The sequence below is a fragment of the Pelophylax lessonae genome (assembly GCF_965119305.1).
Source record: "Pelophylax lessonae genome assembly, chromosome: 1".
Classification (NCBI taxonomy): Eukaryota; Metazoa; Chordata; class Amphibia; order Anura; family Ranidae; genus Pelophylax; species Pelophylax lessonae.
The window spans coordinates 51,575,568-51,863,925 of record NC_138768.1 but is presented as its reverse complement, the minus strand read 5'-3'; the positions used below and the strand labels follow the sequence as shown (position 1 = coordinate 51,863,925).

At 44.7% G+C, this 288,358-nt stretch overlaps 1 protein-coding gene across 2 annotated transcripts; it reads right to left on the bottom strand.

Moving 5' to 3' along the window:
• Positions 1-125,649: 125,649 nt before the first annotated feature.
• Positions 125,650-278,073, bottom strand: SMAD2 (SMAD family member 2). 2 transcript variants are annotated; one of them, XM_082254630.1, is made up of 11 exons: positions 277,782-278,073; positions 217,543-217,803; positions 177,820-177,909; positions 172,840-173,033; positions 159,943-160,077; positions 158,434-158,508; positions 152,059-152,112; positions 148,671-148,883; positions 146,196-146,333; positions 128,969-129,113; positions 125,650-127,358 (listed from the first exon to the last, which is right to left on the bottom strand). In XM_082254630.1, exons 2-11 carry the CDS (start codon positions 217,767-217,769, stop codon positions 127,235-127,237), a joined length of 1,395 nt encoding a protein of 464 aa, XP_082110756.1. In that variant the 5' UTR covers positions 217,770-217,803; positions 277,782-278,073; the 3' UTR covers positions 125,650-127,234. The 2 variants fall into 2 exon arrangements, with proteins under 2 accessions (XP_082110756.1, XP_082110757.1); XM_082254631.1 differs by lacking the exon at positions 177,820-177,909.
• Positions 278,074-288,358: the final 10,285 nt, after the last annotated feature.

Sequence of the window (288,358 nt, the reverse complement as noted above, 5' to 3'; positions counted from 1 at the left end):
ACCAGTGACCAGCAGTAAGGGGCACGCTATTTACCAGCAGTAGGGGGCACACACCAGTGACCAGCAGTAAGAGGACACTTCTCCACTGACCAGCATAGGCTTCATGTACACCCTGCCTACATTGCCTACATGAAGCCTAAGAGGACACTTCTCACCCGATCATCAGTAAGAGGACACTTCTCCACTGACCAGAAGTAAGAAGACACTTCTTCTCTGACCAGCATAAAAGGACACTTCTCCACTGACCAGCTGTAAGAGGACACTTCTCCACTGACCAGCAGTAAGAAGACACTTCTCCTCTGACCAGCATAATAGGACACTTCTCCACCGACCAGCAGTAAGGCGACACTTCTCCACCGACCATCAGTAAGAGGACACTTCTCCACCGACCATCAGTAAGAGGACACTTCTCCACTGACTAGCATAATAAGACATTTCTCCACTGACCAGGAGTAAGGTGACACTTCTCCACTGACCAGTGTAGCAGGTTTTCCAGGCATTGAGCCTGATGTGGGTCTGCCATCGTTACCGGTTACCTCTCCAGCCCATGTGAGCTGCGACCCTGGGTGTGAGATCTGGGACATTGATAACTCCAGCATCTTTGTTTTGTGGTTTTATTGTATTTAAGGGGATGGGAGAAGGGAATGAGTGGGATACTCCTTTAGGCTCAACTAGGTACAACTTGGGACTTTATCCAGAAAAAATGTCTGTTAACGCTGCCTTAACGCCTTAAAGTCACTGACTACTCCCTCCAGCCTTGCACTGGCTTGAGGTAGCTTGTTGTGAATTCCTGTATGGCTGCAACTCTCAACTGGTACTCTGCACAATTCAGGGCCCAAACTGCAGGCACCCCCTTTAATCTTTAGCTCTTCAGGGTCCACTGACTATGTACTCCCTCTGTTACTTCAGGGTCCTCAACCTAGGTACTCCCTTTCCAACTAGCTGGCACTGGATCCCAGAACCTCCTCCGGAGCGGTCTTCTCTAACTCTTCAGGCAGACCCCCAGGGGCAATCCTCAGTACTCACGATCTGTGTAGGCTTTCCTGGGACTGGACCCCTCTCGCTCTCCGCTGGTTCTCGGCACACTGGATCCCCTCAGCTCAACTCAGCACTCTCTGGATTTTCAGGCGACACCCCGAGACATCCACTTCCTCAGACAGGAGGAGAGATAGCCGTTCTCTCCCTCCTGGAACTCTGCTCCCGCCAAAGACCCCGAGTCATGCGCCCCCTTCAGACTTATACCCTCCCCCAGAATCCTCTGTGGCAGAATCTGCCTCTTGGGGTAGATACAAGCCTGAATGTATCTCTGATTGAGTTTCCTCCACTGCCCTATCAGAAGCTTCCAATAGAGCCAGTGGGGAGACTCCCCTTCTCAGAAGACACACTTGGGAACCATGACAACCTACCTGACAAAAAGCAACATGGCCCTGCTGTTAAGCAGACAAGGCCTACTATGCATTTACCTAGCACCTACCTGTAGGGTGCTACACCAGCAAAATAGGACACTTCTCCACTGACCAGCATCATAGGACACTTCTCCACTGACCAGCAGCTATGGGGGCACTTCTCCATTGACCATAAGTAGGAGAGCACAGATCACTGATCAGCAGTAAGGGTGCACTTCTCTAATAGCCAGCAATAAGGGGACACTTCTCCACTGACCAGCAGTAAGGGGGCACAAAACCCTGAACAGCAGAAAAGGAACAGAGAATGGTGAGAGGGTACATACACCAAACACCAATAAGGGCACACAATGTTGATTACGTTAAAAAAAGAGTAGTGCGTAAAATTAAAGGAGGGGGTGCAGAAAGGTTGGAAGAAGGAAGAAACAAGGGTGACCCAAGGATAGTACCTTCACCTATTCTCTGGCTAACAAAGATATACAGTATAATATACTTAGCTGTTTCCAAGCTTGGAATAGCTTCAAGATATAAAACTTTAAAACATTGAATTTGTAGTCTCAGCATTCTGAAACAGAAGTAGCACACAGACTATGATTTCAGTAGAGTCGGTTCTTCACCAAACCATAGGAACCGTTCCAGGGTCTGACTACTACTGTGCTGGAGCTGGAGAGTCCAGAGAAGGGCAACTAAATAATAAGGGGACTGGAGGACCTCAATTATGAGGAACGACTACAAGCACTAAATTGGGAGGAGATATGATAGCAATATACAAATATCTCAATGGTGATTCCAGTGTAAGTATAAAACTTTTCAGTCCCAGGGAGTGTAAGAAGACACAGAGCCACACGATGAGACTCGAAGAGAAGCGGTTTAACCTTAAGCTGCGTATAGGTTTTTCACTGTCAGGGCGGTAAGGATGTGGAACTCTCTTCCACAATCTGTGGTGTCAGCAGGAAGTATGTGTAGCATTACCTCCTAGGGAGCTGCTGAGATTGGATTCCCCTGAGTTACCCATAGCAAAGGTCTCTAGAAACTTGTCACTTTAACACTTGGCTCAGACAATGACCAGTCCAGGGGATTTGTTTTTTTGTATTTTTTTTGGAACTTGGATGGGAGAAGGGATGAGTGGGATACTCCAACTTTGCACAATGTAGAGGACATCTATCTGTAGAATGCTGCGAGGCCTGCTGCTTCCCTCTGCCACTGAAGTGAAGATAGTAAATGTGATCCTGTTGTGTTAAACCTTCAGGGTCCTAACTTGGCACCCCCTTTCTCACTTGCTGTGTGTGCTAGCCCCTGTCCACTGACTCTCACTGGAGTGATCCCCTTCCTGGGCAGACCCCCGGCAATCTCCCTGGTACTCACGGACACTGTTTTTCCTCAGGTTGCTCTGCCACTTGCTCCACTGTCACTATCCACTGGACCTCCTGGCTCAGCACCACACTTCTGGTCCACAAGGCCGACCGCCCTTGACCACCTTCCTCAGCAGTAGGAGGAGAGACAGCCGTCCTCCTCCTCCTGGGACCTGGCTTCCCGCCCAAAGACACCCTGTGCACCACTGTTGTGCCTACCCACTGGGATAGTCATAAAAGCCTGTGTGTCACTGGCTGGTTTCCTCCACTGTCCAACATACTCCCCTATTGGATACAGTGGGGACACTCCCTCAGCCCAGATGAATCACACATGGACACATGCAACAGGCCTAACTACTGATCAGGCTCCCCTGTGAAGCAGGCTGAGCAAACTTTTCCTAGCACCTACCTAGGAGGGTGCTACATATGGATAGTTTAAAAAAAGACTCTTGGATGTGCATCTTAGCGAACACAATATACAGGGATATGGGAAATGATTATCTACATGCACACACACACCAACACAGGTTGAACTGTATGGACTGTTGTCTATATTCAACCTTACCAACTATGTAACTATATACATCGGCAAAGCTCAGCTTCTAAACTGAGTTGTAGTTTTTATATTTTTATACGTTGCCTGGAGTTCTCCCTTAGTTTGTCTTTTTTTTTTCCTTTGCTGAGAATAGTTACATGTCGGAGTTGTTAGGATAGAAAAAGAGAGCGCCAGAAAAATCCTCGGCGGCATTACATCTTGATCAAGGGATGACTGATAATATTCCGGTAAAGCATCTTTCAGGCCTCTGGTTTGATGACAAAGCACAGGCTCTATCACACATCCATTATACGCCGATCGCCCTCAGGCGAGTGCATCAATAACGCATATTCCTCCTGTAGTGCTGGCATCCTGGCGAGGAGAGGACACTGCAGATAGCTGGTGGGCATCAGCAGAACCTCATTACAGTCCCAGTTTCTGGTAGAATCTTTAGCATGGCTACCGCTGCTTTCCAACGGAGGTAACACTCGGCTGTCTTGTGACCTTTAAAAGGAAACTACGGTCATATTTTCAGACGGCTCCTATTTCGAGCTGATATTGCAAGGTTTACCTTAAAGTAATTTTGACTTTGATTCTTTTTACATGCTTGCTGTTCAACATCCCTATTCCCGCAGTATATATATAGCGTATAGACTTGTGGTTTGTCCATTTAGTGCCTGTGGATGTGCAATGAGGAGCACTGATGTAATGTCGAAGGAGAAAGCAGATCCTGCACATGTAATGAGCAAATAGAAGTGTCTCTATGTAAGGATCTATTTACAGATGCAAGGTCTTCCAAACAAAGGATTTGTGTCGACGGCTATTTGCAGGCAATTTTTCTCCTCTTCTATTCTGATAAACAGAGCTTCCACATAGAGAATATAAATACAGTGCCTTGCGAAAGTATTCGGCCCCCTTGAACTTTGCGACCTTTTGCCACATTTCAGGCTTCAAACATAAAGATATAAAACTGTAATTTTTTGTGAAGAATTAACAACAAGTGGGACACAATCATGAAGTGGAACAAAATTTATTGGATATTTCAAACTTTTTTAACCACTTAAGCCCCGGAAGATTTTACCCCCTTCCTGACCAGGGGGTATTTTGCGATTCGGCACTGCGTGACTTTAACGGACAATTGCGCGGTCGTGCGACGCTGTACCTAAACGAATTTGGCGTCCTTTTTTTCCCACAAACAGAGCTTTCTTTTGTCGGTATTTGATCACCTGTGCGATTTTTTGATCACGCGCTATAAACAAAAAAAGAGCGTAAATTTTGCAAAAATAGCAATATTTTTCCCTTTTTTTTATATGAAATTCCCCCAAAAAAAAATGTAAAAATCAAAATTTTTTAACATTTTCGGCCAATTTGTTTTACGCTACCTATGTTTGGTAAAAAAAAACGCAAAAAGCGTATTTTGATTGGTTTGCGCAAAAGTTATTGCGTTTACTAACTAAGGGAAAGATTTTTGTCATTTTTGTTGTTTATTTTTTTAACGCGTAATGGCGGCGATCTGCGATTTTTTTTGCGGTACTGCGACATTGCGGCGGACAGATCGGACCCTTGACTGACATTTTTGACACTTTTGGGGTTACCGGTGACATTTCTACAGTAATCAGTGCTATATATATGCACTGTTACTGTAAAAATACACTGGTAGTGAAGGGGTTAACTTTATTTGAGAGGGAGGGGCTGTGTGTGTCCCTAGGCGCGTGATTCTAACTGTGATTGGCTGTGGCTTCAGCTGTATGCAGAGTGATCAATGGATCTACATAGTAGATCCATATGATCATCTCTCATACAGAGGGGAGAATGACAGGCAGCTTGTTTACACAAGCTGCCTGACTTTCTCCCTCTCCCCCGCCGATCGCAGAGTGGCCGGCGGACATCGGGTCCGCCGGTCACACGCGCGGGGGGGGGTCCGTGACCACGCGGGAGCGGGAGCGCGCCTCCGGCGGCGCGCGCTCGCTCCCTAGACCCTCACAAGCTAGTGACGTAGCCCTACGTCACTTTGCCTGTGAGGGGCTGACCGCCGCCGTAGATAGTCGTACGGCGGTCGGCAAGTAGTTAACAAATAAAAAACTGAAAAATTGGGCGTGCAAAATTATTCAGCCCCCTTAAGTTAATACTTTGTAGCGCCACATTTTGCTGCGATTACAGCTGTAAGTCGCTTGGGGTATATCTCTATCAGTTTTGCACATCGAGAGACTGAAATTTTTGCCCATTCCTCCTTGCAAAACAGCTGGAGCTCAGTGAGGTTGGATGGAGAGCGTTTGTGAACAGCAGTTTTCAGTTCTTTCCACAGATTCTCGATTGGATTCAGGTCTGGACTTTGACTTGGCCATTCTAACACCTGGACATGTTTATTTGTGAACCTTTCCATTGTAGATTTTGCTTCATGTTTTGGATCATTGTCTTGTTGGAAGACAAATCTCTGTCCCAGTCTCAGGTCTTTTGCAGACTCCATCAGGTTTTTTTCCAGAATGGTCCTGTATTTGGCTCCATCCATCTTCCCATCAATTTTAACCATCTTCCCTGTCCCTGCTGAAGAAAAGCAGGCCCAAACCATGATGCTGCCACCACCATGTTTGACAGTGGGGATGGTGTGTTCAGGGTGATGAGCTGTGTTGCTTTTACGCCAAACAACGTTTTGCATTGTTGCCAAAAAGTTCGATTTTGGTTTCATCTGACCAGAGCACCTTCTTCCACATGTTTGGTGTGTCTGCCAGGTGGCTTTGGGCAAACTTTAAACGACACTTTTTATGGATATCTTTAAGAAATGGCTTTCTTCTTGCCACTCTTCCATAAAGGCCAGATTTGTGCAGTATACGACTGATTGTTGTCCTATGGACAGAGTCTCCCACCTCAGCTGTAGATCTCTGCAGTCCATCCAGAGTGATCATGGGCCTCTTGGCTGCATCTCTGATCAGTCTTCTCCTTGTATGAGCTGAAAGTTTAGAGGGACGGCCAGGTCTTCGTAGATTTGCAGTGGTCTGATACTCCTTCCATTTCAATATTATCGCTTGCACAGTGCTCCTTGGGATGTTAAAAGCTTGGGAAATCTTTTTGTATCCAAATCCAGCTTTAAACTTCTCCACAACAGTATCTCGGACCTGCCTGGTGTGTTCCTTGTTCTTCATGATGCTCTCTGCGCTTTAAACGGACCTCTGAGACTATCACAGTGCAGGTGCATTTATACGGAGTCTTGATTACACACAGGTGGATTCTATTTATCATCATTAGTCATTTAGTTCAACATTGGATCATTCAGAGATCCTCACTGAACTTCTGGAGAGAGTTTGCTGCACTGAAAGTAAAGGGGCTGAATAATTTTGCACGCCCAATTTTTCAGTTTTTTATTTGTTAAAAAAGTTTGAAATATCCAATTAATTTCATTCCACTTCATGATTGTGTCCCACTTGTTGTTGATTCTTCACAAAAAATTACAGTTTTATCTTTATGTTTGAAGCCTGAAATGTGGCAAAAGGTCGCAAAGTTCAAGGGGGCCGAATACTTTGGCAAGGCACTGTAGTCTTTGGTGAAGCTCACAGGAAGTGAGATGGACACGGCCTTTCTGGTAAGATAAACCGGTATTTTCTGTATTTGCTAACAATATTCTTAGCTTGAAAAAATAACAAATAAAACAAATGCAGCACCCATATAAATAAGGACTGCAATAAGGACTGCAAGCTGCAATATATTGTCTTGCTGTTCTTGGGTTTAGTTATCCTGAAAAATGTATTTACACCCAATAACAAAAAAGTATTATATTGCCATTTACAATCCGTAAGGGCCGTACACACGTACGGATCGTCGTCATACAAACGTCGGCGGACGAAAGATCTGCCGATTGTACGCGTGTTAGTATGGTGCCTCCGACAGCTGTCTGCGCACAATCCGCGGACAAGAGTCTTTCTTGCAAACATGAAAATTTTTGTCTGCGGACACCAGAACGGACGATTGTTCGCCTGTCAGTACAGAATTCTGCCGACACACAGCTACAAATCCCAACACGCATGATCAAACCAAATGAGTTCCCGGAAGAATTTTCTCTAGTAAACTCAACATTTTATTCAGAAAGAACTTTCGGCTCGCGGAAGTCCAAGAAATAGGTGAAATGCGGAGCACATGCTCATCTTGATAAATGTGAGAAGAAGGAAGATGCTGCTCATAATGCCATACTTTTCTAATAAAAAGGCATGTGTTCTGTTATGATGAAGATAATGTTTGTCTATTCTATCTGTTCTATCAAAATTTATAATTAAATAATTTGAACTCTTCACCATTATTATTTTTTAAACAGCAAAGATCTAACTATTGATATGACCCTTTATTCTTGTCTGAATTAATGTCTAAAACATATTTTTCAGGTTATGCACAATATTAAACATGTTAATAAATTCAGATAGGCCATTTTTTATTTTCAATTTTCTTTATTTTTTGTATCTCAGAAAAAAAAACATGAAAACATTAATACTTTCCGTATAATAAACTAAACATAAAAAAGGTCCATTTGGACAAAATTAAAATAGAAACTGGCAAACAGGGGTAAAATAAATAATAGGGGGTTACAAAAATTAAATTTGCTGGTAACTGAAATCAGGTTGCCATGAGGGCAGGTTTGGATCCTGCTGGCCATATTGCCACTGGCCATGTGGCATTTGGCGAGGTGGTGGGTGTTGTGGAGGTGGAGGTGGAGGGCACGGGTGCTCCTGGCATGCATGGCTGTGCTCATTAAGGATCCCGTTTTCAGCCTTTTGCAGCACATCGAGGATAATTTTTCTGGCATACTGACACTGCCTGAGGTCCACCTTATCCAAAATTTTGGCAGTCATGTTGCCGAAGGACTCATTGGCCTCCGGTTTCCTACGGAGGGCTATGGTGGCCTCCTGGATAAATTCATCGGTGATGTCGTCGATGTGTTTCCTCTTTTGCCTCCGTTTGGCAGGAGGAGGTGGTGGTGGAAATAGTTCCACAGGCTCCTCAGGCTCCTCAGGCTCCACAGGCTCCCCAGGCTCCTGGCTGCAACCTGGCTCCTCCTCAGTGACACTTCCCTGTTGATGAAATGAACAATTGATTAGAATGTTATAGTGTATATAAAAATGCATGTTTGTTATATTATTGTGAACAAATAGCAGACTTTACATACAGTGGCGTATCTAGGGTCTCCAGTGCCCTTGTTGAGGAGCTGTATTTGGCAACAACCCCCCCCCCCCAAGATCAATGTAAAAATGTAACCCACCCCCCAAAAAAAAATTAAAGGGCATTAAAAGTTTCTCATTTGCCCCTTGTTTGCCCAGTGTAGAGCTCTCTAGTGGGAAATCATTGTCTCAGGTGTGAAAAACAAGAAAGAGAGGGTTGAGAGCTAGAGAGAGGGAGAGAAAGAGGGGGTGTGAGAGAGAGAGGAGGGGGGTTGCAGAGAGAGAGAGGGGCCTGAACTTGCAGAGTGCTTGATGTAGGGCATTGAGGGTGAAGCGGTGCAGGTAAACAGGAATAAGGGAGCCACCTGCCTTGCTGACCCAGAGTGAGAGACCAGAGACATGGAAGCAAGGATGGATGGATCATTTGCAGGAGCTGTTAGTTTTGTATTAAAAAAGGTTGAGCCAGAGGAATGCTGAGGCTCCAGCAGTGTTTGTTAGGACCAGAGGTGTGCTGGGGATGCAGCACTGTTTGTAAGACCGGAGGTGTGCTGGGGATGCAGTGAGAGGCAGTCTCAGTCTCCTGGTTTTTTGGCTCAGCTGCTCTCAATGTTTTACACCTGCATGAAGCAGCTCTCAATGTTTTACACCTGCATGAAGCAGCTCTCAATGTTTTACACCTGCATGAATCCGCCTGCAAACTGGGGGTTCTGGGGTGTGCAGGCTGAGTGGATTGTTCAAAAAAACAATAAACCAATGCCAATGTTTTTGTGACCCACCCCCCTTGGCCTGCGCCCCTGGCGGTTGCCTGTCATGCCAACCCCTTGCTATGTCCGTTTACATAAAGGGTCAATTATGGTTTACCTTATAATTTTGTTACATGATTACATTTTAGCAGACAATATATTGTGAAATGCCATACCTGAGTAAAACTCTCCTCCAGGAAATCCTCATCCTGGCTTGGATCAACAGACACTGAGCCCTCTGCCGAAGTAGAAGGCAGTGTTGATATGGATGGCCTCGATTCCAAGGTGTCGGACAGGAATCGCATGTTATCATAGTACCACAGCCGTGGTACATGTCTCTTCTGTGCACCTGCTCCAGACTGGGTGGAATCTTTTATTTTTTTTACCTCCCGTCTGTAGGCACTGCGAATACTGTTTATTTTTCGCCTTACATAATCAAAATTTGCCCCAGGACAGACGGGCTTGTAGAAGGCCACCAAATGTTCCATGGCCTGTTGTTTTAGTTTTTTATTTTTATAATCCGCGGACTTCACTTGCCACAAACACGGCAGTTGCCTGTACTCATCAATGAAACTGATGAGAAAGTTGTGGGTGGTGTAATTGTCCACCATATTGCAGGACAGTATATGCCTGCAAGACACAACACAACACAAAACATATTAAAATAGCATGTATTTTGGCACATAATAAAGATATTCCTAATAAAAGCTGTATAGGGCCCAAAACACACACTTTCTATTAAAATAGTCGTACCTTTGTTTGTGGGGAAAAGTCGTGATTCGCCGCTCGATCGTGCTCCAACCCTCGATATGTCCGCTAGCGAATCGTCGGCCGAACGATCTGGCGTCCTTTAAATACAGCGCAGGCGTCAACTCCTCCTCCAGTGGCGGGCTTGTGCAGGGGTGTGTACGTGCCGAAGATCAGGCCTACATGCGACACACACACCTGAAGCAGTGGAACAATCGTTTTTTAATTACGAACCATGTCTCAACAATCTGGGAGCTCAATTAGTGTGGGCCGAAGTGATTGGGCCACCCGAAAATCAAGGGCTACACCCATGACAAAGCCAGAAATGGTGGAGATGGTCTCCATTTTAGAAAAAATGGACTATGATGGCAAGTTGGCTAATTACGACCGGCCCAATGCCAGGAAAGATGGCATCATGGATAAGGTGGTGGCCTGTTTGCAAAAAAAATTCGGTGTGGAGCGATCGAAAGATCAGATTCGTAAACGGTGGTCCGACCTGAAACACCGTGAGCAGGATCAGCTTTCCCAAATCCATCGGATTTTGAAAAAAAGTAAGTTTTATTTTTTATTTATTTTTTTAATCATGCAATATGTTTTTTATAATTTGGTGTATGTTGTATTAACATGTCTAGATTATAATGTCTATGTAAAAAGTTAGATTACTCATTTTAGTTATCATGTCGTGATTAGATCGATCTATTGTTGATGTTTTAGTATATGACATTAAAAGTCAGGAAGCCATAGTTAAAAATATATGTATTGTGTTGCAACGAACGTTCTTTCCTGCACTAATCTTCTCAGCAAACATTCCTATTAATCACAGATTATTATTCAAACCTTTAAATAGGAGAAAAACGTAAACTCCGTGCCAAACAATGGGAAAGGAGGAGGAGAGTTTTGGCAGCTCCATCTGCAGTTGCGGAAGAAGAGGAGGACATGGGCCCAGATGGTGGCACAGATTCGACTAAAGGTAATTGGTTCCTATGCACTGTCAAACATTAATGTACCATATTTTTCGTAGATAACCATGTACATGTCTTCATATTTGTTACTAAAAGAGCTATCAAGCAGGGCACCATGTCCTAACAAATGTACCTCTTGTGACTTTTATGATATGGCCAATGTTTTGTATTATGTAGATGAAGACATTATGCCTGAGGTTATTCTGGTGGAGACAACAAGTGAACAGACACCAGAACAACAAGAAGGTTGGTAGTCACAGATTTTTGTGTAGTGGGATCATAGAAATATGTGTATTTGCAATGATTGTTTAACCTTATATTCTTGTATTCCCTTACAAATTTACATTGCAGATGTTGCATCATGCCAGGATGTGGCATCCCCAGCCAGCTCAGAACCCAGATCTCCTGGCAACTTGCCAAGCAGCGTGGAAGCCACTTCCCAAAATGTTGAGGATCCCGGACCAAGTGTCAGAGAGCCAGTTGTGTGCCCACGTAGGTTTTTTCAGAATGATTTTTATCAGTGTTATTTTTAGCCTCCAATTGACAACACTAGTTCCCTATGGGAGCCTCTTTATTTGAATGGAAGTCGCACCGTAAGTCGGATCAGGATGCTCTGACTTGCGGGGCCACTTGCGTTGTGAAGATTTTTGAGGGGGAACTACACCAAAAAATTGAATAACCCACCGTGGGTGTCCCCCCAAGTTCACAACCCGGCCTTTTGTGTGTGGTATTGAGTTTGAGGGTATGCCCACAACAAAAAGACAGCGTGGGTTACCCCCAAAACCCCTACCAGACCCTTATACAAGCATGCAGCTTGTCAGGCCAGGAAAGAGAACGAGCAAGCGGACCAAACACCCCCTGGACCACAGCAGGACACATGCCCTCAACATGGGGGGTTTTGTTGCTTTGGGCCAGGGGGCCTCTGCACCGCACACCCAAAAGCACCTTGCTCCCATGTAGAGGAGGACAAGGGCCTCATCCCCACAACCCTGTCTGGTGGTTTTGGGGGGTCATGCGGCCAGGGGGTTCCTAGGACTTTGGAAGCAACCTTCAACAAAGGGTGGCCCCCAGATCCCGGACACCAATCACTGTGTGAATGGGTATGGGGTACATAGTACCCCTACACATTAACCACATAAATGGAAGTGTATGTGAATAACGACAGGAGACGTTTATGAAATGTTCTTACATATCTTCATCCGGTCTTCTCCACTCTGCTCTTTGGATCTGCTCCTCTCCACTCTTCTGCTGTCCAATCTTCTGCTCTTATGTTGTCTGCTCTTTTGCCCTAGGCTCTTCTTCTTCCTCCTGTCCTCCTCCAATGCTGTTGCCGTGCATTTTGCCCGTCTCTGTTCTCTGTAGCTTAATATATATACATTACGACCATGCCCTCACAATGACGTCATCATGCGTTCACACCCCTAATGAATATATAGTAAGCTCAGGAGACCGGCAGAATCATCAGCAACAGGATCAGAGGAGGACAGGAGGAAGAAGAAGAGCCTAGGGCAAAAGAGCATAAGAACAGGGTAGGTATTAACTCGAGAGTAATTAAAAATAACCTGGACACCAAATGTTTCTCTATTATGACCTCATGTAGGTGATTCACATTGACTCAGTTGTATATTTTTTTACAGATCATGATTTACCTACTTGCACTTTAGCAAAATTAACACGTGAGGCACTCCAATGTTGCTCAGACCTCGAGCAAATCAAGGAAAAAGCAACGGCATTGCAATCAAAAATGCGCGATTTTGTCGACATGATTGCCAAATTTTAAAAAGTTTTAAATACATTTTTTATGTTTTTATTGGTTCCTTTTATTACAAATGTTTTGTAATCTTTTATGATATCTTGATGGCACTCAGTTGTTAAGAGTGTACCCACGTTTGGGAAAAAAACTTGAAAACACCCTAACCCTAACCCTAACCCTAACCCTGTGAATATTTCTTAAAAAAAATTTTGTACATTCAACAATGTGTGTTCCATTCTTTATTTGACTTTCGTTGGGGGGTCGAGATCTAAAGCTGTGTAAAGAAGCATTACATGTATGATGGCTGTCCTATTCCTATATTTACATGTTAATGAAAGCATTTTGGACACTGCCATATGCGAGTTGCTGGAGGTGTCAATGAAATGTTAAAGATCCCAACCGTTTATACGCATATCACAGTGCGATCTGACATTTCATACAGGATCGGATCATACAAGTGGGAACGACTGTGCAATCCTATCCTGATGCAGCTGAATAAATGCATCATGTGCGACTTTTGTGCGAGTGCAGTGCGAATTGAGACATACACTTTGTATGGCTACATTCACACTGAACACGCACACAATTCGCACATGACCCTTTATTTCTGATGTATCAGGATTGGATGGCACAGTTCTTCAGACTTGTGTTATACAATCCTGTGAAAAAAGTAAGTGGCGGGTCACCCTTATGCGATGCAGGAAGGATGCAAAGTCGCAGACTTCCCGCATCGCATAAGTGTGACTCAACACTCAAGGTACTAGCAGTCCTAGGATTCAATATGGCATTGATATTGCCAGTAGCAATCAGTGTAGGGAGATCAGTGTAATCTATAGTGTATTGCTTGTTCGTTGCTCTAGTTCACTTTCCATTACTTATATATATAACACTTTGAGATGAACAATGATCAAGTTTCACATAACACTGACATATCCTAACATTGGTGGGCAGTGAGAAGGATGTCATAAATGAACACAACATAACAGGTGTAGGTACGTTGTTAATACCCTAATGTATTATATTAAATATATAGTATGGGCAACTTCTGGACAAGAACCACCAATGTAAGGTGACATTAGATGAACCTTGGGTGTGACCTAGTTCTCAATGTGACAGGGTTTGTGTAAATTTTGTGGGGTGCAGAAGGCCCTTGTATTTACACCACTGGCTCAAAAATAACACATGGCCATCATCACTTTGGATCAGCTGGTGAGAGACTACAGTAAAGAAACACACTGATGAATGTATTAACCCTTCCAAAGTCACACATATATAACACATGATTAACCCAAATAATTGTGTTTGGCATATGTGCCCAAATGATTAGAATCCACAATACAGAATCATTGCAATTTTGGTTTAATGTGTTGAAAAATAAGATATCTCTGACATTTATCTTGTGTGTCAAATCTTTAACAAGATTAATGTGTGTGTGACAGTGATTGCTGCCAGGACACAGCTCCTCTCCCCACGAAATAGTCCAGATATTCCTGGCGGATCTGACGGGCCCTGTGTGATGCCAATGCTGACCGTCCAACTTCCATTGACGTCATGGACTCCACTTGGTTAGAAGGTTGGGCCTCTCCACTTGTACCTGGCATAGCAGGGTCAATATCCAGTTGCTGCAATACATAATTTTGTGCATTCCTGCGTAGGAAGTTGTGCAAAATGCAGCAACACAAGACCACATTATCCACTTTGTACAGTGCCAGGTTTATGGACGTCAGGAATATCCGGAACCGGTTGGCCATTATCCCGAAGGCATTCTCCACAACTCTGCGAGCTCTGGACAACCGGTAGTTGTAAATCCTTTGGTCTGGGGTGAGGTTCCTCTGAGGGTAGGGCTTCATGAGATGCTCCCCAAGCGCAAAAGCCTCATCTGCGATAAACACAAAGCTCATACCCTCAACAGTTTGCTCCCTGGATGGCAGGTTCAGAGTGCCGTTCTTTAGACGACGAGCGAACTCCGTCTAATCAATAACTCCCCCATCCGAATTGCGGCCATTTTTGCCAATATCCAAAAAAATAAACTCATAGTTTGCATTAACTATGGCTAGCATGACTATACTAAAAAAACCTTTATAATTATAAAAAAATTTGCCGGAATTCGGAGGGGGGACAATGCGGACGTGCTTCCCATCAATAGCACCCCCACAATTGGGAAAATTCCACTTCTCCAGAAATTGATCAGAAATCTCCAGCCATTGCTCTGCGTTTGAAGGAAACTGTGGGGAAAAAATAAAAATAAAATAATTAGTGCTTGAGCACATCACATTATTAATTACACACACAGTTGTCTGTTAAATGCTTATGCAACTTGTTAAAAAAATAAACAACAGGAAGGCAAAGGTTTGGATTTGGGGATGTAACATCTACATCCATTTATTTTCAACCTCCTATTGTAGTGCAAGGGCCTACCAGATTGCATAGGATTTTAAAGTGTTTGTTGGACCTCATATTATTTGGTTTTGGTAAATCGAAAGGATAAATTGTTCTGACAATATTCTAGTGTGTATGGCCCATTATACTCACCAGCTAGAGCTGAGATTTACAAACTACGGCCCTCCAGCTGTTGCAGAACTACACATCCCATGAGGCCTTGTAATTCTCTGACATTCACAGACATGACTAGGCATGATGGAAATTGTAGTTTGTGAACAACTGGAGGGCCATAGTTTGAAGACCTCTGAGCTTGAGCTTTAGTATATGCTGACTTTGAGATTTAGCATGTGGGTGGGGGATGGGTAAGTAAAACTGGGCATTTATACATCAATAAGGGCTTGTGGTCAGTGAAGGTTTTAACATCATTACATAAACATAAACAATCATAGGTGGGAATGGATGGACTGATGTATTTTAGATAAATCATAAACTAGGTAATAAAACATTGGCCAAGGAATAATTGTTTGAGGGAAAGCAATAAAATTTGAAAAATTCGACATACTGTTAACAGGCAATGCGTTTAGGGACACATAGGAGAGAATGGTGGGGTGGTTAGTGGGTAATTTTACAAATGGTTAAAGATAATCTACATCTTTACTACTATGTGCATGCGGACAGAGGGTAGTTTACAAATAATGGCCTGTATCAATTGCTGTACATCCAAAAACATCATAATTCGGGTGAAACGACTAATACATGTAATGTAATGTAAAAAATCAAACATACCTTGATATAGTCCTTCTGCAAGACCTTGATGATGGCAGAGCAGGTCTCAGGGATGATGACTCCAAGTGCTTGGGGGGAGATGCCTGTGGTGAACTTCAGATCCTGCAGGCTTCTCCCTGTTGCAAGATACCTCAACGTCGCAATTAACCTTTGCTCAGGAGTAATTGCAAGCCGCATACAAGTATCCTGCTTCAGAATATAGGGGGACACCAGGGCAAGAAGACGGTAAAAGATGGGATCCGTCATCCTCAAATAATTCCTGAAGTCATCAGGATTATTTTCCTGGAGCTCCCTCAGCAAGGACATATGAGAAAATTGATCACGGTTAAGCAACCAATTTTTCGTCCAGGAGGTCCGCTTCTTCTTCCTATTGCTCGTACGTCGTCTCAGAGCCAAAACTCCAACACTAACGACAGCAACGGACGAATTCACGGTCGCCATAATAAATTCTCGAACGATGTCTCGGAAAATAGCGAAATGTCGTCAACCAAACAAATGCTACCGAAATCAGCGCGAGATGCCCAGAAGGGTCACGGCCAAACACTCACTTCCTCTTTTGTAGTGGCGAACGTGCGTGGAACGTAGTGACGTCATTTTCTGTCGGCAGACAAATGTCCTGGGCAAGTTTTGAGCACTTTTCAACAGACAAACAACAAACACGCCAGCCGCGAACATTTGTAGGACGTTCTGTCGGCGGACGATCCGTACGTGTGTACGGGGCTTTAGATGCAATGGCTGCTTTCGTTTTTTTTTTTTCTAGGCTTTTTCTGTTTTTTTTCACCTGGTAGTTCCTGCCAGTAGCACACTTTATATGCTAGCAGCTAGAGTGACAACAAGGGCCACATTTATAGGGGGGCAAAAGGGGGAAATTGGCTTGGATCCTTTGCCGGAGGAGCCCCCCTCTATACAAAAATATAATCATTTAGAAAATTATTTTCTTTTATTAAAATGTATGTTGGGAAGCAATAATTAGCCTACAATTATCAGTAAAAGATTTTGCTATGATTTATTCTATCAGTTTTAAACAAATTTTGGTAGCTCAAGTGAACCACATATAGGGCACTTTAAAATGAGTATCCGCTCAAGTCCCCCTACCAGGTGTTACCCCGCCAATCTGTATGCAGCCCCCCCTTCTTCCCCAACCCCTCCATGTACAGATGCCTTTTCCTTCCCCCATCCCCTCCATGTGTACTGATGCCTTTTCCTTCCCTCAACGGGCTCAACCCCTCCATGTGGAAGAGCCGTCTCTTTGCCCCACTTCCCTATCTGCATTAGCCTTCTCTTCCCTCACCATTCTATATGCGGAACCCGTTCCTTCCCCCAACTCCCTCAATGTAGATCGGTGTTCCTCAACTCACATATAGGGCACTTTAAAATGAGTATCTGCGCAAATCCCCCTACCAGGTGTTACCCTACCAATCTGTATTCAGCCCCCCTTTCTTCCCCCAACCCCTCCATGTAGGCCTTCTTGTCCAACATCAGTGCCTGACCTCACAAATGCGCTTCTGGAAGAATGGTAAAACATTCCCATAGACACACTTCTAAACCTTGTGGACAGCCTTCCCAGAAGAGTTGAAGCTGTTATAGCTGCAAAGGGTGGGCCAACTCAATATTGAACCCTACGGACTAAGATTGGGATGCCATTAAAGTTCATGTGCGTGTAAAGGCAGGCGTCCCAATACTTTTGACAATATAGTGCATCTCTTTCACCACCCACTCCATGTGCAAAAGCCCTTTCTTACTGTAATTTTCCAATCTTACTGGACTCAGCTGAGCTGTCACTTTTATTGAAAAGGGAACTTAGCCTTATGTAATAGCTTTGTGAATTGATCCTAATATGTCCTTCACAGTTGGTCTCCAATTCATTCTGACATTCACTAAAATGCAGTCTCCATTTAAATATTTATGAAACCAAACTTAAAAAGAGCTCTCCACTATTTTCCTGGCAACTCCAGCTGTCCTCTACGTTGTGCTGTCATTTCCACCCCCCATTCTACACTCACAGTGGCTGTGCTAAGCAAGGCATTCCTCCAGTCAGTCGTCACTGTCCTATTAGACATAATTAATGAAAGATGTAAACTTATTATGCTTCCTGGTGGTCCATCTTGCTTGTCTTCAGTTTTAAGTATAAAGATTTGAAAGCATCTGTTGCTTTGATTTGATTAATAGGCCGATGCTTTGGAACCATCTGCTTTCCACAAGCATGTAGAATGATTTGCAAGAAATCCAGAACTATTGGATAAATATATCAAGGAATGCAGAATTTAAAGAGCAGATCCGAAGATTAACTCCAGGCAGAGATAAAAAAAAAAAAAACATTATAATCTAACCACACATTCATTAAATATTAGTGATTGACCGATATCATTTTTTTTTATTGCCGATACCGATATTTTGGTCATCGCATATCGGTATTGGCCGATATTTTTGTACATTTAAAAATGTTTTATATTTTTTGACAGGTACTATTGTGGAGGGAAAGACCTAAAGGACCCCAAACCCCTCCTCTGCACTTAAAAGCATTCAAAACGCCAAGTTTGGCTGTTTTGAATGCTGTAATTTTTTTAAAATTTGGTGCCGAGTACCCGGAAGTGATGTCATGACATCACTTCTGAGTTTTTACGAATGCGGCTTTGATTGGGTCTTCTCTTCGGCGGCCATGCAGGTAGAATGCCCGGGTCTCCTGGTGGGACGGGAGAACCGGGCGAGCCGCGGAAAGGCAGCGGGAGGGGGGGATGTCCCCTACCGCTCCTTGTAATGACAGCCGAGCGGCTTCTTAGCCACATCGGTTGTCATTACAAGACAGCCGACCGTCGGCTATGGACGCCGGTAGGGGTGATGCCTTTAGCTGCAGGCATCACTCCGGTACAACAACACTTTCCCGAAACATCAGTCACCTTGGTGGGCGATTCCGATATATCGGGGAAAGTGCATATCGGCTTTGCCGATAATCGGTCGATCCCTATTAAGATCCCTATTAAATACCTATTAAGTAATTTTAAATACATCTAGTACAGCTACCTTCATTTGTCTTATATTAGCTTCCAGTAGTCCCCCTTCACAACAGTACTGTGGAAGAAGGACAGACAGTACTGTAAAGCAAGCTTTATTCATTGCACTGGGCTTGTTAGCATCCATTCTGCTCCTTTCCTTTCCAGTCAGCATTAGGGATAAGCCAACAGTTCGGTCCAAATCTAGGTTTGGACTGAACTTTGGCTGTTTGGGCATTTTGGCGAACACCAAAACTTTTGCCCGTTCAGGCCCTTTGTTCAGGTTCTACGGCTTCTATATATGAGAGCTGTCAAGGGTTCCTAAGGAAGCAGGGGGTTCTGCCACCCACTGCATCCCAAGCAACTGTCATTGTCACTGGAACATTGCTTGCATGGCCAAGAATCCCCAGCCAGGTAACCAAAGGTGAGGGGATAGCAGTGGCACTGGCCTTATGTCCCCAATATCCCCACCCCTTCTTTTATGTACCAAATGGCTATTTGGGGAGCTGTCACTCGGCAAGCAGTACCAACAAGGTTGGTCCGTCTGGTTTTTAATTTCAGCGAGTCAGCGGATGGCAAGCTTCGTGATTGATGATGGATTTACGAGGAACATTTTTTGGGACTATTTATTTATTAAAGGACTTGTCAAATGTTTGGTTTTCTAAGTTGCATTTTTTTAAGTGAATGCACCACTTATTCCGATGGGGATAGTCTCTGGGCAGGGTCTTTCGGGCATTTTGCCCATTCAGGCCCTTGCTCGGCTTCTACGGCTTCTACATATGAGAGCTGTCAAGGGTTCCTAAGGAAGCAAGGAGGTTCTGGCACCCACTGCATCCCAAGCAACTGCCGCTGTCGCTGGAACATTGCTTGCATGGCCAAGAATCCCCGTCCAGGTAACCAAAGCTGAGGGGATATCAGTGATATTACTGGCCAAATGTGGTCACTGGCCTGATGTCACCAATATCCCCACCCCTCCTTCTTTTATGTACCAAATGGGAAATTGGGGAGCTGTCACTCGGCAAGCAGTACCAACAAGATTGGTCCGTCTTGTTTTTAATTTCAGCAAGTCAACGGATGACAAGCTTCGTGATTGAAGATGGATTTACGAGGAACATTTTTGGGACTATTTATTTATTAAAGGATTTGTCAAGTGTTTGGTTTTCTAAGTTGCATTTTTTTTAGTGAATGTACCACTTATTCCCGTGGGGATGGTCTCTGGGCAGGGTCTTTTGGGCATTTTGGCGAACACCTTATTTTTTCCCATTCAGGCCCTTGTTCGACTTCTATGGCTTCTATATATGAGAGCTGTCAAGGGTTCCTAAGGAAGCAAGGAGGTTCTGGCACCCACTGCATCCCAAGCAACTGCCGCTGTCGCTGGAACATTGCTTGCATGGCCAAGAATCCCCGTCCAGGTAACCAAAGCTGAGGGGATATCAGTGATATTATTGGCCAAATGTGGTCACTGGCCTGATGTCACCAATATCCCCACCCCTCCTTATTTTATGTACCAAATGGGAAATTGGGGAGCTGTCACTCGGCAAGCAGTACCAACAAGATTGGTCCGTCTGGTTTCTAATTTCAGAGTCAGCAGATGACAGGCTTTGTGATTGGTGATGGATTTACGAGGAACATTTTTTTGGGACTATTTATTTAATAAAAAACTTGTCAAATGTTTGGTTTTGCATTTTTTCTTTAGTAATTGTAGCACTTATTCACGTAGGGGTGGTCTCTGGGCAGGGAGGCTAACAAGGGGGTAGTACCTTCCCTTCTGTACAAGGCCCAGGCCCCATAGGTTCAACAGAAGGGGCTCAGAGCAGTAGGAGTGGGTGCAATTACTGGAACCCTCCCTGTGTTTACAATGTTTGTGAATGAACACGGAGCCTCAGTACAAAGTGCTTCCTGATCATTCACTCTGCAGCTGAGGCTGCAGAGAAAGGATTGAGGGATATGTGTCCTCAATCTCTTTCTCTGTCTCAAAGGTGAGATGTTGGGTGTCTGTTTAGAGATATTTCACTACTCCCACAGGCATAGCCCTCAAATTTCCAAGATTTCGAGGGACTGTCCCTGATTTGGAACAAAGTCCCTCTGTCCCTCTTTCCTCCTCATGTGTCCCTCATTTTGGACTGCTCTATATAGTTGTATATAATAAGCACTATTTATCTTTCAAAAAAGTGTTTCCCAGAGCTAAAACTTTCATCCGATCTCTAAATTGCTGCATTTGTAAATGTTAAAGCCAATATAAAGGAATAATAGTGGTAAAAAAGCAATTGTGGGTTTAAGGTATATTTTTTTTTTGTATAATTCTTCTTTAAGGGAGCGTGGCAGGGGGTGGTTCCTGTGCCTACATACTTTTACTATAAGGTGTCCCTCATTCTCATCGCAAAAAGTTGGGAGGTGTGCCCACAGGGCTGTTAAAAAAAAATTTAAAAAATAAAAAAAAAAAAAATTGTAAAAAAAATTATTAAAAAAAACATAATTAAGGGCTTTGGTTGCAATAATAAGTGGTTTGTTCATGTGGCTAGAGCTGCCTGTTAGGCTTGGTTCACTGTTCGGTCAGCTAGGCTGTACGGGGTCCCGTGATTTCTGACAGCAGCCCTATCTCTGGGGGCTTCCACATTCCAAGAAATCCCTTGTCCATAACCCCCACCACCACCGGCCAGGGTTGTGGGGAGAGGGGTCCATGTCCTCATCAACATGGAGACAAGGTGCTTGGCCGGGGGGGGGGGGGGATTCATGCAATTTTTTTTTTTTTAAAGCCCTTTGCCTATTTGCCCACAAAATGGACATTTTTGATTTGACAGATTTGGCTGGCTATTGATTCCTATGGGGTTTGGGTTCTTTGAACTTTGCCAAACTTGAGCCAAGGACAGTTCGGCTTACCCCTGATTAAGCAGGCTTAGGGCGGGTCGGTGACCAAGCTATATGGATTAACTGCACTAAAGAAAAGTGAGGTCACCCATGTGGCTTTGATGTCTAGCCTAGATTATAGGTTGCACCGGCTTTTTCACAGTGCTTCCAGAAAGGGCTTTGCCGAGGAACCTCCAATGTATTATTACAGAAGGTGATGCACAAAGCCTGGGAAGACTTGCCATGTATTTTCACCTAGCTTTCTGAATATAATACTTGCTTTTTTTTAATAATTGACAATTTTTATTAAGTTTTATATTTTCAAATACAAAAGGAAATACACAAATAGAGGAAGAGTGAACACTGAATATGCAACATAATTACCAAGAGCAGTCTGTCACAGTATATGTATACTAGTACTCTCCAGTATTGTAGTGAGGCTCCAATTCTACAGCCAAATTAATACTGGCAATTTTTAAGGGACAACCAGCAGCAGAAGATAAATAACATTTATAAATAATAAATAAATAAAAAAATACATAACAAAAAAATAATAATAATAATAAATGAATTAAATAAATACAAAAATAAATAATGGGTAACATTAGAGCTAATGAGCACATAGGATATCTCCCCTGAACGAGTTTACAAGGAATGTTACATTGTTTTGTATAAATTTTATTAATTAATTCAATGTATTTATTATGCCCTTAAATATTTTTTTGTGTTTTTTTTTTTTTTTGTCAGGTAAGTAAAAAATTATATTTTACAGATATTTAAAATTTTTATAGCCAGCCAGCAGGGGGAGCTGTTGGCTACTTTTCACATTTTCCAGACTTTTCTCAACTTTTATGCTGAAAAAAAAAAAAAAAAGACTGTAACAGTACACACACAAAAAACAATTCAGAGAGTCAGGAAAAGTAACAGAAGTTCACTTAAAAGCAGGGAAAGTTAAGCAGATACTTACTTTCCATGCCCTCCCCCACTGCCCCATTCACCTACTGGAGACTCGTCAATATGAAATAGTAAGATTAAACATTTTTATTCAAATAAAATTGTCCTAGACCTGTTGCCAATAATGGCCCCTCATTACCCTTGTTATTTTTTGCTTTTTTTTCAATCAAAGTTAAAAAGAGATAAAATTGAATGTTCTCCTATTTCCTCACCAGGATGAATATTATTCATTCATAAGAAAGAGAGTGGTTCAGGAAAATACCAAATTATGGTCACTAGATGAAGCTGACAATCATAGAAAAACATATGATCCTCAGCTCCATCTAGTGGCCATAATGTGGTATATTCCAGAACCACTCAACTATTTATGAATAAATAACATTCAACCTGTTGATAAAATGGAAGAAGAACATTTGATCTTGTCCCATTCACACAGAACAAATGTACCAGCAGCTTCGCTGTACAAATAGCTAGTGAACTTTTTTTTTTATCAATAAACCCCTGCCCAAAATAATACATCCTCTAAGCAGAGGAAACAAATGCATAGATAGTCTTTTTTGTTTTCTTTTCAAGATATTTTTACAGCCCCGTGAGCAGAATAAAGATTTTTTTTCTCTTTGAAGAAATTTCAACAAGGACAAAATTCGAAATTTGAATGGCAAACTCATAGCTGAAATTACTCCACTCATCCCTACAGTGCAGTGTAAATTTGCGCCCAACACCCAGCTTATAAAGAGATGAGGACCCACCTCTCACCGTACATGAGCGCATGCTGGCCTGGTGAATAGAAACTCCTCCCAGAGCGCCACCTTGTGGCGAGGCAGGGGATAGAGTAGTGTGAACTTCAAGTTCCCCCATTTTCTACAGGCTCCACCTAGTAAACAGGTGGAGGAGAAGCAGGGCTTTTATTCAGTGGGAACGTGGGGGAACGCAGTTCCGGCACCTCTAGCACTGAAAGTATGTAATAGCAAAGGGTGCTGGGGTGTGCTGGAAGGTCTATTGATGCTGGCTGCTGGGAGCTTTATTGTCCCTGATGGGGATCTGTTTTTGTGTGAGCGTATATTGATGCTGGGGGGTCTTTTGTTGCTAGTAGGGATCTACTATTGAGGGAGAAGTCTATTGTTGCTGGCTGCTGGAGGATTTATTAATGCTGGCTGTTGGGAGATCTGTTATTGCTGCTTGGGGGTCTAATGTTACTGGGGTGGTATTTTGTTGTGGGTGGCCCATTGTTGCTATGTGTGTGTGGGGGGGGTCTATTATTGTGTGAGGGGAACTATTGTTGCTGGGGTGGGGCCTATTGTTGCTGGGGTGGGGCCTATTGTTGCTGGGGGGGCAATTGTTGCTGGGGTGGGGCCTACTATTACTGGGGTGTGGCTTATTGTTGCTGAGGGGGGTTCATTGTCGCTGGGGGAGTTCCGGCACCTCTAGCACTGAAAGTATGTAATAGCAAGGGGTGCTGGGGTGTGCTGGAGGGTCTATTGATGCTGGCTGCTGGGAGCTTTATTGTCCCTGGTGGGGATCTGTTTTCGTGTGAGCGTATATTGATGCTGGGGGTCGTTTGTTGCTGGTAGGGATCTACTATTGAGGGAGAGGTCTATTGTTGCTGGCTGCTGGAGGGTTTATAGATGCTGGCTGCTGGGAGATCTGTTGGTGCAGCTTAGGGGTCTAATGTTACTGGGGTGGTATAATGTTGTGGGTGGCCCATTGTTGCTGTGTGTGTGTGTGGGGAGGGTCTATTATTGTGTGAGGGGAACTATTGTTGCTGGGGTGGGGCCTATTGTTGCTGGGGTGGGGCCTATTGTTTCTGAGGTAGGGTCCATTGTTGCTGGGGGAGTCTATTGTTGTGTGAGGGATATATGTTTGCTGAGGTGGGGTATATGGCTACTGGGGGGGGGTTCTATTGTTTCTGGGGTGGGGTTCCATTGTTGCTGGGGGAGTCATTTGTTGTGTGAGGCAACTATTGTTGCTGGGTGGGGCCTATTGTTGCTGGGGGGGGCTATTGCTGCTGGGGAAGTCTATTGTTGTGTGAGGGATATATTGTTGCTGAGGTGGGGCCTATTGTTGCTGGGGTGGGGTCCATTATTTCTGGGGGGAGTCATTTGTTGTGTGAGGGAACTATTGTTGCTGGGGTGGGGACTGTTGTTGCTGAGGTGGGGTCCATTGTTGCTGGGGGAGTCTATTGATGTGTAAGGGATATATTGTTGCTGAGGTGGAGTATATTTCTACTGGGGGGATCTATTGTTGCTGGGGTGGGGGTCCATTGTTGCTGGGGGTCCATTGATGCTGGGGAGTCATTTGTTGTGTGAGGGAACTATTGTTGCTGGGGTGGGGTCTATTGAGATCTATTGTTGCTTGCTCCAGGGGATGTATTTTACAGCTTTTCTGGTTATTAGACAAGAACAAATTCCCTACAAAGTATTTAGCACCACAAAATGATACTTGGGGCTGTACTGGGAGGTGGGTAGGGGGCAGTGCTGTATTTTGGCCTAGGCTGACAAGGCCCAGGCCTAGGGCGGCACTTTGCAGGGGGGCAGCAAAAAAGCCCCCCCCCCCACCTGTGACTCTTGTGGCCACTGGTTGCTAGAGCCACCTCTCCCACCTCTCTCACCACCCCCCCTCTCTCTCTCCCTTTCACCCCCCTCTCTCTCTCTCATCCCCCTCTCTCTCTCTCTCATCCCCCCCTCTCTCTTATCCCCCCTCTCTCTCCCTCCCTTCCTCACCCACCCCCTTGCTCTCTCTTATTTCCCCCCCTCTCTCTCTCTCTCTCTCCCTCACCCACCCCCCCTCTCTCTCTCCCTCACCCACCCCCTCTCTCTCTCCCTCACCCACCCCCCCTCTTACCCCCCTCTCTCTCTATCCCTCCCTTTCCCACCCCCCTCTTACACCCCCCTCTCTCTCTCCCTCCCTCCTTCCCTCACCCACCCCACTCTTACCCCCCTCTCTCTCCCACCCCCCTCTCACCCCCCCCTCTCGTGAGATCTCAGGGGTTCATGCTGGCGCTTTGAGTCCTTCAATTTTTGAGAGTCTCAATTTTTGAGAGAGTTAAAAAGGAAGGAGTAGGGCAAATTTACATAGGAGGGGGAAAGGGGGTGCCCAATTTTAGTCTTGCCTAGGGCAGCACAAAACCAAAATACACCACTGGTAGGGGGGTGGAACCAAGGGACAGTGTTAGAGGAGGGTAGGGTGCGGAGACAAGGGGGAACTCAGATGGGGGGAGTCCCTGCACCCATTCTCTTAGAAGAAAAGCCCTGAGGAGAAGAATGGTCACCTTAGCATCCCTTCTGTAAGGTGGACCTGTTATTTTTCGTTGAATGTGCACAGTACAGGTTCCCTTGAACTTGTTTGAACCTTCTTAGCCGGATGCTCCTGTAGTGTGCAAACATCTATAAACTCCTCCCGCAAGAGATGTACATTAATATCAAAGGATAAGCACTGTTCTAAAATATGGGCAAATTAAGCGTACTAATGGCCTATTAATTTTCGCGACGACATCATATTTAACGAAGACTTATGAGATATGATCCAGATTCCGTCAAGTAACTTCCACAGCTGTTATTTAAAAAAAGGAACACAAGAATCTAGGTCAGGAAATGGGGGTAACGTTGTTTTAATAATTAGCAAATATGATTTCTGAATTATTAATTGCATTATTTCCCCAGCAGAGACGCCTCCGGGGGAATCGCAATGAGCTCGGTCGGATGCCGGAACGACGAAGAGCAAAAAATAGATAGGAGAGGTTTGAACTGGATGGGCTCAAGTAAATTACTACAGGGATTGCTGGGGAACCTTTAATTAGTTTTGCTCTGTGTTGGCATTGATTGGTCTGTAGTTCATTAGTTATTAACTAGTGTAGCTTTCATGTGAGAGGAGAAGTTGGTGAAGGCAGATGTTGGAGATGATTTCATACTGTAAATCGTAAAAGCCGTCTACTTTTGGTCCATCGTGTTCTTGGCAAGCACCACCCTACTTACACATAGGTAACAAACACTCCACATCCAACATTAGCCAACATTCACTCTACCGGGGATTCTACCATTTCCGTGTTTACAGGACTCATTAGCTCAAGCTAGAGGGGGATGTCAAGTTTATTTTCATCAAATGGTTCAGTCCAGTGTTTCAATTAGACAAACCCACCCTCAAGACGGGCAGCTTCTGCAGTCTTATGGCTAATCTATAGTGCTTCGGGAATCCTTTCTCGTGTATTAAATATATATATAGAGAGAGAGAGCGAGAGAGATGAGAATTAGAGTGATATATATTCAGTATACCAATCAGCCATAACTTTATGACCACTGACAAGTTAAGTGAATAATATTGATTATCTCGGTGCATCTGAAAGTCAGTGCCAAGACAAGGTCACCTAGAACCCAGGGTGAACATGCCAAACTGCACCCCCCCCCCCAATGATGCATGAGCATTGTGTCATCAAAAAATCCCCCCCCCCCAAAAGAAAAAGAATTGAGCAGTAATCTACATATTTACCCTTCCCCCCCAAGCATAAATTCCCCCTCCTCCAAGAACATTTCTTTGTCCCCTCATCCCCCAAATCCCCCCAGCACAAATGCCACCTCCCCCCAAACAAAATAACCTCTCCTAGTACATATCCTCTACCCTTAAAATGTCTTCTCCATGTAACCCTTCACCCCCTCCACACTCCTGCCAGCACAAATCCCGCCCCCCCCCCCTCCGAATTTCCCTTCCTGGCACAAATACCCCCCAATCATCCCTATTAGCACAAATCCCCATTCCCCCCAAAACAAAATACCCTCCTAACTCAATTCCCCCCCCATCTTATCATCTCCTCTAGCAAAAAGCCCCCCAATCCCCCCTCCTAGCACAAATATCCTCTTCCCCCATCCTCGCTCTTAAAACAGATCCCCCTAAATCACCACTCTAAGCACACTCCCCCAAATCCTCCCCCCCTCCAACGCAAATCCCCTCTTCCCCCATCTCCACATGGTGCCATCCAGGGGTGGCCCGTCCATTGGGGGCACAGGGGCGCCACCCCCCCCCCCCCCATCCATGCGTCCGGTCCCCTAATCTACATATCTACATGCAGGGCGCCAGATGCATGGATTGCAATGGGGATTTTTTTTTTTTTTTTTGACGCACGTGATTAGAGCCAGAGGCTCTAATAGGCTTCAAAAAAGGGTGGGGGGGGGAGGAACGTGTCGCCTGCCAACTGACTGACTGAGACTAACTGACGGACCAACCGACCGGGGGGGATGGGTGCGCATTGGTTTGCGGCCGCCCCCCCCTTCAAATTAGCAAGCACCAGCCGCCACTGGTGCCATCCCACCTCACATGATATCACAGTGCCCAGGGCAGCCGCCCCTCCTGCCACCCCTTGTCCTGGCCCTGCTGAAAGTCAGTGGGATATATTAGGCAGCAAGTATACATTTTGTCCCTGAAGTTGATGTGTCGAAAGCATAAAAAATGGGCACTATAATTTGCCGTGTATGGGGTTGTGCTCAGGTTGCCCATGCACACCCTTGTCCACCACAGCCAATAGCATCTACAAAGGGCATGTGAGCATCAGAACTGGACCACAGAACAATAGAAGAAGGTGGCCTGGTCTAATGAATCACTTTTTCTATTACATTATGTGGATGGCCGGGTGAGTTGCTTACCTGGGGAAGAGATGACACCAAGATGCACTATGGGAGGAAGGCAAGCCGGCAGAGGCAGTGTGATACTTTGGGCAATGTTCTGCTGGGAAGCCTTGGCTTCTGCCATTCATGTGGACGTTACTACACTTCTAATTATCTAACATTGTTGCTGACACCCCTTCATGGAAATTATATTTCCTGATGGCAATGGCCTCTTTCAGCAGGATAATGTGCCCTGCCACAGTGCAAAAATGGTTCAAGAATGGGTTTGAGGAACCCAACAATGAGTTTGAGGAATTGACTTGGCCTCCAAATTCTCCATATCTCAATCCAATCGAGCATCTGTGGGATGTGCTGGAAAAACAAGTCTGATCCACGGAGGTCCCACCTCACAACTTAAAGGATTGAAAGGATCTGTTACTGATGTTACTGATGGCTTGGTGCCGGATACCACCCCAAAATTACAGAGGTCTACTGGAGTCCATTCCTTGATGGGTCAAGGCTGTTTTGACAATAAAAAGGGGATCTGCCCAATATTAGGGTGGTCACATAGTTATGGCTGATCGATGTTTATTCATATACACTATATATCACTTATAAACTTAAAAACTGATAATAAAATAATACAAACAAAAATGACCCAAGACCATTATAGTTTCCCTTAAAATTATGTCATTGTAACATTTTGTAGCTATGTCATTTACCCAGTAAGGAAGAAGTCGGAAGTATATTCTTGCCCCTAACATTTGCTGACCACCCTATAGTAGTTTTACTGCTACAGGAAGGCAGCTTTGCACCCAATCACATATATATATATATATATATATATATATATATATATACGTGATTCTGCACTCCCACTTGCAGGGGGCGCATGCTGATCATCGAGCAGAGACTCAGAAAGGAGCTCTGCCTATGTAATCAAGGCAGATCTCTGTTCTGATGGGGGGGGGGGGGATTTTGTGTTCCTGCAAAGCAAGGTATAAATAATCTCTTCCCCTAGTAATAGCAGCACACACAGAACAGTGTAACCCCTTCCCAGCCAGTGTCATTAGTACAGTGACAGTGCATATTTTTAACACTGATCACTGTATTAGTGTCACTGGTACCCACAAAGTGTCAAAAGTGTCAGTTAGTGTCTTATTGTTCGCTGCAATATCACAGTTTGTTACAAATCACTGATCGTCGCTATTACTAGTATAAAAATAAATAAAAATTCCATAAATATATCCCATAGTTTGTAGGCGCTATAACGTTCGCATAAACCAATCAATATATGCTTATGGGGATTCTTCTTTACCAAAAATATGTAGCAGAATACATATTGATAAATACAGTGAGTCTCTTGTGCACAAGGTGCTTATTCCAAATAATAAGTGCAAGTGCTCAGTATGATGATTTTTCAATCCGATCCGAGGTGCTCAGTCTAACTTTTATTTTCACCGTGACAAGTGGTAAGAGTGGGTCACTTACCAGATGGCGTGGGTCATGTATGCCTTATGGCACCAAGACCAGCCAAGCTTGAGTAGCCTTCCAGGCTATGGTGCAGTCTCCTCGTGGCTTGCTAAGGTTGGGTGGGATGGCGGGCTCCCCCTCTCTCTCCTCTCACCTCAGGCCAGGTATGAAGGGAGACAAAAAAGGTCCGGATAGTGTAGTAATTTTGATAAAATTTTATTTTCCAAATTGGATAAAAAGCATAATAATACAGGGTCTTTAGAGGAATATAAGCCAAAGTAAAAGATTTGCCAATTAAAAAAGCCGAGATCGGCCGCTCATGAGCGTGGGTAACGGTGCAAACCGATTGCAGGGAAGCGAGCGGGAGAACTTCCGGCTTGCGTTCCACCTGCGTCCCATGTCACGTACGCTGTGCGTTCCAAACTTACGCGTTTCGTCACTTCCGGTGACGTCTTCGGAGATGGAACTTTTTTTACAATATATCACTATAGTCACTTTATGGAATTTTTATATGAAATTTTATATACGTATTAATTTATATTTATCAATATATTAGCACTATTATCACTTTATGTAATTGATTTATGAATTTTATGTATATTTATTGAATGAACTGATTTTAGCAAGCGCTATAGGTAGCTACTTCAGACTACTTACCTACAACACGTATACCACTTTTCTATAGCAGCTGCTACAAACGCACAACCTTAATTTTTAAATATTTATTATTCACAACCTATTCACATATTTTTTTTGAACACCGGGCGCGGGGCATATACCAAGTATATTCCTTACATAGAATACATATTGGCCCACATTTAATGAAATTACGGTAGATTTTTTTATTTTTATTTTTAATATAATTTATAGCCGAAAACTAAAAAATTGTTTTTCTTTTTAAAATGGTTGCTCTTTTTTTGTTTATAGTGCAAAAAAATAAAAACCTCAGAGGTGATTAAATGCCTCTAAAAGAAAGCTCTGTTTGTGGGGAAAAAAGGACATACATTTTAAAGTTGGTTGGACAGGTGTAGTAACAGCTGTCAAAAGGGTGGACTTTAAGGGCACATCATGAGACAGATATCATCATATATTCTTGTAGAAAAGAAAACTTGTTTATTGATACCATTTAAAAGAAACCTGTATAAAAATTATTATAAAAGGTGATAAGGCTGGCCCACAGGGGCATCAGCCTAACAGAGGAAAACAAGTATCTTGTATATGCAAATAGTGCATATCAAACATCAAAATAGTAGATATAATACATGTCAGTACGTCTGTTCAAATCTCAACGTGTTTCGCATCAAGCTTCTTCAGGACTATAAACCCACAGACATATCATTTAGGAAATACCTCCTCTGACCATCAAAAGAAAGCCTCACTGGGGGGGCGGACAAAGGGGTAATAAGGACCAAGATGTCACAATATGCACACAATGCAAGTCGAAGAATCTTGTAAATAAATCCAATGGGTGGAGCTCCAGATCACACATGTGAGTCTGAATATGCTGTGAGGGTGTCACCTGAAAGCAGAGCCGGCCCTACTATGGGTCCCGCTGGGTCCATTGGACCCAGGCAGAACTTGGCGAGGGGCAGCAAGTTGACTCCTAAGATTTTTTTTCCCAGTACTTTTGTGTGTCATCAATTGGCGGCAGTTTTTTCTGTAGAATACAGGCCAATTCTTGTAACAGTCCCCGGCCAGGGACAGGAAATAACGCACAGCTGTGTCCCAATGACTTATTGTAGCCAACAGATTGGAGACTGCTAGATAAATTCTTGGTGTGACAGGACACCTCCATACATTTTATTTGGGTACAGCATCGCACGACCGCGCAATTGTCAGTTAAAGTAATGCAGTGCCGTATCGCAAAAAATGACCTGGTCAGGAAGGGGGGTAAATCTTACGGACCGCCCACCTTGTATTTACATTGGTACTTTGACGTTAAAAACTAAGGTTAGGACAGCAGATAGCTGCCATAACCCCGGTATCTTTTTAAGCATATTCACCGCAGGATCATCCTTATGGGCGGCAGGAGAGGTCCCCCCTCCCCTTCCCGGTCGTTTTCCCTGCTTACTGGACCCGACTGTAGCAGGGAAAATGATCCGGTCCACTCTCCGCTCAGGCAGGAAGTCAAGTGAGGGCATGATGGCCCCCACTCCACTCTATGGCCTTGGAGGACCGGAGCTACATCATACGTGGCTTCCTAGCAACGGATTTAAAGAGCCCATTTTTTTTTTATCATGAAAAAAAATGACTTTTCTTTTTTTCTTTTTTAGTGTAGATGTGAGATGTGAGGTCTTTTTGACCCCAGATCTCACAATAGAGGTCCTGTCCTGCTTATTTATATTACAAGGGATGTTTACATTCCTTGTAATATGAATACAAATGATCACAAACATTTAAAAAAAAAAAAAGTGTAAAAATAAAAAATAAAAGTTAAAATGAATAGGAAAAAAAAATGAAAGCGCCCTGTCCCCGTTAGCTCGCGCGCAGAAGCGAAAGCATACGCAAGTCGCGCCCACATATGTAAACGGTGTCCAAACCACACATGTGAGGTATTGCCGCGATCGTTAGAGCGGGAGCAATAATTCGAGCCCTAGCCCTCCTCTGTAACTTTAAACTGGTAGCCTATAGAAATTTTTAAAGCATCGCCTATGGGGATTTTTAAGTACCAATGTTTGTCGCCATTCCACTAGCGTGCGCAATTTTGAAGCATGACATGTTGGGTATCTATTTACTCTGTGTAACATTATCTTTCACATTATAGAAAACAATTGGGCTAACTTTACTGTTTTCTTATTTTTAAATTCAAAAAAGTGAATTTTTTCCAAAAAAATTGCGTTTGTAAGACCGCTACGCAAATAGGGTGTGATAAAAAAATATTGCAACGATCTCCATTTTTTTCTCTAGGGTCTCTGCTAAAAACAATATATATATATATATATATATCACATATCACATATTACCCCCAGGAAGACGTCAATTGTGACGAAACGCGTAGGGAAGGCATGCTGATGTCACCACGAGGAACCCGGAAGTTGGGCGGCAGCTTTCATACAGCGATCTATGTACAAGCGCTTTTGAATCTCCCTAAATGTGAGTGTTTTTAACTGCTATTAAGAATAAATTGTCTTTGCATACTACACCATTGTTGCTCCCCTTTCTTGCATATCCGCTGTGAGGATTGGTGAGAGGACGAGTTGGATTTGTATGATGACCGGATTTGTTTGACCCGATGTCCGCCGGTCACTCGCGATCGTCGGGTGGAGAGGGAGAACGGCAGGCGGCTAATGTAAACAAAGCCGCCTGTCACACTCCCCTGTGTAAAAGCACTGATCACTCGGTCCTGCTATGTAGGACCGTTGATCTGTGCTATTACACCACTTGCCACATCCAATGACAGTTAGAAACACGCCCCTAGGGACACACTTAACCCCTCCCTCTCCAATAAAGTTAACCCCTTCCCTCCCTCATTTTTACAGTAACAGTGCATATGTATAGCACTGATTACTGTAGTTATGTCACTGGTACCCCCAAAAGTGTCAAAAATGTCAGTCAAGGGTCCGATCTGTCCGCCGCAATGTCGCAGTACCGCAAAAAAAATCGCAGATCGCCGCCATTACGCGTTAAAAAAAAAACAACAAAAATGACAAAAATCTTTCCCGTAGTTAGTAAACGCAATAACTTTGGCGCAAACCAATCAAAATACGCTTATTGTGATTTTTTTTTTACCAAACATATATAGCAGAAAACAAATTGGCCAAAAATTTTAAAAAATTTAGATTTTTATATTATATTTTTTTGGGGGAGAATTTCATATAAAAAAAATGTGAAAATATTGTTATTTTTTGCAAAATTGTCGCTCTTTTTTTGTTTATAGCGCATGATCAAAAAATCTCACAGGTGATCAAATACCACCAAAAGAAAGCTCTGTTTGTGGGAAAAAAAGGACGTCAAATTTGTTTGGGTACAGCGTCGCACGACTGCGCAATTGTCCGTTAAAGTCACGCAGTGCTGAATCGCAAAATACCCCCTGGTCAGGAAGGGGGTAAAATCTTCCGGGGCTTAAGTGGTTAAAAAAGTTAGCCCCTAGGCCAACATGTGCTGGGATGGGAAAAAGTGCACTATGCTGCAGAATATTGTTGTGCCAGCGTGCTGGACAATAATTCCAGATGTAGAACGGACAACTGGTGAATAAAGTGCACTGTGCTATAAATAATAGTGTGCCAGCTTTCTGGATACCAATACCAGATATAAAAGAGTCAGCTGGCAATGTGTATTTATAAAAGGTGGCAAAGTGCTGGAATGGTGGCAAAATAAATGAATAGGTAAACCGTGCTAAATATATTTATTGTGATGTCCCCAATATTGGGGGTGAAGAAGCGGTAAGTTTATTGGGGTGTTCTGGCCGTCTGTGCGTGGGTGACACCCTCGGGACACGTGCTGGGAGTGCGAGTGCTAATACCCGTGGCCCCTCCAGGTAAAGCACTTACCAAACTGACTCCCTTGTTCCAGATTGGGCTCGGTTGGTAATTGTCCCACTGTTAAAACTCTGCCTCCTTGTTGTAAGTTGTGGGTTATAAGCTGCTGTGTGAGGCTCGGCTTGTGGAGGAATACAATCAATATACAAAGACAGGAGACTTCCATGGCGTAGTAAAACTGTATAATGGGGGAATGTAATATCAACTCACTGTTGGGAAGTTCACGATCAGCTTCTCAGGTGTCCGACCGTCCAGCGCTTCCGGGAATTGACGACTGACGTTGTGTTGCCGCTCTACGCGTTTCGTCACTGCTACGTCATCTGGGGCACCGCCGATGACGATCTGCACAGACACCAGGATTTATATGATTGTATTATCTCTGAGCCAGCATCTCAGCCCAAACAGTGGATGAATGAAGATGGCTGCATCCTTCTGGACAGAAAAGTAGATGAAGACATTGTCAGGGGGAGTAATGGGATGTCTGTGAGAGGTAATAAATACCTGGAAGTAGAGCTTCACGATTCTGGATAAAATGAGAATCATGATTTTTGATTTGCTTAAAAAATAGATCACGATTCTCGGCATAACATTATCTTTTACATTATACAAAAAAGTTGGGCTAACTTTACTGTTTAGTTTTTTTTATTTTATTCATTGAAGTGTATTTTTTCCCAAAAAACCTGCATTTTAAAGGAGTTGTAAAGTCAGAAGGTTTCTTTATCTTAATGCATTCTTTGCATTAAGATAAAAAAAACCTTCTGGGTGTAGCAGCCCACGTAATACTTACCCGAGCCCCCTCTCTATCCAGCAATGTCTACGAGTCCCTGGGCCGCCCAGGACTCTCCCTCCTGATTGGCTGGGCTACAGCCACGGCACCATTGGCTCCCTCTGCTGTCAATCAAAGTCAGTTAGCCAATCAGAAGAGAGAGGGGCAGGGCCAAACGGCAGCTTGGGTGCCCCTAAAGCAAGCTGCTTGTTGTGGGGGCACGCGACAGGAGGGAGGGGCCACGAGTGCCGAAGAGGGACCTGAGAGGAGGAGGATCGGGGCTTACCTGTGCAAAACCAACTGCACAGAGGAGGAAAGTGTAACATGTTTGTTATTTTATTTATTTTTTAAATTAAATGAGACTTTACAATCACTTTAACCACCTCAATACCGGCCCATAGTACATATATACGTCCTGAGTTAAAATACCAGATAGCTGCCATAACCCTGGTATTTTTTTAAACTGCAGGCGATCGGCTTTCCGATAAGGGTGGTCCCAGCGGCGGATTCGCCGCGAGATTACCCTCCGGGATGGCGGAAGGGGTGCCCCTCCCGCCGCGTCCCGGTCCTTTTCCCCGCTTACCGGACCCGCCGGCAGCGGGGAAAACGGATCCTCACAGACAGGATGTCGAGTGAGGGCAAGCTTGCCCTCACTCGACTCTATTGTCTTGGAGGACCGGAGCGACGGCAAACGTCGTTGCCGAGCAACCGGCTTAAAGGTCCCTTTTTTTTTTTTTGTCATTTTTTTTTTTTTTTTTTCCTTTCTATCTTTATTAGTGTACTTGTGAGATCTGAGGACTTTTTGACCCCAGATCTCACAAAAAAGAGGTCCTGTCGTGCCTATTTCAATTACAAGGAATGTTTACATTCCTTGTATTAGAAATAAAAATTATCATTTTTTTTTTTAAAAACGGTGTAAAAATAAAAAATAATAAATAAAATAAATAGTAAAAAAAAAAAAAAAAAAATTAAAGCGCCCTGTCCCCGTTAGCTCGCGTGCAGAAGCGAACGCACACGGAAACCCCGCCCACATATGTAAACGGTGTTCAAACCACACATATGAGGTATCGCCGCAATCGTTAGAGCGAGAGCAATAATTTGAGCCCTAGACCACCTCTGTAACTCTAAGATGGCAACCTGAAATTTTTAAAGTGTCGCCTATGGGGATTTTTAAGTACCAAAGTTCGTCGCCATTCCGTGAGCGTGCGCAATTTTGAAGCATGACATGTTGGGTATCTATTTACTCGGCGTAACATTATCTTTCACATTATGGAAAAAAATTGAGCTAACTTTACTGGATTCTTATTTTTTAATTCAAAAAAGTGATTTTTTTCCAAAAAAATTGCGTTTGGAAGACCGCTGTGCAAATACGGTGTGATAAAAAATATTACAATAATCTCCATTTTATTCTCTAGGGTCTCTGCTAAAAAAATATATATAATGTTTGGGGGTTCTAAGTAGTTTTCTAGCAAAAACAACTGATTTTAGCTTATAAACAACAAATGTCAAAAATTGCAACAACCGCCATATTATTCTCTAGGGTCTCTGCTAAAAGAATATATATAGATATATATATCTATATATATAATGTTTGGGGGTTCTGAGTAATTTTTAGGGAAAAAATACTGATTTTAACTTGTAAGCAACAAGTGTCAGAAATGGCTTTGGCATGAAGGGGTAAACTGACCATATTTTCATCCCTTTGATCTAAAAGAACCAAATGATACAATGTTTCTCTTTATGTCTTAGCAATGTTGTGATAAACTTTGCTGGCTTTTTTTTTTTTTTTGACAGCTCTGAGCAGAGAACGGCTCCTCAATGTTAGGCCCCTTTCACACTTATGCGACCTAAAAGTCGCGCAATTTTGACTGGACTTGAAGCCATGCCTATGTCTTTGGACCTCAAAAATTAAAATCGTCCCAAAGTAGTGCAGGACAAGTCATTGTGACCTGAAGTCGTACAGATATGAACGGTACTCATTGGAAATCATGGAGTACGACTTGTCATGCGATTTTGCAGTCCCAAATCACAGGACAAATGTGAAAGGGGCTTTACACGAATCGTGGAAATGTCTTGATTAGGATAGTGATTTTTTAACGATTAATCATCCAGCTCTACCGGGAAGAGTAACATGTATGCTGATTTTCCATGCGTTTTGCCCCTGTGCGAATCCCAGAGGCGGGATTGGTTGAGAGCTGTGGGCAGAGAGCTGCTATCCATCCACAGCTGTCCAACCCGGCAACAGGAATCAGGAGATACCAGCCGCTGGGACCCGGCCTGTGTCTAAGCATCCATGCCAATGCAGCCTTACACACCACTTAGCATGAGTGTGCTTAAAGGGTAACTCCACTTTCATTGAAAAAAATATTTAACGAATAATAAAAAAACGAATATCATATACAATTGCTGCACAAGCCATGTTGTCATTTTTCTTCACTTCTGTTATAAAATTTTGCAAATAAATAATCTTTCTTCATAAATGTAGGCCAAAATGTATTCTGCTCCATTTCTTTGGTAAAAATAACCCAAATCGGTGTATATTATTTTGTCTATAGGAAGTTATAGATTCCACACACTATATTACCAAAAGTATTGGGACGCCTGCCTTTACACACACATGAACTTTAATGGCTTCTCGGTCTTAGGCCCCTTTCACACAGGCGGACCGTTCAGATCCGCCTGTTCGTTTTTTTGGTGGATCTGAACGGTCCCCCCATGCATTCCTATAGGGCATCGGATGTCAGCGGAGACATGTCCACTGACATCCGATCCGTCAAATCTGGACGGATGGAAACCCTATTTTCCATCCATCCAGCGGATCGGATCGGATGAGAATGGACCAATGGTCCGTTCCCATCCGATTTCCCCCATAGAGATGCATGGGGAACTGACAGCTGTGTCTCCGCACACAGCGTGGAGACACAGCGGTTATCCTTCTGCTCAGCGGGGGATCGGCGTTTGACGGACTACAAGTGTGAAAGAGCCCTTAGTCTGTAGGGTTCAATATTGAGTTGGCCCACCCTTTACAGCTATAACAGCTTCAACTCTTCTGGGAAGGCTGTCCACAAGGTTTAGGAGTGTCTATGGGAATGTTTCACCATTCTTCCAGAAGAGCATTTGTGAGGTCAGGCACTGATGTAGGATGAGAAGGCCTGGCTCTCAGTCTCTGCTCTAATTCATCCCAAAGGTGTTCTATCGGGTTGAGGTCAGGACTCTGTGCAGGCCAGTCATGTTCCTCCACCCCAAACTCACTCATCCATGTCTTTATGGATCCTGCTTTGTACACTGGTCCAAATCATTTGGTGGAGGGAGGATTATGGTGTGGGGGTTGTTTGTCAGGGGTTGGGCTTGGCCCCTTAGTTCCAGTGAAGGGAACTCTTACGGCTTCAATATACCAAGACATTTTAGATAATTTCATGCTACCAACTTTGTAGGAACAGTTTGGGGATGGCCCCTTCCTGTTCCAACATGACTGCGCACCAGTGCACAAAGCAAGGTCCATAAAGACATGGATGAGCGAGTTTGGGGTGGAGGGACTTGACTATCCTGACCGCAACCCAATAGAACACCTTTGGGATGAATTCGAGTGGAGACTGTGAGCCAGGCCTTCTCTCCAACATCAGTGCCTGACTTCACATATGCGCTTCTGGAAGAATGGTCAAACATTCCCATAGACACTCCTAAACCTTGTGGACAGCCTTCCCAGAAGAGTTGAAGCTGTTATAGCTGCAAAGGGTGGGCCAACTCAATATTAAACCCTACGGACTAAGACTGGGATGTCATTAAAGTTCATGTGTGTGTAAAGGCAGGCGTCCCAATACTTTTGTAATATAGTGTATGTGTGTTTATTATCTAAAATTCCATCTAGCAAACATTAAATATTGTTTACAAATGTCATATTTACCGCCTGCAGCCAGAAGGTGGAGTTCCAGTGTCCTTTTTACAGTTTCATCAAACTAACTTTACTCAGAAAAGCCCGGCTCATCTACAGGGATGACAGCAAATTGCACACACAACTGAATGAGCCAGAGGAGGGGCACACGCCCCTCACTCCTTGCTCTTCTCCCCTCACTCCCTGCTCTTCTCCCCTCACTCCCTGCTCTTCTCTCCTCACTCCCTGCTCTTCTCCCCTCACTCCCTGCTCTTCTCTCCTCACTCCCTGCTCTTCTCCCCTCACTCCTTGCTCTTCTCCCCTCACTCCCCGCTCTTCTCCCCTCACTCCCTGCTCTTCTCCCCTCACTCCCTGCTCTTCTCCTGGGGCACTCTACACCATTTATTTAGGCTGCCAGAAAAAGGAGCAGCTAGTGCTGGGCTCTCTCAAAACCCAAAATATTCTTTAAAAACAGCGTCACCGGTGCACTCTGCATTAAATGGGTATTGGTCAAATAAAGATATTGTATCAATAATAATATTTATAACTACAAAAAAAGAAAAAAAAAATATATAAGTAAAACTTTAAAAAAAAAAAAAAAAACACTTTATTTCGATCCCTTTTTTTTTTCTCCAGCAATTGAAGTAGCTTGCTGTTATGAAAATTTAAATTAAATTAGATTGCAGGAGTAACGCATGCAACAAACTCACCCTAAATATGTCATATTTTATATACATACAGTATATATATATATATATATATATATATATATATATATATATATATATTCTTCTTTTTTTATACCACCAAGAATACTAAAAAAAGATGTTTGTAGCTCACACTCTTGCGACACAAGAGCTTCTTAACCCACTTAATATAGCTTGAGTTTCCTCCCAGTAATTTAGAAAACAAATACACTTTTTTTTTTTTTTTTTTACCGAGTACTAAAAAAAAAAAAAAAGAAAAAAAAAAAGAAAGAAAAAAATATAAGTAAAACTTATCAGAAACCACTTTATTCCAATCCCTTTTGAATTTTTTCTCCAGCAATTGAAGTAGCTTGCTGTTATGACAATTGAAATTAATTTAGATTGCAGGAGTAGTGCATGCAACAAGCTCACCTAACATACGTCAAATTTTCTTTACATACAGTATATACTGTTTATATATATATGATATATATATATATATATATATATATATATATATATATATATATATATTTTATTTTTATTATTATTATTATTTATTTATTTATTTTTATACCACCAAGAGTACTAAAAAAAAGATCTTTTTGGCTCACACGCTCTTGCGACACAAGAGCTTCTTAACCCACTTAATATAGCTTGAGTTTCCTCCCAGTAATTTAGAAAACATATACACTTTTTTTTTTTTTTTTACCGAGTACTAAAAAAAAAAAAAAAAAGAAAGAAAAAAAAAAATATAAGTAAAACTTATCAGAAACCACTTTATTCCAATCCCTTTTGAATTTTTTCTTCAGCAATTGAAGTAGCTTGCTGTTATGATAATTGAAATTAATTTAGATTGCAGGAGTAACGCATGCAACAAGCTCACCTAACATACGTCAAATTTTCTTTACATACAGTATGTACTGTATATATATATATATATATATATATATATATATATATATATATAATTATTATTTTTATTATTATTATTATTTATTTATTTTTATACCACCAAGAGTACTAAAAAAAAGATGTTTTTGGCTCACACGCTCTTGCGACACAAGAGCTTCTTAACCCACTTAATATAGCTTGAGTTTCCTCCCAGTAATTTAGAAAACAAATACACTTTTTGTTTTTTTTAATGAGTACTAAAAAAAAAAAATATATAAGTAAAACTTATCGAAAACCACTTTATTCCAATCCATTTTTCTCCAGCAATTGAAGTAGCTTGCTGTTATGACAATTTAAATAAAATTAGATTGCAGGAGTAACACATGCAACAAGCTCACCTAACATACGTCATATTTTCTTTACATACGGTATATACTGTGTATATATATATATATATATATTATTATTATTATTATTATTATTATTTATTTATTTATTTATTTTTATACCACCAAGAGTACTAAAAAAAAAGATGTTCTTGGCTCACACGCTCTTGGGACACAAGAGCTTCTTATTAATATAGCTTGAGTTTCCTCCCAGTAATTTAGAAAACAAATACACTTTTTTTTTTTTTTTTTTACCAAGTACTAAAAAAAAAAAAAAAAGGTACTCGGTTTTCGAAAGGACTCGATTTAACACACTATCTGAGGAAGACATAAAGCTAGTAAAAAATTAATGGCAAGCGTAACAAAGCAAAATTAATATTTAATCAATGCTTTTATGCAAAAGCCCCATAACAAAAAATAAAAATAAAAAAAACTAAAATCTCAGCTAAAAACACTAAGTTCAATTAAACCTGGGAGCTGAAAGAGTTAAGTTGCCGGCAGCGCGCAACTTCTAATAAACACTCAGCTAATTCTGTAGGAAAAACACTAATTAGAAAAGCAATAATAATTGGCGTAATTGTTGTAAATTACTCTCCTAGAAGAGAATGATGCTTATATCAAAACAGCACAGCTGCTGCACAAGAAAAAAAAAAAAAGGAAAAAGAAAAAAAAAAAAACATTTTCCTTATCTCTGCTGCCACCCAGAGGCCATTGCTTGGAACAGCGCCCTGGCACATGTAATAAATTTCCTGGCTGCACAGCTATTTAGTAGCACCCTCAGGTGTGCAGGCAATTCAATGTAACATAAGAATGAATTGGGTGCATTTAAGAATTACAAGTTCAGATTACGCTGGCAACAATTTCTTATATATGACTGCAGCTAAATTAACAACGCGATGTCAGTGCATACACGTACTGGCAAACAAAGAGCAATTTCAAACACGCTTAAGGGGAAATGAACGATTGACGCCATTTATTTCACAGCAGGTTTGGTTATCAGACGCCTTGGCTACAATTTATTTTATTACATTTCGTTCTCATAGGTTGTTTTTTTTTTTTTTTTTTAATTCTGACGTGACCAGGTTGTTGTAACAGACCTCTATGAACTTTGTTAATAATTAAATAAAACGAAGAACTGAGCTAGCCATAGACATACCTACCAGCCTTACAAGTGAGAGAAGAATATCAAAGTTGGCCAAGGGTAGCAATGATTAGCTCACATCTATGAGGTCACTAAAGAGGAACTGAGCTCTGGAAGAAGAGCCCCAAAATACAGAGGGCAGTGGATTCCTTTTCAGTCTCTCTGCAGCTGATCTTTCCCTCATTACTGGCTTGCCATGCCTTGTTCTGCACTGTTTCTATGTGGAGGCGGCCATCTTTGAAAAGGCAAGGCTTTGCTTCCTCAAGGTTAGAGCCTCCAGCAATGAGAACAGTGAGCAAGCACAGCAATGCCACCACTAAAATGGTCCATTCACACTTCTATGACTCCAAAAGTTTCACCAACTTGGATACGACTTTGGCTTTGATCAGTGATAATGGACAACTGTTGCATTGTATAACATTCAGGTGCCACTTTCTTGCAACTTTTGAGGGTTAACATTGAAGTCTCAAGTTGCATGTTCCCTCCCTTATAGATTGTAAGCTCTAACGAGCATGGGCCCTGTAATTCCTCCTGTATTGAATTGTATTATAATTGTATTGTCTTCCCTTACATTGTAAAGCGCTGCGCAAACTGTTGGCGCTATATAAATCCTGTATAATAAAAACAAATAATATAAAAATCAGACCAAAGTAATGCATGAACTACTTTGAAGTCGCTGCAGCTTAAAGTTGCGCATGTATGAATGGGTATCATTGGAAAACATAGGGAAAGACTTCTCAAGCAACTGTGATGTCCAAAGTTGCACGACAAGTTGCACAAGTGTGAATGGAGCCTAATGCCCCGTACACACGTACCGATTGTTGGCCGACCGAACGGCCATTTTTTGTCCAGTGTTGTTGTGTTGGTCGGAATGTGCTCTAGACTGCACACGAATTTTGTCGGCCAACAACAACCAACTTCAGAAGTGATGTCATGTGCTGGTTTACTTTCCGTGTGTTTTTTCTTCTCTGAGCATGCCCAGTCTTGCTCATCTGGCTTTTGTCGGCCGAAATCTGTACTGACTGACGAACAATCGGCCGTTCTGGTGACAGCCAACAAAAATTTTATAGCATGCACACCAGATTTTGTTCGGGCCGAAAAGTCGCAGTCGGTTGTCGGAAGCATCATACTAACAAGCCGAAAATCGACCGATCGGACGTTAGCCGAATATTTACGGCCGACAATCGGTGCGTGTGTACGGGGCTTAAGACCCCTTTCAGACTTGTGTGACTTGGAGCTGCAAAGTCGCAGGACAAGTCGCACCCCATGATTTCCAATGAGTACCGTTCATATCTGTGCTACTTCCAGTCTCAACAACTTTAAAGTAGTCCCTGCACTACTTTGGTCATTGGTCCGATTGCTTCAGTCCAGTCAAAATTGCGGCAAAATCATGCGACTTTAACCACTTCTGGACCGGATGATGTTCCCCTTAATGACCAGGCCTTTTTTTGTGATTCAGCACTGCATTACTTTAATTGACAATTGCGCATCTGTGCAACACTGTACCCAAATAAAATTGATGTTCTTTTTTTCCCCACAAATAGAACTTTCTTTTGGTGGTATTTGATCACCTGTGCGATTTTCATTTTTTGTGCTATAAACAAAAAAAGAGTGACAATTTTGAAAAAAAAAATTATTTTTCACTTTCTGCTATATAACATTCCTAGTAAAAAAATCACATTTTCATCATTTTAGGCCAATTTGTATTCTGCTAGGTATTTTTTGGTATAAAAAAATCGCAATAGGCATATTTTGATTGGTCTGCACAAAAGTTATCGCGTCTACTAACTAGGGGAAAGATTTATGTCATTTTTATTTCTTTTTTTACTAGTAATGGCGGCGATCTGCCATTTTTTGCGGGACTGCGACATTGCGGCAGACAGATCGTACAACTAACTGACATTTTTGACACTTTTGGTGGGACCAGTGACATTACTACAGTAATCAGTGCTATAAATATGCACAGTTACTGTAATAATATATAGAGATTGTATAGATGGATAGGAGGGCTGAAAAGAGTTATTCCGTCGTCCACCCCCCCCCCCCCCCAGTAAATTGTTTGAAAGACAAGAGCACCAAAATTCCCCAATGGGTTTTGCATGAGGCATACACTGATAAGAAAGTAGCTGAGATATAAAGTTAAAAGCTATATAATTTATTCAAAAAAAAAAAAATAGATATTAAAAATTGGAAGGAAGTGTCTTGTGCAGAATACCCCCCAAATATCATAAAATGTAAACACAACATACAAAAACCTGTAGTGCTGTCAGTATGGAACAAGGGATATACAATTCTCAAGGATAGGAGAACAAATTGAATACTGTACACATGGGCATCCCACCATGTTTCGGAATTTCGGGTAGTTCCTTCTTCAGGGGGAAGATTGCAGCACAGAAAGATTTTTTTAGCAATTGGGATATATTATTGAAAAATGAAAGTTGGTGTGATTCAAATAATAGGACTTTATGAGGAGAACGAAATAACATAATATATAAATAATAATAAAATAATAGGACTTTGTATAATATATAATAATAAATAATATATAAATAAAAATAAAATAATATATAAATAATAATAAAATAATAGGACTTTATGAGGAGAATCTCCAAAATGTCTCTAGGACAGGAGGAAGCCGTTTTCTGTTTATAGGAGGTAATATAAGCCTCCGAGGTCAGGTAAGTCATAGACACCCAAGATATGAAAAGATGGTATAATTTAGAACAATGGTGGCTGGTGCATGAAAAATTGGGGGGGGGGGTGTGGCAGCAAATCCAACACCCCCCCCCCCCGCAGCGGGACGGACGGATGGTCGGCAGGCAAATACACCACCCCCCAGCAGGACGGATGGAAGGCCGGCTGACAGCCAGCATTCTTACCTCCTCCGGCTGTGCGTCTCCTCCCTCTTCCTTGCCAAAGGCCAGTAAAATCACTTCTCTTTTCAGCCAATCAGGAAAGGGGTCTCACAACCTGCTTCCTGATTGGCTGGGAGGAGAATCAGTGTGATAATAGCGAATATTCATTCGTTATTGTCATACAACTGGGTGGGCTCAGGGCGCAGTACTCTGCGCCCCGAGCCCACCCTTTTTTGAAGCCTATTTGTGTCTCTGGCTCTAATCAGGTGCTTCGTGTCCGGCGCCCTGCATGTAGATGGGGGGGGTAGGGGTGGCACCCCTGCACCCCCAATGGATGGGCTGCCACTGATTTAGAATGACATGGTAAAGTCAGATTTGCATAATCACCAAACAGTAATTTGAGTGACCACGTCCGTCCGTCGGGATACGTCCTCAAAATCGTTCACAAGAACCACCATATGATGGAAGGAGCTATTCTTTGACATGGAATGTCAGTATATCAAATCAAAATAGTTTCCAGCACAGTTAACACTGTGTAAGGGATTAGCTCGGTGGTAGGCGTGGATGACCCCTTGGGGGGTGCGTTTTCCCAGAGAGGTAGCCGACAAGTGCTTGCAAACAAACAGTGTGGTTTATTAAATGGTGTTTTCTTCACCAGGCTGTATGCAGCAAAACATCCAAAATAAAATAAAACAGAAAATAAATCCTTGCCTCTGTGGGCGGCTACCTTCTCACAACTGGAACCTGCCTAAGTGTCTGTCTCCAACCTACCGTCGGGCAGACTTCCTTGTCCTCCAGCGGACACTCAATAGTCCTTTTATAATAGCTTCACAGGGCAACACAGTCCTTTGTTTCTTTCACATCAACAGTTCGTCTTCTCACCTTTGAGACGTATTCACCCTTGGTTACCGTCCCGGGCACACATCACTCCGGGGGGTCTTCTCCCAGGCCCACACATCCTGTCGGGAGGCACACGCTGACTGTCCTCCTGCTCCCAGCCCACATGGCTTCAGGATGCAGCTTCTGGAGGCAGCAAACAATGGGAATTTCTCTGAACAAATTATAGAGCCTTAACTCCCTCATTCTGAACAGGTGAAGGCCTTTCAACTTCCTGCTGGCTAGCTCTGTAGCCAACACCCTAAATTAATTAATGGACTTTCTAAATCAGGTGGAAATGTATCTCCTTCCTGTGACTACATTCCCAGATTTAGCTGACTTCCTGTTACATACCCCCCCCTCTTGTTTCAACCCTAGGGTTGGGACACAGATTTCCAGGCACGCATGTGTCAAGCACTGCTGACTCACTGATAAGCCTCCTATTATCCTCAAGCTTCCGGACGAAACTGTTTTGTCATCTTCATTGACGGATTTCTCATAAATGCCACACAGTTTGTCTCTCATCTCATATACACATTCTTCAACTGCATTTTTGGCATCATTTCGCTCCTTCTCGTTTCTGTCATCTTCATTGACAGCTTTCTCATAAATGTCAGACAGCTTGTCCCTCATAACCGTCTGTCCAATCCACCACGGAGGACCGTGATCCATAGGCAACTCAATTGGGCTAGTCTTAATGTCTTCAACATTCTTAAGACGCCTCTCTCTGCAATCCATAAATGTTTTCCACAAAACTTTGAAAACCTTTGCTTCACTAAGCTTTGTTCCAAGTAGGGACTCTTGACATCCCTCTGTGACTTGAGTTGCCTCTCCATACAGCTGTACACAATCATTGACTTTTTGTTGTAAAAGGGAATGATCTTCCTTCTTGAGCTTTGCTTGCTCTAAGATGCTGTGCAGAGGATTTTCCAATTGAGACAACAGGCTGTCACACATTTCTTCAAAGTGACCCCTGTTCCTTTTCCCAGAGATATCAATATCATTCAAACATTTCATATTCATAGGCAGATCTGAAGCATTTGCACTCATCAACTTCTTAAACTTTTCGCCCTCCTGAGCGAGTCGCAGTAAAGGCCTACTATTTGATTTGATATTCAGTTTATATTTCTTGCCAAACTCTTCACAGAAGTAGCCAACCAGAACATCAACTTTCCTTCCACCAACATAGGGGTCAAAGGCAACAACACAGTTGAACCCAGCGATCTGGGTGGTATCCATTATAGACCTCCTCTCTGCATCAGTGAAGAAGCATGGAACTGCAACACATTCTTTTACAGGTTTCTTCAATGCACTTTCTGCTGAACTATTTGACCGCTCAAGGTCACCTAGTTCTTTTTCTCTATCTGAATTCCACATGGAATGCATCTCAAGATCACGATCAAACTTCTGCCACCCGTCTTTCACCAGTTCCATTTTGGAAACACTCCCTGAAAGGCACTTATTCATTTGCTTCACGTTTTCACCAACAGCCTTAGTTTTCTCCACTAGGTTTTCAGCCTGAACTGAGAAATCACCACATTTCTTACTCAGCTCCTTTGTTTGCTGAAGCTCTAATGATACATTTTCCAATGCTTGAAGTTTTTGAAGGAACGGTTTATTCCAAAGGGGTGATTCAAGCCACGTGTCATCACATTTCTGAGGCTCACTCAGGACAGACCCCAAAACACTGATCCTTTTAAAAACTGCATCAGGCACACTATCCCCTCTTTGGGACAGATCCTCTGTTGCCTGGAATTCCTCTTCCAGTTCCTGCAACGGAATCTTCATCTCTTCTACTTGCTGTTCTAAGACTCGCTTAGACTTTTCTAGCTCCTGAACGCTTTTCTCAACCTCATCCTTGTAGCTGACCACATGTTCCATCTCTGTACGCAGCGGTTTGTCAACACTTTCTAGTTCAGCCTTGGACTCTAGAGCTTCCTCCAAAGAGCGAGCCAAGAACAGGGCTTTGCTCTCGTTATCACGCGCCTCCGCTTCTGCGCGGTCGCGTTCTTCTGCATATTTTGCAGACACAGTCTTCTCTTCACCAAGCATCTGATCAAACTTCTTTTTCACATCTTCAACACACTGTAATGAAGCAACGCTTTCTTCCATGCGTTTTTTCATATCCGCTATCTGAGCTTGCAATGTTGCGACTTGCTCTGATAGGTTTTTCTTTGCTTCCGCCTCCTCTTTTAATTGTTCCAGGAAGCCATTTTTCTCATCTTCCATTTGTTTGAGCTTTGTGCTAAAACTCAGCCTTTGACACCTCTCTTCCTGTAAGAGTTCCTGCGTGTCTTGCAGCTGCGATTCCAAGATAGAAAAATCTTCCGCAATTTCTCTAGATTTGCTGTCTGCTTGAGAAAGCTGATTTGTAACATTGTCCAACTCAACCTGCAGTCGGTTTGCCTTCTCTGACAGCTTAGCACACAATCGGTCACCTTCTGACACCTTGACTTGCGATTCCAGAAGCTGTGCCTCTACTTTTTCCCTCTTATGTTCACAATCTTCTTTTCCCTGCATAAGAGCCTTCACCTCATTGGCTAGTTTCTGGGAATGAGACTGTAATTCTGCCACACAGGCTTCTTTCTCCTTTAACTGCTGCTGGAAACGTTGGGCTTCACCTTTCCAACTTTCACAGTCTGCACGTAATTCATCTACCACATTGCTCAAAGTGGTGAGCTCATACACAGTACTCAGTAATTTAGCCTCTCTTTCACTTTTCTCATTGTCGCTGAGAGACAATGTCGTTTTCAGAGCGACATTCTGTTCCTGCGACTCCTGCAGGTCTATTTTTGTAACTTCCAAACACTGAAGACTTTTTTCCAGCTGATTACGCAACTCCAACATATCAGCCATACTTTGCTTCTGCAAAGTCTGAATTTCACTTTCCTTTTCCATGAGGATGGTATCTTTCTCCATTATAGTCTCTCTGCGTTTCTGCAACTCGACCAAAAGAAGAGCAGTGGATTCTTCCCACTGTAACACATGAGACTTGAGTAGTTCATTCATTTCCTGCAAGTTTCTATGCTCCATTTTAAGCAATTCCAAGGCTTGTTCCTTTTCTTCCATTTTCCGTTGCAAGGCATCCAACTCAGCCCTGCACACATACTCGGTTTCCTCCAAACCGATGGCCTCCATTGGCTGCTGGCGTCTCTGTTTCCAGCCTGCCATGCTCTCTTGATGAGCCTTTTGTTGAGCTGCAAAGCTCCGTTGTTTCAGCATCTCCCCCATTTTGGGTTTACTTTTCATCTGAGCACACTGCGTCTCCATAGCAGTTTCATCAGTGTTGCTAGGGACAACACCCTTCTTCTTTAGTAGACTCTCTTTAGGCATGGATGGGGCTGGTTCAGACGGTAGCATCCCCTCCATCCATAGAATCCGGTCTCTCATTTCATCTATCTTTGCATTTTTCAGGCGTTTGGATCGCCCCATCTTCAATAACTCCACAAATTTTTCACAGTCCAGCAAAAAAAAATTTTCAGACCACTGTCTCTTTAACACATGTAGTTTTTCTCTCTCTTGCAAGATCTCTTTTCCTGCACACACAGTTTGTGCAGTCACTTGCACCAGACACAACAAAGTTCATCAAATAATTTTGAGACCGCTGTCTCTTTAAAACACTTTTTTTTTTTTTTTTTTTGTCAGGATCTTCTCTCCTGCACACATAGATTGTGCAATCTCATGCACCAGATAAAGTTCATCAAACATTTGCACTTCCTTGCAGGGATCTCTGCTTATGCCCACTGCATACCTCCACCATATGTGAGGGATTAGCTCGGTGGTAGGCGTGGATGACCCCTTGGGGGGTGCGTTTTCCCAGAGAGGTAGCCGACACTGCTGATCCTACAGCAGACACTCAATAGTCCTTTTATAATAGCTTCACAGGGCAACACAGTCCTTTGTTTCTTTCACATCAACAGTTCGTCTTCTCACCTTTGAGACGTATTCACCCTTGGTTACCGTCCCGGGCACACATCACTCCGGGGGGTCTTCTCCCAGGCCCACACATCCTGTCGGGAGGCACACGCTGACTGTCCTCCTGCTCCCAGCCCACATGGCTTCAGGATGCAGCTTCTGGAGGCAGCAAACAATGGGAATTTCTCTGAACAAATTATAGAGCCTTAACTCCCTCATTCTGAACAGGTGAAGGCCTTTCAACTTCCTGCTGGCTAGCTCTGTAGCCAACACCCTAAATTAATTAATGGACTTTCTAAATCAGGTGGAAATGTATCTCCTTCCTGTGACTACATTCCCAGATTTAGCTGACTTCCTGTTACAACTGTTACTATACTAATGACACTAGCAGGGAAGGGATTAATACCAGGGGTGATCAAAGGGTTAAATGTCAGCCTAGGGGTGCTTTCTAACTGTGGGGGGGATGGGTTTATGTAATCAACACAGGGACCTGTGTTTCCAAATAGGAGGATCACAGGAGCTCTGTGTTGATTTATGAGAATACAACGGTCTGCTGTGTTTACATTGGCAGACTGCCGTACTGTTTTCCCAGGGAGTGATCGCGGGAGCCCGGCGGCAATCATGGCCACTGGCCCCCGCAGATCTTCTTCCCTGCTCGCGAATTGCCGCGTGCGTACAGGTACGGCGATTCACGCAGCCAAGCCTGCCTGCCGCAGTATATCTGTGGCGGGTGGGCGGCAATCGGTTAAGGTCGCACAAGTGTGAAAGGGGCCTAAATATCGCCCCAAATTTCCTTAGACCAGCATTCAGAGCCGGCAGTGCCTTAGATTTCACAATTTACAGCTGTGAGGCTGTAGGCACAGGAGGGCGCACGCGCATTAACGTAGCAGAGAAAGTGCACTGCTATTTTGGAAGTCGAATTCCAGACAAAGGCCAGATGATTCAGGGTACTGTTTGGGCACAAAAAACATTTCTAGATGTTCCCTATAATATACCAGATGTTCATTTCATGAGCACCATTGTCTGGGTATGAACTGGGATGGTTTCAGCCTTTTTCAACCAGGGTGCCCAGGCAACCTGGGATGCCTTGAGATAGGCAAAATGCCTAAAAATTGCCCAAAAAACTGTATACAAGCCAGCACGTGGAACAAGCCTTTAAGTTACACAAAGCAACATATTCACCTTCTAGCCGCCAGCATCCTAACAACCAATGACATCATCATCAATAAGGAGGATGACGGTTGCCTACACAGCAACCCTGTTTGACCCTCCCCTGCCCCTCTCCATCAGCACTGGGGTCACATTAGCTGATGAGGAGGAGGAAGGAGGAGGAAAACTGAGGGAGAAGAGAAACATTGGAATATTAGTCAGTACCAGTGTTTAAAAGTGTATTTGCTTTGGATGAATAAATCACCTCTAATGTTGGGTGTTCTATGTGCGTGGATGTTGCTGCATTATGTAAAACTATTAGAATAGTTTTTTACATTTTAGAATGGGGCGCCCCGAGACCGCCCATAATTTTAGAGGGTGCGTTGACTGGAAAAAAGGTCGAGAAACACTGGTTTAGACTATAGGAAAGATTTTTTATGGAGACCTCATGTCTCTATTCCAGGGTTTCTCAACCTTTTTTCAGTCAAGGCACCAGTGGCAGCCCATCCATTGGGGGTGCAGGGGCGCCACCTCCCCATCCATGCGTCCGACCCCCTAATCTACATGCAGGGCGCCGGACGCATGGAGTTCAATGGGGTTTTTTTTTTTTTTTTAAGCACGTGATTAGAGCCAGAGGCTCTAATAGGCTTCAAAAAAGGGTGTCACATGGATCCTCCTCCTGGCCAACCAGGAAGCGGGTCCTGAGACCCGTTTCCTGATTGGCTGAAAGGAGAAGCCATGCCATTGGCCATGGAAGAGGAGGGAGGAGACACAGAAGACTGAGGGGGAAGAAGCTGCCGCCGCCGCTGCTGCTGTCTGCCCTCCCTCCACATGTCCAGGCAGGGTGAGTGAGCCAGCGACCGGGGGGGGGGGGGGTATGGCGCGGGCTGGTGTGGCCTGGGGGGGGTATGGTGTTGTCCGTCCGACCCCCCCCTCGGCCCATGGAGCACCAGCCGTCACTGCACGGTACCCTTTAAAATTATGGACAATCTTAAGGCCTCTCTAAAGTTATGGACGGTCAAGGGCAGTGATGGCGAACCTTGGCACCCCAGGCATTTTGGAACTATATTTCCCATGATGCTCTACTACACTGCATAGTACAGGAGCATCATGGGAAATGTAGTTCCAAAACATCTGGGATGCCAAGGTTCACCATCACTGGTCTAGAGACACCCTATTCTAAAATGTAAAGAACAATTCTATTAGCTTTACATAATACACCAAAATCCACATATGTAGGTCACCCAACGTTAGAGGGGATTTATTCTTCCAAATCGAATACACTTTTGCACACTGGTACTGACTAGTATTCCAATGTTTCTCTTTTCCCTCATTGTTTCTCCATCACACCAGCTAATGTGACCACAGTGCTGACAGAGAGGGGCAGGGGAGGGTCATTGGTTGTTAGGATGCCGGCGACTAGAAGGTCGTAATGGTGCACAAGGAAAATCTGTGGCTTTGCAACTGAAAGGCAGGCTTCATCCACACACCGGCTTGTATACAATTTTGGGGCATCCCTGAAGCAACCTCAAGGCACCCTGGTTGAAAAAGGCTGGTTTAGACCATAGGAAAGATTTTTTATGGTGACCTCATGTCCCTATTTTATGTCCTATACCCTATCTAGTACATCCAGTCCTTCTGCCAGAATCCCCCCTGTCACAGTACATGGTAATTCAGCCCTGATTAATCACAGCTGCATTGCTGAGTACACAGAGAAGGTCTCTGGAGCAGTAGCTGTAAAAAAAAAAAAAAAGCAGTCTGGCAATGTTTATCAACATTGCTCAGCCGTGAATTTAGAAAGGTGTGTTTGAACGTTGATCTGCAGATGAGGAGAATTAAAGGAGTTGTAAAGTCAGAAGTTTTTTTTTATCTTAATGCATTCTATGTATTAGGATAAAAAAAGCCTTCTGTGAATAACAGCCTCCCCTCAGCCCCCCCCCCAATGCTTACCTGAGCCCCATCTCGATCCAGCAATGTCAACGACTGTCTCAGCCATTCAGGACTCCCATCCTATTAGGCTTAGACACAGCAGCGGCGCTATTGGCTCCTGCTGCTGTCAATCAAAGTCGTCAGCCAATCAGGAGAGAGAGGGGGTAGGGGCGAACCGCAGCTCCGTGTCTGAATGGATACAGGGAGCTGTGCCTCGGCTCGGGTGCCCCCAGAGCAAGCCTCCAAAGACCCCCAAAAAATGCCCGATAAATGCCTGCAACAAAAACGCCCAGGTGGAGCAGAGCCATATGCCTGTGCTACTAGAAATTATAAGAAAAATGATCTTTTTTTCTGGTTCTGGACATGCTACAGAGCTGAAACTTCACAGGTACACTTTTTAGACCCCCCAGACACTAAATCCAAAAAAAGTCATGCCTGCCTCCAAAGACGCCCAAAAAATGCCCGATAAATGCCTGCAACAAAAACGCCCAGGTGGAGCTGAGCCATATGCCTGTGCTACTAAAAATTATAAGAAAAATTATCTTTTTTTTCTGGTTCTGGACATGCTACAGAGCTGAAACTTCACAGGTACACTTTTTAGACCCCCCAGACACTTAATCCAAAAAAAAAACATGCCTGCCTCCAAAGACGCCCAAAAAATGCCCGATAAATGCCTGCAACAAAAACACCCAGGTGGAGCGGAGCCATATGCCTGTGCTACTAAAAATGATAAGAAAAATTATCTTTTTTTTCTGGTTCTGGACATGCTACAGAGCTGAAACTTCACAGGTACACTTTCTACCCCCCCAGACACTAAATCCAAAAAAAGTCATGCCTGCCTCCAAAGACGCCCAAAAAATGCCTGCAACAAAAACGCCCAGGTGGAGTGGAGCCATATGCCTGTGCTACTAAAAATTATAAGAAAAATTATTTTTTTTTCTGGTTCTGGACATGCTACAGAGCTTAAACTTCACAGGTACACTTTTTAGACCCCCCAGACACTAAATCCAAAGAAATCTAATTTTTTTTTTTCAATAATTTTTTCAATAATTGGCTCTCTATCAAAAACGACAATTTTTAAGAACTTTTTTTTTTTGTGTGATTGAGCATGACCCAGAACCATCATATTCTGATTGGCCAAATACAAAGTCGTACAAAGTCATCTATCATACAAGTCACGCTGAATACACGCAAAGTCGCGCTGAAGTCGCGCTAACAAGTCGCCCCTTATGAGGCGACTTAGAGGTCGCGGCAGTGTGAACCGGCTCTAAAAGCCTTCTTTTTTCTGGGAAGGCTTGCTACAAGATTTTTTTGTGGGGAATTTGTGCCTGTTCAACCAAAGGAGCATTTGTGAAGACAGGTCCTCCTGATACTGACCAGGCTTAAAAATTAATCCTAAAGATGTTCATTAGGGTTGAGGTCAGGGCTCTGTGCACGACATTTATGTTTCTCCACACCAAACTCATCAGACCATGTCTGGAAGGATCTGGCTCTGTACAGGGCCACAGTCATGTGGCAGCTTCCCCAAACTGTTACCACGAGGTTGGCCTTATGGCAACCTCCTATGATTATGTCTGCTTAGAGGAAACGCGTTAGAAACGTCATTCATGCCATCTACTTCTGTATTACATGCCTAAGTTCATTTGATGCTTGTAAGTGTTTTTTTGGCTTTTATATTATAATAAAGTCTATCAGTTTTACACTATGTCGGTCTTATCTGGCTTCCTCCATGTACAACTGTGAGAGATTTACGCCTTCCCTTGTGATACTGTGGCTACCTTCCTGATATCCGGTGTTCCAGCCTTGTCTTGGAAGTATACAGCAATACCAGCCCGTATGGCCCATATACTATATAGTATTTTGGGTCCATACTCTCCGGTGAGCGCAATTCATTGATCTTTGGTGTGGGGGTCCCCTGGCACGGTTGAATATCACCTTTGTATTTGGATGCACACCTATCATCACTACCTGGGACTCTCTTTATGAACTTTTTTCAGTGGCTACACTTGATCACCTCATATTTCATTTGATTATATAACATTTATTTGATTTGTGTATTCATGTATTCACTTATGGTCACGTGATGTTTGTTATTTTGGTTTAGCGCTGCAATTTTCAATTTTTTCAGTGTATGTTTAATGACATAAGAAATGTTAATTTCTCCCATAGGTATATATCCTCTCACATAGAAAGTTGCAAAGATTTGCCCTTGGGACTTTAAATGAGGTGCGACACGCCTAATGATGAAATATAAAATGCAAGTTTATTGGAAATGTCAGCAAGTAAACACAGACAAGTACCCTATTATCAAACAGATTTGTGATGTTATACAGTACATAGTATATTATATATTCATGGTCAAGTTCAGTATTCTATTGAATAATCCATGGTAGGTATAAAAATGCATCCTGGTAATCCTACGCGTTTCGTGAACAACCGTTCACTTCCTCAGGGCTTGATGTCATACATAATTTCAGGGCATATTTTATTATTGTATCCTCTCACATAGATGACCACAGATAGGGTGCCAATGACAGGGGGAGGGGGGGACAAGAGAGATATTGTTCCCCATGTACCGATGGATTGGGTAAAGACACTGCCAGGCAAGCAATGCCTGAACCGTGCACCCTGCAGCTCACAAGGATCGCATGGCAGCAAAAAGACCAGCCCTGGTGGAAACAATAATTCTAATGATAGTAACAGGGTATAATATTCAGTATAAAGTATATTTATAGTATTTTTACTGTATATTATACCCCGGTACTATCATTAGAATTATTATTTCCAATCTCAGCAGTGGTATTATTTCCAATCTCAGCAGCGGTATTATTTCTAATCTCAGCAGCGGTATTATTTGCAATCTCAGCAGCGGTAGTAACAGCAATATCGTGGGTAGCAGGCTTATGGTTCACAAGACCCGGGCAGGATCCGGCAAGCGGTTTCGTCAGCAGTGACGTCTTCCCTGAGATCCCTATGGGGATAGGCCATACGTTTAACGTCACAGTTCCACTCAATATATATCCATTCAGCCCGCTCAAAATACGGCACAATCAATTAACCAGGATGTATAAACACCATCCAATGGTCATAATTGAAAAAAACCCAAACTTCTATAGACCAGATGCCTTCTAGAGACACACAAATGCCCCCTTAGTGGCAAACATTCCATGTCTTTTCTGCAATAAAGAGTCTGCCTGCTCGCATTTTTTTGACAGCGGGACTTTAGTTCCGCTTTAACATTTAGGAGGGCCTCAGAGCTTTGGGGGGCATTGCAAAAAATGTACAGTATATAATGCATTTTTTAAAGTTACACCAAAACGCAAGTCATGTACATTGCATACCTCCCAAATTTTTGAGATAGGAGCAAGGGACACCTATTAGCAAAAGTATTTTGGCAAAGGACACACCCCCTACCACGCCCTCCTAAAGGTGAACTATACAAAAAAAAATAGTAGTTAAACCCACACATGCTTTTTTTTTTGTTTTTACCACTACTATTCCTTTTTATTGGCTTTTGAAATTTACAAACGCAGCAATTTAGAAATTGGACGAAAGGTTTAGCACTGGGAAACACTATTTGAAAGATAAAGAGTGGATTTTATATCCAACTATAGAAATCAGATCAAAATGAAGGATAAATGAGGAGGCAAAAGGGACAGAGGGACTTAGTTCCAAATCAGGGGCAGTTGGGAGCTATTACATTGTGATGCACTGCATCCTTCAGTAGCTGTGTGTTGGGGTTGTACATTAATGCACTAACTGCACCGCATGCTTTGTGGTAACGTAGTAAAATGCACGCTTCACAGGGCCTTACTGTATAAAGCACACATTACAGCAATAAAGTGTGTTTTTACTAAAGGAAAAAAAAATGGAAAAAAAATAAAACTTTTAGCAAGCAGGGGGGCAGCAATTTTGGCTAATGCATGATGGAAAGTTTCTGATCCAAGTACCAGAAGTTACAGTGGCAGCCTACACAAATTTTGTTTCCATTACATTATGTTCAGTTTTTATGGCCTCTTGTTTGTTACATAAAGAATGTTGATCTCCAAAGAAACACATACTTGGGACCTTCTTTATATGACAAACAAGAGGCCATAAACACAGACCATTATAATGGACACAAACTTTGTCTAGACTGCAGAGAGGTTTTATTGTCCCTTCATTGATCGAGCCGGAGATCTCCACAGCTGGGGCTAGCTCTGTTTCCTGTTCATTAAAGACTATTTCACAATGATAGTTTACTTAATAGTGGGGCCACAATTTATATATGGTGGATGCTCAAGATTAATTGAAATCCTATATCGCATTGAGTATCAGTTAATTAACCAACTCTTCTCTAGTGTTCGCGGCCTCACATATGAATGGAACACTAGGCTTGTGGCAAGGCAATTAAAGGGTCAGTCCATCAAAAAGTGATATTTCAGTGCTTGGTAGATAATGGGAATAAAAAGCCACCGAACAGTCTCTCGTGTTTCTCAGGGACTCTATTGAAAAGATTTCTGCACTTGAGTTTCCGCTTTGGCTATCATGACTCCCAGCTGGATTATATATGTATTTATACTATAGAGAATGTATCAGGAACTGGAGCACACAAAGGTAAGTGGGAACACCCACATCTCTTAGGTGGAAAGGTGTCATAAGTCAAAAACCAAGAATGAGAATTTAAGAAACACAGCTGGGAGATCTCGATTTGGGTCCATCCAGGACATATAAGAGACTAGGGGCTGACTTGGTCCTCCAAGCACTGCCGATAACTGAAAAATCTATTTTGGCTTGGCTAGGGTCAAACCCCTACCGAGAAAAATGCATAGGCTAACCTCATTGAGCTGATTCTGAAAATACCAATTGATGACTGGTTCTGGGTTCTGATTTGCTGGCCTGTAACAAAATTGTGCCAGGAAAGTCAGAAAGGAGTTTGCAGATGACCCGTAAAGTTTTTTAAATCTTTGGAACAGCCAGGTAACTAGCATATTTAGAAGCCAGTCTACATAGCCAGGTCTGTACAGAATGCTGCTAAACCTCAACTTCAGGTAAAATTCTTTATTTCGCTACCTTGTTCTTCGTTATCCTGTGTGAAGATCTAACTTCCCCTCTACCCTTCTACCCCCTCTTTTCCCTCTCTTGTCTGTATTCTTCTGGTCCTCGATGCCTTCTAGGAGTTCTACTTGTTTATTTTGCCATGGCCATATTACTGCTATATGTATATTTAAATGAGAGGCACGTAGTGGCCTTATATGCCATATGTATATAATTTACTGCCCTTCGTGACCTGGGTATATGGATTTTCTAATAGGTTTTCATCTATAGATTTGTATGTACTCTCGTACTCTCTCTGCTTCCCTACACACCCAAGGGCTAGTTGGGCTTGGCTGTTATTTACCCCATGGAGTGTTTCTTTTGTAATGTTTTCTATATTAGTATTCACTATGTACCTTTGCCCATATTGTACTGATCATGTATGTAGCACTGTCCCTGTAGGACCTCCTGCAAGATGGCTTCCCAGGCCTCCTGTGATTACCAGCACACAGTCACTTAGGGAACAGTTCACACATCCCTCCTTATTCCTGCTGGCTCGTCACACAAGAAACAGTCCAGGGGTATTGGTTTTTAATGTTTATTTTAGAACTTGGATGGGAGAAGGGAATAGTGGGATACTCCAACTGTAGCTATTCAAAATGGATAAGGACAACTCTCACTTGGCCTCACCAGGTTACTTGTGAAAGCAGCTGCACTTCTTAATCCATACTGCCATATGTATGGAAAGGGTTAAGTCTCCTTGCTTTTTTCTCTCCAGCAATACACTTAGTGACCCTACATTATCTTCAGGACACTCACAAGCATCCCCTTTACTGACACCCGTTCATTGACTCTTCTAGCTGCAGGGGTGGCCCCCCTCAGGTCAGGCCCCTAAACACAGATCTGTACTCACTGTACTGCAGAATCAGATCCTCCAGTGACTCCCCTTTTAGTCAGCTTCACCAGACCTCTGGGTTCAGTTCCTCACTAGGCGCTCAGGTCGCCTACCTGAGGCCTCACGACCCCTCTACAGAAAAAGAGGCAGCCGCCTCCTCCCTCCGGGACTCCGCTATCCAGCCGAAAGACCCCGAGCACATGTGCTCCTGGCTTTATACAGTATCCCAGCATGCATCAAGGCACTTTTCCTCTGCCAAATCACCAGGGCTGTATCGAGCGCCTGTGCACTCATTTGTCAAGTTTCCTCCCACTGTCCAGTATGCCTCCCTATTGAACCAGTGTGAAACATTCTTCAGACAGAACGAGTTGCACCTGAGCACATGGAGCAGACCTCACTAACAGATCCTGCTCTCTGGTAGGCAGAGAACAATATAGATTTACCTGCAGTCCCTCTGGTAAGCAGACAGAGCTCAAAACTATACTTTCTCTCTAGCACCTACCTAGGAGGGTGCTACATGTATATGTCTCAATGCCTGATGTTCTTTGTCTCTTTTAACTTTGTTGTAAGCAAATCTTAAAAATAAAAAGAGATTAAATATAAAATACTTTATTTCACTTTGGATAAAGCAGGGATAGGGTAGAGCCTCCAATTTTTATTGTCTGTGTCGATTTCAGGGAACTCAGGAATGACCTTACCAATTTCGCTTAGGTTTTCTTTTGACAACATTACATTAATCGGGCACAAGAAAAAAATAAACACTGACCAATTTACAAAATATGATAATAAAGATGAGGCAATAATGGAGCAATCTGTCATCCACTCAGTTACCAATAATTACAGGTCTTTAATGCTGTGTTAATGGGATCTTTTTATGAATTCTCTTTAATAGCATTTATTTGTCTATAATGATTTCCAGTATTTATTTATTGGATAGGCTACATAGATTAGCTGTTTTTAATGCTTATCTGTAACCAAAGTATACATAAATCTTCTATGCTGTATCCAGGGACTTACATTTCCTAGTGGCCACTTATGGGCCTGTATCTGGGCCAATGCAAAATGCATTTTAACACTTGTTACATTTTTATTTTGGCAACCTCTGGGCACTAATTGGTATCTGAGAGTAAGTCTGTGCTTTCACTAGAGCAGTCATCTCAAAACTGCGGCCCATGGGCCAAATGTGTCCCTTCGCTTGCCTTTATTGGGCCCTTGGGGCACTATTTCACCAACTGACACCAATCCCCCTACTGACACTATCAATGGGGCACTATTCCTCCATTGATCCCAAAAATGGAGCACTAGTTATCCTATTAAAATTAATGATGGGGGACCGATGTTCAGACATTTTCTACTCCCATTGGCCAAAGCCTAGCCCCCATGAAGCCTGAAGAATAGCAAACTGGTCCTTTGCTTAGAAACTTTGGAGACCCCTGCCCTAGAGAAACAGGTTCTCTTTAATGCAGTCCTTTCTAGTAACACGTGTTTGCCTTTCTTCCACTTCCACTGTGGCAGTGTTGTACCAATGGAAGTGAAGGGTAAACTACGACACCATGGGCTCGTACTTACACAGAGCTTTGGACCCATAGACCTGAACCATCACTGTCACATGAAGACAGCCCCATGCCTTTCCATACCCCAAAATAATTGGCATTCTCTTCATCTCCATGAATGAACAGAGGACAGGTTAACCTGGGGTAGAAACCTGAAAACAGATAAGCAAAATTTTGCAAGCAGAGCTGGTCAGCCCTCTTATTTGATGGCTTTCAGTATTTTTTTATGGCGGCACAGTTCACAAATGGATAATGAATGTTCTATTGTAATCACAGTGTATCATTTCCTTCGTTTATTACCAAATAGAGCAGCTAAATTGTATGCAGGTTATTTTATATACATATTTTTTTTTTTTCCTGGCTGATGCTGCCAATTGTGCTTGCTCGTGTCGGCCCGCAGTATAAAGTATCTCACAAAAGTCAGTACACCCCTCACATTTTTGTAAATATTTTATTATATCTTTTCATGTGACAACACTGAAGAAATTACACTTCGCTACAATGTAAAGTAGTGAGTGTACAGCCATTAATGTCTAAACCACTGGCAACAAAAGTGAGTACACCCCTAAGTGAAAATGTCCAAATTGGGCCCAATTAGCCATTTTCCCTCCCCGGTGTCATGTGACTCGTTAGTGTTACAAGGTCTCAGGTATGAATGGGGAGCAAGTGTGTTAAATTTGGTGTTATCGCTCTCACTCTCTCATACTGGTCACTGGAGATTCATCATGGCACCTCATGGCAAAGAACTCTCTGAGGATCTGAAAAAAAGAATTGTTGATCTACATAAAGATGGCCTAGGCTATAAGAAGATTGCCAAGACCCTGAAACTGAGCTGCAGCACGGTGGCCAAGACCATACAGGTTTAACATGACAGGTTACACTCAGAACAGGCCTCGCCATGGTCAACCAAAGCAGTTGAATGCATGTGCTCAGCGCCATATCCAGAGGTTGTCTTTGGGAAATAGATGTATGAGTGCTGCCAGCATTGCTGCAGAGGTTGAAGGGGTGGGGGGGATCAGCCTGTCAGTGCGCAGACCATACGCCGCACACTGCATCAAATTGGCCTGCATGGCTGTCGTCCCAGATGGAAGCCTCTTCTAAAGATGATGCACAAGTAAGCCCGCAAACAGTTTGCTGAAGACAAGCAGACTAAGGACATGGATTACTGGAACCATGTCCTATGGTCTGATGAGACCAAGATAAACTTATTTGGTTCAGATGGATTCAAGCATGTGTGGAGCCCCCCAGCTGAGGAGTACAAAAACAAGTGTGTCTTGCCTACAGTCAAGCATGGTGGTGAGAGTGTCCTGGGCTGCATATGTGCTGCCGGCACTGGGGGGCTCAATGATACAAAATTAAAGGAACACTTTAATTAGAGTATAGCATCAAGTCATTGAAACTCCTAGGATATTGATCTGGTTAGTTAAGTAGCAGAGGGGGTTGTTAATTAATTTCAGCTGCTTTGGTGGTAATGAAATTACCAACAGGTGCACTAGATGGGCAGCAATGAGACAACCTCCAAAAGAGGAATGGTTTTACAGGTAGATGCCACTAACCTTTTTTCCCTACTCATCTTTTCTAACTGTTTTTCACTAGTTTTGCATTGGGTCAGTGTCACTATTGGTAGCATGAGGCAATACCTGGACCCTATAGAGGTTATACAGGCAGTCCAACTCCTCCAGGACGGCACATCAATACGTGCCATTGCCAGGTTTGCTGTGTCTCCCAACCCCTTCTCAAGAGCATGGAGGAGATTCCAGGAGACAGGCAATTACTCTAGGAGAGCTGGACAGGGCCATAGAAGATCCTTAACCCATCAGCAGGACCGGTATTTGCTCTTTTGTGCAAGGAGGAACAGGATGAGCGCTGCCAGAGCCCTACAAAATGACCTCCAGCAGGCCACTGGTGTGAATGTCTCTGACCTAACAATCAGAAACAGACTTCATGAGGGTGGCCTGAGGACCCAACATCCTCTAGTGGGCCCTGTGCTGGCTGCTTGGCACCATGAAGCTTGATTGGCATTTGCCATTGAACACCAGAATTAGCAGGTCTGTGACTAGCACCCTGAGCTTTTTACAGATGAGAGCAGGTTCACCCTGAGCCCATGTGACAGACATAAAAGGGTCTGGAGAAGCTGTGGAGAACGTTATGCTGCCTGTAATATCAGTCAGCATGACCGGTTTGGTGGTGGGTCAGTGATGGTCTGGGGAGCCATATCCATGGAGGAACGCACAGACCTCTACAGGCTAGACAATGGCACCCTGACTGGCATTAGATATCGGGATGAAATCTTTGGACCCATTGTCAGACCCCACGCTGGTGCAGTGGGTATTTCCTGGTGCACTACAATGCCTGGCCTCATGTGGCAAGAGTATGCAGCCAGTTCCTGGAGGATGAAGGAATTGATACAATTGAATGGCCCCCACGCTCGCCTGACCTAAATCCAATGGAACACTTCTGGAACATTATTTTTTTTGTCCATCCAATGCCACCAGGTTGCACCTCAGTCTGTTCAGGAGCTCAGTGATGCCCTGGTCCAGATCTGGGAGGAAATACCCCAGGACACCATCCGTCGTCTGATTAGGAGCATGCCTCAATGTTGTCAGGCATGCATAAAAGCACGTGGGGGCCATACAAACTACTGAGTACCATTTTGAGTTGCTACAATGACATTTCAGCAAAATGGACTAAACCTGCTGCATCATTTTTACACTTTGATTTTTGGGGTGTCTTTGAATTCAGCCCTCTGTAGGGTGATCATTTCCATTTCCATCAAACAATGTGGCATCCTTTCCTTCCTAACACATTACCCAGTCCATACCAGTATAGATTTCCAGCATGAGACGTTTTCACCATTGAGATCTGATGTGTTTTCAAAGTGTTCCTTTAATTTTTTTGAGCGGTGTATTTACTGTGATGAGCAGAGAGGGAAGTGAGAAAGATGCCATGGATATTCAGAGTACTGCTTTAACTATTATGCAAAATGGATACCAGCTTCTATCATACCTTAGCGTTACTCTTGTGTTCTCTTTTTTTCCTTATTTTGATCATTGTGGTTTTGCTTGAGCTACATCCTGTGACTTTGGGTCAATGTGACCCAGGGATACATAGTTTTATGTACTAGCACACTTTTTTTGGAATATTCTTTCTCAATCTAATGTTTGTAATAAAGCACTTTTGACCTTCTTTTTAAAGGGGCCATGTAATTATGAGTGCATTGAATTGTTATATGTGGTGGAACACAAGTGAAAGAAGTGGAGAGAGACATGATTTGATATAAGAGCACGTCTTTTACAATGTGTAGTGGGACTCTTAATATTTTAACAAAAATTCAGTTGTTATCACTAGCCATCAGATGGAATTTGACTATGTACACCGATCAGCCATAACATTATGACCACCCACCTAATATTGAGTATGGCCCCCCTTTTGCCAAAACAGCCATTACCTATTGAGGCATGGACACCATGGTAACATCCACATAAACAGAAGGACCCAAGGTTTGCCAGCAGAACATTGCCCAAAGCGTCACACTGCCTCTGCCAACTTGCCTTCTTTTACTGTATCCTGGTGCCATCTCTTCACCAGGTAAGTTGCGCATGTGCACCCGACCATCCACATGATGTAAAAGAAAATGTGATTCATCAGACCAGGCCACCTTCTTTCTTTGCTCCATAGTCCAGTTCTGATGTTCATGTGACCATTGTAGAAGCGTTTGGCTGTGGACATTGCTCAACATGGGCTTTACAGCCCCATACACAACAAACTGGGATGCCCATTTTTTTTTTCTGGTTTCACCACATCAACTTCACGGACGACAACATGTTCACTTGCTACCGAAAATATATCCCACCAATTTTCAGATGCCATTGTAACGAGATATTCCCTTTACCTGTCAGTGGTCATAATGTTATGGCTGATTGGTGCATGTATAAATTTAACCACTTGCCGACTGCCGAACGACTATTTACTGCGGTAGTCAGCCCCCCTACAGGCATAGCGACGCAGCCCTACGTCGCTCGGCCACCAGCCTGTAGGGGGCGAGCGCGCTCCGCCGGCAGTGCACTCCCGTCCCGCTCGTTCCCTGCCTAGCCAGCGCGTGTGACCGAGAGCTCCGATGTCCACCGGTCACTCGCAATCTCCCTCAGGAGAGGGAGAAAGACAGACGGCTGATGTAAACACAGCCGTCTTTCATTCTCCCTGAAGTAGGAACAGAGGCTATGCGATCCTGCTATGTAGGATCATATGTCTCTGTGATTACTTCACTAGCCACGCCCCCTAACAGTTAGAATCACGCCCATAGGGACACATTTAACCCCTTGATCACCAATTAAGATAACCCCTTCCCTGCCAGTGTCATTATTACAGTAACAGTGCATATGTATAGCACTGATTACTGTAGTAATGTCACTGGTAACCCCAAAAGTTTCAAAAATGTCAGTTAGGGGTCCGATCTGTCCGCCGCAATGTCGCAGTACCGCAAAACAAAATTGCAGATCGCCGCCATTACTAGTAAAGAAAAATAAACAATAAAAATGACAAATCTTTCCCGTAGTTAGTAAACGCAATAACTTTTGCGCAAACCAATCAAAATACGCTTATTGTGATTTTTTTTTACCAAAAATATGTAACAGAAAACAAATTGGCCTAAAATGTTAAAAAATTTTGATTTATACATTTTTTTTCGGGGATGTTATATATCAGAATGTGAAAAATATTGTTTTTTTTTTTCAAAATTGTCGCTCTTTATTTCAAAAATTAAAAAATCGCAGAGGTGATCAAATACCACCAAAAAAAAGCTCTATTTGGGGGGGAAAAAGGAACAAATTTAATTTGGGTACAGCGTCGCACGATTTGTCCGTTAAAGTAACGCAGTGCCGAATCGTTAAATATGGCCTTGTCAGGAATGGGGTAAAATCTTCCAGTCTTAAAGTGGTTAAAAATACGCTCATTGAGAATTTTTTTGTCAAAGACATGTAGCTAAATACATTTTGGCCTAAATATATGACAAAAATTGAATATATTGGATATTTTTTAACTGTCAAAGTAGAAAATTTAAATTTTTCGCAAAATTTTCGCTCTTTTTTTTTATTAATATCGCAAAAAATGAAAAGTGCAGAGGTGATCAAATACCACCAAAAGAAAGCTCTGTTTGTGGGAAAAAAAAGGACGCAAATTTTGTTTGGGTACGGCGTTGCATGACCGCGCAATTGTCAGTTAAAATGGCGCAGTGCCAAGTTGCAAAAAGTGGCCTGGCCATTAAGCAGTAAAATCCTCCGGTCCTAAAGTGGTTAAAAAAATAATTAAAATGAATTTTAAAAGTAAAATTATTTTTTTTATCTGTAACTGAAACTTCCCATTTGGCTTTCTATAATTCTCATATGTACATTTGAGATGACGGTACACCATGATAGAATAGAGCAGTGGAAACCATATTGATTTACACAGGTGAATATTGCAGCCAGAGAGGCTTTTTAATTCAACTCATGCAGGGCAATTATTATGGAAACAATAATAACAGGGCAATTATTGATTTTTGTTTTTCTTAAATCCAATTTTAATTTAACAATTTGCATTGTCAGGCATCCACTGTGATCCATTTTACACTGATACATGAAGGGGGGGTATTGGGACTTTATATGAGACACATGGTAGTGTCTTCATCCCTGGTTATATGGAAAAGAGAAGGGGTTGGGACTTTAAATGAGGAGCAATGCACAAATCGGGCCATAAGTAGCACTAGCAGAGAAACATATGTAAAAATGACAAAATTTATTGCGGCTGCCACAGCATGTAAACATCTTGGATACATAATAGTAGTAAAAAAACATGATGAAAAACATAACATAATCAATGGAATAGTCACAAACCATTAACATGCGATAAGGTGGTTACAAAAAATTACATTGGAAATCTGATGAATATGAAGGTAGGTAAATCATGGATTATGAGTACTGTACAAATAACGCTGGGTATATTCAACATAAAAATGTCATCATGAATTGCTCGACGCGTTTTGTAGACCATATGATACGTTTTCAGGAGCAGATGCACAAGGGAATATCTTGAGTCCAACATAGAGTGGGGTGTGAGTGCTGGGGGCCAAGGGCTGTCATAAATGTCCAAAACGTCCATGATGGAAACTCGGGGAGCAATACCAAGGACACAAGCATGTACAGGAACCACAGAGTAGTATAAATCTCCATAGGGATAAATAAGGTAGTTGAATGGACATGGCAATAAGAATTCTATTGCCGCTGGATATGTCCATGGTCCACAATGTCCATAAATAAAAAGAAAGTAGTGGGAGTCGTTTTTACTACTATTATGTATCCAAGATGTTTACATGCTGTGGCAGCCGCAATACATTTTGTCATTTTTACATATATTTCTCTGCTACTTATGGTCCGATTTGTGCATTGCTCCTCATTTAAAGCAGAGTTCCGGCCTCGGGGGTCAATTTGAGCTATAAATACCCCCGGGACAGTCAGGGTTAGTACATTCCACAATGGATAGCCTCTGAACTGTCCCGGGTCGCACTTACCTGTAAGAAGAAATACTTACCTTGAAAATTTCTTCTCCAGCGCTGCCATCTCAGGTGTGGGCAGCTGAAGCCACAGCGTCCCTCTTCGTGTCCTCTTCCGTGACGTTGGAGTCCCACAATGCACTGCACCGGCCCCACTTGTTCATTCCGGTGCAGGCACGGCATCCCTGCACAGCTTCTGGGCATGCCGAGAAGCTGTTTAGCAAGGAATGACGCGCCTGCACCGGAAGTGACGAGCGTGGCATGCAGGCGCATTGACTCCTGGGGGCGATGACGTTCAGCTCCCAGGAATCAATGCAAAGAGGAAGTGACGGCGCGGGCCGCGGCCGCAGAGGGAGGAAGTGGAAGGAAGGTGAGTATATTTTTTTCTATAATAAGGTAAGTGACCAAAAAAAAAAAAAATCGTCACTATCCATTTCTCTTTCAGGTTCCCCTTAGCAAGCGTATGGCCCAAAATCGATTTTATCGTTTTGTGGCCGGAACTCCGCTTTAAAGTCTCTTTTCCATTTCACACTGATAGATATTTAGGATCTTCTGCATTATTTTGTAGCTTCCTGCTGCATATGCAGACTTTTATTGAATATTCTTTTTTTTTTTTCTCAATCGGTGACACAGGTGAATATACTTTGTGTTTTTCGTCTTTCTCCTCACCCCCAGATCCTTGGAAAGCCTTCCTCTCGCTTTCTTTCATTTATCTCTAAATTTAGAATTCTTATTTATTAATGAACTCTTTCACTGAACAATAGAGGACGGTAAGTTTCTTTTGAGGTGGGCTCTCCATTAACGACCTGGTTTCCTCTTAGAAAAAAAAAAAAAATAAGATATCTGGAATGAATGCTTGCTTGAGACGACGCACAAGTCATCTCTACTTACTCGCAGATTAGTCCTCCTTGTGTCTTCCATAACAAGCATTCTTCTCTCTCGGAGGCCTTTGGTATTTTAGGACATCCTTGTTGCTCTCAGTTGGCAAGAGTGGAAAATTAATTTTGAACTAATTAGCCAGCTTAGCGCACCGCATCCCTTGCAGAGGTACTGGATAAGACATCGTATGTACATCCAACACTTGACACTGCCCAAATTAAGAGAGCCAGCACAAAGACACCCAGGCTAGCTATTGTTCCCATTAAAAGGTCAGGGGTAGATCCTTACAATGTTCCTATTAAGAATTAATAAATGACCACGCTCTCTTTTGTTGGACTTTAATTATTACTAGAAGAAATGCTTGAATGAACAAAAACATTTTGAGACCTTTTTTTCCCCTTCCAAATGATTTGTTATTCTTTTGTCCACTGAGCTCTTTTCTGTGTGGTCAGTAGCTGGAGAAGAGATTCTTTTTAATACAATCCAGGTAAGGTTAGCTCTGAGTATGGGGTACACAAAAAAAAAAAAAAAAAATGCCAAAACGTATGACTGCTGTATACGTGTATTTAAAGTGGAACTTTACCCATAACAACTTGATTAAAAAAATAATGTTCTTTAACCAAGAATACATTCCACATTGATAATTATGCTAACAAAATTAGTGTGTGCTGCAAATTGCCTCCAGCATTGTTCCTCTTGCTTCTTACCGGAGGTTGCCATTTTGCTGAAGCTCAGAGCCCCTGAACAGCAGTAAATCTTTAGGCTGTCAGCAGATTGGCCTCTACAAGTTCGACAGTGCCAAAAAACAGAGCAGCTGAGCATCTGCAGAACAGGGTGAAACGGTGCATTACTGGATTTTAACCACTTTACGACCGCCCACTGCAGTTATATTGTGACAGGCAGCCGCTCCTGCGCAAACCACTGTAGGTATACGTCGGTCGAGCGCAGGGAGCTAGGGGGCAAGCGCGTGCCGGCGCGCTCCCACCCCCGCCCCTTAGTGGGGAAGCCGATGCACAGGGCAGACGGCTCCGATTGGTGCCTGACACCCGCGATCGCTCCCCGCTGAGAAAGAAGGACGGTCAGCTGTCGTTTGTTTGTTTTTTTCCATAATGTTTTATTTAGATTGTAAGAAGGGCAATACAGGTACATCGCAATCAAGCTGTCGTAAACACAGCTGACCGCTCTTCTCCCTGGAATGATCACAAAGCGCCTGTGATCCTTCTATATAGGATCACAGGTCTCTATGATAATTTCACAAGCCACGCCCCCCACAGTGAGAAAAACGCTCCTAGATACCCATTTAACTCCTTGATCACCCACACTGTTAACCCCTTATTACAGTAACAGTGCATATTTTTAGCACTGATTACTGTAGTAATGTCACTGGTCCCCCCAAAAGTGTAAAAAATGTCAGTCAGGTGTCCGATCTGTCCGCCGCAATGTCGCAGTCCCGCAAAAAATCGCAGATAGCCGCCATTACTAGTAAAAAAAAAACAACTAAAAATGATCTAGCTAGACTCAATTTTCTGACAAAAGTTTCAGTTGAAGGTGGTAGAGCAGATTCCTAAACCAGTGTTTTTCAACTTTTTTTCGAGGCACCCTCTAAAATTATGGACAGTCTCAAGGCGCCCCATTCTAAAATGTAAAAACTATTATCCACACCAACATCCACACGTAGGACACCCAATGTTAGAGGTGATTATTCTTCCAAAGAAAATAAACTTTTGAACACTGGTACTGACTAGTATTCCTATGCTTCTCTTCTCCCTCAGTTTTTCTCCATCACTAATGTGATCCCAGTGCTGTTGAAGAGAAGCAGGGGAGGGTCAAACAAGGATGCTGTGCAGGCAGTGGCAGCTGGTGCTCATAATTTTTTGGGGGGCGCAAACAGAAAAATGTAATAGCCATTGCTTTGCGGCAAATAACGCTGTAAAAAACTGCGTGACTTTGAGGTCACAAAAGTGTGAAAGGGGCCTTCAGTAATCAAGGAATAGTGTGCCCCCTTTCAATGCAGAGTGACCACAGCATGCCCCCTTTCAATGCAGAGAGACCAATGTGCCCCCTTTCAATGCAGAGAAACCAACGTGCCCCCCTTCAATGCAGAGAGACCAGCGTGCCCTCCTTCAATTCAGAGAGACCAGCGTGCCCCCCTTCAATGCGGAGAGACCAGCGTGCCCCCCTTTCAATGCACAGTGACCAGCGCGCCCCCCTTTCAATGCAGAATGACCAGCGTGCCCCCTTTCAATGCATAGTGACCAGCGTGCCCCCTTTCAATGCAGAGACCGGCGTGCCCCCTTCAATGCAGAGATCAGTGTGCCCCCTTTCAATGCAGTGACCAGCGTGCCCCTTTCAATGCAGGGACCAGCGTGCCCCCTTTCAATGCAGAGTGACCAGCGTGCCCCCTTTCAATGCAGAGACCAGCGTGCCCCCTTTCATTGCAGTGACCAGCGTGACCCCTTCAATGCAGAGATCAGCGTGCCCCCTTTCAATGCTAAGACCAGCTTGCCCCCTTCAATGCAGAGATCATCGTGCCCCCTTCAATGCAGAGACCAGCGTGCCCCCTTTCAATGCAGAGTGAAGAGCGTGCCAAGCCCCCCCCCCCCCCCAGACCAGTGCACTTACCCCCCTCGGCCAATGGCATGGTGTTTGCCTTTCAGCTAATCAGGAATCCCGATTGGCCAGGAGGAGGATCCGTGTGACAATAGCACATTTTCATTCGCTATTGTCACACAATGGGTGGGCTCGGGGCGCACTGCTCTGCGCCCTGGGTCCACCCTTTGCTGAAGCCTATTAGAGCCTCTGGCTCTAATCAAGGCGATTAAAAAAAAAAAAACCCATTGAACTCCATGCGTCCGGCACCCCGCATGTAGATTAGGGGGCTGGACGCATGGATAGGGGGGGCGGCGCCCCTGCGCCCCCAACGCACCGGCTGCCACTGTGTGAAGGCAACCATCATCCTCCTTATTGATGATGATGTCATTGGTTGTTAGGACGCCGGCGGCTAGAAGGTTGTAATGGTGCACAATAAAAAACTGTGGCTTTGTATAATTTAAAGGTATGCTTGTTCCATTTGCTGGCTTGAATACAATTTTTGGGCAATTTGTAGCCATTTTGCCAAGGCACACTTGAAGGTATCTCAAGGCGCCCCAGGGTGTCTGGGCATCCTGGTTGAAAAAGGCTGCCCTAAACAATAGGCCTAGTGTACACTTGTGCATATTTAGTGGCTTTAAAGACAGAGGAAGAAAACAATGAGACAAAAACAATGCCTTTCAAGGGTCCTTTCACATGGGCTTCCCGCCCGGCGGACTCTGTTTTGCTCAGCAGGGATCGATCCGCCGATCCCTGCTGAGCAGGCGGATGACAGCTCCGTCTCCGCTTACTTTGCAGAGACTGAGCTGTCCGATCCCTGCTCTCCTCTATGGGAGTTCGGATGAAAACGGACAACCTGCCCGTTTTCATCCAATCTGATCCTCCAGACGGATGGAAAATAGGGTTTCCATCTGTCTGGATTTCACGGACAGGATTGGATCAGATGGCAGCGGGTGTCAGTGGAGAAGTCACCGCTGACATCTGCTGCCCCATAATAGTACATGGAGCATCCAACCAGGTCCACCTGAAAAATTGACAGGCGGACCTGATAGGAAAGCCCGTGTGAAAGGGGCCAAAGTGTATCTCTAGGCAAAAAAACTTTTAGTTCAGTTTTGGATACAGCATTGGAGAGTTAGATCCTCAAGTTTTTATTGCCGTGTGTGTTTCCATTGGGGAGATTCACCCCTCTTTTTGTACTAATGACCATTGACTGTAAAAAAGAAAGGGGAAAAATAAACTTTTAGAGCTGTCCCCAGGGTAAGAGATGAGGGGGAAATCTTCAAATAGGGACACTTGTTCCGGGGGACAAAACTCTAAAAGGGGGAATCCCCCTCACTTTCGGAGATTTACCCTGGTGTCCTGTTGCATCCCTGGGAAAGTTAATGGTTTGGCTGTACATACACTTTACCCATAATGGTTAAAGTTTGATTCTTTTAGCTGGTTCCAGAGCCCTTGGCAAAGTCAGAACAGAGGCAGGCAATTATGATACAGGAGTTAGTTTAGTAGTTAAGTTAGATTAGCTTTATGGGTTTTTTTTGGCGGTTGTTAGTAGTGTTATGGGACTTAAAGTGGAAGTAAAACCTCCTTTTGTTTTCAGCCAAGGAAGCTGCCATCTTGGCTTGATCTTGAACTGCCATGATGCTGCACGTGATCAGTTATGACACCAGCCATCTGATGGCTTTACAGTTTGGTTGAAAGAACAACCAATGTGACAATTACATTTCCGGCATTTGCCTGCAAATGCAACTGTTTTTTGAGACTGTTAAATCGATGGGTTTACTTCCACTTTAAGTCTTCTGGTCATGTCATCACACCGCTGCAGTCTTCTGGAGTCTGAGAGGACACTACTACTGGACAGTTAATAGAAAGGGGTCCATATCACAAAGGCATCTACTTGGGTTAGGAGACCCTGGATTTAGGCAAGTAAAAAGGGCACCACCTATAGGCGGACTCCAGGTCACGGTTTCCGATCGGGAGTTGGGGACTGGCTCCAAATCATGTGATCACTGTGCGAACCAGATCTGGCTCCTACCTTTAACAATCACCTAAAGGGCCAGCAGCAAATAGAGTTAAAGCAACCCTGTTACCAACTACACAAAGTGAAACTAAAATCCATCCGTAAAAGATGTATACTGGATTTTCTGGCAGGCGATCTTTAACATTTGTAGTGCGGCAGAACTTCCGCTGCTGGTATCCAAGGCTTCTAGGTGTTTCGGATACCTGTTCCCTTACGGTGCGCACTCGCGCCACCACCTATGTTACTACAGGACATACAGACCCAGAACTCTCAAAGTAGACTCTCAAAATTCCCACTCTCTAGATTTGTTCCATGTCAGTGACTCAGAACATTTTAAAGTCAAAGCTTCAGCTTCATAGGCAGGGAAGTAGCATTCTCAAAATAGATTTCAATGATGGCAGCCTGCATAAGTCACATGTTACAAAGTCCCTGTAAAAGATACTCTAGCACTAGACCTTTTCAACAAAAAGCTTCATATAAGGATAGTATGAGCATTTATTGTATGTTATGCTTGTTATTTACCCGTAAAATCCTTCCTTGTGTAGACAGTTAAAAGTCCTGAGACTGCTGCAGGCCACTATCTTGAATGCAATGTCAAGCAGCCCCAGCTGACTCAGAGCCTAACACAGGGGTCTTCAAACTATGGCCCTCCAGTTGTTCAGGAACTACGAATCCCATCATGCCTAGTCATGTCTGTGAATATCAGAGTTTTAAAATGCCTCAAGGGATGTGTAGTTCCGCAACAGCTGGAGGGCCGTAGTTTGAAGACCCCCTTCTCTATAGAAACCTTTTTCAAGCAGGGTGCCTTAAGGTTTCTTCAGGGGTGCCTTGGCAAAATGCATAAAAATTGCCAAACAATCGTATACAAGCCAGCAGGTGGATGAAGCCTGCCTTTTAGTTACACAAAACTACAGGTTTTCATTTTGCACCATTACAAACTTCTAGCTGCCAGCATCCTAACAATCAATGACATCATCAGTTAATATGGAGGGTGTCAGTTGCCTGCACAGCATCCTTGTATCCCCCTCTCCTGCCTCTCTCCAACAGCGTTGGGGTGAAAGCTGAATGATGAAGAGAAATTAAGGGAGAAGAGAGACTTTTGAATACTAGTCATTACCAGTTTGCAAAAGTGTTTTTGCTTTGGAAGAATAAATCCCCTCTAACATTTGGTGTCCTATGTGTGGATGTTGTTGCATTCACACTATTAGAATAGTTTTTACATTTTAGAATTGGGTGCCGAGAGACTGTCCATAATTTTTAAAGGGTGCCTTGACTGAAAAAAGGTTGAGAAACACTGCTCTATAGTACTGCCCTTCACTCCTTCCCTTAACTGCTACATAAAAGGTTATATATGGAGGTGAGGGAAGGAGTAATGGAACTGGGCCAACAAAGAGAGCAATAAGACACTCCCAAAAGAGGAGAGGACTATGATGTAGCACCCTCCTGGATAGGTGCTAGGCAGGGAGAATAGTTTGCTCTGCCTGCCTATCAGGGGAGCAGCAGGTAAAACCTAGTTGCTCTCTCTGCTTATCAGGGGAGCCTGATTAATAGTTAGGCCTGCTTCATGTGCTCAATATGCGATTCATGTGGGCTGAAGGAGTGTCTTCACAGTATCCAATGAGGAGGTTCATTGGACAGTGGAGGAAACCTGGCCAATGACGAACAGGCTTTTGTAACTGTCCCAGTGGGTTGGCACAGTGAAAGGTGCATCATGGGATAGGGTATAAAAGCCAAGAGCACATGAGGCAGGGGGTCTTTGGGCGGGAAGCCAAGTCCCAGAACGAGGGTGACAGCTGTCTCCTCTTCTGAAGCTGTGGAAGGTGGTCAGAGGCAGTCGGCCTGGTGTACCAGAAAATGTGGCTGAACCCAGAGGTCCAGTGGACGCTGACTGGTGGAGTTTGGAGGCAACTGTGACTCTGGAAAAACAGTGTCCGGGAGTACAAAGGAATTTGCCCAGGGGTCTGCCAGGAAGGGGATCACTCCAGTGGATAGAGTCAGTGGACGGGTGTCAGCACACAGGCAGTGAGAGTAAAGGGGGTGCCAAGTTTAGAATCCCGAAGAGAATATTCAAGCAGGAATATTTAAAGCATCTTCACTTCAGTGGAAGAGTGAAGCATCAGCCTTGCTGCATTCTACAGTTAGTTGTCCTCAAGACTGTGAATAGTTAATAGTTGGAGTATCCCACTCATCCCTTCTCCTATCCAAGTTCTCAATAAAACCACAAAAACAAGAACTTTCATTGCCGTTTATCTGCTGTCAGCTGCTAAGGGTAACCCAGGGGAATCCAGAAAGTGTAATTCTCAGCAGTCCTCTAGAGGGCAGTACTATATACAAGTAGGGAGTGGGCTGTGCTAGAAAACTGACTATCCTGGGGTAGTCAAATTTTCAAGCAAGTTCAAAGACACATTTCAAGTAAATAAAAGAGAATTTATGGAGAAAAAAAAAACATAAGTAAGCATTTTAAAATACTTGTTTCTGTGTGGTTTTACCTGCAATTTGTTAGATTGGTAAAGTGTTTTAAAAGGATCTACTATGGAAGGGGAGGAGACACTTCTCTGGCTCATTCAGCTGCGTGTGTAAATTTAACCTTTAGCAAGTAAGAATGGTTTGAAAAGCATGTGAAATTGTCCTAGAGCGCCATTTGCTGTCTGGAACTGAAAATACAACATGGACTAGAACACAAAAGCACAAAGCAAAGTAAAAAACACTTTTAATCAACAACATTAAAAAATAATTCAGATGCACATAGAAGGTACACTCAAAAAAGCGAACAAATCCAGAGTGCAATGAAGGTGTTTTGAGTACGAATGTCGTGGCTCAACACTCTTTCCGGAGTAGGAGTGCAAATTCCAAGTGTAGAAAACAACAGTTCCTCCAGATCTCGAACTGAAAGTCCATACCTTGGGACAGACATGGACCTGGAGAAAGTATGCAAAAGACTGTGCATTACATTCACCATCCAGTGATTGTGGTTACAATGTTTTGTATGGTCATTTGCAAAAGAAAAAAATGAAATATACACCGATTAGCCACAACATTGACTATCCACCAAAACCTGTCGAGTCATGAACTCCAACAGACCTCTGAAAGTATGCTGTGGTATCTGGCACCAAGCGAGTAGTAGCAGATCCTTCAAGTCCTGTAAGTTGCAAGGTGGTGCCTCCGTGCATTGGACTTGTTTTTCTAGCACATCCCGCAGGTGCTCCATCAGATTGAGATCTGGAGCATGTGGAGGCCATGTCAACACCTCAAACTTATTGTTGCGTCCCTAAAACCATTATTGAATTCATCAGACTAGGCCATCTTCTTCCACTGCTCTGTGGTCCGGTTCTGATGCTCATGTGCCAATTGTGGGCACTTTTGGCTTGGACAAGGTTTAGCACGGGCACCCTATTTTGGCTGCAGATACGCCACCCCATGCTCAGCAGTGCGATGCACTGTGTGTTCTGATGCCTTTCTATTAAAACCAGCATTAAAGTGGTTGTAAAGTCAGAAGGTTTTTTAACTTATTGCATTCTATGCATTAAGATAAACAACTGTATGTGTGTAGCAGCCCCCCTAATGCTTACCTGAGCCCCACCTCGATCCAGAAATGTCGACGACTGTCTCAGCCATCTTGAACTCCCCTCCTCATTGGCTAAGACACAGCAGCAGCGCCATTCGCTCCCGCTGCTGTCAGAGTCAGTTAGCCAATGAGGAGAGAGAGGGCGCGGGGCCGAACTGCTGCTCCGTGTCTGAATGAATACATGGAGCTGTGCCTCGACTCCGGGTCCCCCATAGTAAGCTGCCCTCAAAGGGAGGGAAGGGCCAAGAGAGCCCAAGAGGGACTCGAGAAGAGGAGGATCTGGGCTGCTCTGTGCAAAACCAACTGTGCAGAGCAGGCAAGTATGACATGCTTGTTTGTTATTTTTATTAAACAAGAAAATGAGACTTTACAATCACTAACTTTTTCAGCAATTTGAGCTACAATAGGTATTCTAATGGATTGGACTACACACGTAAGGGGGGACTACAACTGGGCAGTTGTTGACCCAATATATGCAAGTCCCCACCCAACTTCTACTCGTATAGGTCAACAACCCACCTGTTGTTGATGGAACTCCCTGCCTTATTGTGTTGTACGCCTGGCCGTAGGCCTGTGCTCGACATTCCCAGCCATAGTAGAAAAAAGGGGAGGAGATTCCAACCCCTTTCTCTCCCTTTAGGGAGAAAGAGGAATGGAAACACTAAGAGGGATTTAAGAGGTGCCTGGCATAAATACACATGTAGACAGAAGTTATAAAAACAATACAACTTATTAATATGTCATCATTAAATGTCATTAAGATATAGAAGTGCAATAACAATACATGGTGTGCCTCGCTGGGCAAAAAAGTAGTAGTTGGAAGTTGGAACGCATGTGGGTAATTCCGGATCTACACGTTTCTCCCAGAACTAGGGGCTTCCTCAGGATTACTTTTTGAGGGATAGGGCCTTGGCATGTATTCATGATTTTTGTCTGATAAGGTGTCAAAACAGAATCTCCCTCCACCTTCTCCCCTTTCACATTCCCAGGTCCAAATATTTATGATTAAAGGACTGTCCACATATAAAAAGCATTTTCAGCACTTTACTGCAACTTCACAAGCTTTCTGTGACATAACATCACATTGAACATATTATCAGAGTTTGACCTGGAACAAGAGTAGACATTCTGTAGTTGTTATTTCTGCTCAGAATGTAAGCACATAAAACTTTTCAGCCATCTTCCATTTACACCCCTATTCCTCTCCTCGGGAGCACCACAGAGTTGAGACCATTTCCCCATGTATACTAAGTCCAAAGCATTACCCTTCACCATGTCACAGGACCCAAAGTTGAGGGTCAGGAGGATCAAGGTGCTTTCTATACTGTATCTGTCTCTTCCTAATTTTGCTTCTATAGCTTTCCTCAGCCAGGCAAGCTCCCAAATGTCACATACTGTATTTCCCGAGACTTCTGTCACTACTCACAAATGCTGTTCCAGCTTGTCTGGACTTGAGCCTTGCAAAGGGCCTTTTAGGTAAGTACTACAGGAGACTACATCTCGACAGCTCTGGGGTGCTTGGCTCACCATAGGCTCCACCTACCCATAACATCACTAGAGGAGGAATGTCTATAAAATGGTGGGGCCAACACCTAATTACATGTATCGCTACCCCCATAGGAGCTGCTGGATAAAATGGATCCTCTGTTCATTACTTTGAACTTTTCCAAAAAAAACTCAGCCCCTCTAACACACCAGGTTAAGTGTAGAAGCATACACTATCACAGGAAGATAGTACTTAGTACCCAGTAGTAGTGCTATATAAAAGAGAACAGACACCAAACCAAGCAGTAAAAGGCAAACTTAATATATTTCCACCCAATATCGTTGGCAACTAGACAAGCATAAAAGGTATTAACAATGGTAATAATACAATTTAGCATACAAAGTGATAAACAGTAAGGAATAGGCATAAGATGACCTTTGGCATCCAGCACAAACAGTAGGAAGGCCACCTCAAGTCAAGTGCAGCAGTGAGCAGTAGTAAAGTTTAATGAGAGCTGGAACTAAACTGCCAGAGCACATTTATAGCAGTGATGATAGTTTTAGACCGACTGGGTATGCAATGTTCAAAAGAAAAGGAGGATGGTAGCAGAGGAGGCAGGGGAACAAAACGGGGCTGAATTATTATGCAAGGGGCAGTCCTTGAAAAGGTCTTCGGCCGGCTATTGTTGGGGACCTTTAAGAGCAATGGTACACTTAACGACAGTCCCAGTTAACCTGCATTAAGTATAGGTAAGGTAAAGTCTTGGCACAGGTGCAAGGTAGATGTGGTTCAGATGCGGTAAAGGTTCAGTATAGAGTTGGTATAGGTGAAGTCTAGGTTTGGAATAAGTACGGTATAAAGTGCATGATGGATTGGGTACACTTGGTGTCCTGCTCCGAGTAGCTCAATCCTGGCTAACAGTATCAGCAATGGATGAATAGCTCTCTCAAAAGTCCCTGGGGTGCTGCATTGACCACTCGCTGTAGAAGAGGGGGAGAACTTGGTCTCTACCTGAAAGCCTCTGTCGATCAGCAGTGGGAAGCAGAGGGTAAGTAGCTGCTCCAGTCTGCAGCAGAGGTGCAGATGCTGTGGCCGGAACTGTGGTGCCCCTGGGGTGTCCTCACTCCCAGTCTCAAGCTCTGATCCCCACCGGTATGGTCTCCAGCTTGCAATCGAATATTCAGACAGACATGTTCTCTCTCGGAATCCCTCAGTGAGAAAGAACTCTCCTGAGCAGCTCAACAAAAATCCTCCCTCCCCTCCTCTCACTGCACAGTGGATATTGGGAAACGCAGTGCAACCACCTATAATAAGGCTGCTATCTCAACCACAACAGGATTCTTAGCGCTCTACACAAAAATCAATGGTCTTGCTTGTCTTTAGCTCTCCCCCTGCTGGAAGGAGGAGAATAGTGCAGCATAACAGCAGCATCTCAGCAGAGGGAGAGAAGAATAAAGAGGAATGTCTCCCTCTCCATATTGCTGTAGCCCAGCACCTGGCTACATACAACTTTCCATTTACAGTACCCATAATAGGAACAGAGCCAACTAGTGGCAGGCAAAGCGAACTGCAACTGCCAACACACGGGCAAGCTTTAGCGCCCTACGTGCAACAATGAGCCCTGGCCACCCATGAATTTGTCACCGGTTTTCCTTCCTTGGACCATTTTGGTAGGTCTTAACCACTGAACACTGGGAACATCCCACAAGAGCTACAGTTTTGGAGTTTTGCCATTACAATTTGGCCCTTGTCAAAGTTGCTCAAATCCTTACATTTGCCCATTTTGTCTGTTTTTAAGACCTCAACTTCAGGAACAACATGTTCCCTCACTGCTTAATATATTCCACCCACTTTCAGATGCCATTATAACCAGATAATTAATGATTTTCACTTTACCAGTCAGCGGTCATAATATTATGGCTGATCAGTGTATGTGCAATTATTACATTTTTGCAAAAGGTGGCCTTTAAGTGGGAGGGGTTTAGAAGTTTAGTATAAAAGTTAAACTGTCTTTTACAGCCCAACTTTATTGCTGTCTGTTGCCCAATTTGGGAAAATTCTCCTCACTTTCTATCTAACAATCATCATACAAAATAGATGGTAAAGGGAAAATCCATTAACAACATTAAAAACATCGCCAAGAAAGCATAGAAGATTTGAACCCTTGTCAAGATTTTATTACTGTCCGAGTCTCTAAGAGGGAGACCCCCCCCCCCCCCCCTCATGTGCTGCTTAGATGATAGGTGTCAAAGAATAGGAAGAGAAGAGAAATCTCCTTTCTGTGGGAACACAGAGCACATTCTTACCCTCATCCATCCTACCCAAAATGAATGCCGAACTTCAGCCTAAACATTATTTAATTTTTTTAATGAAAGTCTCAACTGAGGCCGGGTTCACACTAGCTGTGGAGGCAGTGTGATGCTTTGAGCAATGTTCTGCTGGGAAACCTTAGATCCTGCCATTTATGTGGATGTGTATGTTGTTGCTGACCAAGTACACCCTTTCATGGGAACTATTTTCTGATGGCAATAGTCTTTCAGCATGATAATGTGCCCTGCCACGCTGCAAGAATGGTTCAAGAATGGTTTGAAGAACACAACAGGCTTGAGGTGTTGACTTGGCTTCCAAATTCTTTAGATCTCAATCCAATCAAGCATCTGTGGTACATGCCCAGGGACGGTGCTAGACTATTTTGCACCCTAGGCAAGACCAGCTACTTGCACACCCCCCAAAAAATAACTGTACACATTGCCCCCTTTCCTGTACATAATGCCCCCTTTTAACACTACACACTGCCCCTCTTTAACCCTACACCCCCCTTCATATACACACTGCCCCCTTCTCTAGAGTTGACGTCCACCGGGGATAAGGAGGTGACAGGAGAGGAATGTCTCACTGGCCATGACTGCGCCCTAGGTGGTAATGCGCCCTCTAGTTTGCCTATTGGTAGCACCGGCCCTGTACATGCCGGAAATACAAATCGATCCATGGAGGCCCGACCTCAAAACTTATGGAACTTAATATATATGCTATTAATGGCTTGGTGGCAGATATTGCAGCATACCTTCAGAGGTATGAAGTGGAAGTCCATGGCTTGATGGGGCAGGGCTGTTTTCGTGTAAAGTGTAGGACCTACTCAATATTAGGTGGGTAGTCATAAAGGTATGGCTGATTTGTGTATTTGAACCCATACCTTCTAAGACAACCTACTGTATTCAGTTTAAAATAGAAAAACAAGGCAAAATATTTGTGTGTGTGTATATATATATATATATACTGTATATATACACACACACACAGTATCTCATAAAAGTGAGTACACCCCTCACATTTATGTAAATATTTTATTATATCTATTCATGTGACAACACTGAAGAAATTACACTTTGCTACAATGTAAAGTAGTGAGTGTACAGCTTGTATAACAGTGTAAATTTACTGTCCCTTCAAAATAACTCAACACACAGCCATTAATGTCTAAACCGCTGGCAACAAAAGCTAGTACACCCCTAATTGAAAATATCCAAACTGAGCCCAGATTGCCAATATGGCCACCATTATTTTCCAGTACTGCCTTAACCCTCTTGGGCATGGAGTTCACCAGAGCTTCACAGGTTGCCACTGGAGTCCTCTTCCACTCCTCCATGACGACATCACAGAGCTGGTGGATGTTAGAGACCTTGCGCTCCTCCATCTTCTATTTGAGGATGCCCCACAGATGCTATATAGGGTTTTGGTCTGGAGAAATGCTTGGCCAGTCCATCACCCAGGGGCGGACTGACAATTCATGGGGCCCCCGGGCAATAGGAGATCATGGGGCCCCCTGTGTCCCCATCCACACTCAAGCCACACCCACACCCCAGCCTGTCCGTACACATCCCCAGCCTGTCAATATACCACCCCAGCCTGTCCGTATACCTCCCTAGCCTGCCCGTATACCTCCCTAGCCTGTCCGAATACCACCCTAGCATGTCCGTATACTTCCCTAGCCTGTCTGTATACCTGCAGACCACAGCTGGCGTGAGGAAGCGAGCCAGTGTTGCCATTATTTGTCTTCAGTCTGGGGCCCAGAAGACCAGGTGCAGGCCTGGGGACCACGGCTGAAGAAATAGGTAGAGAGGCGCCACAAAAAAATCTTCACCCCTGCCACCGTATACATGGGCAGGGAAAAGGGGGTGGAGTCAGGGGCAGAGCCAATGGGGGGGGGGGGCAAAATGTGGTTTCGCCTAGGGTGTCGAGAATCCTTGCACCAGCCCTGGCTGTGTCCTCAATCTTCTTTCTCTTTCTTTCTTTCTTTCTCTTTCTTTCTTTCTTTCTTTCTTTCTTTCTTTCCTTCTTTCTTTCTTTCTTTCTTTCTTTCTTTCGCTCCAAGGTGAAAGATTTGAGGTCTGTTTAGAACCCTGGTATATCACCAAAGCCTCCCAACTGGGCTCCTAAAAAAAGTTGTATAAAGTAATAAAAAATAAAATTGTAAAACAAAATAATAAAATAAATTGGTAAAAAAAAATTTACAAAAATAAAAGACTACTGACCCAATCCACTACCCTACTGACACCGTCCACTGCCCTACTGACACTGTCTACTGCCCTACTGACACCGTCTACTGCCCTACTGACACCGTCCACTGCCCTACGGACACTGTCCACTTCTCTACGGACACTGTCCACTTCTCTACTGACTCCTTCCACTGCCCTACTGACTCCATCCACTGCCCTACTGACTCCATCTACTGCCCTACTGACTCCATCCACTGCCCTACTGACACCGTCCACTGCCCTACGGACACCGTCCACTGCCCTACGGACACCGTCCACTTCTCTACTGACTCCATCTACTGCCCTACTGACACCGTCTACTGCCCTACTGACACCATCCACTGCCCTACTGACACCATCCACTGCCCTACTGACACCATCCACTGCTCTACTGTCACCATCCTCTTCCCTACTGACACCATCCACTGCTCTACTGACACTGTCCGTCCACTGCTCTACTGATACTATCCACTGTTCTACTGACACTGTCCACTGCCCAACTGACACCGTCCACTGCCCAACTGACACCGTCCACTGCTCAACTGACACCGTCCACTGCTCAACTGACACCGTCCACTGCTCTGACACCATCCTCTGCGCTACTGACACCGTCCGTACACTGCTTTACTGATACCATCCACTGCTCTACTGACTCTGTCGTCTGCTCTACTGACACCATCCTCTGCCCTTCTGACACCATCCACTGCTCTGTTGACATCGTCCCCTGCCTTACTGACACCATCCACTGCTCTGCTGGCACAGCCCACTGCTCTGCCCTACTGACACCGTCCGTCCACTGCTCTACTGATACCATCCACTGCTCTACTAACTCTGTCGTCTGCCCTACTGAGACCTTCCACTGCCCTACTGAGACCTTCCACTGCCCTACTGAGACCTTCCACTGCCCTACTGAGACCTTCCACTGCCCTACTGAGACCATCCTCTGCCCTACTGAGACCATCCTCTGCCCTACTGAGACCATCCTCTGCCCTAATGACACTGTCCACGGCCTTACTGACACGATCCATTGCCCTACTGACTGACACTACCAGGGTTGCAAAGGTCGCATATGCGACCAGGCTCTGGTGTTTTGCTACCGTGGGGGTAACCAAAACAGCAGGAAGGAGATCCGCTACAGAACATGTGAAAAGGTCCTGCTGTTGGATTGTAATAAAGAAACTTGAAACGGGAGCAAACAGCCTCAGGGATCAGTGGGATGGGCCCAGGCTGGGGGTCAGTGTAAGAAAATCAGTGAGCAGAGGCAAGAATTTCACTTTACATATGCTTTAATGCAAGAACAGAGGATAGCAGCAGTGTAGCAATTTCTTGCAGCAGATAAGCAATGGTTAACACTCAGGGCGGTCATACAGAGAGCAGAGAGCTTTACTGACTTTCAATTCTTATTCCAGCTTGTTGGTCCATCAAATCCGAAATACTGTCTCTGCACTCCCACATCAGATGTTGTTTTTACTCTCCCATAGCTCAAAGTGTAACACAACCTCGGAGCACAGAGCTGCTGTGTGTTCCTCTGCCCCATGCCTGCTCCAGCTCACACCAAATAGTCCATCCGTGTTATACTCGGCTTCACTACCATGCTGACAGCTTCCCTGAATATAGTAAGATGGCGAGCATCATGGGGCCCCCTACTGGCCCCGGGCCCCGGGCAGTGCCCTAAATGCCCGTATGGTCAGTCCGCCCCTGCCATCACCTTTACCATCAGTTTCTTTAGCAAGGCAGTGGTTGTCTTGGAGGTGTGTTTGGGGTCGTTATGTTGGAATACTGCCCTGTGGCCCAGTCTCTGAAGGGAGGGGATCATGCTCTGCTTCAGTATGTCACAGTACATGTTGGCATTCATGATTCCCTCAATGAACTGTAGCTCCCCAGTGCCGGCAGCACTCATGCAGCCCCAGACCATGACACTCCCACCACCATGCTTGACTGTAGGCAAGACACACTTGTCTTTGTACCCCCAGTCTGGTTGCTGCCACACACGCTTGACCCATCTGAGCCAAATAAGTTTATCTTGGTCTCATCAGACCACAGGACATGGTTCCAGTAATCCATGTACTTCGTCTGCTTGTCTTCAGCAAACTGTTTGCGGGCTTTCTTGTGCATCATCTTTAGAAGAGGTTTCCTTCTGGGACAACAGCCATGCTGACCTATTTGATGCAGTGCGCGGCGTATGGTCTGAGTACTGACAGGCTGACCCCCCCACCCCTTCAACCTCTGCAGCAATGCTGGCAGCACTCATATGTCTATTTCCCAAAGACAACCTCTGGATATGACAATGAGCACATGCAATCAACTTCTTTGGTTGACCATAGCGAGGCCTGTTCTGAGTGGAACCTGTCCTGTTTAACCGCTGTATGGTCTTGGCCACCGTGCTGCAGCTCAGTTTCAGTGTCTTGGTAATCTTCTTATAGCCTAGGCCATCTTTATGCAGAGCAAGAATTCTTTTTTTCAGATCCTCAGAGAGTTCTTTGCCATGAGGTGCTATGTTGAACCTCCAGTGACCAGTATGAGAGAGTGAGAGCGATAACACCAAATTTAACACATCTGCTCCCCATTCACACCTGAGACCCTGTAACACTAACGAGTCACATGACACCGGGGAGGGAAAATTACTAAATAGGCCCAATTTGGACATTTTCACTTAGGGGTGTACTCACTTTTGTTGCCAGCAGTTTAGACATTAATGGCTGTGTGTTGAGTTATTTTGAGGGAACAGCAAATTTACACTGTTATACAAGCTGTACACTCACTACTTTACATTGTAGCAAAGTGTCATTTCTTCAGTGTTGTCACATGAAAAGGTATAATAAAATATTTACTATAATGTGATGGGTGTATTCACTTTTGTGAGATACTGTATATATATATATATATATATATATATATATATATATATATATATATGTATACACACACACATACACAAACAAAATTTGTAACTACTATGGATAAACCGATACCAAGTATTTTTACAAGTACTTGTGAAAATGCTCCAGATACCCAGAACCGATACTTTGCGCTGCGACTTGCGCCCATACAAAAATGAATGGGCGCAAATCGCACTTCAAAAAATGGCATGCAGTTTGAACAGGAATGCGGTGCAATTCCTGTCCAAAAAGCATGTGGTTTCCAGCACCGCTCCAGTGTGATCCCAAGATTAAATCACGACAAGCCTGGGAGAACACATTAGCCGTGGGGGAAGCCGCATGCAATTCAGACAGGAAATGCACCACATTCCTGTTGAAATTGCATACGATTCTTTGCAATGCGATTTGAGCCCATTCATTTTGTATGGATGCGAATCATTGACCGAAAGTAATGGTACTTGAGGGAGGTGGGGGGGGGGGGGGTTGAAACAGCAGTACACAAATCTTCCCAGTGAAGAGTTGTATGAGGAGGGGGGGGGGGGTATTTCAGCACAAGCCTGACGACTGGAGGACAGGCAGGCTGGGCTCCCAGGTAGAATGCAAAGAGGAAAACTGACCACACTGGTATGGATGTACTTACATGCTTTGGCAAGGTCAAATAGATATAGGAAACCATGGGTACTGGTAGGATCACCAGGTAGTTCATACAAAAGAAGCAATGCAAAGAGAACAGGATACTTTTTCATACAAAGTACATGGTAACATAAATACATATCAGGAATATGACATTTTGGGGTAACATATACTTTTAAATACAAAAAAATAATTAAAGAATAACAAATAAATAACCAATAATAAGTTAAAATGGCAGTTGACCCCTAATATCCAATTGGCTTTAGTAGCCTGTACAGGATCTCATCCAACTTTGATTTGGCAAGTCATCTTGTAAACGAAATAAATAAGGGGAAAAAAAACATAGCAAATATTCACTGTAGTACTTTGGCACCATCTAGTGGTCTATAACCATAACATACAATGAAAAAAAAAAAAAAGTACAATTCAGTCCAGAGATATATATATATATATATATATATATATATATATATATATATATATCAACTTAAAATCCCTTCTTTTTTTCTTTAGTATTGCTAGCATAATTACCTTAATCTCTTTATAACTCCCCAAAATCCATATTGCATATATATATATATATATATATATATATATATATATATATAATATTTTGCATCTGTCAAATAGTTTAGGTTTGCCAGGGCAATTCATTTTCCTGCTACATGAATCGAATCTTGTCCCTTACGTCTCATGTACACGGCTGCTGATGAACGGACGTTTAGGAGCAGTTGGGCGTTTTTTTCAGCAGCCCATGAACTCTCCTCTATGTTATCTTATCTGTCCATGTACACCGAGTCGTTTAGAGGCAGTTGCATTTAGTGGCATTTTTTTTTTAAAGCCAAAAATTGCATTCAGGACAGAAGTTTATTGGCATTTGGAAGGCCAAATGCCTGTAACAGCGTGCAAACACTGCCAAACACGGAATAAGCGTTTTCTTTTATAGGCGTTCCTAATAGGGAAACATTTCTGACCATTTGCAGTAGGGAAAAGGAGGAGAGGGAGAGAGAGATTTCCTGCATTGTAGACATTTGGGAGGGTATAGTGATCACAACAATCTGTTATCTGCTAAAAAGTTTCTAAACTAAAATGCTCATGAACGCTGGTAAACGCGGGATGTAGAAGTGGCAAGACTGACTTTTTAACGACATTTATTAGCTATCAAGTTCCAGCGTTCAGAAAAGGTTTTCCAACATCCAATGTACATGAGGCCTAAGGTGAGGAGAAAGGAACTGCTACTAATTTTGGCATTCCCTGTTACAGGGTCATTTCTTTTGGGTCCTGACAAAAATTCCCAGGTGCTCGTAGTTTGCTGACGTAAACAGTGAGCATGTCAAGAGCCCGCTTAAAGTGATTGTAAAGTTGTTTTTCAAAAAAAAAAAAACATGTTATTCTTACCTGCTCTGTGCAGTTAGTTTTGCACAGAGCAGCACGGATGCTCCTCTTCTCAGGTCCCTCTTCTGTGCTCTTGGCCCCTCCCTCCTGTTGAGTGCCCCCTCAGCAAGCAGCTTGCTATGGGGGCACCCGAGCCAAGTCACAGCTCCATGCGTCCATTCAGACACAGAGCCGTCACCCGGCCCCTCTCTCCCCTGATTGGCTGACTGATTTTAAGCGTCAGAAGCCGGAGCCAATTGCGCCGCTGCCGCAGCTAATGAGGAGGGGAAAAAAGGGGGTATGGTGTACCTGCGCTATGGAGTGCCTAATTCAGAAAATTGTGGTTTTAGCTGCCACCAACCTACCGCTGAGGTAGAATGAAGATAGGGGTTATAAAGGTGTTGGTAAATGGCGCTACCACTGCATAAAACTCTGTCTGTGTGTTGGAACCTCAGTCAACAATTAATGTTAATCCAATACTGAAAAAAAGTAGCTTCAAACCTAAAAGCCATAAACTTCAAAATATTTCAAAAAAGTGCCCTGTGCTGAAGTGTTGTGTCATACCCCAATAGCATTAGCATAAAAACCACATAAAGATTATGCAAAGTGGTAGGTATTTCAAAGGCAGTGAAAATGAGTAGTATTAAAACAAAAGTGCGCTGTGCTATAATAAAGTGCCAGTGTGCTGGATGATATTTCCAGATACTGCCTTAGGATCTGTTTTGAGCAGATAACGAAATACGTGATATTATATAAAGTAAAATAAAAAGCACTGTGCTGTAGTATTAAAGTGTCGGCGTGCTGGATGTATTCCAGATACTATCTGATAAACCTTTATAAGCAGATAATGGAAAAACACACAATACAGTGTACTGTAATCCATAAAGTGCTAAGTAATAAGTACAAATAAAGGTGCTTTTATTACATTCCCTGATCCCAGATATAGGACAAAAAAGAAGTGTGTATAAATTAGCCCGGTGCTAAATACCAGTAAGTGAGGGAAGGGAGACGATATTAAAACAATAGTCCCACATAAATAGTTTCACACTCCGGAGGTCCGTGTTGGTTTGTGCAAGTGCCAATACCAGTGCCCCCCCCCCCCCCCCCCGCTAGGTAAAGCACTTACCGCACGGGCTTCCCTGCTCGAAAGGGCACAGGGCTGGTGGGTACTGGCTTGGCGAAGGGGTCTCCGCCTGGATGTCCACAGATAATGTCCCACAAGGGCTCTTGCTCAAGCTCTTCATGGGCACTGTTGCTTTTAACAAACAGAAAGAGAAGCCTCCATTGCGTAGTATATTCAAGTAGTGGGAAAAAAAGGAAGCATAAACTCCGCGGACGCTGGCACTTTATTATTATAGCACAGCTCAATTTTGTTTTAATATCACTCATTTTCACTGCCTTTTCAATACCTCAGCACAGTGCACTTTGCATCATTTTTATGTGGTTTTTATGCTAATGCTATTGGGGTATGACCCAACACTTTCAGCACGGGGCACTTTTTTAAAATTTTTTGAAGTGTATGGCTTTTAGGTTTGAAGCTACTTGGTTCAGTATTGGATTAACATTAATTGTTGACTGAGGTTCCAACACACAGAATGAGGAGGGGAGCCCAGGGCAGCGGAGACCCTCCTGCAACATTGTTGGATAGAGATGGGATCAGGTATTAGAGGGGCTTCTGCACAGAGAATCTTTTTTTTTTTTTTTTAATCTTAATGCATTCTAAAACTTTTTACCTTTACAATCCCTTTAAGAGTAGCTGTCCTTAGTACCTTGGATGTGAAGCCCAAGCCCCAAATGATGAAAAGGTAATTGTTCAATTTTGGCATCCCTCAGCATGAGCGTCCTAGGGTGTATTTAATTGGTGCTGTCAAATGTGCAGCCCATTCATATCAGAGACAAGGCAATTGAAGACAAGGGAGGTATATTGTTTTAGGCGGTATTGCCACTACAACCTAAATTGTTACTAAATGCACAGCCCAACCTAGTCCCTGAATGGGACCAGCACAACCCATTTACATCAGATGTTAGCCACTTGACCTCTGGAAGATTTACCTCCCTTTCCCTTTCATAACCAAGCCATTTTTTTGCGATATGGCACCGCGCTACTTTAACTGACAATTGTGTGGTCACGCAACACTGTACCCAAAAAAAAAATTGTCTTTCTTTTAGTGATATTTGATCACCTATGTTTTTTATTTTTTGCACTATAAACAAAAAAAGAGCGACAATTAAAAAAAAAATAATATATATTACTTTCGGCTATAAAACCTATCCAAAAAAAAATGAAAATCAAATTTCCTCATAAGCTTAGGCCAATATGTATTCTGTGACATATTTTTGGTATAAAAAAAACCCTCGCAGATCGGCGTCTGCTGTGTATAATCACTGCAGGCGGAAGTGCAGAATCATGTGTATATATATATATATATATATATATATATATATATATATATATATACACACACGTCATTCTGCACAGGAGAGCCGCCCTGTAGCACTATTTGTATTTTTGTATGATGCATCCACAATATTATAAAGAGATGAAATCATACAGGAATGGTCCAAATTTTGAACTCAAAGTGTCCTTTTACATTTTGTTTCTCCAAAACTGCAAAGGGATTTTAAAAACCTCGGAAGATGACATTGCTGTCCTTTTCTTCTACAAATTAGAATTTGTTTAGCGCGTAGAATCTTTTAGAGTACATCACAGGATACAGGATTTTTTTTTTTTTATATGTGCAACTGCTGGGTTGTGCTGCAACCTTCAGGTGAATAGACCGTGGCCAAAAAATGCAGGCTCCCCCACTCAATCATACCCCCACCCAGCACAGCCTCAGTTTTGTAGCAAACAATGAGGAACCATGTAAAGGAAGGGAGCTCCCCTGTGGCCTGTGCTGTACTCCAAGAAATGTATTTTACAGGTAAATCAATTTTCTTAATCGTACATCACAAGATACAGGGTTTCGCTATACCCATAAAGATTAGGTGGTCTCATAACTTCACGAGGCAACACACCATGTAGGCCTTCAAGATAGCTGAGACCTTCTAATGAAAAAAAAGTTCAAAATGCGCATCAATTCAATAATGCCATGGAAATCCCCTCTTGTGAAGTCTTCAAAAGATTAAGTGTACTCCAATCGTCACCAATAATTCATCACAGGAATCTCCTCACTTATACATCCATCTCGTGTTCTGCAAGGAAAGGGAAAGGCACAAAATGGATGAGCACGGGATAGGTGTATAATTGAGTAGATTTCTGTGAAAGATTATTGGTGACGATTTGAGAACACCTAATCTACTGAGGACTTCACAAGAGGGGATTTCTATGGCTTTATTGTATAGAAGCACATTTCGCCCTTTTAATGAGAAGGTCACGCTTATCTGGTAAGCCTGCATCTGGTGGAGGCTTTACCAGTTTTCTTCAGGATACCTTCATTCCTAGTTTTTCATGTTGGTGGATGTTATCATTTCTCTTCACCTCTTTTTTGGAAATGTATGTTTATGACTTCACATTTGGAGCTTTTGTGTGTCTTTGCTCAATATACGAGTACTTTATAATTCTATGTGGGCTTAATGTCTTTGTTTTTCAGTCACATTATACAGTATATACTTTTGTGCATTGGATCACTAGTACACCTTCTGCCCTAACCTGTGGTGGTGGCAAGGGAGGAACGGAAACAGAGAGAACACATAGATCAAAGCGAACGGATTTCAAGGCGTAACCAGGACAATCGCCATAAATGTCTCAGGATCCCTGGTCTGGGAGACAAATGCATTCAGCTTTGAGTTGAACCTTGATGCCAGAAAATCAACATCTGAAGTTCCCCACCTTCGACATTGAGTTACAGTTACTGTCAAGGAAAGGGCTCACCTGCCTGAGTTGAGCTGCTTCCATTTGCCAATTTTCCATGACAGCAGAGTAACTGGAAAATGCATTTCTACCCTCTTCCTACTGGTTCTCTGAAACACCACCTCAGCTTGACAGTCTGGCATTCATTGTCAGAACCTTTGAAGCTATTTAGGGTTTTATCGCATCCAAAAAGAAAAAACACCACTCTAGGGCTGACCTGGTGTTGAGAGTCAAGAAGATCCAGGGAATGAGGACTGTACAACACCAAGCTGAAGCTCCCTGAACTAGGCATGCAGAACTGTAGAAAAAACGTAGACCATCTTCCCTAGCATTAACATGCAACAGTGAATTGAGTGATTTTTCAGAGATGTCAGGGACTCCACCTGAGATTAGCGGGAAAGGCACTTCACTGTTGAAGGAATGCCTTGGAGCCATAACCAGGACTAGTATTGCAGGTGATGCGTGAGGACTAAGGCTGGTTTTGGAGGTTTAATACCCAAAGTACTCCTGCACCTGAAATTTCTGGCATCTGTTTGATGTATAGGTCTGAGCCAATTGCTCTTGTAGAAGCAGGTCGTCCAGAGTCAGCACCATGGTAAGTAGTGGCTACGCCGAATGGCAAAGTCACAAACGGAAAGTGCTGATCCTTCACAGAAAACCTTATAAAGGTGAGGCTGAAAGATTAGAATGTGCAGGTAGTCATTCTTGATATCTTTTGATGCTAGAAAGTACCCCTGCTGAAGTGAAGCAATCACCAACCAGGCAGACTGCATCGTGAATCTTGCCTCCTTGAGGTCCAGAATAGGCTGGTCGTTTGTTTAGCTTTGGAACCATAAAAGGGTTTGAAGTGAAGCCGAGAAACTTCCCCCCTCCTGGTACAGGCACAATTATACCCCGAGACAACAACATTTCCAGTGCTGCAAAGAACTTGCTCTTATTCAAGCCTCCAAAGAGACATTTGAGTGCATAAAAGAGGTAAGCTTTGCAAATCCAGCCTATAACCTCTTGACACCACGCTGTGAACCTATTCTTCTACAATGTGCAGACACAGCCCCAAAGGCCAATAATATCCCCCTACCCACAAGAGTTGAGGCACCCTTTACTGAGAAGGGCACTTGTTCCAGGACTTGGAGGCCTTCGGAGGCAAGCTCTTCTTGCAGAGCTTCAAAACCTCCTATTGCGGCATGCGTTCCAGGGAATACAGACTGGAACACACACCGCAATAGGAGGTTTTGAAGCGGTGCGGCTCCCCGGCAAGTGTGCGGGCAACCCACACGGGGAGCCTTTGGCTGGAAACAGAGCATTTTTATTTATACTTATCTATCGCTGTCGTCCCGTTTTAAAATATCTAAAAAAAAAAAAGCTGGTATTTTTTTAAAGAAACACTACAAAATGAGGAGCCTGTCTCTTGTGTTTCCATACATCTACATCTAGGATCACCCTCCAAAAAGCAAGTTTGGGCTGGTGGACCAGAGATCACAGGATTTTCTCCTAAGCCTTATTTGATCTTTTTTTCCATAAGGTAAATAATCAACACCATGTGGGGAGTTTGAATTCTCCCTGATTTTCCTAGCACACAGAGGGTGTCACCATCACTACCGAACCTGGTTAAAAGCATATTGGACTTCTGAGAAGATTTTATGCTGTTTTGGAATTCAAGCAAACAGTGTTTGTTGGTGCACTTTCAAACAAGTTTTGGACTATTGTTTTGCACTTTATTTTGGACATTATATACGCTTGGAATGATATTCACTATTGTTATTTATCACTAAAATAATTATTTATTGCACCTGAGCGCTTATTCCATGGTATGATATATATATATATTTTTTTTTATTACATTAGTTCCTAAGCACCTTGTCCATTTATTGAGGACTTGCACTGCTAATAGTTGGTTGACTATACACTTCTTTATTCCTTACCCTTAGGGGATGTAGTAGCGGCAATCCTTACCATTTATTGTAGTTTTACCATTTATCAATTTTGGTTGGCGTAAGTGGGTTTTTCTAAACTTATTCAACAAGAAGCTCAAGGCTCTTGGGAGCAGCTCCAGTTATTGTCCTCAGGGTCAGATTTCCTGAACCATTTCCCTTGGCATACTCCCACAGCATCAATTGAGCTAGAGCTGTACCTATCAAAGATACCTTCAAAAAGGACTTGCAACCTCCTAGCCATAGCATCAATACCAGAACTCTGTCCACCAGAACAGACTGGTCCAGGTACAAAATGGCTGGAGCACTCCACCTGGTAAAGGTACTGCTTGGCAAACCACTTTGGAAATAAAACACTTTTTCCAGATGAGCCTAATCAGCATTCATCACTTTCTGTAAAGGAGGGTGCACAGGACATGATTTAGGGTGCTTTGGCAGCCACCAAGACCCAAATACTTCAGAGATGTGGATTCCAGAAGCAGCAGAATTAGGTTGTACTGTCAGCATCTGCCAAAATAAAAAAAACTGTGGTCCTCTGTTTGTGCAGATTAGGACATTCTACCTCATTCTCCCACAAAAACAGAGGAAGAGTGCCCTTGCCTGCCAGCAGAACTCCTGGGAGCTGGTCTCACCCCTCAGAAACAGCTGCTGAAATTCTTCCCTAACCATAAAGGAATATGCCCCCGATATAAAGGAAAAACAAGACAAGGGCAGGGATTCAGAAGTAAGACGCTGAGGGGGCTTCATTGTAGGGGGCTTCATTGTAGGGCTAATTATACAGGGAGCCCTCCCCACGTGACAGAGATTTGGAAGGCCACCCTATTGTTGTTGTTCCCCCCCACCCCCTCTCCCCCCTCCCAGTGCTCATGACATAGTCGTCTCACTGAAGGATAAACGCCCACCCTAGGAATGGGAGAAGTTTCTGTCAATTAAAGACACCTGGCGAGAACGCTTTGTGTATTATTGTCCCAGGGTAGTTCTGTGTTGCCACTGCTGCTGTTGTGCCTGCATGACTGAACAGAGAAGAGAAGGTTGTCCTGTGGCTGCAATAAGCAGTAGAGAGCTTGAAGCTGTGTACTGCAGGCACTAGAGGATCCCAAAAAAAATGGCGCGGACGCATCACATGGATACAATAGACACTGTGGTAGTGCAGTGCAATAACATAGGCAGCCCACTAAAGCTGCACTATTCACTGCAGCACACGTATGGCACGGCAAGGGGAACACTAAATCGTAAGGTCATCTCAAAGTTCCACGCAACACAGGGCACTCATCAATCCAGAGTGCTTTTCCAAACCCAATCTTCACCCATTACAGCGGGCATGCCCAGTGGGCCTTGGGGGTTTTGATTCTACCTCGGTGGATCAATGACCTAGACCTGTACAGCAACTTGTCAGCGACTCATTGGATACCAGGTACCACAGAGAGTGCTGCCCACAGGATCCAATGCCACCTGTAACATTACAAGCCGTACCGTTTGTGACGAACGCCCATTGCTGGGACGTTCGCTACGGGCTACTGAAGGAGTGTGGAGGCCAGCCTCCTGCCCACGGACTACGGGCCCTGGCTTGTAGGGGAGCGCAGCTCTGTGTGGGGGTGTATGCTTGGGGACCCTTGGAGTACTGTTGCTTTGAGTCCAAGTCCATGTCACCCCAAGAGACACAGATGGGGATGGGCAGTCTGCGAGCCTACGTCTTCTGCTTTCATCTGTTTAGAGGTGGTGTGTGTTCACACTTCTAGGAATGCGTATTCGGCTATGTTTTGGGCTTGTTGTTTGTTGAGTCAATTATGATAATGCTAATCCTGTCTGAGTGTCATTCACCTATTGTTTCTGTCCAGATAGCCAGGTATGTTAATTATGTTCTGTATACATTTGCATATGATGTAATCAAGTACCTAAGACTGTATATATTGGAAGTGAGTTGTTGAATAAAGAGTCTTGGTTTTACCCTTCATCGAGCTTAGGCTGATGCTTGGGGGGAATTGGGGGCCATAGTCACTGCATCACGTGGGATTTGGGAGACCCAAGACGGAAATACTTGGTCGAAGTATAGTGGATCCCTTACACTGTTGTTCCATGATTGGTCTGGCTACTATCCCTCTCGGCCTCAGGACCATAGGCAACCCACCCAGATAAAGCCCTTCCCTACTCCATGAGGGGTGTATGGAACAGGCAGGAAACATTTCATAGGCCCACAGAGGAACACCTTCACAGATGCATCCATCACCTAAGGACACCAGCACAAAACTGAGGAGGTGCTGTTTTGGGAGAGGTTCATGCCTGAAGAGGGAAATCTCTCTTTTTTGGCAAGTGTACATTCACCTAAAGACAGTCGCACAACTAAATCATTATGGATATGATGAAAACCTGTGTTCTGTGATGTAGGATTAAGAAATGCTAGTTGCCTGGATGTCCTCTAACATCTGCACTAAGTCACGAGCTGGAAAAAAGTACACAGATCAGGAAAGTAAACTCCCCATCTTCAAACGTATTTCAGGACTGAGCTTAAAAATAATGAAGCCATTAGTATTACAGCCGGGAAACAAGCATTTTCAGGAAAGGTCAGCAATATTAACCTCTATTTATCTATCATCCATTGACAGACGCAGCAGCTATGCTTCTTGACCATTGGGTCATGCGCCATCTACAGGAGTAGTACTAGGCAGTGAAAAAAAAATTCAGACACGCCTACAGGGGCTGTCCTTTCCAGCATAACCCCACACACACTCAGCCACAAGCCAGTTTGGGCAAGGTGCGTCCAGTTTTGGACCTCAAGTCTCTGAACCGCTTTGTGCGGGTGCAGAAGTTTCGGATGGAATCCATTCGGTCGGTAGTAGCGTCTTTAAATCAGGGGAATTTTCTAACCTCCATCGACATCAAAGATGTGTACCTTCACATCCCTATATACGAGGGACATCAGAGGTATCTCCGTTTTGCAGTGGCGCAGCATCACTTTCAATTTGTGGCGTTACCCTTTTTCTCATCTCCACTCCCAGAGTCTTCACCAAGGTTTTCGCCCTGGTGTTGGCATTGCTACACAAATGAGAGATTGCAATCCTAGGCTACCTGAACGATCTGCTGAGAGCGCACTCTCACCTAGCCTTGTTGGGCAACCTGGAAATCACGGTTTAGACCCTTCAAGAGTTCGGGTAGACCATCAACTTCAAAAACTCTGCACTGATCCCGTCGATGCGACTGGATTACCTGGGACTGACTCTGTACTCTTTGGCGAGGGTCTTTCCTCCCGGGGAAAAACTTCAGAAGTTGCAGGGAGAGCTCCGGTTGCTGATGGAAAATAATCTCTCCTCTCTACGGACATGCATGAGAGCCTTGGGTCTGATGGTGTCGGCCTTTGATGCAGTCCCATTCGCTCAGTTTCATTGCAGGCCGCTGCAGAAAGATATCATTGCCAAATGAAACAAATGGTTCTGTCCTTAGACAGTACGATATGTTTGAGCCACCTCACAAGGTCAACACTCTTGGTGGCTCCTGTCCCCCACCCTGAGTAAGGGCAAGTCCTTTCTACTGCTGTTGTGGATGGTGGTCACCATGGATGCCAGCCTGTCGGGCTGGGATGGAGTGCTGGACAATCTCTGTGCCCAGGGACTCTGTTCAACAGGGGAGTCTTCCTTACCGAACAATGTTCTAGAACTCAGAGCTCAGGACCCTCTGGCCAATGCCTCAGACACATTGGTATCTCCTTGGAGCTATCATCGGCTGATTTATGCCTTCCCACCGATACAGCTGCTGTCGAGGTTTCTCCGCAGGTTGGCGGTGGAAAATGTTCCAGTGATTCTGGTGGCCTCAGACTGACCTCGTCGGTCTTGGTACGCAGACCTGGTAAAGATGGTAATCGAGCCTCCCTGGCGGCTGCCCCTAAGGGAGAACCTGCTGTCCCAGGGGCCGGTCTTCCACCTGTTTTACAGTCGCTGGCTTTAACAGCATGGCTGTTGCAGCCCAGGTGCTGAGGCAGAGGTCTCTCTGAGTCTGTGATCCCTACCCTGTTGAGGGGTAGAAAAGCGATTTCCAGAAAGGTTTATCATCGTACGTGAAAGATGTATATTTCCTGGCATGAATCGCAAACTTTGCACCCTTGCTTGTTTTCCGTTGCAAGGGTTTTGGCTTTCTTGCAGAAAGGTGTTGAGCAACAGTTAGCCTTGGGCTGTAACGTTCATGCGTTTTTGTTAGTGGATGGATTTACAGCTGCAGAATTATTACACTCAGTAGCCTTGTAGAGATTCTGTTGAATAAACATATCCAACTCTCAGGACTTCATCACCCTGCACAGCCTGTTATATACCATATATATACTTAATTAGATGTTTAATGGAGGGATAGAATATATGAGGATGTATAGATGAGAGACAGGCTATTGTATGGTGAGCACTAGAAGTAGTATTAGGAGAGTTGCAGGTGATGGTAAAGCAGATAGGTTCTGATATCAAGTATAGTGCAGATGGTAAGAGGACACAGATGGAGTATACTTAGACAGAGTAACCTAGTGCAAGGATAGTTGAAGGTAGTCCCAAGAGCTAACAGTCTATGCAGATGATAGTGAATAGATAGATACAGATAGTCTTGGTAATTGCAGTAGATGACAGTAGGAGATTGGTTAGTAAGAATCCCCTGTGGGGTACTTATCACTTAGATAGGTTAGTAGTAACAGTGTCCATTAGAGAGAGGTGATCCCGTAGCGAGATACGGATCACCAGCGAGGTTCCGGCTTCAGTTCAGCAAGGGAAAATGTCAGCAGCTCCGACTTCACAGGAATAGGTGCGGTGAACATGTGGTTTGAACGAGCGATGAGTGAGAGCAAGCCGGCGATTGAAATAGCCGCTCATAGCGGCGCTCGGCAATGATGTCATCCGGTCTTAAAGGTATATGCGTCTCTTGTTACACAAGATGGGACGCAGTTAGCAGAGGAGAAATATGGAAACAAGGGTACCAGAGGTACCAGAACATTACATGGGCACGATAAAGGGCCAGGTGTTGGCCTTGGCGATAGATTTCCAACGTCCATTGGCTGCAAATCCTTTGAACCGCACCTTTGTTCAAGGGGTGCGTCATTTAGCTCCTCCGAGAAGATCCCCATTGCCTCCGTGGGATCTGAATTTTGTTTTGTCTGTTCTTCAAAAGCCTCCTTTTGAGAATTTTGGAGACAATTCTTTGCTTTTGTTATCTCAGAAGGTTGCCTTTTTGGTGGCTATTACTTCTGCCCGCAGAGTGTATGAGTTGGCGGCGCTTTCCTGTCATTAGCCCTATTTGGTCCTCCACAGAGAGAGGGTGGTTCTCTGACCTAATCCGTCTTTTCTTCCTAAGGTGGTGTCTGATTTCCATTTAAATGAAGACATTGTTTTGCCTTTACTCTGTCCTAAGCCGAAGCATCCCAGGGAAATTGCATTGCATTTTCTGGATGTGGTTTGAGCGATCAGGGTTTACCTGTCGGTCACTGAGTTTTTCGGAAATCAGATTCTCTTTTTGTCCTTACTGAGGGATCTCGTAAGGGTTTGGCTGTGCAGGGCCGGATTAAGAGCATCATGGGCTTGGTGCTGAGGATTTTGAAGGGCCTTAAGGGCCGTGCCTTGGCATGCACCCAGAGGAGGAAGGGTGCAGCCATGCATGCCTAATTCAACATGGGATGCTGTCTCTGAAGCCCATAAACACATCCATGCATCGGCAACTGTCCCTCCCTGTCCGGCCTTCGTGCTGTGTGGGGAGGTTCTGAGGGAGCTGCCTGGGGAAGCGAGCATAGAAGCCAGACTTCTGTGTTTACAAGTGACAGAAGAGCGGTAACAGTGAATATGGCCAACCCGGGGCCTATATAAAAAGGTAGGGGCCTGGAGCTGCAGCTCCAATAGCCCCTACGTTAATCTGGCCCTGTGGCTGTGTCTGCTGCGACTATATCCAGATGGATTAGGCAGACGGTCATTCAGGCCTATTCATTGAAGGGTCAGGTTCCTCCTTTCCCTGTGAAAGCGCATTCTACTAGGGCGCCGAGTGCCTCTTGGGCTTTTACCTATCAGGCCTCTGTTACTCAAGCATGTAAGGCGACGACCTGGTCGTCCGTGCATACGTTTACGAAATTCTACAAGGTAGATTTATTGGCATCTTTGGATGCCTCCTTTGGCCGCAAGGTTTTGCAGGCTGTTTTTTTTTTTGTCTCGTGCAGGGATTACTTTTTTCTTTTTGTGTAAGCTCCTGTTCCTGGTTGAGCTTGTTACCCAGTTGGCTACGTTTTAGCCTTTTGTTGCGTTCTTTCTACCCCTCATGTCTACACTGCTTTGGCATATCCTAATGGTCAAGAAGCATAGCTGCTGCATCTGTCAATGGGCGATAGAGAAAACTGGATTTTTGTAAGAACTTACCCTAAAAATCCTTTTCTCTGAGTCCATTGACAGATGCAGCACTCGCCCCTCTGTTTGGGGATGGTTTGGGTCTTCTTTTTTACTACTTGGTACGAAACTGGCTTGTGGCAGAGTGGTTATACCGGAAAGGACAGCCCCTGTAGGCATGTCAGTGAATTTTTTTTACTCCGGTAGATGGCGCATGCATAACCCAATGGTCAAGAAGCATAGCTGCTGCGTCTGTCAATGGACTCAGAGAAAATGATTTTACGGTATGTTCTTACAAAAATTCAGTTATTCCCTCAACACAGGCTTCTCTAAAATATAGTTGGCCATGTGGGATAACAGACAGTTCTTAGGCATCATGCACAAAGGGCGTTAGAAAAAATGAGGTGCAAAGCCACTACCAACGGCTAGTAAAGCAGCTGTAAAAACGTGCTTTTAGCAATAATGCACATAAAAGCTAACATGGCTAAACGTGCATTAGCAGCGTTTTTCTGCCTCTATTCAAACCAATGGTTGCCTATGAGCCTTCTCTAAATCCGACTTTCAGCCCATTGATTTGAATAGAAGTCGCAACCAAGTCAGATCATGATGTGTTGCGCCTTGTGCTCTGATGATCTTGAAAGGGAACCCCACGCCAAAATTAAAACAAAAAATGGCATGCCCCCGCCAAAATCCATGCCAGACCCTTATCCGAACATGCAGCCCGGCAGGTCAGGAAAGAGGAGGAGAGAGCGTACCAGGCCACACAGCCGCAGGATGGGGGGTGGGTGCTTTGGGACACGGGGGACTCTGCACCCCCACCCAAAGTACCCAAAAGCCTCTTCCTGACAACCCAGGGCGGTGGTTGTGGGGGTCTGCAGGTAGGGAGCTTATCAGATTTTGGATTCCCCCTGTAACAAGGGGACCCCCCACATCCCGCACCCCACCAATGTGAATGAGTATGCGGTACAATGTACCCCAACCCATTCACCCCAAAAAAGACAGTGTAGTGCAAATAATGACAAGTGTGTTCTGAGAAATCCTTTATTAAAAATATTCCTGAGGTCTTCTCCGCTGCCAACCCAGTCCTTCCCTGACGATCTCTCTAGTAAATATGCATGCTCTGCTCTTTGCGGCTTCTTATATAGACATGGCCAGCCGTGACGTCACCAAGAGACCCCGCCCCTTGTGTCATCACAGAGTGTCAGGTGAAAGAGCAGAGCTGGTATAATCACTAGAGACATCGTCAGAGAAGGACCAGGTTTGGCAGCAGAGAAGACCTGAGGGAGATTTTTTAATAAAGGACTTCTCAAAACCGTCTTGTCGTTATTTGCACTAAACTGCCTTTTTTGGGGTAAATGGGTAGGGGTACAATATACCCCATACTCATTCACATAAGGTGGGGCCTTGATCTTGTTACAGGGGGCATCCAGATTCGGATAAACCCCCTGCCTGCAGACCCCCCACAACCACCGCCCAGGGTCGTCGGGAAGAGGCCTTTGTCCCCATCAACATAGGCACAAGGTGCTTTGGGATGGGGAGGTGCAGAGCCCCCCTGCACCAAATCACCCACCCTTGGATAAGGGTCTGGTATGGATTTTGCGGCGGGAAATTTGTGGCAGTAAGCAACATTAAGCAGCCTCAGACATTTTTACAGCTGTAACACCGGTCCTCAGAAAGCGCTGGCCCTTCAAAACGCCTGTGTGTGCATGAGGCCATAGAATAACATTGAGCAGTGTTTTTAAGCTGCAAAAAAAAAATAATGGGATTTTTGACTTACCATAAAATCCTTTTCTCTGATGTTCATTGACAGACACTGCTCATGAATTCTTCTTAATCATTGGGTTATAGTGCTCCTACAGGAGTAGGACACTAGGCAGGAAAAAGCTTGACTACACCTATGGGCAGTCCCAGGAGGTATACACCTAGTCTCAGCTATAGGCCACAGAGGGCTGGGTGCTGCGTCCATCATTGTTCAGAGAAATGGACTTTACGGTAAGTCAAAAATCCCATTTTCTCTTTCGTTCATTGACGGACACAGCTCCTGATTCCTTTTAACCATTGGGATGTCCCAAAGCAGTGTTAAACATTAGGGGTGGGAAGAAAGCAGAAACAAATTCCCAAGGCTAACCAAAGTCAATCAGGTAACATGTAGCTCAACCATAAACAACTGGAGCTCACCTGACAAAATATACACCCTCAAAGAGGACCAGGACCTCTAAACAGTAGCCAGCAAAACCTTGCAAAAAGAAGCTTCCGCAGATGACAACACATCCACTTTATCAAAATTTTGTAAAAGTGTGCACCGAAGACCAGGTAGCCGACGTTTGATGATGGAAGCCCAGGAGACACTAAGCGCCCTAGTGCTCCTTGACAGGGAAAGGAGGAACCTGACCCCTGATGCAATAGGCCTGAACCACCGTCTGTCTAAACAATCTGGAAATGGTCGCAAAAGCAGCAGGCAACTCTTTGTGAGGGCCGTCCGTGAGCACAAATAGAGAATCTGACGTCCTAAAAGACTCCGTAGCTGCCAGGTACACCCTAATTGCCCAGACCACATCCAAGGTATACAAGGCAATTTCCTTTGGATGTTTGGCCTTGGACACAGGGAAGGCAACACAAGGTTTTCATTCAAATGACAGTCAGAGACCACCTTAGGAAGGAATGAAGGACAGGGGTGAAGCAAAACCTTATCCTTGTAAAACACCAATAAGGTGAATGACAGGATAACGCCGCCAGTTCCGACAACTGCGCGCAGAGGTGATTGCCACCAAAAAAGGCCACCTTCTGGGGCAGCGCAAGCAGGAAAACCTCCCAAATATTTTATAAGGGAGGCTTCTTTTAGAGGGGATGGGGGGAAGGAGGGGAACCCAGGGGTCCCACCATCCCAGGGAAGGGCTCCCCGTCCACCCCAAAACCCTCCAGGCCAGGGTAGAGAGGGGACAGCCACTTACCATACCAGGAAGAGGGTTAGCACCGCTCAGGACAGGCCACTGCTCCATTATAATGTGGGTGCTGTTGGCCAGAAGAAACGCTGCGACTCAGGCCGTATACATCCTCGCTCGTGATAAGTTTACCTTGCAGGCCAGCCCCCATACAGTGAGGCTATGTCACGGCCGACTTAGCACAGAGCTGCGGCCTGCATGCGCTCGCTGGCCAGACTGGGAGGACCCTCTGGTTCTCGATTATCCAGTCAGTCGCCCAGTCCGGCAACTGATTGTAGATTTCCAAGGAACAAAATAAAGATAGGAAAAAAAATCACATTTAAAAAGAGAAAAAAAAAAAAAAAAAATCGCCAGGACTAGAGATCCCAGCAAGGAACGAGGTCCTTACTCCTGACTAGGGCAGAACATTGAGTGCCTATAGCTGAGAGTGGGTGTATACCCCCTGGGACTGCCCATAGGCACAGTCAAGCTTTTTCCTGCCTAGTGTCCTACTCCTGTAGGGGGCAGTATATCCCAAGTGTCCGTCAATGAACGAAAGAGAAACGTTTGACGTGCCTAAAAACAGCTGAAAAATGCCGTGTGCATGAGGCCTTAAAGCAAATTTAAATCCTTACTGAATATTTAATTTACTAAAGCACTGCAAAGTATATCATAAGCAACTGCAATATCCTGGTACCAACACAGCAGTACATACATGGTGGTATCCCCACCCCAACCCACAAGACTTATGGTGATTTTCTAAGTTTTGTCCCAATTTGCACAATATTTTTTTCGTATTTGAAGTCCCAGCAGTGATGTCCCCTTAGATTCAGGCTCCCTTGAACTCAGTCCCTATGTTTTGGGCTACTAAATGTTCTGATAACTACGGGAATTGTGTTGATACTTTTAAGTGACATTCTGCTTTAGGCCCAGTTCACACTAGTGCAAGATCGACATTTCGCTCTGACTTTCAAAGCACATGTCGCATCACAAGCCGCACCCCATTAGGTGCAATGGAACCGTTCTAATAAGAGCGACTTGAGTTGCTCTGACTTAGAAAAAGGTTCCTGCAATACCCTTGGTCCGACTTTGGCACGGCTTGCATTGACTTCTGTTAAAGAAGTCGTATGGAAGTCATGCTGAAGTTGCGCTGGGATGTCGGCGCAGAAGTCGCGGCAGTGTGAACCGGGCCTACGTAAGCATTTTGCATTGTGGTTATGTCTGCCCTTTTTTTTTCCTTGGCCATTCTATCTACTGTTAATAAAAATAAGATTACTGTAAAATCCTTTTCTTGACGTACATTATGGGTCACAGGAGCAGCATTCAGGTACACTAACAGATGCTGACAAAACACAGCTGTAAGGAAAGTCTAATAAAACCTCTCCACTTTCAGGCATGCCTCAGTTTTGTTAGCAAGCAATAGGAGTGGAACATAAGGGGGGGGGGGGGGGGGAAACCTGTGTCTTGCTATGTACTTTAAAAGAAAAGGATTTCAAGGATTTTATGGTGCTGGTATTCAGAGCATTGCTTACCAGTTCAGACTCTTGGGGGATGCCATTAGAGATTGCCCACCCATGGTCACCAGGGATGCCATTCAGTGCTCAGGGAGCCTGTCAGTGCCCTCATCAGTGCCGCCCACCAGTGCCCATCATTGCTGCCTATCAGTGCCGCCTATGAGTGCCCATCATTGCTGCATATCAGTGCCGCCTATCAGTGCTGAACATTAGTACCTCTTCATCAGTGCCTGTCAGTGCGGCCTCAACAGTGATCGTCAGTGCAGGAAAAAACATATTTACAAAATTTTATAACAAAAAACTTTTTTTTTTTTCAAACTTTTCAATCTTTATTATATTCTTTATTTGTTTAGCAAAAAAGAAAAAAACTTGCGGTAATCAAATCCCACCAAAAGAAAGCTATATTTGTGGGGAAAAAAATGACATACATTTGGTTTAGGTACAGTGTTGCATGACCGCGCAATTGCATTCAAAATGCAACAGCGCTAAAGTCTGAAAATTGGCCTGGGCAGGAAGGGGGTGAAAGTGCCCTGTATTGAAGTGGTTAATGAACATTTCACAAGTGAGATGTAGCTGGGAGAAAAAACTCAAAACAGCATGTATCATATCTAGACAATAAAGGGAAATCTCCTCAAGATGTCTAGGAACAGGACAGAGACATAATAGAACAATGTCCTTGTTAAGGTAAAAGGAAGAAACCACCTTGGGAAGTAGAGAGCCTGTGGGCCTAAAAACAACCTTGTCCATACAGGTTAAGGCTGGCAACTAAAATTTGCCTAGCAGAAGTGATGGCGACAAGAAAAGCAACCTTGTGAGACAGAACAAAATCCCTAAAAGGGCTTAAAGGGTAGTCTCTAAAGAGCAAACAGAACCAGGTTAAGAGCCCATGAAGTCACTGGAGAATGTTAAAGGAGGGTTAATGTAAGAGACACCTTGTACAGAGAAGTATAAGGCAAGTGTTCACTGAAAAAGAACCACTAAGGTCAAGTTTTTAATCTTGATGGTACTCAAGGCCAAATGCCGATCTAGACTAGACAGCAGAAAAGATGAGATAAACCCCAATGGGATGAGATTAATTCCATCCTGTCCTCTGACAGTCGCAGCCCGTTCGGTATACCTTCACGAGTGGGTAATGGCGCTCTCTGCAGGAGTAAGCTAGGTAGTGAAGGGTTAATAAAAAAAAGTTCACACAGACACACCTCTAGGGGGCCATCCCTCAGCCATTATCCTGACACAGTTAGCACTGTTCTCCAGTTTCGTAGCAAGCAGTCCTGGAAGGTATCAACCCCAAAGAAAAAACCAGAGGGGCGGGGGCTGCGACTGTCAGAGGACTCCGAGAACAGTTTTACGGTAAGTTCTTACAAAAACTCAATTTTCTCTTACGTCCTCTGACAGTCGCAGTCCGTTCGGTATACCTTCACGAGTGGGACGTCCCAAAGCAGTGTAGGTATGAGGGGTGGGAAGACGCAACCTACAGACAATGTAACGTGTCAACCAGGCCAGAGAAAAAAAAACGAGCCAACAGGGCAATAGAAGCTCCACCGGAGCTCTCCCAGAACAAAACACCCCAGTAAAGAGACGTAACAACACGTCCCTTCAAACATCCACCGCACTCAAAACCTTGCGGCCAAAGGAAGCATCCGAGGATGCCATTACATCAAGTTTGTAAAATCTTGTGAAAGTGTGCACAGACGACCAGGTCGCCGCTTTGCACACCTGAGCCACAGAAGCCTGATGGCGAAACGCCCAAGAGGCACTGACAGCTCTAGTAGAATGTGCCCTCACAGGGAAAGGAGGCACCTGACCCTTTTGTGAATAGGCCTTAACAATAGTCTGTCTGATCCATTAGGAGATGGTTGCAGCGGACACAGCCGAACCCTTCCGAGGTCCCTGAGGAAGGACAAACAGAGAATCAAACTTCCTAAAAGACTCCGTGGCAGACAGGTAAACCCTGACCGCCCGGACCACATCCAAGGAGTGTAAGGCAAACCCCTTGGGATGCTTATCAACGTAGATTTATTCAACCTAGAAACAGTGTTGTCTACCTTTGGTGACACCGTCCAGCGATTGTCGACTGGATCTGCAAATAGATAACGGTATTGAAACTGCTTAGGCACCGCCAGCATATGTTTGATGCAAAGCCATTGATCGTTCACAGTTTCGTGAAGCTCCTCGGGGAAAGGAAAAACCTGACCAGACTTCTGGGCTTTTCGGGACGCGAAAGACACCCGCTTACCTGACTGGGTGGGCTCATAATCAAGATTTAAAGTCTCCTTGACGGAGCAATTGAGTGCATCCACTACAGCGCATTCCCGCGCCGCAGTGGAGGAGGAAACCTCCTCCTCCCCATTGGAATGAGAGGACTGGGACCCCTCAGGGGGGACATTGTCGATGGCAACCAATTCAGGCTCTGAGTCAAATGGGAGGAAGCACTCGCAAAATGGCTGCTGCCCAAACAAAGAAGCCAAAACAGCCTGCCCTCACCCAAAATGGCAGCCGAGCAATCGGCACCAAGGTAGTGTAAAACCCAGGGGCTGGCCACCGCAGGGAACCTCAAAAATACCCCTAAGAATGCACTAAGCCCCCACAGCCCCCATCCATAGCAGTGTATACCACAGTGCACCCCCAGCGGGGCAGGGAGGTAGGGGCTGCGCAAAACGGCCAGGAGGGGGAATACCAGAGACCACCTTTTTCTGCCATCCCCCAGGAGTGGGCCCACATAACACCCCACAGACAACTGTCCCAGGGACAAGGGGGTAGCATCACTCTCCATACCACGGATAGCGGGCTCCGCTCCCATACGGAACACGTCCCACCCTGAGTGGGGGTGCCGTGAGCCAGGAAGGGATGCTAGCAACACATGGGCGTACCGAATTTAAAACATCCCGGCCAAGGTGGATCTCCGCAGGCTCGTCCCCGTCCTCAGGGCACTGTCGTTGCGAGGCCTGGGCTCATCAATGATCTGCGACGCTCGTTGGCAGACTGGGACTCCATAAGGATCTAGATTATTCAGTGCGAGGCCCAGCTCTACTCTCGCTTGTAGTCCTCCAGGGATCCCCCTGACTAACTAGCGATAGTGAGTGAAAGAGAAAAAAAAGGACTATTTTCAAGAAAAAAAAATGTTTTTAGAAGAAAAAAAAACAAAAGAACTGAGACATAGGCCCCAGCCGAGAAGATCTAGACCTACTCCTGACGCTAGGCAGCATGAAACTGGAGAACAGTGCTAACTGTGTCAGGATAATGGCTGAGGGATGGCCCCCTAGAGGTGTGTCTCAGTGTGAAGTTTTTTTATTAATCCTTCACTGCCTAGGTTACTACTGCAGAGACTGTGATTACCCACTCGTGAAGGTATACCGAAAGGGCCGCGACTGTCAGAGGATGTAAAAGAAATATGCTTTTCAAGTGCAATGGTAGACTATGCGAGTAGTTGGTTCTGACAATTTGGAAGGGCCCACTAAGTCTGTTGCAGCCCGAATACTATATCCTCCTCGTGTAGTTTGGTGCAATGAGAATTATCAGAATGCACTTGATCTCAATTCTACAGAGTAGGCGAGGAAGAAGCTGCTTTGTTATTAAATCTACAAGCAAGAAGTCCATATCTATCATTCCCCTCCTATAACATAGGTCTTGAAACACCTTGAGGTGAAGGAAACATTATACAGGGTTCAGACATTGATGACTGAAGTCCATCTAATGACTGAAGCTTCCTCAACATTGAATCTACAAGCCAGAAATCCACATGCCTGAGAAAGTCCATTTGCCAATTGTTCATGCCTGGGATGTAGAAAGCAGAGGAGGTTGGAGCGTACAGTTCTGCCATGATCAAGTCAGTTCCCTTTTGAGAGGTGCCACTTTGCTTAAAGCAGGCCCTGTTGGGTGCCCTAGCAAATGAGGGGTCCAGTATTTGAAGGGACAACCGAATCATCCTGAACTCTTGGATGCTGATGGACTTCCTCGAGGACCCCTGTACAAAGAGTGAATCCCATACTGCTCCCCAGCCGAACAGACTGGCATTCTCTGTGAGAACTTTACACATCTTTGGGGGGATGGATTACCATGACTCCAGCACTAGGTTGGACTCCCATGCTAGGAAGAGTTTGCCCTTGAGGGTCAGGCGCATGGAGTGGTCCAAGGACTGAGTCAGTTTCACCCACACTGCCAGATTAAGTTGCAAGGGTCTAGCGTGAAACTGGGCATACGGCACTGCCCTGAAGGAGGCAGCCATTAGACCCAAGACCTTTGAGACTAAGGTTTTTTTCTTCAAGCCCCAAGTAGGAGACTGGGGGTAAAGAAGTTTGTCTTGAGGCAGGAAGACCCTGTGTATAATGTAATGCTCAGGTACTCCTCAGGCTATTGCTTCCTCAGGTGAATCTAACCAAAGAGCTGAAGAGTACGCCATCTGCTGGAAGCTGGCTGGCAGAGGACTGGTCCTTTAACAAGAGATGATCGAAGTAACCCACAACATGAATTTGAGCACAGAGCAAAGCTATGACCAGGGCAAGCACATGTAAAAACCTGAGGGGATTAAACCTAGTACAACACTAGTATTTTTTTTTCCCGTTCAATCCAGCAGGGCTGAATGAAAAAAAAAACCTGACAGCTCAGGAGGAGCTGCTGTACCAATTATCCGATTTTAGTACAGCGATGCCCCCTGCTCTGCAATTGTGTACTGACAGGGGGGAGGCCTCGCACCAGAACACTCCAGGTCAGTCTTCTCAGCCATGGCTGAGAGCGCCGATTAGAAGCTGATCAGCAGATTTTTTTCAGTCATGCCCCATCAACAGAAGCCAGAGGAACGGACAGTTTCTGTCAGACCAGCTGCAGTACATACGGGTTGAATGTAAGCCGGTTTCTATTGAACCGACCAATGCCGCCTGACATTCGGCCCGTGTGTATTAGGCTTTAGGACAGCACAAAAGGAAGGGGAAGAAGCCAATAATGCTGATTTCACATGTAGATAGCATTAATGAGGTGGTAATATGGGAATGTACAAATAAGCATCCTGAATGTCTACTGAAGCCAGAAAATCCCCCAGGAGGAGGGAGGCAGTGACCAACCTGGCAGTTTCCATGGGGAAAATTTAAACCTGTAGGAACAGATTGAGTCTCTCTAGACCCAAAATGAGTTGAACTCTCCAGTCGGTTTGGAAACCAAATAGAGGTTCAAGTAGAAGTCGAGAAAGCATTCCTTTGTTGGCACAGAGGTAATGACACCTTGAGACCATTGCTGTTGGACAGCACCAGAAATATCTGCTTTTTGTAGTAGAGGGAGGTATAGTATTTTCAATTTTGTAGCCAAACTGGAATAATGCCTACTTTGTCACATGTTAGCTTACCCTTTTTAGATGCTCCATTCTAAACCCTAAGGCTCCGTTCACATCTAGGCGTTTTTGGGGAGTTTTTCTGCTCTAGGATCAGCTCTCAAAACGCCCAACAAGACAAATCCTATTCATTTCAATGGCCCCTGTTCACATCTGAGCGTTTTGACGCTGTTTACAAAACGCCCAACGCTCAAAAAAGTACATGAGCTTCTTTTTGGGCAGATTACAGGCGTTTTCCATTGGTATCTATTCAATCAAAAAACGCCTGCACAAAAAACGCCTGTAAATCGCGGTAAAAATCGCGGTAAAAAAACGTGCGAAAAATGCTACGCTCAGGTGTGAATGTAGCCTCAAAGCAAGGAAAAGTCCTACACAGTTTCGTTAATAAGGGAGCTAGGCAGCTGTGTTTGCTATAATTAACCCTGTCTGTACAGCGTAGATCTTCATTATCAATTGTCACTAGATTTCAACACTATCTTAACAAAGGGTTCAAGGCTTAGAAGCTACGCTTTTTGCATTGTATGTTATTGAGAAAAGACTTAGGACAATCTCACTCTGCGCAAATGCTCAAAAACCTTGCAGTCAGTAATGACACTCTGAGAAACATCTATAAAGTAAGAAGCATTAAAAAAAAAAACAAACATACATACAGTGTTATTTTCTGAAATTAGACTGCAAAGAGGAAAAATGCTTCAAATCATGAAGCAGGGAGGAGGCAGTGTGAAGCTCTAGTTGGTAGCTAAAAAAGACTCTAAATCCAGACATCTGAGATTTTCTGGGACCAAAAAGCCGACAGACCTTCCTGCACTCTGGAAAGTGGGAGCACCACATCACTGGGAAGGAGCCTATGGAAGGTAGGATGCATCCTCAATACTTGGAGAAGCTTGTTGGCCAAGCTGTCAGCGTAAAGCCACTAGTAAGTTGGCTGTGGACTGAAGCTCAGTCAGGATAGAGCCAGGATCAAGGACCTGGTGCTTAGTCTAGACAGCAATGGTCTGACAGACTGCCATGAAAGCATCCGTAGGTTGCACAGTTCGGCCTAAAAAAAAAAAAAAAAAAAAAAAAAAGCTTTAAAAGAGGGTTCCAACCTCCTAGTCACAGGGTTCTAAAAATGGCAGGGTCTACCACAGGAACAGCCCACTTTCATTAACACATTTCCCCATTAAGCTATTGTCGTAAGCGTTTTGGAGTAAAAATATTCTCCATGTCAGGCCTCCCCAGCGCCTGGTCTGGAAAAGACCAAGTAGCACTCACAGATCTAGAAGTGTGTGCCTGGACAGGAAAGGGAGGTACCCGATCTTTGATACCATAAGCTTAAAGCGGAGTTTCACACGAAAATGAAAGTTCATTCCATCTTCTTGGTCCAGGTCACCTGAAAAACAAATGGATAATGGCAATTTTTTTTTTTTTTTTTTTTTTTACTTACCTTTACCTTTACTTACCTTTTTTTTTATATACTTACCTTACTTCCTCTTCCTCCCCTCGGCGGCCACGGCGAGTCGTCACTTCCTGGCTTGCAATGATTCCTGGGAGCTGAACGTCATCGCTCCCAGGAATCAATGCGCCTGCACAGACGTCAGTTCCGGTGCAGGCGCCGTCATACCTTGCTAAACAGCTTCTGGGCATGCCCAGAAGCTGTGCAGGGATGACGTTGAAGACCATGAAGTGACCCGGGGCCGGGCGCAGTGCATCGTGGGACCGAAGAGGACGCAGAAGAGGATCGCGCTGGCTTCAAGCTGCCCACGTCTGAGATGGCAGCACTGGAGAAGACATTTTCAAGGTAAGTATTTCTTCTTGCAGGTAAGTGCAACCCGGGGGTATTTTTATGTATTTTTTTGTTTTTTAGGTGGAACTCCGCTTTAAAGAGGAAGTAAACCCTCCTCTGCAACTTGTACCTATAGGTAAGCCTATGATAAGGCTTACCTATAGGTACTGTAACTATCTCCTAAACATGCACCATTTAGGAGATATTTACTTTGCATGCAGCCAGTGACATCACTGGCGCATGCACTCTGAAGGAATGGCTGCTCGTGCCGTTCCTACAGAGCCCCGTGCGCATGCGCGGGAGTGACGTCATCGCGGCTCCAGCCAATCAGATGGCCGGATGTCGCAAACCCGGAAGAAGGGCGACCAAACATGTCACCCATGAGACAGGTGAGCAGTCGGCATTGCAGAGCTTCGTTCAAAGGTATTTCATAATGAACTAGTATGCAATGCATACTAGCTCATTATGTGTTTGTCTTTCAGGTTTTTTTTTTTTTTGGTTTTTTTTTTTTAATTCCGAGGTTTACAACCTCTTTAAATAATAGTCTAAGCCACCTAGAGATGGTAAAAAGAGAAGCTGGTGCATCCAGGATGACAGAAAGAATTCGCCTTTCTAAAGAAGCAGTAGCTGAGAGATAAGACTTTCACAGCCTGAACCACATCAGCATATCAGCAACCACTAGATGCCTGCCTGACGAAGGGGGTTCAGATGTAGTCGAAGGAGCAGGCAATGCCGACCCAGTTCTGCAAGATGTGCAAAAAACATAATCTTTACCCGTACTAAGCTCATCCTTAAAGTGATTGTAATTGAAAAGGCTTATTTAAAAACAAACCTACTTATCTGTTCTGTGCAGTGGTTTTGCACAGAGCAGCCTTGCTGCTCCTCTTCTGGGGTCCCCTGCCAGCGATCTGGGCCCCTCCCCCTTGCCGAGTGCCCCATAACAAGTCGGTTGCTGTTGGAGTACTAGTGCGTGCTCGCTCCTGAGCTGGCTCTCTTTGCCCATAAAACACAGAGCGCAGCTCAGCCCTGCCCCGCCTCACTGTCTGTGATTGACAGCAGTGGAAGCCAATGGCTCCTGCATCTTGGCCAATCAGGAGGGAGAGATCTGGGAGAGCCTTGTGTTTCCCGATCCAGCGATTTGCACAATCAGGCTTAGGTAAATATTAGAAGGGGCTGGGAGGGGAGCTGCACACTGAAGGTTTTTCTTTACCTTCATGCAGACAATGCATGAAGGTAAAAAAACCTTTAGCCTTCAAAACCAGTTTAACCACTTTAGCCCCGGAGGATTTGGCTGCTGAAAGACCAGGGGGTATTTTGCGATTCGGCACTGCGTGACTTTAACGGACAATTGCGCAGTCGTGCGACGCTGTACCTAAACTAATTTGACGTCCTTTTTTTCCCACAAACAGAGCTTTCTTTTGGTGGTATTTGATCACCTGTGCGATTTTTACTTTTTGCGCTATAAACAAAAAAAAAGAGCGTCAATTTTGCAAAAATAATATTTTTCACATTTTTTTTACATGAAATTCCCCCCCAAAAAAATGTAAAAATCAAAATTTAACATTTTCGGCCAATTTGTTTTATGCTACATATGTTTGGTTAAAAAAAAAAAAATGCAAAAAGCGTATTTTGATTGTTTTGCGTTTACTAGCAAAGGGAAAGATTTTTGTCATTTTTGTTGTTTTTTTTAACGCGTAATGGCGGCGATCTGCGATTTTTTTTTCGGTACTGCGACATTGGAGCGGACAGATCGGACCCTTGACTGACATTTTTGACACTTTTGGGGTTACCAGTGACATTTCTACAGTAATCAGTGCTATACATATGCACTGTTACTGTAAAAATACACTGGCAGTGAAGGGGTTAACTTTATTTGAGAGGGAGGGGCTGTGCGTGTCCCTAGGGGCGTGATTCTAACTGTGATTGGCTGTGGCTAGAGCTGTAGGACCAATGATCAACGGTCCTACATAGTAGAACCGTATGATCAGTGTTCCTACACAGGGGAGAATGACAGGCAGCTTGTTTACACAAGCCGCCTGCCTTTCTCCCTCTCCCCCGACGATCGCTGAGTGAGCGGCGGACATCGGGTCCGCCGGTCACGCGCGGGGGGGGGGGTCCGTGACCACGCGGGCGCGCGCTTGCTCCCCAGAGCCTCACAGGTTAGTGACGTACCGATACCTCACTCTGCCTGTGAGGGGCTGACCGCCGCAGTATATGTACTTGCGGCGGTTGGCAAGTGGTTAAGGATTTCCATTGCGCTGACATTAATATACAGGATTTATATAGTGCCAACATTATACAGAATTGATATAGCTCCTTCAGTTCACACAGTGCTTTTGGTAGGTCGTCAGCAACTGTAGAGGGACCACTCATCTGTTTAACTTAAACTGCTCTTTTAAAAGCAAAAAAAAAAAAAAAAAACAAATACTGGATTTTTGTCTTACCGTAAAATCCTTTTCTCTGATGTTCATTGACAAATCTTCCTAACCATTGGGTTATACTGCCCCCTACAGGAGTAGGACTCTAGGCAGAAAAAAAAGTCTGGCTACCCCTATGGGCAGTCCCAGGGGGTATGCTTCCTCTCCGTTACAGGTACTCAGTTTTGTTACAAGCAGTGTCAGAAGAATTACAACTCCACAGAGGGGGGGGGGGGGTGCTGTGTCCGTCAATGAACAATCGGAGAAATGGATTTTACGGTAAGTCAAAAATCCCTTTTTCTCTTTCGTTCATTAATGGACAGCTCCTGATCATCTTAACCATTGGGACGTCTCAAAGCAGTGTTAAACATTAGGGGTTGGAACAGCAAAAAAATCCTCAAGGCTAAACAACTGGAGCCCGCCTGAAAAGAACAATACACCCTCAAAGAGGACCAGGTCCTCTAAACAGCAGCCTGCAAAACTTAATGGCCAAAGGAAGCATCTGCAGATGCCAACACATCAACTTTATAGAACTTTGTGAAAGTGTGCACTGACGACCAGGTGGCCGCCTTGCAAATCTGCGTCACTGACGCCTGATGACGGTAGGCCCAGGAGGCACTAAGCATCCATGTAGAGACAGAGGAAGGAGGAACCTGACCCCTGATGGAATAGGCCTGAATCCCCATCTGTTTGAGCCATCTGGAAAGGGTCGCAGACAACCCTTTCCGAGGCCCATCCGTGTGCACAAATAAGGAGACTGACTTCCTAAAAGACTCCGTAGCTGCCAGGTACACCCTAATTGGTCGGACCACATCCAAGGCATGCAAAGCAATTTCCTTTGGATGTTTTGGCCTGGGACACTGGAAAGGGGCAACACAATGTCTTCATTCAAATGAAAATCAGAGAAAACCTTTCGGAGGAATAACGGACAGGGGTGAAGAACCACCTTATCACTGTGAACCACCAAGTAAGGTGAACAACAGGATAATGCTGCCAATTCCGACACCATACACGCAGAGGTTAAAGCCAGCAAAAAGGCCATTTTCTGGGACAGGGTAAGCAGGGGAATCTCCCGACTCTCAAAAGAAGGCTTCTGGAGGAGTGAGAGCACCAAATTGAGGTCCCAAGGCGGTAACAGAGACCACACTGGGGGGGTGGGAGTCAAGTGCCTAACTCACTCAAGAAAAGTACGTAACAGAGAGTATGTGGCCAGGAGCCGTTGAAAGAATTCCGCTAAGGCCGACATCTGACCCTTGATAGTACTCAAGGCTAGTTTTTGCTCAACCCCCCGTTGAAGGAAGGTCAAGATCCAAGCCACCTAAAAAGAGCGAGGATGAACCCCAAGAGACTCACACCACGCAACGTACGTCTTCCACGTACAGTGGTGTATCTTCCTAGAAGTAGATCTCATAGCTTTTAACAGCGTTGGAATCACTGACAGACAAACCTCTATTAGCACCTGGCGTTCAACAGCCAAGCCGTCAAAGCCAGCGACTGTAAAGCAGGATGGAAGATTGGTCCTTGGGACAGCAGATCCTCCTGGAGAGGAAGCTTTCAAGGAACGTCGGCGACCAGCTGCACCAGATCGATGTACCAAGCCTGGCAAAGGTCAGTCGGGGGCCACTAAGATGACCGGAATCCCACCTGCCTCAATCCTGTATTGAAGTCTAGGCAGAAACTTGAGAGGAGGGAAGGCGTAAATCAGACGATCCTGACCCCTACTGAGCCACCAGCGCATCTGTGGGGTCCCCCCAGAGGATCCCATGATCGAGCTACAAACCTCGGCACCTTTCTGTTAAGCTGGGGAGGCAACAGATCCACCTCGGGGATGCCCCACCCGAGACACAACTGATGAAACACCTCCGGATGAAGGGACAACTCCCCTTGGTCCAACGCCTGCCAACTGAGGTAATCCGCCTGCCAGTTTTCCACCCCAGGAAAGTGTACGGCAGGGAGGGCTGGAATGAACGGTTCTGCACACCTTAGAATGCAGGGCCACGACCTCCAGAGCCGGCAGGACACTTTCTTGTGCCCCCTTGGTGATTGACATATGCCACGGTCGTGGCATTGTGCGATTAAATGCGCACTGGACATCTCTGAAGATGATCCGTCCAATTTTCCAGGCACAGTCTGATCGCTCGGAGTTCCAAGACATTAATCAGTAGGCTGGACTCTACCAGTGTCCAGATCCCCTTCACAGAATTTCCACCAAGGACGCCTCCCCAGCCGGACAGGCTTGCATATGTGGTGACCACTATCCAATACAAGGGGAGGAAGGATTTGCCAAGCTGAAGAACCAAGCACAATATCAGGGACTCTTTCGTTCCCCGGGTCAGCCGGATTGGATTGTCCAGAGACTGCGGATTCTCGACCCATTTGGCCAGAATATCCCTTTGCAGGGACCTCGTTTGGAACTGTGCAAACAGGACCACCTCGAAGGTAGACACCATCAGGCCCAGCACCCACATGACAGTCCGGAGGGATGACCATCTGCTGGACAGCAGGAGACAAATTGCAGCCTGCAGTTTCTGGAGTTTGGCCAGAGGAAGGAGCACTCTGGCTAAGGCCGTGTCCTGAGTCAGACCCAGATAATCCAGCTTTGTGGACAGAACCAGAGCAGACTTCTAAAAATTCAGAATCCAGCCAAATTCCCTCAAGCTCGTATGGTGATTTCCAGGTTTTCCACCAGAGCAGTAGGAGACTCTGCTTGCAGAAGGAAGGAGGTCGTCCAAGTAGCCCAGTACCGAGATCCTCCATTAGCGTAACAATGCTGGCACCGGGGCCAACACTTTCCTGAAGACTCGGGGAGCAGAGGCGGGACTAAGGTGTAACACCACAAACCGATAATGCTCCTCTCCCACGGCAAAGCGGAGGAAGCGCTGGAGACCGACGCATAATGGTATGTGAAAGGAAGTGTCCTTGATGTCGATGGAGGCAAGAAAATCCCCCTGATGCAGGTAAGCCACCAAGTTGCGAATGGACTCCATTCTGAACTTCTGCACCCGCACAAAGCAGTTCAGCGCCTTGAGGACCAGAAGTGGACGCACCTTACCTTCCTTCCTGGAGACTGTAAACAGGTTTGAGTAAAATCCCTGTAAACGTTCCAAAGTCAGAACCGTTCCCATCTCCTTTTAAGGTAAAAGGTCTTGCACCGCTCCCTTGTAGCCGGACCGAATTACCTCGTGGACCCATTGTCTTGTACCAGGGAAGTCCACGGGTTCGGGAACCAGGGATAAGGCCCCCCCCCTAGATAGGGGTGAGGGCGCACCTTCATGCTGAAGGGGCCTTGTCCGAAGGTCCAGCGGTGGAACAGTCCACTTCTTAAGAAGGGACTCCTCAGAGGTATCGCCTAGCAAATTGCTTACGGACCCCAATGAGACGCTTTGGTCATCCCCATTTTTTAGTGCCAATTCTGTCAAAAAAGGAGGGGAAAGGGAACATTTGCGGCTCTGGGTGGCTTGTGAGTGCCAAAGGTAACCCGCTTCTCTGTCACAGCTGCGTCCTCCATCATTAAGGTCTCACGCACACAGCTACAATCCGTGCGTCCACCAGCCCCTTTTCGCACGTGGTTGCAGAAGTTGAGGAATCCTCCTCACTTTGAGGATTTAGGGTGCGTGGTCGCAGACCCAACAGGGTGACCCACGTCCGCAGCGGCAAAATCAGATTCAAGATCTGATGAGACCGATGAGGCAGGGGAACGCAAGGGGGACGCTTTTTGCCAGCCTATCAACCAAAAGCCACCTCCACGCGGGACACACAGGACTCCAGGACCACCGTCAGTGCATCGATGGATAGATGGGATCTGGAGAGCCCCACAGCCTCGGAGAGGGGATCATATGGGGAGATGTGCTCCCAAGACGCCTTGAGTCACCAGGAGGACCCCACAAAAAAACACTGCTAAGGAACAACCCCCACCGCTCTCGTAGCCCACCCGGTTGCCAGTCACAGACCACCAATCGATCCTCAGCAGAGAGGGAAAGGACCCCCCCCCCCCCCCAGACTCACCAGGCCATAAAAACCAGAACCCCTGGGACTGCCCATAGGCATAGCCAGACTTTTTTTTTTGCCTATTGTCCTACTCCTGTGAGGGGGGGGGGGGGGTATAACCTAATGGTTAAGAAGATCAGGAGCTGTGTCCGTCAATGAAGGAAAGAGAAAAGGTAGTGTCTAAAAAGACTCCCCACCCCTGTCTCCGCTGAGCTAGTCCTATGCGACTCTTCTGCTATTACTGTTAGTCACTATGAACTGCACACTAAGAATCCTCACTGCACAGGCCCATGGGCTATGGAACATCATAATGCAGGTAATAGAGAGGAGTGATTGGTCATTATGGCCACATGACCGTGGAAAAAGGTAGTGGGGACAGTGGAGTATGGAGGGTTTTCTTATTTCACCCTTACATTTTTATGTAAACGCAGAACTTAAAAAAGGGGGAGGGGGGACCTACCCCACTCCCGCAAGAATATTACTGGGCCAATTGTGGAGGTATGGTTGTATAACCAGAGCGCTGATCCCTTGAGTGACGGCTGGAAGGCAAAGGAATGTTTCAGTATAAGCGAAGCCGTTTCACTACTTAATCTGGAGAGCTCTGCTCCTCTAGATGTGCTACACAGCATTCCTTAAGTACCGTAAGAGTCTACACTGTTCCTCTGCTCTATTAAACTCGTTCTGAGGATAGAAGGAAAGCAGAAAAGAGAAGTTGGCGCAAACACACACTACCTACTATGCTGCGTTGTCCCGACCCCTAGTGGGGGAGCGACAGGAAATCCAAATGGTGGTTCAGACACAAAACATGCCCGGCCTCCAGAGCACAGCCTACAACACCTGCATTAGCTACTCACAAGTGAGTCTTCAGAGATGGGGACAGACATAACTGCAGCACCCCTGGATCCCAAAAACTCTGCAAGGAATTCCCAGATATACTGTCCATTACTGCTATAGGCGCCAATATATGTTTATCATCAAGCTGTGTCTGTCAGTGTATGAAATGAAAAATGTTTTGGTTGCAGGTGGGTCTTTAACCGCTTCAGCTCTTGCACCCATATACCCTTTATGGATCACATTTTTACATATATTTTATGGGCCTGTTTATTCAGTTATTACTTTGTTAGTACTTGAATACTTTTTTTTTTTTTTTTTTTTTTTTTTTTGGGCAGGTGTGGCAAGGCTTTGTTTAGTGATATAGTCTTGCCATCAAATCACTTCATTCTTTAATGCAATCTATAGATAAAACTTTCTGCTTAAAGTGTCACAAAACCCACATCAGAAAAACTATCAGTAAATTGTGTATTACATGCTGTTCATACTCACATTAGTTGATCTTGCTGCTCTCTATCTCCCCCTTCTGTCCAAGTTCCCAGTGCAGCTGGGGTATTTTACAGAGCAGTGTTGCCAGCTCTGCACATGCTCAGTATCAGTGAGTTTCTATGATGAGCATTGCCTCCCTGTCACATCTGAACAGTCCATGTGACCACAGAGTCACATGTGGACGTATACACATTGGTAAATGACAGCCCACTCCCTCCCTCCTCCTCCATGCCCACTAACCAGCTAAACACAATGGTGGGGTATTACATGTACAAACCCAATTCCAAAAAAGTTGGGACACTGTACAAATTGTGAGTAAAAAAGGAATGGACTAATTTACAAATCTCATAAATGTATATTTTATTCACAATATAATATAGATAACATATCAAATGTTGAAAGTGAGACATTTTGAAATGTCATGCCAAATATTGGCTCATTTTGGATTTCATGAGAGCTACACATTCCAAAAAAGTTGGGACAGGTAGCAATAAGAGGTCGGAAAAGTTAAATGTACATATAAGGAACAGCTGGAGGACCAATATGAAACTTATTTGTTCAATTGGCAACATGATTGGGTCTAAAAAGCCTCTCAGAGTGGCAGCGTCCCTCAGAAGTCAAGATGTGCAGAGGATCACCAATAACCCCAATGCTGCGGCGAAAAATAGTGGAGCAATATCAGAAAGGAGTTTCTCAGAGAAAAATTGCAAAGAGTTTGAAGTTATCATCTACCGTGAGTAATATCATCCAAAGATTCAGAGAATCTGGAACAATCTCTGTGCGTAAGGGTCAAGCCTGAAAAAACAGAATTTTTGTAAAATCTTACCGTAAAATTCCTTTTTCTGACTCCTCCGACAGTCGCCGCCCACTCATACAGTCTTCACCAATGGGTATTGACTTCCTCTCCACAGAGCTAGGCATAAGACTTGTTAAAACAAAAGCATTAACATAGACACACCCATGGGGGCTGTCCCACTGGTCCAATACACCCCCCCCCCCCGCAATTAGCCATCCCAACTCAGTTTGGTGGCAAGCAGTTAAGTTTAAAAGAACCCCAAAAGAGGGGCGGGGGCGGCGACTGTCGGGAGGACTCAAAGAAAGGAATTTTACGGTAAAGTTTTACAAAAATTCAGTTTTCTCTTACGTCCTCCGACAGTCGCCGCCCACTCATACAGTCTTCACCAATGGGGATGTCCCAAAGCAGTGTAGACATGAGGGGTGGGAAACGCAACCACCAGAAAAGGCAACGCAGTACCCACATCAGAGAAAGGAACCTTACATGAACAGCAAGAGAACCTTCTGGGCAACAAAAAAACAACCCAGAAAAGCAAATAACCAAAAGGGGTAAACAACCCCAACAGCCAGGGACCCACACAAAACCAGGGTCCCCTATGGCACTGCCGCACAGAGAACTTTGCGGCCAAAGGAGGCATCAGCTGATGCCAGAACATCAATTTTGTAGAATTTGGAAAAGATGTGCACGGACGACCAAGTCGCAGCCTTGCACACCTGGGCCACCGATGCCTGATGCCAGAAAGCCCAAGACGCACTCACTGATCTGGTAGAGTGCGCCTTGACAGGGAAGGGCGGTACCCATTCCTTCAACACATAGGCCTGAACAATTGTCTGTCTGATCCATTTTGCAATGGTCGCCGCAGACGCAGCCATACCCTTCCGAGGTCCCTCAGGAAGGACAAAGAGAGAATCCGATTTTCGAAAGGATTCAGTCGACGACAGGTAGACCCTGATCACCCTGACAACAACCAAAGAATGCAAGACAATCTCCTTAGGATGCTTAGGATTCGCACAGAGCGAAGGTAAAACAATGTCCTCATTAAGGTGAAAATCTGAAACCACCGCTGGAAGAAAGGAAGGGTTAATTCTCAAGACCACCTTATCCCTATGAACCACCAGGTAGGGGGAGCGGCAAGAAAACGCCACCAACTCCAACACTCTGCGAGCAGAAGTGATCGCTGCCAGAAAAGCAATCTTTTTAGACAGCAGAGGTAACGAAATTTCCCTGAAACGGGGAACGTTGTAACACGGACAGAACCAAGTTAAAGTCCCATGAAGGTAAGGGCTCCCTTCGAGGAGGAGCCAAGTGCCGCACACCTTGAATAAAGGTGCGAATCAAGGAATGAGACACCACAGGGTGCTGGAAAAGAACAGCCAGTGCAGATACCTGGCCCTTAAATCGTGGCCAACGCAAGGCGCTGGTCCATACCAGACTGGAGGAAAGCCAACACTCTCGCCACTGAGTATGAACAAGGAGAGAAACCCCTGGACTCACACCAGGCAAAATAAGCTTTCCATGTACGGTAATAAATCTTACCAGACGAGGCTTTTCTAGCCTTAATTAAAAAGTAGGAATTACCTCTGAGGAGAGACCCCTGTCTCCCAGGACCTGGCTTTCAACAGCCGTGCCGTTAAAGCCAGCGACTGTAAAGCAGGATGGAAGATCAGTCCCTGAGACAGCAGATCTTCCTGCATCGGTAGCCGCCACGGAGGCTCGACGGCCAGATGAACGATGTCCACATACCAGGACCGGCGTGGCAAGTCCGGCGCCACCAGAATCACCAGTGTTTGTTCCGAGGCCAACCTACGAAGGAACCTGGACAACAACTGGATCGGTGGAAAGGCATACATCAGATGATACTGATGCCAAGACACCACCAGCGCATCCGAGGCGTCTGCCAGAGGATCCCGCGTTCTTGCCACGAACCTTTCCACCTTGTGGTTTAGCCGAGACGCAAACAGATCCACATCCGGGGATCCCCACTTGGCACACAGCATTTGAAATACCTCCAGGTGCAGGGACCATTCCCCCTGGTCCAGGGTCTGGCGGCTCAGATAATCAGCCTGCCAATTCTCCACACCCGAAATGTGAACTGCCAAAATCGCCGGGACATGAGTCTCCGCCCAAGACAGAATACTGGTCACCTCCTGGGCCGCCCGGGCCCTCCTGGTGCCCCCTTGGAGGTTGATGTAAGCCACCGCAGTGGCATTGTCCATCTGCACCTGTACAGGACTAACCCAAAGACTATCCGACCAATGGAGCAGGCACAGCCTGATCGCTCTCAATTCTAATATGTTTATCGGAAGGGAGGATTCCTCCTCCGACCAAGTGCCCTGGGCAGACAGGTTGCCCAGAACGCCACCCCAGCCTGACAGGCTGGCATCCGTGGTAATCACCGTCCACAACAATGGCCGGAAGGATTTCCCTTCCGACACAGCCGGGGACTGAAGCCACCACAAGAGGTCCATTCTGGTTTGGCGACTCAGAGACACTCTCAGGTCCAATGACTGAGGCAGTCTGTCCCATCTGGCCAGGATCTCCGCTTGGAGAGATTGCGTGTGAAACTGTGCAAATGGTATCGCCTCGAAGGCTGACACCATCAACCCCAGGGACCGCATACAGGTCCTGAGTGACGAGAATTAGTTGTCCCTGAGGTGCCTGATCTCGGACTGCAGGGTCCGGAACTTGTTCTCCGGCAGAAACACCTTTGCTTGAGCAGAGTCCAGAACCATTCCCAAATACGGGAGACGAACAGAAGGAGACAAGGTCGACTTCTGAACGTTGATGGTCCAACCAAACTCCTGGAGCGTCTGGACCGTAGTGGACAAATAGCGCAGCAGGCCTTGACTGGCACTCGATCTTAACAGGAGATCGTCCAGATAACCCAGGACCGCAATGCCCTGTGCCCGTAACAGGCCCAGAACAGGCGTCAACACTTTGGTAAAGACCCTTGGAGCCGAAGCGAGACTGAAAGGCAATGCCTAAAAATTATAATGATGCTCCGGGATAGCGAATCGGAGGTACCTCTGATGACCCTCGAAAACGGGGATGTGAAGATACGCATCCTTCAGATCGATAGAGGCCAGGAATTCTCCCGAACTCAGGGAGGCCACCACCGAGCGGAGTGATTCCATGAGGAATTTTCGAACACGCACAAAGCGGTTCAGAGCCCAGAATCGGACGTACCTTGCCCTCCTTTCTGGGCAATAAAAATCATAAAATAGAAGAAGGCTGAGACTGTAGCCCCAGCACAGGGAAGCCTATCTACTCCTTAACTAGGCAGAAGACAAAACTGAGTTGGGATGGCTAATTGCAGGGGGGTATTGGACCAGTGGGACAGCCCCCATGGGTATGTCTATGTTAATGCTTTTGTTTTAACAATTCTTATGCCTAGCTACTCCTGTGGAGAGGAAGTCAATACCCATTGGTGAAGACTGTATGAGTGGGTGGCGACTGTCGGAGGACGTAAGAGAAACCATATTTGATGCCCGAGATCTTCGGGCCCTTAGACGTCACTGCATCACATACAGGAATGCTACTGTAATGGAAATCACATAATAGGCTTAGGAATACTTCCAGAAAACATTGTCGGTGAACACAATCCACCGTGCCATTCGCTGTTGCCAGCTAAAACTCTATAGGCCAAAAAAGAAGCGAAATCTTAACATAATCCAGACGCGTAGGCGTTTTCTCTGGGCCAAGGCTCATTTAAAATGGACTGTGGCAAAGTGGAAAACTGTTCTGTGGTCAGACAAATCAAAATTTGAAGTTCTTTTTGGAAAACTGGGACACCATGTCATCCAGGAATAAAGAGGACAAGGACAACCCAAGTTGTTCTCAGGGCTCAGTTCAGAAGCCTGCATCTCTGATGGTATGGGGTTGCATGGGTGCGTGTGGCATGGGCAGCTTACACATCTGGAAAGGCACCATCAATGCTGAAAGGTATATCCAAGTTCTAGATCATCATATGCTCCCATCCAGATGTCTCTTGCAGGGAAGAACTTGCATTTTCCAATGGCGCTTTTCCACTGCATGGAACCGAACGGTTCGGCACGCTTTTTTGCTTTTCCACTGCTGGTACCGCATGGTATGGTGTAGAAACGGTTCGGTACGGCGGCGATTTTCCACTGCATGGAACCGAAAGGTACGGCTCTCAAAAACAGTACCACCTCGATTTTGGTTCCAAGAGGTACCATACCCAGTACCATATCCCACAATCCTTTGCATGCAGTCACTATTAGCCACTGATTGGTCAGAGAATCCCACCCACCCCGTTGTTATCCCACCCACTTAACTTTAGTACTACTTTAGTGGAAAAGCAAACCGTACCGTACCGTTCCAACACCGTACCATGCGGTACCAGCAGTGGAAAAGCAAACCGGGCCAAGCAGGGCCGAGTAGAGCCGAGCCGGTACTTGCAGAAGAAAAGTGCCACAACATGACAATGCCAGACCACATACCGCATCAATTACAAAATCATGGCTGCGTAGAAGGATCCGGGTACTGAAATGGCCAGCCTGCAATCCAGATCTTTCACCCATAGAAAACATTTGGCGCATCATAAAGAGGAAGATGCAACTAAGAAGACCCAAGACAGTTGAGCAACTAAAAACCTGTATTAGACAAGAATGGGACAACATTCCTATTCCTAAACTTGGGCAACTTGTCTCCTCAGACCACAGACGTTTGCAGACTGTTATAAAATGAAGAGGGGCTGCCACACAGTGGTAAACATGGCCTTTTCCCCAACTTTTTTGATAAGTGTTGATACCATAAAATTTTAAATCAATTTATTTTTCCCTTAAAATGATACATTTTCTCAGTTTAAACATTTGATATGTCATCTATGATTTATTCTGAATAAAATATTGAAATTTGAAACTTCCACATCATTGCATTCTGTTTTTATTCACAATTTGTACAGTGTCCCAACTTTTTTTGAATTGGGTTTGTAGAATAATGGAGGCTTCACCTCCCTTTTATTCTAAAGACACAGGCAGGAAAGGGAATTACACAGCCTGTGACTAGCAGAAATCTGCCCACATCATGGTATTGAAAAATAAATATATTCAAATATACAGTACAGACCACAAGTTTGGACACACCTTCTCATTCAAAGAGTTTTCTTTATTTTCATGACTATGAAAATTGTAGAGTCACACTTCAAGAGGTAGTCACCTGAAATGGTCTTCCAACAGTCTTGAAGGAGTTCCCGAGATGCTTAGCACTTGTTGGCCCTTTTGCCTTCACTCTGCGGTCCAGCTCACCCCAAATCATCTCGATTGGGTTCAGGTCCGGTGACTGTGGAGGCCTGGTCATCTGGTGCAACACCCCATCACCCTCCTTCTTGGTCAAATAGCCCTTACACAGCCTGGAGGTGTGTTTGGGGTCATTGTCCTGTTGAAAAATAAATGATGGTCCAACTAAACGCAAACCGGATGGAATAGCATGCAGCTGCAAGATGCTGTGGTAGCCATGCTGGTTCAGTATGCCTTCAATTTTGAATAAATCCCCAACAGTGTCACCAGCAAAGCACCCACACATCACACCTCCTCCTCCATGCTTCACGGTGGGAACCAGGCATGTACAGTCCATCCGTTCACCTTTTCTGCGTCGCACAAAGACACAGTAGTTGGAATCAAAGATCTATAAATTTGGACTCATCAGACCAAAGCACAGATTTCCACTGGTCTAATGTCCATTCCTTGTGTTCTTTAGCCCAAACAAGTCTCTTCTGCTTGTTGCCTTTCTTTAGCAGTGGTTTCCTAGCAGATATTCTACCATGAAAGCCTAATTCACACAGTCTCCTCTTAACAGTTGTTCTAGAGATAGGTCTGCTGCTAGAACTCCGTGTGCCATTGACCTGGTCTCTAATCTGAGCTGCTGTTAACCTGCGATTTCTGAGGCTGGTGACTCGGATTAACTTATCCTCCGCAGCAGAGGTGACTCTTGGTCTTCCTTTCCTGGGGCGGTCCGCATGTGAGCCAGTTTCTTTGTAGCGCTTGATGGTTTTTGTGACTGCACTTGGGGACACTTTCAACGTTTTCCCAATTTTTCGGACTGACTGACCTTTATTTCTTAAAGTAATGATGGCCACTCGTTTTCCTGTACTTAGCTGCTTTTTTCTTGCCATAATACAAATTCTAACAGTCTATTCAGTAGAACTATCAGCTGTGTATCCACCTGACTTCTGCACAACATAACTGATGGTCCCAACCCCATTTATAAGGCAAGAAATCACACTTGTTAAACCTGACAGGGCACACCTGTGAAGTGAAAACCATTTCAGGTGACTACCTCTTGAAGTGTGACTACAATTTTCATAGTCATGAAAATAAAGAAAACTCTTTGAATGAGAAGGTGTGTCCAAACTTTTGGAATGTACTGTATATTTGTATGACAATTTAAAATAGTTTGATATGAATTATGACATTTTTACTACGTATTCCAAAGGCTTTTTTTTTTTTTTTCTAAACATGTGACCAGCAGCAAAGGACTAGACGTTCCTCCTACTTTTGTTTCCCTGCAGAGAGGCTGGGAAAGATCTGGGTCATGTGACAGCTGTATATTGATTAGGAAAAAGGTACTTCGATGTTTTGTTTTGTTTTTTATTAAAATAATTACAGAGCCATCATCCATATACAGAAATAGAAGGGACAATGTGAATTAAAAACAGTGTGTGTTTAGTATCACTTTAAATGCATTACTGTAGATTCTGGTACAATGCAACGTTATTTACAAACTAAAATAAAAGCGTCCCCCCCTCCCAATGTTGCCTATTCTTGTAAGGTTACTTGACTGACATCTTCAGACGAAAGGTAGTAGGCCCAAAGTACACAACTAGCCAACAACAAAACTGTAGCTTCATGTTAATCACACAAATACACAAACCCACAATGGTGAGGTCCAACCACACCCAGGACTTAGAAAATCACACCACCAAGTGAGAATTAAACCTTTTATTAGTGTATTCACATATTCGGCAAATGCAACACGCACAAAGCTTATGTCAAGTTCACAAGTTCTACCAATACAACGATCTACTGGTAAAACTAGTTCACAAATGTTAAATGCTTTTGCCAATTACGGTTTTTACAGTTTGGCTTTCTGCTTACCATTGAACAGTCTCGGAATTGCATCTACGCACTACAGCAGGCATCTTCAACTCCAGATCTTCACTGACCCACAGCAGGGCATGTTTTCAGGAACCCTTCAAAATCATAGGCGGCAGGCGCAACCGGGCGAGTGGAACATTCTTGTCTGTCCCAGTCGAAGAAACTCCTCAAACATGGCTGGCAGCAGGAGGAGGGGTAACGATACGCTATACAGACGCGTAATCACTTTCCGCAACTTAGCCTAGTGATTATTAAACCTAACACTGGCCACAAATTTGTTCTGAAAGCCAACAAAGGTCACTAGCTGTACTTACAAAGTACAATACTAATGTAGTCAATGCAGCCCAGGGTGGAGGGAGAGACAGCGAGAGAGAGAGAGAGAGAGGAAGAGAGAGAGAGAGATGAAAGGAAATCCTGCCACTCTCACGTTTATAAAAAGGACAGACAGCTACAGAATGAGTTTGTTAGTAAGATGTATACTTTAAAGTCAGAGTACCCTTTGTCTACACAATCATTGACCCCACCCGTCCCTAAAGGCAGACAACTGGAAAGATACTTTTATAGGGTGCAAAATGTAGTGTCCAAGGTTCCACAATAACATGCACTTAAAAAAAAAAAAAAAAAAAAAAACCTTCAAACACTTTATTATTCTAGAATCTCAAATGATTTTGTCATCATGAACAAAAAGTTGAATTGGCTACTGTCTCAAAAGATGTAATCTTGCAAGTGCATAATTCTGTAAAATATATAAAAAGGGGGGGAAAATGACTTCTTTAAAACATAGCCACCAAGAGAAAGGCGAGAAATATGGCATGGCTAGTTCTATGGCTGCTAAGGAAAAAAAGTACGGAAAGGTGAGCAAGCATGCATTGTTATTAAGTCAACTTAAAAAATAGGCAAAAAAAAAATACAAATATGCTAAGGGTAATAATAATGGCAAAAAATGGTTTTGGGGTGGAGGGACTAAAATAAAAAGCAGACACACCCTAATCGGGATCTAAAAATGTATAACAGCAAAAATGTAGTAATTATACATGACGCATAAGAGGACCGCTCATGTTATTGTTAAACCATTTGGACACTCCGACATATGCCCAATAATACATTAAATGTCCTTTAAAACATCCCTTCCCAAAGTAAGGAGTGACTTCACACTGCACTTTCCTCTATGGTATCAGAAAATGTTATCCAACAAGGTGCTTTAATCTGATGGGACCTCAAGTGCTGTTTCTCAGTATTTTTTTTTTTTTCTTTTTTTGGATTTGTAAACAGTTCATGGGGACCACACACAAATACTATGGACAGACGAGCTGAATTAAGTCTGTTGCCAAGACTTCGTATTGAACCCACATGTCGTACAAGGGGGTTTAAAAAAAAAAAAAAAGGGGGGGAAAAAAAAAAAAAAGAAGCCCCATTAGGACATGCTGGAGCAGCGGACTGAGGGAGAGCCCATTTGAGTCAACACTTTGTCCAGCCATTGTAAAGGTCCGTTCAGGTGAAGCTCAATCCAACAAGGAGTGCTTGTGACTGTCTGCCGCCTGAAAGACAGGAGAGAGATGCTTAGAAATGGGGGAACATTTGAGATATCAGTGCTATAAGAGAAGTGACAAAACAGGTTAATCTTAAAACAGACCAATAGCTTTGCAAATTGTATGCATTACCAACTTCACCTGCTAAAAGAGACCCTGACAGTTTGCCCATTCAGGGCAGTGATTGTGCCCACCACCTATATGTGATATTAATCTAACCCAAGAGAACTGCCATACCCGAGTCACATGTGGAGAGGGGAGTCATTCACCCAGGTAAGCTCAAACGCCAGAGATTACCCAATGAGGACTCCAGCAGGGAGGTAAGCTATCTGGATTTTTTGTTACCGCAAAATCCCTTTCTCTGAGTTAGTTGATGGACACAGCTCTCTTCTGTTCCTATTCATGAGTTCTATAGTGCTACCTACAGCCACCATGGGCAAGTAAGTTCCTATTTGAACCCGCACAAGGGTGTTCAAGGCCTTGAGGTCTCGGATTGGGCAGAATCATTTCCTTCTTGGGAACCAGGAATAGGTTGGGGGAAAAAACTCCAGAACCATGTCGGTTGTGATCGTGGAACCACCATGCCCCTGATACAGGGCTTGCAGCGCCTCTTACAGCGCACAAAGGCGCTGAAGCAAGAGGCAAAGAATGGAGGGAAGGAACTTCACTGGTGAAACGTTACAAGGCTAGATTTCTTTCCAGGATGTCAACAGATTGCAGACCGACTGGACAGAAAATGAGAGGAGCAGGCCGACTGCAGCTCAGCTCTAAACTTGCGGGAGAGGCCAGCGCATGGCTTCTACACCAAGCTTGCTAAAGCAGCCCCAATACCAGGAAAGGAGCAGCTCAGGATTTCCTAGGGCACCCACCCGGGGGAATGGCACATGCAGCTAAGGTCTGAGGGGTCCAGGAGAAAGGGGGCAGTTCTACTTCCCAATCCAGTGAAACGTGCAGGTTATGCTCCCATGACAGATCCTCCTCTCCACCGAAGTGGTGGGGCTGTCAACCTGGGTAACACTGTGACATGAACTATAGGAGACCAGTCAGGTGTGTCTACGAGAGGCATTTAACTCTCTGGCAGCCCCGGTCCAGGGTGGGGCATGTCGTGGCCAACCCAGCGCTTAGCTAAAGATCTGCACGTGCTTAATGGCCAGACTGGGGTGACCACTGAATCTAGATTAGCCAAGCTCGTCGTCCAACCCTATCAGTCATGGATATGAAGAGAAGAGAGCTGTGTCCGTCAATGAACGAGAGAGAAATGTCGCTTTGCTGTGAATGGGAGTGACAGTATCTCTAAGCATGTACAAGTAACTAACGACTGGCAGTGGTAGTCTTGCTTATTTCTGTCCTGTAATCTGACACTGCCACTAGCTCAAGATGCAACAGTATTATTATTGTAGGGTTAAAACTGGCAGCTGGGATTTTTGGTTCTGCCTCCAGCAAATATCTACAGTATCTGAAAAGGGCTTCAATGTGAACACTTGAGTTTACAATTTAAAATAGGATGGTCAAAAAAAAAAGCAGGGTGAGAGAAAGGGCAAGAGACAAAGAAAAAAAAAACACAAGAAGAGGGAGACCTAAAAAAATAAAGGGGAGAGAGCCATACAAGTGAAGATTACCTGTATTCGGCACCCCAGCCTTTCACGAAGCTCATTCTGATAGTGCACATTCTGGTTAATTGGTAAACTGCTTCGAATCCCTGGTTCACTGACTGAGCAAGGAGCGCAGCAAACTCTTGGTTATTGAAGATCTTAAGGTTACAGCCTGCAAATAAAAAATACATATTCAAAGCAAGCATGACAAAATGTTTACAAAATGAACAAACAGTGAATTTTGTGTCCATCTAAATGCTAAAGGTTTTTTACCTTCATGAATAAAATGCATGAAGGTAAAAAACCTTCTGTGTGCAGCAGCCTCCACAATATTTACCTGAGCTTTCCTTCCTTAATGGCTAAGACAGCAGTTGGAGACATTGGCTCCCGCTGCTTTCAATACGAGCCAGTGAACCAATGAAAAGACAGGGGGGCGGAGCAGAGCCACAGCTGTGTGTCTGAACAGACATGCAGAGCAGCAGCTCGAGAGCAAGCCCGCTCAGGTGGTCCCACAGCAAGGTGTTTTGCGTATTTTTTTTTTTTTTTTTAAAGACACTTAATAACACTAAATTTTACCTTTTAATGGCTTCTCAGGAGAAGGCCTCATGGCGGACTGCACGCATTTCCAAACAATGTCAGAGCGAGTCTGTCATAAGGACAGGTTGAGCCTCCCCTTATTACCATACAATGCAAGAAGTCTAGCTTCTAACCCTTTGTTAGGACAGACAATGTTCTCATTATCATTTGTAAACTCTGTTGCCAATTCTGGCAGTAAGAGTAGCCAGATGCCCAGAGGAAGTAATTCCTGTGAGCAGAAACAGAGCATCCAATCACCAGGCCCAAACATAGTCAAGTGGGGACAGTGCCCTAATCCACCCAAGCAAACTCCAACACCATCAGGCAATGTCGTCAAACTAAGTGGAAAAGGGGAACACCCTTGCCGCTTTGGAGGGCCTGTGGGTGCCGAAAGGGACCGGCGCCTCCGAAGCAGCATCAGCCGCAAACTCCATTTTTAAAATTTCACGAACTGACACAAACAGGGCATCCACCAGCGCCTTTTCATGCGTGACTAGGAGGAGCAGAGGAACCATCCTCACTCTGAGCACTCAGTGTGTGTGGGCGCAGACCCAGCAGGGTGACTCGCGTCCGCAACAATTTCAGGATCTGATGCAACAATCAGGGGAGGGCCGCCGACTGCGATCCCACAAAGGGGACGCCAACTGAGGGCCCACTAATGGACCACCTGCTGGACCCCGCAAAAAGGGGACGGGGGGGGGGGGGGTCGCCCTTCAAGCCCCTCCATAGAGGACCACATAATAGTAAATGACGCGGGCGCGCAGGCAGATGCCCCACACAATGACAGCAAGGCTGTCATCAAAAAATTAACCGCCCCCACAGCGCCAGCCCTTCCAAGCAGGCAGCGGCCTAAATTTCTGTGGAGGCCCAGCCGCAAGTGCACGGATCCCAGTCTAACAGATGCCAAAAGGAAGAGTGGGGGCTTCAGCCAAACTCATTGAGGCCAACCCCCAACAGAGGCGCCCGACTTGGCCGCCTGGCCTAGTAGGTCGGAAGCCGCGGCCTACATTTTTGTGGGCGCCCAGCCGTCTGGACGCGAGCCCCAGAGAAACCAACCACCCGGGAGCAGCGGAGGAAAGGGCGGATGCCCAAACAGGAGGCAGTGGCTTCAGCCACCCTCACAGGGGCCGCCCAACAGTTTGACAGACCACCGCTCCATCAGAATGTGGGTGGCTGTTGGCCAGAAGAAACGCTGTGACTCAGGCCGAGGGCAGTGCGAAGGCGCCCTGTGAGACGCTTAACTCGCAGGCCAGCCCCCATCCAGTTGGGCTATGTCACGGCAGACCTAGCGCAGTGCTGAGGGGACTCTCTGGATCTAGATTATCCAGTCCATTGCTTAGTCCAGCAATGGATTGTAGATTCTCACAGGAATAATACAAGATAGGAAAAAATTCAATTTAAAAAAAAGAAGAAAAAAAAAAAAAAAAATCGCTAGGACCAGAGTTCCCAAGCAAGGAACTAGGTCCTGACTAGGCAGAGAAAAAAAAACTGACTGTATAGCTGAGAGTGAGTGTATACCCCCTGGGACTGCCCATAGGCGTAGTCAAGCTTTTTCCTGCCTAGTGTCCTACTCCTTTACGAGGCAGTATAACCCAATGGTTAAGAAGAATCAAGAGCTGTGTCCCGTCAGTGAAAGAAAGAGAAGCATTTTTTTTCTGCCATTAAATACCTTATACAGTCCACTTTCTCTTTGTCTGGTAATTAGCTAATGAGATCATGCACAGCTCTCTCTTTATCTCTCATGAGAGTTTGCCAGCAAGGGAGGAGGGGTCATAGGAGAGCCAATAAGAGCTGCAAAGCTGGAGGGGGCTGGATGAGGGTGGAGATAACAGGAAACTGCAGAGATCCATGAGGAGAAATGTGCAGCAAAGCAGTTGTGTTTGTCTGTCAATGTATATATAATATCTATATATATCTGTCTATACAGTATCTCACAAAAGTGAGTACATCCCTCACATTTATGTAAATATTTTATTATATCTTTTCATGTGACAACACTGAGGAAATGACACTTTGCTACAAGTAGTGAGTGTAGAGCTTGTATAATAGTGTAAATTTGCTGTCCCCTCAAAATAACACACAGCCATTAATTTCTAAACCTCTGGCAACAAAAGTGAGTACACCGCTAAGTAACAATGTCCAAATTGAGCTCAATTAGCCAATTTCCCTCCCCGGTCATGTGACTCGTTAGCGTTACAACATCTCAGGTCTAAATGGGAAGCAGGTGTGTTAAATTTGGTGTTATCGCTCTCACTCTCTCCTACTGGTCCATGGAAGTTCAACATGACACCTCATGGCAAAGAACTCTCTAAGGATCTGAAAAAAAGAATGGTTGCTCCACATAAAGATGGCCCAGGCTATAGGAAGATTGTTAAGACCCTGAAACTGAGCTGCAGTATGGCGGCCAAGACCATACAGTGGTTTAACAGGACAGGTTCCACTCAGAACAGGTCTCGCCATGGTCGATAAAAGAAGTTGAGGGCACGTGCTCAGCGTCATATCCAGAGGTCGTCTTTGGGAAATAGACGTATGAGTGCTGCCAGCATTGCTGCAGAGGTTGAGGGGTCAGCCTTTCAGTGCTCAGACCATACGCCGCACACTAAATCAAATTGGTCTACATGGCTGTCTTCCCAGAAGGAAGCCTCTTCTAAAGATGATGCACAAGAAAGCCAGCAAACAGTTTGCTGAAGACAAGCTGACTAAGGACATGGATTACTGGAACCATGTCCTGTGGTCTGAGACCAAGACAAACTTATTTGGCTCAGATGGTGTCAAGTGTGTGTGTGGCGGCAACCAGGTGAGGAGTATAAAGACAAGTGTGTCTAGCCTAAAGTCAAGCAAGGTGATGGGAGTGTCATGGTCTGGGGTTGCATGAGTGTTGCCGGCACTGGGGAGCTACAGCTCATGGAGGGAGCCAAGAATGCCAACATGTACTGTGACATACTGAAGCAGAGCAAGATCCCACAACTTTCGTTCACACGAATGCAATTTAACAGTTGAAAAATCGCATGACAGATCCACCCTATTTGTGGCAATGGAACCAAATTGTTGCGACTTAAGCCACAGCGACTTTGAAAAAGGCTTCTGCACTACTTTTTTGCAATTTCATTGCGACTTGCATTAACATCTGTTAAACGAAGTCGCAAGCTGCAAATAAACTGCACTGTTCTGCGGCTTTAAAAATCCCAATAAAGAAGCAAGATTTCAAAGCCGCACTGGTGTGAACCAGGGCTAAAAAGGTAAGCTTTGTCTTCTTTTTTTTTTAAGGGATTTTTGGACTTACCTTAAAATCCATTTCTCTGATGTTCATTGACGGACACAGCTCCTAATCTTCATAACCATTGGGTTATACCGTCCCCTATAGGAGTAGGACACTAGGCAGAAAAAGAATCTGGCTATGCCTATGGGTAGTCCCAGGGGGTATACTCCCTCTTTCTGCTATAGGTACTCAGTTTTGTTACAAGCAGTGTCAGAAGAATTACAACTCCACAGAGGGGTGGGTGCTGTGTCCCTCAATGAACAGCAGAGAAATGGATTTTACGGTAAGTCAAAAATCCCATTTCCTCTTTCGTTCATTCGGACAGCTCCTGATCTTCATGACAATTGGGACATACCAAAGCAGTGTTAAACATGAGGAGTGGGAACAGCAAAAAAAATTCCCAAGGCTAACAGTAGCCAACCAAGCATCATTAGCTGAATCAAAAAATAAACAAAAATGAAGCCCACCTGAAAAAAACAATACACCCTCAAAGAGGATCATTTCCTCTAAACAGCAGCCTGCTAAACCTTGCAGCCAAAAGAAGCATCTACAGATGCCAACAAATCCACTTTATAGAACTTTGTGAAAGTGTGCACCAATGACTAGGTGGCCGCCTTGCAAACCTGCGTCACTGACGCCTGATGACGGAAGGCCCAGGAGGCACTATGTGCCAGAGTAGAGTGCAGCTTAGGAGGAACGTGACCCCTGACGGAATAGGTGTGAACCACGGTCCGTCTGATCCATCTGGAAATGGTCGCAGAGGAAGTGGACAACCCTTTCCGAGACCCATTTGTGAGCACAATTAGGGAGTCTGACTTCCTAAAAGACTCCGTAGCTGCCAGGTACACCCTAATTGCCCGGACCACATCCAAGGCACACAAGGCCATTTCCTTCGGATGTTTTGGCCTGGGACACAGGGAAGGGAACACAATGTCTTCCTCTGAAAGGTTGTCTCTGATTTTCATTTGAATGAAAGACGGACAGGAGCGAAGAACCACCTTATCTCTAAATCACCAAGTAAGGTGAACGACAGGATAACCCCACCAGTTCAGACACTCTGCACGCAGGAGGTGATGGCCACCAGAAAAGCCACCTTCTGAGACAGCAAGGGAATCCCACCAAATATTCTCAAAGGGAGGTTTCTGGAGGACAAAGCACAAAATTTAGGTCCCAAGGCGGCAACGGAGACCGCACTGGAGGGACCAAATGTCAGACACCCAGAAGAAAGATACGCACCAGGGAGTGTGTGGCCAAGGGTCATTGGAAGAATACCGCCAAAGCCGAAACCTGGTCCTTAAAAGGTATTCCAGGCCAATTGCTGTTCAACCCCCCGTTGAAGGAAGATCAAGATCCAAGCCACCGAGAAGGAGCGAGGGTGAACCTCAAGAGACTCCACGCAATGTACGTGTTCCACGTACGATGGTAGATCTTCCTAAAAGTAGATTTCCTAGCTTTTAAAAGCGTTAGAATCACCGACTCAGATAAACCTCTATCCATCAGCACCTGGCGTTTCAACAGCCAAGCTGTCAAAGCCAGCGACTAAAGCAGGATGGAAGATTGCTCCTTGAGACAGCAGATTCTCCCTGAGAGGAAGCTTCCAAGGAACGTCAGCGACAAGCTGCACCAAATCGGCATACCAAGCCCGGCGAGGCCAGTCCGGAGCCACTAAGCTGACTGGAATCCCTTCTGCCTCGATCCTGCATAGAAGTCTCGGCAGAAGCTTGAGAGGAGGCAAGGTGTAAATCAGATTATACTGACCCCACGGGGCCACCAGCACATCTGCGGCGTCCCCCAGAGAATCCCATGACTGACCCACAAACTTCTGCACCTTTCGGTTGAGCTGAGACGACAACAGATCCACCTCGGGGGGTGCCCCACCGGAGAAACAACTGATGAAACACTTCCGGGTGAAGAGACCACTCACCTTGGTCCAACGCCTGCCGACTGAGCCACCATATCACGGACGACTCCATTCCCCGGTACAGCCGGATCTGATTGTCCAGAGACTGCAAAGTCTTGTCCTATTTGGCCAGAATCTCCCTTTGCAGGGACCTTGTATTGAACTGTGCAACTGCAGGACAGCAGGAGACTAATTGCAGCATGCGATTTCTGGAGTTTGTCCAGAGGAAGGAGCACTCTGGCTAAGGCAGAGTCCAGAGTCAGACCCAGATAGCCCAGCTTTGTGGACGGAAACAAAGCAGACTTCTGAAAAAATTCAGAATCCAGCCGCACTCCCTCAGAGTTTGTATGGTGATTTCCAGGTTTTCCACCAGAGCAGTAGGAGATTCTGCTCACAAAAGGAGGTTGTCCAAGTAGCCCAGTACCGCGATCCCCTGTTGGCATAAAAATGCCAACACCGGAGCTAACACTTTTGTGAAGACCCGAGGAGCAGAGAGGCGAGACCAAAGGGTAATACCACAAACTGATAATGCTCCTCTCCCATGGCAAAAAGGAGGAATCGCTGGTGACTGGCACATATTGGAATGCGAAGGTAAGCATCCTTGATCCAGGATTGGACGCACCTGGCCTTCCTTCCTAGGAACTGTAAACAGGTTTGAGTAAAAACCCTGAAAATGTTCCTAAAGTCGGAGCCAGGACAATCACCCCTTGAAGTAGCAGGTCTTGTACCGCACCAAACTGACCCTGTAAGCGGTCCGAAGACAGGCGCAAGTTAGAAGGAAAGAACCTTGCCGGGGGACAAGAGCGAAACTCGATCTTCTAGCCAGACTGAATTGCTTTATGAACCTACTTGTCTTGTACCAGGAAAGTCCACGGGCTGGGAAAGCCCACTCTCGGCTTGCCAGACCAGGTTCATTTGGATCCTCCAGAGGAGTCCCTGAAAGGCTTCGAGCCCTTGTCAGTTGACCCTTAGGGACGAAAAAAAAAATGAGCCGAGAAGGAGGGCCCACATCTACGACGAGGTCTCTTGCCCTTAGTAGCCTGTGGAAGAAAAGTACTCTTTCCCCCTGCGAGACCTTTAAGGTCATCCAAGGTAGCCCCAAACCGGCGTTGAAAGGGAAGATCAGTCAAGACTTTTTATAAGTCTGGTCCACAGACCAACATTTGAGCCAAAAGATACGCCAAAGGACCACTGCTGAAACAGAGGAGCATAGAGACTAGGGGAGCCGCATCCAAAGAGGCAACACAGACAAACTGCAGCCCCTGGACCAACTGGTCCACCAGCTCAGCAAAGGCAGGGGTAAGCTGCTCACCCTACAGGCCACAGCATAAAAGTTTAGCACACTCGGTCAGAGTTTGCGACACCAGAGCAATGGTAAATACCGGCCTCAGTGCCAAGCCAGCCAGGGTGAACATATTGCTCCGCCTTCCTGTCAGCCGGGTACTTAAAGGCCGGGGACTTTTCAGTCGAAGGACCACTGCCAAAACAGAGTGCCGAGCCACTAGGGGAGCTGCATCCAAAGCGGCATCACAGATAAACTGCAGCCTCTGGACCAGCTGGTCCCTCAGCTCAATGGCAGGGGGGTTGTCTGGCTTTAGTATTTCCGAGACTGTTCTCCCTCCAGGTCACGCCGTAAAAGCTTAGCCCACTCAGTTTGTGACACCAAGACAATGGTGAATACTGGCCTCAGTGCCGAACCAGCCAGAGTGTACATATTGCAGGCCACAGCCTCCGCCTTCCTGTCAAGTGGATCCTTAAGGCCGGGGGACTCTTCAACCGGAATCATGGTTGCCTTGTTCAATCTGGAAACCCGGAGGGTCCACCACCGGTGGAACAGTCACTTCTTAATAAGGGACTCCTCATAAGGGTAACGCCTAGTAAATCGCTTCTGGACTCCAAGGGGACGCTTTGGTCATCCCCACACTTTAGTGAAAATTCTGTCAAAATAGGCTTTGGAAGGCTTGCGAGTGCCAAAGCGAACCTGCGGCTCTGTCGCTGCTGTGTCCTCCATCTTCAAGGTCTCACGCACAGATACAATCAGTGCTTCCACCAGCGCCTTTTCGTCATGCGTGGTTGCAGATGTGGAGGAATCATCCTCACTATCTGAGAATCCCGGGCACGTGGTCGCAGACCCAGCAGGGTTACCGAAGTTTGCGGTGAGGCAGGGGAAGGCTGGGGGGGGGCTGCACTTTTTGCTAGCCAGTCGCCCAAAATCCACCTCCACCCAGGACACAAAGGACTCCAGGACCCCTGCCAGTGCATCGATGGATGGTTAGGACCCAGCGGGCCCTGAAGCTTCAGAGAGGGGATCAGGTTGGGGGATGTGTTCCAAAGACTCACCAGGGGGACCCCACAAAAAGTAAAACACTGCAAAGGGACAATCCCCACTGCGCTGGCAGCACCACCCAGTCACCAGGCACAAAGCACTAGGAGACCCTGAGTAGAGAGGGAGAGAGCCCCACCAGACTCACCACCCAGCAGAAACAGGCACCTGCAGCCACCAGATCACAGGAAAAAAACAGGAGAAAAATTTCTATCTAAAAAGAAAAAATTGCCAGAGATCCCAGCAAGGAACTAGGTCCTTACTCCTGACTAGGCAGGAAATAAACTGAGTAACTATAGCAGAGAGAGGGACCCCCTGGGACTGCCCATAGGCGTAGCCAGATTCTTTTTCTGCCTTGTTCCTACTACTGTAGGGGGCAAAATAACCCAATGGTCATGAAGATCAGGAGCTGTGTCCGTCAATGAACGAAAGAGAAAAAAATAAATGGAGGATATAGTCCCTATAAAGGTGAAGAGTCAATTTAAAGGATTAGGTAAAGGAAAGTCAAGTTCAGTAGGAGGGGGAAGGCTGAGTATCAGCTTTAGCACATATGTTTTAGGAACAGTTCACAAAAATGCGCAATTAATCACTTAAGGACCAGGCCTTTTTCTGACATTTATTGTTTACAAGTTTAAAATAGTATTTTTTGCTAGAAAATTACTTCAAGCTCCCAAAGAGTATATATATTTTTTAGCAGAGACCCTAGAGAATAAAATGGTGGTCGTTGCAATATTTTATGCCACATTGTATTTGCGTGGTGTTGTTTTAAAAGCAATTTTTCTGGGAAAAATTAATTTTCATGAATTAAGAAAAACCAAAACAGTAAAGTTAGCCCCACTATTTTGTATAATATGAAAGAGGATGTTAAGCTGAGTAAACAGATTCCAAACACGTCATGTTTCAAAATTGCGCACTCTTGTGAAATGGCTACAAACTACGGTACTTAAAAATCTCCATAGGTGACACTTTAAAAATGTTTTTACAGGTTGTGTAAATCGATTCCTACGGTGAATCTACCACCAGGATCACTTTTATCTGAAAGAGGATCGCCTGCTGTATAAAAATATACTGGGGATATGGCAGCTAGCTGCTGCCATAACCATGGTATATAATGTAAAATAATGACGTATATATACAGTGCACGGTCCAAGAGTGGTTAACAAAAAAAAAAAAAAAAAAAATCACACCATCTGCATTTTTTGTGTAGTTTCCAGCAAGGGGATCTGCCAGAGAGATTAATGGCACTGCAAATAAAAAGCATTAAAAAAAAAAAAATAAAAATGTGTCCGGTTCCGGCGCCTCATGTAGGAAGACGCGCAGAACGGCGGCTCCGACAACAACGGCTTACAAAGCCCATCTACAGCCCATCGCAGACATCAGACTTCTGAGACCATCCACCTACTCCCAGGACAAGGTAGAGATGGATAAATATGTCCTACACGGCCCTTCATCAGCCTCTCAGACCCCCCCCGAGGCAATCCTACCGACCAGGCCTCAACCGAGGCAAACATGGCGGACCTCACGCTGCCGCCACAGCCCGCTTCATCCCAAAGCGCGCAAGCCTCTATGTTCTCGGAGGCACAGATCGCTAGTCTGGCGCAGGCGGTGGCGACCTTGCTAGCACCCACGATCTCAGCGGTGGTGGATAAGGCTATAGTGCAAGGGCTCACTCACCTCCGGAAGGAGCTGGATGATCACTCCGGCAGGCTCACAGAGCTTGAACACCAGATCTATGACATAGAGGATGAGGTGCAGAGCTCATTCTCCCACGACCAGCAGGCCAGGCAGACAGACTAACATTCTAGAAAAACTTGACGATCTAGAAAATAGGTTCCGGCGTAATAATCTGAGGATCATAGGCCTGCCAGAGTCCTTTAATGCCGACTCCATACATGACATATGCATGACAAGGATCCCTTCAGCCTTGGGGATTGCATCACCCTGCACGGTGGAAAGAGCTCATCGTTTGGGGGCCCCCTCTAACGAACGCCACTCCCCTCGCCCTGTCATAGTCCGCTATCTCAACTACATGGACAGAGTCAACATCATTAAGTCCTTCAGAAATTCTAAATCCCTACAGCTTGATGGCCACAAACTTGATTTTTGCAGACTATTCTCAGGAAGTATCAAAGAGGAGAAAAGCCTTTCAGCTGCTCTGCCAGGCTTTATATCAAAAGGCCATCAAATTTACTCTTGCCTACCCAGCCACTCTTGATGCGGCGGGAGAACAGAAATCCTTCACTCACCCTGAGGAAGCCAGCCATTATATGCAATCCTACCTGCACATCCCACTGGAATCTCCACAGAGTCATCAGCAATCTTCCCCGAGCCCCAGGGAGCAACGCAGTTCCAGGAGAAACCCCGCCAAGAAGCAATGTCTGTCCGGACCCACTGGTCGCCCTAGACCTTGAAATTATAACTTTTATCACCTCACCACCCCCCCCCCCCCCATCCGTGAGATTGTCGCATGTTGCGCTCACTGCTCCATGCGTGGTAATATGCACGAGTCCACCTGTCTGACAATGCTCAGGGCCTGGCCTTGACTACTGCATCCGCCGTTGGTTTGATGCTGATTATGATTTTACTTGCTTTCTGATGTTCTTCCTTTGTAATTTTGTCTTTTACGATATACCGCTGGTTAGGTGATTTAACACGTATATATGATTATCTTTAGGTCTCAGGGTTGTTGACGCTTTCACTTTCATCCTGGTTACAGCCTTGCCGTATGTCAGTACTCTGTTTGCTATTCTACCTCTTCTTAGATGTGATCTTCGCTCTCGAGAACGTCACACTTGATCTTGCCAACTACCATGGGTGCAATTTGACAATCGGTAACGCTGCTCCTGGGCTACAGTGACGCTCACATGAGGAAAAAAGCGAAGTCGAGGCTTCATGTGGTATGTACTTTGTTTTGTGTTCTCCTAAACCCCTGTTGGGTTTTTACCTTTCCCTACCACCTTTACAACCTTCACTATGGTACGTCACTATCAGGCACAGAGTTACTCTCTCGCACATGGTTGAGTCCCAACACTGCTGGTTTATTTAACTATGAAGAAAAGACAGGCGCCACTCTAAGTGCAGTAAGACAAGTTTAATGTGGTAAATAAATGTGCACCAAATACTCACAAGAGAGTAGGTGAAAGACAGCAGTATGTGATATAAACTGGTCCGTCCAAGCGGTAGGTCCGTCCGGGTGCCTCAAACAGTCTGAAAAGGTCCGCTGCAGTTGTCCGCTGTAGCCGATGGAAGTCGGCACTTCCTGAACACTGGGGACACAGAGGTGAAACTTCCGGCAGCACTCTCCCGGTTGTAACATAAGGACGTGATGACGTAGGCGATGCGCTATCGGAGCATGTGCTCCTTCCTCAGGCCTCTATGGCGCCATCTTTAACAAGGGAAATATATAGAGGGGAAGCCCTCAGGCATCCGCTGGGTCCTAAAAGCAGGTGATTACTCCACTGGTACACAAATAAAACGGCCTACTTGATTGCCATGTATAGGTTTATTTAACTACAATCCTATCTACATGCTCCTTTATCCTCCACAACACTCCCCATGTCATTAAAAATCCTAAGCTGGAAAGTTAAGGGTTTAAAGTCACCAAATAAGCGGATGGCTGTCCTCAGACACCTGAGGCGTCTGAGGGCGGACATCGCTGTCCTCCAAGAGACCCACCTGGCTACGACAGATCTGGATCATCTGCATAAACTCTGGGTGGGCAAGGTTAGCGGCTCTCCGGCTGTTAGGGCTAAGGTAGGGGTGGCCATCCTAGTCCACAAACGGCTACCTTGCACCATCACAGATACATACCGGGATGATGCTGGGCGCATTCTGGTTGTGAACATCACCAATGCCACGAATACCTGGGCCTTGGCGGGTGTTTATGCCCCCGAATGCTCCTACAAAATCCTTTTTCCAAACGCTCACCTCTGCTCTAGCACCTGTGGTGCACCTTCCCCTGCTGGTAGCGGGGGACTTTAACACAACCATAAATGCAGACGAAGACAGATCAGGAGACGCAAAGCGCGCTCCCCATCGCCCACCAGCTCCCGTACCCGCCTCTTTACTCCAGACCTTTGCGGGTGGCATGTGTCTGACAGATGCATGGCGCCTGGCACACCCCACTGAAAACACTTATACATTTTTCTCTCACCCCCATAATTCATTGTCCAGAATCGACTACGTCCTCCCCAATAATAAGCTGCTCTCCCACACATCTCACCCCAGCATCCACGACATAGCTGACTCCGATCATGCCCCCATCTCTATAGACCTACTCGACCTGCCCCCACCCCCACTACTAAACCCTCATGGCAATTCCCCTCCTACCTTGCCAAGGACATGGGTCTCCAACGGCTCATCCGTGACAAGTGGAAGGACTTCCTGCTCACTAACTCCTCTCCTGACTGCTCAACGACATTCCTTTGGGAGACGAGCAAGGCAGTCTTGAGGGGACACATCTCCTATGCCTCGGCTCATAAAAAGGGAATTACTAAAGCCTACACCGAGGCGAGGCGCCTCTCTCAGGGAGGCCCAAAGGCTGCTAAACTGCTCAAACACCTCTGAAGCCAGGGATCGGTGGTCGAAGGCTAAGTCTAATTTTGACACATGGGCTGAGGCACAGGAAACTATGTATGCCAATTATCAGGATTGGAAATTCCATAAATATGGCAATAAGCCAGGTAAATTGCTAGCTACTTTGTGCAAACCACCGTATACTCCCACGCTGGTGGCATCCCTGCGGGATGCACAGGGTAGTCTGGTTGACATCCCACAGGATGTTCTCCATACCTTCGAACAATTCTACCAATCTCTCTATGGCCCAGATCCTATCGATCTCCCAGCAGCCGAATCTTTAATGACTTCGGTCGCCCTCCCATCCATCTCGGAAGATCAGTTGTCGTCCCTGAATGCCCCCTTTCACACTAACGGAACTTACATCGATAATCAAATCCCTGGCCCTGGGACCTGATGGTTACACTTCAGAATTTTACAAATTACTCATAGACCCTTTGGCTCCCTCCCTTCTTGACCTTTACAACTTAATTTACCAGGGAGGCAAATACCTGCCCACTGGATACCAAGCATTCATCAAACTGATCTATAAACAAGGGAAAGACCCCACTAATCCCAGCTCATACCGGCCCATATCCTTGCTAAATTTAGATGCTAAGATTCTGTCCAAGATGGTGGCGAATCATCTGGCCAAAATCTTACCATCCTTAATAAACCCTGCTCAAGCTGGTTTCACTGAGGGGAGGTCGGCTACCTCGAATATTAGGAAGGTACTGACTGCCTTGGAATATGCCACGGCCAACCCAGCTACGGATACTGCTATTGTCACACTGGACGCTGAAAAAGCATTCAACAACGTCAATTTCCGCTGGCTGGACATGGTTCTCCACAAACTGGGCTTTTCGGGTCCCTTCCTTCATTTAATTCGGGAAATGTACCTATCGCCCCCTGCGTAAGTGGTGGTGGCTGGCCTCTCCTCAGCAGTATTTCAGCTACACAAGGGCACTAGGCAGGGCTGCCCCCTCTCCCCCCTCCTGTTTAACGTAGCTATTGAACCGATCTCCAGGATCTTGTCTTACCACCCCGACCTTAGGGGTATCTTGGTGGGTAACCAACGGCGTTATTTGCTTACGACGTACTCATATTCACGTCCGACCCCCCACATGACTTACCAATAATCCAAGCCCTCTTTGCCAATTTTAGATCCTGCTCGGGGTTACGCATTCATTTTTCGAAGAGTGAAGTACTGCCCCTACATTCCTCTCACCGCCCACATTGGGCATCTTGCTCCATGTTCAGTATAGTCCAATCACACATAAAATACCTTGGCATTAAAATAGGAAAACATCCCTCTTCCCTTTATTCCCTAAATTTCACTACGGTGGTGGACAAAATCATTGCCAAACTCCACAATTGGCAGGAATTGTCCCTCTCTTTCAAAGGCCGATGCCACCTTTTCAAGATGGCTAGCTTCCCGAAACTACTCTACCCCATGCAAACACTACCTATCCTGTTCAAACACAGTGATGTCCAGCACCTCAACAGAGCCGTTACACGATTTATTTGGCAGGGTAGGCGGTCTCGCATACCCCTGCGTAGACTCTACCTTCCAAAGGGCCAGGGGGGGGGTGAGCCTTTCTGATATACGTTTGTATAACATAACATGTCTTCTCCGTGGTGCACTAGATTGGATCTCTAGACGCTCTAGTGACACCAACTATGATCTAGAATCCCACATGGTTCGACCCTATGACCTGCTGCACTGTAGGAATAGAGATATCCCCCTAGACATCCGCCACAACCTCCTGTTCAGAGACACAGTGGTCGCCTGGAGGGAGGTTCGGAGAAAGTTGGGAGTCCCTCACAGGATCTCCAGATTCCTACCCATACAACGTCATCCTCTTTTCCCCCACAGCAGGGCCAGACATTTCATCAGTGGGCGGCAAGGGGTGTCACAATGTTTTCCCATCTATACAACTGTGATACGGGTCAGCCATTAACGGACGCAGATTTAGGTACCAAGTTTGGGATACCTCGGGGCCAATACTTACACCTACAACAATGTGTCAGTTTTATACGTTCCATGGACGTCCCGAGCTCTGCCCGATTTAAGGTCTCTGTTCTGGACTCATGGGTGGCAAGAGGGGCTCATAGAATATCACACATTTACCCTTCCCTCTGCCAGGAACTCTATGCCCCCATAGCATCGCAGGTAGCTACTATATGGAACTCTGCCTTCTCTTCTCCCACAGCCAACACCAGGATATTAAAAGGATACAATGATACCTGCCTATTCGTGCACAACTAATTTTGGAGGGAGCAACAGCTTAAAATCCTCCATGGTGCCTACATTCCTTGCCTCGGATGGTCCTCCGATCCGGCTCACTCTAAATGTACTCTCTGTGGACTGCAATTGCCTTCCCTGCTCCACAAGCTGTGGTCTTGTGCAATGGTATCTGCCTTTTGGGACAAAGTCCTATGCTACATTTCTCGCACTGTGGATCTTCCACTCCCTAAAGATGTTTATCTCCTTCTCTTTGGAGACATGCTTGCTGCCATATCTGCCTTGCCTCACCGCCATAAACCGCTGTTGAGACATTATACACCCTGGCTCCTAAGTGTTCTGATGATAGCCAGACGGGTGATCCTCAAACACTGGATGGACACTGATCCCCCAACTCTGAAGGAAGTCAAAGGGGAATTACAAGTACTCCTTAGGAGAGATTTAGTCGACTTTTATCAACTTGGGGCCACCTATCCAACAAAGTTCCTTCGGAAACGGACTGCCTACCTGCGTGACGCGAGCACTTTCTCCACAATCTTGCAGAGTATATGCCCCCATGACCTTCCACAATCCTTAAGAGTGTTGGGTCCTTGAGGCCTGCTACTTACAATCTGCATAGTCTTGGTTCTTATTGAGAATTGATGGGTTGATAATATTGAATCGACAAACTTCTGACTCACCAGGTTGACAATACAGGGATCCTCTATCCCCTGTGATGTACCAGTAGTCTCTGCTAAGACGATACCATGTCTAATCCTCTCCCCCTCCTCCTCATACCCCTCCTACCCCCCTCCCCCCGCTTCCTCCCCCCCCCTCCTATATTTTCTTCCCCTCCCCACCGTAAAGTTTCAAAAACAAATGATTTACAGGTTTTAGTCATCTGCCTAGAAGTGTTTGACATCAGTATTTTTGCTGTACACTCTTGGGGCTCCATCGACCCACATATGTTGATACGTTTCACTTGTTATATGACCCTGCTCGAATGTTTCTTGTACTATGGTTTGTCAATCTTCAATAAAATGTTGTTAAAAAAAAAAAACATTAAAAAAAAAAAAAAAAAAAAGACAACAAATGAAAAATGCAGCAACCAAATGGTTCCCTAGGCTTCGGATAGGAAAGAACTGTTTAACCCTGAAAATGTACAAAATAAGTTAAGTTGCCATTGCTGAAAACCCCTTTTTTAAATGCTGCTTATCGGTCATGCTGATATCAACGGAGTCACAGACCTAAAAAAATAGAGAGATAATGAATCCAGTTTCTCGATTTTCACTGGCTGCATGCTTGTTTTGGGTCTGTGTCTCAGAAATACTAAAGCCAGACAACTAGCAGTTTCAGAAGTCTTTTTGCTTTGTCAATGACAGGGGTACCTGGAGGATGAATGCACTTTAAAGTGGAAGAAAGTGGAAAAACGAATCACTAACTCTAATCTACTGGCAGCCACATTCTAAGACTAATCGATCTAACCCTGTAAAGCAAAAATGGTTATATATCCCTTTTCTGCAGCTGATCCAGTGTTGTCAGCAGCGGCATTGTGCAGGAGAGGCAGCAGACAACAGAAGCCCCATACTAAGTCTATGGGTGACGTCACTTACCAGGCATTTCACCGCCGTTGTCAGCTTTCTCCCGCACGCAGCATTCGCCACTGGAGAAAAGGCAAGTATAGCAATTTTTGCTTCACAAGGTTAGATAGATAAGTCTTAGGATGTGGCTGTGAGTAGATTTAAAGCAGCATTCTTGCAGAAAAGATGCCGGACACTTTTAATTAATTTTATAATTTATTCTGACCATTGAAATGAATTATTCCTCAAGCACTAGCGTTTAGGCGTGTTTTGGGTCTTTAAGCAACTTCAAGCGTTTTTTCTGCCCAAGCTCTGCTGCTCCTGGACACACCAGCAGTGGGGTTAATTTTCCGGCCTCTAAAAGCTCATGCCTCTAAACGCTGCTAAAGGGCTAGGCGTTGCAAACCTGTCCAGTGTGAATGAGGCCTAAATGCAAAACAAAAAAAACCTGCTCTGCTTGTTTTAGTACTGTAATTTTATTTGACAATTACAGTAATAAACACAATACTACCACCATCTGCAAGGAGAAGGCCTATTTTGTCAATGAAGCCTTAAGCCTGCATGTATTGTCATAACTGACATTAATCACATGATCAGGATCCACTCATTAGGACTTCAGCTGTCTGTGACAGCCAGGATTGAGACTAAAAAAAAAATAAGCTACCGTTTCTTAAAAGAAGGACATTTATTAATCTATCCTCAGCTAGGAAAATCATGTTGAAGAAAAAGAATACAGAGATTGTGGAAGAATTCTAACATGACCAAGCAATACTTCGAGAACTGGAATATCCTAGGAAATGAAATAAAAAATGAGCAGATTCAGCAGGATAAGGCTCACCTGGAGGAATCTTACACACGGTCGCTGGATGCCATCCATACCGCTGATTACAGTTTGGACTCTGGACAAAAATAGCACTATCACTGAGGCACTCTGCAAACACTTCTCCCCCAATGTAATACAACCGGACTCCTCTTCCTGCATGAACACAACACAATTTTCGCACTTTAGTTTTAGGTTAAGGAGAAAGGAAAAAGCTGCTGCTGTGCTCTCTTTAAAAAAAATTGTGAAAACTCTGCAAAACCTGTGCCATGTGTAAATCCTGTAATAAAAAGTTTACTTTTTTTATTTTTATTAATTTAATGAGACCCTGCAACCATAAACATTTCCTTTAAAAACATGAAGTAGTAATGTATGATCTGTACTCACCTTGGCCAATAAATTATTAACAATCCATTTTTATCCTATAGCCGACTAATAGTTTCTAGGGTTCTGCCATTTACTGGAGTACTGAATCCCTCTCTGCTCTGGCCACAGCTACTGCTCCCCCTTATCCTCCCACATCACTGCAGTGAACTCTTCTGTCCTCTGTGACAGCACAGGAGATGAAGCAGGAAGGGTGCACACACTGCAGTGACAGCACAGGGGACGGGAGCAGGAAGGGTGCACACAATGCAGTGACAGCACAGGAGACGGGAGCAGGAAGGGTGAACACACTGCAGTGACAGCACAGGAGACAGAGCAGGAAGGGTGCACACACTGCAGTGACAGCACAGGAGATGGGAGCAGGAAGGGTGCACACACTGCAGTGACAGCACAGGAGACGGGAGCAGGAAGGGTGCACACACTGCAGTGACAGCACAGGAGACGGGAGCAGGAAGGGTGCACACACTGCAGTGACAGCACAGGAGACGGGAGCAGGAAGGGTGAACACACTGCAGTGACAGCACAGGAGACGGGAGCAGGAAGGGTGAACACACTGCAATGACAGCACAGGAGACGGGAGCAGGAAAGGTGCACACACTGCAGTGACAGCCCAGGAGATGGGAGCAGGAAGGGGGGACGCACTGCAGTGACAGCCCAGGAGATGGGAGCAGGAAAGGTGCACACAATGCAGTGACAGTACAGGAGACGGAGCAGGAAGGGTGCACACACTGCAGTGACAGCACAGGAGACGGGAGCAGGAAGGGTGCACACACTGCAGTGACAGCACAGGAGACGGGAGCAGGAAGGGTGAACACACTGCAGTGACAGCACAGGAGACGGGAGCAGGAAGGGTTAACACACTGCAATGACAGCACAGGAGACGGGAGCAGGAAAGGTGCACACACTGCAGTGACAGCCCAGGAGATGGGAGCAGGAAGGGGGGACGCACTGCAGTGACAGCCCAGGAGATGGGAGCAGGAAAGGTGCACACAATGCAGTGACAGTACAGGAGACGGAGCAGGAAGGGTGCACACACTGCAGTGACAGCACAGGAGACGGGAGCAGGAAGGGTGCACACACTGCAGTGACAGCACAGGAGACGGGAGCAGGAAGGGCGCACACACTGCAGTGACAGCACAGGAGACTAAGCAGGAAGGGTGCACACACTGCAGTGACAGCACAGGAGACTAAGCAGGAAGGGTGCACACACTGCAGTGACAGCCCAGGAGACGGGAGCAGGAAGGGGGGACGCACTGCAGTGACAGCCCAGGAGACAGGAGCAGGAAAGGTGCACACAATGCAGTGACAGTACAGGAGACGGAGCAGGAAGGGTGCACACACTGCAGTGACCACACAGGAGACGGGAGCAGGAAGGGTGCACACACTGCAGAGACAGCACAGAAAAGAACAGGAAGGGTGCAGACACTGCAGTGACAGCACAGGAGACTAAGCAGGAAGGGTGCACACAATGCAGTGACAGCACAGGAGACTGAGCAAGAAGGGTGAACACACTGCAGTGACAGCACAGGAGACAGAGCAGGAAGGGGGAACACAATGCAGTGACATAGAAGGAGAGAGGGGATGGGGACGGCAGCTGCGGTGAGCACAAATCATAATCCCACACTTCCAGGAAGTGTCGGGAACACTAGAAACATTTGGTTATGGTTAGACCATAAGATTGACAAATATGTGAGCACATATCACGTACTACTACTGCAGGTGTTTGATATAAATGTAGGTCCGATCACAAGATCTCTTTAAGTGAAGGCCAATTCTATTCAAAAACAGTTATTGCTGACCTGTTAAGATAGGTTACTCAATTATGACTTCTGTCTGCCTAGAGCTCAAGCTGTAGCCCTTCAGCTGTTGCAGAACTACAAGTCCCATGAGACAATGCAAGGCTGACAGTTACAAGCATGCCTCCCAAAAGCAGAGGGGTGATGGGACTTGTAGTTCCACAACAGCTGGAGGGCCACAGGTTGAGCACCCATGGCAGCTGTGCACAAATAAAATGCAATGGTCTATGTAACCAGCTTTTCTTAGTCATTCACAAAGTCCAAATGTGCAGCTTCATACAGATGACACAATCACTCTTGGGCTAAAGAATACCTATATGGCGTCTGGTCATTTCCACTGTGGCATTCCGGTTCACATTAGACAGTAAACCTAAGCAGAATCTCTCCGAATTCGATGGGTCCGTGAAGCCATCGACTGTGAGTGAAGGCTGTGATGCGTGGAACGTTTCCCCCACTCGCTGGTTCAACTCATAGTAAGCTATTGAACACCAGAAGGCTGGCTCAGAATAAGTAACAGGCTGCAAATCTGTGGGAGGGACACAATGAAGAGGTATTATGACAAAGAAGAGGAGGAAGCTACTTCAAGCACCAACAGAGAACGATTAAACCATAGGAGTTAAACCACATATATGTTCGCTCCAGAATACACTCTACACAGGGAATACAGGTTATTGTAAACTGGCAGTGGTACTAGCTATTCTGATATGTTAAAATGGTCCATTAAGCGCAACTAGGACAAAGCTCTCCTGAATCTCGACCGAAGGGTTTATAGTGCCACCTAGAGGAGTAGGACACTAGGCAGAAAAGGAACTCGTTGCCTCCTTTGCGCAGTCCTAGCTGGTATAAACCCCCTCTCTCCGTTATAGGCAAGGCAGTTATTCACAAACCAGTACAACGAAAAATATACCCAAAATAGAGGGGTAGGTGATGTGCCCTTCAATGAACGAGATGAAAGGGATTTTACAAAGAGTAAAAAAAAAAAAAAAACCCTACTTTCTCTTCCATTCATGGATGGACACAGCTCTCCTTAAACACTTAAGGACCAGGCATTTTATGCAAAATGGTGACGGCTAGTCATCATACCAGAAACAAGGCGGGCACTGCTCCAGACAGAACCCCTCTCCATTGAAATGGGGGGGGGGGGCTGTTGGCCAGGAGGAACGCTGAGACACGGGCTGGGACCTGGTGGTAAGTAACCTCACAAGGCGTTAAAACTCACAGGCCAGCCCTCATCCTAGCCGGACCTAGCACAGAGCTGAGGTCTGCACGCGCTCACTGGCCACACTGGGCTGACCACTGTGCTGGAACTGGAAAGAGTCCAGAGAAGGGCAACAAAAATAATTAGGGGAATGGAGGACATCAGCTATGAGGAAAGACTACAAGCACTGAACCTATTCTCTCTGGAGAAGAGACGATTGAGGGGGGATATGATATCAATGTACAAATACTGTACTGGCGACCCTAGCATAAGGAACAAACTAGGCCTGCACGATATTGGAAAAAAAATATATTGCGATATTTTTTTTCCAACGATATATATTGCGATATTGTGGGACCCGTCCTTTATATGGAGAAATATAAAGGAGGTTGGCTGCAGCCCACTTCAGAATATAACCCTGGAAGGGGTTATATAATAGATTATAAAAAGGAAGAGGAAGTGATTGGTGCTGCCAGTATATATGTGAAATACAATAAATAATCTATATTGACATGGTGTGTATACAAAAAGGGAAAGTAGATGTATGTATGTATATGTAGAGGAAAATAAATTATTAATAATTATTTTCCTCTACATATACATACATACATCTACTTTCCCTTTTTGTATACACACCATGTCAATATAGATTATTTATTGTATTTCACATATATACTACTACTGGCAGTGGTGGTAGGAGGCTGGAGCGGTGGATTAGAAAGGAGCACAACCGCATACATTACATTACTCCCTCGTGCAGGCTGCAGCCCGCCCCACACGTTCAGTGAGTCTCACTCTCCGCCCTAGTTTTCTCAATGGCACATTCAGGGAGCCAATCACGCCGTGAGTGGCGGCACAGCGAACCAATCAGGTGTGCAGGCACGCGTGATTGGTTAGCTGTGCAGCTGCACATGGCGTGATTTGTTGCCTGAATGTGCCATTGAAAAAACTAGGGCGGAGAGTGAGACTCACTGAACATGTGGGGCGGGCTGCAGCCTGCAGTGGATTGGATGTTTGAGTTCTCCTCCGAGTCCCTGCCTAACACGGAAGTCTGCGAGTCTTCCTGTCCTCCTCCGAGTCCCTCCCCCTGCCTATGCAAATATCGTGACCTCGGCGATATGAATATCGCCTACGGCCACTGAACGATAGTCGATATCATATCGACTATCGTTCAGCCCTAGAACAAACTATTCAGAGAAAGGAGATACAATAAGACACGTGGCCACTCACTAAAACTAGAGGAAAGGCGGTTTAACGTTAAAGTACGTAAGGGGTTCTTCACTGTCAGAGCAGTAAGGATGTGGAATTCTCTTCCGCAAGCAGTCGTATCAGCAGGGAGCATTGATAGTTTAAAAAAACGATTGAATGGGCACCTTAAAGACCACAACATACAGGGGTATACAATGTACGGTTAACAGCAAACACACACACACATCATAGGTTGAACTGGATGGACTGATGTCTTTTTTCAACCTCACTATGTAACTTGATCTAGATTATCCAGCCCGTCGCCCAGGCTGGCAGTTGATTGTAGATCTCACAGGAAAAATCCAGGAGGAAAAAAAAAAAAATGTCAAAAAAAATATGCCAGGACCAAAGATCCCAGCAAGGAACTAGGACCTTACTCCTGACTAGGCAGAGCTATAGCAGAGAGCGGAAGTATACCCTCTGGGACTGCCCATGGGTTAGCCAGAATTTTCTTCTGCCTAGTGCCTCTCTCCTGTAGGGGGCAGTAACCCCAATGGTTATGAATTCCAGGAGCCGTGTGTCAATGAACGGAAGAAACATTTTTTTTTTTTTCAAAATTTGTTTTTTTTTTGTTTAGCAAAACACAAAAAAAACTCTGCTGATTAAATACCACCAGAAGAGATCTCCATTTGTGTGAAAAAAAATGATACAAATTTAGTTTAGTTGCATGGCTAAACAATTGTCATTCAAAGTGTGACAACGCTGAAACCTGAAACTTGGCCTGGCAGGAGGGGGGTAAAAGTGCCCAGTAGGTAAGTGGTTAAAAAGCATCAGCTAGAATTGGGTTTTAATTTCGAATACTACTCTGCTCACATCCCTGCTTTGGTATTTCACTACAGAGCAGTGTTGTTACCTTGTTACAGAAAGTGGATAAATAAAGGATCTACAGGCAGGATCAACTGATTACATTGGGGGGCGATGAGAAAAATGCTAGTAATAGTTAACAGACTGTATATGTCTTTTTTTTCAAATGTTTTCCATAGTTCACTGCAGTACCTATTATCACACTATGAAAAGTAGGTAGAAATGTGTAAGACTAATCGTGCATCAAGAGTACAGATTTGTAAAATTTTTCAAATAAAACAGATTATAAATCATTACATCTCGCATAAGTTGTGTTTTTATTTTTCAAATATGACTAAGAGCCAATTACAAGTTACTGGACCAGAACTTCAAACTTCATAACAAGCATGCAGGTCACAGGATTTTACGTAAAGCTAAAATAATTATGGAAAACATGGCATGCGTTACTTACCCAAGCTGTGATTGACCGGAGAGAGTGTACTAGGAGAAAGCTCGGCTGGTGACCCTGTACAGACAATACAAATATTAACATCTTGAATTAGAATACAGGATTTATTATACAAGCAAAGAACTTCTAGAGACTACAACATTTGACAAGATTTCAGCTTAAAGAGGAAGTAAACCCACCTCTGCAAGTTGCACCTATAGGTAAGCCTATGATAAGACTTACCTATAGGTGCTGTAAATATCTCCTAAACATGCACCGTTTAGGAGATATTTACCTAAAATGCAGAAAGTGACATCACTGGCGCATGCGCTCTGAAGAAACGGCCGCTGGTGCCGTTCCTTCAGAGCCCTGTGCCTTGACCGTTGGCTCCCGCGCGTGACGTAATCGCGGGTCCAGCCAATCAGATGGCCGGATGCCGTGAACCCGGAAGAAGGGTGACAGAACATGTCACCCATGGCAGAGGTGAGCGGTCGGCGCTTTGGGGCTTCGTTCTAAGGTAAGTATATCATAATGAGCTAGTATGCGATGCATCCCAGCTCATGTGTTTGTCTTTTAGGTGTACTTTTTTAAAAAAAATAAAATTCTGAGATTTACAACCTCTTTAAGGCTGGGTTCACACTAATGCGATTGCAGACATCGCATGTGATGCGCATCGCATTCCTGTGTACAGCACGTGATGTCTGCAGTGCAAATTCAGCCATACAGGTTGTATGGATGAAATCACATCGCATTTGCACAAAAAAAAAAATTTTGTTCACACTGGAATCAGATAGCATAGGTGTTCAGACTCATGCAATCCGATAACAAAGTTTGCACTGTGTTCTGCAAACCAATTTGGGGTGTCATTACCCTAATATTGACACCCGCAGCGGTTTCCAGAGCGCAGTAAGAGCTGCCTACGATTCTGATGTGATGCAGAAACCTGCACAGGAATCGCTGCTCCCGCATCGCTAAGGTGTGAACCCAACCTTATGACATCGCTCATCTTTAACAAAAAACTGCCTATTCAGATAAGAGACGTCTGTAGATAAGAACAAACTGTGCAGCTCTGACCACAAATGAATAACGTGCTTGTAATAGGTGTAGACCATATGTACAGTACTGTGCAAAAGCTTTAGGCAGTTGTGAAAATAAAAAGTTGTAAATGAAGAATGCTTTCAGAAATGTAGGTGTTAATAGCTTTTTTTTTCAATTAACAAAATGGAAAGTAAATGAACAGACGAGAAATCCAAATCAAATCAATATTTGGTGTGACCACCCTTTGCTTTCAAAACAGCATCAATTCTTCTAGGTACACAGTTCCTGAAGGAACTCAGCAGGTAGGTTGTTCCAAACATCTTGGAGAACTAATCATAGATCTTCTGTAGATGTAGGCTGCCTTTAATCCTTCTGTCTCTTCACGTAATCCCAGACAGACAAGATGTTGATATCAGGGCTCTGTGGAGGCCAAACTATCACTTCTAGGACTCCTTGTTCTTCTTTATGCTAAAGATACAATATATTGTCAAACGTACTGGGACATCTGCCTTTACACACACATGAACTCTTAATCCGTAGGGATAAATATTGAGTTGGCCCACCCTTTGCAGCTATGACAGCTTCAATCTTGGGAAGACTGTCCACAAGGTTTAGGAGTGTCTATGGAAATCAGTGCCTGACCTCACAAATGTGCTTCTGGAAGAATGGTCAATGATGATGCACAAGGCGGCCTGGCTCGCAATCTCCACTCTAATTCATCCCAAAGTTGTTCTATTGGGTTGAGGTCAGGACTCTGTGCAGGTCAGTCAAGTTCCTTCACCCCAAACTCGCTCATCCATGTCTTTATGGACCTTGCTTTGTGCACTTGTCCAAATCATTTGGTGGAGGGGGGATTATGGTGTGGGATTGTTTTTCAGGGGTTAAGTTTGGCCCCTTAGTTCCAGTGAAAAGAACTCTTAAGGCGTCAGCATACCAAGACATTTTGAACAATTTCATGCTCCCAACATTGTGGGAACATTTTGGGGATGGCCCCTTTCTGTTCCAACATGACTGCCCACCAGTGCACAAAGCAAGCTCCATAAAGACATGGATGAGTGAGGTTGGGGTGGAGGAACTTGACTGGCCTGCACAGAGACCTGACCGAAGCCCAACAGAACAACTTTGGGATGAATTAGAGTACATACTGCAAGCCAGGCCTTTTTATCCAACATCAGTGCCTGACCTCACAAATGCGCTTCTGGAAGAATGGTCAGACATTCCCATAGACACTCCTAAACCTTGTGGACAGCCTTCCCAGAAGAGTTGAAGCTGTTATAGCTGCAAAGGGTGGGCCAACTCAATATTGAAACCTATGGACTAAGACTGGGATGCCATTGAAGTTCACGCGCGTGTAAAGGCAGGCTTCCCAATACTTTTGACAATATAGTGTAGATCTATATGACATTGGCTGTATGTTTAGGGTCGTTGTCCTGCTGCAGAATACATTTGGGGCCAATCACACGCTTTCCTGATGGTATGGTATGATGGATCACTATCTGCCTGTATTCATTGAGGACACCATTGATCATGACCAAATCTCCAACTCCATTTGTAGAAATCTCTGAGTTAGAGATTGGGTCAGGATCAATCCTCAATGCTGAGAAAAACAGGCAGATACTTATCCATTATGTCATACCATCAGGGGGGCGTGTGATTGGCCCCAAATTGATTCTGCAGCAGGCTAATGGCCCTAAATTTATTCTGCAGCAGGATATTGACCCCAAACATACAGCCAATGTCATTAAGAACTATCTTCAGTGTAAAGAAGAACAAGGAGTCCTGGAAGTGATGGTTTGGCTCCCACAGAGCCCTGATCTCAACATCTTGTCTGTGTGGGATGACATGGAGAGACATAAGGATATGGAGGCAGCTTATATTCTCCAAAGTGTTTGGAACAACCTACCTGCCGAGTTCCTTCAAAAACTGTGTGCAAGTGTACCTGATGCTGTATAGAAGGCAAAGCGCTGTCACACCAAATATTACATGGATTTCTCTTCCGTTCAAACATTTTTATTTCTGAAATAGTTCTTAATTTACAACCTTTTTTCACACCTGCCTAAAACAATTGACCCGTACTGTACCTCATGATGCCTGACTGGAAAACTCCAAAGACATTGCTAAAAGAGGCCAGCTGTTACTATTAACCTTCACAAGGAGTGAGCTCATACTCTCCGACTCAAAGCCACTCACATGCAGTCTCTCTCCCCTGATGCGGCGGGACTGAGCTCAACAAGAGCACACTCCAGTGATAAAGAAGGTAACGCTCCAGTGATAGAGAAGGAGGTAAGCAGAAACAGCTGGACCTCTCTTAGCAACGTCCTAGGAGTTTTCTGGTAAGGCTTCCTGAGGTACGCAAATGACCTACAGCAAGGGCATTTATCATCTCTAGTCAGAGCTGCACAGTTTGCTTTTATCTACAGACATCTCTAATCTACATAGGCACGTGTTTGGTGACCTAACCCTTTAAAAGTGGAACTAAAGCCAACAATGTAAAGGTTTTTCAAAACCGTTGCATTCAAGGCATTCCATAAATATCTGTCACAGTTGCTTGTTCTCTCAATCAAATGGTCAAGCCATCAAATGACTGGTGTCAGAACTGATTACATGTGCAATACCATGGCAACTTCAGATCAAAAAGAGGCTAAGATGGCCGCTTCCATGGCTGTAAAGTACAGGAGAGTTTAGTTCCACTTTAAAGTGTTCGGGAACCCTCCCTATAAGAATTGAATAAACTGGCAACAAAATGTTCACATGACCTCATCGGCAGCAATAACTGGAGAATCTGCAGACTAGCACTGAGGAAAGTGATCGAAGAAATGCACAATGAGTGAAATGATTTACCTTAATAAGGGATTCATGCGCACTTATCCTTCAGGCTCTCTCCCATGCTGCGTGTTTTTGCTAATAGCACATAGTAACCTTAATCGCAGGGCAATATCTTTGGGGTGTGGTTTTCCTGGCTCTGCATAGCCTCTTCCTAGTTCCCTATGCATGCAAATCACAAACTCCACTTCTTTCAATGCAGCAAATAGGCTGCAGCTGGGTTCTCCATTTAAATGCAATGCACTGTGCATACAAATGGCTGGAAGTCTTTGCGAATGTCCACTAAAGTAAGATTACCAGAGGCCTAATGTTTAGAACAGATTTTTTCAAACAGGGTGCCTTGAGGCTTCTTCAGGGGTGCCTTGCCAAAAATTCCTAAAAATTGATTCAAAATTGTATACAAACCAGCAGAAGGATGAAGCCTGCCTTTTAGTTAAACAAATTCACATATTTTCATTATGCACCATTATGACTTTCTAGACCAGGGCTTCCCAAACTTTTTTGGGCCGAGACCCACTTCTGAATACAGTTATTTTTTGTGACCCACTTGCTTGTAATAAAAGCGCTACAGAATTTGTTGGCGCTATATAAATGCAAATAATAATGCATATTTTAAAGGGAGGGGATGTTAAATTAAAAACAGAAGCTGCCATGAACTCCTGACACTGCCGGGCCACCTGGTCCTCTGACACCGAGGCTGCCGTCTCTGCCCGCTAGGCCTGCACGATATTGGAAAAAAAATATATTGCGATATTTTTTTTTCAACGATATATATTGCGATATTGAGGGACCCGTCAATCCAGCCTTTCTGACCATACAGGATTAATGTATGTTACTGTAGGGAATGTGATTCAGTGCACACTGCAGCCTTGTACCATAGGGTTAATGTTACTGACACTGTAGGGATTGGGAAGGATGCTGGGAATGTAAATCAGGAAGCATGCAGGCAGCCTTGTACATTTTAATTGCAGATACTGGGCAGGTCAGGGTTAATATGGTAAAATCAATTAGTGACAGTGTAGCCTCGATCAGATTAGACAGTGGGGGTTGTAGGAGGCTGGAGCGGTGGAAATCACTCGTGCACTGCAGCCAGCCCCACACGTTCAGTGAGTCTCACTCTCCGCCCTAGTTTTCTCAATGGGACATTCAAGGAGCCAATCACGCCGTGAGTAGCGGCACAGCTGAACCAATCAGGTGTGCAGGCACGCGTGATTGGTTAGCTGTGCAGCTAATCACGGCGTGATTGGCTCCCTGAATGTGCCATTGAGAAAACTAGGGCAGAGAGTGAGACTCACTGAACGTGTGTGGGGCGGGCTGCAGTGCACGAGTGAGTCAGTGTATGCTCACCGCTGAAGCAACCCGACTTCTCCCTGCCTAACACAGAAGTCTGTGAGTCCTCCGAGTCCCTCCCCCTGCCTATGCAAATATCGTGACCTCAGCGATATGAATATCGCCTACGGCCACAGAACGATAGTCGATATCATATCGACTATCGCTCAGCCCTACTGCCCGCTATAGCTGAGAGAATCCTGCCGCCAGTCTAGCCACCACCGCTCCTGCCAGCAGGACCGAGGAGCTGGCTCTGCACCCCATGAACATATCTTACAATCTACATAACAGCCCACATACGTACTCACTGATGCAAGTATCCTCCTCGCGGGAAATGAAGACCAGCCTCTGTAAACTGCGTGGGCGGGGTCCTGAATCCATCGCAATTTGACTGCTCTGGCTCTCTGTAATTTGCGCAGGCTCGCACAGCACAATTTAAGCGACCCGCTCTCAGTGATTTTCGGCTCAGCGCGACCCATTCAAACGCAGCTCGCGACCCACCAGTGGGTCCCGACCCACAGTTTGGGAACTCCTGTTCTAGACAATGGCATCCTAACAACCGAAGAGGTCATCAGTTGATAAGGAGGATGTCTGTCACCTCCACATCATCCTTGTTTGACCCTCCTCTGCCCTTCTCCCTCAGCACTGGGGTCATATTAGCTGACTGATGGAGAGAGATTGAGGGAGAAGAGAAACATTGGAATACTAGTCCGTACCAGTGTGCAACAGTATATCTGCTTCGGAAGAAAAAATCACCTCTAATGTTGGTGGCCTTACGTGCGGCTATTGCTGCATTGTGTAAAACTTGCAGAATATAATTATTTTTTTTTCATATTTATCAAGTTCTCTCCATAGAGTCCTTTGTCTCTCAGCTGCTTTAAAACACAACAGAGGAAAATCTAAAGCAATCCTGTGTTCTTTGAAATGCCACGTCAGAAACACCATATTCATGTATGCAGGAAAATTAGGTAGTGGCCCTCTCCACACTGGTTCTATCAGGGGGGTGGGGGGACAAGAACCTGTCTGGAAGAGATGACGCAAGATTTGCAATCTAGTTCCCTGCCCGAAATGTGCGCTTTACAGCATCACACAGATAAAAGGTAACAGCTAGGGGACAAGATGGAAGGCTCAGCCAGAGATTTTGCAGGATGACATTTTGTAACAAAAGGAATATATACATTTTTACAAGGGAAATTCAGCATCTTGTACCTGTGTCCATGCTTTGGTTAAGTTGCTGATCGCTAGTTTCTCCATCTTCACTAATGTACCCGGGTGGTGGAGTTTCTACCCATAAAAAAAAAAAACACTTTATTAGAACACAAAATATAACAAGTATCCATAACAGAAGCTAGCTGAACATTCTGCCTGACACTTTTTTGCACTTAAAAAAAAAAATCTTGCTCATTACAGAGATATTAAAAACACCATTACCAAGGCAATATAAAGGTCATATGCCACCTTATGATTGTTGCTTGCCTGCCAACTGGCCCGCCTCACATAGCCCCAATCTTCTAATGGTGGACACTCACCGATATGCTCATTTAATGTGACCAAACTGATTGAATTATATTTAAAAAAAAAAAGAAGAAGAAGAAGAAAGCTCCCAGGCTTAGAAGAGCTCTTGATTGATTTTGACCCTTCAATCGGCAATGGCAGGTGACCAAGGGGCAGAACTATATTGTGTAGTTGCATCGTTTGATTTAATAGATGATGAATGGCTTTCTGCAATCATTCACATTGTCATCAATCAACAGCCATGGAGATTCAGATCATTTCATTTGCTCATTAGTGTATATGTATAGTATAGCATTGTGGCTATAGCAAAGCCAGCAGTCTTACTTAGTGGCTAAAGTGTACCTAAAATCAAATGGTTATTTTCACATTGTGAACAAAATGGGGAAGTTAGTGATATTAAAGTCTCTTTCTTTTTTTTTTTTAATACCCAACATGTTATGCTTATGGGCTCCGTGCAATGGTTTTGCACAGAGCAGCCCGTATCCTTCTCAATCAGGTCCCACTCCAGCTCTACTGGCCCCCACCCCACCTGCCGGGTGCCCCCACAGCAAGCAGCTAGCTCCTGGGGCACCTAAGCAGGCATGCTTCCAAGACGCTGCTGTGTGTCAATTCACACACTGAGCCATGGCTTGGCCCGCCCACCCTCCTCCTGATTGGCTTACTGGCTGTGATTGACAGCCGCGGGAGCCAATAGCTCCTGCTGCTGCTAAAATCCAATCAGGAGTGTGAGTTCCTGGAGAGGCAAGGATCTCGCGAACATCGCTGGATCGCGAGGGTGCTCAGGTGAGTATTCAGGGAGGCTACTACACAAAGGTTTTTAACCTTCATGCATAGAATGTATGAAGGCAAGAAATCCTGTGCCTTTTCAAAATTGTTACAACTAAGTTGCACCGATCTGAGAGGGTGTCATTGGAAACAATGGGCTGCGACCACTCATGCAACTTGTCAAGTAGCACAAGTGTGAATGGTCCCCTTAAACAGTTCTTGCAAAGATTTGTTTTTAGATTTGATGAGGTAGGGAAAGGTGAGAACCTGTCAGGTTTTATTTCCATCTGTGTTGGGGAGATTTCTCTACAGTTCCTGTACCCAAAAAGAAGAGCAGAGGATATCCTGTGACAGAGGATTTTCCCATTGCAGTCAAAAGGAAAAGATGAAAAATATACTGATCTGTGAGAGCAAAGGGTTGGTGGTTTTTTTTCTTACCTGGTATATAGTTGCTCTGAGGCTCGATGCCTGCTGGGAAATTAGTGTTTTCCGGAATGGAATGTTGGTAGTCATCGAGGGGAGGAAGTTCTGTTAAGATCTCCGTGTGGCGGGGGACTAATACAGGTGGTAAGACTACGAAAGAAAAGTTGTTTTTTTTTTAGTTTAATTTGCAACACACAAGTATTTCTAGACAAAACGTTTTACTTATTGTTTCATGCGTAGACAGCCACTGTGCTTATGCAAGTTACAAATTAATAAGATGCACTTAAAGTGTATGTAATGCCTAATAATGAATTGTCTTGTTCGTTTCCCTTTAGTATGCTAACCACTTGACCTCCGAAAGATTTACCCCCCTTCATGTCCAGAACATTTTTTGCTATATGGCACTGCGTTACTTTAACTGTTAAATGCGCAGTCATGCAGCGCTGTACATAAATTACATTTATGTCATTTTTTTCCCCCACAAAATAGAGCTTTGTGATATTCTATCACCACTGCATTTTTTATTTTTTGCAATATAAACAAAAAAAGGCCAACAATTTTGGAAAAAAAAAATATATATATATATTTTTTACTTTCTGCTATAAAATATATCCAATAAAAAAAAAAAAAAAACAAAACTGGATTTTTGTAAGAACCTACCGTAAAATTATTTTCTCTGAAAACAGAGGCAGACGCAGCTCCATCTTCATTTCTAGTAGGGTTATGCTCCTCCCATAAGGAATAGGCACTAGGCAGGCAAAAAGCTTAACCACACCTATGGGAGCTGTCCCTACAGGCATAACCCCTCTCACACTGCTATCATTAATTAGTTAAATTGCAAGCAGTCCCCGTCCATCGCAGCACTGTCGCGGCAAGGCCTAGTTCTGGACTATAACCTGGGAGACCGTAAGGATCTAGATTATCCAGTGCTAAAACCACAGCCGGCTGTTGCTTGTAGTTCCTCTGGATCTTGGTCCTTCAGGAACTAACTTGTGAAAATCACAAACTTTCCCTGTTACAGTTAACCACTTGCCGACTGCCTAACGCCGATCTACGTCGGCAGTCAGCCCCTCACAGGCAAAGTGACGTAGGGCTACGTCACTAGCTTGTGAGGGTCTAGGGAGCGGGCACGCGCCCCCGCGTGGTCACGGACCCCCCCGCGCGTGTGACCAGCGGACCCGATGTCCGCCGGTCACTCGGCGATCGGCGGGGGGAGAGGGAGAATGTCAGGCAGCTTGTGTAAACAAGCCACCTGTCATTCTCCTCGCTGTAAAGACACTGATCACACGGATCTAGTATGTAGATCCGTTGATCAGTGTCCTTACAGCTCAAGCCACAGCCAATCACAGTAGAAAGCACGCCCCTAGGGATACACACAGCCCCTCCCTCCCAAATAAAGTTAACCCCTTCACTACCAGTGTATTTTTACAGTAACAGTGCATATATATATAGCACTGATTACTGTAGAAATGTCACTGGTAACCCCAAAAGTGTCACAAATGTCAGTCAAGGGTCCGATCTGTCCGCCCCAATGTCGCAGTACCGCAAAAAAAAAAAAAAAAAAAAAAAAAAAAAAAAAAAAAAATCGCAGATCGCCGCCATTACACGTTAAAAAAAAAACCAACAAAAATGACAAAAATCTTTCCCTTTGTTAGTAAACGCGATAACTTTTGCGCAAACCAATCAAAATACGCTTTTTGCGATTTTTTTTACCAAACATAGGTAGCATAAAACAAATTGGACGAAAATGTTAAAATTTTGATTTTTAGATTTTTTTTGGGGGGAATTTCATATAAAAAAATGTGAAAAATATTGCTATTTTTGCAAAATTGACGCTCTTTTTTTGTTTATAGCGCGTGATCAAAAAAAAAAAAAAAAAAAATCGCACAGGTGATCAAATACCACCAAAAGAAAGCTCTGTTTGTGGGGAAAAAAAGGACGCCAAATTTGTTTAGGTACAGCGTCGCACGACCGCGCAATTGTCCGTTAAAGTCACGCAGTGCCGAATCGCAAAATACCCCCTGGTCGGAATGGGGGTAAAATCTTCCGGGGCTTAAGTGGTTAAGACCGAAGTCCCAGCAGGGCTAGGTCCTATTCCTAACACTAGGCAGAACAAACTGATGATAGCAGAGTGTGAGGGGTTATGCCTGCAGGGACAGCCCCCATAGGTGTGGTTAAGCTTTTTGCCTGCCTAGTGCCTATTCCTGATGGGAGGAGAATAACCCTACTAAGTAATGAAGATGGAGCTGCGTCTGTCAATGAACGATAGAGAAAAAAAAATTAATTTCTTCATAAATTTAGGTCAATATGTATTCTGTTACATATTTTTGTAATAAGCATATATTGATTTGTTTGCGCAAAAGTTATAACGTCTACAAATTATGGTATATATATATATATACTAGAATTTTTTTTTTTTTTTAATACCAGTAACGGCAGCGATCAGCAGATTCTATCAGGACTGCGATATTCGGCAAGCAATCTGACAGTTTTGAAACTTTGTGGGAACCAGTGACACTAATACAGTGATCAGTGCTAAAGATATTCACTGTACTGATACTGGGTAGGAAGGGGTTAAAAATCTAGAGCGCTCAAAGGGTTAAATGTGTGCCTAACCAGGGTTGTGTGTACAGTGTGGTACTTTCACTAAGGGATATGCTGGATTTTAGTCCCTTCTTTGCAGGGAAACAAAATCCAGCACTTCCCTGTTGACAGGATGGAGTTCTGCATGGTTTACATATGCAGAGCTCCATCCAGCATGTCTCCTCGCCAATCAGCTGGTGCCAACAGTCATCCATTGGCCGGCACCAGCTGATTGGCTTGTGCTGTGACTAAATCACAGCAGAAGCGGCGCGCCCCCTAACAGGAAGAGCAGAATCAAGTATATTTATGTGATTCTGCACAGACTGGAAACCCTGTAGCAGTAAAGCTAAAATGGGGCAGTCATTAAATGGCTAAATATAGAAGTGAAAGTGCTTTCAGATATTAGTTATATATCTGCTGGCTTTGCCAGAAGTTATCCAAAAAATCTTTGTGCTCTCCGCGGCACTGGTATCAGCTACCTCTGAAACACAGAACACCTTCTTCCTATTAGTGAGGATGAGGAGCGGAGGCGGAGGAGGTGCTCCGTTTTCCTAACACAATCTTTGTCCTAGAGTGACCATGCCACTCCTCCACAGATACATTACAGAGAGTGAGCGTAGTCACTCTAGGACAGAAAGTGCGTTAGCAAAACACACCACCTCCTTCACTTCTCCATTAAGCTGCCCATGCATGTACTGAAATTCGGCCGGTTCAGCAGGGAAATTCAATTAGTGTTTGGGCACGGTGGTTACACCGATCGACTTTTGTACAACCACCGTGTTAAATAAAAAATGAAACAAATTTTGCCACCACATCTAAGGACTGGCAAGCAGCAATATATTTTTGTTCTTGAGATTAGATACATTTAATAAGATGTCAATGCACACAGGCATCCATTTACTGTATGATTTTCTTGAAACAAAGTTACATTCCTGCTCACCAGTGTGGAAGGTTATTACTTTCTAAATCGGGGCTCGACAAACCCCAGGCGCCAGATCGCCATGGCGACTAGAAATTGCGTCCTGGCGCCTGGGCTTTTCAGCCCATTCACTGCCGGGGTTGCAGGCTGTAGCATTCTGAGAGTGTCTCTCTCCTATGCAGCCCAGAGCGTGCGCTAATGGTTCCCCCCCTCCCCTCCACAGAGAAGGTAGAGCTTCTCCTCCTCCCGCCCTCTCCTCCCGTGTTGTGATCCCAGGAGCACATGGAGCCACCAGGGCTGGTCGGATTGTGGCTCCAGCAGAGAGCACAGGCAGAAATACAGTAGCTACATATATCCTGGAGGGGGTGAGAGTAAGATACCGATCCTTACAAACCTCATGCCGTTTATCTGTGCTACAGTTTTGTTTCTCCTACACTGCAACCTCTGGCAATTAACCCTCTCCCTGGAGGCTAGGGGAGGACTGAGCTTATCTACTCTGCTTTATTTAAGTGATGCTTACCTAAATGGTTTAATGATTAACTCTTTACAGCAGGGGTCTTCAAACTATGGCCCTCCAGGTGTTTAGGAACTACAATTCCCATGACAGATATTTCTTTTTTTTTTGTGTATGTTCATTTAACCACTTAAGGACCGCCGACCGCAGATTTACTGCGACAGGCAGCCCTTCTTGCGTGAACCGACGTAGCTGTACATCGGTCGCGCGCCCCGCTCTCCCGTCCCCAATTGGCAGCGGGGACTTTGATCCCCCCCCCCGCTAAGAGAGAAGGATGGTCAGCTGTTGTAAAACACAGCTGACCGTTCTCTCTGGAATAATCACAGAGCGCCTGTGATCCTTCTATGTAGGATCACAGGTCTCTGTGATCATTTCAAAAGCGCAACCCCCATACAGTTAGAAAAACTCCCCTAGGCTTACATTTAACCCCTTGATCACCCATAATGTTAACCCCTTCCCTGCCAGTGTCATTATTCCAGTAACAGTGCATATTTTTAGCACTGATTACTGTAGTACTAAGGACATCAATTTTATTCAGGTAAAGCGTCGCATGACCGCACAATTGTCAGTTAAAGTCACGCAGTGCCGAATCGCAAAAAATGGCCTGGTCATTAAGGGGTCAAATACTTCCGGTGCAGAAGTGGTTAATACACGTCTCTATTTGTAGTGAACAGTGCAGTTTGCTGAAGAGGCCAATGATTTTGCCCCGCCTCCTTATGATCTATCCAATCTCTGTTGTGCCTGTTCCATCAGCCCCAGTCTATACTTCACCTGCTGATGCGCACACACACACACACAGACACAGACACACACACACACACACACAGACACAGACACAGACACAGACACACACACACACAGACACAGACAGACACACACACACACACAGAGACAGACACACACAGACAGACACACACAGACAGACACACACACACAGACAGACAGACACACACAGACAGACAGACACAGACAGACACACACAGACAGACAGACACAGACAGACAGACACACACAGACAGACACACACAGACAGACACACACAGACAGACACACACAGACAGACACACACAGACAGACACACACAGACAGACACACACAGACAGACACACACAGACAGACACACACAGACAGACACACACAGACAGACACACACAGACAGACACACACAGACAGACACACACAGACAGACACACACAGACAGACACACACACACAGACAGACACACACAGACAGACACACACAGACAGACACACACAGACAGACACACACAGACAGACACACACACACAGACAGACACACACACACAGACACACACACACAGACAGACAGACACACACAGACAGACAGACACACACAGACAGACAGACACACACAGACAGACAACACACACAGACAGACAACACACACAGACAGACAGACACACACAGACAGACAGACACACACAGACAGACAGACACACACAGACAGACAGACACAGACACACAGACAGACAGACACAGACACACAGACAGACAGACAGACACAGACACACACTGAGTGTATGTTAAAGCTGGATACACACTATACACTGTTACTAGACACTGTTGTCAGATTTCCTTCAGATTTACCTTTTCTATGTAGTGCAAGGGCCGGCCTGATTGCATACAAATTGAAAGTGTTTAGGTTTGACCTCATATTATATGGTTTTGGTAAGTCTGAAGGAAAAAATCTAAAGAAAATTGTATAGTGTGTATGGCCCATTAGGTGTGCTGGGCAGGTGACAAATTGGAGTACATGCACACTAGAGGCTGGAAAATTGGTGAGTTTAAACACCGCCTCTCCCCTTGACAACTGCACTAATGCCCCCTCTGCTGCTCTGAGTCTCTGATTAAAAAGACTGCCACTTCTCTAAAAAGCAATCCACACACAGATTTCTTTTCAGAGACAATTGACAGGCAATGAGGAGGTGATATGTCACCGTAAATGCTGCAGCACAGACCCTTTTATTTAAATGGGTTACATTTAGTAGTAGTGGGCTGTAATTGTTGAGAGAAGGTGCACAAATGATGGCAGGCTTATAGGCACTCCAGTGCATTACTTTTCCTAGGGTCCCACAATGCTACTAAGATGGCTCTGGATGTGCTGGCGGGAAGTTTAAAGCCCAACAGCCAGAAAAAGAAAAAAGAAAACCTGGTTCTTAACTTTTTTAGCTGGCTCCTAGATTCAAAGTAAATTTGTCAAGTCCTGTTCTAAATTGTTTTGTAATGCTAACCAGAGATCAAATACCCTGGTTTGGGCACAGAAATGAAATGTAGCGATCGGGAGGAGCCGCTGTACTAACTATGCGATATCAGTACAGCAATCTCCTCCACTGAGCTACTGTGTTCTGACAGGGGGACATCCGATGCTCCACAGAGGGCAATGCATATCGATCGAGTCAACCTGAAAAATGGACAGTAAAAGGGGCCCAACTCTTGTAATACTTTGCTGCTCTCAATACGAATGTCTTCTGGTTTTATTTTCCTGTATTCTTTACTGGATTATATTGTAATGCCTTTGTACACATGATAAGAATATTAGAAGAATGTTCGTCTGTTTTTTTTTGTTTTTTTTTTTGGGGGGGGGGGGGGGGTTGCATGTTAGTCTCATATCGAAAAACGAATAGGTTACTAAAGTTACGAAAGTTCTCATACCACAGAATACAACTTCAGAAGTGATGTCATTTAATGCATACTTTCAATTCTAAGCATGCATGGTCACACAATTTTTTTTCATGCAAATACCATATGAAGTACACAAAAAAAAATAATTGGTTGTTCTGTTATCGTACGAGAACATTTTTGGGCTTGTCCCTTCGGGTATTTTTGTGATCAGCTCTCGAAAGCTGTATACTAATGTTCAGATTATCGAATGAGCGCTCCAAAAAGCGGTATTCTGCATCTGATTTTCTCATTGAGTGTACTAGGCATTACCGTATTATGTGAAACAATCTTATACACATTTGTAGGTCTAAGGCTCCGTTCACATCTAGGCGTTTTGGGGCGTTTTTCTACTCTAGGATCAGCTCTCAAAACGCCCAACAAGACAAATCCTATTCATTTCAATGGCCCCTGTTCACATCTGAGCGTTTTGACACTGTGAGCAAAACGCCCAACGCTCAAAAAAGTACATGAGCTTCTTTTTTGGCAGATTACAGGCGTTTTCCATTGGTCTCCAGTCAATCTAAAAACGCCTGCACAAAAACGCCTGTAAAAACGCCCATAAAAAAGCCTGAAAAAACGCCCATAAAAACGCCTGTAATAGCAACGCCAAGATGTGAACGGAGCCTAGATGCCTCCCTGTGAATGTCAATGTACATCTGTTCCTTCCTACTGTACTGTTCAGAGCAATACTTTGAATAATAAAAGCGGCCTATCCTGTGTGGAAACCTCTTCCAAACAACTAACTAGAAAGGTAAGACTTTTTTTGTAAAAAGAAACAAATATAGTGGGAGGGAGTTCCCGAATTTAGCTGCAAAAGTGGAAATACACTTTAAAAAAGCTAAAATAGGGGGGAAAAAAATAAATAAATAAAAGGATTGGACAGGCTGCCAAATTGTACGATTTGACCACACGAACTTGTTCTTCGTTTACGATAAAATGGACTGATTTATATAGTAAGTTTCATATACAGTCATATGTAAAAAAACTACACCTAAGGGCCCTTCACACGGACTTTTCTGATCAGGTCTGCCTGTCAGTTTTTCAGGCGGACCTGATCGGATGCTCCATTCACCTCTATGGAGCAGCGGATATCAGCAGTGACATCCCCACTGACACCCGCTGCTATCCGATCCGGTCTGTGAAATCCAGACGGATGGAAACCCTATTTTCCATCCGTCTGGAGGATCAGATGAAAATGGACAGGCGGTCCGTTTTCATCCGATCTCCATAGAGGAGAGCGAGGATCTGACAGGTCAGTCTCTGCAAAGTAATCGGAGATGGAGCTGTCATCCGCCTGTTAAGTAGGGATCGGCGGATCAATCCCCCACTGAGCAAAACAGAGTCCGCCGGGCGGAAAGCCATTGTGAAAGGACCAATTGGGTCTATCTCTGCTTACTTTGCAGAGACAGACCTGTGAGATCCCCACTCTCCTCAATGGAAGATCGGATAAAAACAGGACCGCCTGTCCATTTTCATCCGATCCTCCAGACGGATGGAAAAAAGGGTTTCCATCCATCTGGATTTCACGGACAGGATTGGACTGGATCGGATAGCAGTGGGTGTCAGCGGACGTCACTTCTGACATCCGCTGCTCCATAGGGGTGCATGGAGCATCCGATCTGGTCCGCCTGAAAAGCCTACAGGCGGACCTGATCGGAAAGCCCGTGTGAAAGGTCCCTAATTGAAATGGTTGACTTTTTAAACCTATTTGAACAGACAAATGTTCATTTTCCATGCAAACATTGTCTACAGATAAAGGCGATTCGCATGAACAAAGTACACAAATTGACATCAGAAATCACATTTCACATGAAAAGAGTAAGTGCCCACCTACATATCCATGAATTTACAATCAGGTGTTCCAGATTAGGTGCCAATGATTAGCCTACACACAGCCAGGCCAGGGAAAATAGCTGTCAGTGACACCAGCCATTGATTTGTACAGAGTAGAAATCTGTCAGATGTCACCGCAGTTTGCTGTAACTTCTCAATTAAGCAAGTTAGTTACATGCGAATATAGCGGACCCCAGACACAGAACATTGGGTAGATTTACGCAAACTGGTTCAGCTCTGCATAGAAACAAATCAGCTTTCAGGTTTTTTTGTGAACGCCTAATTGAACAAGTAGAAGCAGATTGGCTACCATGCACAGATTTTGCTCTCTCCGGTTTTAGTAAATTCACTGTGTCAAAGGCCAGCATTTCTGCAGAGTTTGACCACAGCCAATTGGCCAGTTTGTATGTGGCCATTGCACAGAGTTTCCGCGCCTCTGAACGCAACAAACTGTCTGCCTGTGTGAATGTAACCTTATGAATTGTACAAGTGGAGCCTGTCCTAAACTTTAGACATCTATGGTCTGGGTACATTTTTCGCTACTGGCATGTGTGATGTCCTCAATTCAGCTCCAAAAGGACCCTCAGAAAGAAGTTTTTGGATGTCTAGGAGTCTGGTAAACGATTTAAAAAGACAACCAAATTATAGGAAAATAATCTTTAAATTATGTCTATTTCAAACGACTGCTAATGTCTCCAGAACCAGCCAGCCCTGCAAATTCAGCCCAAAAGTTGACAGTCTGATCCTAAAAATTATTTCTCTTAGAATTCCAAAACGTCTTAACAGGATCTTGCACAGTTTGTGTTGTATTGCATGAATCTACAATCATAAAGATTGCTCTGATTTAACCTGCATATTTGTGTCAGGAAAAAGCTTTTGCCCCCCCAAAAAAAAAAAAAATAAAATAAAAAAACATTAGAGAAAGAATACAGTTTCCCATTAACATAAGGCAAAGACCAATCCTTCTGTAACAATGTGATTTGGCAGCAGAAATGTTTGGCGCAAACTAATAACAGTATTTTAGGAGAAGAACCTCTTAAAGCGGAGTTCCGGGCACAGAAATGATTTTTTGCTGAACATACACCCGGGACAGTCAGGGCTAGCACATTCCACAATGGCTAGCCTCTGATCTGTCCCGGTTCGCACTTACCTTTTAGAAGAAATACTTACTTAGAAAATTTCTTCCACAGCGTTTCCATCTCTGTTGTGGGCAGCTGAAGCCGGCGCGGTCCTCTTCTCTGTCTTCTTCCGCGTCTTCGTGTCCCAGAATGCACTGCACCGGCCCCTCTCGTCACTTCCGGTGCGGCGCCGCATTCCTAAACAGCTTCTGGGCATGCCCAGAAGCTGTTTAGCAGGGGAATGCGGCGTCGCCCGGAAATGACGAGCGGGGCCGGTGCCGTCGCATTGATTCCTGGGAGCGATGACGTTCAGCTCCCAGGAATTATCGCGAGGCAGGAAGTGACAGGGTGAGCCGTGGCTCCGAGGGAGGAAGCAGTCAGAGGTGAGTATTTACGATCTTCAATAAAAAGGTGAGTAAACAAAAAAAATAAAAATAACTATCCAATTCCTTTTCAGGTGAGCTCTACCTAGCGGAGGGGCACAAAAAAAAAATCGTTTTTGTGCCCGGAACTCCGCTTTAAGCAGATTGGTAGGAATTATATGGTTTGGGGTTGCTTTGCAGCTTTAGGGCCTGGGCAGTTTACAGTCACGTCAACTATGAATTTTTCATCGTATCAAAAGCGTGAATAGTGAAAATGTGGGAGAATGTTCCTGAAAATTGACATTGAATAGGAAATGGATAATAATACAAAGCACATTAGCAATTCCACTAAGGAATGGCTGAAAGAGAAAAGTGTTATGGGCTTGCCTAGTCAGAGCTCTGATTTGAATCCCATTAAAATGTTTGGGGGGGGGGGGGATGAGAAGTTTATGCAAGAAAACCCAAAGATTTTGCAATAAAGAACAGGCCTCAAATTTCATCAATTTGATGTTGGAGACGGGTGGGCTGTTACACAAAATAACTAAGAAATACATTTCTGCTAGATAGTGCAATCCTAGTTTCTATCAATACATTTTTATTTATATATTCTATTTCTGTTAGGTGGACATGGCCTATTTTCTGCAATTTAAAGTGATAATTTTGTCAGAAAATTAAGTACTGCTAGATCACGTGAGGCCTTTTGCAGGTATAGATATGTAAAACATTACAAACAAAAGTGTCTATACTCTGTAATATTCACTAATACAATGCCTCACCCTGCTCTGCATATGCTCAGTTGCTCTCTTTTTATTAAAGGGGTTGTAAAGGCAGTGCTCACAATCACCGCCAGCCTTCATGCTAGTATAAAATGTACTATACAGTGTTTTTTTTTTTTTTTTTTTTAATTCTTCCTCTTCTAATTACTTTTTTTCTCCTCGCCAATCACTGGTCACGTGACTGCCTGCTTCTTTCTCCGATGTATGCACTACAGAGAGGCAGAGATCTCCCTCTGATGTCTGCCGGGTGGTCACGTGACTGGCCGCCGGTTTCTTTCTCCGATGTATGCACTACAGAGAGACGGGGCAGCGATCTCCCTCTGATGTCTGCCGGGTGGTCACGTGACTGCCCACCGGTTTCTTTCTCCGATGTATGCACTACAGAGAGACGGGGCAGAGATCTCCCTCTGATGTCTGCAGGTGGTCATGTGACTGCTAATCAGCGAGGTGAAATAAGGTATTTAGAAGAAGCATTAAAAAAAAAAAAAAAAAGACATACACTGTATAGTACATTTTATACTAGCAGAGGGGCTGGCAAAGAGTGAGAGCAGTAATTTTACTACTGCTCGGAACGGTGACAGAAGGGGAGGGGCGGCTCACACACAGGAGCTGACAGGGAGAGAGGAGAGCTGCGGGATGACGAAGGCACGTTAACTGACCACAGTAATCAAGGCTTAACAGTCATGATTACCGTGGTCACATCACACAGGGGGGACACAGGAACTGGCAGGATCAACCAGGCTTTTTACAGTTTAGAAAAGGAAAGATTGTACAAGCACTATGCAGTTTATATTGCTTTAAAACAGGGATCCTCAAACTACGGCCCTCCAGCTGTTGCAAAACTACACATCCCATGAGGCCATGTAAAATTCTCATTTACAGACATGACTAGGTATGATGGGAATTGTAGTTCCTGAACAACTAGAGGGCCATAGTTTGAAGACCCCTGCAAAGGAACATGAACACAGGAGCTGACAGGGAGAGAAGAGCGATGCAGGATGATGGAAGCATATAAACTGACCACAGTAATCAAGGCTAAAAAGATTACCATGACGACAACACATAAGGGGGCACAGGAACTGGCAGGATCAACCAGGTTTTTTACAATTTAGAAAAGGAAAAATTGCACAAGCACTATGCAGTTTATAATGCTTTAAAGAACAGGATTTTTGTTTTCTTTTTAGGGTAACAAATGCTTTAAAGGCACTGTGGCAAATTTGTATAGGCCGATCTGCTAACAGCCTAAAGATTTACTGCTGCTCAAGGGCTCTGGGCTTCAACAAAATGGCGGCCTCCAGCAAGAAGAAACCGGAGCAATACAGGAGGCAATTTACGGCTCACACTAATTTTGGTTGCATAAATATTAAATGCGAAATGTATGTTTCTTACTAAAGAACATTATTTTTATCAAGTTATGGGTAAAGTTCCACTTTAAAGTGTACATTCCCCTTTACAGAATGTGTAAGGTGACCTTACTCTGGACCCCCTCCCCATTCAACACGGTCCCACTGTACCAGATTGCAGCAATCCCCCGCAGTTAGACACCGAAAAGCCACTTCATCAGTCCAGGGATTTAAAACCCCTGTGGCTTATTCATGTATCTGTATTGCTTAGCCAGTACGGATTACAGGGATTCTAATTTGTCAGTACCGTCACATGGGTGATGCTGACCAATCAGAAGCGGTCTAGCCCATACTGAAAGCGCTGTGAGAAGAGGAGAGAAAGCTGCCGGGATTTCAAATCCCGGACAGGTGAAGAGGTTTTTCAGTGTCTAACGGTGGGGGATCATGGCAATCTGGTACCGGGGATCCAGTGTAAGGTCCTCTTACAGATTTTCTGTAAAGGTGAACTTACACTAAGTAAATACCTTTACATATATTCACATCACTGTATTATTGGTCTCCCAAACCATTTTAAAAAGGAGAAAGCAGACCCATACCATGTCCTGACTATGTTCTCCACATTCTAAACTCATGCTGGCAGGATTTTCTCTCCAGACATATCTTGTTATTTCTGTAACGGTTTTGTAATATGTATTTGTACCACCTGTATCACTCGCCACTGTTTGTATGATTCATATGGGATACAACTATATATGTATGTATAGTAGGTTACAGTCCACTTACCGGGAGTTTCCACTCTTTGATAGTGATAAGGGTTGACGCACACTTCATCTTTCTTAAGATTAAATGCGTATTCACAATTTTCAATTGCCTTCAGTTCGTGATGACTGTGAAGGTCTGGCCAACGCCAGAGGCGGCAGTAAATGACGTGCGGTAACCCTTTACGATGGGACACTTGAAGGCGGCCATCAAGAGACCTGGACAGCAGAAGGGTGGATAATTAGGAAGAAAAAAAAAAATAAAATAAAAAGGTTTGTCCTGTGTCTTTAGATAATAACAGCAAACAGTGAAGCAAAAGATAGAAGGAACATAGGAAAGTACAGGAAAGAGCACTCTGTCTTTAACACTCACACAGAATCAGAGAGGTTGTGGTTGAAGAGGATCCCCGCACAAATGGACATTTCACCCAAGGCACCTTGCAATATAGATTGCCTTGCTTTTTGTCGTTTTGAACAGTTTTAAACCTAGGGGGGTGGTCAAGAACCCTGCTGCCTAAAGCTGAACACGTGCTACAACCCGTATTTAATCCAAGCACTATTCTTTCCTACAATCATTCATCCCAACTGATATAGGCTTTTTAAAGCGGTTGTATCCCCTGTGTTTAAAAAGAAAAAACCCTGCAGGACACTGGCATAATGTGCTAGTATGCATCGCACACTAGCACATTATGAAATACTTACCTTAGAACGAAGTCCCCCACACGGTCGCCCGGACACCGCTGAGGGAGCTGACAAGTTCCCTCTGAGTCTCTTCTGGGTTCGGCAACTCCGGGCGATGTGAGTGGGCGGAGCCATGACGACATCACTCCTGTGCATGCGAGTTCACTTTCCAGGAAGGAGCTCTGAAGGTCCAGCATGATACGCCAGACCTTCAGAGTGCATGCGCCGCTGGTGTCAGCGACTGCATGCAAGGTGAATATTTCCTAAACCGTGCAGGTTTTTGGATTAATTTTACCTACAGGTAAGCCTTATTTATAGGCTTACCTGTAGGTAAAAATTAAAAAGCGGAGTATACCGCTTTAACATTTAAAAAAAAAAAAAATGAAAAATGAGTTATAGCTGCAGACTCGTTTGCATTCCGATCACAGACTGAAGGTAAAAATTTAAAAAAATGTTCCATTGGGCCTAAACAGAAGGCAACAACTGCCTGCTAAAAAGAGGGGGGGGGGAATCATCAGCTTGGATTGCAAGATTTAAGCATAGTACACCTAGGCTAAATGCAAAAAAGAAAAAAAAAAAAGAAGGTCGACTGGCTCCCAGTCAGCACTCTCAGCCATTGGCTGATCGGTGTTGGGGACTGTCCCCCTGTCAGAGCACAATAGCTCAGAGGGGAGGATCGCTATACAGTACTAACATCGGATCGTCAGAAGCTCCGGAGCTGACAGTTTCAACCTGCTGGGTTGAACGGAAAAAAAATCTAATAGTGTGTACCAGGCTTTAAGGGTCAGACCAGAGCAGGACAATGTGACCGCCAGGTTTGCAAACATTTGTCTGCCTCATGCCAGTTAGGAAATAAATGTATTCAAAGTGTAGGGTTGAGTTACTAAAACTAGAGAGTGCAAAATTTGGTGCAGCTGTGCATGGTAGCCAATCCGCTTTTGACTTCAACTTGCTCAATTAAGATTTGACAAAAAACCTGGAAGCGTGTTGGTTTCTATGCCCAGCTGCACTAGGTTTTGCACTCGGGCCACTTCTGCACTAATCCACATCGTAAGGGGATTCCATACTGACCATTAAAGCGGAGTTACAACCAAAAGTGGAACTTCTGCTCATTTCCAGGTAACTGTTTGACAGTACCCTTCCCCACTTCCGGGAGATGGCACTGTGGCACCGTCCCTCTGCCAAATTTGGCCCCCTCCTCCGCCCCCGCGCCAATCCAAATGCGCAGCGCGTTTCGCGCATGCGCTTAGGGTCCCGTTTGGAAAGCCGCAAGGCTTCACTGCCGGGTTCCCTCATCGGCAATAGCAGTGACAGCACCTGACCGCCGATGGAAACATGGGCTGCGGTGCCGACATCGCTGGACTTCAGGACAGGTAAGTGTCCTAAAAGTCAGCAACTACAGTATGTGTAGCTGCTGACTTTTAATATTTGGAGGGGAAGAGGGGAGGCTGGAACACCGCTTTAAAGTAATGGGCCCTACATGGACCCCCAATATGGGAAGTTATTCCTCCACTAAGCACCAATTTAGGGGAAACACTAAAAACCCATTCAGGTCCCCCTCTGTTTTGCAGGATGATCCATGCTTCTGTTGACAGACGGGTGTAAACGGACTTAGGGCTCTTTCACACGGTCCGCCTCCGTAGGCGGATCCGTGCTGCTCAGCGGGGATCGATCTGCCGATCCCTGCTGAGCCAGCGGATGACAGCTCCGTCTCCGCTTGCAGTGCGGAGAGGGAGGTGTCACAGCCCCCGCAGCTCTCTATGGGGGATCGGATGAGAGCGGACTGCCTGTCCGCTCTCATCCGATCCCCAGGATGGATGGAAAATAGGGTTTCCATCCGTCCGGATTTCACGGACAGGATCGGATGCAGATGGCAGCTGGTGTCAGCGGAGGTGTCTCCGCTGACATCCGCTGCTCCATAGGGCTGAATGGGCATCCGATCAGATCCGCCTAAAAAACTGACAGGCAGATCTGATCGGAACGCCCGTGTGAAAGAGCCCTTAAGGTGGAGTGGATCAGAGGCAGCTGGAAGTAAACAGAGAGTGGAGTCCATCTACTCCTGTCCACCCATAGAGCAGAGCGAGCTCTGTCCATGTCCCCTCTGCAGAGTGGACAAGAATGCGTCATCCACCCGCTGTGCTCCAATCAGCAAGTCACGTACACACCACTATTTTTTTTCCATTCAACCCGATATTAGTACAGCGATCTCCCCTGCTGTGCTATTGTGTCCCACCAGGAAGTGGTCACTGTACTGGGCCAATCCTGTGCAGCCGGGGCATTTCCTGTTCCGCAGCTCACTACAGGGGAGTTTCTTGGCGGACTCTCAGGTAGGTTTAGACTAGGATCCAAACACGTATGAGTTCATTACAGGTCTACAGTAGCCTCCCTCAATCTGATCAGGTCTGAGCTAATCAGTACTGTCGACTATACCAGAACGGATGGCCTCCAAAAATAAATGGGAGAAACCCCTTTCCCCTTCTTAATGGGTAAGGGGACAGAAATGGGGCTGGGGGACACTTGGTTGCTTCCCACTGCTTTCAAAAATAACGAAAAACATTTTTGTGGAGAGCCTCTTTAACCTCATCACACAGTTCACACAACATACTTAATATAGTAGGCCATTAGACCGGAGGGGGAAGTAAAATAAAATAAAGTAATACTTTTTATGTACAGTAGAAGCTGAGGTCATAGTAAGCATACAGAGAGGCTGCAGCAAACAGATGCTAGATTGTCATGCAAAAACACAAAGACTGCAGCAGCACTGAACAAAAACGTAAGCAAAGCAAAACACCGGTGTTATCTTATGAAAGCCGCAACTGTGGTGGCTAAAGAAAGACCATAGACTCAGAGTACCCCACTCAATCTGCTCTACCCTGGCCGTCTGCCTACGCTCACCGCAAAGTTCAAACCCGCATTCTAGCATGGAAGCACACAACACGATCAGCCAGAGGAAAAAAAATAAAATTAAAAAAAAGGCATTTCAAGAAAAGCACAGCAAAGAAAAAATAAAAAGCAACCTCAACACTAAAAGTTGTTATATATGTGGGTTAAACAAAAATCCTTTGGAGACTTTCTTCCAAAACACTACAAAAAAACACAAGGACCGGCTGCATATGCACATACACAAATGCAGATGTAAATGGTTATGAAATGAACAAAAGACAAAAAAAAAAAAAAAAAAGAAGAAGAAAACCAAAAAAAAACAAAAACTTCTGAAACTGCTAAGAGTGGAAATTTGGAGTGTCAGCTTTTGTCCTCAATAAAAGAACTGTGGAATGATGGATTGAATCAGAAGCTAAAAACTACTTTGGGGTCCGCTGATATTTAAAGAGGCAAAATGTAAAAGGTAAAGTTTCTTTGTGGCCTGTAAAGTGGGAGGCAATCACCCCAAGACTGAAATGTACCTCCACCTGTGACAACACTAAAGATGGAGGTAATTAAGGGTCAATCAAGAATTCTGGGATTAACACGGCCAGGAATGCAGCCTCTACTATTTACAGAAAGGTTCCTTATGGCGCTTTTCCACTGCATGGAACCGAACGGTTCGGCTCGCTTTTGTGCTTTTCCACTGCTGGTACCGCATAGTATAGTGTAGGAACGGTTCGGTACGGTGGCGCTTTTCCACTGCATGGAACCGAATGGTTCGGCTCGCTTTTGTGCTTTTCCACTGCTGGTACCGCATGGTACGGTGTAGGAACGGTTCGGTACGGTACGGCGGCGTTTTTCCACTGCATGGAACCGAACGGTACGGCTCTGAAAAACAGTACCTACTCGATTGTGGTTCCAAGAGGTACCATACCCGGTACCATATCCCACAATCCTTTGCATGCAGTCACTACTAGCCACTGATTGGTCAGAGAATCCCACCCACCCCGTTGTTATCCCACCCACTTAACTTTAGTACTAAGTTAGTGGAAAAGCAAACCATACCGCACCAAAACCGTTCTAACACCGTACCATGCGGTACCAGCAGTGGAAATGCAAGCAGGGCCAAGCAGGGCCGAGTAGAGTGCAGTGGAAAAGTGCCATTAGATATTTCATTGGTCAAAACATCAGCTAGTAAAAAAAAAAAAATAAATAAATAAAAGAGAAAAAAATAATAAAAAAAGAAGAAAAGGAAAAAAAAAAAATAAAGGGAAAAAAAAAAAAAAAAGTAAATGAAAGGTAACTATAATGTATACTTTTTGATACAGGTCCAATTGTTTCAGATTAAGCATCCTGCAAGTACACAGAAAGTCACTGCATACCCTGCCCCCCCCACTCTCTAGACCCAATCACTCCCTCCCGCCCCGAGCTCTATGCAATAAATTGGCAGAATATTCACCTGGTTTGTTCAGAGAAGCTGTAAAGGGCTGTGGTATCCCACTGATCTATGGTATTTGGTGTACTCAGTCCCCAAATTTCAGAGCAAGTGCTGTGCATAAAATTAAAAAAAAAAAAAAAAAAAAAAAGTTGATGTGAACATGGAAGCATGGTTACTTGAAATACCATGAGGTCAAAACATGGAGAAATGTACAGAGCACTTCCTTCACATATAAAGATACAATGAATGGCATCGTTAGTGTAAAGGAAGGGGGTTAAATGGAAAATAAGGTGACTTGGAAGCTATGACAATGTTGAAAAAAAAAAGCTGAACACAGTGGAACAGACGGGTTCATGGGGTTATCACATTGTGGTTGTAAACGTCACCTTCTCTGAATATGGATTGACACATGACAAGTCACAGTACCGACACCCTGAGCAAAGGACTGCAGGGGGCGCTGTGCTGACATAGCACTCTACACAGTAGTACAAAATCAGGCAACTCCTATAGGGGACTGTGGCCTGACCACTAAGAAGTCTTCAGATAACCACATACAAAATCTAACAAATAAACCTGTAAACAATCTGCGAGGTTGGGAAACAAAATGCAGTTTATTCCATTACTTGTTCAGACTTATGCTCTACCAATGTAGTTGTGAAACACTTTACAAGCACATAAAAAAAACGGAACTGGAATTTATTTAAGTTTTATAAAAATCCAACAACAATATAATAAACTTAGGGTCCAACCAAAAAGAGTGGGCCCATTCATACAGGGTTGGCTATTTAGGCCAGGTTAGGACGTTGCATTGGGTTAAAGTAGAACTCCAGCCTAAAACCTTAAACCAAAACACGGCCTCAAAGTCGGGCGACTTTGAAGCCGCCCCAGTGTGAACCCAGCCTTAAGCCTCGTACACACGCAACGAACTTCCGCCGACCGGTCGTCCGTCTTTTGTCCAGAGTGGTGTCCGTTGGTTGGAATGTGCCTAGACTGCACACAAATTTTCCTGCACAACAGAATTCTACTTCAGAAGTGACGTTAAGTGTTGGATTGCTTTCTATGTGTTCTTTTATCTCTGAGCATGCCCAGTCTTGCTCATAAGATTTTTCCCCGTCGAAATCGGCACTAATGAGACGAAAATCGGACGTGTTGACGGACGACAAAAATTATATACCCTGCACACCAGGATTTTTTCGGCCGAAAAGTCGGAGTCGGTTGTCGGAAGCACCATACTAACAAACCGAAAATCGGCAGATGGGACGTCAGACGAAATTTCCCGGCCGAATTTCTTCTCGTGTGTACGGGGCTTTACACTTCTCAATTATTATTTTTTTTAGAGATAATGCGCTAGGCTGGTGTCCTTAGTTTTCTTGTTTTTTCAGTTCCATCTGGGACATCCCTAGTCTGGAGAGGGCAGCAAGGTGCTGTGCGTTTATAGATCTTCAGTCGTGAATCCGAAGTGCAACAAGTACTGGCGTTACACCACCACACTCATGTGCGGGTGGTGTGTTTTATGTAGCTAAAACCAAACTAGTTTTAAAAAGTCCCTTGTCCCACTCCCAACACCTATGCTGACTAACTTATGTAAAAAATAAAATAATGTGTATACTTTCATCCCACTCCGGTCCAGTCATGTGATCCCGGTTGCAGCTGCAGGGGAAAGCAGTGAGCGCCAACAATGGCTGGGACATGGGAGCCTATTGCTTTTTCCTTTTCCCAGCAACCGCCGCTAACGGACATAGGGGATCAGGTGATATCAGGCGAAATAGGTAAGTACAGTAAAACCCCGCTCCATCGCGGTCCCGGTATATTGCGGTTTTTTTCTGTAATGTTATTTTTCTATATAAATCATTGAAAATTAAATATTTTTGTGTTTTTCCATAGCTCTTGCTCTGTCTCTCAGTATCTTTTATGTGTTTAAATGAGTTTCTATTGTTTTAAAAGTGTGTTTAGAGACCTTAAAATGCTTTTAAAAGTACAGGGACAGTAAAAAAAAAAAACATGCCTACAGTGTATTTTAATAGGGTTTTTCTATTTTGCGGGTGGGTCCGGAACGTAACCCCCGCGATGGAGGGGGGTTTACTGTATGTACACATCTTTCCTATACAGGTTAGCCAACATAGGTTAGGAGGGGGGAGGGGATATTTTTAGGGACTAGTTAGGTTTAGGCTGGAATTCTAATTTAAAGGCAGCCCAATGACATGCATGATCTGGCACAATGAGCCAAAAATCACTCCCGCAGCTCATTTCTCTACAGTAGTGCAACTTAGTGTGTCACCATGTATTGTAATCCCAACCACAATGAATAGCACTGCAGAGAACCAGTAATTTGTTCTAACATAGCACCGTGGTGTGAATGGGCCTTGAATGTTAAAGAGGCTTCCAATTTCTTTTTGCATTATAGGTAAAAACAGTGGGTGTCTAGAAATTAGCAGCTCTGTCCCCATACCAACACAATAGTGAAATCCTTATTTAGCAGTGTGAAAGTGTTCTGACCATCCTTGGGCTTAGAAGTCAGCCTGGTCCATCAAGAACCTTGGGGCTGTAGTCAGGCTCAGAGACTATGCATGACATGTGCCCTCCAATATGCCTTAAAGTGTTACTAAACCCAGGAGCCTGCATTCACTATATCTGGTCTCCCCATGAGCCTGCATTCACTATATCTGGTCTCCCCAGGAGCCTGCACTCACTATATCTGGTCTCCCCAGGAGCCTGCACTCACTATATCTGGTCTCCCCAGGAGCCTGCACTCACTATATCTGGTCTCCCCAGGAGCCTGAACTCACTATATCTGGTCTCCCCTGGAACCTGAACTCACTATATCTGGTCTCCCCAGGCGCCTGCACTCACTATATCTGGTCTCCCCAGGAGCCTGCATTCACTATATCTGGTCTCCCCAGGAGCCTGCATTCACTATATCTGGTCTCCCCAGGAGCCTGCACTCACTATATCTGGTTTCCCCAGGAGCCTGCATTCACTATATCTGGTCTCCCCAGGAGCCTGCACTCACTATATCTGGTCTTTCCAGCAGCCTGCATTCACTATATCTGGTCTCCCCAGGAGGCTGCATTCACTATATCTGGTCTCCCCAGGATCCTGCATTCACTATATCTGCTCTCCCCAGGATCCTGCATTCACTATATCTGGTCTCCCCAGGAGCCTGCACTCACTATATCTGGTCTCCCCAGGAGCCTGCACTCACTATATCTGGTCTCCCCAGGAGCCTGCATTCCCTATATCTGGTCTCCCCAGGAGCCTGCATTCCTTATATCTGGTCTCCCCTGGAGCCTGCATTCACTATATCTGGTCTCCCCGGGAGCCTGCATTCGCTTTATCTGGTCTCTCACAGTACACAGAACATGGAAATGCAATTATTTTAGTAAATATAAACTGCTAAATACCTTTTCTCATCACCAGTATATAGCAGTCTTGTGACTTTTATCAGTGTCCAGCCGAGCACTGGTTAAAGCTTGAAGGAGGAGTTTTCATTCTGCTCTGACTGTCCTGCAGAAACCCTGACCCTCTGTCTGGACAGTGCTGATTGGACCTGTGCTGATCACATGCACCATCCCCAAAAAAAAACCACAACAGACTAAACTTAACTGAGCATGCCTCCTAAAAGCTTTTAGCAGATTGATTGGGGATAGTGGAAAAGGGGGTGGAATAAAGACAGGATCAAACAGCCTTTTTACACAATGCGGAAGATTAACCCCTTAGGTTCCACAGTGAGTATAACAAGCATGCTTTACTGCATATACAGGCTGATTGTACTGTTGTGGGTTTAGGAGCACTTTAAAAATATATTAGGGGCTGCCAAGCTGTATAGTAGGAGCCTACGACGTCCAACTGGGCCAGACTTCTGTAACTCCCCTGCAGGGAGTCCTAGGGTACCTCGAAATTGCTCATCAAAGGTGACTAAACTGTCATAACGAGCCTGTCTTCTAAACACAATATCCCCTCCACCCCCCCCCCCCCGAAAAAAAATCGGGTTACCAGTACCGAACACTAGGGTGGACAGTTTATGTCGAGTAACCCAGAGTTTATTTCCAACAGCTTCCTGGAGAAGTCTAACATAGCACTTGCTAGGTTATTCACTTCCATTCCTTTTTTTTTTCTTTTTTACTATATTTTCTATTATTTTAATCAATTTTTCACAATACAATCAATGTAAAAAAAAAAGAAATCTAAATATTTTACCAAACTTATAACATTTTTATATATACCCCTACCTTATTCCCCCATTACCAATTTCTATACCTATCTTCGAAGTATTTCTTATAGATTTTGCACTTCGTTTTCCCATATTTGTATTTAGTCTCCAGATTCTTTGAAGTCTTTCCACATTTTCTATTTAACTAAAAAGATATCAAATCAGGTCTTTTTTTTTTTTAATTTTTAATCTAAACATACAGAGCTAAAAATCTATTAACTGATTAATAAAAAATAAAATAAAAATAATAATGAATTGCTTTTTAAAATAAACACGTCAATAAGTAATATGTGCCCATCCACCACAGTAGTGTCTATCAGCGAAATCCCACTGAAATAGTCCCAGTGTGCTGAATGTGAGCAGCTGACATTTGTAAATTCTTGTGCAAATTTATATTTTTCCACAATCTCTGGGATGTGGGCCCCAATAAGCCGGCAAACTCAACAAAACCCAATAAATAAAAATAAATAATGAAGGTGGTCTAGCAGGGATTGCAATGATTTACCCAGTTAGGCCTCTTTCACACAGGCGGTGAGCTCGACGGAGTCCGTTCTGCTCAGCGGGGGATCGATCCACTGATCCCCGCTGAGCAGGCGGATGACAGCTCCATCTCCGCTATGTGTGCAGAGACAGAGCTGTCAGATCCCCGCTGTCATCTATGGGGAGATCGGACGGGAATGGACCGCCTGTCAGTTCTCATCCGATCCGCCAGATGGAAAATAGGGTCCCCATCCATCCGGATTTCACAGACAGGATCAGCAGCGGGTGTCAGCGAACATGTTACCGCTGACATCCGCTGCCCCATAGGGATGCATGGAGCATCCAATCAGGTCCACCTGAAAAACAGGTGGATCGGATCACCCGTGTGAAATGGGCCTTATAGGGTGGCAATGGCTCTCTCTAATTAAAACCGATCTTACCTACTGACACTACAGACAGTCAGTGGATGATCAGTTACCCCAATGAGTACAGACAATGCTCAATCAATTGTTTTCCCAGCTGCATCAGCCCAGATCTGACAGCTCTGAACTTGCAAATGCTCAGAGCTAAACTCTTCCGGGTTCACTGCTTCTAACAGACTTCAAGAAATGTATTTTTTATTCTAAAGGCTGGGTTCACATCTGTGCGAATAAGATGTGGTTTCCACTGAGTGTGACCAGCTCTCAATGGAGCCGGTTCACACATGTCCATGGCAGCCACGGTGCGGTTTCCAAAAGGTTCCTGTGCGTTTTTGGGTCTGGTTTGGGTACAAATTCAGGCAAAAATTTGGCCCCGAATTGCACCTGAACCAGTGATCAGAAACGCACCGGACCCCCCATGCTGGAAACCAAGGATGCACATATGTGAACCCGGCCTAGCAGTCAGCATGCAGGTCACAGGGTCCAACAAGGTACGGGTGAGCTTGGGACACGGGGACTTCTACTGAAGTCAGCTCTACAATAGTACAGGGAGTATGCATGTAGTGGAGATATTCGGTATTCAACATACTCAACTGGTCAAATATTCACAGAGGCCAGGGTACAGCGAAAAAGGTGGCATTTCAGCCCCACCCTGTGTCTAAGGCTGGCCATACATTATACAATTTACTTTTAACTTAACATAACTATGTAGTGCAAGGGCCTGCCTGATTGCATACAAACAGAAAGTGTTTAGGTTTGACCTCATGTTATACGATTTTGGTAAATCTACAAGAAATTTGTATAATGTATGGCCAGCCTTAGACACACTTTCGGTGTTATGTCAAAGAATCTCATTAGTGAATACAGAATGATTAGTGTTTATGTTGTAGAGAGAGAGTGGGAGAATTTGGGTAAAAAAAAAAAAAAAGATACCGGTAATCAGTATCATGAATCTAAAACAAAAACTCTACACATTTACTTGGATGACATATTAATAACAGAAACATTGCTCTATTAGGAGGCCATACAGTTGGCTTTAAGCTAAACTCCAGGCAAACAGCTAAATGCACAGATGAAATACATATATAGAAACCATACTTCTGATCATCGAATCCTGGGATTTACACAGCACAGCCCTGTCTGGTAAGGCAGGAAACCGGATTTTATTCTGCTGCAGTGAACAGGTTTTATTCCTCCCCAGCCAATGACTGGACAGTGCCGCTTACCAATTACTAGATGTGATGGCTGCATTTGTTACCTTTTTTAGGCTCTTTCTTCTATTTTCACATGGTGATCCAGCCAGCAAGTGTGTGTTTCTTTCCAGCAGGAGGCTCTCCAGCAGAATGTATCAGTTTACATGGATGACATAAACCACCTACCACTGGCAGGTGTGATTACAATGATCCGCTTTTATTCATTCATGTCAAATGGAAAAAAAAAAAACTGTTTGCTGTAAGGTGTATATATATATATATATATATATATATATATATATATATATATATATCTATCTATCTATCTATCCGCATGCATGCCGTATATTTTTACGGCTGTCCCTAGGGTCATCAGGCATTTTTTTTCCTGCTTCTAAACCCCCCTCCATATTAGCTGATGTGTCCACACATAGGCTTTTAGCTGTATTTAGTGACAGAAAAAAAAAACCCCACTGCCAGTGTGTCCAGGAGCAACAGAGTCTGGGCAGAAAAGATGCTTAAAGCGGAGTTCCGGCCACAAAATCAACATAGTCGATTTTGGGCCATCCGCTTGCTTTTGGTCACCTGAAAAATAAATGGATAGTTACGAGATATATATATATATATATATATATATATATATATATATAACATAAAAATAGAATTTTTGTAAGAACTTACCATAAAATTATTCTCTCTAACAGATGAGTCCTCTGACAGATGCAGCCTCTTCCAAGTTTCCAAGTTTCATCACTATTGGGTATTGGGTAATGGCGCCCTCTGCAGGAGGGTAGTGAAAATTCATTTAAAAAGCTTTTACTAGACACACCTTAGGTGCTGTCCCTCTAGACATTACCATCAGACACTTGGAGCTTACTAATTAATCAGTTTCGTAGCAAGCAGTACAGGAAGACAAACAACCCCAAAATAGAGGGGCGGGGGCTGCGTCTGTCAGAGGACTCGGAGAAAATAATTTTAAGGTAAGTTCTAACAAAAATTCTATTTTCTCTTACGTCCTCTGACAGACGTAGCCTCTTCCAAGTTTCATCACTATTGGGATGTCCCAAAGCAGTGCAGGTATGAGGGGTGGGAAAAGACGCAACCAACAGAACGGTAACGTGCCTTTTCAAAGAAAAAAACAAAAACTGAGACCGGAGTCCCAGCAGGGTATCCTAGGTCCTACTCCTGAGCTAGGCAGCAAGAAACTGATTAGTAAGCTCTGTGTCTGAGGGTAATATCTGGCCCCTAAAGGTGTGTCTAGTAAAAGCATTTTTAATGAAGTTTCACTACCTAGCCTGCCTGCTCCTGCAGAGGGCGCCATTATCCAATAGTGATGAAACTTGGAAGAGGCTGCATCTGTCAGAGGATGTAAGAGAAAAAAAAAAAAATATATATATATAAAAAAGAAAAAACGCCCCAAAAATTTAGCTCCCTATTGAAATGCATTGAAAATGCAGCAATGGCACATCAAATGTGCCCCTTTTAAGTCGCATGACCTATGAAAAACACACCGTAAGCACAGCAAAATCAGCGTTTTCAGGCAGCCATTATAAGCGCCTTTTTTTTTTTTCCTTTTGGCACACCGCTGAAAACCCTATTTTTGGCCAATGTTTTTCAGAAACCGAAATTTCGGTGCATCACTAGTGAAAACAGAAGGAGGAGGGAAGCCAAAGAAAAGAAAACCTATGCAGCCACTACACATCTAATAATTGGTAAGCTGCAATGTATTACATTTTTGGTTTAATACCGCTTTAAGATCATTTACATTAAGAAAGCATCTTTGCAAATCTAAAGTTCATGCCACACAAGCAATCCTGACACGAACGACATCTCGCCAGCACACGATTGCTATCAGACCACACTTACCTGTTGCTATGGAATGGCTTCCTCACTGCAGGGGCTTTCTCCAGCGTTACAGGACACCATTAGGGTATATGGAAGCCTCTCCTTTGTGGTGATGCTGCTGCTGCAGATATGTTGCCAGCAGAATCACATCCTTTATCAGGCCCTTAGACTAAAGTTACCCTTTAAGTTGTTAGGCAATCCATAGCTCTAGATCAATCAAAATATAAATACAGACAGACATATACACAAAAGAAAAGTAAAGGCCTTGAGAGGCTGGAATCCTAAAGTGGAAATGAACTCCAAAAATGAAGGGGTCATGTTAAATGGGAGCATCTAGTAATGTTAACGGGACCCAAGCAGTAGAAAAATCTACCTGAACAACAGCTGGGTGTTTTCTGGTATGTGAATATGCTCCATGCCCCATAGCTAAGAACCCTTTCACACTTGTGCGACTTAAAAGGCACGCGATTTTGATGCGATTGTGACTGGGCTTTAAGCTATGCCTATGTCTTTGGACCTCAAAACGCATTAAAATCGGGCCAACGTAGTGCAGGGAATACTTTGAAGTCAGTGCGACTTCAAGTCGCACAGATATGAATGGTAACTCTTTGGAAATAAGAGAATGACTTTTCTTGCGATTTTGCAGTCCCAAATCGCAGGACAAGTTTCACAAAGTGTAAAAGGGGCCTAAAAGTGATTGTAAAAGTCTTGTTTTTCTTTAGTTAAAAATAATAAACATGTTATACTTTAGAGCCCATTCACATTGAGGCGATACGTCTTTGGGGGCGACCTGTGACTTCACATAATGGAAGTCTATGCAAGTCGCTCTGAGGTCGCCCCAAAGTAGTACAGGACCCAAGTCGGAGTGACTTGTGTCCCTCCTATTAGAACGGGTCCTGTACTACTCAATGGACCGCGACATACCGTGACTTGTCAGGCTAACAAGTCGCGCTAATGTTAATGGGCTCTAACTCCTCTGTTGCAGTGAATTTGCCCAGAGCAGCCCAGATCCTCCTCTTCTCAGGTCCCTCTTCGGCTCTCCTGCCCCCCCCCTCCTATTGAGGGCCCCCATAGCCAGCAGCTTGCTATGGGGGCACCCAAGCCCAGTCACAGCTCCCTGTGGCCCGGCCCCACCCCCTTTCTCTCCTGATTGGCTAACTGACAGCAGCAGGAGCAAATAGCGCCACACTGCTGTCTCAGCCAACGAGGAGGGGAGTCCCAGGCAGCCGCTGGATCTAGATGGGCTCAGGTAAGTATTGGGGAGGCTGCTGCACACACAGAAGGCTTTTTATCTTAATTCATAGAATGCATTAAAATAAAAAAACCTTCCTGACTTTACAACCAGATCTAAGGCACTGCAGCCTTTAATAGTTTATTGGAGATTTGGACAGATATGGGGAGGTCTCTACTGTGCCTCCTCTCACTGTTTTCCATGCTAACGGCTCTGACATGAGAGAAGACCAAATCCTGCCTTTACCAATATGGCCGCCTTCACACAGACAGTGCAGAGTAGGGCATAATAAATCACTAATGGAGAAAGATCTGCTGCAGGGAGACACCAGGCAATCCTGGTTACTAGACGTTTTGCCATTTGCATGCCTTTGCGTGCAAATCCCCTTTAAAAATCGTATTTTAAGCAGTCAGTCACTCGCAAAAAAAAAAAAAAAAAAAACACCAAGTCACTGTTTTGACAATAGCGTCTTTATAGTCAGAGATGTAACTCTGCCCATACCCTAATAGAAATTGGCAGATATTAGTCTTCACACATGCAGTCTCCAGACCCCAAAGGCAAGCATTTAATGAAGGCGACACAATGTTCTCAGACTAGGAATGCCTGGAATGAGCTCTAAATCTCCATGTCCGACAGGTAAATGGTTTGCTATATACATATAAAAGCTGCAGTTTTAACCACTTGAAGACCAAGCATTTTCTGGCACTTTTTGTTTACACGTTTAAATCCATATTTTTTTGCTAGAAAACTACTTGTAATCCCCAAACATTACAAAGACTTTTTTTTTTTTTTAGCAGAGACCCTAAAGAATAAGATGGCGATCACCATTTTTTTTTTTTTTAAAGCGGAGTTCCACCCTAATTTTGAACTTTACACCATAAATAATATTAAAACATTCTAAAAACAAATTGGATCATTTTTTAATTTTATTTTTGTTTCACTTACCTTATTTTTAATGAAAATTAACTTGCCTTCCTGCCACTTCCTCCTTATGCGGCCGCCGGCATCATTTCCTGCTTTGCATTGACTCCTGGGAGAGGAGTGCCAACAATCCCAGGAGTCCATGCGCCTGCACCGGTGTCCCTCGTCTCTTACGATGCAGGTACGAGAACAGCTTCTGGGCATGCGCAATGACAAGGAATCCGGCTGTGGGATGACGTGCCTGCACCGGAAGTGACGAGGCATGGAATTCTTGGACTCCGAAATCCAGGAAGAGGGGCACTGCGGCTTCAGCTGCCCACACTGCAGATGGCAGCGCTGGACAAAAAATTTACAAGGTAAGTATTTCTTCTTACAGGTACCCTAAACGGGACAGTTCAGAGGCTATTGTTGCTTAAATGCACTAGCCCTGACTGTTCTAGGGGTATTTTTATGAAAAAAAAAAATTTGGGTGGAACTCCACTTTAAGTCACACGGAATTTGCGCAGGTTTTGCAAATGCAATTTTTTTTTTTTAAATACACTTGAATTTAACGAAGTTAAAAAAAAAAAAAACACACATTTACCCCATTTGGTTTGTAAAATACGATGCTAGGCCGAGTAAATAGATACCCAACATGTCACACTTTAAAATTGCGCACGCTTGTGGAATGGCAACAAACAACGTTACTTAAAAATCTCTATAGGCGACGCCTTGAATGCCTTTACGGGTTACCCGTTTAGAGTTACAGAGGAGGTCTAGCGCTAGAATCATTGCTCCGGCTCCATCATGCGCAGTGATATCTCACATGCATGGTGCAAATACCATTTACATAAGTGTGCGCTAACATGGAAAGATGGGGGCGCTTTAAAAAAATTTTTTTCTTTTTCTAATTTATTTTTATACTGTCCATTTTTTTTTTTTTTTTAATACATTTTTTTCCTATTACAAGGAATGCAATAGAAATAAGGGATGACAGGTCCTCTTTACAGAGAGATCACAGGTCAAAAAGACCTCAAATCTTTCCTTTACCTTTAAAAACAAAAGATTAAAAAAAAAATAAAATATAACTTGTTAACTTCTAGCCTGAACCGCAAGTGACGTAATGACGTAGCTTCAGTCGTCCAATACCATAGAGGTGATCAAGCCAGATCTACTCTTTGATCGCCTGTGTGGCAAGCCGACAGCACCCTAGGATCGCAAGACCGGGAAACACCGGCGAGCGGCTGGAGGGGGGGGGCATCCCCTTTCGCTGCTTCTGAATGTACTCCAGCAGCTCATGAGCCGTTCTAATCGCTTTCCTGACAAAGTCAGCTACAGGCTGTAAAAAAAAAAAAAAAAAAAAAAGGACTGGGGTTATGGATATCCTCAGCGATAATCCCAGTAAACCTATATATATATATATATATATATATATATATATATATATATATATATATATATATATATATATATATATACACACACACACATATACACATATACATATACACATACACACACACATACACACAGTATCTGACAAAAGTGAGTACACCCCTCACATTTTTGTAAATATTTTATTATATCTTTTCATGTGACAACACTGAAGAAATGACACTTTGCTACAATGTAAAGTAGTGAGTGTACAGCTTGTATAACAGTGTAAATTTGCTGTCCCCTCAAAATAACTCAACACACAGCCATTAATGTCTAAACTGCTGGCATCAAAAGTGAGTACACCCCTAAGTGACAATGTCCAAATTGGGCCCAAAATGTCAATATTATGTGTGGCCACCATTATTTTCCAGCACTGCCTTAACCCTCTAGTGTATGGAGTTCACCAGAGCTTCACAGGTTGCCACTGGAGTCCACTTTCACCCCTCCATGATGACATCACTAAGCTGGTGGATGTTAGAGACCTTGCGCTCCTCCATCTTCCGTTTGAGGATGCCCCACAGATGCTCAATAGTGTTTAGGTCTGGAGACATGCTTGGCCAGTCCATCACCTGACCCTCAGCTTCTTTACTCAGTGGTCATCTTGGAGGTGTGTTTGGGGTTGTTATGTTGGAATACTTCCCTGCGGCCCAGTCTCCGAAAGGAGGGGGATCATGCTCTGCTTCAGTATGTCACAGTACATGTTGGCATTCATGGTTCCCTCAATGAACTGTAGCTCCCCAGTGCCGGTAGCACTCATCCAGCCTCAGACCATGACACTCCCACCACCATGCTTGACTGTAGGTAAGACACACTTGTCTTTGTACTCCTCACCTGGTTGCCACTACACACGCTTGACACCAAACAATAAGTTTATCTTGGTCTCATCAGACCACAGTACATGGTTCCAGTAATCCATGTCCTTAGTCTGCTTGTCTTCAGCAAACTGTCTGTAGGCTTTCTTGTGCATCATCTTTAGAAGAGGCTTCCTTCTGGGACGACATGCAGACCAATTTGATGCAGTGTGCGGCGTATGGTCTGAGCACTGACAGACTGACCCCCCCCCCCCCCCCCCTTCAACCTCTGCAGCAATGCTGGCAGCACTCGTATGTCTATTTTCCAAAAGACAACCTCTGGATAGAACGCTGAGCACATGTACTCAACTTCTTTGGTCGACCATGGCGAGGCCTATTCTGAGTGGAACCTGTCCTGTTAAACCGCTGTATGGTCTTGGCCACCATGCTACAACTCAGTTTCAGGGTCTTGACAATCTTCTTATAGCCTAGGCCATCTTTATGTAGAGCAACAATTCCTTTTTTCAGATCCTTAGAGCATTCTTTGCCATGAGGTGCCATGTTGAACTTCCAGTGACCAGTATGAGAGAGTGAGAGCGATAACACCAAATTTAACACACCTCCCCGTTCACACCTGAGACCTTGTAACACTAACGAGTCACATGACACCGGGGAGTGAAAATGGCCAATTGGCTAATTGGGCCCAATTTAAACATTTTCACTTAAGGTTGTACTCATTTTGTTGCCAGTGGTTTAGACATTAATGGCTGTGTGTTGAGTTATTTTGAGGGGACAGCAAATTTACACTGTTATACAAGCTGTACACTCACTACTTTACATTGTAGCAAAGTGTCATTTCCTCAGTGTTGTCACATGAAAAGATACAATAAAATATTTACAAAAACGTAAGGGGTGTACTCACTTTTGTGAGATACTGTGTATATGTATGTATATATATATATATATATATATATATATATATATATATATATATATATATATATATATATATATATATATGTATATTTTTTTTTTTTTTGGTAAGAGTGTTGAAGGTTCCACTTATTGCTAGGTGTGTCCCCGCTGGGAGGTGAAAGGAAATGAGAAGCAATAGGTTCAAAGAGAGCAGAGTGAGAAAATAACTTCCCTCTGACAACTGGCACCGAGTACCTGCAATGGCAGATTTCAGCTCTCCTGCTGCATGCTGCCAGCTCTGCAATGTTTCTCACTGATGACTTTTACCTTAAAGTTACTATAAAATGTCTCTAACCGGAAAACAGACTGCATATAAAACATGACAGGGGAGCGAGCCCTGACCCTTTTCAAGATCCAAAATATACAGCTAAGAAAACCAAAAAAACGACCAAAAGCAAACAGGCTGTTCTTAAATGCTGAACCAAACCCATCAATTTAACAGTTTCCCAAAACAGTTACAGTGCATTCGGAGAGTATTCACAGTGCTTCACTTTTTCCACATTCTGTTATGTTACAGCCTTATTCAAAAATGGAGTAAATTCATTATTTTCCTCAATATTCTACAAAAAAAATAAAATAAATAAATAAATCCCATGTACATAAGTATTCACAGCCTTTGCTCAATACTTAAGCACCTTTGGCACCAATTACAGCCTCAAGTCTTTTTGAGTATGATGGTACAAGCTTGGCACACCTATTTTTGGGCAGTTTCTCCCATTCTTCTTTGCAGGAGCTGGAGAGGTCCATCAGGTTGGATGGGGAGCCTTGGTGCACAGCCATTTTCAGATCTCTCCAGAGATGTTCAATTGGGCTCTAGCTAGGCCACTCAAAGACAGAGTTGTCCTGTAGTCACTCCTTTGTGTTATCTTGGGTGTGTGCTTTAGAGTCGTTGTCCTGTTGGAAGATGAACCTTCGCTCTAGTCTGAGGTCCAGAGCGCTCTGGAGCAGGTTTTTATCAAGGATGTCTCTGTACATTGCTGCATTGATCTTTCCTTCAATCCTGACTAGTCTCCCAGTTCCTGCCGCTGAAAAACATCCTCCACAGCATGAGGCTGCCACCACCATGCTTCACTGTAGGGATGGTATTGGCCAGATGATGAGCGGTGCCCTGTTTCCTCCAGACATGACACGACATTCAGCCCAAAGAGTTCAATCTTTGATTTATCGGACCAGAGAATTTTGTTTCTCATGGCCTGAGAGTCCTTCTGGTGCCTTTTTGCAAAACTACAGGTGGGCTTTTAAGTGCCTTTTACTGAGGAGTGGCTTCCGTCTGGCCACTCTACCATACAGGCCTGCTTTTTGGAATGCTGTAGAGGACAGTTCTTCTGGAAGGTTCTCTTCTCTCCACAGAGAAATGCTGGAGCGGGTTCTTGGTCACCTCCCTGACTAATGCCTCGTACACAGGCAACGATTATCGGCCGACCGATCATCCTACTTTTGTCCAGAGTGGTGTTTTGTTGGTTGGAATGTGCCTAGACTGCACACGAATTTTCTCGGCCAACAACCACCAACTTCAGAAGTGATGTCATGTTCTGGTTTACTTTCAGTGTGTTTTTTCTTCTCTGAGCATGCCCAGTCCTGCTCATCAGATTGTTGTCTGCCGAAATCTGTACTGACTGACAGAAAATCGGTCATTGTGTTGACGGCCAACAAAAATTTTATAGCCTGCACACCAGAGTTTTTTCGGCCGAAAAGTCGGAGTCGGTTGTCGGAAGCATCATACTAAAAAGCCAAAAATCGGCCGATCGGACGTTGGCCGAAAATTCCCGACCAATAATCAATGTGTATGTACGAGGCATAAGGGTCTTCTCTAAGTTCGGCTGGGTAGCCCGCTCTAGGAACAGTCCTGGTGATTCCAAATTTCTTCCATTTACGGATGATGGACCTTTAATGCTTCAGAAATGTTTGTTCCCTTCCCTAGATTTGTGCCTCCATACAATCCTGTCTCAGAGGTCTACAGACAATTCCTTGGACTGCGTGACAAACAATTATCCACAGGTGGACTCCAAACAAGTTGTAGAAACATCTCAAGGATGATCAGTAGAAACAGGATGCACCTGAGCTCAATTTTAAGTGCCATGGCAAAGGCTGTGAATACTTAAGTAGATGTGATTTGTATTTTTATTTTTAATACATTTGAAAAGGATTTAAAAAAATAACCTTCTTTCACATTGTCATTATGGGGTATTGTTTGTAGAATTTTTGAGGAAAATAATGAATTTAATCCATTTTGGAATAAGGCTGTAACATAACAAATTGTGGAAAAAGTGAAGCGCTGTGAATACTTTCCGGATAAACTGCACATGCAAGATATGCCACCAATGATAAATGTCACAGCTACTCATACTCTCAACCAAACTGTCAAACGGCTGGCATCATAACTGACCGGATGTGCAGCACCCTTGCAGCTGCCTATTAAAACAGAGGCTAAAATGCCAGCTTCTTTGGCTGTAAAAAGGACAGGAGGGTTCAGTTCCTTCTTAAGTGGTCTGCTATAAGCTTTGATCTAAATAAAAAAAAAAAGAAAAAAAAAAAAAAAAAAACCACATAGCTCAAGGCAAGCTTGCATTTAGGAGAAGGAACACATTGCACCTTCTAAATGAAAATCTCAGAACAGACAAGCTCCAAAATTTTTCGTATGGGAATAGAATGAACGATTTTCTCTAAAGGTGTATTGTTTTCGTACGAGAAAAATCAAAAAGACTTAAGACTGCGCATGATCAAAAAAAAAAGCCTGTGTCGTAGGAGAATTTTTGTACGAATTTTCCTTCATCAGTTCCAATCTGCTGTGAAACAACGTGGAAAATCGTATGATTGTGCGGCCGATTTGCTTATAGTGTGTACACCACTTTAGACAAATGTACAAAAATAGCAGGATAAACTGCTAGTTAAAAACTATAGAGTTCCAAGGCAGGGGTCTCCAAACAATGGCCCTCCAGTTGTTTGGGAATTACAATTCCCATCATGCCTAGTCATGTCTGTGAATGTCAGAGTTTTACAATGCCTCCTGGGATGTGTAGTTCGGCGATAGCTGGAGGGCCATAGTTTGGAGACCCCTGGTCTACGGCCTTTGCTTCAGCTTGTATAAGATCAGTGTGAACAGCCAGCTTTGACAAAGCATTTGCAGAGCTTTTAGCAAGCTTTGTTGAAGCTTTTAGGCCTTGTTTAGACTTGCTTTTGCGGGGCAGCAAAAGAGCATCTTTAAAAGTGGGGGGGGGGGGTTTTAACTGCCTGCCAACGAGCACCACCCCCCCCCCCCCCCTTTAAGCTGCAACTGGGCAACGGACGGAAGTGTTTGCCATGGGTGCGAATCATCGTGGCTGTGGCATGCAAAGTTGACCCAGTTTCTAACGATCGGTGGGTGGCAATCCCGGTGAACACTACACATTCATGTCAATAGGGAAGCAGTTCAACTGCATGAGACATTTGCAGTGTTTCCCCACTGACTTGAATATGTAGCGTTTGTCAGCAAAAATGGGGTTTAAACAGAAGGGGAGGAGGCATCGCTTCCTCATTGCCTATCAGTAGCCTCTGGAGAAGCAATCCGAACATGGATCTGGCTTTAGAGGCAAAGGAGATTTAGATGCATGGACTAAAACTACCCTTCGAGTACCATTCAGCTTCAGATTTTGTTGAACACAGGTCCAAGTGTTTACTGCTGCTTTAAAACAAGCTGCTAGCATGATTCAGTACTTCTTGAAGCTTGTTGAAAGTCTGCTGAAGCCTCCTAGCAGCTTGCTTAAACTGGCAATATGCACTCCCATTAGGATCTGGGTTCAACATTTTCAAACTGGAGCGAAATGGTATATAAAAGCTTCAACAAAGCGAAAGCTCTGCAAATGCTTTATCAAAGCTTGCTGTGTACACCTTTGGTTACTGCCTCAGCAGCTAAAGGGAGTAGAGATTGGGGGTGGTAAAACTGATTCAACCGCTGTGAACAAGCCCCAAGGGTCCTGCTGCCTGAATGCAACTAAGAGCTCATTCACAAGTGCAGCAGGCACTGCTGCTCCTCTGAAAAGCGATCCGAGTGCGTTTGACAGGTGGTGAGGAGGCTATATATAGTCTCCTCACCACCGTGATTTCTGTGCAATGCAGGCCATTGCGGTACGGCAATTAGGTGGTTTAAAATCAGGTGTGAGGAGACGACACTGTGCCTGGTTGTCTTTGACTTTTCCCATGTTGTTGAGGTAGATCTCCACCTCTTGAATGTTGCCTACCCCTGCCCTACACAATCTAAATAGTGAATGTTGACTAGACAGGGATTCCTTTCTAAAAAGTCACATGTGTGGTTGGCCTTGAGATGCAGAACATATTACCTGTTCAAACAGCATTAGCACTTTCTAATCGAATGCCCTTCTCTTCATTATCCAGCAGTGTCTGACCTGCGGTATTTTTCCTCAAATATTTGTGCAGCCTCAGAGCAAACAAAGCCGGCTCAATAGACACGATTACACAACCAGGGACACACGAAGAGACAGTCTACAAGGCAAACACTAAATCTTTGGCGGCAGATAATTGACAGGCTGGAACAGCTTTAATTATTTTCGATCTAATACAATTCTCTTGAATAAAGTATTACCGAGATCTCCAGGGAAGATAACTGATACAATCAGCAAATTGAATCTTTCAAACCCCTGCTTTGACGTGAAATTAAAGTAGATCTAAAACCAAATCACTAAAATTATAAGCGGACCATACACCGAAAATAAAAAAGAACCCCACGAACATTCTTCTATCCATGCTACACAGCAGGGAGGCAATTACCAAACTGGCATTTTCCATGCAAATCTTTTGAACCCATCGGAAAAATGTGGGTCTTCAGATCAAAAATGGGCCGAACTTCCCCATTCAGCTTGGGAACCATGAAAAAGGTTCAAACAAACACCTTGAAAGCTCTCTCCTGGCGGGACCCCTTGAGACAGGTACTGCTGGAGAGTAGCAATATCTGCATTTTTTTACTGCCTTTTTCCTCATTTTCACTTGGTGAGCCTGCCAGTAACACAATTTCAGTCCTAAGGCAGCAATGTTCAAAATCTTTCAGAGGTGTCATCCTGATCCGACACCTGAGAAGACGAACGGTATTCCTTACACGTTGCCTCCACCTCCGGCACAGTGTCAAGCTTGAGAGCAACATCAAAAAATGATCCAGGAGGGGAGGTGAAAGGGGCACAGCTGACCCCTGCCATCATATGGCTTTATCAAGGCCAGAAATTCTGTTAATAGTTCTGAAATTCCGAAAACTCATCTCTAGAAATAAAAGACGAAGCTATTGTGGCTGGTGAGCCAGAAGGAAGGGAGTCAAAAAAAAGGGCAACCTTTAGAGCAGTGGACCTCAACTCCGGTCCTCGGGACCCACTAACAGGCCAGGTTTGCAAGATAACTAAAATTACATCACAAGTGATCTCATTTGCTGCTCAGTGATTGCAGTATTCTAGTCTGCATCTCCCCAAGGTAATACTTAAAACCTGGCCTGTTAGTGGGCCCCGAGGACCGGAGTTGAGGACTACTGCTTTAGAGGAACGAGTACTAACTAGGGGCTCTGAACAGATGTACCACCACCCCCAAAAAAAGCTTAAAGCGGAGCATGAGCTAACAAGCCCATCTAACCCCTCTTCCTGGAGATCTTCTATGTCTGTAAAATATGTCCCCAAATAAGTACTCAAACTGTAGCAATGTAGCAGTGTCTAAGTGTTTAGCACTTTCGCCTAGCAGCACTGGGGTCATAGGTTTGACTCCCAACCACAGCACTACATGCACGGAGTTTGCATGTTCTCCTTGTGCCTGTGTGGGTTTTCTTCCGGGTACTCCAGCTTCTTCTCACACTCCAAAGACATGCTGGCAGGGTAAATGTCTTTTTAAATTGGCCCCAGTAAATATATGTATGAATGTGAGTTAGGGACCTTAGATTGTAAGCTCCTTTGGGGGCAGGGATTGACGTGAAGGTAGAATATATATTATATATATATATATATATATATATATATATATATATATATATATATATATATGTAAGCGCTGCGTAAATAGACAGTGCTATACAAGTACCTGACATAAATAACTGGAGCAAGAGGAGGGATGCCTTGGTGCCTAGGATGGTGTAATTCAGGCATTGCAAGAACAACGGCTCTTCATGTGCCCTCAGGGAAGTAACAAGGAGGAGATGTGGCATGCCATCATGCTCTGCCATGTCATCAGGGGGCTAGACTGGGTGAACCAAGAAGAAGAGGCACCCAATCAAAAACAAAGATGATGGTGCAGGTGGAAGTGGAGCAACAGATCATAGCAAGTCAACGCTGAATCTGCTGGGCAGGTGAGTATGTGAATTGAGGACATTTTTCATTATATAGTGGTTCTTTGGAATTCTCTAGCAAAAACGTTGAAAATTCCTGGTGATCAGCGATCCCTATCCAACCTTTGAAAGCTACTGCAATCTTGCCAAAAGTGGGCACAATTTACATAACCTAGGATGTGCAAAGCTAACAGAGCTACAGCTCAAAAAACTCGTAGACAGAATCAAGGTTAAGTTTGTTTAACCAGGCACTGATGCAGAGGATGAATTCTTAGCCTCGGTTCACACTAGGGCGACCTGTGAGGCGACCTGGTCGCCTCACAGGTCGCCTCCCATAGGGAAGCTGCGGACCCGTTCTAATAGGAGCGACACAAGTCGCTCCGACCTAGAAAAAGGGTCCGGAGCTTCTTTGGGGCGACCAGGAGGCGACCGCCATAGACTTCAATGTTATAAAGTCCGTGGCGGCCGCTCCGAGGTCGCGGCGCGCTGCTCGCACCGCGATCTCGGAGGTCGCCCCGGGAAGTAGCGTCACGGTAGAGTGAACCGGCGCTTAATCATTTCCCGCTTGTGGTAATTTGTTAAAGTGTAAAAAAAATAAAAAAATAAAATATGTAGAACCCTCCTAGGTAGGTGCTAGGATGAGTGTATTCAAGTTTTTGGTTTCTCTGCTCAACAGGGAGACAGCTAGGTAAATTTATGTGCAGTCTGCTTAAGGCTCCATGTACACGGGACGTTGTTAAAAGTCCCTTTGAATGCTGGAATTTTTAGGACGTTTGAAACGTCCGTTCAGTCGCGTTTGTACCCGCGTTTAGCAGCGTTTGCGTTTAGAAGCGTTCCTAGAGATCAAAAAAATGATTCCCCTTTAAAATGGAAAAACGCGAACGCTAAACGCGGGTCATCGCGTTTAGACGCGTTTAGACGCGTTTAGACGCGTTTAGACGCGTTTAGACGCGTTTATGCGTTTGAAACGCCGGGAAACACACGTTCGAACGCAAATAATTGCGTTCTAAAAACAGTCCCTGAACGCAACTGCCTGCAAATGACTGTAAACAACCTGGTGTACATGGACAGATAAGATAAAATGTAGATGGGTTCAGGGGCTTCTGAAAAAAACGCCCAACTGCTCCTAAACGGCCATTTCCAGCGTCCCGTGTACATGGAGCCTAACAGAAAGGGGTGATCAGTTAGTGTAGGCTGTTCAGTGTGCTCTGGTGCAGCTCATACTGTCTAAGTTTTTCTGTGTCTAGAAACCTATAAAGATTCTGGGCTTTAGGTGGAGACTAGGAAGATGAGCAACATAAATATGCATACAACCCTTGTCCAACTGAAAGTGGAGCTACCACTAGGCATGTTGGGTGCCTGTACATATGAGGAGCCCATGGGATAGATTTACTCCCGGGAGAGGATTGCACTGCGCTGGAGGGAGAGGCTTTGCCTACCCAGCACTTGAGGCCATGTGGCCTCAGGTAGGCAACCTGAGGGCCTGAATTGCGGACGTGGCTTCAGATTGGAGATCTGAAAGCCTGAAGTCTGTGTGGCAATCCTGGTCATACCAAAATTGAACTCTTTGGATGCCATCTTTGGAGGTCAAATGGCACATGAACCCAAAAACACCCCCATACCAACAGTGAAATATTTGGAGGTGGGTACATCATGGTGTGGGGCAGTTTTTCAGCATACGGTACTGGCAAACTTCATTGCATTGAAGGAAGGATGAATGGAAAAATGTACCAAGACATTCTTGATAAAAATCTGCTGCCATCTAGCAGGATGCTAAAGATGAAACAAGACAACGACCCCAAACACAAAGCCAAGGAAACTCTCAATTGGTTTCAAGGAAAGAAAATAAAGCTGCTAGAATGGCCCAGCCAATCACCTGACTTGAATCCGATAGAAAATCTAAGGAAAGAACTAAAGATCAGAGTTCATAGAAGAGGCCCACGGAACCTTCAAGATTTGAAGACTATTTGCGTGAAAGAATGGATCAAAATCACATCTGAGCAACGCATGCGACTAGTTTCTCCATACAGGAGGTGTTTTGAAGCTGTCAATACCGACAAAGGATTTTGTACAAAGTATTGACTACATAGAAATTAGCGTGTTCAATACTTTTTTTACCTGTGTTATTCCATTTTATTACACAACTTCATTTCTGAATTTACTTGTTTCGGTTTCTTTGTATGTATGGATTGCATGGGTTGTTACCGACATGTAGTGAAAATTTCATGTCAGTAGCACCTTTAGAAATATATTTACCTATAAAAATGGTGACATGTTCAATACTTATTTTACCCGCCGTATATTTTTTTTTTAAGGTTGGGTAAAAAAAAAAACACACAATTGATGTCAGTAGGAGAAGTAGCCCTGTCACCCCTTCTCTTACATGAATGGAGGGGGGAGAGAAGTAATCCAGGTATACCCAACCCAAACAAATGATACTTCTCTTGAGAAATGTGAGAGGGTGTGTCTTCCAAGATCAGAAGGGGCCTACGGAAATAGAACTGTAACCAACCAGATAAAAGCAGCTGTAAACTGCTGGACTTTTTTTTTTTTCTTCTTACCCTGCAAGGTGAAGGCATATTGAGCTAGTGTGCATACTAGCACATTATGTAAAACTTACCCTTAATGGAAGTGGTTCCAGTGCCAAAATATCAGCGCTGCAGGGGCGCCCATCTTGCTTTCGGGTTTGCAGACTCCAGCTCGGTGACTGACCGGAGCCGCTATGACGTCCCTCCTGCGCATGCGCACAGGAGCAGCTAATTACGGCACAGGACTCTGAAGGAACGGCATGGGTGGCCGTTCCTTCAGAGCGCATGCGCCAGTGAGGTCCCTGGCTGCATGCACAGTCAATATCTCCTAAACGGTGCACGTTTAGGAGATATTTACACTACCTATAGGTAAGCCTTATTATAGGCTTACCTATAGGTAAAAGTTACTTATGGAAGTTTACTTGCTCTTTAACATTTCCCATCCTCTGTTCATCCAGCAGTGGGTTTCTCTGTGTATAAATCGGTTCATAGTACCAAGGGAAGAAAACCTTGAATACTGATTAAAACTGAGCGACCAGAAATTATTTCAGGGTTGCCTGTGTCACACAAACTACGAACGGCTGAACCAGATTGATTGGGTCTTTTCTCAAGCTATGTAAATCTACTTCCATTAGCATCACTAGAAGTGATATCTACATTGTGGTCAACAGAGTGAGAATTCAATGGAAACCACAATTACAAAGAAACAAACAGGAAGAAGAAATAGGAATATGGGGAAAAGATGGGTAGAGAGGAAATATTTAGAAAAGAAAAAAAAGATACATTGTGAAGGGTCACTAAACCCACATCATTAAAACACTATCTATAAATGGTGTAATACTATGCTCTTCAGTCACTATGGGATTTGTTTTCTGTAGTCTGCAAAAAATCTGGTTGATCCTGCTGTTCTTTTCCCTTCCTGCCCATGTTCCCATTGCAGAGCAGTGTTGGCAGCTCTGCATATGCTCAATTTTCAGTGTATTTCTACCCTATCACATCTGAGCAGCCCATGTGACTATATAGTCACATGTGGGCGTATACACAGTGGTAAATGACAGCCCACTCCCTCCCTCCTCCATGTCAGCTAAGCACAATGGAAGCAGAATATTACATCTTGATTGATGGAGGCTTCACCTCTCTGTGTTTCTAAGTCATAGGCTGGAGGGGTGTGACACAGCCTTTGACTGGCAGAAATCCACCCACACCATATTATTGCCAAAAATAATAAAGATTTGATTTTAAATATATAGCTGTATGGCAATTTAAAAAAGTTTAATTGATAATTATTTTTACTCTATCAAAAAATACTTTTTTTTTTTTTAACATGGGGCCAGCAGTAGAGGGCTAGAAGCTCCTCTTGCTTACATCTGCCTGCAGACAGGCTGGGAAAAATCTGGGTCATGTGACCGTTTTATAACTGACTAGGAAAAAAAAAAAGTACTTCTATGGTTTTCATCATCCACACACAGAAATAGAAGGGATAATGTAAATCGAACAGTGTAGGTTTAGTATCACTTTAAAGAGAAACAAAAACACACACCCCACAGGAAAATGAGAAATGGACAGAGTATGAGAAGGAAAAAAAAAGTCAAATAGAGAACAAAATGGTAAAAAGCAGATAAAGGAGAAGACAGATAAAACTGAAAAAGTGAACAAAACCTTTCAATCTATCAGATCCCTTGAGACTTTAAACCCACTGACATTCTCGGCATCCATGTATCACAATGATACACTGACCATTTTTACTGCATGCCAATTTACATACATTAATTTATGATTAAAGGGTATGTAGATCCAAAAACAAAAATGTAATATATTGCAGATTAAAATGGTCATGCTCTTGAAACACGTAAAAGCTGTGTCACCCACTGCAGAGTGCTTTCCCATGGAACTACATGTGAACATCTTACGCTGAGAATTGACGTTGGCAAGAACCCCACAGCCCCATGTGCCAATTATCAGCGCTAACTATGATTTTCAGACAGCTCTTGGGCTTCTTGCACATGGACACCTAAAAATGCCAAATTGTTACGCATTCAGGCATTTTTTTAATAAGCTAAATTCAGCCCTTTTTTGTAATGACCCTGTACACACAGGCATGTAAACTTGTTGCATTGCATATACATCAGTACAAAGAAGAAAAAAAAAAAGCTAGACGTAGTGGTGCATCGAAATAAAAATTCTGGTGCCGAAATCGAAAATTCAGGTTGCACTTGACTAAAAGCCGAAATCGCTATTAGTTTTTTTTATTTTAATGTAAATTTAATTAACGTGGCTGGTGTTTCTGCCCCGACGTCAAGGGGACGCAATTCTGCCCAGACGTCAAGCGGACGTTTTTGCATTGAAGTCAATGGGACGCAGCATGCCATTAATTGGCAAAACGCTGATAACCCTATTTTCAGCTGATAATTTTTGGTGGCCGATGTCTTGGTGCATCCCTAGCTAGAAGAATTTTTCTAGCGTGTGTACATGGCAAGAATACACACATTTGCTATACAGCTCATTCCCACATTTTTTTTCTGTCAGGAATATCTGATGTTCATACATCAGTACTGTGTTCAGGTACCCCGTATGTCTCAAAAGGAGGGCATTAGGGAGGCACAGTCCTTACAGGTAACCCCTCTAAATATGGGAAAGGCTCAGTTCACATTGGTGCGATGGATGACATTGCATGTGACTCGCACCTCACTGCTGTGCGAGTCACATGCAATGTCTGTGCGATGTGAATTCAGCCAGATTGTATGGCTAACTTCGCTTCGCATTTGGACCAAAGTCATGCAGGACCCTTTTATTGGTCTGCACCAAATTGGGTCTCATGGGTGTTCACCCCCATACAATCCGATTCCTGGCCGAATTGAAAGTTTGCACTGCGATATGCAAACCAATCTGGGGGTGTCATTAACTTTGTATTGACACTCCCAGAGGTTCATATATGGCAGTGTGAACTGCCTGCGAGTCGGGTGCGATGCCGGAACCCACAATGGATTCACAGGGTTTCCCGCATTGCACCAATGTGAACCAAGCCTAAATGCAGTCCACACCAAAACTGTGTACATAAAAACAAAGAAGAGGATTAATTGAAAAAAATAAATATAAAAAGGAGGAACATCTGCACCCAATGTCTGGCACAAGGACAGTATTTTCCGATATACACACGTAACCAGCATATAGCCCATATTCTGCTGATCACTAAAGCATACATACATTTAAATATCAATCCTCAGCACCTGCACCAGTGATTATACACTATTCATGTTTACATTTCAGTCCTAAATGGCCTGTCATGTGTCCCAGCATCCAAGGACACTAGGCACCAAGAGCCGTCTGAGATCTACCAACCCTAGACACTGGGTTGCCGGAGCCACCGAAGACCTAGAAACCCAAGACGCTAGTCCTGTATGCATGTACACATTACCAAAAACCTTACAAAAAGGTACAGTGTATGGACCAGATTTTCCATAGGATCTTGCTGGAAGTAAAAAAAATATACGCGCACGTGTGCATGAGACCTTAATTCCAATGGGACTTCTTGAGTCTGCTTATATCTGCCTACCTCTGGTCGAATCTGGTCTACAAAAACACCACACACACGGAGGGGATTCATTCTCCTCCGCCTAGGTGAATCAGAGGGCAGTCGGGTGTAAATGGACAGCAGAGTCCGTCTACTTCCAGCCGCCTATAGAGCAGAGTGGGCTCTGTCCACATCCTCTCTGAAGAAACTGGATAGACGCAGACCTGTCATCTGCCTGCTCTGATCAGCGGACACATTGGACATATCCCAATAGAATCCGTCCCGTGTGAAAGGAGCCTTAAAAAAAAAAAAAACACAACAACACAGGAATGGGGAAATCTCACCTTAGGAAACGTCACATCTCGCCCTACACAACCTGAACTCTTACTTTAAAAAACAACAATTCCCCACTTGCATGTCCATAAATGCTAGCAATTATTCTCAAACATTTCTGTTCCACTGGATTAATTTCATAAAAATTCTGTTCAAAATGCAAACATCTAAAACATCCATAAAAGTTTGAGGGGAAAAAAAAAAAAAAAATAGCTGTCAGCTATACGTTATATGATAGCCACCAGAAAAACCCACATCCAGTCACAAAAGATTGAGTACCCATAACTACTAAAAAATAGCAGCGACCATTAAAGTGGAACTTCCGCTCATCTGCTTCCTTGCCCCACTCTGGTGCCACTTTTGGCATCTTTCAGGGGGGAGGTGGAAACGGGTACCTCTTTTTGACAGGTACCCTTCCTTACTTCCTGGGAGACAGCGCTTCTGTCCCTTGGAAGTTCCGTCCCCTTTCTCCTTCCCCCCACATGCGCAGTAGGGGGCCGCCTGTGAAGCCCTCAGTGAATGGCGGCGGCAGCACCCGGCAGCCGATTCGAAAATCGGGCTGGGGTGATGCTATCGCAGACTGCCTGGACAAGCTGGAACACCGCTTTAAGCTGGCCATAGACAAATCTCAACCAGTTCACCAGGGAATGGCCAAGATTTGAACCACGTATGGGCCGGCTGACTGTACCAAAGTCAATCCATCAATCAATCAAATTGGGTAAAACCTGCATGTTGGATTGTTCATGCAATTCTTGTCAGCGGCTAGAACCACTAGCATTAATCACTGTACTCTCCCGGTGGGGACGGCTCCCCCCGCTGAGAGAACACAATAGCTGTGAGATCACCAACTGTGTTGATGGGGGAATCAAGTGATTTTTTGCAACCCGTGGTTTCAGAAAAGAATAAAAAAAAAGATTTTTGTAAGATCTTACCGTAAAATCTTTTTCTCCTTCATCAGCTGAATGGGTTATGCTGCCCCCTGCAGTAGTCTAGGCAGTAAAAAAAAAAGGGAGAGGGTGCTGCATCTGTCGATGGATTTCAGAGAAAAAAGATTTTATGGTAAGATCTTACAAAAGTCTTATTTTCTCCATCGTCCATTGACAAAAGCAGACTCATCTTCATCAGCTAAATGGGACGTTCCAAAGCAGTGTAGGTATGAGGGGTGGGAAGAACGCAACCAGAAGTAACAAACTCCAAAAGGCTAAAAACTTTTAGCCAACTGGGTAACATGAAGCTCAACCAAACAACAGGAACTCACCCAGGTTAAAAGACCCCAAAGGGAAGCAAAAAAACATTCTCTTACAAAACAGCAGCCTGCAAAACCTTGCAGCCAAAAGAGGCATCCGAAGATTCTAATAAATCCACCTTGTAGAATTTTGTTAAGGTGTGCACAGACGACCAAGTTGCTGCCTTACAAACTTGTACAACAGAGGCCTGATGGCGAAAAGCCCAAGAGGCACTCAGCACTCTAGTAGAATGCGCCTTCACAGGGAAAGGAGGAACCTGACCCTCGAATGAATAAGCCTGAACAACCGCCTGCCAGATCCAATCTGAAATGGTCGCAGCAGACGCAGACAAACCTTTGCAAGGACCGTCCATAAGGACAAGGAGAGAGTCCGATTTTCTGAAGGACTCAATAACCGTCAGATAACCTCTTCTTGCCCGAACCACATCCAAGGAATGCAAGGCAATTTCTCTGGGATGCTTAGGCTTAGGACATAAAGGAAGGCAACACAATGTCTTCATTAAGATGAAAATTAGACACCACCTTAGGGAGAAAAGACGGATAAGGTCCGAGAACAACTATATCCCTGTGGACCACCAAATAAGGCGAAAGGTGAACGACAGGACAGCGCCGCCAACTCAGATACTCTGCGAGCAAAATTAATAGCCACTAGGAAGGCAACCTTCTGCGATAAGTAAAGCAGAGAAACAGAGAAATCTCCCTAAAATTCTCAAAGAGGCTTTTGAAGAACAGACAAAAGCAGATTGAGATCCCATGGAGGTAACGGGGATCTCCTTGGAGGAGCCAGACGACGCACCCCTTAAATAAAAGTGCAAATCAAGCTAATCATAGCCAGCGGACGTTGGAAGTAAATGGCCAAGGAAGACATCTGACCCTTGATAGTGCCCAACGCCAAGTGCTGCTCAACCCCTTTTTGTAAAAAAGCCAAAACCCTAGAAAAACAAGCGAGGGTGCAGCTGCAGCCATTCACACTATGAAATGCACGATTTCCACGTACAATGATAGATCTTCCTAGATGTCTTCCAGACTTCATGGCCTTCAAAAGGGTAGGAATCACAAAGTCCGATAGACCTCTATCCTTCAACACCTTGCTTTCAACAGCCAAGCCGTTAAAGCCAGCAACCGTAAATTGAGATCGGTCCTTGAGACAGCAGATCTTTCCGTAGAGGACATTGCCATGGAGGATCTACGACAATTTTACCAGTTCTGCGTACTAAGAAATGCAGCATTTCTTAGCTCTGAGGAAGGGGGCTCGCCCTCAAAACACGTCAACTTAGCCACAACAGTTTTATGCGGTACGTTGCATGCCATCCAGCATCACACAGTACCTTGGCTACCTTGGAGATCATATGTCGATCATGTTGATGTGTGTACATTCACGCCTGTTTTGTGAGAATAATATATACTTTTTAATATTTTAATAAAATGTTTTTAGTGGTAATGCACTAGGTCGGTGCGCCCCTTTATTGTCGTTTCCCAGTTGGTTTCGGATACCCTTGATTCTGAGGGGGCAGCAAGACCACAAGTCATACCCATTCAAGTCCAAAATATCCCTCTCCCCTCCATCACATTTCACTCGAGTGCAGAATTGTTCTACACCATAGTAGATTTATTCAACCTGAAACAGGGTGGTCCACTTCAGGTGGCACCGTCCTACGGTTTGAAACCGCATTGGCAAAAGGATACCAGCGTTTAAAGCATTTTGACACCACTAGCACGTGCTTAACGCGCCGCCATTGGTCATTCACAATATCACGAAAGGTGTCGGGACAAGGGAAAACCTTGCCAGACTTTTCAGTCTAGCGGGAGCCAAAAGTCACCCACGTTCATGCCGGCGTGGGCTCATCTGCCATTTCTAAAGTTTCCCGCACTGAAAAAATCAGGGATTCCAACAAAGCGTGTTCCCGCGCAGCAGCTGAAGACGACAGGACCTCCTCATCATCTGACTGCGAGGACAGCGACCCTTCAGGTAGGGGGGCGTCTACATCAGCCTCGGAATCAAAGGACACCACCAAAGATGGAGAAGGCAGTGGCCATTTCTGGGTATTAACCTTTTTCATGACAAAATCAATTTTGGTTGCCAGGCTTTCCAGAGCCGCTGAAATTGCGGCCCGCGACTGAGATCCGGACTGTCCGGGAGTCGCACGGTGTGGGTCTGAGGGTGAATTCCCAGCCTGGGACTCCATAATTAAAGTTACCAAAAACGGAGTAGTGGTTTTAAAAAGCTCTGATCGCGGTTCCCACCACCGATCGCAGCGGTCTGCAGAGTCCCCTTTTAAAGTACACTAACAGCAGAGTGTGCAGGGATATGCCCACAAAGACCCCAGTACTGTACCACCTCCAGAGAAACCCTCCTGATCCTCCTCAACAGCATAGAGCAGAGAGACAGGAAATGACCTCAGCCAGCAGCAGGAAGCAGAAGCACAGAAAGTGATCACGCCTGGATGTAAAAAGGTCACGCTGCTTAGTGCAGTACAGAGGACTACACAAAAATGGTTGCCAATACATTACAATAGGAAGCTCAGGGAAAATGGCTGCCCCATACAAGTCAATGGGAAAAAGCTGTACATTGCCAACACTCAAGATGGCGGCGCCCACGGCGTGCCATCCGGCCAGGGAACACCACAATGAAGGCCTATAGGATCCACGAGACCCAGCAATTCACAAGGTACAATGCTACCCCCTAGGCTCCGCTCCTGGCAGACCTCCTCCCACCCGAAGTGGGGGTGCTGCCAGCCGAGGGGTACGCTGCGACTCAGGGCGTTCTCCAGGTCGTAGCGTCCTGGCGAGGCATCCGCTCACAGGCTCGTCTCCATCTGGAAAGGGGCACCGTCGTTGCGAGGCCTAGTGTGGGACTATAACCTGCTCACGCTCTTAGGCCAGGCTGGGGGGGACCATAAGGATCTAGATTATCCAGTGCGAAAACCCAGCCGGCATTTCTTGTAGACCACCAGAAGAATTCCCCTGACACTAGCTAGCAAGTGAGTAAAGAGAAAAAAAAAAAATATTATGAAAAGTACAAAAAAACTGGGACCGGAGTCCCAGCAGGAAACCTAGGTCCTACTCCTTCTCTAGGCAGAAACAAACTGGTTTGCTGAGCTGAGTGTGGGTGGGTTATGCCTGCGCGGACAGCCCCAGGGGCGTGTACATGTACATTTTTTTTACTGCCTAAACTACTCCTGCAGGGGGCAGCATAACCCATTCAGCTGATGACGATGATGCTGCGTCTGTCGATGGATGATAGAGAAAACACCATTCATGGCCAGCTTTACATTAGCAATCAACATGATAAATAGGTAAAGAAAGCCACAATTAGGTGGTGGGGGGGGTTTATGAAAGGAAACTGGGAAGAAGGATTTTAGAATCCATTCAAGAAGAGCACAGCTAGCTCACAACCATTGCATTGTGAAAAACCATCAGGCTGAAGAGTTGACCAAGGAAATAACACCAAGTACAATTTAACTTCATATTACCCCTGGTGGGAAATAGGTCAGCTTGTTATATCTGTCAAATCTTACAATCAAATTCTTCAACCTGCTCTAGATTTACCAACAACGTAGTGTGAGAGCCTAAATAACCTGCTTGTTTTGCATCCAAATCACACAGACCCACGCACTACATATACATAAAGGAGATGGTACAATTAGAGGTTAATCAGTGTAGCTATTGTTCCATAGACAGCCAAATGCTTAAAGGTAACCTGCCTTTCAGAAAACAAAGAAATATAGAAAGCAAGGTGTCCGCACATACCTACAGTTTCATCTGACAGCACTTGATGGTTCCCAAACCTTAGCACACAGCACACAAACTTCAAATTACGCCTCATGCCGAATCTTTAAAATGCAATTTTGCAGGGCATTCTGGATAAGGGGCCGGGAAAAAGGTAAAGCTAAATCTGCTAGCAGAACATAGTGCAGGAAACCTGCGTTCTGTGTGCACTTCCCATGCCGCATTCAAAAGGCACTGCAGTTGGGATCTGCAGTGGGTGTCAATGTTAAGCTAACACCCTAAATGCAGTTCACAAACGGCGCGTTTGCCTGCACAGGATTGCACGGTACAGAAGAAGTGCATCGCGATCCGTTTTAAAGTAGTGCATGCGCTACTCTTGGTGAGGTCCCGTGTAAAGCAGCCCATTCAAAATGAATGGGCTCAATCACACAGGAATGTGCGGCATGCTCCTGTGCGACTCCTGGTGTAAAGTTTCAGAAGAACTTGGATAATAGAGGAGTTAAGGCTTTATAAAATCTGAGATTAACACGTTTTACTGTAATGTTCTTAAAATGTTACTAGACCCACAACAGTAAGATCAGTCTGTATATGCAGTACAGCATGCTTGTTATACTCACTGTGCAAGGGGGTTAATCCTCAGCATTAAGTAAAAAGGCTGTTGATCCTGTCTTCTCTGATCCTCCCCTTCTTTCACTGTCCCCAAAACATGTCCACATATAAGAGATAATGGAGTGTCAGTCTGTACATGCTCAGTTTGGTGTGCATTGCTAGAGAGTTATTTTTTTTTTTCTTGGGAGAGTGCATGTGATCAGCACAGGGCCAATCGGCACTGTCCAGACAGAGGGTCAGGGGTCACGAATCCTAATAGGACAGCCAGTGCAGTATGAAACTAGGGATGCACCGATCCGATTTTAGGATCGGATATCGGCACCGATACTGCCAAAATAGCTGGATCGTTGGATCGGTAAGGGTCCATTCACACTAGCGCGACTTGTCAGGCGACTTGGTCACCTGACAAGTCGCTCGCCATTGAATAGCACAGGACCCGTTCTAATAGGAGCGACACAAGTCGCTCCGACTTAGAAAAAGGGTCCTGTACTACTTTGGGGCGACCTGAAGGCGACTTGCATTTACTTCAATTATATGAAGTCCCTGCAAGTCGCGCCGAGGTCGCGGTGCACTTCACAGGTCGCCCCAGCAAGTCGCGTTGCGCCAGTCTGAATGGGCGCTAAAATTAACCGATCCGGTTATGCTGAGTCCCGGCTCAGCTATCCCTTACTTGCACGGAGCCGCTACTTCCTGTATAGGTCCGGCTCACAGGCGGAGTGATATCAGATGCACTCCGCCTGTGAATGGAGGAGCCGTACACAGGAAGAAGAGGCTTTGCTCTGTACTGCAGCCGCATGCATATTGTGTATGTGTGTAGTTCCGGATCGGTATCGGCAGATACCCAAAGCCAGGGTATCAGTATCGGGACTAGAAAAGTCGGATCGGTGCATCCCTATATGAAACCGCCTACAAACTTTTACCAGGAACTGATAGAAGTCACAAGACTGCTATATACTGCTGATGAGAAAAGGTATTTAGCAATTTAGATTTACTAAAATAATTGCATTTCCATGTTCTATGTACTGTGGGAGACCAGATATAGTGACTGCAGGCTCCTGGGGAGACCAGATATAGTGAATGCAGGCTCCTGGGGGGACCAGATATAGTGACTGCAGGCTCCTGGGGGGACCAGATATAGTGAATGCAGGCTCCTGGGGGGACCAGATATAGTGAATGCAGGCTCCTGGGGAGACCAGATATAGTGAATGCAGGCTCCTGGGGAGACCAGATATAGTGAATGCAGGCTCCTGGGGAGACCAGATATAGTGAATGCAGGCTCCTGGGGAGACCAGATATAGTGAATGCAGGCTCCTGGGTTTAGGAACACTTTAAAAACAGATCCCCAACACTATTGCAAGTGCTTCTCTTCCAGGCAGCAGGGGACTACTACAATCTATGTGTAAGCAGTGGTCACTCTGCAGTGGTCCAACACACAAAGCTCACACAACCTGCAGGTTTGAAAGCAAATTATCTCTAGCCCCCCCATTCAGCTGGGGGAGAGGGGGGGGGGGGTGCTGGAATGCTGCAGAAAGCAGTGGTCCTTTAAGCAGCTCCGACTAGCTCCGGGGCTCCAGTAAGGCATGTCATCAGTCTCAATGCAAATAGCTGGGTTTTTCTGAAACATCAACTGGGCTTGGAGAAGAACAGCTTTATGCTAAAGTTTAAAGAGCAGACGCAGATAATTTGTGACCTTGAAGTTGACATTTCACTGGCTGCTGCGTGAGACCTTTCCCTTTAACACTGGATGGCCTGAAGCACCCTCTGACTTATTCGTTTTCTATAAACATCCACCTTCAGCCACATCTTCCTGCTGCTGGAGTACTAAGCTTGCCACCTCCCCCCATATTCGGTCTCACTGCTGTTCGACTGCATGCTCCACAAAAGAAAAAAACCTAAAATGTGGAACGCAGCAATTGGGCAAATTCCATTGCCAGAGGCCAATGCTGGCCACACAAAATTTTAAACCAGTTTTTTACACTCAAACCTACTTATTAGCCCCCCAATCTAAATAAAAATATTAGTAGCTCGGTGCAGATTTCCTTGCACTGTTCCTTCCCTTTGCTATTGAAAATTGGTTAAAGTGGTAGCTCCTCCTGGCAGACCTCCTCCCACCCGAAGTGGGGGTGCTGCCAGCCGAGGGGTACGCTGCGACTCAGGGCGTTCGAGTAGCCAAAACAAAAACAAAAAAAAAAAAAACCCACACCTGATGGCATCTAACTAAATTGCAAATTCAAATTTAAACAAAGTTTAAACCCTCCTCATTTTTTGAGGGCTTCAACCGCAAGATCACCCCAATAGCCAGCCCAGGTTTCTGGGGGGCCCCCCCATTCACCAAACACAGGGAGATGGCCACACCTGGAAGGCAGAGCTCTCCTAGGAGAATGATTAATCCACCAAAACATAAGACCCATATCAGTTGAACTGTCATTATAAAAAAAGGTTAAGCAATCATCCCATAATATTAGCCAATTACAAGGTTTTAGGTGCCTCATACGGCTGGCTCGTCTCTATTTCTGGCCAAAATTATTTGATAAAATTTAAAGCTGAACTCCAGGCAGAAATAAATGAAAACTAATTCAGGCCGGCATTTATTAATACAGCATTGGGACCGGATTCCCACTTTTTCAGTGTAGTAACGCACATAACAGTAGTTGCAGCACCAGTCATTCTGAATGGCACACCAGACCACTAAAACATCGTACCTGCATTGCAGTGTTAGAAGAAAGGCTCATGTGCAGATATAAGGACATTGGGGTGTGTTGGCAGTGCATTTACTTTGAATGAGCTGCCTTAAAAACAACACATATGAAAAGCACCTGCATTAGAGTTTGGAAACTGAAAATTATATAGTTAGGAATTTGTTTCTTTTGTCCTCAACTATGAACTTGGTGAGCCTATTTTATTTATTTTAATGTAGTGAAATACAATAAGACCCATTCAACCCACCTCCTGAGCACGCTAGGCACGGATCGGCCAATCTAGCATGGTCGGTTTGCATCTGTGCCTTGCCTGCGTGGCCTACGCATGACGTGCCTGTACTCCTGTGGTCAGACTACTGCTTAGCTGACACCCTCCCTGCCCAGCCCCTACTTCTGTTTGGGAGCTATAGAGTTGGTCACATTGCTGCAGACTCCACCCCCCCCCTTACATAGCTCCACCGTCTGTTTGGGAGCTATAGGACTGGTCAGAAGTCTGCAGACACGCCCCCCCAAAGCTCCACCTCCTGTTTGGAAGCCATAGGACTAGTCAGAACTCTGCTGACACGCCCCCCCCCAGCTCCACCTTCTATATGGAAGCCATAGGACTGGTTAGAACTCTGCAGACCTGACACCCCCCCCCCCCCCGGCCCAGCTCCACCTCTTGTTTGGAAGCCATAGGACTAGTCAGAACTCTGCAGACCCCCCCCCCCCCCTTACATAGCTTCACCGTCCGTTTGGGAGCTGTAGGACTGGTCAGAAGTCTGCAGACACGCCCCCCCCCCCCAAGCTCCACCTCCTGTTTGGAAGCCATAGGACCAGTCAGAATTCTGCAGACACGCCAAAGCCCCCCCCCCCCCACCTTTTGTTTGGAAGCCATAGGACTGGTTAGAACTCTGCAGACATGAAATCCCCCCCCCCCCCACTCCTCCAGCTCCACCTTCTGTTTGGAAACCAAAGAACAGGTCAAAACTCGGCAGACACCCCCACCCCCCCAGCTCCACCTCCTGTTTGGAAGCCATAGGACTGGTTAGAACCCTGCAGATGCGCCCTCCCTCACCAGCACAGTTGAGTGGCAGCAGCTGGGAAATGTGACATCAGGACAGAAGCTGCTGATCAATGTCCTCCCCAATAGAGGTCACACCTGATTATTGTCATACTTTTACAATCACACACATATAAAAAAAAAGAAAGAAAATGCAAAAACTGTTTTTCTTTCTATATATGGAGGTTTGCCCTTTATTACTGTATGTTATTAAAATGCTATAGAATAAGCTGGGTTAACATTCACTTTAATGCACCGCAATGAATGTAAATGGGCCCTAGACTTCTTTTTTAAATGCAAAACAGTACAGGTAACCCCTTGTCATCCCTCGTAACAGCAGTGCACAGGCTGAGAGGGTGAAGAAGCACAAGGGGCCAGTGAGTTGTGCAACAGTGTTCATATGTTACCCGGAAATACGCCGATAGAAGGAGAGAGCAGAATGACAGAGATGAGCTTAGTCCAACAATTCTTATTACACTGTCCAGACCTGGAAGTGATACCAAAATTGGTGGGTTTAGTTCCGTTTTAATGGTTTCCCAAAACAGTTATATTAAAAAAGTGACACTAAACATTATCCTTGTTTTTCACAAATCTATACACATCTACTTCTTAATGGCCATGTAATCTATTTTTCATTAAAATTGTTCCTTACTATATTTTCTGTCTCCTTGTACGATCTCGGTTAGCTCCCGAACCTCTTTCCCCCTCCCCCTCCCTTCTGTTTGTTTGGAAGTAGCAGTGCACATTAGCTGACATCATGAGCGCTGCTCTATGCACACTACACATCCCATAGTCCATCTTCGGAGCGATCAACAAGGTGGCTACGCTCCTTCTTACAGAGGGGTGATGGGAGAATTAATGTAGCCACCCTCAGGAAGTTGGATCACAGCAGCAAATAAAAAGGAATTTGGAGATCTGGAGAAGGAATGTTTTTTTGAGGAATACATACTTGAATACAATGGGTGAGATTTACTAAAACTGGTGCACACAGAATCTGGTTCAGCATAGTAACCAATCCACTTGTTCAGTTGAGTTTTAACATGAAAACCTGGAAGCCGATTGGTTACCAGATTCTTTGTGCACCAGCTTTAGGAAATCTCTAATAGATAAGCTTCCTTCTTCAACTGTCCCTGTCCCTTGCCGGCATCTTCTTCTGGATGCCGGCCTTCAACTGTCTTCTTTGACCGCCAATCCTGCGCCTGCACAGGAGTCTGTCATTCTGGCATACAGGGACAGTAAACATCTTAGTTTACATGCTAGAGAACGCTGTGAGCAAGCAGGTAGGTGTATTTTATTTGCATTGCAGTAAAGAACCCCCCATCTCGTAGTTTGTGATATCAGAACTTTAGTTCTGCTTTAGGGCATGCCTATGGAAAGAACAGCCAAGGTTGCCAGTGTACTTATGACTGACCTAAACCAAATTCAACCCAAGCTCAAGCCCGTCAATGGCTGCTGTCATTGCTGATCACATGTAACAACTGCAGATCAAAAACAGAAGCCAAGATGGCCGCTCCCTTGGCTGTAAAAGGACAGGAGGGTTTCCTTTTGCTTTGACTGAAGCATAGAAAAATTAAGTCTCCGGATTTTTTCAGCCATTGCTGTGTTATGTGACAGTGCTGTATAAAACCTACAAATCGGATGGACAGAAATACAAATCCTTTGTCAGAAAAACAACTACCATATATTCCATCTGTGCAATCAGTTGTTAGCTTGGAGTTCAGCTTTAAGTGTTGGCGATTTTTCTGTAGAAATTTATAAAGAATACATCCCTGCCTGAGTTTTTTTGCCCATTTAGAGAGTCATATACATACATTATTTGAATTATGTAAGGAAGTTGGGGACAACTGTGGGAATGCAATAAAACTCCAGAAAGGAAGCGTCAGTGGTGGAATAAACCAAAAAGACTCAAATGCTGCAAGGGAACGTTTAGTGACGGATTCATCACAGACCACTGTACATAGCCCAAAACAGAGGAGTAGCGCATATCAAGAGCCCTTAAATTGAACCTGTGGCCAGGCTATGAACATTCACGTATTCATATTTTTAACAAGTAGAAATGAGCTTTAAAAGAAGCCCTCACTGACCTCTGTAGTTATAAGCACCGTGCAGCAATTCATCCTCAGAATTACAACAGAGAATCTGAAGTCCTGTTTCAGTCCTCCAAAAAAAGTTCAGAGCACCTGCTAATTGTGAACATTAGAAGGTTGGCATTTGTGGCTTTGATGCCATCCTTGATGATACATTTCTCCACAGTGCCTGCAGCTACAGAGGTCAGTAAGGGCTTCTTTAAAAACCCAATTAGGCTTTAAGTTTAAAATCAGCTAAAAACACATTCCAGGGGTATCAAAACAAAAAATAGTGTGCAAAGTCTTACAGTTTCAGCAAGGTTACGTCCTCAACACATTTCCCTTTACCCCTTGTAGCTTAAAGCAGTAGAAAACTGCCAGCTTTTTTTTTTTTTTTTTATCTTCCTTACGATGTGCTAGTATGCACTGCATACTAGCATATAATACAAAACGAACCTCAAAAACTAAGCCCTCCAGTGGACTACTGACAGGGCTTCCATCTTCACTTGGTCTTCCTTCTGGGTTGGCGGGCTCTGGTCCTTTGTTTGGATGAGCCACATTGATTTCACGGCCGTTCTTTAGAGAGCATGCACCGGTGACATCACTAGTGGCTTTGCAAGTAAATAGCTCCTAAACGGTGCACAATTAGGAGATATTTACTGTACCCATAGGTAAGCCCTATTATAGGCTTACCTATCGGTAAAAATCAAATAAGGGAGTTTACTTTTTTTTGGAGCACCATCATAAAGCTCAGAGGGGTGGAGTTAAATGTGTTGGGGGCATCGCCTGGCAAGAGCCCAGGCTGAGACTGCCATTCAGTCCAATACCAGTGGGTCTGCGTTGATGTGTGGCTTCATGGGATCCATCCTTTGTTGAACAGTTGTATGGAGCCGAGACAAGCTCCTTCTCTGGCCACCACTCACAGTGGTGGACACAGGATTGCTTTTACTTGTACCCTGAGTGGCATACATTTTCCAGTACCATTTCAAAGTCGTCCACGTTCTTTAATTTAAAAAGCAGCCACGGCCTGATTAGAAAAGCCTGTGTCCTGCCTTTAGCAGCACAGAAGAACCTTTTGCTGTGTGTGGAAGCTGTGGTTCTTTGGGAGAGTTGTAACAAAAAAAAAAAATCACCACTAGGCGCAACAACTTCCACTTGTCGTAAAAAGACCATAAAATGATCCAAGCGTCTGAAATAGGCAATTCAATGGACGCAACAGGTCATGCAAGATGAAAAAGACTGGAAGAACTGAGAGAAAGTTATTGAACCAAGTTGGTGCACAGTCTCCCTGCAGAGACAGGTGTACGGCTCTGCATGTTATCTGCTGACTGGAGAGCTCTAGGTGTGACTCATCAGGGTGCAAGTTTAACTTCTGCAGAGTGACCACTGCCTACACACAGAGCAAGGGTCCTCTTTTCAGCATTCTGGCAGGGGGAAGGCTGTTCTACACAGGCTGTGACCGATTTCTAAAGGAAAATGTTAAGAATCTGCACACTTTTTCATTTTTATGCAACAGGAAATGTATTTATATAGTGAAATTTCAATTATCCTTTCAAGTTCGTGTATTGCTTATTAAAAATAAGTAAAAATAAGTAAATGTTTGAAGGTCTAGAACAGGGGTCTTCAAACTATGGCCCTCCAGTTGTTCAGGAACTACAATTCCCATCATGCCTAGTCATGTCTGTGAATGTCAGAGTTTTAAAAGGCCTCATGGGATGTGTAGTTCTGCAACAGCTGGAGGGCCATAGTTTGAGGATCCATGGTCTAGAACCTAGCCATTGGTTCACTTTAATCTCAGCTGGCAAGGATTACAAAATAGTTTTTACATACATTGAGCACCTGGGCTTCCGCTTCTGTCATGTATGTGCAGGCACCTTCTGGTATTTTCTATCAGGTAATTAGCAAACGCTAGTAGATTATATGTGGAGACAGGTTCACTTTAAGTTGTGGTTCTCTTTACACAGCATAACATAACATTTCAAACTCTTATAATGCAACATCACCTTCATTGTCATTTACACAAAAGCTTATATACATTGGTAAGGTAAGCACGGCACATAGTCACATGAGCGTAGATTAGTAATGTCATTCAGGTTAGGATGTCTGGCCTGTACCACACACTTGCCAGGATGGTTAATCGGCTACTTCACTACAATGACACTGCCTTCCTGTCCTCGCAGGCCACTGACAGGGCAGCGATTCCGGACATACCTTGGGATCGTAACGCATTTGGTATTGCAGTTCTGTGTGGTGATTGCTTTCTCCAGCTCGTCGAGCTGTCCAGTTTTCTTCAGCTTTTTCACCAAGCTTTTAACTGCCTTCTCGCACCACTTCTCTTCCTGGCCATTCTGCTCCCCCCCTCCAGCCCCGCTGGCCGACTTCTTCCAGCCGAGGAGGCGTTTCACAACCGGCGGCGTGAAGGGTAAGATGGAGGACATAATGCTTCAAGAGAAGAGAAAGTTCACGTTTGACCTGAAAGAGGAATAAGATCGTTGTAAAAAGGAGGCAATACACAGCATTGTTTTCTAGTCACAGCTCCAGATAAAGAATGAAACCTTCAGCCAGACACCAGGCAAATACCGCAGCTCTGTATTTTTTAATACATCATTGAATTATGTAGACATATATATTAGAGCTGCACGATTCTAGCTAAAATGAGAATCACAATTTTTTTTGGCTTAGAATAAAGATCACGATTCTCTGCATAACATCATCTTTTACATTATACAAAAAAAATTGAGTTAACTTTACGGTTTGGTTTTTCTAAAATTCATTAAAGTGTATTTTTCCCCCTAAAAACTGCGAGACTTCTGCGCAAATACAGTGTGACATAAAAGATTGCAACGATCCCCATTTTATTCTCTAGGGTCTCTGCTGAAATATATATTTATGATATTTGGGGGTTCTAAGTAATTTTCTAGCAGAAAAATACTGATTTTAACTTGTAAGCAACAAGCATCAGAAAAAGGCTGGGTCTTTAAGGAGGTTAAACTGCCCTCCCTTACAGACAGAAGTTTATTCCTTTGATCTAAAACAGGGGTGGGGAACCTCCGGCCCGCACGATCGTTCTGTCCGCCCCCCCGTGCCGCTGTGTCAGAAGGAGCCGATGGCTCCGTTATGACACTGAATCTCCGAAAAGGGTGGACCCGAGGCGCAGAGCAGTGCGCCTCGAGCCCGCCCATTTGTGTGACAATAGCGAATGAAAATTCGCTACTGTCTCACGGATCCTCCTCCTCTTTGGCCAATGCCATTGGCCGAGGAGGAGGCGGGACGCGGGAGGACTCGAAGAGAGGCGGGGACTGAAGAGAGGAAGCCGCCGCTACAACAGGTATGTCAAGTGCACTGGGGCTTGGCACCCTGTGGTCACTCCGCATTGAAAGGGGGCACCCTGTGGTCACTCCGCATTGAAAGGGGGCACCCTGTGGTCAGTCTGCATAGAAAGGGGGCACACTATACCTTGATTACTGAAAGCCCCTTTCACACTTTTGTGACCTCAAAGTCACGCAATTTTTTACAGTGTTTTTTGCCGCAAAGCAATGCCTATTACATTTATGCATACATTTTGTACGGATGTTACAAAAATCCAAATGGCCCTTGGCAGAAAAAAGGTTCCCCACCCCTGATCTAAAAGAACGAAATGATACATTGTAAAGCATTGTGTTTATAGTTAGCAGCCTTAGGCCCCTTTCACACAGGCGGGAACGTTCAGATCCGCCTGTCCGTTTTTCAGGCCGATCTGAACGGATACCCCATGCATGTCTATGGGGCATCGGATGTCAGCAGAGACATGTCCGCTGACATCCGATCCGATCTGATCCGTCAAATCTGGACGGATGGAAACCCTATTTTCCATCCGTCCAGCGGATCGGATGGGATCGAATGAGAACGGAATCGGCGGATCGATCACCTGCTGAGAAAAACAGAGTCTGCCGACAGACTCCCCTGTGTGAAAGGGGATCTGAACTGATGCCCCATGCATCTCTACGGGGCATCGATGTCAGCGAAGACATGTCCACTGACATCCGATCCTGTCCGTCAAATCTGGACGGATGGAAACCCTATTTTCCATCCATCTGGCGGATCGGATGAGAGCGGACAGGCGACCTGTTCTCATCCGATTCCCCCATAGAGGACAGCGGGGATCTGACACCTCCATCTCCGCACACAGAGCGGAGACGGAGCTGTCATCTGCCTGCTCAGCGGGGGATCGGCGGATTGATTCCCCGCTGAGCAGTACGGCTCAGTCGAAGGAACGAAGTCGTGTGAAAGGGGCCTAAAGCGGTTGTATGCCCCCCCCGAAAAAAAAAACCCGCAGGACAATGGCATAATGTGCTAGTATGCATAGCGAGATCGCGATTTTTTAATGATTAATCACGCAGCTCTAATATATATCTCAAATAAAAAAAGATGCAATCCAATTGTTGTTGCAAATATCCTTTACTTCTGAACTTCATGCATTAATAAGTAAACATACATTTACAAGCGACTGCACAGTTTCAGACATGCATATGACCTTTATCAAGCTGCGTGTGTAGCACTAATCCTCAGTACAATCTTTTAGCTCTATTCCCTCAGTGATTCCAGCCACACACTACACAGGTGGATCTCCTTAAATACAATTTCTAATCCAATCCACTTCAACCCATTATTTTCCAACAACCTCAAAATTTACACACCCCTCAAATACACCCCATTCCTAACTGCAATCATGTATTACTAATCTTCTATGTCAAAACCACATCATTGTTCCATATTAAATTTTCATTAGACTTGATTTTTGGGGTGCCCAATTTACACGAGTACCCAGCCCATTAATGTCAGCAATAGTAGACTCATCACAAAATAACCAAATTCCTAACTATTTACCCAATCTATTCAAATCATCATATACTAAAAGGGAAATGTATACATGCTACCAAGCAATATTCAAAAATCATAAATTATTCTCTTCACAAGGATAAAGAGATCATAATCTCCATCTAACCTATTTGGCACTCTTACACACGATACTCCTGTTCGAGCGTCTCCTTTTCAGCCGTAACTTTCAGGTGTATTTGTCTTATTGAAATGCATACATTCGCGTGCATTTTCGCACATATGCGTTCGCACAAATTCGCGCCTTTTCACACAACTGTATTCTCGCCTTTTTGTAAAATATGCAAATAAACATTTTTCAGATCAACAGTATGTTCGTGTGCATTCATTTGTTCGCAATTACGCCATTAGGCATAAATTCCTGTCCAAAAATGCAGATTTTTCTATTTTGTTCTTACTGAAAAATGCACGGCGCTCATTTACGCGCCTGTGTGCACGGGCACATTACAATGAATGGGCTGTATTTTAGCTCAGAAAAAAAAAAAAAAGCTGTACTGAGCTTTTTTAAGCTGCAGTGTGCAAGAGGCCCCTTTGGTTATAAAGTTATAAACTTCTCTCTGTCTCAACCTTAAAATTCTGTCTCCTCCCCTCCTGTCTTTTTATTTCCTCCAAAATCATGAATTGTATTTCAGTATCCTTATGATTGCTGCATGCAATGTTTAGGTACGGTAACCCCGGCTGTTTACTCCTAATTAACCACTTGCCGACTGCCGCATTACTATATACTGCGGCAGTCAGCCTCTCCTGGTCAAAGTGACGTATGGGTACGTCACTGGCCCACGATCGTTCCCTGACATCCCCGCGCGTGTGACCGGCGGCTCCGATGTCCGCCGGCCACTCGCGATCTCCCGCAGGAGAGGGAGAAAGGCAGCTGATCTCCCTTAGATCATCACAGAGGCTATGCGATCCTGCTATGTAGGATCATATGTCTCGGTGATGATCTAACAAGCCACGGGCCCTGACAGTTAGAATCACGCCCCTAGGGACACACTTAACCCCTTGATCACCAATAAAGTTAACCCCTTCCCTGCCCGTGTCATTTTTACAGTAACTGCATATTTATAGCACTGATTACTGTAGTAATGTCACCGGTACCCCCAAAAGTGTTGATCTGTCCGCCGCAATGTCGCAGTCCCGCAAAAAAAAAAAAAAAAACCACGCAGATCGCCGCCATTACTAGTTAAAAAAAATAAAATAAAATAAAAATGACATATTCTTTCCCGTAGTTAGTAAACGCAATAACTTTTGCGCAAACCAATCAAAATACGCTTATTGGGAATTTTTTTTACCAAACATATGTAGCAGAAAACAAATTGGGCTAAAATGTTAAAAAAAAAATTGATTTATACATTTTTTTTGAGAATTTCATATTGAAAAAGTCAAAAATTTGGTTATTTTTTCAAAATTGTTGCTCTTTTTTTGTTTATAGCACAAAAAGTAAAAAAAAAAAAAAAAAAAAAAAAAAAATCATGCAGGAGATCAAATACCACCAAAAGAAAGCTCTGTTTGTGGGGGGGGGAAAAAAAAAAAAAAAAGGACGTCAATTTAATTTGGGTACAGCGTTGCACGACCGCGCAATTGTCCGTTACACTCACGCAGTGCCGAATCGCAAACTAGGGCCTGGTCTTTGAGCAGTCAAATCCTCCGGGGCTTAAGTGGTTAAAGATTGGTGTTGTGAAATACACACTTTCATTTTTGTGTGTGGGTTCACCAACATATATAGCAGCCCACACGGGTAAATTAATGCATAAACCACATATGATGTTTGACATGTGTTAAATCCTTGAATTGTGTATTTTTTTTCCATTACTAGGATGTATAAAGACATCACCTTTCCTCATTTGTCCACATTGTATACAGCAAAAACAAGGATATGATGCATTTCTCTTACTTCCCAAATATGACCTTTTTTCCATAGGTTTCTTTATTTTTTGATGATCTGAATGTACTATTATATCTCTTATTGTCCTGTTCCTTCCATACGCTTTCACTAGTACATGCTGAAAATATTCGTCTCAGGGTATGCCCGTTGTAATAACCTCCAATGTGTTTTCATGATTTCAAATATTCTCTCACTATAACTATTGTACTGCAGGGAAAAAAAGGAAGACATTTTGATCTAGATGTTTTTATTATTTCTGCTGGAACCCTTCCTTTTCTATACATTTTATTCTCCCCAATTCCTGCTGCACCAAGTTATTTGGGTATCCACGATTCCTAAATTTTACACACATTTTGTTTATTCTTAATTGCTTTATCTCCTTATTGCTGATTCTTCTTTCCACTCTAATCAATTGACTTCATATAATTGATCTGAACACGTGGCGGATGAAAGCTATCAAACTCCAATAGTTGGTTTCTATCTGTGGGTTTGATATACAAAATCAGATTCGCCTTTTCCATTCGCAATGTAAATCATAATGTCCAGAAATGACACCCATTTACCACCAACACACATCGTGAATTTTATGTCTGTGTTGAACGAATTCAGCATATCATTAAACATATATAGAGTTCCAATGCTGCCCCGCCACACAGCAAACACATCATCGATATAACGCCACCAAGTGGTGCAAGGTTTCTGAAAAAGTTTATCCTTAAATATATATTTAGCCTCAAATTTATGCAAAAAAGTGCAAGCGATTGACAGCGCGACATTGGAACCCATAGCAACACCCTTTAGTTGTATAAACATTTCCTGAAAAAGAAGATTATTCAAGATTAGAAATCAATAATTTTTCAAAAAGCCCAATTTGTGCTGTGGAATATAGTCCGCTTGTTTCAATCAATTCAATAGCTGCTGCAATTCCTTCATCCTGTGGTATTGGATGTGCATAAATTATTCACATCCAATGTTACAAGACTGTCCTCCTCCTTCCAATCAGGTAAATTGGATTGCATCTTCTATTATTTGATGGATACTCCACACAAGCGGTGCACCCGACGGAGTTTTGCTCAGCGAGGATCGATCCGCCGATTCCCGCTGAGCAGGCGGATGACAGCTCCGTCTGTACTTACTTTGCAGAGACTGTGCTGTCAGAGTCCCGGATCTCCTCTATGGGAGATCAGATGAAGACAGACTACCTGTCCGTTTTCATCAGATCCTATCTGATCCGATCCTCCAGACAGATGGAAAATAGGGTTTCTATCCGTCCAGTTATCACAGACAGGAACGGATTGGATGGCAGCGGGTGTCAGCGGACATGTCTCCCCTGACATCCGCTGCCCAATAAAAAAAAGGTATTTGGAGCATCCGATCGGGTCCGCCTGAAAAACTGACAGGCGGACCTGAATCAGAAAGCCCATGTGAATGGGGCCTTTGTGGTAAGAAGGGAGTGCCACAATAGATTTAATCTTTGTGCAATGAGATTTACATAGCAGAGGTGTTCCGCCTTAAAAAAAAAATTATATATTTATTTATATATATATATATATATATATATATATATATATATTATATATATATATATATTTTTTTTTTTTTTTTTTTTTTAAAATACAAGTACTGTCATTACCTGAATTTAAGCAGGTATCTAGACTCTTGCAGTGCCCTAACAGCAGAGCTCAGAATGGGAGAAGGAGCAATACAAAAAACAAACATTTTAAAGAGGCATGGCGATAGGAGGAGAGATCGGGAGTAACTAATCAGCTTGTCGGTCATTTCACTGCCCAGTCACAGGCAGGTAGGGGCTGGGAAAAGGCCATTGTTTCTTTTTTTAAACTCTTTTTATTGAAGTATTCATGGTTACAATAAACATTACGTTCAACGTGAGCGCATAAAACAGTAAGGTACAATACAGTACAAAAAGTTTTTTAGTCACAGTGTCAAATATATAGCATTCCACATTTTCGCAGTTTTGATGTACATACAAGTTATTAGATGGAACCAGCATTCAGAGGCCCGTATAGTATTATGACCATTAGATTTAAAGTTGGAGAGTGTAAATTGACATACAAAAAGAAGGTATCTAAAACATTCAGTGGCATCTTATTTGATAGAAACAGTGAGGGGCGAGAAGCACCATGCATCCCAGACTTTATTTTATTTATGGGGACATCCCCTATGTTCATATATAAGCTTCTCACCAATTGCAACCACAGGTTTGTAGAGGGAGGACTTGGTTGGATCCACTTAATTGCCACAGCCTTACGTGCTAGAAATAAAGTTTCTCTAAGCAATGTTCTAGAGCAGGGATTCCCAAACTATGGCCCTCAGTTGTTCAGGAACTATAATTCCCATCATGCCTAGTCATGTATGTGAATGTCAGAGTTTTACAATGCCTCATGGGATGTGTAGTTCTGCAACAGCTGCCGGGCCATAGTTTGGGAATCCCTGTTCTAGAGTGCCGTAGCCATTGCTCCTCATCTAGCACTCCCAGTAAAAAGACTAGTGACGTACAAGGCACCGGTACTGACAGGACTGCCGATAGCACTTCAAATCACTCGCTGCCAGAACCTTGCTATAACCGGGCATGACCATATCACATGGGCGAAATCCGCACGGGGTAAGTACAATGAGTGCCGGTTTACATATGTGCGGCTGCGGCGATCGCATATAATATCGGAGCGCACTGCTCCTTCATCATATGCGATCGGGTGTGTGGTGCGAATTCAGCCATACACTTTGTATGGCTAAATTCGCACCGCACCTGCAGTAATGTCGCACAGTACCCTTTTTTTGAGCCGCATCAGGATCGGATCGCACAGTGGTTCACACTTGTGCGATCCGATCCTGTGCGAACTGTAAGATCACACTGCGATATGCAATCAAACTGGGGGTGTCGTTAAGGATTACATTGACACCCCCAGCGTATCGCATATGGCAGTGTGAACTGCCAAGGGTGCGTTTGCGATGCGGGAACAGGCTGCGAATTTGCAGCCTTCCCGCATCGCATCAGTGTGACCCGAGCCTGAGTGCATCGCATGTAGTCTAACCGGATTCAAATAAGATTGATGCAACATATAGAAGTGGATCAGCTTGCTGTTAACAGCTGGAGATACTGAGAGGCGAGAGGAGCATGCTTCCTCCCAAGACTTGTCTGACAGATCAGGAACAAGCTGCTGCCACCTATTGCGGATCTGCAATGGGGTTCTGTTGTGGCAGACATCAAATGCAAAGAACTGGATTTTTGACTTACCGTAAAATCCTTTTCTCTTAAGTTCATTGACAGACGCAGTTCTCTCTGATTCATATCAGTAGGGTAATACTGCCCCCTACAGGAGTAGGACACTAGGCAGAAAAGTTCTGTCTACGCCTATGGGCAGTCCTGGAGGGTACACCCTCTCTTCCTGCATAGGATGCCAGTTTTGTATCAAAGCAGTGTCAGAAATGTAACACCAATCCAACTCAAAATAGAGGGGCGGGTACTGAGTCCATCAATGAACTTAAGAGAAAAGGATTTTACAGTAAGTCAAAAATCCAGTTTTCTCTATCGTTCATTGACGGACGCAGTTCTCTCCGATTCATATCAGTAGGGACATCCCAAAGCAGTGCCATAAAATGAGGGGTGGGAACAGCAGAAAAGAACAAATCCACAAGGCCAAACATAGCCAACCAGGCAACATAGGACTCATCAGAACAAAAGATGAGGCCCATCTGAAAACAGTAAACACTCAAGGAAGGCCAAAAGCCCTCCAAACAGCAGCCAGCAAAAAACATTGCGGCCGAAAAGAGGCATCTGCAGATGCCAGCACATCCACCTTATAAAACGTGGTAAAGGTGTGAACAGTAGAAGAAAAATTATATCAGCGCAAACATTAATAAAAAGACCAAGCTGCTGAACACCGAGGTACAAAGAACAAGACCCAGAATAATATAGTATAAAAGCAGTGCAGCGCTACAATTGTAACTAACGATAAATTAATTAAAATTGTTAAAAGTCCATAGTAGTCAAAGTATGAAAAACGCAGCATAAAATCCTCTGTAACAATCTTCTATATAAAAAGGGGGAAATTCCATCCAGGCAATTAAAACCCAAGGAAGGTGCACAGTGCTGAAAACAACAATATAAAGTGCTCTCACTCAGTGCACAGAGATCCTCCACCAGTAGTACCAGCCTCTCATCTGAGAGCTGTAAATAAACAGCATATAGCATAGTTAGCCATCGACCAGCTTCTCAATGTAAACGACAAGGACCGCAATTGCTCGGATCTCCCCTTCTCCTTAGGGCTCTTGCCACTCATCAGAAGATATGTTCCTTTTCCTGAAGCTGGGCTTTAATTAGGTCAGTCCAGGCACCCTACTGCCTCTGAACAGACTACCAGGTAGACGACTTGCAACCTGGAGCAGATGCCTACAAGGCGAAAAGCCCAGAAGCAATAGGCGCCTTAGTAGAACGTGCTGAAACAGGGAAAGGTAGGACCTGACCCCTAATTGAATAAACCTGCACCACTGTCTGTCCGATTCATCCGGGAATAGACACAGCAGACACAGGCAGTCCCGTTCACGAGCCATCCGTAAGTACAGAGAGCGAGCCTGACTCACGAAAAGATTCAGTAGTCACCAAGTACACCTTGAGTGCCCACACTCTAAACAGAGTAAGCAATGCACATTCCTTAGGATGTGAGGACTCAGGACACAAGATGGGAATACAATGTCCCCGTGCAAGTGAACACCAGAAACCACCTTCGGATCCAGACGAAGTACCACTTGGCCCCATGATCAACATATTAGGGAGAACGACAGGACAATGTCGCCAGTGCCAACACCTGCAGGCAGAGTGACCGCAACGAAGGAGGCCACCTTCTGTAATAAGGTAGGCAGGGGATACCCTTGAATACTCACAGGAGGGTCTAAAAGAACCGACTGCACCAAATCAAGGTCCCCAATGGGTGACGGAGGTCGCACCTGAAGAAACAAGTGTTGCACCCCCTGGAAGAAGTGGCGCACCAGGGCACAGGTGGCCAATGGCCTTCGGAAGAAATTTGCCAAAACCTGACCCTTGACAGTACTCAAGGCCAACTTGTGATCCACTCCCCACTGAAGGAAGCCAAGATCCGGGCCACCGAGTAAGAGCGAGGGGGAGCCCACGCAATATACGACTGTCTCGTATGTTGAACAAATTCACCCTAGAAGTCGCTTCCCAAGCTTCAAGCAGGGTGGGAATCACTGAAGCAGCCAAACTCTCGTCCTTCAGCACTTGGCATTCAACAGCCAAGTCGGCAAAGTCAGCGGCCGCAAAGTCAGACAGGAGATAGGCCCTGGAGACAATAACTCCTCCCTGAGAGGAATTCTCCAAGGAGCGCCTGCGGCCAGCCTGACCAGGCCGGCGTACCAAGCTCGGCGAGGCCCGTCCGGAGCCACGAGAAAGACCGGAATCCCTTCTGCTTCGATCCTGCAAAAATTTCTTGGCAACAACTTGGGAGGATGAAAGGCAGACCGCAGCTGAGACTGACCTTGGCCCATCAATGAGCACCCACACACGACTATGCCGGCGGCAGCCGCGTGCAGGTGACCATTCTAAACTCCACGGCATTGTTCAAGTTGAACCTAACGCATGTTCTTGCCCATGACATAACCCATGGTGCCACCACTGCACCCGCCAGAGGGTCCCGGGAGCAGGCCATAAACCGCAGCACTACCCTGTAGATGCGAGGCCAAGAGGTCCATGTTTGGAGTGCCCCCAACGAAGGCACAACTGTAGAAACACCTCCGGATGAAGGGACCATTCCCCTGAATCCAAGGCCTGTCGACTGAGGCAATCCGCCTGTCAAGGTTTCCACACCTGAAAAGGGAACAGCGGAAGAGCTGGAACAAGGCGCACTGCCCAAACGAAGAATTGACACTTCCAAGGCCGCAAGGACATCCTTGGTGCCTCCTTGGTGAATGACATAAGCCACGGTCGTGGCGTAGACGACTGAATGTGCATCGGGCAGCTGCCCGATCCAGTGAACCAGGCAAAGTCTGATCGATCTCAGCCCTAGGACATTGATCGGTAACCTGGATCCTCCAGGGACCATACTCTCGAAGCAGAGAACCTGCCGAGGACTCCTTCCCACCCAGACAGGCTTGCATCCGCGGTGAAAAGTGTTCAGGAAAAACTCCCTGGTCAGCCAGCTCAGCCGGATCCGAAAGTCCAGAGAGTTCGGATTCTAGTCCCATTAGAGAAGGATTGCCTTCTGGGGGATCCCCGAGAGGGATTGAGCGAAAGCGACCGTTTCAAAAGACGGCACCATCAGTCCCAAAACTCGCATACAGGTCCGAAGGGACGACCATGTGCGGGACATGAACTGCAATCTGAAGTTCCAAGAGTCTTTTTCCCGGGAGGGAGAAAACACCCTGACTGAGGGCGAGTCCAAAGTCAGACCTAGATAGTCCAGTCTCATGGAAGGGGCCATAGTTGACTTCTGAAAGTTCAGAACCCATCTCAACTCCTCATGGTGACTTCCAAATCCGTTTGTCAGCACCGTAGGAGACTCCACATGGAGAAGCAGATCGGCCAGGAACCCCGGACCGATACGCCCTGCTGCCGCAACAGCGCCAGGACCGGAGCCACACCTTTAAAGACCCTAGTAGCATAAGTGAGACCCAAGGGCAACGCCACAAACTGATAGAGATCCTTCCCCATGGCAAAAAACTGAGAACCCGTTAGTGTCCCCAACATAACAGGATGTGAAGGTAGGCAGCTTGACGTTTATGGAGGCCAGGAATCCCCCTGATGCAGGGAAGCCAGCGCCGTGCAAACTGATACCAACTTGAATCCAGGAACAGCCGTACATTGGAAGGGAAAAAACCTTACCGGAAATAAACTGATCGGTACTCGATCTTGCAATTGGACCGCATGACCTCCTGAACCCAGCAGTCTGAAATCCGGGCCAGCCGCTGGTCCTCGACTGGCAAGGACCTCCCCCCCACCCCCTAGATGGGTGAGGAAGCACCTTCAGGCTGAGTAGGCCTAGTCCGCAGGTCTGGAAAAAAACGATCTCATGTTCTCCAGACCAGGGTCGATTGGAACCACTTGCGGAAGTCTGGAAGGACTTCGCCACATCGATCATCCCCGAGGGATGAAGAAACTGTTTGCGAGCTGACAGGGAAGAACCCCGACTGCGACGAAGGCCCTTACCCTTGTTAGCCCATGGAAGAAAACACTCTTCCCCCCGTGAGACCCTTATATAATGTCATCCAGGGCAGCGCCAAACAGACGATCCCCATTATATTATTTTTGTTTTTAAAGTGGCCCCACAGCGCTACAGTGCCCCCCTGAGGCAAGGTGTACGCTAACAGAGCCCCACAGAGAGGGAGAGACCACCCTCATGACACACTGTCCTCCAGGCACTCCCACCGGCCGCCACAGCAAAAAATCTAACGCAAAATGGCCGAAAACCGGTGTACCAAGATGGCCCCCCCCACAGCAGCAGGCAGAGGCTACAACAAAATGGCGGCCCAGCGCAGGAATCAGGGTCCACAGAGGGGACCCCACAAATGCCCATCCACAGCAGAAAACCCAACCAAGGCCACCCCCCCCCGCGCAGGATCGGTCGAGCGCCGCAGACTGCGCACTCCCCCGGCCCCCCATGCAGCTTGCACACTAGGCCCCCACCTCAGGTAGGCCCAAACAGTCCCCCACGTGGGAGGGTGGGGGTCACAACAGGACAGAGGGAACCCTGGAGTGTGAGGTTCCGACCAACCCAGAGAGAGAGCCCGCGTCCACCCGAAAATCCGCCAGGCTGGGGGGAAAAAGTTTACTCACCATACCGGGAACATAGGCAGGCACCATCTCATGACAGGACCCTACGCCACTGGAGTAGGGGGGCTGGCGGCCAAATAGGAACGCTGCAACATCAGCCTAGACCCTGTCGTGTGAGTCCTGGCAAGACGTTTGACTCGCGGGGCAAGTCCCCGTCCAGCGAGACTATGTCGCGGCCGACCCAGCGCGGAGATAAAGCCTGCACACTCTCGATGGCCAGATTGGGGTGACCACTGGATATGGGGGTCCAGTCTGTCGCCTAGCCTGGCATAATTGCTAGAAGAACGCACAGGAAAAACGATCCGGAGAAAAAAAAAAAAAGACTAGCTAAAAAAAAAAAATCTACATAAAAAAAATATTTCTATGCCAGGACCAAAGATCCCAGCAAGGAACAAGGTCCTTACTGCTGACTAGGCAGATAAAAACTGGCATCCTATGCAGGAAGAGAGAGGGTGTACCCTTCGGGACTGCCCAGTCATAGCCAGAACTTTTTTCTGCCTAGTGTCCTACTCCTGTAGGGGGCAGTATTACCCTACCGATATAAATCAGAGAGAACTGCGTCCGTCAATGAACGATAGAGAAATTGGTAAGGCCATTGTTACTTATCCACTTGCTGGTTGACAAAACAAATTTCACTCTTACAAACAACATGGCCGCCTCCAAGGCAGCGACAACTTACCCGGTGTTCTGTGAAAAGAGACAACTGGTCATGTACCGGAGTGTACAGGCTGCCAGTGGTCTGTGAAAACAGCAACTTGTCGAAACCTCCAATTATTGCTGCTGTAGAGTCACCAGAAGTGACATGGTTGGAGATTTCGGCGAGTTGGAGTTTTGTCAGAACACAGGCAGAGATTAGAACCATCTTCTAGATTGTAAGCTCTAACGAGCAGGGCCCTCTAGTTTCTCCTGTTTTGAACTGTATTGTAACTGTATTGTCTTCCTTCACATTGTAAAGCGCTGCGCAAACTGTTGGCGCTATATAAATCCTGTATAATAATAATAATAATAATAATAATAATATATGGTCAGCTTTATTATGGCCAGCTTTATTATGAATATCTATCTCACTAAGGGCCAGGTTCACGTATGGGTGGTGCATACAGGGCTGCAAATCACATTCAATATCTAACTCCAGCTATGGCAGAGTGCCAGAAAAAAAGGCATCTAAAAAAAATAAAAAAACACACAACTTTTACCAGCATATATGTAGTAGGCCTATGACAAACCTTGCATTTGGTTAATACCAACAGCATCATTACCTTTGCTCTTGTTTTTTTGTCTTTCCTAATCAAAACTATTCTAAAATCACCAGGCTACATCCCACTGCTCCGACACAGAAAAAAATACACACGCTATTGCCCAGCAATCGTGTAATCAAAGCCTGCTGGGGATGCAGTCCAGGAAGAGTGGTCATTAAGAAGGGGAACGTGTCCAAATGCTACAATTCTATTGGCTGTGCGTTCAGCACTCCTCAGATGAACTGATGACCCAGACTGCCCTGCACTGTTCTACAATCACTGTAACCTGAGCTCTGGCACTGGGGCGTTTGTAGACATATCACATAAAAGCCCGGGGCACTGACTGATGAGATCTGTTCCCTGCAATACACGGCACAGAGCATATAGAGAATCCGCCAAGCTGAAGCTCCTCAGTCACCCGGGGACAGTTCTTCATGCATACACTTTACAACATTATAAATATGTTCTGTCACACATTCTATACAAGGAATACTATGCCAACAGCAATGCACAGTTATTTGATCATTTAAAATGATCAACTGCTAAAAGCCTATATGAAGTCATGCAGGACACCCTATGGATATCTCTGAATTTGGCATAGAGAATCATTTTAACCACTTGTGGACCACCCCACGCTCATATAGTGCGGCAGGGCAGCCGCTCTGTGCCAGATCACAAACCTAGTACGGGAATTGAAAAACTTCCGGGACGTGCGCCGACGGCGACCAGCTCCCGCTGTGGTTGTGACTGCCGATCATCTGGGAGACAGGCAGAATGGCGGTCTGCTTATGTAAACAAGGCAGACTGTCGCTCTGTAAGGCCCCGTTCACATCGGGGCGACGCTACTTCGCACCGCGACCTCCGAGGTCGCGGTGCGAGCATCGCGCCGCGACCTCGGAGCGGCCGCCACGGACTTCATAACATTGAAGTCTATGGCGGTCGCCTCCTGGTCGCCCCAAAGAAGCTCCGGACCCTTTTTCTAAGTCGGAGCGACTTGTGTCGCTCCTATTAGAACGGGTCCGCAGCTTTCCTATGGGAGGCGGCCTGTGAGGCGACCAGGTCGCCTCACAGGTCGCCTCAGTGTGAACCGGGGCTGAGAGGGGAATGTACTAAACCTGTGTTTCTGCTAAGCACACGGATCTTTACCTTCCTCCAGTCAGTAAGCACTCCCTACGAACACATTTAACCCTTTGATTGTCCCCGATGTTAACCCCTTCCCTTCCAGTGTCCTTAGTACAGTGACAGTGCATATGTTTAAAACACTGATCACCGTTATTAGTGTCACTGGTCCACAAAAAATATTAAAAAAAAAAAAAAAGTGTCAGTGTCCGATTTGTCTGCCGCAATATAAGTCGCTGATCGCTGCCATTACTAGGGGGAAAAAAAAATCCCAGTTTATAGACCCTATAATGTTTGCGCAAACCAATCAATACATGCTTTTTGGGATTTGTTTTACCAAAAATATGTAGCAGAATACATATTGGCCGAAATTGATGAACAAATTTGATTTTTACATATTTTTTTTTTTTTTTATTGGATTGGTTTTGTTTTATAGCAGAAAGTTAAAAATAGTTTTTTTTCTAATCTAGATTGTCGCTTTTTTTTTGGTTTATAGTACAAAAAATAAAAACCGTAGGAGGTGATCAAAAGAAAGCTCTATTTGTGGGGAACAGTGTTGCACGACCGCGCAATTGTTAGATAAATTAACGCAGTGGCGTATTGCAAAAATACGGCACTGTGTTAATTTATGTCAGCGGGGAGAGATCGCCGTGTCAGGCGGCCATCGGAGCCGCCTGACACATGCACCGACTCCCCAGCTGACGAGCGGGGGTGCGCCGCCGATGGCACGCTCGCCCCTAGCTCCTCTCAGGCGAGCGCCGTACACGGGACTTTGCCTGAGAGAGTCGAATTGCCGCCGTACATCTGCAGCAGCTGGTCAGCAAGTGGTTAAGACTGGGCCCATTTTTGACACTTGGTGTTTACAAGCTAAAATCATTTTTTTTTGCTAGAAAACTACTTAGAACCCCCAAACATTATACATTTTTTTTTAGCAGATACCCTAGAGAATAAAACGGAGATCGTTGCAATATTTTTCATCACACAGCGGTCTTCCAAATGCAATTTCTTTGGAAAAAATCCACTTTTTTTAATTAAAAAGATAAGAAAAAACAGTAAAGTTAGCCCAATTTTTTCCATAATGTGAAAGATAATGTTACGCCGCGTAAATAGATACCCAACATGTCATGCTTCAAAATTGCACACGATCGCGGAATGGCGACAAACTTTGCTACTTAAAAATCCCCATAGGCGACAATTTATAAACTTCTACAGGTTACCAGCTTAGAGGTACAGAGGAGGTCTAGGGCTCAAATTATTGCTCTCGCTCTAACAATCGCGGCGATACCTCACAAGAGTGGTTTGAACACAGTTTACATATGTGGACGGGACTTCCATATAAGTTCGCTTCTGTGCGCAAGCTAACGGGGACAGGGCGCTATAATATAATTTTTTTTTCCTATTTTATTTATTATTTTTACACAGTTTTATAAAAAAAAAAAAATTGATTATTTTTATTCCTATTACAAGGAATGTAAACTTCCCTTGTAATAGAAATAGGCATGACAGGTCCTCTTTATTGTGAGATCTGGGGTCAAAGACACCTCACACCTCACAACTACACTAAAAAAAAGGGGGGGGAAAAAAAATAAAAAAATCAGCCCTTTAAACTGGTTGCTAGGCAACGACGTTTGCCGTCGCTCTGGTCCTCCAAGACCATAGAGTCGAATGCGGGCCATCTTGCCCTCACTCGACTTCCTGTCTCAGAGGATCCGGGACCAGATTGTTTCCCCGCTGCAGGCAGGTCCAGTAAGGGGGGAAAACGGCCGGGACCCGGCAGGAGGGATGGGGGGGCACCTCTTCCGCCGCACCGTAAGGGTGATCCCGTGGCGAATCCGCCACTGGTACCACCCTTATGTGAAAGCCGATCACCTGCTGTTTAAAAAAAATACCGGGGGTTATGGCAGCTATCTGCTGCCATAACCCCGGTATTTAGCTTTAATCGACTGACGTAAATAGTCGTTAGGCGGTCGGTAAGTGCTCGTGCTCCAAAATCCATATAAAAAGGTGCTGAAATGCTTCATATAAACATGCTGTGAAGTTTGCCACACTCCCCTCTCGTATCCCCACTCACCAGAGAAAATGAACCCTCAGCTGGGCATTACCTGCTGGTGTCTCACTTAAAGTCCCACATAGCCTACATTGTTAATGGACCCTCAGGTTTTCAGTCTGGGGGTCAAACACGCTTGTATCTGGTGTTGTGAATACCCGGCCTCTTCACGTCTTTGATGGGGTCTCCGCAATATTACTCTTGTGGCGGCTCTGTTATACACCAAGCAACCATCAGGGCAGGCCAGCTTCCTTCGTGTCCCTGGGTTGGCTGTACAGAACACCTGTCATTCCCCTGGACACAAAAAATCCTATTGGGCTTAAAGGCCAATTCACACCACATGCAGACCAGTGCATTTTGTTCCTGAATCAAAAACCGTAGGTTATATGGTTTCCAATGGCATAGTTTACACCAATGCAGTCAGTTCCATGGCACTCCAGTAAAAAATAAATAAATAAATAAAAAAAAAAAAAAAAAAAAAAAAAAAAAAAAAAAGGTAGAACATGCTTCATTTTTCCTGCATTGGACTGTACCGGAACTCGGTAAAACATCAAAAATGCACTGGAATGCAGTGGAACTCAAAAAAACACACCGGACGACAGTACAGTGGAAAAAAATAAATAAAAAACAAAGGAAAAAAGAAAAGCATCTAGAATGTATCAAAAACGCACCAGAAAACGCAAAAAAAAAAAAAAACATAGAAATTGTGCACACAGAAAGAAACACATCCCGAACAAATCAGGAGCGAGTTTTTGTGGTGTGAACCAGCCCTTAAAGTGGTTGTAAACCTCAAACATGAAATATGAACAAAGCATATCCCATATAGCGCGTACCTGTCTAATTTAGAACACTAAGTGCAATTTCTTCCTCCGCTATCGGCATGAATCACGTCTGACAAGTTTTCCTGACTCCAAGAAAAAAAATGGGGACAGGAGGGAGCTCCAGCTGATTGACTTCCTCCCTTCCTGTGTGCAAGGGGAGTCTCTTCCCTCCAATCAGCTCTCCTCACTGAGCTCCACAGATAGTCATTTCAGCCCTCCGCCCCCTTTTTTCTGAACTCTCAGAAAAGCTTTAGGTTTTTTTTTGGGAAAAAAACATGAATGGGACTTTAAGAAAAAAAAAAAAAAAAAGCTGCAGATAAATGAGTACAACTTATGTAGGAGGATTTGTTTAGTCTCTATGTATCATCTTAGGCCAGTTACTTCACTGGGTATATGTATGAGTTTACAAAATTCTAACAAAACAATAAATATTGTCCCATGGGTGACAACACAAAATTGTGAAACAACTGTCTGCAAAAGAAAAGAAAATTGCAAAGAAAATATATAAAATAACTGAAGCCCCAGCACTTTGCAGTCACAGTTTGACATCCCACAAAGATCTGAAGTTATTGAAGTAATCAGTCTTCCTCTCCCTTCAAGCATATGTCACAATAACATAAGAAAACATATTCCTTACATCTCTACAACCCATGCTCAATAACCAAGGTTTTATTCTTTTAAAATAATCAGCTAATGCAGATAAACAGCTGTTGATCTGGGGCAGCCGGGGGCCGCATTTTACTGCCCACCCGCCTACTACCTGAAGGCCAACAGCCAGAAGAGGCTGCTCACATGCATTTGCTACATGCCTGCTAAAAATATAACAGTCAGCATTGCTGGTAGGGTGCATTAGCCCCATTATAAACAGCACAAACAACAAAAACATAAGCGCTCTTTAGGCTGAGAAGAGGAGGGCATATGCAGAAGTTCTGGTTAAAATGTCCATAAAGTTCAAGCATGGGCTGATTGCTGGACAATGGAGAAATACTGGCTGTAGAAGGCAGCCGGCTCTGATGAGAGCTAGAAGTAACTCTGTGGAAATGTGCAACAAAAAGAGAAAGGAGAGCAGCGCCATCTAAGTGCAGTATAAAAGATGCGTTTCATAACAGACAAATGCAAACTCGCAGGCTGGGCACGATTTATCCTCCCTGATGGCCGCACTCATTGCCTGAGGAAGAAGCACGCATGCTGCGAACGCGCTCACTTCCCACTCCACCTTATACCCAGAAGAGAAGTCAGTGGCTCCTCTCTGAGGGACACCGCGTACCCGGAAGTGCTGGAAGCCACCAGCACAGCCAGAACCAGCAAAGATTCCCCGGATCCCTGTTGCTCGTCCTCCCACTGGAGTGGATGAACCCTTTACATGCTGGTTCATCATGCCCATCCTGTGAGTTTGCATTTGTCTGTTATAAAAAAGCATCTTTTATACTGCACTTAGATGGCGCTGCTCTCCGTTCTCTTTTGTTGCCCCATTATAAACCTCTATTCATCAGGGGGAAAAAAAAAAAAAAAAAAAAAAAGGGGGGGGGGGCAGGTATTCAGATTTGGTTAGTGTGAACCTTGTTTAAAGCGGTAGTATACTCCGCCATTAAACTTCTACCTACAGGTAAGCCTATAAGGCTTACCTGTAGGTAAAATTAATATCTCCTAAACCTGCACGGTTTAGGAGATATTGCCCTGCATGCAGCCGCGCTGAGACCAGCGGCTGCACCGGCGGACCTTCAGAGCTTTTTGCCAGCTCCTTGCCAGAGAGTAAACTCCCGCGCCCACGCATGGGAGTGACGTCATGGCGCCTCCGGCCACTCACAGCGCCGGAGCCGCCGAACCCGGAAGAGACGCCGAGGGAACATGACGGCTCCCTCAGCGGTGTCTGGGCGACCGTGTCGGGGCTTCGTTTTAAGGTATTTCTGCATACTAGCTCATTAGGACTTTCTCCTGCAGGGTTTTTTTTTGGTTTAGGAGTATACAACCGCTTTAACAGAAGGACCAGGAACCTAAAAGAGTAAAAGAAAATCTAAAAGAAAGTTTCCTTCAATCACACCCACCCACATTCCTGGAGGTAAAAGTAGCCTTGTGGTCGGTAATTATTACCGTGCCCACTAAATACCATGTGACCAAGGTCAGCCAGTAGAAGTTTTACGTGATGACTCCATTAGAATATTTATCACCCTCCCACAAGCAGAATTGTAGTCAATAAAGCAGCAGTACATTTTACGTAATAAAGAAGGGACAATACAGGCACAGTACAATATAAATAAGACATTACCCAAGCAAGGTACAACAGTAGTATGGATGATACAATAAAATATCCAAAGAAAGCGAGAGAAAAGTAGAGGGGGGGAGAAAAGGAAAGCCATATGTATATTTCCTTCCCTCTTACTCCTCAGTCCTTGTAGTGCAGTTTGTGATGATCACATTCTCACCATCTGCCCAACTCAAGCAGACCGATCACAGGCTCTGAGATCTGACTGCTTCTCATAGATAAATGTCAGAGCATTAGAGTCCAGAAACGAATCATTCCATTTATACTAACACAGTGAATGAGATCATAAGTGGAAACATTTACTTACATGTGAATAGAATTTTAATTGGCGATTTTAGGAAGCTGTATTTCAAGCAATACACAAGGTGCAGGTTTATTTAACCACTTTACCCCCAGCCCTATTTCGGACACTTTTTGTTCACAAGTTAAAACCAGTATTTTTTCCTAGAAAACTACTTAGAACCCCCAAACATTATATATATTTTTTTAGCAAAGACTCTGGAGAATAAAATGTCAGTCATTGCAAAATTTTTTGTCACGCGGTATTTGCGCAGCGGTCTTTAAAACGCCATTTTTTTGGAAAAAATTTGAAAAATCACATTTCACTAATTTTAAAAAATACTAAACAGTAAAGTTAGCCCATTTTTTTTGTATATTGTGAAAGAACATGTCACGCCGAGTAAATAGATACCAAACATGTTACGGTTTAAAATTGCGCCCCCCCCCCCCCCGTGGGATGGCGACAAACTACGGTCAATAGAGATCTCAATCTGCGACGCTTTAAATTTATTTAACGGTTACCAGTTTTGAGTTAGGGTGTAGCTCTTTTTTTTAAATTATTGCCCACGCTCTGGCGATCGCGGCGATACCTCACATGTGTGGTTTGAACAGCGATTTCATTTGCAGCTCGACTTGCGTATACATTTTTTTTTTGTGCGCGAGGTAACGGGGGCGGCTAAATTTTTTTTTTTTTTTTTTTCCTATTTATTTTTTCTTTTTTTTTAACTTTATTACAGGTTTTTTTAAAAAAAAAAAAAATCTGATCACTTTTATTGCTGTCACAAGCAATGTAAACATCCCTTGTGACAGCAATATGTGTGACAGGTACACTTTATGGAGGGATTGAGGGTCTAAAAGACCCTAGACCCCTCCACTACACTTCCCTGTATGCAAAACGCCGAAAACGGCATTTTTGCATACAGCCGTTTTTTAAATCTGCCGCCTTTTGCGGCACAGTAACCCGGATGTGACGTCATGGACGCCGCCTCCGGGTTACGTCATCGGAGACCCAATCGATGCCGTTTCCGGCATTCATCAGGACTCCATCCAGCCGGCGGACGTGCCGGCTGGGTGCTCGGGGCTCCCGGTGGGACGGGAGCCCCGAGCAAAGCCGCGGAAGGCGGCGGGAGGGCGGGGGGACGTCCCCTCCCGCCCCCCCGGGTAACGATCGAGCGGCTCCCGAGCCGCATCGATCGTTGCCGACGGAAAGCCGACCTCCGGCTTCAAACAACGGTACCGGGATGATGCCTCTAGCTAGAGGCATCATCCCGGTATAACCACTCAAAGTCAGCCGACGTAGATCTACGTGGCTGGTCGTTAAGTGGTTAAAGCAAAACCGAACCGGGAAAAAAAATAAATTAATAATATTATTATTATTATTAAGTCTAATGCTGGCCATACACGCACAGAATTTCAGCCGAAAATGGTCGTTTTAGGAAAGATCATTTGAAAATCGGGCCGTTAGTGAACACAAGTTTACCGACGATTTTGATCGCGTGCCCGGCTAATGTCGATGGATCCATAGCGAACTTTTATCGTTTCTACGAAAGTTTTTATGTGTATGGTAAAATTGAAACGAAAATAATATTCTGACTCATATTGTGCATGTTATCAAACGATCATTATGATCATGAAAACGATTATGTAAAAGAGTTTATTCTGCAAGTTAGTGGCCAATTCGCTTTCAACCGAAGAATAATCGTTCAGTCTGCAAACGGCCGAAACTCTGTATGTGTATGGCCAGCATAAGTCCCGGTTCACACTACCGCGACTTGGCCGCCTGACAAGTCGCGATCCATTCAGTGCAATTGGAACCGTTCTAATAGGAGCGACTCAAGTCGCTCCGACTTAGAAAATAGTTCATGCACTACTTGCATTGACTTCCATTATGTGAAGTCCGTGCAAGTCGCGCCGAAGTCGCAGTGCATGGCGACTTCACTAGTCGCCCCCGAGGTCGTGTCGCCATAGTGTGAACCGACTGTAATTGGTCAAAAAAAACTTTTTTTTGTATTAGTCATTTTTTTTTTGCCTGTGTCAGATGTGCAGTAAGGCCTCGTGCACACTAGGTGTATTTACAGCTGCTTCTAGGGGCGTCTGACTTTTTTCCTTCCTCTAAATGCCCCTCCATGTTAGCCTATGTGTCCATGCCCACACAGGCTTTTTGCAGCATTTAGCGGCAGGGGCTTTTAAAAGCAGGGGAAAAAAAAAAAAAAAACAGTCTGCCAGTGTGTCCGGGAGCAGCAGAGTTAGGGCAGAAAAAACACTTGAAGCTACTAACAGCTTCTAAAAGCTGCTAAACGTTAGTGTCTTAAAGCAGAGTTCCACCCTTAAAAGACACTTTGCCCCATCTGCTTGCTCTGTGTCACATGAAAAATAAATGGATAATCACAATTTTTTTTCTTCTTTACTTAGCTTGTTTTAGAAGAAAATCTACTTACCTTACTTCCTCTTCCTCCCTTTGCGGCCCGCGCCGTCTCTTCCTGCTTGCGATAACTCCTGGAAGCTGAACGTCACCTCCCAGGAATCAATGCGCCTGCATCGGCCCCGCTCGTCACTTTCAGTGCAGGCGCGGCATTCCCTGCTAAACAGCTTCTGGGCATGCCCAGAAGCTGTGCAGGGATGATACGCCTGCACCAGACATGACGAGCGGGGCCGGTGCAGGGCATTCTGGGACGAAGAGGACCCTCCGGCTTCAGCTGCCCACACCTGAGATGGCAGCGCTGGACAAGACATTTTCAAGTAAGTATTTCTTCTAAAAGGTAATCCGACCCGGGACAGTACAGAGGCTATCCATTATGGAATGTACTAGCCCTGACTGTCCCGGGGGTATTTTTGGGAAAAAAAAAAAAAAAAACTTTCCAAGGCTGGAACTCCGCTTTAAGCTTTCACAAGTGTCAAGCTCTTGGGCATTCATTTCATCGGCCATAATAAATCATTTATTCCGGTCATTGAAATGAACTAATGCTCAAGCACTATTCGGCTCAGTTTCCACTAGTGCGACTTGCGGTGCGACTTGACACATGTCAAGTCGCACAGCAAGTCAAAACCCATTGTTTTCAATGGGGCACGTTTCCACTGCCGCAGCTTCAGTTGCCGCGACCTCAAAAGTAAATCGTGTACTACTTTTGAGCGCGACTTCGCTCTATATATGAGGGACAAGTCTAACTGAAGCCGCGGTTTACTTTTGCTACGAAGTCGTGCTAGAAGTAGCACGACTTCGTAGCCGCACTAGTGGAAACCGAGGCTCACAAGCGGCAGGCATTTTTTTCTGCAAAAACGCTGCTGGCTTCTTTAAACGTCCTGTGTGCATGGGGCCTAAAGAGTACACTGAGCATCTGTTAGATGCCAATAAGTGAAGTCTAGTGCTGGAATGTTTCAACTCAACCCCGCATGTGTGGGAGTGGCATCATCACTGGCTGCTCTATGGATGAAGGAGGAACATGCCGCTGGCGGCAGAAGCTTCAGGAACCTTGGTACCAGCAGCTGTGGACTGGAGAGGTCATCAGTGGAACAGAGCGAACACAAGGGTAAGTTTGCCATAATGAGGCACCTTTTTAAAGTGGTTCTAAAAAGGCAGAAGGATTATCTTATTGCATTTTATTCTGTGTGCAGCAGTCCCCCATCTTAATCCAGCGATGGTGCACAAGAGACTCGGCTCTTCCTCCTGATTGGCTGTGCCCCCATAGCAAGCTGCTTGGAGCACCAGCGAGGGAAAAAGAAGCTCATGTACTTTTTTCAGCTACAGGCGTTTTGCAAAACGCTCAGATGTGAACAGGGGCCATTTAAATGAATGGGGTTTTACTTGTTTGGAACTTTTTTTTGAGCGTTTTTGGAGCTGAAAAACGCTCAAAAACGCCCAGGTGTGAATGGAGCCTTAGAATTTGTATTATGGCAAGAAAAAAGCAGCTAAGTACAAGAAAACGAGTGGCCATCATTACTTTAAGAAATGAAGGTCAGTCAGTCCGAAAAATTGGGAAAACTTTGAAAGTGTCCCCAAGTGCAGTCACAAAAACCTTTAACCGCTACAAAGAAACTGGCTCACATGCGGACCGCCCCAGGAAAGGAAGACCAAGAGTCACCTCTGCTGCAGAGGATAAGTTAACCCGAGTCACCAGCCTCAGAAATCGCAGGTTAACAGCAGCTCAGATTAGAGACCAGGTCAATGGCACACGGAGTTCTAGCAGCGGACACATCTCTAGAACAACTGTTAAGAGGAGACTGTGTGAATTAGGCCTTCATGGTAGAATATCTGCTAGGAAACCACTGCTAAAGAAAGGCAACAAGCAGAAGAGACTTGTTTGGGCTAAAGAACACAAGGAATGGACATTAGACCAGAGGAAATCTGTGCTTTGGTCTGATGAGTCCAAATTTGAGATCTTTGGTTCCAACCACCGTGTCTTTGTGCGACGCAGAAAAGGTGAACAGATGGACTCTACATGCCTGGTTCCCACCGTGAAGCATGGAGGAGGAGGTGTGATGTGTGGGGTGCTTTGCTGGTGACACTGTTGGGGATTTATTCAAAATTGAAGGCATACTGAACCAGCATGGCTACCACAGCATCTTGCAGCGGCATGCTATTCCATCCGGTTTGCGTTTAGTTGGACCATCATTTATTTTTCAACAGGACAATGACCCCAAACACACCCCCAGGCTGTGTAAGGGCTATGTGACCAAGAAGGAGAGTGATGGGGTGCTGCGCCAGATGACCTGACCTCCACAGTCACCGGACCTCAACCCAATCCAGATGGTTTGGGGTGAGCTGGACCGCAGAGTGAAGGCAAAAGGGCCAACAAGTGCTAAGCATCTCTGGGAACTCCTTCAAGACTGTTGGAAGACCATTTCAGGTGACTACCTCTTGAAGCTCATCAAGAGAATGCCAAGAATGTGCAAAGCAGTAATCAAAGCAAAAGGTGGCTACTTTGAAGAACCTAGAATATGACATATTTTCAGTTGTTTCACACTTTGTTATGTATATAATTCCACATGTGTTAATTCATAGTATTGATGCCTTCAGTGTGAATCTACAATTTTCATAGTCATGAAAATAAAGAAAACTCTTTGAATGAGAAGGTGTGTCCAAACTTTTGGTCTGTACTGTGTGTGTGTATATATATATATATATATATATATATATATATATATATATATATATATATATATACACATACATACACACACACACACACACACACTTCCGCTACAATTACTGTAAAGATCCAGCACTGTCTCTTCACCCGGAAAGGGTCTTCGTCTGTCAGAATTAGGTACCCGTTCGGCAGGGAAGGGGGGGAGAAAAAAAAAAAAAAAAATCATAAACACACACCGGCTGATCATAGAGACAATCAAACCGCGCAATGGCTTTTGTGTCTAGGATATAGGGAACTGGAAGCAATGGGCTGACATCACTTTCGGTTACCTCGGATTTAAATGACGCCATTTTTTTTTAAATGAAAAGAATTTCATCTTACTGATCTTGGTGTGATAAAATGCTTTTAAGAGAAGAGGAGGATCTGGAGTCTTATAGACCCCAGATCTCTCCATAAAAAATAACCTGTCACAAGGGATGTTTACATTCCATGCGACAGAAATAAAAGTGAGAAAAAAAAAATTTAAAGCGACAGTGTAAAAAACTGAAAACATTTTAAAAGTGACCTTGTGCTCCAGCGTAAAAGGGAATGTATGTGTCGGTCCCGCATGCGAGCAAACAGCGATTGTCCCACACGTGAAGTATCACCACGAACGTCAGATCATGGGCAGTAATTCTAGGACCAGACTGTGTGGTCATTTAAAGTGGGAAGTTGTAAAAGCTTTTGAAATGTTGCCTATTGATAGGAAAAAATTTACGTTAATTTGACGCCGTTGCACGGACGTGCGCAATTTTACAGCGTGACATGTTTAGTATCTATTTACTCGGCGTAACATCTTTTATATTTTACCAAAAAAAAAAAAAAAAATTGGTTATTTGTGTTTTTTGCATTAAGATTCCAAAAAAGTATTTTTTCCAAAGAAATTGCATTTGAAAAACTGCTGCACAAATACCGTGTGACAAAAAATTGCAACACCCACCAATTTATTCTCTAGAGCCTCTGCTTAAAAAAAAAAAACACAAACACACACACACACACACACACACACACACAATTATATAATGTTTGCAGGTTTTAAAAAATTTTCTAGCAAAAAACACTAATTGTTGTTACATGGGAACAAAAAGGGCCAGAAAAGGACTGGGGGTCGAGTGGCTAATATAAAGCAATACTGAAAGCTTGCAATTGAAAAAAAAAAATCCTAAAATGAACAATGTTTGTCTTACTTCTATGGTAAAGCCAGAACCAGCCCCATGCCATTGCTGTGCCAAACATTTCAAGAGGTGGGGTGGAATGGCACACTCCAAACTACGATGAGTCACATCACACTGTCTACCGGAAGGGCAGAAACAGACAAGTAAAAGAGGATTACTAAGAACTTGGTTGTTTTATCCTCAGAACTACCTAAAATACAACTAAAAGACATTTTTTATTTATTTCACTGCAATAGTGTGCCCCATTAGGGAGATTCACCCTCTCTATAGGTTCCGTTTACTGTAATCACAGAGTGAAAGATAATCCCAAAATTGTGTTGTCACTAAAACAGGAACAGGAGAAATCCTCCATTGGGGACAACAGTTGAGGATTCCCTGACTTTGAAGAGATTTCCTCTCACCTCCTGTTGTGGATATAGGATTGGAAGAAATATCTCCCCAACCAGACACAAATGGCACACTCCCAGCACAGCAACCGAGCCATCAAGAGAGCTTTCAGTCCGTACTAATGATCAGGAATTGGAGGGACTGGCTCTTGATCATGTGACCAGCAAATTACAATGGTGACGTTATTGAAAAATCCTTCCCCACCCCTAGGAGTACAGATCCAGGCAGGACAACAGGGCTGGACGGGAAGGGGGCAACTCTGATTGGTCTGACAGAAGAAAAGCCGCCGCCCCTCTACCAAGATGGTCACTTCCACATAAAGACAGCACAAAACCGAGTATGGCAAGCCAAGCCCTGAGAGAAAGAACGGCTGCAAGGAGACTAGAAGCAAAACTGCCAAATAGTCCTCTGTCCTCCTCTTTACCTTTTTTTATTCATTTTTATACTTTTTTTGCATGCTTGATTATTTGGGTCTAGGCCAATGGAAAGCCAGTTACTAAGAGGTTTAAACGTATGTACGGTTCAGAGACAAACATGTCATCCTGTACTTTCTCCAAGCACAATGCTCAGGTGTGATTTTGTCATGTTACAACCAAAAACGTAAATGTATTTTATTGAGATTTAATGTTAGGAGCCCAGAGGCCCATGGTAACTCTGGAGGAGCTGCAGAGATCCACACCTCAGGTGGGAGAATCTGTCCACAGGACAACTATTAGTCGCGCACTCCACAAATCTGCTCTTTATGGAAGAGTGACAAGAAGAAAGCCATTGTTGAAAGAAAGCCATAAGAAGCCCCCATTGCAGTTTGCGAGAAGCCATGTGGAGGACACAGCAAACATATGGAAGAAGGTGCTCTGGTCAGATGAGACCAAAATTTTACTTTTTGGCCTAAAAGCAAAATGCTGTGTGTGGTGGAAAACTAAAGTTGGATACACTCCAATTTGCTTTAGGTTTTCAAAAACCATTTAATATGAGGTCCAATTCAAACACTTTCAATTTGTATGCAATCGGGCAGGCCTTTGCACTACATAGTTGAAGGTAAATCTAAAGGAAATTGAGCAAAAAAGTTGTATTCTGTGTTTTCAGCTTTACACTGCACATCACTCTGAACACACCATCCCCACTGTGAAACATGGTGGTGGCAGCATCATGTTGTGGGGATGCTTTTCTTCAGCAGGGACAGGGAAGCTAGTCAGAGTTGATGGGAAGATGGATGGAGCCAAATACAGGGCAATCTTTGAAGAAAATCTGTTAGTCTGCAAAAGACTTGAGCCTGGGGCGGAGGTTCGCCTTCCAGCAGGACAACGACCCTAAACATACAGCCAGAGCTACAACGGAATGGTTTACTTTAGATCAAAGCATATTCATGTGTTAGAATGGCCCAGTCAAAGTCCAGAACGAAATCCAATTGAGAATCTGTGGCAAGACTTGAAAATTGCTGTTCAGACGCTCTCCATCCAATCTGACAGAGCTTGAGCTATTTTGCAAAGAAGAATGGGCAAAGATGTGCAAAGATAGTAGAGACATCCCCAAAAAGACTTGCAGCTGTAATTGCAGGGAAAGGGGGTTCTACAAAGTATTGACTCAGGGGGGCTGAATACAAATGCACACCACACTTTTCACATATTTGTAATAAAAAAAAAAAAAAAAAAAAGAAGGTTGAAAGCCATTTATCATTTTCCTTCCACTTCACAATTAGGTGCCACTTTGTGTCTGTCTATCACATAAAATCCGAATAAAATAAAATTTATGTTTTTGGTTGTAACATGACAAAATGTGGAAGGTTTCAAGGGGTATGAATACTTTAGGGCACTGTAAAAAAACACTGAGCTTTTAGAACCACTTTAAGTTTAAATTTGGAACACTGGCTGGATGATAGCCAGTAGAGCTGCATGAGTAATCGTTAAAAAAAAAAAGTAAATAAAATCGTGATCTCGATTCATGAGATAAACGTTGATGGGTAACATAAGCTAGCTTCCACACATTGTGTTGACAATAAGCTGGAAATCTTACAGCCAGTAATATATATATATATATTATATATATATATATATATATATATATATATATATATATATATATATATAGGAAATCACACCACTAGCAATTATGCAACAAACACATCTCTTAAAAAGAAAAAACCAAACAAACAAAACACACACAAATGGAAAAATGTGGCCATCATACAGCAGTAACGTCCTGGAGCAGAGACTTATATCTGGTCAGGCCTAACAGTGCAGCTGCAGAAAACTAACAAAGTGCCAGAGGCTCTTACATGGCACAGAATCAAGTATTCAGCATCTTTTACCATGGCACCAAAGGAATGCACTTCATCCTTCTACTGCATACAGGAATTGGTTCAGCCTGTTTCTTCTATTAAACGATCACTTCAAAATATCAAAAACAACGCATTTTTATGGATGAGTAGTACTCATTGAGTACAACATTGCACAACTATGCCAAAAACATTTCCAGTTAAAGTGCCTTTACTGAAGACAAAAACAAACATGGACTACTGCTGTTTGAAGAAGCCCCCCACTCATAATGCATTAAAGTGGAAGAAAAGCCCAACTATAACTACACCTTCTCTCTCTCTCTCTCTCTCTCTCTCTCTCTCTCTCTCTCTCTCTCTCTCTCTCTCTATATATATATATATATATATATATAATAATAATTATATATATATATATATATATATATATAAATAATAATAATTATATATATATATATATATATATATATATATATATATATATATATATATATATAAAGTGAGTACTTACCTATGTTTAATCACTTGCCGACAACATAACGAGGATGTACGGCGGCAAAGCGGCCTCCCTGCACTGGATTATGTGCATAGTACGTGATCCGCACATTCAGGCATGGAGGCGGCACGCACACACACGCCAGCTCGACTGTGCTTTGGCACAGCAAATGTCGATCATCGGGTCTCACCCAATGATTGACCTCACCTGTTGATTGGCTCCGAGGTTCCCCGAACACAGCTCTGTGAATGTAAATAACAGAGCTGTGTTTAGTTGCAGGGAATGAAAACCACTAGATCCCAGTAAAAGCAGCACACACATTACACACTTAGCTCCTTGATTGCCCTAGATAATAACCCCTTCCTGCAGCATATCATTAGCACTGATCACTGTAATAATGTCACTGGTGTTAGTCCCGGTTCACACTGCCACGACTTGTGAGGTGACTTGTCAGGTGAATTTTTTGCGGGACTGCGACATTGCAGGGGACAGATCGGACCCCTAACTGACATTTTTGACACTTTTGGGGGTGACTTGCTCGCCTGACAAGTAGTGCTCCATTCTGTGCAATATAACCGTTCTAATCAGAGCGACTCAAGACACTCCGACTTAGAAAAAGGTTCCTGCACTACTTCGGGCGACATCGGAGCGGCTTGCATTGACTTCCATTATAGAAGTGGTTTGCAAGCCGCAATGAAGTTGTGCTGCACGGGGCGGCTCAAAGTCGGGGAGACTTTGAGTCACCCCAGTGTGAAACGGCTCTAAGCTAGTCAGTTCCACCCAGTGTCAGTTTGATTTACTACTATCGCAGTCCTGTTGTAAGTCGCCGATCGTCGCCACTTCTAGTATTAAAATAAATATATAGAATATATTATACACACACACAGTTAGGTCCATATACATTTGGACACAGGCACAATTTTAGTATATTTCAGGTATTTACCAAAACATATACAAGCTATAGTTAGATAATGGATATGGGCTGAAAGTGCACACTCTCAGGTTTAATTTGAGGATATGTACATCCAAATTGGAGGAAGAGTTTAGGAATTACAGCTCTTAAGATTAGCCACCCATTCTTTTTCAAGGGACCAAAAATAATTGAACAATTGAATGAAAAGCTGTTTCATGGCCAGGTGTGGGCTACTCCTTCGTTATTTCTTCATCAATTAACCACTTTAAGACTGGAAGGATTTTCCCCCTTAATGACCAGGCCCTATTTTGCGATTGGGCACTGCGTTACTTTAACGGACAATTGTGCAGTCATGCTTGTAAAGAGAAACCCCCGTAGAGAATTGGGACTTTAGAGGTAACTATGAAAATCTCTCATAAGAAAGGTTCAAATTGAATAAAACATACAATTTATTTAGAAAAGGTGAAATTTTGGAAAACCATCAGAACAAGGTAAACACATATTGGACAATATGAATGGACATTCTAATGCAATACAGTTACAGGTAAACAGCAGAGTCCAACGCGTTTCAAAATGTTGTCTAGTACAAAAATCTTCCTCAGGGATCTGCAAATATTCCTGAAAAGCATAACCACATGCAAAAAGTGAGTCCCAAAAAGAGGGCACAATCCAGTACACATTTTATGCAATTATCATTTACATGAGCAATTTTGCAGTTGCGATAACATATTACCCCATATTACCATGGAGATCTTTACAAAGGACCACAAATTACCATCCCAAAAGGAAGAATCAAAGAAAGAAAAAAGGAGAAAGAAAAAGAAAAGGAGAAAGAAAAAAAGAGGGAGAGGGGGGGGGGGGAGGAAAGAAGAACTTCCAGATGGAATACCACTTGTTAGGAGGGCACATACCTGCAGAAGTACGGAGCCCCATACACTTATCCCAGTGGGGATGTGCTAAATTTCCACAGGGTGAGAGCTAGAGTCAGGTGTGTTTAATAATAGTCTTCTTGCCAAAGCTCCTAAACTCAACTCCATAAAAGCCACCGTACACATAGGCTTTTAGCAGAGTTTAAGAGCCCCTGCGTTTAGAGGCGCTTTAACCTCCCTCTCCGGAACACGGAAGAATTGCATTCATAAAAGGAACTTTTTGACCCCCAACCGCCAGAAAACACAAACCGTGGCAAAGTCGCAGGATTTTGCATTTTCCCGTGGCTGGCAAAGTAGGCTGTGTGTACATGAAGCCTAAGGCCCCTTTCACACTGGTGGAGTCCACCAGCGAATCTCTCTGCTGATGACAGGTCCGTATCCGCTCTGCTTACGCAGAGAGGACACAGACACAGCCTGTTCTTCTCTATGGGCTGTCAGATGGAAACAGACCGCCTGTCCAGTTCCATCTAACGGTCATCAGATGGGGATGTGGAATGGTTCCCCAACCGCCTGTTTTCAGCAGACAGGATCAGATCGGGTGTCAGCAGACATGCCTGTTGACATCCGCCGCTTTATAGACAGTGATAGATGGACCAATCAGGTTCACCTGAAAAACTGACAGTCCCGATCAGTAAGGCCCCTTTCACACAGGCGACCCGTTCAGATCCGCCTGTCCGTTATTTTTTGGCGGATCTGAACGGTCCCGCCATGCATTCCTATGGGGCATCGGATGTCAGCGGAGACATGTCCGCTGACATCCGATCCGTCAAATCTGGACGGATGGAAACCCTATTTTCCATCCGTCCAGCGGATCAGATCGGATGAGAACGGACTGACGGTCCGTTCCCATCCGATTTCCCCCATAGAGATGCATGGGGAACTGACAGCTTCGTCTCTGCACACAGCGCGGAGACAGAGCTGTCGTCGTCCTGCTCAGCGGGGGAATCGGCGGATCGATCCCCCGCTGAGAAAAAACGGAGTCCGTCCAACGGACTCAGTGTGTGAAAGAGCCCTAAGTTCGAGTGAAACAGGCCGAAGTGTATTCCCAGGTACACCACTGATTAACAAATCTACATAAAACAGTAATGTGCATTACCTCCTATCCAACAAATCAACGTGCAATATAATTCTTCTAAAATAATGAATCTCAGCATATTTTTATATTGAGTCAACATAATACTATGAAAAAGTTTTTGTAATGAATTAATTCTCCAGTCTACCATAGAACATGGCCAGTGTCATAAACCACAAAAAAAATAATAAACAATAAAGCCACACTGTGCATCTTCTCTACATGCAATCATGTCCTTCAGATCACCGTATCCAGTGCAATCTCGTCATCAACAATCTTATGCTCTCACCTTCGTAATCTGACTCATACATGTAGGTCTAATACGCCTTTCCCTTTAAATGGGACCTTCTATCTATGACTGTTCACTTCGTTCGCAGAGCCTCAAAATCTCAATCCATATTCATCCTCATCCATTTAAGAGAAGACCCCCCACCGTTCACTCAAAAATAATTAACAATCTTAGCCCTCTTTGTATTCCCACCTTTATTTTTAAAGAAATATAAAATTCACTCACAAAAACAATGCACTAACTGGTGAACTTCAGATTAACAGCCAGTAGAACTATAGGCAAAAAAAACTATTTTCATTTTGGATAGAGTAAGGGAGAGACTCATAACCCCTTTCAGGTTTTTTTTTTTTTTTGCCATCTTTATCCCATTAGGGAGATTTACCTTCACTTCCTGTCCCATAGCCACAACAGGAAGTGAGAGGAAATTTGTGCAAAGAAAATATCTGGGGCCCCCGGGTCATCAGAACAAGCATCCCCATCTATTACTTTTCTGGGGACAACACAAAATTTGGGATTTTCTTTTATTTTCAATGATAAATGGTAAACAGGACAACAGAGAGGGTGAATCTCCCTAAAAGGGACACAGACAGCAATAAAAACTGACAGGTGTTCTACATTCTAATCCCACCACTCTATCCAAAACTAAAAAAAATAAAATTTGTCTATAGAACTTTACAAGATTGCATTCTGCTCTCTTCCCTGTTGCAGAGTGACGTCATTGTCTCCTACCAACTTGTTGCGTCACCCAATCATGTGACTTTGTCAGGGAAGTCACGCGATTGGTGTGGCACTGTTGATGTATATACAGGTGCATCTCATAAATTTTAGGAGCTGCACCTGTATGTTACTTGCTGACTGTGCACTGTTCATGTACTTCGGCAAAGTGGCTCTCCCAGACAGAATCACGTTAATAAACTTCATCTGCCTGGGAGGAGCTAGGGGGCGAGCGCCCCCGCTCGTCAGCGGGGAAGCCAGTGCGGGTGTCAGGTGGCTCCGATTGCCTCCTGACACCCTCGATCGCTCCCGGCTGAGAGAGAAGAATGAATGGCTGACATAAACACAGCCATCCGTCTTCTCCCTCGGATGATCACAGAGACCATGTGATCCTTCTATATAGGAACACAGGTCTCTGATCATCTCACAAGCCACGCCCCCCTCACAGTTAGAATCCCTCCCCTAGGCTTACATTTAACCCCTTGATCACCTATACTGTTAACCCCTTCCCTGCCAGTGTCATTATTACAGTAACAGTGCATATTTTTAGCACTGATTACTGTAGTAATGTCACTGGTACCCCCAAGTGTCAAAAATGTCAGTTAGGGGTCCGATCTGTCCGCCGCAATGTTGCAAAAAAAAAAAAAAAAAAAGACATAAATCTTTCCCGTAGTTAGTAGATGCGATCACTTTTGCGCAAACCAATCAAAATATGCTTATTGCGATTTTTTTTTTTCTAAAAATATGTAGCAGAAAACAAATTGGCCTCAAATGTTAAAAAAATTTTGATTTTTAATTTTTTTGTTTTGGGAATGTTATATAGCAGAATGCGAAAAATATTGTTTTTTTTTTTTTTTTTGCAAAATTGTCGCTCTTTTTTTTGTTTATAGCGCAAAAAATAAAAAAAAAATAAAAGGGGATCAAATACCACCAAAAGAAAGCTCTATTTATGGGGGGGGGGACGTAAATTTTATTTAGGTACAGGGTCGCAATTATCCATTAAAATAACGCAGTGCCGAATCGCAAAATAGGGCCTGGTCATTAAGGGGGGGGGGGATCTTCTGGTCTGAAAGTGGTGAAAATATCCATACCTGGAATTCAACTTTAAAATATAGACAACTCGCAGCAAAAATGCAATCTGCCCTGACATGCACAAATCAAAAAACTGCAATAGTCCAAGCAAAGGAACATGTGAAGAAAAAAGCAGTACCTGGTGGCAATACAGTCAGGATAAGTCTGTTTTGGGGTGTAAAATAACGCTTCCTCGAGAGAGAGAGACCTACAGCAGATCATGAATGAGGAAACCAAGAAAGAAAAGTCTCACCTGATTGTGCATTGTGTAAATAAGACTGGAGGAGATGTAGAACAATGAACATTTGGGGCTCATTCACACAAGCATGAAAAACGATGCATACACTGAATAATTTTGTATGTAGCAGTACACAAATCAATGGGCCCATTAACAGAGCTGCATCTGAGGCCACAGACCAATAGGCCCCATGTACACTGTAAGCATGTAAATGTTATACGGATGTTACGAGTCTACAGTATGGAGACCGAGGAGAAAAAAAATAAATAAAAACGCAGGATTCCGCTGCGACCTAATGCCAGCAGTAGTCTGCATTTTCTTTTGTGAACTGGTAACGTCCGTGTAAGTAAGGCCTTGTAAACTTGTGTGTAGTAGTGCCTTCTGAAGAGCGATACGCATTGGATTGCTCTTCAAAAGAGCATTAGGTTTCCTCCACACCATCTGATTTAACCCTGTACATGCCACACTACTTCACCGCAAATCTCATTCAATGCAGCTGGTTGTGATGAACTCCCATAGACTAGCACTGGTCATATTCGGCAGCGGTAATGCCTGCCAAAAGCGACATGTGGTTTAAAAGTGGAGCTCCACCCAAAAGGGGAAGGTCCGCTTGTCTGCCTCCCCGCTTCTTCGCTGCCACATTTGGCACCTTTTGGGGGGAGCAGGTACCAGGTTTCGACAGGTACCCTCTCCAAAATTGCGGCTCAGTTCGCTGCGCCCCTCACAGACTTCTGGGATACTTCCCAGGTCTCTCAAGCCTGCAGCCCAGTCAAAGTGCATGCTCAGTAGGAAACTGGATGTAAAGCCGCACAGCTTCACTGCCAGTTTCCCCCTAGTCTAGATGAAGAAATCGTCACGGTTGAGAACACCACTGGATGCCTGGACTGGTAAGGGCCTTGTTAGTAAAATTCAGCAGCTACAGCTTTTTTTTTTTTTCTTTCGGGGGATCGTCATTGAGCACCTGTTGAATTTTTGCCGTGGCCGCACCATGCATAAAGCTCCAAGCGGATGCATGTCAAGGTTTGGACAGGCGGTGCAACCACCGCCTGGTTTTACTGCACATGTGAACAAAGCCTAAGGGTCCTTTCACACGGCCCTCATCCGTCGACAGAGATGTTCTGCTCAGCATTGATCTGCCGATCCCTGCTGAGCAGGCGTATGACAGCTCCGTCTCCGCTCTGTGTGCAGAGACGGAGCTGTCAGATCCCCACTGTCCTCTATGGGAATGGACCGCCTGTCCATTCTCATCCGATCCGCTGGACTGATTGAAAATAGGGTTTCCATCCGTCCGGATTTCACGGACAGGATCGGAATCAGATGTCAGCGGAGCCTGAGAGGTTTCCACTGACATCCGCTGCCCCATAAGGATGCATGGCGCAAAAATTGACAGGCGGATCTGATCGGATCGTTCGTGTGAAAGGACCCAAAGGCAGACCACAGATGATTAATTCTTCTTTACTTCCACAACAGAATTTCTCAATCCCCCCCATCAACAGTCAGTGTTTTCTGTATGTGGGGGGTGGAGACTTCCTAGCTGGCAGAACACAGCGACTACTGCTAATGGCTATAGCCGCCGGCAGTAATGTGATGCCAAAAACCCTGAAGGCTGGTTGTACCAAAGTCTATTGATGGATTGACTTGTTACAATCAGCCTTCCCTACAATGGATGGAAATTTGGCTGATCATTGCTGAACCGGCACTGTAGGGTAGGCATAAGAAGCCCATAATCTTTGTGAAATACAATCAAGATACAGACCAGCAATAAAAGCAAACACATGAGACTTGTAACACTTACCTGGGAAAGTAAACTTTGACACAACACCACAAAATGTGCACTCCATGAAAACAAAACCACAGCTTCCCTTTAGGGTGAATAATTCAGTTCTTTACAAGCCTCAGACAAAAAAAAGCGACTGCCTTTCGGCACATCAATGTCATTTTTCTGTAATGCTTACAGGAAGGAAACCATTGAGCAACAGAAGCGTACAATCACTGACCGTACACAATACAGATGAAGTTTTGGTGAGCACGCATTCTGAGGGATTTTTTTGTTTTTATATACAGTATGTACGCACTGCTGCTTTTTATGCAGATCTGCAAATCACCCTAAAGATATTATGGTTATTGTTTTTAGGAACTGTCATAAGACACCTTTTAAAAAGGATTAGATTACCTAAATTGTTCACAAAGTATTTTTTGCAAGGGTCAAATGCTTGCTTAGGGTGGGGGGGGGGGGGGGGACAAGAAGAAGCAGTGTTACTTGATGTGCCTCTCCCGCAGGATCCCCCCAAAGATCCATGCAGCTTCTTCTCCCCTATTTTCCTGGCAGTCGCAGGTCCTCGGAGGTCATCAAGACCAATGCAGTGCCCACAGCCCTACAATCATACGTGAGGATGGCAAGGAATATTCCACCACTGGAATATATATATATATATATATATATATATGAGAGCACCAACTGATTGGGGGGGGGGGGGGGTATAAAGTCTACAAACTATAAAATACATACATGAAAAAAAAAAAAAATCAATGTACTGACAGCCTTTATCATTTCTTGAGGCTCTAGATTGCCAGGACAGTACAAATACCCCCCCCCCCCCCAAATTACCCCTTTTTAGGCATTTAGTAAGAGGCAGTGACTTTAGTGATCAAGTGTAATTTAAGCAAAAATGTCCTTGGTGAGAGTGATTATCCAAAGCTCATACAAAAGTGCTCGTGCTCAGGCTTGATAGACGTCACCGGAAATGACGAAACGCGTCAGCTTGGAACGCATAGTGTCGATACGTTACGTTGGTGGAGCGCAAGCCGGAAGCCAGTTCCGAGAGGACGTGCAGCCCGCACCGCTGACCACCAATGTTATTGCAAGTTTTTTTAATGCTGAAAACCCTTTAAGAGGGTAAATAAACTGCCCTAATTATAATTACTACACTATCTGGAGCATTCTTTCTCCCCCTTATTGAATTGGACCGCACACTACTGGAGCCTGAGGGGCCGTTGCCAGCCCATGGGATAACATCTCGAGGAGATCCACTTACCACAGGGGGCTTACAAAGCTTGATTGGTTCTGGTGCCGTATGGCATTCAGTACCCACTTCATTTGGTAAGTGACCCAACTAATTACCCACTTGGAATAAGAAACAGCCGAGATTATATCTATCAAGCCTGAGCACGAGCACTTTTGTATGAACTTTGGATAATCACTCTCACCAAGGACATTTTTGCTTAAATTACACTTGATCACTAAAGTCACTGTCTTATTCTGAAATTATTATTTATTATAAATGTATTCAACACTGATGCACTTTATATTCACTGGAAATTGACCTTTTATACTAAGGTTATTTATATATCTATATTTGAGTAATAATAATATATATTTTTGTGTGATGTACTAATTTTAATCTAACACTGTTGCACTTTATATTCACCAGAATCGATGATTTATATTATTAGTGTTTACAGCAAGCGCTGTATTTGGTCTGTTAGACCAATTGCCTAAGGCTACATTCACACCTGAGCGTAGCGTTTTCGCGCGTTTTTTACCACGATTTTTGTGCAGGCGTTTTTAGATTGAATAGAGACCAATGGAAAACGCCTGTAATCTGCCCAAAAAGAAGCTCATGTACTTGAGCGTTGGGTGTTTTGCTCACAGCGTCAAAACGCTTAGATGTGAACAGGGGCCATTGAAATGAACAGGATTTGTCTTGTTGGGCGTTTTGGGAGCTGATCCTAGAGCAGGAAAACTCCCCAAAAACACCCCAAAACGCCTAGATGTGAACAGAGCCTAAAACTATCTCAATATTTCCTACAGCAGCTGCTACCTCACATATTTATTTATTAAATAATAATCATTAATAGATTGCACACTATACCACATTCACCCTTTTCCAATGGCGCGTGGAAATATACTAGTATATTTTTCTTCAGCATTTAGTAAGGAGGCATGGCGAAGGATTTTTATTTTCCCTGGAGTTGGGCTTTAACCTCTTCACAAGCGAACTATAGCCGAATGACCACTACAGCGCAGTCGCACATTACCAGTAGGGCGTCATATGATGTCCTCCCGTGATCGCACTTCTTGCGCACCCCCCTGTGGCGCGCATCCACAGGCATCTGTGCTGGTCATATCCTTGGGACACAGCTGATCACAAATCGTGGAATAGAGCCATTCACAGCCGCTCTTTAACCACATGATCAGCTGATCACATTATAAACAGAATTTGCAGATTAACGGCATCCCTCTCCTCACGCTGACAGGGTGAGAGGAGAGCCGATAACTGGCAAATCCACACAGGAGACATCTACACTGATAATCAAAGCGTTGATCATCAGTGCAGCCCCAACAGTGCCCGTCAATGATGCCTGTATTTGTCATAGCCCCTTCTTCACTGGTAGGGTAATGACTGTGTGCTGGCCCAGCTCCTCCATCCCTCCCTTCATCTCCCTACACACACTTCATGTAACTCCCAGGGGTTGAGCAAAGGGGAATGCTATATGGTGTCGCCTGAGTGACTGCTCTTAGCTTGCTGAGCCTGATGACATCCCATCAGAGATGGCGGCACCAAGTCTCGGGCCTTTTGGAAGCCTACACAAGGGAGGATTTTACAGATAAATAACATGCATAAAATCTTTATAGGAGGGGCGTGGCCTGCACCAGCATGTGAGTAGTCGCACTTCACAGAGCTCCTGCTGTATCTCCTCTTTTGATCCTCTGCTCGCCTCCTGCCTCACTCGTACCAACCAAAGTTGCTGCCTTGAGCCACCCTGCAGTGCCTGCTCTTACCTTCACCCTCCGGTGAGCAACATGATGACCAGGAAGGAGGATAAAGACGCCGCTTCAGCCGCAGTGCCGGCCTCCCAAGATGTCACCCGCGCCCCACTGTCTCAGCGTTCCGCATGAGGTGCTGACACTCCTAAAGACGCCGGGGGTAAGTCGCTTAAGGGGCCCAAGCCATCCACCAAGGATCCCCCTAGGGACATGCTTTATTACGCCCAGAGACTGCCTAGCTCCAGCAGCCCTCCCCCGCACTGTTACCAGCACAGTGCCCCGGACTCAGGCCTACCTGGGCCAGCAGAGCTGCTTCCCTGGATGACACAGTGCCCCTGGATATGTCTCGTGTCTCCTCTTCTGATATCTTTGAAATGCCTGTGGATGAGGAGGTACAGCCCATCCTGAGGGAGATATTGCACGCTGTACATAAATGCACTGCATTTGTAGACTACCTTGAGGAAAGATTTGGCAGTTTGAAGGAGACTGTGTCCCTCCTGCAGCAGGACATACAGAAAATCAGGGAGCGCACTACGGCTGTTGAGGGCCGCATTAGTGACCTGGAAGATCAGCTGCCCCCCCTGGCCAAGGATGCCAGGACGGCTGCACAGCAAGTCTCTCACTTTAACGACAGGGAAGATGATATTGAGAATCGACTCCGCTGCAATAACGTTTGCATTGTGGGCCTCCGTGAAAAAATTGAGGGAAGGGACCCCACCTCCTTTACGGAATAGCGGCTGCAAGATCTCTTTGGGAAAGCTGCCTTTACACCTCCATTTGCAGAAGAGAGAGCCCACCGCACACCACCGCGACCTCTCCCTCCTAGCGGCCCCCCACGCTCCATACTGACCCGCTAGCTCAATTCTAAATTGAGCTTTGAGAAATTATCTTGCGCTTGGCAGGGGAAAGGGGCTCAATAACATACAATGGTAACCGCATATCCTTCTTCCCCGATCTTTTCTGCAGAGGTTAAAAGGAAGAGATCCAAATGTGTGGATGTTAAAAAACGGCTTCAGCGGATTCAACTTAAATATGCTACGTTGTACCCGGCACGACTGCGGGGGGGCCAGTCCCATTTTTTTTAAATGGAGTCGGATGCTGCTGACTGGCTAGACACGCATGAACAAGAATTCCAACGCCGGCGACCTGAAGCTGGTCGGAACTGATCCTTCATTACCCAAGCCCATGCTGTTCTCTCAGCGAGACGGATGCTATCTGTCTGGGTTCAGTGCTTTCATACGAGGACCGTTACTCCTGTTCTAACTTCAGCGCAGGATACTGACTTGCTTTTGTTACTGCTGTCCAGCACCCACGATGTCACCTTTTGTTAGAGCTTCGGCCATGAGGGACTGGCATGGACTGCATGGACTACCTACTTACCTTGTTCAGTTCGGAGTGCCCGGTTGGCACCTACTCTTCATGCTCCTGGGTGTCCTATCCCTCTACCCGGGGAAGGACAGGATGTGCTGTGCAACGCTCCTTGACACAGCGCATCTACTGTTTCTCCAATTGCTTTTCTACCCCCATGCAGCGCAGTTGCACAAGTTGTTTTTCTACTGGCCTCATTCATGCTTTCAGAAGCCCCGACTGATATCTCCAACCGCACTCTTCCCACCTGGATTCCTGCTGCAGATACGTGCATCTGGCTGGCCCGAGCCTCTTGGTCCAGTTTTTGCCGATACTCACCTTGTATCTCCATGGCTGCGACAACTCTGATTTCGTGGAATGTTCGGGGGGGTGAGTAACCCCCTGAAGAGTACCATGATTTCCATCTGTCTCAAGAAGTTTCATCCGCCCATTGTAGGCCAACAAGAGACCCACCTGACCCGTGACACATTGTCCTCCTTTCACTATCCCTGGATAGGGGTGGCCTACCATTCAACTCATTCCGTGTAGACCTGTGGGGTAAGCATTTTGATTCACAAGGCCATTGCTTATTAGGAACTGGACTCTTTAGTAGACTTTAATGGTCGGTTTATATTTCTGCATTGCAAACTACATACTTTGATTATAGCATGTGTTTCCATCCCTCCCCCTTTTTCTAGGGAAGTGCTGCAGTTATCATTTGTAGCTGGCAGACCTGACCTCCTGGTACTTCTCATGGGAGACTTCAAATGTTCCCTGGACAGGCACCCACCGCCCGCCTCCCCCCCTTCCGGTAAGGGTACCATTCTTAGCCGATTTTTATCGGGAGGTGGGTTTGGTGGACATTTGGCGCCACCGAAACCCCACCGCCCGCCAATTCTCCTGTTTCTCTCCAAAACCCATGGCTCCCTGTCCCGCATTGACCTCTGTATGGGCTCGGCCCAGGTGGTTCCCCATGTCCTAGAGGTGCGTTACCAACCCAGGGGGATTTCAGATCATTCCCCTCTCTCTGTTCAACTGGTCACTAGGCCCCCCTCCATTCTACCCAGGGCTCACTGGAAATTGAACGCCTTCTGGCTCAAAATTATTTCCCTCCCACGACCACATAGCTTCCCAAATTGGGGACTTTTTTCTTACATACCATCACTGTGGCAACGTCCTGTTGCGGTGGGAGGACTTTAAGGCCTTCCTCCACGGTGTGTTTATCTCTGAAATAATTAAGGTTAAACATAACTCCTCTCTCCTACTGGAGAGTGTGGAGGATCAGGTAAGCCAGCATGAACGGTCATAGGTTGTGGACCCTTCGGAATCCGCGAGGGAGGCATGGATATCTGCTCAGGCTTCGCTCGACAGATTGAGATCCTCTGCCGCGGAACGCAAGCGTTTTTTCACTAAAATGGTGTATTATAAAGGCGGGGGAGAAGACGGGCCGCTTGTTGGCTAAAATTGCTAATGCACAGCAGTTATCTCCAACAATTGGGGCCATCCGTACCGCTGCGGGGCATGTGGTCAATGACCCCGATAGGATTGTTATGGAATTGGCCTCCTTTTACTCTGATTTATATCAGAATGTGGATATCTACCAGGATGGGGAGTTGGATGCCTACCCACCCTGTCACAGGGGGCTAGGCGAGCCCTTGACGCGCCAATCACTCTGGACGGCAGCCAGTCCCTTCCCGAGCTGTAAGGCCCCGGGTGGGGGTGGGCTAATTTATATATATATATATATATATATATATATATATATATATATATATATATATATATATATATATATATATATATATATATATATATATATATATATATATATATATATATATATATACACACACACACACATATACACACACATACATACATATACATATACATATATATATATATATATATATATATATATATATATATGTATGTATATGGATATATTACACACATTTTATTTATTTTTTTATTAACTATTTGAAATAAAGCTGTGACTAGGATTACACCCCCTCCTACTAGCTGGTACTGCTGTGGGTACTATTGACTGGTGGGTACTGCTGGCAGAGTGTGAGGAGCAGCGCAGAGCCAATGCTTCCTGTAGCTCTCCTCGGTCTCCTCTCACAGGCGGAGTGCATTGGATATCACTCCGCCTGTGACAGAACGGAGCTGGAACTATACAGGAAGCATCGGCTCCGTTCTGACAGCTGATCTCTGACACAGACAGCCAGGATATCGCCCGGGTGTCAGGCAGCTGCATACCGGAGACTTCGGATATCTGGCTATGTGTCATGTAATCGCGTCCGAAATCGCAATTATCATACAATTAATCGTGCAGCTCTACTCTGCATTATGTAAAAAGGCAGTCTGATCTGGTCTTCTCTGCTCCTTCCCTTTTTCCAGAGTGCCCAAACCATCTCCTGATAGTACAGAGGCTTGGGGACAAGCTACACATGCTCAGTTTGGGGTGCTTTGCTAGAGAGTTTTTTTTTTTTTCTTGGGAGAGTGCATGTGATCCGCACAGGGCCAATCAGCACTGTCCAGACAAAGGCAGGGGTCATGCAGCCTCATAGGACAATCATTGGAGAATGAAAACTCCTCTTACAAGCTTTACCCAGACACCGATAGAAGTCATAAGACTGCTGATGAGAAAAAGATATTTAGCAGTTTATATTTAATAAAACAATTACATTTCCATGTTCTGTGTACTGTGGGAGACCAGATATAGTGAGTGCAGGCTCCTGGGGAGACCAGATATAGTGAGTGCAGGCTCCTGGGGAGACCAGATATAGTGAGTGCAGGCTCCTGGGGAGACCAGATATAGTGAGTGCAGGCTCCTGGGGAGACCAGATATAGTGAGTGCAGGCTCCTGGGGAGACCAGATATAGAGAATGCAGGCTCCTGGGTTTGGCAACACTTTAAATACCACCAAAATAAAGCTCTATTTATGTGGAGAAAAAAAAAAAAGATAAAAATGTCATTTGGGTACAGTGTTGCATGACCACGCAATAGTCATTCAAAGCCTAATAGCGCTGAAAGCTGAAAATTGGCCTGGGCAGGAGGGGGGGGGGTAAAAGTGCCCGGTAGACAAGTGGTAACGCACAGCGTCACCATTGGCTCAAATGTAAAAATGATTGGCTGGACAGGATTACAAATATCTGGAAATACATTGGTCTGCGTTCCACTTTAATATTGTATTAGTCAAGGTTGAATACTATTGCAGTTGTACATACTTTGTCATTCATCCCCGGCCATGGCTGGACAAATTAATTACGCATTTAACAGCTAGCGCAGCCACACTAATTTGCAGGGAACATGTTCACAGAAAAGGTTTGAGTAGATTAGTTAGCGGCTGTAAATGTGTTTTTAGCAGCATTGCTTGCCTATGATTTGTGAAGCCCAGGCAACACAGCACCCCTAAAATAAAAAAAAAAACACAAACCTCAAGAATACAAATATAAATAATAATTCACCGGAGTGGTCACCCTGGAGACACAACCTTCATCTCATTACAAAAAATAAAGAAATAAAAACATTTAGAGAACAAGTAGTACAGACGCATTGATTGAGACTGGATCATTTACTGCCAATAAGTTCCCCAGCCTAGGAGCAGGGGGAGGGGGGAGGGGTGCAGGGATGTAAACACTGCAGTGTCAGGGCCCAGCTCTCCTCACTAACCAGCGATATACACAATGCCTGCAATAAATCTATGGGACACCATTATACTGCAGAGCTTACAATCTAGCCTCAAAAAGTCTCTCTACAAAGCAATCAAGGTGCCCTTTTTACACTGATCAGTTTTTGATGCATTCTTGGTGTTTAACCCCTTCCTGCCTAAGCCCGTTTACACTGAATGCAGCTTTGAAATCGTGCAACATGACTTGAAATCACACCATTTCAAAGCTGCAGGTTAGTGCGACTTGACTGATATCTGTGCAACTTCATGCACAGATGCCCAAAAAGACAACATTTAGGTGCCGCTCAGGTAGAGGGGGGTAAAGTCCAACTATACGGCTGAGAGCGCAGGCAAGATGCAGCAAAATCAAAAGGAAAAGTTCCATAAGCTGCACATCATAAAGCAGACCCGTGTGCATGACGTGCGACGAATGGCAGCGTCAGCCTGGACTCCAGCCAGGCCACTCCCCCAACATATTTCGCTCCGCCCCTCATCGGTCATGTCAATGCAAGTCACACCTGAATTCGCAGAAATAATACAGGAACTTTTCAAATCAGTGCCGTACTGCAAAGTAGGTGTCGCACTGATTTGAACAGTTCCATTGGCGTCAATAGTGTGTGAATGGTCATGCGATTTGTACATGTCAAATCGCATCACAAGTCACACCAGTGTTAACATTTGTTCTACCCTGAGCCCCCTGTTAATGCCCAAGCACATTTTTGCAACTTTGACATGTGTTAGTAAAGCTGTACATATCACAACTACTTTGTGCATCCAGGGGGAATATAGTGCATTTTTTTCCAGGACAAATTAGGATTGCTTTTGGTGGTAAATGGTAACATATCTCCTGATTTTTTATTTTTATCATCATCATCATCATCATCATCATCATCATCATCATCATCATCATCATCATCATCAGGAACAGGCAAAAGTAAAAAAATAAATAAAAATAAATAAAATACATTTTTTTTTTCTTTTTGCTGCAGAGGTTGAAGGGGTGGGAGGTCAGCCTGTTGTCAATGCTCAGACCATACGCCGCACACTGCATCAAATTGGTCTACATGGCCTCTTCTAATGATGCACAAGAAAGCCAGCAAACAGTTTGCTGAAGACAGTCAGACTAAGGACGTGGATTAATGCTGGATCCATCTCCTGTGGTCTGATGAGACCAAGATAAACTTATTTGGTTCAGATGGTGTCAAGCGTGTGTGGCGGCAACCAGGTGAGGAGTACAAAGACAAGTGTGTCTTGCCTACAGTCAAGCATTATGGTGGGAGTGTCATGGTCTGGGGCTGCCGGCACTGGGGAGCTACTATATGGACACATCGGGACCAATTCAGCAGGTCCGGCAGACTCGATGTCTGGCAGGACTGACCGATCGTTTGGGAAAGAAGCAGAACGGCTGTCTGCCTGCCTATGTAAACAAGACAGACCACCGTTCTGTCAGAAGGGAAGGTACTGATCCTGTGTTTCTGAAAATCAGGAACACGGATCTTTGCCTTCCCTTTGTTTTCAAAGCACAACTTAGGGACACATTAAACCCTTTGATCATCCCTGATTAACCCCCTTCCCTGACAGTGCCATTAATACGGTGACAGTGCATATTTTTAGTCGTTTTTTGAAAAGTTGATAGCTGCGCTAGACTGACCTGCTCGATAAGAGGGTCTGTGGGTGGGTGGTAGGTGAGAAAGGGCCACTTGGGGAAATTAAATCCCAATCAATCTGGCCCAACTGGATGAAAAAAGGCAGTGGACCCTTGTTAAGGGGTCTGGGCTGCTACCTTAACCACTTCCCGCCCGCCCTATTACAAATTGACGGCGGGAATGTGGTTGTGTTATCCTGACCGGACGTCGTATGACGGCGGCAGGATAACACAGCTCTGGGCGCCCCCCGGGGGCGCGCAGAGCGGCGATCGGTGATGCGAGGTGTCAGCCTGACACCCTGCATCTCCGATCTCGGTAAAGAGCCTCTGACGGAGGCTCTTTACCATGTGATCAGCCGTGTCCAATCACGGCTGGTCACATAGTAAATAGGAACAGCCGTTGAACGGCTTTCCTTAGTTCGTGCCTGACAGGCACGAGCAAAGGAGCGCCTGGGGGGGGGGGGGGGTCGGCACTGGTAATCAGATCATTGATTACCAGTGATTACCAGTGCAGACCCTCGGGGGGGGGGGGGATGCCACTAGATCCACCAGGGATGCCCACTATGGCCACCAGGGATGCCCACTATGGCCACCAGGGATGGCAATCAGGGCTCAGGGAGCCCCCCATTGCCCTCCCCATCAGTGATGCCCACCAGTGTCCTCCCTATCAGTGCTGCCCACAAGTGCCCATCATTGCTATCCTTTAGTGTCGCCCACCAGTGCCCATTATTGCCCACCAGTGCCACCCCATCAGTGCCACCCCATCAGTGCCACCCCATCAGTGCAGGAAAAAAACGTATTTACAAAATTGTATAACAAACAAAAAAAATTTTTTATTTTTTTTTCAAACTTTTCGTTTTTTTTTTTTGTTTAGCAAAAAGTAAAAATCGCACAGGTGATCAAATACCACCAAAAGAAAGCTCTATTTGTGGGAGGAAAATGACATAAATTTGGTGTAGGTACAGTGTTGCATGACCGCGCAATTGTCATTCAAATTGCAACAGCGTTAAAAGGGGAAAATTGGCCTGGGCAGGAAGGAAGGGAAGTGCCCTGTATTAAAGTGGTTAAGATACAACCTAATGGTCATTTCCAAAGTTACTAGTGGTAGTCGGTAAAAGGAGCGCCCAAAATCAGCAATAAGAATCCCACTTAGATCAAAAGATTGTCATTTTATTGGTAGCAGAACACGTTAAAGCCAAATGCATTTCGGGGGAACAGAGACTCCCCCTTCTTTAGGGAGTAAACGTTTCCATTCGTATGTGCAACCGACAGCATACCCATTTCTCCTTTAATCGACTACCACTAGTGCATATTTTTAAGCACTGATCACTGTTTTAGTGTCACTGGTCCCCAAAAAGTGTTAGGTGTCCAAATTGTCTGCCACAATATCACAGTCCCACCATAAGTCGCTGACTGCAGCCATTACCAGCAAAATGTAAAAATATACCATAGTTTGTAGAAGTTATAAAAAAACTTTTGCACAAACCAATCAATCAATGTACGCTTATTAGGATATTTTTACCAAAAATATGTAGCAGAATACAGATTGGCCTAAATTGATGAAGAAATTAGATCTATATATATATATATATATATATATATATATATATATATATATATATATATATATACATACATACATACATACATACACACATACATAATTTTTTTTTTTTTTTTAATTCAACATGCTTTACAGTAGAAAGTAAAAAATTTTTTTTTCAAAAATTGTCATCCTTTTCTTGTTTATATAAAAAAGAAAAAAAAGGTGATCAAAATACCAAAAGAAAGCTCTGTTTGTGGGACAAAAATTCTGTACAGCGTCGCACGACTGCGAAATTGTCAGTTAAAGCGGCGTTCCACCTAAAACAAAAAAAATTACATAAAAATACCCCAGGGACAGTCAGGGCTAGTACATTCCATAATGGATAGCCTCTGATCTGTCCCGGGTCGCACTTACCTTTTAGAAGAAATACTTACCTTGAAAATGTTTTGTCCAGCGCTGCCATCTCAGGTGTGGGCAGCTGAAGCCAGCTCGTCCTCTTCCGTCCCACGATGCACTGCACCGGCCCCGCCGTCACTTCCGGGGCTGCAGCGTCATCCCTGCACAGCTTCTGGGCATGCCCAGAAGCTGTTTAGCAAGGAATGACGCGCCTGCACCGGAACTGACGTCGGGGCCGGTGCAGGCACATTGATTCCTGGGAGCAATGACGTTCAGCTCCCAGGAATCATTGCAAGCCAGGATGTGACGGCGGCGGCCGTGGCCGCAGAGGGAGGAAGAGGAAGTAAGGTAAGTATATTTTCTTCTAAAACAAGGTAAGTGCAAAAAAAAAAAAAAAAAAAATGCGATTATCCATTTGTTTTTCAGGTGACCCGGAGCGAGAAGATGGACTGAAGTTCAATTTTAGGGTGGAACTCCACTTTAAAGTAACGCTGTGCTGTATCACAAAAAATAGCCTGTCATGAAAGGGGGTGTAAACCTTCTGGATCTGAAGAGGTTAAAAAATATATAAATGAAAAAAAAAAAAGAAAAATGTAAAATTGTCGATCTTTGGTTTGGTTTTCGGCCAAGTGCATACTGAATTTTCGGTTTCAGTGCACCACTAACACACAGTATATACATAAACACATAGATAACATGTCCTAGCCTTCCTGATCAGTATGCTATTTCAGGGTTGAGGGAATCTCAACGTACTGAAGCCATTGGATTAGAATGACATCTAGATAACCAGCATTTTCAGAAAAAGAACCACAAATGGAAGCATCTAGATTATTCTCAGCATTCTAGGCCACGATTGCCATATAGAAGAGCATGAGAACAGAGAATGCAGAAACTACTGACATGCTCTGAAATTCACTTTGTATTGTTAGCACATTAGAACAATAAACACACTACTGACATATATGACTCTGGCAGGAAATAAAGTTTTTGGAGAAGTCATTACCCTTTACATATCACAGACATTTCCTAAAAACAAACATCTGCAGGTATGCCTCCATGACACAATAAGTGCGCCACAGCACAAAGCTAAACTGCAAAAATGCAAGCCTCCGGCCTTTAGAACGTTTGGAATCAACATATCTCAAAAAGAAAAGCAGTAAAAAGGCAGCTCCTAGGTTAAAGAGCTTGCAATCAAGAGAAACCAAGGAATATTTGATATCCAGAAGCTATGCATACAGAGGTGTAACTGGAGCACAGAAGGGATTATCATCACATTGCAGACGGGCAGCGGTAAAGTGAAACCCCCCTAGGGCATTCAATCTAGAGCCGAGCGAAAGGTCATGCAAAATACTACTAAACACATTATCTGCATTGACCATCAGCCTACACACAGATAGAGAATGCTTGGCAGAAGAGCTTGTAATCTAGACCTAGTTGTGTATCCTCTGTGAAAAAAAAAAAAAAAATCATAAGGACTCAAACCTAGAGGAAGTTTAAGAGAAAGGCGGCTGTATGGTCGGGGAATAATCACATTCAGCTAGTGGTAAAGAAACAAGCAAACCAAAAAAACAAAAACAACCCAATTTGTGTGAGTCAGGTGACCGCAGAAGAAACCTGGAGAAGAAGCTACGCTGATATACATGTAGCTGGGGGGAGGGGATATGAAAGATGTAAACAGTGACCGGATGAGGAATTATGAAAGCATGTTGGGCGAAAGAGCTTGCAATCTCAATCTTATGGAAAACAGCTTAGTGTAACTTTGACTGGCACAGGACTGTGGGAAGGATTGTATGATGTAAACTCTACTGGAGAGGAATTATACAAGATCTTGAGAGGCCGAAGAACCTGCCGACTAAACACGATCGTTCAGGAAAATCAGGCTTTGAGGGGGGGGGGGGGCAAATGCAGATGGAGGAATTATTTTTGGTGAGGAGCTTGCAATCTAGCCCAAGTCAGGAAAGTCTGGTGACTACCTGCAATCTAGATCTACCTGGGAAAGCTCAGCAGCTCTAGCGGAGGGTGATATGGGATGTTAAAAGGCGGCCATACATGGACCAAAATTCATGGGATGAGGAGCTTACAAATTACACCTATTTATAAAAATGGACTATGGCTTTGGGGAGAAAAATCAGGATGAGAAGCTCCTAGGCTAAAGAGCTTACAGTCTGAATGGGAAATCTCCCTAATCTGGGCTAGGGGAAGACAAGATCCAGGATGTAACCGTACTGAGCTAGAGAGTTTACAATCTAAACCACATTAACCACCTGCCAACCGGCCGCCGTACTTTTACTGATCGCCCCTGGTGTTAACCCCTTCCCTGCCAGTGCCATTAGTACAACGGTGCATATTTTTTAGCACTGATTACTATAGTAATGTCACTGGTCCCCCCCCCCTCAAAAGTGTCAGTAAGTGTCTGATCTGTCCGCCGCAATGTCGCAGTCCCGCAAAAAAATAAATAATCACTGATCGCTGCCATTACTAGTAAAAAGAAAAAAAAAAAATTATGACAAATCTTTCCCCTAATTTGAAGACATGATAACTTTTGCGCAAACCAATCAATATACACTTATTGGGATTTTTTTTTTTTTTTTTTAACAAAAAATATGTAGAATACATATTGGCCTAAAATGATGAAAGCAATTTGATTTTTTTTTTTTTTTTTTTTAAATAAATTTGAGGTCTTGCTTACAGAAAAACTCAAAAATTAAAACATAAGATGGTCGTATTCTTTGCTTGATGGATGCCTCATGTAATTGGACTGTTTTGATTACCCTGTACTGTAATTGCCTTTTGTTCATCTTTAGTCCCGGTTCACACTGAGGCGACCTGTGAGGCGACCTGGTCGCCTCACAGGTCGCCTCCGATACAGAAGCTATGGACCCGTTCTAATAGGAGCGACACAAGTCGCTCCGACTTAGAAAAAGGGTCCGGAGCTTCTTTGGGGCGACCCGGAGGCGACCGCCATAGACTTCAATGTTATGAAGTCCGTGGCGGCCGCTCCGAGGTCGCAGCGCGCTGCTCGCACCGCGACCTCGGAGGTCGCCTCCCGAAGTCGGATCGCCCCTATGTGAACGGGGGCTTAAAAAATAAAATATTTGAAAAAAATAAAACAAACCCCCCAAAAAAAAAACATGCGCTACCCACGCAGGGGTGCTACAGAAGAGTTGACACATAAAACAATAATTTCTTACATGGATAGTATATATATATATATATATATATATATATATATATATATATATATATATATATATATATATATATATTAGTGTGGATAAACAGAACATTACGGTAAATAGGATAGCATGAAAACAGGTAGCAATAGTACAAACCGAGATCAAACACTTCAAAGGTGATCTCGCCCAGTAGGGTATAGTAGAATCAAAGGCAGTGTTTCCCAAACAATATATGTGACCCGTTATGGCACAGGTGTCAAACACAAGGCACGCGGGCCGAATGCGGCCCCCCGGGCCATTTCATGTGGCCCTCGCATCTCTCCTGCAGCTGCGGCACCCCCCTTGTCTCTGCCCCCACCTTGTCTCTGTAGTCAACAGCAGAGAGAACAGAACTCCTTTTCCAGATCCTGCACTCCTCTGTGCAGCTGTAGAAAGGCTCCTCTTTGCCCCCCTAGGACATGGGGTGCTCTGGACATCTAATCCTACAGATATAACCGGCCCTTTGAGGGCAACCATAATGCTAATGCGGTCTGCGATGAAATGAAGTTTGACACCCCTGCGTTATGGGATCAGCTAGTCCCTGCCACTTTGACCATACCTGGTGGTATTTTGCAGGGCAACCTCTATTCACATAAGTGTTTTTTATATAGTGGGAGGCTGGTTATTTACTAAGGTTCTCCAGAAGGAAGTAGGAGGGAGGGGCTTGCTTCTTCCAGTGAAGTGCCATAGCTTTCCTAGCATAGAAAAAGCAGGAGGCCAACCAAAGTCCTTTCTGCCACAGTAGGAATCAGGTTTTCAACCAGACCCAGGATACAGATTTCTACTGAGGAAGGTATTTTTAGTTACTGACACCCTGGTAATAACAGTCAACATTTCTGATCAAAAGCCTGCAATAACCGGACAGGACCAGAAAATGTGACAAAAATCACCGGGGGGCATGACCACATTCTGAAGGATGAGAGGGACTCCTGAGATGAAGCCTGGAAGTTAATAGACTCTTGAACTGGATTAATCTATCCTGTGAGGAGACCAGAGTATATAATGGGAGGTCCCAAATATCGTCATCATCCAGGTGCTGGATGTCATGCTGCCATTTACCTCTAAGGCCAGAGAGGGTGGGAAGAGATAGTGAAAGTAGGTGGGCATATAGGTGAGATGTGCGTTTTTCTGTACAATCTAAACCAAAGCACTCGCTCAAAGGCTGGATGAGACAAAACTAGGGAGACATGTGGAAACTGGATGGAAAAGGCATGGGAGAGCTGTAGATTACAAAACAAATGAGGAGGAAGATTGAAATCTGACATGAAAAAACGGAATTTTTGTAAAATCTTACCTGTAAAATTCCTTCCTCGGAGTCCTCCGACAGTCGCCGCTACTTCATATTCGTCCTACGGAGCAAAGGTCATAACCCCATTGTGACGAATATGAAGAGGCGGCGACTGTCGGAGGACGTAAGAGAAATTTAGATTTTACATTTTTCTTTTTTTATTGGGAATGTTATATAGCAGAAAGTAAAAAATATTAGTGTTTTTTTTTTTTCAGAATTGTCTCTTTTTTATTTATAGCGCAAAAAAATAAAAAAAACACAGGTGGTGATCAAATACACCAAAAGAAAGCTCTATTTGTGGGGAAAAAAAGGACATGAATTTTATTTGGGTACAACGTCGCATGACCGCGCAGTTTTCCGTTAAATTAATTCAGTGCTGAATCGCAAAAAATGGCCTGGTCATTAGGGGGGCAAATCTTTCCGGGTCCAGAACTGGTTAATCTGTCTCATAAAAAAATATATGTGAGTCAGCGCTGCCCTGGGTATTACAACTCCTATAGGTATATGCAATAAAGTGCAAATCCATGCAAACGAACAAAACTAAATGTTATGATATAAAGTAACAAATATTGTTAACACCTATATAAATATTGGATAACAATCAAATATACAATAGCAGCAATATACATATATAAAAAAGTAAATAAAGTAACTGTATATAAATAACCAGGTGCAAGCTGTGTTAATATCCCCGAACCAATGAATAAATAAAGCCCCGTACACACGTACCGATTGTCGGCCATAAATATTCGGCCGCCGACCGATTGGCCGATTGTCAGCTTGTTAGTATGATGCTTCCGACAGCGCATTTTCAGCCGAACAGAATCTGGCGTGCAAACTTTAAAATTTTTGTTGGCCGTCACCAGAACGGCCGATTGTTCGCCAGTCAGTACAGAATTCGGCCGACAGACAGCAGATTGGCAAGACTGGGCATGCTCAGAGAAGAAAAAAAAGACAAGGAAAGTTAACCATCACATGACATCACTTCTGCAGTCGGCTGTTGTTGGCCGACAAAATTCGTGTGCAGTCTTTTGCAGTTTTCAACCGAGAGGACAGCCCTGGACAAAAGACGGCCAATCGTTCGGCCGACGATCGCTACGTGTGTACGGGGCTTTAGTCCATCCGCGCAATTCTCAGTTAAAGTAACAGTGCCATATCGCAAAAAATTGCCTGGTAATTAAGGGGGTAAAACCTTCCGGTTCTTTAGTTTAAAAAAAAAAAAAAGGCTTAGCGACTGTGGGCCGGGGGGGGGGGGGGTGATGCTGAATGTAAACATTACAGGGGAGGACTATGAAACTTTTCGGCTTAAGAGCTTGCAACCTAGATCAGGTTAGGAAGGCTCAGCAACCCCCAGGTCGGAGAAGGGAAGATGCAGGAACTAAGATGAGAGGTAAGGGGGTTATGTTGGACCCCCTCGGCTGATAAGCTTACAACCTTTACAAAGTCAGGAGAGCTCAGCAACACAGGTTGGAGAAGGAGAGGATGCAAGTGGTAAGGTGTGGAGTAAGGGGTTAATATTGGACCTTGTCGGCTGAAGAGCTTACAATCTATACAAAGCCATGAGAACTCACCCGACTATCTGTGGGAAACAAAGAGGCTATACTGAACCTAGGCAAAAGAGCTTACAATCAAAATCTAGTAAAAAGGAGCAAAGCAATCTAAAGCTGCCTATACACATTTCACCTCCCGCCCACCATCCCTCAATTGAAAAATCAAAGTAGCCTGGTGGAAAATTGACAGTCGAACAGCAGCTGCATCCAATCAGATGCAACCACTGTTTGGGTATTTTGACACCAGTGGGGCCAGCTGTCATTTCTATAGGCACAGGGGGAAAATCATCCATCAGCAATGTATATGTCAATGGCCAGCTTAACAGAGGGTGCAATATTGCAGTATGTGGGATATTACTGGCCACCCAAAAAATCTACAATCTAGATCTGGTTAGGGGAGCTTTTTGCTGTGCTCCCCCCCCCCCCCCCCTAAGCCTTAAGAACTTGCAACGTATATCTAGTCAATGACTCTGGCTAGGCAGTAAAAAATGCAGAATGTAAAGAATAGAGGGGAAAGAGTTTATGTGAGGTCCTCCTAGGTTGAAGAACTTACAATCTAGGTTTAGTCAGGGAAGCTCAGTGACTAGCTGGGGGAAAGGATAGGCAGGATGTAAACAATGATGTAGAGCAAGTATTAGGAACCCTACTAGGCCGAAAGGGTTACAATCTTCACCTAGTCAGGATGTTCAGTTACACACGAGAGACTCCGGACGCATGCAGTGAAGGCATTAGGGTGGGGGTCCTCCTGGTATGAAGAGCTTACAATCGACACCTAGTCAGGAGAGATTGGTGCTGCAGAGAAGTCCAGGATTTATCCAGTAATGGGATTATGGTAGGACCCTTCTGATCGGACGATCTTACAATCTAGTCAGGAAAGCTCAGTGACTAGCCAGGGGGAGTGAAGGGGAGGGCAAGACAATGTACTGTAAACAATTAGGCATTGCTATGAACAATCCTGAGCTAATAAAAACACCAAAAAATGCCGGGTGACATTCGGTCAGTGTGTACGTCTCCCCGTCTGACAGAAGCTGGTCTTACAATCGGCTTCAGTTGAATGGGCATGCTGGAAAACCAGCATCCAATCAGTGCTGGCAGCCAGTGGCAATCTACAATTAGGATGGCTCAGAGCTGCACATGAGATGCAAGTTTTATCCACTGATGAGCTAAAAATCTACAATGAGGAATGCCCAGCACTGCACAGGAGAGGTGGCATCTGTCCAGTAATAGCAGAACAGTGCAACACTCCTGGGATGAAAAGCTTACAATCTACACACAAGAGGTCTCAGTGCTGCAGAAGAGATGCAGGATTTAGGAGTGAGGTATAAGGGTGACTCTCCTGGGCTGAAGAGCTGGCAATGCAGGATTCAGTGATGGGATGATGGTGGGACCCTCCTGGGCTGAAGAGCTTACAGTCTACACTCAGAATGTCTCAGTGATGTAGAAGAGATGTAGAAGAGATGAAGGATGCGATGGTATTATTGGGGGGGGGGGTACCCTCCTAGGCTACCTATCTACTGATAGGATACTTCAGTGCTGCAAAGGAGATGGGATGATGGTGAGACCCTCCTGCTCTGAAGAGCTAACAGTCTACACTTGGGATGGTTTAGTGAAGTAGGATTTTCATGGACAGAACGATGGTGGGACCATCCTGGGCAGAAGAGTTGACAACCAAGTCACAGGATAGCAGAATCTAATGGTATGATGGTGGGAACCTAGTGGGCAAAAGAGCTGACAATCTACTCATAGGAAGCCTGAAAGCTGTAGAAGGGATGCAGGATCTAATGGGATGATTGTAAGAACCTACTGGGCAGAAGAGCTGACAATCTACTCATAGGAAGGCTGAAAGCTGTAGAAGGGATGCAGGATCTAATGGGATGATTGTAAGAACCTACTGGGCAGAAGAGCTGACAATCTACTCATAGGAAGGCTGAAAGCTGTAGAAGGGATGCAGGATCTAATGGGATGATTGTAAGAACCTACTGGGCAGAAGAGCTGACAATCTACTCATAGGAAGGCTAAGTGCTGTAGAAGGGATGCAGGATCTAAAGGGATAATTGTAAGAACCTACTGGGCAGAAGAGCTGACAATCTACTCATAGGAAGGCTAAGTGCTGTAGAAGGGATGCAGGATCTAAAGGGATGATTGTAAGAACCTACTGGGCAGAAGAGCTGACAATCTACTCATAGGAAGGCTGAAAGCTGTAGAAGGGATTCAGGATCTAATGGGATGATTGTAAGAACCTACTGGGCAGAAGAGCTGACAATCTACTCATAGGAAGGCTGAAAGCTGTAGAAGGGATGCAGGATCTAATGGGATGATTGTAAGAACCTACTGGGCAGAAGAGCTGACAATCTACTCATAGGAAGGCTGAAAGCTGTAGAAGGGATGCAGGATCTAATGGGATGATTGTAAGAACCTACTGGGCAGAAGAGCTGACAATCTACTCATAGGAAGGCTAAGTGCTGTAGAAGGGATGCAGGATCTAAAGGGATGATTGTAAGAACCTACTGGGCAGAAGAGCTGACAATCTACTCATAGGAAGGCTGAAAGCTGTAGAAGGGATTCAGGATCTAATGGGATGATTGTAAGAACCTACTGGGCAGAAGAGCTGACAATCTACTCATAGGAAGGCTGAAAGCTGTAGAAGGGATGCAGGATCTAATGGGATGATTGTAAGAACCTACTGGGCAGAAGAGCTGACAATCTACTCATAGGAAGGCTGAAAGCTGTAGAAGGGATGCAGGATCTAATGGGATGATTGTAAGAACCTACTGGGCAGAAGAGCTGACAATCTACTCATAGGAAGGCTAAGTGCTGTAGAAGGGATGCAGGATCTAAAGGGATAATTGTAAGAACCTACTGGGCAGAAGAGCTGATAATCTACTCATAGGAAGGCAGAAAGCTGTAGAAGGGATGCAGGATCTAATGGGATGATTGTAAGAACCTACTGGGCAGAAGAGCTGATAATTTATTAGGAGATGGAGTACTGTAAAAGGGATGCAGGATCTGGTGGGCTGATGGTGGGACTCCCCTGGGCAGAAGAGTGGACACTACTCATAGAATAGCAGAGTGCTGTAGAAGAGATGGAGGATCTGAGGGAATGATGGTGAGACTCCCCTGGGCATAAGAACTGACAATCTACCCTAAGGATGGGTCAGTGCTGTAGAACAGATGCAGGATCTGATGATCCTGGGCAGAAGAGCCAACAATATACTCATAGGAATGCTGAGTGTGGTAGAAGAGATGCAGACTCTGAGATAATGGTGAGACATTCCTGGGCAGAAGAGCTGACAATCTACCCTTAGAATGGCTAAGCGTTCAGGTAGGGGTGCAGGATCTGATGGGATGATGGTGGGACCTTCCTGGGCAGAAGAGCTGACATTCTATTTGTGGGATAGCGGAGTGCTCTAGAAGGGATACAAGATCTGGTAGGACTCTCCTAGGCAGAAGAGCTGACAATCTACTGCTAGGAATGCTAGGTGGTGTAGAAGGGATGCAGGATCTGATGGAATGATGGTGGGATCCTATCCTGGGCAGGAGAACTGACAATCTACTTGTAGGGATGTTGAATAGTGAAGAAGGGATTCATAATCTGATGGAATGATGGTGGGATCCTACTGGGCAGAAGAGCTGGCAATCTACTCACAGGATAGTGAGTGCTGTACAAGGAATGGAGAAGGAAGGAATATTGTCTGACTTTCCTCGGCAGAAGAGCTTACAAATCTACGCACGAGTGCTGTAGAAGGGACACAGGTTCTGGTGGAAGAATGGTGAGACTACAGGGCAGAAGAGCTGACAATCGGCCATCAGGGTGGCTGAGTGCATGCTGTAGAAGGGATACAAGATCTGATTATTCCGAGGCAGAAGAGCTGACAATTTAGTCATTATAATGCTGTGTGCGGTAAAAGGTGTGCAGGATTAGGCGAGATGATGGTGGGCAGAAGAGCTGACAATCTAATTACAGTAATGTTGTGTGCAGGATCAGGTGGGATGATGGTGGGCATAAGAACTGACAATCTACCTTCAAGATGGCTGAGTGCTGTAAAAAGGATGCAGGATCTAGGGGTGGGCATAAGAGCTGACAATCTACTGAGGATGCTCAGTTTTCTAGAAGGGATGCAGGAACTGATGAGATGATGGTGTGACTCTACTGGGCAGAAGAGCTGACAATCTACTCCTAGGAAGGCTTAATGCTATATAATGGATTGAGGATCTGATAGGATGATAGTAGGACCTTCCTGGGCAGAGGAGCTGATGTCTACTCGTGGGATAGCTGAACACTGTAAAAGGGATACAGGATCTGAAGATCCTGGGCAGAAGAGCTGACAATCTACTCATGGGATAGCTAAGCACTGTAGAAGGGATGCAGGAACCGATGGGAATGATGGTGAGACTCTACTGGGCAGAAGAGCTGATGATCTACTCCAAAGAAAGCTGAGCACCATATAAGGGATGGAGGATCTGATGGGATGATAGTAGGACCTTCCTAGGCAGAAGAGCGGACATTCTACTCATGGGATAGCTGAGCACTGTAAAAGGGATACAGGATCTGAAGACCCTGGGCAGAAGAGCTGTCAATCAGCTGTGGAAGGGGTGCAGGATGTGGCGGGACTCTCCTGGGCAGAAGAGCTGACAATCAGTAATGGAAGGGGTGCAGGATGTGGTGGGACTCTCCTGGGCAGAAGAGCTGACAATCAGTAATGGAAGGGGTACAGGATGTGGTGGGACTCTCCTGGGCAGAAGAGCTGACAATCAGTAATGGAAGGGGTGCAGGATGTGGTGGGACCCTCCTGGGCAGAAGAGCTGACAATCAGTATTGGAAGGGGTACAGGATGTTGTGGGACTCTCCTGGGCAGAAGAGCTGACAATCAGTAATGGAAGGGGTGCAGGATGTGGTGGGACCCTGCTGGGCAGAAGAGCTGACAATCAGTAATGGAAGGGGTGCAGGATGTGGTGGGCAGAGGAGCTGACAATCAGTAATGGAAGGGGTGCAGGATGTGGTGGGCAGAAGAGCTGACAATCAGTCATGGAAGGGGTGCAGGATGTAGTGGGACTCTCCTGGGCAGAAGAGCTGACAATCAGTAATGGAAGGGGTGCAGGATGTGGTGGAACCCTGCTGGGCAGAAGAGCTGACAATCAGTAATGGAAGGGGTACAGGATGCAGTGGGTATCTCCTGGGCAGAAGAGCTGACAATCAGTAATGGAAGGGGTGCAGGATGTGGTAGGACCCTGCTGGGCAGAAGAGCTGACAATCAGTAATGGAAGGGGTACAGGATGTGGTGGGACCCTGCTGGGCAGAAGAGCTGACAATCAGTAATGGAAGGGGTGTATGATGTAGTGGGTATCTCCTGGGCAGAAGAGCTGACAATCAGTAATGGAAGGGGTACAGGATGTGGTGGGCAGAGGAGCTGACAATCAGTAATGGAAGGGGTGCAGGATGTGATGGGACTCTCCTAAGCAGAGGAGCTGACAATCAGTCATGGAAGGGGTGCAGGATGTAGTGGGACTCTCCTGGGCAGAAGAGCTGACAATCAGTAATGGAAGGGGTGCAGGATGTGGTGGAACCCTGCTGGGCAGAAGAGCTGACAATCAGTAATGGAAGGGGTGCAGGATGTGGTGGGACTCTCCTGGGCAGAAGAGCTGACAATCAGTAATGGAAGGGGTGCAGGATGTGGTGGGACTCTCCTGGGCAGAAGAGCTGACAATCAGTCATGGAAGGGGTGCAGGATGTGGTGGGACCCTGCTGGGCAGAAGAGCTGACAATCAGTCATGGAAGGATGTGGTGGGACCCTCCTGCTCTGTAACCCAATCTGAGGCCTCCTGGTAGTGTGAAGGGTGGGGGAGGGGAGATGCAGAATGTAAACACAGGCGGGGGGGAGGGGGGATTATTATCACACCCAGACAGTACAGGGAGCCCCCCCAATCAAACAGCTGTAACCCCCTCCCCCCAGCCACAGAGCATGCTGGGACATGTAGTCCCCCCCGGCCGGAGAGGCGGCCCTGGATTACCTGTATGAGGGAAGAAGCCGGCGCTGTCCCCGGGGCTCTCTGAGGTGCGGCCTCCGGTCACCCTTTCTCCCCCTCTGCAGGCCGGAGAGGCCTAGGAGACGGAGGAGGGGGGAGAAGACGCTATGACGACCCCGCTTCCACCTGGAGGGTGGGGAGAACCCCGCTCACCGGCACCGGGCGGCGATATCTCCCCTCTCTATTTATTATTATTATTGTTCTTCACCGCCGCCGCACAATTCTCCTCACAGACCCCCGCCGCGCACGCAAACCTCGCCACGGCCCGCAGCTCCGCCCCGCCGCCTCAGCCGCTCTGCCCGATTGGCGCGGAGAAACCAAGCCGGGAACGTGCTTGGGCCAAGCAACTGTCAATCTAGGAGCTTCAACCAGATTCGCTGACGAAAAGCAATCTGTGAGAATGATTGGTTGTGACGGCTGTCAGTCTAGCTAGCACCGCCTCTTTTTTTGTCCAGCCTACGTCAAGGCACTTTATTCTTTCGCTCACAAACTCAACTGGGCATTTGATTTGTCGAACTGGCTGTCAACTCCGAGGCTCCTCCCGTTTCTTTGAGTTCGCCCTACCCATTGGTGTAGATGACCTAGTCCCGGTAAAACTATTGGTTGGTCTGCCTGTCTATCGTAATAGATCCGCCCTCTATCGGTGCGACGTGGGAGGAACGGGTTTGGGCTGAGCTCCTCCCACGCAGTAGGAGTTTTAGAGGCGTGTCCTGCTCAAGAAGAGACAATGAGCGTGACGAGCCAGGCGAATCTTTGAAAGAAGGTGTCAATCAACCGTCAGGCCACGCCCACTCCGTGATGCTTGAACGTCCATAGAGCGAGTGACTGACAGATGGAGGGGAAATAGTTCTGCGCATGTGCAGAAATGCTGGAGGCTAGAGCGCTTAAAGAGAGCCTGTCATGATGGAGCCAATGTCAGGACCATGCTTATTGATCTCCAATCAATGGAGACAGATGGATAACTCGCAATCATTGCCCTAAAATGTGCAGAAAGATTCATTCTGAGTCTGAAGTGGCATGTTCCCCTGATGGGCACTATTCACCTGACACCAATGATGGAGCACTATTCACCTGACACCAATGATGGAGCACTATTCACCTGACACCAATGATGGGGCACTATTCATCTGACACCAATGATGGAGCACTATTCACCTGACACCAATGATGGGGCACTATTCACCTGACACCAATGATGAGGCACTATTCACCTGACACCAATGATGGGGCACTATTCACCTGACACCAATGATGGAGCACTATTCACCTGACACCAATGATGGGCCACTATTCACCTGACACCAATGATGAGGCACTATTCACCTGACACCAATGATGGGGCACTATTCACCTGACACCAATGATGGGGCACTATTCACCTGACACCAACGATGGAGCACTACCTCTACCACTGACACCAACAATGGGCCACTATTCACCTGACACCAATGATGGGGCACTATTCACCTGACACCAATGATGGGGCACTATTCACCTGACACCAATGATGGGCCACTATTCACCTGACACCAATGATGAGGCACTATTCACCTGACACCAATGATGGGGCACTATTCACCTGACACCAATGATGGAGCACTATTCACCTGACACCAATGATGGGCCACTATTCACCTGACACCAATGATGAGGCACTATTCACCTGACACCAATGATGGGGCACTATTCACCTGACACCAATGATGGGGCACTATTCACCTGACACCAACGATGGAGCACTACCTCTACCACTGACACCAACAATGGGCCACTATTCACCTGACACCAATGATGGGGCACTATTCACCTGACACCAATGATGAGGCACTATTCACCTGACACCAACGATGGGGCACTATATTCACCTGACACCAATGATGGGACACTATTCACCTGACACCAATGATGGAGCACTACCTCTACCACTGACACCAACGATGGGACACTATTCACCTGACACCAATGATGAGGCACTATTCACCTGAAACCAATGATGAGGCACTATTCACCTGACACCAATGATGAGGCACTATTCACCTGAAACCAATGATGAGGCATTATTCACCTGACACCAATGATGAGGCATTATTCACCTGACACCAATGATGGGGCACTATTCACCTGACACCAATGATGAGGCACTATTCACCTGAAACCAATGATGAGGCATTATTCACCTGACACCAACGATGGGGCACTATATTCACCTGACACCAATGATGGGGCACTATTCACCTGGCACCAACGATGGAGCACTACCTCTACCACTGAAACCAACGATGGGACACTATTCACCTGACACCAATGATGAGGCACTATTCACCTGAAACCAATGATGAGGCACTATTCACCTGACACCAATGATGAGGCACTATTCACCTGAAACCAATGATGAGGCATTATTCACCTGACACCAATGATGAGGCATTATTCACCTGACACCAATGATGGGGCACTATTCACCTGACACCAGTGATGGGGCACTATTCACCTGACACTAATGATGGGACACTATTCACCTGACACCAACGATGGGGCACTATTGGGTACAATTCTTCCTAATGACACCAACATTGGCACACTACTTCTTCCAAATCATGGTGTGTATGTGTGAGCCGCGCTATGGGTAATAAATATTAGAAAATGTGAATAGAGCTCCTCCCACTTAAACTGACTACCCAGGTAGTGACTGGTGTGGAATTTTTAGCGAAAAATGGGTTTGGCGCTACTCTGTGCATAATACAATAATATTAAACCCAACTGATTGTAATAAAAAAAAAAAACAATCATTCACAAGACCTCAAAATAAAATATAAAAAAATCTAAATAATACAGATAAAACACATTGTGTCAAAATGTATACCACATCTTCATAATAACATTTTTTTTTTACCATATCTTCATAATAAAAAAAATTATACCATATCTTCATAATAAAAAATTAATGCAAAAAATAGGTGCAAAATAAGCAAAATAAAAAGTACTGGTGCCAAGTGAAAGTTCCCAGTGTGATTTTCAAACCGAATGCACTTAAAACATCAATCAATATAGAGACCCAATGACGTCAGTGTGACGAAACGCATAGGGAGCAGCCACAGCGTCATTGTTTCTCTTCCCAGTTCTCGGTCCGTGGAGCTCATCGCCTCCCAGACTTCCTGCTTTTGGTTTATGCTGATTACATTTAAAAGCCATGTAAGTACAATACTGCTTATTTTATTACATATATACTTACAGTATTACACTATGCAGTCTGTTTCTTTCATTAACATGCATGATTGAGATTGCTGGGGATTGGAAGGAGAAAACGCCCTGGGGTTGGTCCTGAATATCCACATACAGCCAGGTGGAGCTGTGAATTCTGGGTACCTCTATTGAGGGGAGAGTCTTCTGGTAAATGAAAGAACAAGAGGGGGGCACGTGTGGAGATACGGGGCACATTGTATGATATTGTGAGACTCCCTTTGCTGCAACACCACCAAACATCGTTTCTTCTAGCAGCACCATTAGAAGGACTTGTAGTGATGGTTGGAACGCTGGACTAACAGAAGAATATGGCATACTATGTATAGACCAGGGGTCTTCAAACTATGTCCCTCCAGTTGTTCAGGAACTACAATTCCCATCATGCCTAGCCATGTCTGTGAATGTCAGAGTTTTACAATGCCTCATGGGATGTGTAGTTCCGCAACAGCTGAAGGGCCGTAGTTTGAAGATCCCTGGTATAGACTGTCTATGTAGATCAGCCTTTTTCAACCAGTGTGCCTTGAGGTTTCTTCAGGGGTGCCCTGGCAAAATGCCTAAAAATTTATCAAAACTTATACACAAGCTGGTAGGAGGATGAAGTCTGCCTTTTAGTTACACAAAGCCACAGGTTTCCTTTATGCACCATTATGACTTTCTAGACTCAGGAACTACAATTCCCATCATGCCTAGCCATGTCCGTGAATGATAGAGTTTTACAATGCCTCATGGGACATGTAGTTCCGCAACAGCTGGAGGTCCGTAGTTTGGAGATCCCTGAATCTAGACCAGGGATCCTCAAACGATGGCCCTCCCGCTGTTGCGGAACTACGCGTCTCATGAGGCATTGTAAAACTCTGACATTCACAGACATGACTAGGCATGATGGGAATTGTAGTTCCTGAACAACTGGAGGGCCATAGTTTGAAGACCCCTGTTCTAGACACTGGCATCCTAACAACCAATGACGTCATCAGTTAATAAGAAAGATGTCTGTTGCCTCCACTCTCCTGTGCTCCTCTCCCTCAGCACTGGGGTGACATTAGCTGACTGATGTAAAGAAATTGAGGGAGATGAGAAACATTGGAATAGTAGTCATTACTTGTGTGAAAAACTGTATTTGCTTTGGAAGAATAAATCACCTCTAACGTTGGGTGTCCTAGGTGTGTGAATGATGCTGCATTATGTAAATCTATATGAACAATTTTTTACATTTTAGAATGGGGTGCCTCGAGACTGTCCATCATTTTAAAGGGTGCCTTGACTGAGAAAAGGTTGAGAAACACTTATCTAGAGCACAGATCACTTTATATTAGCCTGTGTTATTCTATATATACACTACTATATGGATTGATTGATGTTTTACGTGCATTCGGTTTGATAATCACGCTTGGCACCAGCACTTTTTAGATTGCTTATTTTGCATCTATTTTTTGCACTAGTTTTTCTATTATGAAGATGTGGTATAAGTTTTGACACATTCTGTTTTATCTGTATTATTTAGATTTTTTTTTTTTGAGGTCTTGTGAATCATTGTTTTTTTGTCACAATCAGTTGGGTTTAATATTATTGTATCACGCACAGAGTAGCGCCAAACCCAATTTTTCGCTAAAAAGTCCACACTACTGCTTCCGCTGACACCATGAAGGGGCTTTTTTTAACCCACTGACACCAGTGATGGGGCACTATTTCTCACACTGACACCAATAATGGCACACTACCTTTCCCACTGACATCAATGATGGGGCACTATTCCTCCCACTGACACCAATAATGGGGCACTGTTCAACTGACACCAATAATGGGGCACTACTCTTCCTAATGACACCAACATTGGCACACTACTTCTTCTGCTGACACCAAAGAAGGGCTACTATTCAGCCCACTGACACCAGTGATGAGGCACTATTCCTCCCACAAAGACCGATGATGGGACGGTTTTTCTTTCACTGACACCAAAAATGGCACACTACTGCTCCTACTGACACCAGTGATGGGGCACTATTCCTCCAACTAATACCAATGATAGGGCACTATTCCTCCCATTGACACCAATAATGGGGTGCTATTCCTCCCACTGACACCAACGTTGGGGCACTATTCCTCCCACTGACACCAATGATGGGGCACTATTCCTCCCACTGACACCAATGATGGGGCACTATTCCTCCCACTGACACCAATGATGGGGTGCTATTCCTCCCACTGACACCAACGTTGGGGCACTATTCCTCCCACTGACACTAATGATGGGGCACTATTCCTCCCACTGACACTAATGATGGGGCACTATTCCTCCCACTGACACCAATGATGGGGCACTCTTCCTCCCACTGACACCAACGATGGGGCACTATTCCTTCCACTGACACCAATGATGGGGTGCTATTCCTCCCACTAATACCAATGATGGGGCACTATTCCTCCCACTGACACCAATGATGGGGCACTATTCCTCCCGCTGACACCAATGATGGGGCACTATTCCTACCACTGACACCAATGATGGGGCACTATTCCTACCACTGACACCAATGATGGGGCACTATTCTTCCCACTGATACCATGCTGTGCGTTTAAAAAAAAGGGTCATACACAATTTTTCATCCATTGCAGTGCATTGGCAACCTATGCATGCTGAATAGTCTTAACCTTAACCCAACGCACGTTAATGCACACCATACCGCATATTGAATAGACCCCCTATGTGCTCATGGGATAGCCTCCTGGCTGCTGGGTTGCAGGTTCCAAGGTACTCCCAAGTGCCCCATGTCTTTTTTTCCCATTACTATTGTCACTGGAGATCCCTCCAATCAGGATACACTTGACCAGCAAAGGTAGGACAGGTAGCACCTCCAAAAATTGTAAACACCCCTCTCTCTCCTCCCTGCAGTCTTTGTCCTAAAGGCCAATCCTGTGTTTCGAGAGGAACTCTCACTTCCACGATCACGTTTGTGCAGAATGTGACCTTTCCTGTGGAGGACTCAGTATTGTGTAAGAGATGTCATAGACAGCAAAATCGATATTGACATCCCAGAATATATTTTCCAATTGGCTGAGAGCATAAAGATATAAAAATATTCTTTGTATAAACATTTTTTGAAGACTCGAGAAACTTAATTCCAAAGTCCAGCTTGGACAAAAAAATAAATATATGGACTCCACCGCCCCTCCCCCCAGCTTTAAAAAATAAAAATGCAGCACCAGTTGCTAATTCGTCTCTTTTTCAGCGCTGTTCCCAGCAGACTCACCGATTCAATGATCCAGTTGCTGCTGTTCATGCGTTCCAAACACATGTGAAACCCAGGAAAACAACTCTCAATGACATGAACCCTAAAGGTTACCTAGGCTGCTCCAAGAAGGAATAGGGGGTTGGAAAAGGAGGATAATCCTAAACCTCAAAGTAGGCTTTTAAACCACCTAACGAGCATTAAAACAAAGGCAACAGAAACATGCCTGATGTGCTTCATCAGAGGTTTCATCTGAGAATTTATGAGAGGATTTATCTGAGGCCTCAAACTTCATCAAAGACTTTATCAGAAAACCTCTTTATCAGAGGCTTCAAGCTTCATCAGAGGCTTCAACCTTCATCAGAGGTTTCAACCTTTATTAGAGGCTTCATCAGAAAGTTACTCAGAGGCTTTGACCTTTATCAGAGGCTTCATCAGAGATTTCTTCAGAGGTTTCATCAGAGGCTTCGTCAGAGGTTTCATCAGAGGCTTCAACCTTCTGTCAGAATTATTGGGGTGATTAAATAAAATAAAAATAAAAATTGAATTATTATAGAGATTTTGAACAGTACAGCTTCCATCTTGTTAGGAGTTCATGGAAAGTTCAAATGTTCATTTAAACAAAATGTCTCTTACAGAGGGTCTATGGTTTCAACAGAAAATTCTGTCTACCTATGTAGTCGTAAATAAGTGGTACATGGATATCTCATCAGATAAGGGTCATTTTGGCCAGACACCAATAGTTACTGATGGCCAGTCTCGCTTGTATTCTATCTGTATTTTTAACAATGGACAATAGTCCAGTGTACTCTATCAGACATTTAAACTATATAAGTTTTAAAGATACATTATATAGTGTGTAAGAAAATATGAGTAATAATTATACATATATGTATACATATATATTTAGAAATTATCTGTATACCATATGTTGGGTTTATATTCTTGCTAAATAACAAATCTTACTTAGGTAAAACTAATTCCACTTAAATCGCTTCACTTATAGGGAGTGTTTGTATAAGATTTGTTTCAGTCTTGGCTAGGTGATATAAATCCTATAATACTAGCCTAAATGTCTGAAGTGTTTGACAGAATCCAAATAATTAATGGACTTTCACTAGCCATAGGTCAAAAAGGTCATCAGATAATAATAGTGGTAATTATTCTATATGTTGAATCTAATGAACAGTACAATACTGCCCCCTTTGGAGATGCTACTAAATGCAGTCTTGGGGTAACTCAGTATTTTCCAATATAAATATATATATTGTATTAAAAATATAATCTTATAAATGGCTTACCAGATCCAATAATTGCCAGGGTACATGATGGAGATATTAGATGGACATTTATGTATGTACTGAGAGTATGGACAAGTTTTTATGTTATGTTTATGATTACTCTTAAATATAAAGGAATTATCATTTAGTTTTAATATCCAAAATATTGGATAATTAGTAAAGAGGTGTTGCCAATGACATCACCAGTTAATGGGTAGAATGTCCCAACCAATGGGGATAATGTTCCTCCCTCTGGGTTTAACTTATGGCAATTTTAATAGTCCTTTGTTCAATACAATATAAAAAGGAGAACCCAGATGTGAGAGACACATTACACTACTGACAACACACATTACACTTGCAACACACACGCTACTCACATCCATCTATATACTCATCTAAACATACTCCATCTTGCTCCATCATTTATCTGAAACTTTGAGGGACGCCAAACGAAACTCCTCCCTAACTGGCCACCATTTTAAGAAGGCATCCATCTTAAGGACTCTGGTAATGACCATTTAAGCTAGCAGCCATCTTAAGTGTGGTAAATATACCTTGCTGTTTATTTGATATTTTTACAATTGTTTATTTCTTTCCTTATATGTTTTATATTGCATATTTAATAAGATAACAATCCCAGCCGTATAAACCATAGTCAATTTTTCTCTAAAAAACTGATTTTTGTTTTTATAGATTTTTATTAATATCAGATTTAGCGCAATATTTGCGAATTTAGTCTCCCGTTTTGCATAGCTTATTCTCGCTCCATCTTCAGTGGAGTGACTTTCGGCTGCGCCATTCGCAGACGATTGTGGTCTGATTATTTAGAATACTTACCTATGGTTTATGCTATACCTGGGGAAAAAGGTAATCTTGCTTTCATTTTACTTTATTTTTGCTTTCATGATTGAGCTACATATCACATTGCATTGATTGTTTTAAGTTTGTATTTTATGTAAAGTTATCCCTTTATGTTACCTCCATTTTGATCATTTATTGTGAATACATGTCTTGTGAATAAATATTTTTATATATTCCATACTGTAGACCAGGCATGTCCAACCTGCGGCCCAGGGGCTGCATGCGGCCCAGAACCGCAGGCAATGTGGCCCACTGCCCCCTGACAATTCTTTTTTTTGCTGGGGAGGAAGGAAGTCGAGTCGGGGGCACGGCAACAGAGGCAGCCTCTGAGTGTATCATCCACTAGTTGTGTTAAATTAGTGCTGGGGGGGGGTCGCGGCAGCACGGGAAGGGCGCAGCTGCTTTTTATTACTTATATACCTTAACTAATAGTATATATTTTATATGCGGCCCGAGAAAATTCCTCTACACTCAATGTGGCCCAGAGAAGCCAAAAGGTTGGACACCCATGCTGTAGACTGTACTCACTAAGATTGGTATATGCTTTTAAAAATAAATTAATCAATTAAAAATAACTTGTTACATATTGATTTGTGAAAATAAGTTGAGATTCTCCTGCCTTACAGATCTTTGCTTATTTACATAAATAGAGACACTGTTATATTCAGAGCAGTATAAATATTCTGACACTTCTTCAGAGGTTTAATTAGAGGTTTCATCAGAGGCTTCAACCTTCATCAGAGGCTTTATCAGATGTTTCATCAGAGGCTTCAACCTTCATCAGTGGCTTAATCAGAGGTTTTGTCAGAGACTTCAACATTCATCAGGGGCTTTAGCAAAGGTTTCATCAGAGGCTTCAATCTTCATCAAAACCTTTATCAGAGGTTTCATCATAGGCTTTAACCTTTATCAGAGGCTTCATGAGAGGTTTCGTCAGAGATTTCAATCTTCATCAGAGGCTTCATCAGAGGTTTCATCAGAGGCTTTAACCTTTATCAGGGGCTTCATCAGAGGTTTCATGAGAGGCTTCAACCTTCATCAGAGGCTTTTTTTAGAGGTTTAATCAGAGGTTTTATCAGAGGCTTCAACCTTCATCAGAGGCTTTATCAGAGGTTTAATCAGAGGCTTCAACCTTCATCAGAAGTTTCATCAGAGGCTTCAACCTTCATCAAAGGTTTAATCAGAGACTTCAACCTTAGTCAGCGGCTTCATCAGAGATTTCATCAGGGATTCATCAGAGGCTTCATCAGAGATTTCATCAGGTTTCATCAGGGCTTTCATTAGAAGCTTTATCAGAGCTTTCATCAGAGGCTTCAGGCATCATTAGAGGCTTCTTCTGAGATTTTATGAAAGACTTTGTCTGAGGTTTTATCAGAAGCCTTGCCAAAGGCTTTTTCAGAGGCATCCAGCTTTGTCAGCAGCTTCATCAGAGGCTTCAAGCAGCTTTTGCATTCTCATTGGCCCTATCCCCTTTCTGACATTCCACTCCTACCCTCCCACCCCTCCAGCAAGCGGACCTTCTTTAATTACCTTTTTTGGGGTACACTTCCTGGGTTCTTATCTAGGCCAGAGTGGCGTATTTTGTTGTCCAGAGTCTCCTTGGTTACTTACTTTACACATCCCAGGAGGCCTTGGGGTATTAAACTGGATGGTGTATCATTAGTTGGCAACAACGCACATACACCACAACGTGTCATCAGGGGGGTGACTGCAAGAACCAGGAAGAGACATTCCTGGTTCTTGCAGTCACCCCCCTGATGACACGTTGTGGTGTATGTGCATTATCAGGAGGGAGGGGGAACTGCAAGGATCTAGAAAAGACCGCCGGCTCCTAGTGGTGTTGGGAAAGAAAATGAGGGTTTGGGAGTGAGCAGTAGCTGAGCAGTGGATCCCTACATAACACTACTCAAATTGTTGGGCATGAGTATTGTGACGAGAGTCACTTTGG

Bases quoted from the DNA above. Each gene is read 5' to 3' on its own strand.
- SMAD2 (XM_082254630.1), bottom strand. From the start codon at position 217,769: ATGTCCTCCATCTTACCCTTCACGCCGCCGGTTGTGAAACGCCTCCTC. The intron at 177,910-217,542 runs GTATGTCCGGAA...TTTTATGCACAG, and splicing joins AAATGCGTTACGATCCCAAG to CACTTGCTCTGAAATTTGGG. The intron at 158,509-159,942 runs GTAAGAAAAAAA...TTTTATGGGTAG, and splicing joins TCAGAGCAACTATATACCAG to AAACTCCACCACCCGGGTAC.